Source organism: Anastrepha obliqua, chromosome 5, assembly GCF_027943255.1.
Source record: "Anastrepha obliqua isolate idAnaObli1 chromosome 5, idAnaObli1_1.0, whole genome shotgun sequence".
Classification (NCBI taxonomy): domain Eukaryota; kingdom Metazoa; phylum Arthropoda; class Insecta; order Diptera; family Tephritidae; genus Anastrepha; species Anastrepha obliqua.
The window spans coordinates 26,782,255-27,070,612 of record NC_072896.1 but is presented as its reverse complement, the minus strand read 5'-3'; the positions used below and the strand labels follow the sequence as shown (position 1 = coordinate 27,070,612).

General features: G+C 37.9%; 3 protein-coding genes across 4 annotated transcripts in view; 2 read left to right on the top strand and 1 right to left on the bottom strand.

Moving 5' to 3' along the window:
• LOC129248675 (uncharacterized) overlaps positions 1–5,653 on the bottom strand; it is an 8,977-nt gene extending 3,324 nt beyond the window's left edge. The window contains exon 1 of the mRNA XM_054888305.1: positions 5,187–5,653. Within this exon, the coding sequence (XP_054744280.1) occupies positions 5,187–5,643 (457 nt within the window). The 5' untranslated portion in view covers positions 5,644–5,653. The remainder of the gene's footprint in view (positions 1–5,186) is intronic.
• Positions 5,654–106,876: 101,223 nt separating this feature from the next.
• On the top strand, positions 106,877–165,654 carry LOC129249212 (zinc finger protein 624). Its single transcript, XM_054888898.1, has 5 exons — positions 106,877–108,841; positions 108,916–109,329; positions 109,407–109,763; positions 145,933–146,136; positions 165,311–165,654. The coding sequence occupies exons 1-5, from the start codon at positions 106,890–106,892 to the stop codon at positions 165,645–165,647; spliced, it is 3,264 nt and encodes a 1,087-aa protein (XP_054744873.1). The 5' UTR covers positions 106,877–106,889; the 3' UTR covers positions 165,648–165,654.
• A 799-nt stretch (positions 165,655–166,453) lies between these two features.
• Positions 166,454–286,695, top strand: LOC129249127 (cytohesin-1). Of its 2 annotated transcripts, XM_054888781.1 has the most exons (9): positions 166,454–166,672; positions 167,955–168,028; positions 261,910–262,042; positions 273,215–273,313; positions 273,381–273,655; positions 278,271–278,476; positions 284,525–284,636; positions 284,701–284,802; positions 284,867–286,695. In XM_054888781.1, exons 1-9 carry the CDS (start codon positions 166,591–166,593, stop codon positions 285,017–285,019), a joined length of 1,236 nt encoding a protein of 411 aa, XP_054744756.1. In that variant the 5' UTR covers positions 166,454–166,590; the 3' UTR covers positions 285,020–286,695. The 2 variants fall into 2 exon arrangements, with proteins under 2 accessions (XP_054744756.1, XP_054744755.1); XM_054888780.1 differs by lacking the exons at positions 166,454–166,672; positions 167,955–168,028 and adding an exon at positions 247,093–249,116.
• Positions 286,696–288,358: the final 1,663 nt, after the last annotated feature.

Sequence of the window (288,358 nt, the reverse complement as noted above, 5' to 3'; positions counted from 1 at the left end):
GCAGAAATCCCCTTAGAAAGCAGAAAATCATATCCAGGGAAATGAATGTATCGACCAGATCCATGTCAAGACTAATTGGAGACGATTTCCACATGAAAGCCTTCCGTCTCTCAACTGGTCACCTTTTGGAAAACGCGCTTGAAGAAAATTAGACTCGATAAATGCAAGCAGCTTCTTCGGTGGCACGCAGACAACGGCTATTAAATATTCTTATGAAAATATTATTTTCACAGATGAGAAAATTTTCACTATTGAAGAAGTATTTTATAAACAAAACGACAAAATCTATGCTAAACCTTCTAAACGCTTGGCCAATATCCAACCTCCGTAAGGGTTTGGTGGGGAGTGTCTTGTAAAGGCCTCACATCTTTTCATTTCTGCGAAAAAGAGTTTAAGACCAAGGAAAAATTGTACCAGAAGGATGTCTTAAAAGGCGTGGGGAAGCAGTTGAGCAATACTCTCTTCAATGGAGAGCTTTGGATCTTCCAGCAAGGCTCCGCTCCAGCCCATAAAGCAAAAACCGCTCAGCAGTGACAAATAAAACAATATTCCTGGGTTTCTAGCTACAGAAAATTGGTCGCCGGAGGTCCAGATCTGAATTCATTGATCCAGTTTGTGATCAGAATTAGAGAGCATGACCTGTTGAAGACCTCACAGAAATTTGGAGAGTGTGAAACCATCTTTGGTTCGAGCAGCGACGACAAATCCATGGAAACCGTGCGTGCTGCAAGAGCTGAATGGTCTAATCGTTTGAAGGCTTGTGTAAAACCAAATAGTGAGCATTTCGAATAAAAATAATTTTTTTTTAATATTTCCATGATTAAATTAAACTAACTTCATTAAAAAAGTATAATAATGTCATATCTATAAAGGACTTAACTTGTTAACTTGTAACAGTACTTATGGCAGGGCTAAGTATGTAAGTGGTCTGAAGGGCAAATCTGTTATCTTTAGCAATACAGAAATTACGAGAGTTAGGCTTCACCAATTCACTATTGACTTTGTCACAAGTACTACTGATCAATTATACCCCAGGCAATGCTTTCTTCTGCAGACATTTAACATCTGCTCCTCAATGAGACTTTGCTAGTGTTCTTAGAAATGTTGATTGGGTGGTTCTCTGGAATTGTTGGAGGCATTGGAACTCCCAGCCACCAGTGGCAGTCTCTCAGGTCTCCTGTGCTGACAATTGTTCGATAATGATGACGGGCAATGACTTCGATGGGCTGAGTTCCAAAATAAACGATTACTTCACCAGCCTTTCTCACTCTTTTACTACGAGGAATCTTCAACTTTCCCCTACTACAAGTTAAATTGCTGCGACACCCTTTACCACTTGGGCAAAGGAGGTCAAACTAGAGTTTAAAATTAAAGTCGACGACACACCAATACCGACAGTAAACAACTCCAAAGCTTTCGATGTCACCTTTGATAGTTTGCTCTCCTTTCCTGCGCACACAACCGCAATTGCTTCTAAAGTCCAAAACCGCAACAAAGCCAACAAATCGCTTACCGCCAGTACTTGGGGCAAAGACAAAGAAATGTTGCTAACGACTTTTAAAGCAATTGGCCGGCCGGTTCTAAACTGTGCTGCGCCTGTCTGGCTGCCTGGCACCGGAGATTCGCAGTGGATTAAGCTTCAGAAATGTCAAAATACCACAATCAGAACAGCCACAGGATGACTCCTAATGTCCCACCTACACAATGAGGCATCAATGCTTTCCCGCAAAGAGCACAATAAGTTGCTCAGCAAACAGTTTCTGGTTGGATGATACCAAAGGTACTGACTTCCGAGTCCATCTTGGAACTGTCAGTGAAGCCAGAGGAGAGAGAGAGAGAGATTTTCCCCTCGTTCCAATCCTTATGCAGTATTGTTTTTTGTTTTTTTTGGTTTTTTTTTGGTTTTTTTTCTGACAGGGTAGGGGATTAGCCGCTAAAGTAGTTTAGTGAGACCAAATTTTTCCGTAGACCTACAAAGGTTAGGTTAGGTTAGCCTGGTTGGCAATAAGCCGCGCATAGACCTTTTGGTCCCTAGCGATACCAGATGGAGACCGACCTCTATGAATACCTGAAGTAGACATCATGTAGGATGTCAGCGCTTTTAGCGAATCTAAGTAGGGCTGGGAGCTCCGCTTTAGAGACGTCTTCCAGACCCTCAAACAGTGGTGCTCCCAGGCATTTTAGTCGCGTTTTTAGTAATGCCGGACAAGCGCACAGAAGGTGTTCTAAAGTCTCCTCAACCTCCTCTCTGCATTTCCTGGATTTATCCGTGTTAGCAATCCCTATCTTGTACGCATATGCAGCCAGTAGATTGTGGCCTGTTAGCATACCTATGATAGTTCTGCATTCCTTTCGCGAGAGCGTAAGTACGAATGGAGTCAGTTTTTTGTCGTTAGTCCTACACATGACTTTTGCTGTTTTGCATGTGGTCAAGTTAGTCCACCTAGCTTCCACTTGCCTTTTCATGTGGTCGTCCATTTCGTTGTATATTGTGTTTAGCGGTTTTGGTATGTCGTTCTCTTGATCAAATGGTAGCCTCACAGCACTTTTTGCTATCTCATCTACTATTTCGTTCCCCATAATGCCTTTGTGACCAGGTACCCAGTAGATATGCAGCCTATTGTTTCCGGCTAGCCTTTCTATGGCCTCCCTGCTCCGTCGAACATTTTTGGACTTAATACAATATGAGCTTATTGCTCTTATTGCTGCTTGACTATCCACGTATATATTAATTGTTGAGTTCTTTCTTGTTCTAGAGTAGGCTAGCTCCGCGGCCTTCCCCACAGCAAAAACTTCCGCTTGGAAAATACTGCTGTGGTCTGGTAGCTTGATAGGCTGCCTTATTCCTAGTTTTGAGCAGTAAATACCTGCTCCCACTCCGTCTGGAGTTTTCGAGCCGTCTGTATAGATGTGAAAAGTTCTATGGCCAGGCTTCATGCCTTTGTGCCATCCCTCCTCTTCAATTGTAGTGCGAAACCTTCTCTCCCAATTAAAGTACGGAGTCATGTAGTCCGTGCCACCTGAGCTCCACTTTCCTATTGAGCTGTGACCGAAGGTTCTGCAGGTGAATACCCCCGCAGCCATTAGCCTCCTCGCGGATTTCGCTGCCAGGTTTTCCGCCATGAGGTCAATAGGTGGCATGCTGAGTATCTTCTCCAGTGCCGCCGTTGGAGTGGTTTTCATCGCTCCTGTTATGCACAGAGCAGCGAGGCGTTGAATCCTTTCTAGCGGCATTAAGTATGTCAGTTTTTTTGTCGCAGTCCACCATACTAAGGTTCCATACAGCAATATCGGTCTGACTACTGCTGTGTAGCACCAATGCATCAGAGAGGGTGATAGACCCCAAGTAACACCCAGCATTCTTTTACATGCGTACAAAGCATTGCTGGCCTTCTTCACCCTCTCCTCGACGTTGTGCTTCCACAGCAATTTGCTGTCCAGTATTACTCCGAGGTACCTCGCATAGTCTTTGAGAAGTAGTTCGTTATTGCCCAGCTTCGGTAGGTTCCACGCCGGAACTTTGTACTTCCTGGTAAAAAGTACCATGTCCGTTTTTCCGGCGTTTATCCCTAGCCCTGCGCGGGTTGTCCATTGGTGTATCGTTTTGAGAGTGTTGTTCATCACATTACTGATGGTGTCCAGGTACTTTCCCGTAACTATTATAGCTATGTCATCGGCATAAGCCACTAGTTTAGGTGCCCCTCCGTCAAGTTTCTTAAGAATTTCATTTGCTACAAGTAACCATAATAGCGGTGATAGTACCCCACCTTGCGGAGTACCTCTACATGCATATTTGGTGACGCTCGCATCGTTCCACTCCGCTTTTATCTTTCTGCTAGCTAATAGCTGCCTTATCCATAGATAAACCGCGGGTTGCACGTTAAGTGACTCAATGCTGTTTAGAATAGCATCTTTTGTCACGTTGTTAAAGGCTCCTGATATATCTAGAAATACTCCTAGAGCATACTCCTTATATTCTAACGCCTTTTCTATGTTTAGTATAAGTGAGTGAAGTGCAGTTTCAGTGGATCTGCCTTTAGTGTAGGCATGCTGCGCCTTGGATAATTCGTCCGGCGCAATTGTGTCTCTAATGTATGTGTCTAAAATCTTCTCTAACGTTTTCAGGAGAAATGAGGTCAGACTAATGGGCCTGTACTCCTTTGAGTAAAGAGGGTTGCTTTTTCCCGCTTTTGGAATAAACACAACCCTCGCCTCTCTCCACAATACAGGAACGTAGCTGAACCTCAGGCATCCCCTGAATATCGTTTTTAACCATGGTACCACAAGATGGCTTACCTTTTGGAGCATGGCCGGGAAGATTCCATCCAGTCCTGGCGATTTGTATGGGTCGAAACTTTGTATAGCCCATTCTATTTTGTTGTTTGTAATTATGTTCGTCGGGATTTCGTGCACAATATCTCCTCTAGGTTCGAGATCTGCAGTGTCCGCACACCCTGGAAAGTGTGTACTGATTAGGTCTTCTAGAGAGTCCTCACAGCTGTCAGCCCACTCCCCGTTAGTTTTTCGTATTGTTCTTGGCATAGACGGATTCTTGGATAACAGTTTCCTAAGTCTAGCCACATCGTTAGTGCCTTCCATACTGCTACAGAAGTCTTTCCAAGATTCTCTCTTGGCTTTACGTATCTCTTTCTTGTATACTTTTAGCAGATCCTTATACTCTTTCCAACAGAACTCATCGTCAGCCACTTTTGCCAACCTATAGAATTCATGTACCCTACGCCTTTGTGCTCCTAATTCCCTGTTCCACCAAGGAGGCTTCACCTTGCGTCTATTACGTGTTGGAGGGCAGGATCTTTTAAAGGCTTTAACAAGCGTAGTTGTAAACAATTCAACCCCTTTCTCAAGCGCGATGTTTGTCTTGTATTTCCGGGGTATTATTGGTGTTTTTGATAGTATATCCCTATACAAGTCCCAGTTCGTATTCTTAGGATTTCTAAAGGATGTAAGCTTGTTTTTTGAGCGAAATATCACCTGAAAGCTTATGTATCTGTGATCAGAGAATGAGGGCCTACTCAATACTTCCCATTCCTGAACCATAACATGCCTGCTTGTGTAGAGTGTTAAATCGAGTACATTCTTCGAGGTTGGTCCCACATATGTTGGTTCCTCACCTCTATTAGCTATTTCTAGACTACTTTGAAGAATATAGGTAAATAGTGACTCACCTCGGTCGTTTATGTCTGCACTTCCCCAGACTGTGTGATGTGCGTTTGCGTCCGTCCCTACCACCAGAGCATGCTTCTTTCTGGCAGCTGTTTCTACCAGCTTCCGAAGTTCCGCTTGTGGTGCTTCCTCATCATGTGGCATATAGCAGGACCCAAAGAGTAGCGTCTCATCCTTGCAGCCCTCCAGCGCCACCACTGTCAGATCGTCTGAAGAGAGATTGTGATCAATATAAGAACATATACTTTTTTTGACTAATATCGCTGTTCTTACCTTATTTTTTACAATCGGGATGTATGTGTTGTAGTTTTGTGACTTTAGACCGGAGACTATGTTGCCCGACGCTATCCATGGTTCCTGGACTAGAGCCACATCGTAGCCGACTCCCTCTATGTTGAGCAGGAGCTCGGCTGAGGCGTTTTTACTTTTGTGGAGGTTTATCTGAAGGACTTTCAGCATCTAGCCTCAGTACCTCCTCGGGGTTGGATACTACCTCCAAGTCGCCCTTCTCCACTTCCTGTATATTGAGGGAGGCTTCCAGGATCTCTTCTATGCCGAGATCCTTTTCCACCTCCCCCGCAGCGAGCGTGTTGTGATTGTCGTCTGCCGGGTTGCGCTTTTTGAGGCGAAGGTGCACGCTACCAACTCCCCAAGCCATCCTCCCGAATCGCGCGTAAAGCAGGTCCTCTGCCGGCTTGTTGATTTGGATAATGTAATCCTGGCCACCATCAGCAGTTGTTGGTTTTGCCACGCTCAACACTTTCCAATCGTCTGTCGGCACGTCCGTGTTTTGACGTTGTAGTAGTCGCAGCGCATATTCCGGTTTTACCACTCGCGGAATGAAAACCTTTGCCTTCGGTATTGAGGGAATGCAGCTGCGATCAACGATTTCCAGTGATGCCCCCTCCCACAGGCCGCGAAGCGTTCTCACCGCTTCCTTTAGCCATGTGAGCGTGGGGTCATCCTTGCACTTTATTATTTTGACGCCGCTGAACCACCCTGCTCCGTCGAATGCTGGCATGGGTGCGTTCGGCTCCGCGTCCATTTTAGTAAACAAGGTTTCCAGTAGCTTCATCTCCACTACCTTCCACCGTTCCTGCGACATTCGCCCCAGCTGGTCGCTGCGGTCAGTGAGTGCCACTATGAGATGCCTCTTGGCAATTTCACTGGCCGCTACCGCTGCTTTCGACGTCGTAGGTCCTTCGTCTCCGTTTTTAGGTTTAGCCGTCTCGTGCCTGTGCTTCTGCTTTTTTGATGGCCCTGAGGCCTCACTATCCGCAGAACGCTGCCTCTTGATGGCTAGCTCTTCTTCGATTTTGTTCGCATATTTCGGGTTCGAGGCTGCGAACATTGGCTTTGCTGCGTAGAAGGCCCGGCCATTTTTGATCTCCTCTCTGGCCCAAGCCAACCGTTCCTCCTCTTGCTTCGTCAGGTTGGACTTGCTGCCAAATCGGTCACAAACTTTGACCGCAGCCTTGTATCGGGCTTTGGCCTTCAGCTTCTCTTTATCAGGCTTGATCCTTGGTCTGTTCTTGCTATCCGAAGCAGCACCATTGGACTTAGCCGGAGAACGCAGAAGAGCCTCTTCCTCAGCTGTATTGATGCTCCCGGCGCTTTCGTGGTCCGAGTCTTCGTTGACAACGGCACCTCCGCGCTGAAGAGCGTTCTGTGTGTGTTTGGCAGTGGGATTGCGACCACTGTAGCCTGCTCCCGCTACAATGGAAGTTTTGTTGCTTGATTTTTCATCTGTATTCATCTTTTTCGTACGACCACCTGCTCGACGAGGCGAGCGCAGTGGTCTATCTGTATAATGGGGAATTCAAAACGGTCCACCACGGCAGCGCCCCATACCGTGGCAAGGCCACAGTTACTTCCTAAGGCGGCCCGGTGTTAGGAAGGCGCCGTTGAAATACAGCCGGTCTGGTGAACCCCCTGGCTGCAAACCATCCAATGGGCACGGTGTCGCATAACACCCTGGATTAGGGGGTGGGCTAGGAGAGGAAATAGCGGGATGTGAGGGGTTTGGGGATGGCAAAGGGATCTTCGTCGGTACGGTGATCTTCGCATGGTGATTGGTTGGCCACCAGGTTCGCCGTAAGGCGAATGGATGGCAAGCCAGTCTCCATATGAAGCTTCCCTCTTAGTTCGTGTTGGGTTGGCCCCCATGCTATGGGGGTCAGACCACCACTTAAGCCTCATCCCCGCGTCAAGGAGACCAACATGATGAGGAAACCTAGACCTACAAAAGAAACTAAAAAAAATTAAAAAAGTTTTAAAACGCTTTCGAAAGACATGAAAATAACATTTATTTTTTTTAAACTCTCGTGCGATTATTTTTAATTAATTCTTAATTGCTTGAAAAATTGCTAAAAATTGAGAAATTTTATTTGAGTTCTTCATTTTTTCCGTTAGTAAAAGTCAATCTAAATGCCAGAATAAGCGCCCAACTTCAATGAACCTTAAAACACAACGAGTGTACTTAAGCCAAAATGTTTAGCATAAAATATAATAAAAAAAATGATTTAAAAAAAATTCTATGTTTTTGAACATATCTTAGAAAAGGGGTTTTTGGAAAAAATTGCGCAGAAAAACTTTAAAATTCTGAGATTTATTCAATATTTCAAATTTTGGAAGATAAATTTTTTGAAATCTCAAATTTTCGGTTCTTTTCAATATTTTTACAAAAGAAATGTTTAGCATAAAATATAATAAAAAAATTGATTAAAAAAAAATTCTATGGTTTTGAACAAAACTTTGAAAAAAGACTTTTTGGAAAAAATCACACAGAAAAAACTTTAAAATTGTGAGATTTATTCAATATTTCAAATTTTGGAAGATATTTTTTTTGAAATCAAAGTTTTTCGGTGCTTTTCCATATTTATGAAAAAAAATTTAACCGAAAAAAAATGTTTACCAAAAAAAAACATTTAAGCAAAAAAAAATTTTTAGCAAAAAAATTTAAAATTTTTTAAAACGCTTTCGAAAAGTCTCAAAACCAAAAGCTTCACATTTATTTTTTTAAAGCGCCCATGCGATAATTTTTAACTTAATACATCTATTTGAAAAGCCGCTAAAAATCGTGAAATTTTATTTGAGTGCATCATTTTTTCCGCTAGTAAAAGTCAACCTGAATGCCCGAATAAGCGCGCAACTTTAATGAACCTTAGAAACAACAGTCCCAAATTGGTCATCTTACTACTGAAGCCGCATACTTTCGCTTGAGTCGGATTCCGTTTTGCCTTGAAAAATGCTTTCACTTTTGTATACAGAGAAAGCAAAGCCCAACTGAATATCATTTAGAATTTCAAGCATAAAAAATGGCAATGGAGTTACGTTTTCTGTACCAAAAGTGCAAAGAAAAAATGTTTCATAAGTGGAGGAAACTCACAAGTCATCTATCCCATGCACTAACAAAACGATGAGGAATATTGGACTATTAATTTTTTTTTTTAATTTCGACAAAAATAATTCTTTGATTAGCTGCTTAACTTATTTCTAATTTCCATTCCACTTTCCACTCAAAATGATCCTTACTTTTAGAAATTTGAACTTGATGTCACATTACAAGAGATTCATTACAGAGAGCTCATTTACATTTATGTATATTTTTCATACGGATCTACCGAATTTGCCTTCGGCCTACCCTAACAAAATTATGTAAATCCATACGGCCTTTATCTTTCTCTTCGCGCCACCATTATTAGAGATGACGCAGCGATTTCTAACAATCACCATCCCATACGAATGAGTGAATTCGCCCTCGGTCAATTATGGTTGACTATCGTTGAACTCTTTCAATGCAGCGATTTGTTGGCAACTTCATTCACATAGTTGCTATCTCGTTTTGCGTTGTGACTTTGATGCCATGGCGTCGTATGTTTTGCTCTCCCAACCAAAACACATTCGTCAATCAATCAACTGTCAAAAGTTTGGGCCGCACGCTGCGACGCTGTGCGAAGACGAACCTGCTTGTCCAGTTCGAAGCAATGGTTGCTGTCTCCATTGTTTTACTTACCTTCATTTTTGTTGCTATTCGCATTCGTTTGCATTTGCTCGTAGTGCTGCTCTTGCTCACACTTCTGCGCAGTGAATGAAGTGGTGGCCAAAATGAAATGCGTTAAAACTTTTTGTTTTCGATTCTTATTTTGTTTGGACTTGTAAATTTTTTGCTTTGAAATGTATTATAAGTGATGTATGGTAAATAAAATATCAGTTTATGTGTTGAGATGCTTCATAACGAATTGGGGAAAATTTAAAAATATTTTTAGTAAATCGGTCGAATCATATTTTGATCAGTTTAGAACTTTTGGAGAACTGTTTTGAATTCAATTTCACTATACTGACATCAAGTGCAGGGGCTGAATATCAGTAATGCTACACCTATGGTCAGCAGAAGTCCTAATATATTTTTCTAAACATAGGCTTACATCGACTTCCACTGAAAGAGCAATAACCTGTTGGGCTGGTGAATTCACTTCTTAGGTGACCAGGCAAATTTGCTAAAAAAAATAATGAAGAAAGTTCTCTACTATATTGCGTTTAAGTTTTGAGGCAAGTCTACTATTCTATATCAAGTCATAATTTTTGAGTCACAAAATGTTCCATCTTTGAGGGAGCGTATGAATTTCGTGTCAATATAACTTAGAAACGCTCATATTTTGAGGCCAAGAACGCATCGATTTAATTTTTGATGTATGGAAAATCAATGACTAGCCAATGGTGGCCAATGATCACCCAGTTTTATCAGCTCATACTTCACTACTTCACTCAGAGTTCTCCTCAAATACCAAGCACGCATCATCACTTCAACTATGAATACTCAGCTTTTGAATCGAAGTGCCGGTTTGGTAGGGATTCACATAAATTTTTCTGCGTTTAGGGATGCCATAATGCAGCTATATTTCATTCCAAGTAACGATACTGTGCTTGCGATGGATTTCAGCTGCACTCTCGTTCAGATTAAAACAAAAAGGAAAAGTTTCTCGTGAATGGTGAATGGCGTTTCGTTGGACAAAAGTTGAAAAAAGTGCAGTTTTGCACTTCGAAAGTTTGAGAGATATTTATTTCAATAGCCGAATGATGATGCTTTTACATGAAGTTAGTTGCCTAATTAAACGATGCATTTTATTGCTGATACTGATTTCTGTTAAAAATCCTTTAATTTTTTATGCATATCCAATATATGTTTTGATATTTGATAAATTTTAAAAAATCAAGAAAGCCTTCCAAAATAGCAGAAATATCCAGAATTTATGCTAAATCAATTTTTTTATTCAGGCAAAAATGAAAATTTATAAATAAAATTATAAATCCTTGAATGTGTTCTCATTAGGGTGCGTCATATAAATGTTGCATTTTTCTCATCGGCCTTATACAATTTTTTATATGTTAAGACTTGTGGCAAAATATTTCGTAAAAAAAGTTTGGATTAACGTGAGGGGAACCTATCTGAAAATACCTTCAAAAAGTTAGTTTTTTATTAAAAGATTAACTTTTAAAAATATTTCTTCAAAAATCAACTCACTTGAAGGCAGAGTTCAAGCTTAGAAGGTCTGCATAAAAATGTTTTAAGACTTCGGTGTAAGACAGAATCAACAAATGGAATCAACTGAGGTGGGTTCATATGTGCGAAAAGAAAATTTGGGAAGCTAAAGCATTAATTTTCTAAGCACTAAAAAAGTGGAAAAAATATCTATCCTATGAGTACTAAAAAGTCTAAATCTATCAAGATTTGGCTAACCCATTTTTCAAAGAAAAAGGTAAAAATAGCATAAAATATTTATTTTTTTTTTTACTTTTTTGGTTTTTGGTAAAGTTTTTTTAGTTTTGGTGAAGTTTTTTTTAGTTTTGATAAATTTTTCAAAAAATTAACCAAAAATTCTCCTATCAACTGTGGTGACTTTTTGGAAAAAATATTTTTAAAGACTTAGTGATTCCATGCCAACTGATCCAAGTATTTTGGACATTGTCGTCAATTATTCTAAAAATTGGTTTAAATGTAGGCTTGAGAGTAAAAAAAAAATAAAACAAAAATAATACAATAATAAAAAATAATAAAATTTTTAGATTTATTCAATGTTGAAAATTATGGTATGATATTTTTTGAAGTTATTTTATTATTTATTTTATTTTTCACATTTCTATATTTTTTTTTTTTAATTTTTTTAGAATAAATATACTTTTTAAAGAAATTATTATTCGCGAAAATGAAATTCTGCTTTCGTACCAAGTTTTTTCCAAAAATTTGTTTGAAAACATATGTTTCCAATGCACCCTTCCAATGTCCTAAGCGACAAAAAGAGCATAAACAATTTTATATTTTTAATTCCGACGATAAAGTTTTAAAAAATTAAGCTTCAACTGGTCTAAGTATTTCAGCCATTGTTGTCAATTATTCTACAAATTTAAACCAGGCAATAAAGCTGAGTAAAATAACAAGTAAACTAAAAAAATGTTCAAAAAAGTTTAATAATCTTCAGATTTATTCAGTGGTGAAAATTAAGGTATAGAGTTCTTTGAAGTGTAATATGGAAGATTTTATCTTTTACTAAAAAATGTTTTTAGTTCTTTTAGTACAAAATATACGTTTTAAAAAATAATTATTTGAGAACCAAATCCTGCTTTTGTAACAAATTGGATACCATTTTTTGGCATTTTTATAAGGGAAGTTTGGTTTATTCAAGACTTGACTGTAATAAGAGTAAAGAAGAGAGAAGTATAAAATTTAATAATTTTGAGGCTCACTAAATGTATAACATTGTGGAATAGAGTTTTTCGAAGTGAAATATCTACCGATCTTATTCACACTTTTAGAAAATTTAAAAAATTTTTTTTAGAATATAAAATATCTATGTATAATTTTCAAAAAAGAATAATTTGAAAATAAAATTCGATTTTTGTACCAAATCTTTAAAAAAAATTTTTTTTGACCATTTGAATGTGTGAAAGTTGGTTTATTTGTAGGTTTGAGAATGATACGAATAAAACTGAGAAAATTAATAAAAAAAAAGAATTTTTAGAGGATAGTTCTTTGAACTGAAAAATTTTTCATTCTTTTTAACATTTTTGCAAACACAAATATATATAGGGTTTTCCAATAAGAACTGTTATTTTGATATTGAAAGAAAAATGCTATTTTTTAATATAAATGATAGGATGTTTATTTCATTATAAAGAGGAAGGTATGCCGTTAATAGTGGAAAATAACATCAGGCAAATAACCACCACGACCACACCTACAGGACAATATCCTTTTCATGAAATTTTCTATAACCGAATTGCAAAGGGGCTGCCCTATGTCCTCGATAACCCCACGAATTCCTTCTTTGAGGTCCCTGGGCTATTGGCGTAGACCTTCTCTTTCACCTGGCCCCAAAGAAAAAAGCCACAATACTATTTAATTCCGGCCATAAATCCGTTAATCATCTCTCGATAGCGCAATCCATTCACCTGTAACACCTGTTATTGGAAAACCCTTAATAATAGAAAAAAATATTAAAAAGAAATTAAAAAAATAAACATTTATATATAATGAAAATAATATGATAAAAAAAATATTAGTATGAAAATTCTATGTTTTTGAACAAATCTTTGAAAAAAGGTTTTTGGAAAAAATTACAAAAGTGGGATTTATTCAATATTAAAATTTTGGAAGATAATTTTTTGAAAATAGACGGTTTTTTTCAATATTTTTACAAAAACAAAATTTACCATAAAATGTAATAAAAAAATTTTATTGAAAAAAAATTCTATGTTTTTGAACAAAACTTAGAAAAAGGTTTTTTGGTACAAATTACAAAGAAAAAACTTAAAAATTGTGAGATTTATTTAACACTAAAAATTTTGGAAAATAATTTTTTTAAATAAAAAATCGTCGGATCTGTTAAATAGTTTAAACAAAAAATTTCTTAACATAAAATATAATAAAAAAATTTATTAATAAGAATATTGTATATTTTTGAAAAAAAAACTTAGAAAAAAGGTTTTTGGAAAAAAAATCAATTAATTTTTATACTTTTACAAAGAAAAAACTTTGAAATTGTGAGATTTATTCGGCATTAAAAATATTGGAAGATAATTTTTAGAAGTGAAATGTCTTCAGTTAATTTTAATATTAAAAGGAAAAATTGTTTCATCTGAAAATGTACTTCTTAAAAAAATTATTTGAGAAAAAAGTACAAATGAAATGCAATATCTTCTGTTAACTTTACCATTTTTACAAAAATTAAGAAAAAAATATATTTTTTTGAATAAAAAATACAATTTTTTCTTGAAAGTTAAAAAAAAAAAGTTTTTTTGGAAAAAATTACACAAAAAAAAGCTCGAAAATTGTGGAATTTTTTCAATATTAAAAATTTTAGAGGATAATTTTTTAAATGAAATGTCCTCGGTTCGTTTCAATGCTTTTACAAAAAACATTTTTAGAAAAAATTATTTAAAAAAATTCTATGCTTTTGAACAAAACTTAGAAAAAGGTTTTTGAGAAAAATTGCAAATAAAAAACTCTAAACTTAGGAGTTCTATTCAATGCTAAAAATTTTGGAAGTGAAATACGTTCAGCTAATTTTAATATTTTAACATTTTTTTCATCACAAAATATACTTCTTAAAAACATTTTTTGAGAAAAGGTTCAAATGAAATGACTTCTGTTAACTTTAACATTTTTACAAAAATTAAAGAAACAAATATTATTTGAGAAAAAAGTACAATTTTGTCTTTAAAATTAAAAGGAAAATAGTTTTTTGAAAAAAATTACAAAAAAAAAACTTGAAAATTGTGAATTTTTTTGAATATTAAACATTTTAGAAGATAATTTTTTTAAATGAAATGTTTTCTGCTAACTTTTATATTTTTACAAACTTTTTTTAATAAATAAATAATTATATTTGCGAGAAAATTCAACTTTTTTCTTCTTGAAATTTTTGAAAAAAAAAATTTGGTAATTTGGTATTTTTTTTTCTTTTTTAATAATCTCTTTCTAGTATACTTTAATTATACTATAATTCGAGTGGCTGCTATTCCATTCATTCATCCATCATTTATTTTTTACATGGCGCACTCTAATGTAGCTATATGCATAGATTCTCAGGCAACTTAGCTTAAGCAATGAAGCGCAAAGTACTTCAACTTATTAAAAAACTTTATTGGCCTTAATTTCATTAAAAAATTTCAAAACATAATTACGACACCATTTCGTAGAAGCGTATTTTTTAATCTTGGCAATCTGCTATTTTTCCATACAGCCAGCAACGCCGTAAGCCAAAGTATAAAACTATGTACCAAGATAAGTAGTCATATTTTAAGTAGCGCCATTAGACGCTTAACTCACGTCTCAGTCACCAATCCACACTGCCAATCCACCCAACCGCCGAGTCAACCCCCAGTGACTGACATAAATCTGTCACTTTTAATGGTCCTAGCTGGCATATAATTTTATTTATTTTATACATGCACACAAATACAAAGATAGAATGAGGTATAGTATATGTGTGTGAGTGTGTTTGTGTGAGGGTACAACCTGCAAGTTTTACGCTTTATCTCCTGCCCACTGGCAATGCAACCACCACCAAAGTTATGGTTTCTACCATCATCCACAAACACACCAACTCAGGCCACCTCCGTGGATACACACACACACACACACATACTTACTTACTCACGTATACGTATACGCTGCGCCACAGCGCATCTCTGAAGACTCACAAATTTCATAAAGTGGCAATTCAATCAATCAATTTTGACATTTGCAACGCTTCGCTTCGTTTTTCTTGGGCTCAGCTAACTCACCCCACCGGGTACTACCCAACTACTGGGTATTCGAGCTGTGGCCGCCATTATTTTTGCTATTTTCCTATTGTTGTTATACTTTGTAGCTTTGTGTTGTTGTGTGTAGGTGATGTAGCGGTTGGTCGGTTGATGGCATGGCATAAGATTTGACAGGACGACGAACTCAAGGAATGTTGGTGGGTAGCTCTAAAGCATTTACCGTTATGCGCACGTACACAATTACTTTCCCCATTGCTGTTGTTTTCTTTTTACTCATTTAACGATTTTTGTATTATATTTTAGAAAATGGACCATAACAATCACCACCGCCACTTCATCTCCAGCCCGTTTTGCATCCCATTCGCGCAAGTTTACATTTTTGCTATTCTTAACGCTTAGTTATTTCGCCGCTTCACTGCTCGGTCAGCGTTTTCGGTTCGTCCATCTGCTCAAACTACACGAGCAGCAGGTACCCTCCTGCCATTTATGTAAATAGAAGGCCGCTCTGGGCAATCCAAGTCAAGCAATCAACCGTTTCACCCTGCCGATTTAGCTCTTTAAATATTTTTTAATTGCGCACACGCCAACCCAGTCAACCTCACCATCCCAACAGTCGACCCAGCCCAGACACAGCCTCCCTTGGCAATCCATCGGTCGACTATTATTTTTATTTATTGCTCTTTTTGCGCTTCTTATTGTCTTTTGTTGGCATTGTTTGGCACTTTCTCGTTTCATCAAATGCCAATTCTTTTGCTTTCCACTTCCACACCACACTGCCACTCACTCCTTCCTCCTCACAGCTCCTGCGTTAAAATTGCCTTTGTAATAAAATCAAAGATGTATGAAATCGACAACATTCGTGGCTAAATATTCTAACACAAATATTTTCAGCAGTGCCTCGCTTCCTTCACAGCGTTTCCTTGGGGAGTTGAGTGCGCACACACTCACACACACACATACACAGATAACAGCTCAAGAAAGCCCAACTACCTGGGTCATTCCCATTGTGCGAGAGTATCTCAAAAGCCGTGTTGCTATTGTCCTTCAGGGGGATATTTGTTGTTCTTGTTGGTTGCGTTTGTCAGACGCGCTTCAAATGTCGAATTGTCACTGCCAGCTTGTCAAGAAAATTGCAATTACAAACTTTTGCGAATGTGTAAGTAAACGCAATTTCGCCTAAACTCAAGCGCTTACTTTTGTTCTTAGGCTGCTATTCAAAGTTTTGTGAAAATTTGATTAGCATCGCCTGTGGTGGAACAAAGAAGAAAATCGCTTCATTTCGCTTCAATATGCCAAATTGTACACCAGCGCAAAATTGTTCGAATACAGTTTCAACTTTCTACCATTACGCACTTCTACTACTTTCGATGGTGGGTGGTTGATAAGAGTAGTCTCTGCCTTCAGCAAAATCAAACAAAAGCTTATTTTCGTCAATTGATTACTTAAGCGATTTCGATCGTTTGTATAATAAAATATCATAAAAAAATGAATGGGAATTATTATAATAAACCTGTGGGAAGAATAGTTCAAAAGGTGTGGTCAAGAGCAGACCGTTAACCGGATATCGGCAAATTAGAAAGAAGCAGTTGATTGGCTGACGTCACCGGGATCAGCGGTTTGTTTATAAAAAGACTGAGATTGCCTTGGTGATATATGAAAAAAAAGAAATAAGCACACGCCTATGTTGCTTCGTTGCCGGCTAAAGAACGACTGATTGTGTGTGAATACGGGTGAAATGAACGGAGACGCAGAATGCCCGGTGACGTGGCAGCCGAAGTTGGTCGCACAATTTTTTTCAAATCAGATTGGCCATACCTGGTAATCCATAATTCTTGTAATAAACCAAACGGTTGCCTTTCTGTACTCTAAACGAAATGAGAGACGCACTCCGTTTGCCGTACGGATCTTTTTAGCTTTGCGTTGGGTCAAGAAAGCAACGAGTTTGGCAAGTATCGGGATCTAAAACTGCGGAGAATCTCTTCAGAGAAAATTCATCAGCTGTATACAAAGTTTGAGATATACTAGCGTAGTTGAGAATACAACGGTTGTTTTCTACAGCTGCTGTGAAAGCTGGAAACACTCACCTAAGTTAATTTAATTCACCTTTATTGGGTGTTTGGTCGAGCTTCTCCTCCTATTTGTGGTGTACGTCTTGATGTTGTTCCACAAATGGAGAGATCTACAGTTTTAAGCCAACTTCGAACACCAGATATTTTTTATCAAGAGTTTTTTCAAGGCAAAAATACATTCGGAGGTTTGTCATTACCTGCCGAGGGGCGACCGCTATTAGAAAACAATTTTTCTTCATTTTGGCATTCATTTGCCGTTTCACGGAGATACAAACCTACATTCACCGGATTCCGAATGGTAGTCACGCACCAATCCATTCGGCTACGGCGATTGATTGATTCTATCATATAATAAAATATTATCAACGGTTGCCCTCCTCCCGCCTAAACCATCCGCATGACGTACGTATCACTTTGCTTTTGCGCCAGCCAAGAAAGGTTCACGTTTTTTAAGCGTCGAGATCTTAAATTAACCAGCTACAGAAAATCATCTGCTGAATAAAGAGTTGCAGGTACTGAGAATACATCAGTTGCTTTCTCATGGCAGCAGTGAAAGCTCGAGCGTCTCACCTATGTTAATTGTTTGGCTTTGTAAAACTAGTGCAAAAGAAATATTTTTTTTATGGAATCCTCGTCTGGTAGAATTCGCTGCAGATTACCATGTTTATTAAGCAACTAAAGATCGAGTATAAAAGGCTCCCTTCATTAAAATCACTGGACTACTTCGTCGCACTCTCCTTCCAGTGATTGACCCGATACTGAATGTGTCATCTGCAAGCATTACCGATAAGCTGTCGCTACCCGCGTAGCGATTATGTTAGGAGGCGCGCTCCAAAGGGCCCTACAGAATTCTCAGAAGCTCCAAGTTCATCATCCTCGCAACAATTGAGTATATACACCTATACTGGAACGAAGCGGATCTTTCTCCTCCTCCTTTCTCCCATAGGAGGAACGGAAACAAGGCTCAATGAACCGATTAGCCGTACGTTTTCCGTTCACTGCGGTGTTTTCCAAGTAGAACCAGCTCTATTAAAGAAGCAGTAGATTTCGTACTCACTAATTCTCCCTGGTTGGCGCGATAACCGCTTAAGCGATTATGGGTGAATTTAACAAAGCACGCCAGTCGTTTCTTTCTCGTTCTTACTTCATCAGAATAAGCAGTTCTCGTGCGAGGCTTTGTTTGGTTTTTCATTGGAGAAGGATTTTTACGTGGCGGGCCCAAACCCAGCGCACATTAGCTCGCCCTCGAACGGGTGTTCGGAAGCTTTCCAGATGATACTTGGGATAAGCCCGGAAGTTGTGAGCTGCTTAGACTTTATGCAGAAGAATCGTTCTGGCCACCCCCAAGCGAATGCCAATCAGTTAATTTCCCCACTTACGTGCACTTCTTCACACGGAACCGTCCTCCACTAATATAATACCATTTAAGGTGATAACTAGTAATTTATTCTAATAGTCAAGTGGCAGTATGACAAATAGGGACCTAGGCTCAGTGGAGGTTCACTCGAAATTATGCAAGGAATGCTTGGCTTTCTTTTCGATTTCACCTCTTTACTTCGCTAACAAAGTTAAATGACTACAATGCCATTTTACAAGAAATTGTATAGCTGTGGAACTGGTTAGGCGGTGAAACCATAAGGTGGTTATTCCATAAAAGAAAAAGGAAGTGGCTCTCTGGCTACCTGTAGTTTACTCTTGCATAGGTTAGTCTCGAATCAGCTCCACATGCATAGGACGAGAACACTAACAATTAAGATCTTGAAATGTTTCTCTCTACGCGTAAATTGGAGGCGGCTGAAGGACATGCAAATTTTTTCGCATCATCATTTAAATGCCTTTGTGTTTCTAGCTTTCGGACGGAATGAGGTAGAAAGGTGTGTAATACAGGTCTAGAAGCGGTTCAGTTTGTGTAACTCAAGCAATGCTCTGCATATTGATTCACTTGAAGACTTGTACAAAGATGAACCCATGATCCGAAATAAAAACAACTGCAACAATTGGTTACGTAGCTGAGGAGTGCATAGAGTGTGGTACACTAGCAGATAAAGTCGACAAACAAAATAATATTAAAACGCCACCCTGTTTTGTGTTATGTGACACTAATTTTGATTTAAAAGAGAATTCTGTTCCGTGAAGTACAACTCCACAGTCATTATATACACATAGAGTCTAAAGAAACCTGACATAAACTAAAGGTATTCCATAACAGCCAAGCTGCTCTTCAAATCTTAGAAATTACTCCAATTTTTCTTTAAAACTAGTTCAGAAAAGAAATTTGAGGCTGAACTCCGTTGCAAAGTGGAGTCAGCTTGAACTTTTATGCGTGTCAAATCACTGTGGTGTTAAAGGAAAATTGCAATCCTTTGGAGCGCCCACTTGGATCCAAGCTTAGGACCAAGCACATCGAGAGCAGGCGGTTACATAAAGCTACTCAGTAAAAAGTCTCATGAGAACCATACAGATATCTCCAAAACAACTAAGTATTTCCTGGACAGGGTGGTAGCAAAATCTCTTCTCGGCTGGAGAAGGAATGGGTTACATGCCTTGACTAGACTGCTAGTAGGGAACAATCCATTAGAACGACATATAGTTAGCATTGGCATCATCGACGATTCACTGTTTGCATTTCGTTAGGAGTTTGAGGATGGTACAGAAGATTCTATTTGCCATATTCAGGCTTTCGCTAAACATCTCCTCTTGATTGGCCCGATAACCGCTTAAGCAATTTTCGTCAAGTTTAACGAAGCACGCCAGCAATTTCTTCTTTGTTAAACTTAGAGGGTGCATTAATTCAAATGGAGGCGTTACATTTTCTTTCACTCGACAACCTCAAATGGACTTTTGAATTCGATGAAGAACATCTAAATCACTTTTGAAGGAGAACGGCCGCCAAACAAGTCATGAAATGACAGAAAAAATGAACTGCGTTGATAAAACGATTCTCAACCACCTTCATTCAATTTGATTTACCGAAAACTTTGGGAGCCTGGGTGCCTCACGAGCTCAACGAAAAAAACAAAGAAAGTCGTCTTCAAATTACTACTCAGCATCTCGCCCGCCGTGGAGCAACACGCGGTCATAAACAGCGTTTTTTGCACCGAATTGTCAAGGGGTTAAGAAATATCGCCTATACATGAATATGAAGCGAATAAAAAGTGGGTGGCTCCAGGAGATACGCCAAAGGCGAGAGTCAAGTCGGATCTTCATCCAAAGAAGATCATGATATGTGTTTGATGGGACTGGGAGAGCATAGCGAACTGGGAAATGCTCGAAAATAATGACACGGTCAACAAGGGAACCTATATTGCCCAGCTTTACCGCTTGAATGTGGCTATTAGACTGAAAATACCTGATCGATATGGTCAAACCATACTCATTCCGTCAACGCCAGGCCTCATGCTTCACACGTCGTCAAAGCCACACTCCAAGAGCTCGAAAGGGAGGTTCTTCAGCATCTGCCGTATTTTCCCGACCTTCCAGCGAACGACTACCATCTTTTCTGCTCCCTTGTCAAACCATATGAAAGGCGTTACCTTCGATAACAAAGAGGTCCTTAAAAACTGGCTCAACAACTTCTTTAACACTAGACCAGGCGACTTGGCGGAACGAATTCAACAAATTGGTCGAGAGGTGGGAAGAGGTTGTACAACGGCAACGGCGAATATGTAATTGATTTAACTTTCGATATAATTATTGTTTTTTGTTTAAATAAAAATCTTCGGTAAAAACGCTACGAATTTAATATTATACACCCAATAGAGAAATCGTAGTAAAATAATAATGAAAATGGCTTTATTTTCCAAAGTATTCTTCTTAGAAGTCCTGCATTCACTTGAACCATTTTTCAAGGGATCTTTGCCACTCACAAGAGGATACCTCCAAAAGTCTCCTCCTGTTTAAAGACTTTAACAGCTTCTTCAGGCGTTGAAAGACATTGACCTCGCACTTTATTTTTGATATTTGGGAACAAAAAGGAATCATTAGAGCTGGAAGCTTGATGACCTGTTAATTCGATCGTTTGAGTGTTCACAAACTCTGTTGTTTGTGTCGATACGTGAGAGAGTGTATTGGTGACGGATGATTCGTTTTCGACAAATGGTATTCCTTAAGTTTTCGAAAACTTCTGGCAAAAAAGAGGTTATGAACCACTCAGGATTGTCTGCTTTAAGTGGTACAGTTGCGTCATAACGTGATTTTACGAAAAAAACCGGCGACCATTTGCTTGGAGATGATTCTTCCACGAGCAACTTTTGTATAATAAGCTGGTCTTGGAACAATCATACTGTCAATAGCTGTTTGGTTCATTTCGATTCATATACATAGAACTAAGATTTGTCATCTCTTACGACGTCATAGATACGCTTTGAACCAGCATGGCGGCATTTCTTCAACATTTCTTTACCTCAATCCAGACATTCCCACTACAGTCGGTTCTACGTTACCGCTATATATCCAGTCAAGTAGTGCCACTCCAACACCATTCTGCGTACAAGAATGGGGATTTTTTATTCAACTACAATAACAACAATAAGTCCTTTTTTTGGCCAATTGCCAAATTATGCGGTATCAAAAGAGAAAAAATCTTGTTGACGAGAAAAAATCTTCCTCATGCAGTGTTGATGGCCAAGGCTGCCTCTATCTCGTGTCATGTCACATGACGATTCTGCGTTATCGATTGAAGCACATCATCGATTGTTTCTGGCATAGCAACCGCCTTTGGACGGCCATCCTGAGACTCTTCTTGCAAGGATAGGTGGTCACGGTGGAACTTTAACTCATTGAACTAGCATTTCACATTTGTTGTTGTTGTTGTAGCAGTATAAACATTCCTCATACATTTACGGGGAATGCTGCTGAGGTGACAGTCCTTGGCCGGATATAAATCCGGGTGGTTCCGCTTACGTGTAACCGAATATCTTGGGAACATGCGTTTCACAGTGGCTAAGTGTGCTGCTTCAATGCCAAAAGTTACTGTAAGTTGATCAGTGCAATTCGGTTTCGATAATCCACGTCGGAAATCGTAATAAATAATCGCATGAAAATTTTCACGATTTCATCTTTTCCATGTTTTTGGTCGAGATACATTTTTCAACTTACTGCAAACGCAGCAAATAAAGCTTGTAAGTGAAAACATTCTATGTAAATGTATGCTGCAAAAAACCAAACTTTTCAATAAAAATATCGAATTACGGCTCATCACACGTAGTGTAGCAAGGCCGACCCTGTTAAAAGGTAGCTCTTGTAGTGGGCGTGAAGCTTACATGGGCATATGCAGACATGTAACCCTTAGCTATGATCCAATGGCTTCGTGCTGAGGAACAAACACAAATCCTTAAAAAAATGTATCCAAACTCAAAACTTTTCTTAAATTTGCCAAGAGGCAAAGTGAACAATCGAAAAACCGTAGGAAACTCACTGACAAAGGTCAGAGAATTGCAGCGTCCACCTTAGCGCATTTGCGTCTTCCAAAAATATAATTTTTAACGCAGAATAAGGGCCAGGAAATGAAGTAATTAACGGCCGGCCAAGCGTCGGAGCTTGGGCTCGTTGGCGCGCCGTTTGACGCCAAGCGCAGGCAATTACAAATGATTGAATGGTAATTTTAGTTGAAGCAACAAAAAAAAAAACATAACGAACAAGTGCAGAAACCGAATAAGAAGAAGAAGAAGAACATGATAAAGTTGCTGTTGCCTCAGCGAACCAGGACCAAGACCAACATCAACACCAACACCAGCACCAGCACCACCCACATCCACAGTTGAACTGCTCAATTCAGTGCACCGCATAAATTCTCATTATTTATAGCATTTGCTCTGTTTGTGATATTTTATTTCGCGCTAAGAAGCACACACACACACACACACACACACATACATGCATGCATACATATACCTATTTTCAGTGCCTGTCCAGCGCATAACCCCATCCGTTTACCGATGGCCACCTACTCACCCCCTGCTCCAGTATGACCGTGTGCGTGTGTGTGTGTGTGTGAGTGCAAACAACGAGCAGAAATTGAAATGAGCATGAAAAACGTCGAGAACTTAACAAAGAAAAAGCGTAGATCCTTTGTGAAATTAATTGCCGAAATATTCGTAAATTCGAAAAACAAAATGCAAAAAAAAGTGGGGAGAAAGCAACAAAAATGCTAAGTATACGGGCACAAGAAGAGCAGCAGCAACAGCAGCAGCAGCAACAGCAACAGCAGCAACGGCGAGAAGTTTGTATTAAACGAGTCAACCTAACGATTTTAATTAATAAATTGGCTACGAAATTGAAAGGATTTTGCCAAGAACGACGAATGCCACGACAGCGAACGATGAGAATAATAACAACAATAACAGCAGTAAACAGTTGATTGGTAAGGGTTTTGTGGAAATGTTGACTGCTCATCGGCCGTTTTGGTGTGTGTGTGTGTGTATGTGTGTGCGCGTAAGTCTTGTTGAGTTGTGAGTCCTTTGGGTGTCCTTTTTTGTTTGCTCATTTCATATGCAAATGATTTATGCGCTCAATTAATGGACAGAGTTGCGGCAAGAATGTAGAAAAAGTGGATTAGTTGTTGCGCGCCAATTCGTTGGCGCATTATTGAGGTCATAATTTCCAATATGCTCTGGCTAATGCCTTGACAATGCCTGCAGGATGCAGCCGTTGCTGTAGCGTTGAGCCGGTGTGAGTGGGCAAATGTTTATGTATGCACGTAAATAAATAAGCAAATAAATAAATAAATATACGGCAAATTGATGAACAAAGAGTTGTAACTAACTTTCAAAGCTGTGTGGGTCTCAAGACCTTTTTGGCTCATTTGGCAAGTTGTATCACCTTTTTTTTGTACTTAGCATTAGATGCAGTTTCATAGATGGCGGATGACGAAATTTAAAATAGCAGACAAAAGTATCTCAAAAAATTGCAGATCCACCCGAAACCTCTCTCGAGCACACAAGTGGCATATCACGTCTAATACAAAAAGATCACGCAGTGTTAGTTGGTGATGCGCAGGAGTATGCAAAGACGAGCACACACAACGAACTAACAAGCGCTTAAATTAGACTAAGATTCAAAAACTTATTGTGAGACTTAAGCTTACTCATAAGCGTTACAGGATATAAAAAAAATTAATGAAAAATTAATACAAAAAAATTAAATAAAATAATTAGAAAAAAATTAAATAAAAAACTAAATCACTTAAAAAATTAAAAAAAAGTCGAATGAAAAATAAATAAAATTTTAGATAAATTATAAAGATATATAAATACATAAAATTAAACATAAAAATAAATCAAATAGACAAAACTTATAAGAAAATTGTATAAAAAAATATAAAAAGAAATCAAATAAAATTTAATAAAAAAATAAAAGAAATAAAACAAACAAGAACAAGATAGAAAGAATCGAATAAAAAATAAATAAATAAACAAAAGTAATATATATTAGAAATAAATCAAATAAACCAAATTAATAAAAAAAAATACAAAAAAATAACGAATAAAAACATTTAAATAAAAAGAAAGTAAAAAATAAGATTAAATTAAAAAAAAATCGTATAAAAAAATTGAATAAAAAATATATCAAATAAAAAACATTAAAAAATCCAAATAAAATCAAAAATAACTCGAATAAAAAATTAAATAAAAAAATATAATAAAACAATTAAATAACCAAATTAAATTAAAGAAATCAAATAAAAAAATTAAAAAAAGCAAAAGTTTCATTAATATCAATACACACAAAAAAAGTTTGTAAAGTATTGAAATTTTTAAAAATCAATGAACCCCAAAAAAATAAAGTCAAGTGTTTAGTAATTAGTGTCCATTTAGATTTAAAATTATGCGCAGCACTTAACATATCGAATTTTGTATTCGTATATATTTTCTTTTTCTAAATGTACCGAGCTCATCTAAATCGCAGAGATTTGAGCGCTTACCCATTGAACCCCGTCAAAGTGGCTCTCTCTTCACAAGCTAACAATCCAAGTGCTCCATGATTTAGCATCGCTGACCAACCGCTCCACCTAAGGCTTCCAACATCTCTGCAGATCAACCAGGTAGAGCATCGCTTTTCTAAAGCGAATAAGGTATGTACTTTAGGTTGACCTACGTAAAATCGGTATCAATCAAGACCGTCTTGCCAAAGCACGTGCAACTTATCAGCAAAGGCTGATATTAAATCAGTATCGTCACCTTCTAAGCACATTTCACATGGCGCTTAGTCTCTTGTCCCGATCCCGTTGAGGTTGAGGTCGGTCAAGTTAATGCATCTCGTTATTCGACCGGTAATAATCCACAAATCACGTTTGCCCAACGTCATTTTTATACGTGGCTGTCAGTAAGAACAAAAAAAAAATTCCATTGAAGCAGCATTTTGATGTCAAACGAGCTCCACAGGAGCGACATATATGACGCCAAGCGACGACGGAAATTTCACACGTTAATTCTCAGACTAGATTACAGCTTCCAAACTTGAGTCCATTACATAACTGTTCATATATACATTCAACCTTTGAAGTTTGCTAACAGGGAATTTTTCATAAGTTCAAGCTTACGTCAGCCTTGAGGGCCTGAAAATGACCAGCTCTTTGTTTCCATGTTACAAAAGTAGAAATTAAACTACACGATGGAACTCTTTATACGCTTTAAAAAGGGAATCTCACACTGTCCTAAACCAACCAACTTCAGGGCAATGGTGACTGCTGATTCTTCACGTAACAGAAACCAGCCTATTTATTTTCTATTAACAGCAAAACTACGTCATCACCATCATCGCCATCATAATTTTGTTATCATGCTCATTCGCTCTTCAAGATCTGCAGAACTTGCAGCATGATAGCTTTTTCCCAAGAGTGTAGCTCAATCTTAGAGAATACTTCGACAAGATTGTAGGGTCTTTCTGAGAAGCTTATGGGTCAATTCATGTCTACGTTCACTTTTAGGGAGATTATTCTTCTAATGCAAGCTTATATTGTGCGTACTGAAAATTTATTGCAGCTAAAGGAAGGAGAGTGATCGAGAGCTAAAATTTGTTTGCGCAGTTCTCAATTACTGCTGACAATTTTTCAGGAAACACTATGGTTGGCGCCCAAATAAAATCTCTCTTGTGTAAGATTTGAATCAATTGAACCATCGTCAGCCTCGTACGTTCAGTGAATGGGCTAAAAATCGACATAAATTTAACCAGATTTTTAACATGAAATCATCGATGGCGCCCTTTGCAAATATAAATAAGGTCTTAGGAAACTCTAGAGGCCTCATTATGTCACGAAAATTCTCTGTTCGATTTGATATTATTGAGAAATGTTGTGTGAATTTTTCAATTCGAAATTAAGCCGTATCTATTATTAGCTGATTCGTGCCTGCTTGTTAAAGTGAGAGTATTTGTGTCTTCTTTCCCTTTTCTTACTTTAGCTGAAATTTACAAATAGCCAACCAAATTGTTGTATTTTTGGAAATAAAATTTTAATATAAAATAAAATATATTAAATAAAATAAAAATTTTGAAAATTAGCACTGGGGCCGCATTTCCAATGACGCCTCAAAATAAATTTTCCTTGGCATTGGCAGTATAACTCTGGAAAGATTCATCTGAAATTGAAAAAAAAAAACTATGAACGACTACTGACATCTGATCATTACTTTTGAAATACCCTTTATTCATTCTTTGATGAAGAAACACAGTTTTTTTTTATTTTTGGCCGTGAAATTGAAAGTATTACGTTCGATTAGTTGAGATGAAGCCCGGAGTTTAAATAAGATAGAGAACTTTTATTTTTTATTTATGTAGGCGGTCGATATTTTTCTCCAGTCTGATGCCACTCTCACGATCTTGAGGGTCGACATTCAAATTTGAATTATGAATATGAATGAATATTTTTGGTATAATTTGGTTTAATTTTTTGGTATATAAATTTTAGGAATTGCTTTCTAAAATTATCAAATCATATCTAATGACTTCAAGAACTTTCCTGCGCTTTTACCAGTGGAATTTCAATATTTTGTAGAAGTACACTTTCCAGCGGCCTCCGTAGTCGAATGGGTTGGTGCATGACTACCATTCGGGAGTGCGTCGGTTCGAATCTCCGTGCATGAAACAGCAAAATCATTTCTTTCCCGGTCGCCTCGGCAGACAATTACGCACCGCCGAGTGTATTCTGCCATGAAAGAGCTCTTCATAAAAACCGTTTGCCATCCGGAGTGGGCTTAAAACTGTAGGTTCCTCCATTTGTGGAACATCATCAAAATGCGCGCAGCAAATTGGAGGAAGAGCTCGGCCAAACACCTAACTGAAGTGAACGTGCCAAGGTTTTTTTTTATACTCTCCGGCCGCTGCGGTTCCCGAGTGGCTTGTGCGGAATTGATCCTGCATTCTCTGCTCACTGACATGAAACATTAAATAACAGGAAAACAATAAGAGAAAAGTTGTTTCTAATATACATAGTAGTTATCTCCCTCGTCAGGCAAAGGACAAACTTGCGAGTTTATTTCGATCTCGAAAGAGTTTTTCATAAAAATCATCTACATAAAGCTGTAGGTCACTACATTTGCAGGATTATATTAAGACACAGACCACAATTGGGAGTAGAGCTTCAGATTAAGCACGTCTTGTTACTTAAGAGTATGGCCTTATATTGTTATAATTAATATTTTTTATTAAGGACACTTTGTAGAAAATTTGCATCTTATTTTTCACCCTCCCCTTCGCCATTGGCATCAATATTGTTAAAAAAAATATACATAAAAATACAAAATAAATAAAAAATAGTAAAATTTGCTAAAACCAAAAGAAATTAAGCGATTCCGGGCTTTACTAACATTTTTCCTTACCCCAAATTACATTTACTTGTCGCTTCCATATTGTATCTAAATTCATCTTCGTCTTCTTGTGCACCATCTTTCTACTACTCGCAGGAGCCACTCTAATTTTCCGAAACGGCCAAGTATTTAAACAAAGTGTCACCCTCGCTATAGCCATTAAGAAAGATAAACTTTGTGCTCTGTCGCTGTCACCTATTCTGATGTGCTGTTTAAGAAGCTAAAGTAAATACAAAACAATATCAAAATAAAATATAAAAAAAAAATAAAAAATAAAACAAAACAAGGACACGTCTTGTCTGTCACTCCAAAATGTCACAGCGGACCGAATACCAATGTGGAAAAATCCCTAAACATAAAAAGCAAAAATAAGGAGCAAACAAAAACAAATCATGAAAAACAAAACGAAAAAAAAACAACACAAGGCAATGTACTTTGCCCTCGTAGAGCGGCTGGGCGCACAATGGCTGTTTGGCAGGATAATAGCCTGCCTGCCCGTTTGCTAGCAAAGCTGAGGAATAGCAAATGGTAATAATAGGAGGCATGCGGTGTGCTGACGGACTTTACCGAGTCGACGCACCGATGCGACGACGACAACGACGACGAGCAGGAAGTGGTGGAAATGCCAGGCGGCTGAGTGATTTATGGCGTTGCGAGTGACGAGAACGAACCAGAATTCTTCAGCATAATGCTACGACATAACGAGATTGTTTTATGTGCAAAACTCAACCAACACACACACAAACACACTCTTAACATGTTTAGGGGTATTGCTACTGCGCATAAGGACAACGCAAGTCTATGCGATACAGAAGTTAAAGAAACAACGCCGGCAACGCTGAAAAAGTGTCGGAAAAAGAAACAGCAGAAATTACTTGAAGAACATATTTCACACAAAGGACTTGCGCAAGCACACACACACATACAACACATAGCATAGCATAGCATACGCACGCACGCATACCTAGAAGGTATATTAGTTAGGCAGACAGGCTCGCAGAGCTACCTTCAATCAAAAACATAATCCTTATTTAGTAGCGTAGCGTAGCGTTGTTGGCGATAATAAGGTGAGGCGGGATTTCAGCTTTGCTGAGTGCGAGTGCCTTAACTAGTTGAGGTTGCGAAATCGAAATGAAGCGCAATTCTTGCACCCACGTTTGCAGGCACATGGCAAAGTGTTGGCGTGGATATCTACATACAGGGTGGTGTATATGGATTGAAGAGAAAAGAATAGAACCGGACGAAATAAGAAGAATAATAATAGAAAAATTTGACCAATTGTTTCGGTTTTTTTTGTTTTAGAATTTTTTTTTAATTTTTGATAAAAATATAACTAATTTTATGAAAAAAATCATATAAATTCAAATTTCCAATTTTGAAATTTTTGCAAGATTTACAAAAGTTTGACAAATTTTCATCGAAATTCAAAATTTTTTAATGAAAATTCAAAATAAAAATTAGATACGCAGTTTTATGGCCCATTAATTTTTCATAAAATATAAGTTTTAAGAGGCTAAACAATTTCCTTGATTTTTAATAATTTTTGCGCATTTTCTCAATATAAAAATAGCAAATAATAGAATCGGACAAAATAAAAAGAAGAACAATAGAAAATTTGGACCAATTTTTGATGTGAAACTCCTTAGGCTTCGATGGACGAGCGAGAATGGAGAGTTAAGGCCATGCAACGTTTTGGGCATTTTCGTTCCGCGAGAGAGAAAAAAGATATAACGTAGAGGAAAAGGAGAGAGAGAGAGAGCTATACCTTATATATATCTTAGATACACTTTAGGCTATTTTCCCGAGCTTTTCCTTGTGGTTGCTAATTTCTAGTGAGAAATAACACTGCCTACTTTTTGGTGCTTGTTTGTTGGTGCAAACTTGTAGGAAATATATTTTTGGTGACTGCCTTTTGGCGTTATATTTCCTTGGTACCTACTGTTTGGGGCGTTTTTTGGTCACAATTTTTTTTTGGCGTTTCCTTTTTTGGTGCATACTTTTTGGCATTTATTTCCGTTACCTGGCTAGTGCTTGTGCGTACAATAAAGTGCTATCCATTCCGGCGTTGGATTTATTGGTATTGCCTTGCGGTAATTTTGTTCGGGTGATAAACGCTCGGAGTATTGCGCGTTGTTGCCACGGTTTGCGTCCGACGTTTACCTACACCGGTCGACACTTCTCCGTTTTTTTTAAATTTTGTCTGTTTGTATTCTCTGCAAATGTTCTCTCGGGTCTCTCCCTCTTTCTATGTCTGCCTTAAAAGTTTCACTTCTGTTATGTGTACTACGCTACACAAACTTTTTTTTTGTAGTTTTATATATTTTATTTTATAAACATGTAACTAATTTTGCAACAAATATCATATAACTTTCTTGGCACTTATTTCTTGAATATGATATCCGGCATATGTCCGCCGCGGCTTCGAGTTACATGGTCCATTCGATCAGGCCAATTTCTGACTACTTTTTCCAATAAATCTGAATAATAAATCTGAATGAGTCCAGCAAACATCCAGCCAAAATGCGTCGCAGGCGATGGTCATTTGGCTTCAATTCTTGCGCGAGCTGTATTTTATAGGCACATTAACCAAGATTATTTCATCGAATTCCACGTAGTCGAAGGACAGAGGCCAAAAAGTTGAGAGCGATGACGAATCGACATTGTGTCCCAATTCTCAACTATGCAAGCATAGTTATCGACATCGATAGGCTTCATGCAGCTAATAAAACACCCGTGACGCGTACACACCTTTTGGGTGTTTGGCCGAGCTCCTCCTCCTATTTGTGGTGTGCGTCTTGATGTTGTTCCACAAATGGAGAGGCCTACAGTTTCAAGCCGACTTCGAACGGCAGATATTTTGTATGAGGAGCTTTTTCATTGCAAAAATGCACTCAGACATTTGCGGTTTCGAATCTGCGAATAGTAGTCTAACATATGGAGGCCGCGTGGTTAAAATACGAGTGCAAAAACTTCGTCATTGAAAGCCAGTGAGTTCTGCTTGAAGCGCTATAAAAGTAGAAGTTTTGACACCGAGCAGAGAAAATGATCTGCGCAAGCGGAAAAAAGCGAAAGTGCCAATTTTGTGGGCATTACTTAGTGAAGTCTCAAGTCGAGTGCAAGAAGAGTTTGTGGAATCAACGGAAGTGACAAAAGCAGCAACTCTCAAGCGCCCGAAAGCACTGAGATGCACGCAAAAGCAAGGAAACTGTGTCTCATTTGAGTTGAGGCTTCGTGAGGTCAAGCTGAGATGTAAGACTTTTTAACGTCGAGTTGAAACCTCGTTTTTAGATAAACTTTGCGACCTCAACCTTCAAGGATAGCAACAAAAAAATAAATACTAAATAATTGAATTGAAATTGTAGCTCCGTGGCGGCCCATTTGCATTACCTACCCGGTTGACGGTTGTTCAAACCAACAGGTGTCAAAGTCCCTACCAGAGCACATCTGATTGACCAGCTCTCGCCAGACGAAGACTCGCATACTTAGGTGGTGGTGGGACATTTAATTCATTGGCGATATGGAATGAAAAACCTGAGAAGGTACTCAAATTTATTAGAAGACCCCAATGCAGTGCTCGGAATCAAACACAATAGAGGTCGCAGAGCACTATGCCATAGCTCTGTAATGGAAATATTATTTTCTGCAGCATATTCAAAATAAGCCAAGCAAAAACAACAGAACACAAAAACAACAACAAACAAAAACATTTCAAAGGCAACAACAAAGTGTCAACCTATGTAGAGTTATTGGCTTCTTGACGATCAACGAGTACTTTTGTTAACATAGAGACCGTATTTTGACACGTTTATCAGCCTTAACTTAGTCATTCAAAAAGGTACCTACATTTGGACCACCCTGTATATGCGTGACTGCTCAAGGCTGTGCGTGCAATGTAAGAAAAGCAGTATAACGAGATTGTTTCGTCAGGGTGAATATTTATTTTTATAATCGTGAGAAAAATTATGGGTAGAAATGGCAGGTGCGTGTGGGTGGACTCTCTTCATTTTATGAAGCCGTCAAAACGATGATTTAGCAGAAATCATATTCAGCACGTTGTGACTTTACCCTGAAAGCAAAAAAGTATATATATACAGCCAGTGCAATAAATAGTTACCTAATCAGGGTAGGAATATAAATAAATATGTAAATTATTGCAAAAAAAAAACATTTTTTATATAACTGAAGTGATTTTTAAGATATGAAAGCTGTAGAGATGGACTAAATGTATCAAAATATTAGGAAAGTAAATTTAATTTAAATAAAGACTTCAACAGATTCTGCAGACGTTGAAAAATGTTGACCTCGCACTTTATTTTTGGCATTTTTTTTTTCAAAAAGAAATCATTAAGTGCCACATTAGGGCTGTAGCAGAAGACCTATTAATTCGTTCTTTTGAGTGCTTAATAATTTTGTTGTGTGAGCCGATATGTAAGACAAGACACGCGGTGGCCCTCTAAGGCCCATTGTGATACCTTAGACCTTTTTAAGAAGGTAACTAGACTCTCCAGTGAGGCATTTTGCAAATTTCCCAGGTCTTCAAAGATATAATCGCCACGGCTTCTTTGAAGTGTATGACATTCACTGGTGTTGCGCCGACGCAATTTCTTCTTCCTCTACACAACTTCTGCAGAAGTCGTTGTGCGGTACATCCATTCTACTGGCTAGAGCGCCAATAGCTTAAGACCCGCTATAACACCTGTCAGGACACTGACAGTTGATCTGTTGAATCCAATCAGACATTTTGTGCTTTTAAGATTCAATTTTAGCCAGAGCCCTTTGGAGACCCTACAGTTAGTAGTCAGAGACCAACTTCTATTGGCTTCCTCGATTACGCTTAGGTGAATCGCAGTGTACAGTTCGTTTAGAGGAATGCTTATGTCCTCTACCACTCGCTGAAAGTCCAGTTAAGAGCCTTTCCACACTCATCCGCTTTTAATATTTCCTCTCCACTCCAGAGTGGCCGGAAACCCAACAAACTGGAATGATTTGGAATGGAATGGAATTTGATAAGCAAGAGCGGCCTTCTGCATTCTTTAACACTTATTGAATTTATGCGCGCTGAGGTCAGTGCCTTGATCGCTGCTTGACTATCAACAAAAATAGTAAGGTTTCTCAGAGGTAAGTCCATCAGTCTTATCATTTTTGCTGTTTTGTCTATAGCGCAGATGTCAACTTGGAAGGCGCTAAACCAGTCTGTGAGTCTAAAGAAACAATTTAAGGATAACTGTTCCGAGTACACTCCCAATCCATTGTCATTGTGCATCTTTGAGCCGTCAGTATAAATATGGTGACCACTTTCTCCTGATACGACTCTGGTTTGCCAATCCTTTCTGTTGGGTACTCGTTTTTTATAGTCTTTGTTCAGATCTATCTTGAGAACCAGTTAGTCCGTTTCCGATGCGTCTCGCAAGTGTTAGAACTGATAATAGAACTGATGCATGAGCGTAGGTGTTTTCTTTTAGCATACGTGCTGCTTTAAGCAGATTTTGCCGCTATCCCTTTACTAATATTTGAAAGGGTGGAATATGTAGGATCTCTTCCACCGTCACCTGAGACGTCCATCGGAGCACACCTGCATAAGCTAATCGTTGGACTTTTAAGGAATTCTTTAGGTAGGATTGTGTCTGTACCGCCATCCAATACACGAAAACTCCATAAGTGAAAATCGGTATGATGATCGTAATATACGACTAGTGGTTTATATACGGTTTAAGACCACTTTTTTGCCAAATGTCATCTTACATATAAAGAGGGCATTAAAAACTTTCTTTATCCTTTCCTCGGTGTTCCTTTTCCTAGAAAGCTTAAAAGACCAGAATTATGCTAAAATACTTGGCTTCGTTTGAATTAGTTAGTGTTCAATTACCACTCGGAATATTATATCTTCTAGCGAAGAACTCGTTCAGTGCTGGCTGGGTTAACCATTGCACCGTTTGATTTCGCCAACTTAAAGAGTTTCCTTAACGCTGATTGCATGAGTCCGCTCATGGTCAGGAGAAACTTCCTTGTCATCAGGATGACCACATCATTCGCAGAAGAAATTATCTTAATCCTTTTCTCTCTTATGGTAATTTATGACATTTAGATGAAACCAATTTTGTTTTTGCTTTAAATTTGTAAATATATTGAAAATGTTTAATTTTATTGAAAAAAAACTTTAAGGACAGGAATACTAAAGAAAACGATTTTTTTGCCTTTAGTTTATACATTTAACTTTTTTGACCAGTCAACAGGATCTCCAGATAAGATTGACATTTTTTTCGTACACTAAAATCGTTATTTGGCGATAACTCGAAAACTAAAGGGTTTTCCAATAACAGGCGTTATTTTGGAATAGATTGCGCTATCGAGAGATGATTAACGATTTTTTACGTCCGGAATTGGATGGTATTGATATGGACAACGTTTATTTTCAACAAGACGGCGCTACGTGCCAATCAAGCAACGAAACATTTGATCTTTCACGGGAAATTTTTCCGGACCGTGTTATCTCTCGAAGAGGTGATCACAATTGGTCACCGAGATCTTGTGATTTAACGCCTTGGGACTTTTTTCTTTGAGGCCACGTGAAAGAGAAGGTCTATAGCCAACAGCCCAGGGTCGATTCAAACCTCAAAGATGGAATTCGAGAGGCTATCGAGGACATAGGGCAGCCACTTTGCAATTCGGTTATGGAAAATTTCATGAAAAGGATATTGTCCTACATATAAGCGTGGTCGTGGTGGTCATTTGCCTGATGTTATTCTCCACTATTAACGGCATACCTTCCCCTTTATAATGAAATAAACATCCGATCATTTATATTAAAAAATAGCATTTTTCTTTGAATATCGAAATAAGCTCCTCTGTTTGGAAAACCCAATATAAAGGATAGTTAAATTACAAGGGCTGATGTTGAATGTAAACCACACCTAAACGTCAAGTTTTTTTCTGCATTTCATTTGACATTTTTAAATTTCGGACTAACTCAATTTGAACCATGGAAAGATACACAATCGAACAATGCGTTAAAGTTATTCAGGCTTATTATGAAAACGGGCGTTCAAATCAAAATGCATATCGCACACTTCATCATCAGTGATGAGGCACATTTTCACCTCAGTGGATTCGTCAATAAGCAGAATTGCCGCATTCGGGCGAATGATAATCCCGGAGTGATTGCCGAAAAACCAATGCACCCATAAAGAGAGACTATTTGGTGCGGTTTATGGGCCGGCGGCATCATTGGGCCGTATTTTTTCCAAAATGAGGCCGGTCAGGCAGTCACTGTGAATAGTGTTCACTATCGTGAGATGATAGCGAACTTTTTATGGCCCGAATTGGAAGATATGGATGTGGACGATATGTGGTTTCAACAGGACGGTGCCACTTGTCACAGAGCTAACGAAACAATGGCTCTTTTGCGCGAAAAATTTGATCGCCGAATAATCTCACGTCGCGGCGATGTCAATTGGCCGCCAAGATCATGTGATTTGTCACCGTTGGACTTCTTTCTTTGGGGTTATTTGAAAGAAAAGGTGTACGTCGATAAGCCAGCAACAATTCAAGAGCTAAAGGATGAGATAATTCGGCACATTAACGGCATAGAACCTCAATTATGCCTCAGCGTCATCGAAAATTTGGACCATCGGATGGAGATGTGCCGCCAAGGTCGCGGCGGCCATTTGGCCGATATTTTATTTCATACGTTATTGAGCCATACCAATATTATCATAATAAAGACGAGTGACAATAATTTCCTAAAAAAATTGTATTTTATTCAAAATCAACACCGGCCCTTAAAACTTAACTACCCTTTATGAGAGAAAAAATACGTGAATTTTCGTACTAAGCGACCGATTTTTCATAGGATTTGGTTGGTCTGGTTCTTGGGTCCTTTGTTGCTGCAAACTAGTGTAATTAGTAAAGCGGTCTTTAGGCAACTAAATCTTCTATACTTTTTTAATATCTTCGATCATCACTGATGAACTCGTTTCAAATGCTCTTCAATTTCTCCCCCAGTCCGCTGTAGAAATCAAGCAGACCACACAGAGAAGTCTGATGTGAAATAAAAAATAAAAAATGCAAAAAATATAAATTAAAAAAAGATAGAGTGAGCATAATAAAAAAGTAAAATAATAAATGTTTCTGTTACTTCAAGCGGCGCCGCCATACTTCACTCACTTCTACGTATGTATGTATGTATATACGTTCAACCGTCTTTCTGCCCCTTTGCATGAAATTGCACTTTGTCGCTCACAAAAGTGAATGAAATGCCAAGGAATATTCATGAGGAGATTAGAATTATTTCTTCTGCTGTCATTTTCATTTCTACTTTACGGGATGTTGTTTAATTTTCTTAAGTATTGTTGTTGCTGGCTGTTGTTGTGCATGCGTTTTTTTTTTCTTTTATTTGCTGCCTGAAGTTTTCGCAACATTTCACCAGCGCTCTGCACTTGACGCCAAGCAATGCCAGGCCGCCGAGTAAGCGTCATTTGCCACGCCCATTATTTTCACACCAACTGCGCGCATATCAAAGTCGACTCTGCCACCTAAAAAATTATGATTTTTCCTGCCAAAAGGGATTAAATGCGCGCTCGATGCTCGACGTCTGCTGAGAAGCCGGTGTTGCTGGATTGCGGTGTAGGTACGCTTCATGTCTATGACGACTGTGTCGAGCAGTTCCCATCCTTTGCTGTCATAAATATGAATCATTGTTGCTTTTTCAGTTGTTCGTAGCGAATGCTGTCATTGTTTTTGCCGCCGTCGTTGTTGCTGCTGTTGCTGTTGTTTGCGTTTGCATTTAAATATTTTTGAAAATTATTATGAAAATGCGTAAAGGGATTTAATAAATTACTATAACTGCTTCGTAACTTGTATTTCTTTGCAACGTTGCTTTCGTCCTCTCTCGCCTGTGACAAACGGCTCAACTCCGCACCGCTATTGCGCGCCGCTTTGCAGTCATAATTTTAGTTGTTTGTTGTACATTTTGTGTTTTTCACTTTTTCGCTTCGTTTCGTTACCGTTATTGCGCTTCAAGTGGCGACGGATGGTGATCCTTTCGTTGGAGAGGGTGACTAACGACGGCTCGGTCGGAAGGTCGGTCGGTCGGTCGATTGGTTGGTTGGTTGGTTGGTAGCTTGGTTTTCCTTTCATTTTAGTATTACTTTTGTTGCAAAGACTACTGCTGCTGTGTTGTTGTTGTTGTTGCTCTGCGGAATTATGTTTTATCCTGAATTATGGATTTTGTTTCGTTGTTTTCTGTCAAATTCATAATTCGTCCTTACCCCCAGCTCAGCTAGCAAATGTCTTCGACACCCTCACTCATTTACATGTTTTGCACTCAGCATATTACCATATTGTTGTTGTTTGTGTTTTTCTGCTTCGGAGACCAATGATGCCGACTCCAATTCAAATTAAGGCCCTGTTTTGCCGCACTCGAACACGAAGGCGCTCGCCCTGCTCGATTTGGTTGCATCTCATGGACCATTAATGAGAATTTGTATTGGCAATGAATGTGCATATATGTATGCATACACACACATATACATATACCCTTATATGCACACACATACCTACATATTCATATGGATATATGTATGTGTGTACAAGCAGCGGCACAGAGGTCGGGCGGCAAATAGTGTACGCGCTGCGTGTTGCGGGGTGCGTTGCTGTCCTTTTAGTTGTAAATTTTGAAAAACTTTTTCAAATAATTTTTACTTAATGTTTAGAATTATTTCTGCACAAATTAGAAGTTATGAACAATGAATCAGTACAAGAATGTTTTTCGGCTCGTACCAAAGCTTTGGCGCTGGCATAAGGCGCATTACGCCAACTGAACTGCCGGTTCGGGATTTACGATTCAAACTATTTACCCGCACACACACACACACATGCATGCATATGCATATGTATGAGCCCAAATATGTATGTGTATGTGTGAAAAATTGTCTTCAATATATGCTGCATCACAATCCTAGCGGACCAATTAACTGAATAAAAATTAAACGCAAACAGATAAATAAAGTCAAGTGAACGGGCGGGATTATTTGCTTCTGAGTGAGAATTCCCTACGACTTTTTTGCAATATTGGGTTTAGTTATTTATTTATCTATGTATTCAATCTATTGAACTTACAAAGTTGCCTACAGACTATTAACAAACTCAAGTTAGGTTAGGTTAGCCTGGTTGGGAACAAGCCACGCATAGACCTTTTGGTCCCTGGCGATACCAGATGAAGACCGACCGCTATGAATACCTAAAGTAGACATCATGCAGGATGTCAGCGCTTTTGGCGAATCTGAGCAGCGCTGGAAGATCCGCTTTTGAGACGTCCTCCAGACCCTCAAACAATGGGGCTCCCAGGTATTTTAAGCGCGTTTCTAATAATGCCCGACAAACGCACAGAAAGTGTTCTAAAGTTTCCTCAACAGCCTCTCTGCATTTCCTGCATTTGTCCGTGTTAGCAGTCCCCATCTTGTACGCATGTGCAGCCAATAGATTATGACCTGTTAGCACACCTATGATAGTTCTGCAGTCCTTTCGCGAGAGCGTAAGTACGAATTGAGTAAGTTTTTTTGTTGTTAGTTCTAATGACCCGAGCCCGAGGACGTTCAAGGTTAAGCTGGCTTGACCAAGCCATACCCGACCTGAAAAAGCTACGAGTTAGGAGCTGGAGATCTGTTGCTATGTTCCCTGCAGATTGGAAGAAGATTGTGGATGAAGCTAAAGCTCACCCTGACCTGTAATCGCTACCTGATGATCATGATGATGAGCTCTCCACATAACTTTTGCTGTGGTCAAATTAGAACACCTAGCTTCCACTCGCCTTTTCATGAAGTCGTCCATTTCGTTGTTTACTGTATTTAGTGGTTTTGGGATGTCGTTCTCTTGTTCAAATGAAAATCTATCTCATCTACTATTTCGTTCCCCATAATGCCTTTGTGCCCAGACCCAATAGATTTGCAGCCTTCTGTTTGCGGCTAGCCTTTCTATGGTCTCCCTGCTCCGTTCAACATTTTTGCACTTAATACAATATGAGCTTATTGCTTTTATTGTTGCCTAACTGTCCGCGTATATACAGGTATTAATTGTTGAGTTCTTTCTTGTTCTTGTGTAGGCTAGCTCCGCGGCTCCCCCCATAGCAAAAACTTCTGTTTGGAAAATATAGTACTGCTGTGGTCTGGCAGCTTGATAGGCTGCCTCATCCCTAGTTTTGAGCAGTAAATACCCGCTCCCACTCCATCTGGAATTTTAGAGCCGTCTGTATAGATGTGAAAAGTTCTATGGCCAGGCTTCATGCCTTTGTGCCATCCCTCCTCTTCAATTGTAGTGCGAAACCTTCTCTCCCAACTAAAGTACGGAGTCATGTCGTCTGCGCAACCTGAGCTCCACTTTCCTATTGAGCTGTGACCGAAGGTTCTGTAGGTGAATACTCCAGGAGGCACCAACCTCCTTGTGGGTTTCGCTGCTAGGTTTTCCGCCATAAGATCAATAGGTGGCATGCTGAGTATCATTTCCAGCGCCGCCGCTGGAGTGGTTTTCATCGCTCCTAATCAAGCTAAATTACTATAAAAAAAATATAAAAAAATTATATGTTAAAAAAATTGTTTCCAGCAGATTTCTAAAAGCATTTTTTAACAAGAAAAATCTACTAATATACATATTTATCAGATTTATCAGATTGCATGCGATAGTAGCACAAGAAATAATGAATAAAGAAATGGGGTCTGAAACCTAATGTGGCCCTATGGATATACACAGCACTTATCAGACCAATCACCACTTACGCCTCTGTGGTTTGGAGGCGACGGAGCATGGATAAGTCCACAATCCGGGAACTATACAGGCTACAAAGAAGTGTATGTTTATGCATCACGGGTGCCATGAGTACAACCTCTGGTGATGCCCTAAATACTATACTTGATTTGCTCCCCCTGGATCTTGAGATACAACAGGAAGCGATAAAAGCAATGTGTAGACTCCATAAATATGGTTTCTGGCACGAAGATGGAGCCTCGGGACACAGGGAAATCTTTAAGTTGCTATCTGAGCAGTATCCACTGTTTTTAGTGGCTAAAGACGGCCTGATACCCACTATTTCATTTGGAAGGAAATTTGATGTCAGATTTCCATTGCGTGAGCAGAATGCATTCAGGGAGGTTTGACGCATATTTACTTTACCGATGGGTCCAAGAATGGAATAGAGTCTGGAGCCAGATGCTACTTAAACGATAGTAATAAGTATCACTATGCTATAGGAGAAACGGCAACTGTTTTCGAAACGGAAGTTTCTGCCATCCTGAAAGTAGCCGAATGGATAATCGAGAGGAGATGGAGCGGGATACTGATTGAAGTTTTTAGTGACAGTCAGACTGCACTGAAGGCCCTAGAGAACGCGAAGCAAACCTCAAAGATTGTTCAAGAATGTAAGAAGAAGCTTAAACTGTTGCAAGACAAAACAGGCTTGTACTTATATGGGTTCCAAGACACTCCGGTGTTCAAGGAAACGAAATTGCTGATGAATTGGCCAACCGTGGATCAGCGGTACTCCCACAAGGGCCAGAGCCAGTAATCGAAATCAGTTCCGTAGGAATCATGAATTTAATCAGGGCTTGTGTAGATAATCTACATAAACGACAATGGTCCGGTCTAGAACGCTGCAGAACTGCAAAGTGTTTTGTGAAAAGTCCGAACAGAAAACTGTCAAACTTTCTACTAAAACTTAGAAGGAAAGATATTCGGTTGATGGTCGGCATCATTACAGGACACAACCCATGGGGTCAGCATATGACTACCATTGGAATCATTGAGGACCAAATGTGCCTGTCGTACTTGGAGGAGGCGGATAGTACTGAGCACTTTCTCTGTGAGTGTCCTGCCTTTGCTAGAGCAAGGCTACGTGTTTTGGGTTCCGATGTCAAGAGAATGAGTAATATTCGTTCTCTAAAACTGGATGATATTTAGAGATTTGCCAAAGAATCTGGAAAATTCTCACAGTAGTAACTATCTCTATATCTGTCTCTATTCTTTCCTATCTCTTTCTCTGATACTTTTCTCCTTCGCTCCTTGACTATCTACCCTCTTTCCAGAGCTACAAAATACAATGGGCTTTTTAGCCTGAGAGTTTTAGGAGCCACCAAATCTCCTGGTGCTCCTTGGCTCGACCTTTTCAAATTTCAATTTTCAAATAAAATGTTGGAAAAATTGTTTCTTAAAAATAAAAAGCAAAGAGAATACCGATATTTAAGCTTCCAATGTTTTTAAATTTATTATTCCGAAAATCCTAAGCTGGTTGAAGGTTGAAAAGACTGCCTAGAGAGAGGGCGCACTTGGACGAAAATCAAATTCGTCATTTGTGGTAAAATTTTAAGGATAACAGAAGGAACTTAAGGCAGATTTTGTGATCACCTTGAATGGTGTATTCACTATTTTTGGGAAGGCCCAAAGGTAACAATAAATATAACAAATTGGACAGAATCAAAGACATACTAGGCGGCGCAAAATCAATTGTTTTTGGATAACTTTTTTACTAAATAAAAACAACCTAATACAGTTTGTCAAGAATATCTTTGCAGAGTGAAAAAAAAATTTTAAATTTTAGCTTTGCTCGAGAATTCCAACAACAAATAAAAAAGCAAACAAAAAATTTATTCCCACATTCCATTACTGTACTTGTCTACGACTATTAGGCGCCAACAATTATTAAATAATCACACACATTACAAAAACAACTACAAAAAAAGATGTTTACTCTATTTAAAAAGTGTCAAAAAATCTTTTCAGAACTGATGAAAACAACATAAAATGCAGTTATTTTCCGCGAATTTCATTCATTTGGGTTATTTTTTTATCAAATGGTATGGAATGTGAAAGGGGTGAGAAATTATTTAGTTATAAAGTGATTGTCTTCAGTGCTTCAAGTGATCCCAGATTTGAATAAAAAAAATGCCAGGAAAACGAGTTTCAAAAATTATTATTCAATTAGTGTATTTCAATCACTGTAAAGAACTGTATGTATGTAATAGGGAGCGTGTCATTATTCTGTTTTACAAAATTCTGGATGACAAAATTCTGTAAATTGCAAAAAAATTCTGCTTTTTAAAATTCTGCTATGTAATATCATAAGCCGTGCCGAAAATGAAGGAAGACTCGAGTTGAAAGGATCTACAGGCAGACCAATAAAAGTGACGCAGCGAATTGAACGTAAAATTATTAAAATTATTTATAATAGCCCGAAAAGCAGTACAAGAGGATTAGCTCGTCAAGTGGAAAAAACCTACGGGTTAAGAGTTTGTCATGAAACTGTTCGAAAAGTGTTGAAAAAACACAAATATTCTTCAAGAGTAGTTAGGAAAAAAACCCTTTTTATCAGCACAAAACGTTGATAAAAGATTGCGATTTGCCACCGAGCACATATCACTTCCCACAGAGTACTGGGATGACATTATTTTCTCAGATGAGACGAAAATGATGCTCTACTACCATGATGGACCCCAGAGAGTTTGGCATAAGCCTCTCACAGCACTACAAAACAAAAATATTATCCCTACCGTAAAGTTTGGAAAACTGTCAGTAATGGTTTGGGGTTGTATATCAACAAAGAGAGTGGGTGAAATAAAAATTTTGGACGAAATAATGACCAAGGAAGTATATCTTGATATTTTAAAAAACGAATTGACTTCCAGTATTAGAAAACTCGGCTTTGTTGACCCGTAAAATTCGATCAAATTTAAATACAAATACTATCAAGATAATGATCCCAAACATAGATCTTATTTATGCAGGTCCTGGTTACTCTACAACTGCACCAAAGTTATTGATACTCTGGGTTCATTTCATTTCTGGGTTCATTTAAAAAGAAAAGTAGGAAAAAGATCGCCAACTAATAAAACTGAATTAAAAGATTCATCAGAGAAGAGTGGGGCAAAATACCATTGGAATTTGATATTCCGAAACTAATTAAATCAATGCGAAGTCGTCTTCAAGCGGTAATTGATGCCCAAGGAGGACATACAATTTATTAACCAAAAAACCAAAAATTCCACCAAACTTGATCTTCAACCAACTGTGCAAACACTTTTTTGACAGCAGAGAAATTGAACTGTTTTTATGTTTTAGTATATAAAGGGTGATTTTTTAAGAGCTATAGGAAAGTTTTTCCAAAAAACACACGTAAAATTCAGAAAAATGCATGAAATTTTTATTTAAATCGATAGTACAGTCCATATAATTTAATGTTTGAAGATTATTTCATGCAAATATTGACCGCGACTGCGCTTCAAATGGTCCATCCGCTTAGTCCAATTTTGGCATACGAGCTTCGTCGTTGAACACAATTTTTCGATAAAAAAGTGGATCTTCGGCCAACTTTCCAAGAGTCCATTCACCAAAAATTCTGCGTTGCGGTAGGTCGTTCGGCTTCAATTCTTGCACCAGCTGTATTTTGAAAGGTTTCACACCTAAATCCTTTCGCAAAATTTTCCACGTTGTTGTTGCTGCGAACGGCGACGAATCGATAATTGATGGTCATCATTAACACTGGCCGCTACAGCTGCGATATTTTCTTCAGTTCGCACTCTACGTAAGCGTGTTGGTGGTTTGATGTCCCTTAATGTAAATTTGGTTTTAAATTTTGACTAAATTAGCTCGAATAGCCGCTTCAGTGGGTTGATTAAACTGACCATAAAATGGAAGAAGCGCGCGATAAACTTTCTTAACAGAACATAACTTTTATAATAAAATTCAATGATTTGCAAGCGTTGTTCGTTTGACGATTCATGGTTAAATTATAGACCAAACTGAAGATGATTGACAGTGAAAAAAAACACGAAACGTGGACAGCTGTTTAAACCAACTATTTAAAAAGATAATAGCTAAAAAATCACCCTTTATAATTATAGACTCAGTAAACGAAATGAAATACCAAATATACTCCTATACTCGTGCCAATTTGTTCTTAAGACATCAAAGCAAATAGATCTAGCGGAGGAAGCAGCAAAACATCACTTACTACCGACAAATATGTATATTGTGACATTAGCCAAAAACATTTTTTTCATTTCTGCTAGGAGAGTTGCAGGAAAAATCCAAAACGTTATTTCAAGTAGAACTGATCATACCAGATTAGCTCTGGTAGAGCAGCAAGCAAAGTTTCACTGATGAGAAATGCAAATTTAAAGCAGAGGAAAAGCTTTACACTCTCTTTTCAGCATGGCGAGGACCGCAAGGTGAACGGAAGTCGCGAAATATTCTTTGGAGCGATAAAACCAAAATAGATTTGTATGAAAATGATGCCAATAGAACTGTGCGCAAGCTCCAAGCTAAATAGTTCCACAAAAAATTCATAGAGAGGACGGTTAAAGACGGTGGCGGAAATATTATGTTATGAAGATGCTTTTCTTGAAACGGAGGCGGTCCAATTTTCTAAATCGAAAATACCATAGACATGTTCATACATATAGAAATATCGAAGTTATGTTACCTTATGTCTCTTGTGTGGAAACTTAAATAGGATAACGACCTCAAACATGGCTAAAAGACTGGTTTTGTGAGAAAACTGTCTGGGTTATAGAGTAGCCTAATCAATTCCTTGATCTCAACGCTATTAAGAACCTGTGGAATGAACTCAAAAGACAAATTTCAAAGCAAGAGTGCAGCAACCAGATACAATTGTGGAAAAATATAGAAAGAACTTATCGAAACTAATCTCATCCATGCCCAGAAGAATAGACGCAGTACTCAAAAAGAATGACGTAGATATACTCCATTATTTCAATAGTCCTCAAGCAAAGATTGAAGAAAGAAACTCTATACCTGAGAGTTTGTGAAAGCGGTGACATTTGCAGTGGTAGTGAATAATTCACCCGTCCAATAAACTTCAGGAGCTCGGGCAGTATTTTTCCACGGCCGGAGCTTATATTTTATTACTTTGCTAGACTACTCAGGCGAATTTTCGTACTAATTCAAAAGGAATTCAGTGTCAATGGCTTTGAGTATAAGAATTTGGTCTGCACCGGACATTTTTTCTTTGTTGAATGAATTTTTCAAATATTACGTACATAAAATACTTATTTATTAAATTTGACACACGCAGTTCATTACGAAAGGGCCTGCTGATATCTGCCATCAACTTTTCACTTGTTTTTCACCCTCAATTTAATACAATCACATATGTATGTCTGTTTGTATGTATGTATATTTTATGCTTGCTTTCTCCCTTTTATTACATTTCATGCAACAACCCTGTTTGACCAAAATTGTCTGTCAATCAACAATAATTCACTATCCGTCCATTGGCACATTCCTGTATGTACGACTGTGTATGTATGTATGTAAGCGTGTGTGCCGAGTGTCAGTTGTCGATAGGAGAAAATGTCATAAATCATTTTTGTTGGCAATGACACTGACACGATGACTCCCAACGAAGCGATCCTTTTCTGTTTTGTACAAAATATTATCTGCACAGGCATAAATGGCGTTGAAGCATAAAATTTCGAGGACTTGAAAATGTCAAATGCAGTGACAAAGGAAATACATATACATATGAGATACATATATATAATAATAAGTATTATATATAATGTGGATGTAAAAGTACTTATATAGAGATGAGTATTAAAATTTGCATGCTAGGGTTGTAGGTATGCAATTTCCAGCGAATTATAAAAGTGTTTAAGAATGGAAATATATAAGTCTATAAGTATGTGAGTATGTAAGTATGTAAGGATGAAAGTATGAAATTATGTTAGTATGTAAGTATGTAAGCATGTAATATAAGTATGTAAGTATGTAAGTATGTGGGTATGTAAGTGTGTACGTATGTAAATATGTAAGTATGTAAGTATGTTAGTATGTGAGTAAGTAAGTATGTAAGTATGTAAGTATGTAAGTATAAGTATAAGTATAAGTATAAGTATAAGTATAAGTATAAGTATAAGTATAAGTATAAGTATAAGTATAAGTATAAGTATAAGTATAAGTATAAGTATAAGTATAAGTATAAGTATAAGTATAAGTATAAGTATAAGTATAAGTATAAGTATAAGTATAAGTATAAGTATAAGTATAAGTATAAGTATAAGTATAAGTATAAGTATAAGTATAAGTATAAGTATAAGTATAAGTATAAGTATAAGTATAAGTATAAGTATAAGTATAAGTATAAGTATAAGTATAAGTATAAGTATAAGTATAAGTATAAGTATAAGTATAAGTATAAGTATAAGTATAAGTATAAGTATAAGTATAAGTATAAGTATAAGTATAAGTATAAGTATAAGTATAAGTATAAGTATAAGTATAAGTATAAGTATAAGTATAAGTATAAGTATAAGTATAAGTATAAGTATAAGTATAAGTATAAGTATAAGTATAAGTATAAGTATAAGTATAAGTATAAGTATAAGTATAAGTATAAGTATAAGTATAAGTATAAGTATAAGTATAAGTATAAGTATAAGTATAAGTATAAGTATAAGTATAAGTATAAGTATAAGTATAAGTATAAGTATAAGTATAAGTATACGTTGACAAGTCCCATGGGGTCTTGGTGTTAGCTAGAACCCCGAACCTAACTCTCTTCTTCTTCTTGATTTACGCGATAACCGCTTACGCGAGTGTAACAAAGCGCGCCAGTTGTTTCTTTCTCATTGTAACTAGCGCCTGTTGGCGCCCTGAGAAGCCAAGTGATTCCCCACCTCATCTTTCCAACGCAGTGGAAGAGGAATATTTCCTCTGCTATTACCAGCTGGTACCGCATCGAACACTCAGAGTCGCAGCGTTTGTATCCATTCGAACGACATGACCCAGCCTACGCAGCCGCTGGATCTTTATTTGCTGCGCTATGTTTATGTCGCCATAAAGCTCATTGTTCCATCGCCTACGATATTCGTCGTCGCCAACGGGCAAAAGTCCAAAATCTTGCGCAGAATCTTTCTCTCAAAAACTCCAAGTGACGCAATAATCGGATATTGTCATCGTCAAAGCTTCTGCGCCTTACGTTAGGACGGGCATGATAAAAACCTAACTCTACTTATCCATAAACCCTCCCGATTTTTGGTCGAATCCAGTTGAATTATCTGCAAGAGTCATAGAGCTTTGCCCAATCTTCGACATGTTGCGTTGGCTATTTCGTCCGCTTCGATATTTCTATTTCCGAGCACCTAGCAGAGAGTGGAATCAAAATATATTTATGATTGTCATTAACGAAATTCCTTCACAATTGATGCTTACATTTTAAGTTATTAGCTTCTATTCCATTCAATACGGTCTAACTATGTTACAGTCAAGATTCGCTCATGTAATAGGCGAGGTAGTTTCACGAGGTATTTGAAAATTTACAAGAATCTTTGTATGGAAGCTCCAGATAGAACCAACTTCATCTGCGCTATCATCAAAGTTGGTTTTAATTCGATTAACCTGACTCGTTTTACTGATCTTAGTTTGTTCCATTTCCATAGTTGGCTGAGCCCCACAAGTTGAAGTCTTTCTGGCATCAAGTCTCTATAGACGAGTGTTCATGTTCAATTCGTCTCAAGTTCGCTGACAAACAGTACGTGCTATACCGAACATTCTTAGTACCTCTCTGATTAATATTTTGCCTATCAGACCAGTGATCCTTAGCTTGTTTTGTAGGACTTACTTACAACCACTTTGCGACAATCTTGGTAGTCCACCAAGAAGACGATCTTTCGTACCGATAGCTAGGTAGGTATCACAATGGGCCTCAAGGACAAGACAGGGACAAGACAAGATACTCGGTCTTTGACAAGCAACCTGGCTAACCTAAGCTAACATATTGGTAGATAGATAGGTGGTTGTCGTAATGACTCACTTAGGCCTATCGTAGATCTATTGTTATACCACTGAGACTTCTCCTTACTCTATGGGTTTCTTTTTAAATCATTCTGTAGCTTTCATAAACGAGAAAAGCTTCGATAGTTTTAGATGCGCCATATCCGCTGCATCTGTTAAGAGTGCGAAGTCTCCTTCTGGCTAAGGCTTCACACTTACATAGAAGAAGTCTGATTATTTCCTCTTCTTCTGTGTTAAATCAGCTTCTACAAAAATCGCAGTATGTTGTCCTAAGTGCCAACCTTTCATAAGGATTGTTTATCTTACTCCCCAGTTTGGATGTCATACCGATCTCGGCTTATCATCTTAATCTCGACATGGACATCGATACAGAGTTAGGGAGCTCTGTCAGCCTTCCACAGTTGAACTTACCTGGTAGGAACACTTCATACTTTAGATGACTTGAAACGTTTGACGTTAAAAAAAATGTGTTTTGAGGAAAATGTCGGTTATGAATAAGTTTCACATAATTAAGGGCACCCTTATCGTGTTTGTGCGCGCATTTGTAAATGTTTGAAAAATTATGAATGCACGAAAACATTACACATTAGGCAAAAAGCTGTTTGCCACATCATCCTTTTTACTTTTCAAAGCATTTCATAGCAAAACAGATGAATGCGAATAATGGAAGGGGGAGGTTTGCTGCGGGTGCCTGTGACTGTGTCGCTCTTGATGTTGGTGTCGGTGTCAGTGTCAGTGGGGGTGTATGTGTATTATAATTATGATGGCATTTGTGCTAATGTGAATTCGTGTCCTAAGGCAGCCTACTCATTATCCAGCCGTACACGCGGCGGGTAAGCTGGTGGGCTAACTGGGTGGCAGGCAGGCAAACCGACAAAGCGATACTTAAGCTGATACGAGTACTGATGTTGATGCTGAGACAGAGACTGAAACCGAAACTGAGACTGAGGCTGAGGCGCTGCTGCTGCACCAACGAGCACTGAGCGCGCATAAATCACTCATTATGAGGCGTAATTAATGCGACGACTGTATGGCGACCTAAATTTTATATAAATCATTAGATTAAGCAAACAAGCGAGCACATACAAACCGACAGCACAATACATACTTACGTACATAACTAAATACATTCACACACCCGTACAAAGGTGTGTGTGTGTGTGTAGGTATATACAAAAACCCCTAAGCGGATATGGCACGTTCACATGACAGTCAAAGAGAAATTACAAATACTAATAAGTGCGTTCACAAATACTAGCGCCAACAAAGTGCATGTGTATGTGTGTATGTGTATATAAATATTTACTTGACTGAAAGTTGCTACAGCCCTCCAGGATGGATCCGTTTACATAACTCGCTCGTTTGCTCGCTCAAGCTAGTCAACCACCCTCATCATCAGCGTCAAGCAGCCAACATCAGCATCAGCATTGCCATCAGCATTACGAGTATCAACATGGTTGGTGGATGGAAATGTCGCAGCGGAATCTCATCAACAGCCAAAGCTACAGCAATGGCAACCGCCGGTTGCACGGAGACGTAGTCAGAGTGTCAGAGTAGCAACAAATTCCACTTGGCTTTTGGACTGTTACCTATGTAGTTTGTTGTCGTTCGTCATTAGTGGCGTGGCGTGGCGAGTAAACGGAGCATTTGCTGGGACACGCGTTGAGCGTACAGGTGGAGGGGACAGGGGTTTGATTTCATTTCAGTCAGGTCGCCGGGATCCGTCATTAGAGCGCCACATTACACTAACTAACTAACATGAACCATATCGGTTTACTCGTTGCCCTTTTCTGACCTCTGCGGTCTGAGGAGGGTTGGCAGTCAGGTGCGTCAACGCAAATATGAATATCCATCCACGTTGGGTTTTTCGCTGCGCAAGCGGAAAATTAAAATTCTTACAAAAAAAAAAAACACAAGTTAGATTGTTGCAAAGTCATCATGAGATGGCAATCGTTGCTGTACGTGTGTGTGTGTGTATGTAAGTATGTATTTAAGAGCCACAATATATCCCTAGCTGAATTATGCGCACCAATGACACCTCTACTTATCTATACAAAAGGGCCACTATACTCGGTGGGGATGAGAAAGTGAGTGCTCCTATCTAAAAATACATATTTATGGGAGCCAACGGTAGTTTGCTACTAAAATTTAGAGAAACCGATTTAAATTATCGTATGCGGAAATAAGAAATAACTAGAAACTTCATAATACTTTGGAGTAACAATCACGAAAAAGGGATGCTATGAATTTTTGAAATAGTAATGGAAATCTTTTACCGTATAAACAAGAAGAAATGCGAAAAGAACTCAAAAACTACGACCAGCCAACTTCAGGGTTATAGTACCAAATTTTCTAGTATTTAGTGTGAACAACTTCGGCTTATCCTATTAGACTTTAACTTGTTCTTAGACTGTACGAGAGGGGTTGAATAAGTACCCGTGTTAGAAATGAAGATACCATTTTTTCAAATTTTTTTTTTTTACTTTTCAATAACTTTTAGTCAAAGCTCCGGCAATGTATTTAACTCCTCCAAAAAATAGGATTTATCAATTTCTCCAAAATACGCGTCTGTCTCGGCGATAACTTTCGCGATTGAAGTAAAATTTTTTCCCGCGAGCCATTTCTTCATGTTAGGGAACAAAAAAAAGTCGCAGGGAGCCAGATCGGGTGCCGCACCCCCGGCAGCAATTCATGCAGTTTGGCGGCGACAACTCTAGATGAATGTGCTGCTACGTTATCGTGGTGAAACAGCACCTTCTTTTTCGCCAAATGCGGCTGTGTTTCCCCCATTTTTTTGTGAAAGCGGTCAAATAACTCACTGTAGTATTGTCCACAGATCGTTCTTCCTTTTTCTAAAAAATCCACGAGGATGACGCCGTTCGCAATCCAAACCACCGTCGCCATGACCTTGCCGAGCTCCTCCTCCTATTTGTGGTTGCGTCTTGATGTTGTTCAATTTCAAGCCGACTCCGAACGGCAGATATTTTTATGAGGAGCTTTTTCATGGCAGAAATACACTCGGAGGTTTGCCATTGCCTGCCGAGGGGCGACCGTTATTAGAAAAATGTTTTTCTTAATTTTGGTGTTTCACCGAATTTCGAACCTCCGTTCTCTCTGTGAATTCCGAATGGTAATCACTCACCAACCCATTCGGCTACGGCGGCAACTTTAACCCGTCCAAAAAATAGGATTAGTCGAACTCTCCAAAATATGCTTATTGTCCATGAGGATGAGTCCGTTCGTACGTCAAACAATCATCGCCATGATCTTTCCGGTCGCTGAGACTGCCTTTGCCTTCTTTGGCGCAAATTCACCAGGAGAAAACCATTGTTTTGATTGTTGCTTAGTTTCTGGTGTGTAATGATGAATCCAGGTTTCATCAACGGTGACAATTCGACGCAAAAATTCCTTTGGATCTTGCTTAAAATCCTTCAAACACTGCTTCGAAGGTAACAGCCGCATCCACTTGTTGTTCACCGTGCGCAATCACGGCACCCATTGGGTTTACAGTTTTTTCATCGTCAACTTATCATGCAAAATATTAATTGCCATTCTGGTCGACACACCTACTTCGCGCACTTTCGTTCGTCGATCAGCGAGAATCATGTCACGGACTTTTTGAATGATTTCCTCGATAACCACGCCTTCCGGGCGTCCTCGTCGCTTCTCATCAAAAACGAATGTTCGTTCACGTTTAAATTTGTTGAACCAATATCTAATTTTGGTCACAGATGGCGAAGTGTCCCCACAGACAGCATTCAATTTTACTTTTATCTCCTCATCCTCTTTCCTCATCCAAAAAAAAAGGCGAATTACTGAACTTTTTCCATCTTAGCGAAAATCACAAAACTCGTCTGACTCGAATAGCTGCCAAATCTAAACTAACCTATCAATCAGTTTGAAATTTGTTTTGGCGTCCTTTGATAGATGACAGCATAAGATGCTAATACCAACTTCCCACTGGATACCCTCTGTCATCAATCACGGGTACTTATTGCACTGCCCTCGCAGTATTTTCTTAGTCATATCATAAACGAAGTGCAAGTCATCTATCATTAGTTTGGTTGCTCGTTACATTGGCAATTGCATTTAAAAAGATTTCTCAGTCTGCTCCATTAAAACCTTAGTTAATGTGCTTTACTTCCTACTTGGGGGTATTCAACTCTTTTTAATCCCTTTAGATTTTAACCTCCCAACAGCTTAATTACCTAAAATTGGCTATCGAAATATTGCACCAGCACATTTAGGCTGCTATGATACCACCAGTGTCAAGTCTCTTCCCTCACTTAAAAAGTCAGTCTATTTCAGCAATAGCCATCTCTTTAAGTTACGTGAATTTAGCTGTATCACTCAAATCTTCTATGTCAATGTAGGCTATCCTCAGTTTTTTCTAATACTTTCTGTTAGTGATAAAGTGTAAGAGCCTCGTGGCTCATGCGAGGGTCATTTGAAAAGTCCGTGCAAAATCAGAGAGATTGCACTACTGACGCATATCGAGGTTATGTTTAGTTAGTAACATTTCTTGGAAGAAAACTCATCAAGTTTGAGCCTTTTTCAGTTACAGATCTATTTTTTTGTCTTTGAAATTTGGTTGAATCGAGGAAGTCGAGTGATTTTCCTTTCCCATCATGACAACGCACCAGCTCACGCTTCAGTTATGGCAGGAAAATTAATGGAAATAGGGTTCCAACTCGCTTCACGTTTTGTCTATTCTTAAGACTTGGCTACCTGGGAGCCCTCGCACTACTATTGGTTCAACAATTAGAAGAAGTTGCTGGCGGGAAAAAGTTTTTATTGAAATCAGGAGATGATTGCAAAAACAAATAGTAATTTTTCAGACTGGACAAATCCTTTTATTCGGAAGGGATCAACAAACTAGAGCAGAGTTGGACAAAGTGTATGAGTCTTGAAAAATAAAAAAAAGCTTAGCTCAAACAGTTATGTACTTTTTATTTTTCCATGGACTTTTCAAACGACCCTCGTATATACTAACATGTTGGGTGAACGTAGGCGAAATGGACCTGAGAATGTAATGCACTCTAAATGCGAGATGTCAGCTGACGGAAGGAGGTTTAAATCAAAATGTCAGAAGCATCTCAGAGGTGCCGTCACACCAATGGTATGTGGGGCACGCTCCCACTAATACTACAACAATCTTCCACCTCGGCTAATTCTACTCTATTCTAGTCCCAATCACTCTCACTGGGATTATAGGAGGTTCCAAAGTAAAGGAGACATCGGTAAAGTGGCAGTAGAGTTATATTAACTCACTACCGCCTTGTCTTCCGTACGATACTGTATTGAGTGTTTCACTCAATTATCTGTGCTTGTTGTCGGTTCGTTGGAAACTTGTAAGAAGGTGCTGGGCGATGGTTGTTCCAGCATAGCTCGTTCCTTTCTGAAGCGGTCGCATGACGCGTTCTGCGTTTTCGTCAGTATTCAGGCAGTTTGGACAGAAGGGGCTGTCTGTCAGCTTAAAACGGTGCAGTTTTTCCTGAAAACAGCCATGACCGCTGAGCAACTACGAGAGGTGATAGTCGGTGTCTCCATGTTTTCACATTAACCACTCATCAACACGTGGTATGAGTTTGTAGATCCAGCGTCCACTTTGTGACTCATTCCACTGTTGCTGCCACCGGCCTATTGTCAACAGTCGTTCAACTGCTTTTTGTAATGGTGTGGGCCGCGCTCCTTGTCCTTTGTAGAGTCGAAACATTTCATCTGCCAAGCGGTTCAGACTTATCTTTCTAGCTATTACGGAGATTGCACCATCAGACACCGTTCGTTCTATACGCGCAAGCTACACGCAGCGCGCCTTGTCTGTATGTCTGGGTGACTTCCCGTAGATTAGAGAATTATAGAGTCAGTAACCAATGACAGTAGTCGCCTGCAATTTCCCTGGGGTTCTCCTATATTAGGTAAGAGTCGCGTCAGGGCACCATTGATAGAAGCCGCCTTAGAACTTACATTTATTAAATGCTGCCTAAAACAAAGTCTTGTGTCGATCCAGACCCCAAAATATTTGATCGCCTTTTTCGAGATTATACGATGAGTACCTATGTTCAGCTCAAAGGACTTTCACCGACCAGCACTTATTAGAACTGCTTTGGTTTTGTGACCGGCTAAATTTAACTTAACCTCGCATTTTTCCTTCAAGTGGTCAAGCTTCCTATCAACTACCACCAGGGCAATATCTTCGGCGTGTCCCACAATTTCGGCGTTTAGCGGAAGCTTCACCTTCAGAACTGCTTAATGTCCCATAAAGTTGGTCCCAGTACTGATCCTTGTGGTACACCAGCGGATACCTTGTACGTTTTTTGGCCATTTGAGGGCCGCGATGGCCAACCTTTGAGGGCCGCGTTGATGTTGGGCCAGTTTGTCAAGTTAAAAGCAGTTTTAATGTCTAAGGTGATTACAACGCAGAACTTTCTTGCCGATGTTCCCGCACGTATAGCCCTGTGTGGTATTTCCACCACCCATCTTATTGCATCGACCGTAGGTCTAGCTTTCCGGAAGCCGATTTGGTTGTCTAAGAGACCTTGTCGAGCCTTCTAGACGCTCCTGAAGTCGTTCGCAGATAATGCGTTTCAGTACCTTCTCCACAGTGTCCAGCAGACATAGGGGTCTGTATGGCAGAGGTAGGTCGGGTTGTTTACCCTGTTTAAGCAGAAGAACGAAAGCACGAGTTCAAACTTTAAAGACCCAATAGGTTATTCTCTTTTGGGTTAAGACTGAGATGAAAGGAAATGCGTGTATTTGTAGCGAGATACCTTAAAAAAATACTCATGGAACCAAATATACTGACTTATTGTCGTTAAGTTATAGCATCGCGCACATATCGATTTACTCGTTCGAGAAGTGACACTGCAGGGGGGAATATAAAAAGATTTTACACCGAAACTGTCGCCAAATTATTCGAATCGAGCTACTGTGCAGTAAATAAGCAAGTTTTATAGAATTGCTATTACATTGAGGACTTTCTTTTTATCCCTAATTTTATCATTCATTCATTCCACTGAGATCCGCTTGATTGGCTCCTGGTAGTTTACCACTAAATTAAAAATTTTAGATTTTGTATATAAAAAATTATTCTTGAAATGAATATTTGCTAATCTGTTAACCGGATGAGAAGTTCTTTCGAATGCATTTATTTGATAAAATTATATTGTAGAAACTCTGCCAAGCTCCTCGTACAAAAATCTGCCATTCCATTTGTGGAACAACATCAAGACGCAAGACGCACGACACAAAGAGAGGATATACTGTTCACTAGACAGGGCTAGTTTACTGCTCCAAAGTGAATAAGCTACCTCACCGACCTTTCTCGCTTTTTCACTGCGAGGAATCTCCAACTTTCCCTCGCTAAATCCACGGCGGCCGTCTTTACCACCTGGACAAAGGAGGTCAAACTGCCACTCAGGGTAAAAGTCGTTCACATACCAATTCCGACGGTAAAAAATCCCAAAATTTTGGGTGTGACCTCTGACAGTTTGCTCTCCTTCTCAGCGCATACAACCTCAATTGCCACTAAGGTCCAAAATCGCAACAAGGTCCTCAAGTCGCTTGCCGGCAGCGCTTGGGGCAAAGACAAAGAACTGTTGCTATAGACATTTAAGGCAATTGGTCGGCCGGTTCTAAACTATGCTGCGCCTGTCTGGTCGCCTGCAACTAGTGACACGCAGTGGAAAAAGCTACAGACTTGCCAAAATACTGCCATTCGGACAGCGTCCGGTTGCCTCCTGATGTCCCCTATTCAACACCTTCACTACGAGGCACAAATGCTCCCTGTAATGGAGCACAATAAACTGCCCAGCAAACAGTTCCTACTGGGGTGCTACCGTAGGTTTCACCCTTGCAGACACCTGCTCGAGCCAGAGCCGCCTCTTAGGCGCATCAGGAGACACCTTTTAAACTATACCAACGAGATCCAGGACTAAACTGACAGAAATCTACTGGACCAGACAGTATTTAGACAGTCAATAAACGACATTCACCGGGAGACCGTCACCACCTTCTTAAGCTCCCACCCTGTGAATTAGGCCAGGTCGATTTGTGGGGAGGCAAAAAAATCGCCCATTGCTCTGTGAAAATCGTATTCTAGGGATCAAAATAAGAAACTTTGCCGAAGGAACCATACCTCTAAAACGAATTCTGATGTCCCCCAATTTGGGTCGAACTTTTTAGTTTCTTTTCTCATGTAAAGGCCAGAAATAGTGATATTTTGAAATGATTGTATGGGGACTTCCAGGGGGTATGCCACTGGCATGGGTGGATCGGCCGTCCAAAGTTAGTGTGGGTCGGTCATACATTTGGACTCGATTAGAGCACTCTAAATGGGTCAAAGTGGGATTTTTCGTTCGACCCAAATTGGGGGACATCAGAACTCGTTTTAGAGGTATGGTTCCTTCGGCAAAGTTTCTTATTTTGATCCCTAGAATACGATTTTCACAGAGCAATGAGCGATTTTTAAATCGACCCGCCCTAGTATATATGTTATGAAAACTTCATATTTAATAATATTTAAAGGTAGGTGCGCTAAAAATAAAAAATTCTTTAGCTCCACAGTGTTCTAGCAACTGCAGCACTTCAGCTATAAAGGCAGCTATCTACCGACCTATCAATGCCATATTGTTTTTCATATTCCATTATTTGCAATAATCTTTCACATTGCCCACTCGGCTGCTTCCTTCTCAGTCTACAAGCGCGTTAAGTGAAATACCAGCGGGAGATGTGAGCTGGCTAAATCGCTTTTCTTCATTAATCCGCCGCTCAAAGTGACACTTTAAAACCCAGTTTGACAAACAAAAATATCATAAAATTAAATTAACCGTTGATGTTTATGTGAATTTCCTCAAAACACATACACACTAACACATAATAACAACAATAGCAATAAAATCACCAAATGCAGTGGAATAACAATGACTCGTGCAATAAAAACAACAACAACAACAACAACAAATGTTATATGCAACATGAAACACAATTTAACAATTAAACAGCCATAAAAATGATTTTCACGACTACGGGCGGCGGGTGAGTTGTGTGTTAATTTTATGACCAAGGCATGCAGCATAACGACTGTGACAAAAATAATAGTACTCGTAGCAACAACAACAACAACTGTAGCGACAAGAAATATATATAACAATGGCAATACGATCATAATATGTACTATAGTGTTGTTGTAATAACAATGACGGTGGCAATATGAACCTACAGAGGGCCAGTTATGTATGGCAATTGCAATTGAAGGGGAGGGGGCACAGAGAAATAGTTGAAAATAAGAACTGCACTCTTAACTTCACTTTAATGGGGCTGCTGAATTGTTTGACACTTTAGAATGGGCGTACGTATGTACATACTAATACATATACAACACTTACATATAAATGCATACATACATATGTATGTGTATGTGTACAAATAAAAATAAATTTCCAGCTTGCGATTATCGGGCTTGCATTCGGCTGATTTAAAGAGGGAATAAAAAAAATTTAATTTATGTCCTTCCTTTCGCCTATCAAAAAGTGAGTTTTAGATATTAAAAGCCGTTACATCAACTTTCTGTTAAAAAATGTTTATTTTTAAAAACTACTTTCATTGTCTTGTTTACCTGTGAAGCACTTCGAGCAATTTTAACAGGCAGCTCTGCCGAATGAAATTGCCGATGAATTGGCCAACTGCGGATCAGGGACCAGAGAAAATAATCAGAATCATGAATTGGTTCACCGATTACACCGCGTTACACACATTCTGTCCTATGAACCAAATATACTTTATCGGGAAGGGGATAACAATTAAAAATACACGTGTATCGGCGATTTTCATGTACACGTCACAATTTTTTTTTTTTTTTTTTTGTATTTTATAACTTTAAACGAGCAATTCTTGTATGCATATCTGTATAGCCACACGATCTCAGGATTAGCTTAACGGATTTGAATGAAATCGGGCACACAGTGTATCACATTTCTAGACTTTTCACCTGGGTGTTGCCACTGACAATGTTTCACAGGGTTGCCACCTGTTCGAAATTAAAAAAAAAATTGCATGAGATATGCCGATGCGGGTATCAAAAGAAAGGTATTTCACTCCGCATTACAATAGAGATATAAAACCCCGATTTTTTTTTATTAATTTTATTACATTAAAATTAAAAATTGTTACATTAAAAATTTTAATGCTTTTAAAGAAACTTAGGCCTTTTATTTTTGCGTTTGTAAGCATTTGTGTCAGTATCGCGACAAATAGACTAACAGTATTCGCCAAGCATATGCGTAATATCTTGTCCTTTAAAGCGCTTTTCAATAGCCGCAATGTCCTGATGGAACCCTTCGCCATGTTCATCGCTACAAGCTCCTAAATCACCAGGGAAACAATCTAAATGATTGTGAAGGAAATGGATCTTTTGCGACATTAATATGCCCATTTCGCCATATGCCGAAATCATTTCTGCAACAATATTTTTATAATTGTCAGCTCGTTTGTTGCCAAAAAACTGCTCAATAACGGCAACTGTGCCTTTCCATGCACGTTGTTCGATAGCATTCAATTTTGATGAAAATTCATAACTTGCAACTATTTTTTTTATCTGCGGACCACTGAAAACACCTTAAATTATACACATCATTAAAAAAATAAAGTTACTAAAAGCTTTCGTAAAAAAAATACCTGCATGAATCTTTGCGCTGCTCAGTTTCGGAAAAATATTGCGCAAACTTGCACGATCCAGTTTTTTAATAAAATTTGATACGACACCGAGCTTAATGTGTAGTGATGGCAAAATGATTTGAGATGGCTGCACTAATGGTAGATTTTCCATACTTTCTACGCCTACTTTGTAGCATGTTCGCGGCTTCCACTTAAATTCAGTGTAATGCTGATCTCTTTTGCGACCTTAAAAATTGATCCAAAGTTTTTCACACAGGCGGACTACAAGCTCTATATTTTATACATAAAAAACAAAATTCTGATGTGTACATGAAAATCGCCGATACACGTGTATTTTTATTTTTTCTCTTCTTTCCGAAAAAGTATATTTGGTTCATAGGACAGAAAAAAAGTTCGTTTTTGTAACGCGGTGTTATGTATGCAATTTACATAAAGCGCGATGGTCCAGTCTAGAACGCTGCAGAACTGCAAAGTGTTTTGTGACAAGGCCTAACAAAAAAACTTTCGAGTTCTCTTCTAAAATTTGAAAGAAAATACGTTCGCTTGATGGTCAGTTTTATTACATGACACAACCCACGGAGTCAGCACATCCACATCCACCAATGGAATCATTGAACACCTGATGCCCCTGTCTTGCTTAGAAGAAGCAGATAGCTCTGAGTATTTTCTCTGTAAATGTCCTGCCTTTGGTAAAGCAAGGCTACGAATTTTGTATTCCGATGCAATGAAAACACATAAAATTCGTTCAATCAAACTAAAGGATATTTTCAGATTTTCCGAAGAATCTGAAAAATTCCCCAAGAACTAGCTATCTCTGTCTCTGTCCCAATTATATTAAGTGCGCAACTAAGTTCCCGCGTTTGTCAATAGATGCTGCCAGTTCTAACGTAACTTAAACGTCATAAGCCAAGCTTAGGCATATGGTAAACAAACTACTTCGACACATTAGTGATTTTGTTTTGGTATCAAATACTTTTGGTTTTGTGAAAATCTCTGATTTTGTGCCGAATAATCGTCATTTGCGGGAAGTGTTGATTTTCCTCTTTCATTCGAAAACAATGGCGGCTGAAGCGCAACGAGAGCTACAAAAAGTTTATGGAGATACTGCCTTAAGTGAAACAATGTGCCGAGATTGGCTCCGTCACTTCAAAGATGGTGATTTTAATGATGACGACCGTCCGCGTGAAGGAAGGCCAAAGCCTTCGAATACGCTGAATTGGAGGCATTGCTCAATGAGGATCCGTGTCAAACGCAAGAAGAGCTTTGGCTCAGTATTAGGAGTTACTCGCCAATCCATTTCGAAGCGATTGCATGCTTTGGGAATGATTCAGAAACAGGAGACTTGGGTTCCTTATGAGTTAAAACCAAGGAATGTTGAATGTTTTCCCGCCTGTGGACAACTGCTCCAGTGGCAAAAAAGGAAGGGCTTTCTTCACCGCTTCGCGACGGGTGACGAAAAATGGATTCATTACAGCAATGCAAAGAAAAGAAAGTCATGGGGACTACCCGGACATTCTTCTACGTTGTCGCCTCGGCCGAATATTCACGTTGCGAAGCTATGTTTTGTATTTGGTGGAACCAAATTGGTGTAATTTATTATGAACTGTTAAAACCAAGTGAAACCATCAATGGGGATCGGTATCAACTTCAACCGATGCGATTGAGCCGAGCACTGCGCGAGAAGCGGCCGCAATCCGCGGAGAGGTATGAAAAAGTGATTCTACAGCATGACAACGCACGGCCTCACGTTGCCAAACCTGTTAAGACCTACCTGGAAACACTGAAATGGGGAATTCTACCCCACGCGCCAAATTCTGCAGATATTGCGCCGTCCGATTATCACCTGCTCCGATCGATGGCACATGGTCTAGCTGACCAGCAGTTCCATTCATATGAAGACATCAAAAATTGGCTTGATCCGTGGATAGCTTCATTAACAGTTTTACCGCGACGGTATACGAATCAAGAAAGATGGGGAAAAGTAGTAGCCAGCGATGGGCAATACTTTCAATGACTCACTTGCAACCATTTTTTCAGAATAAAGTTATATTTTCATCAAAAAAACAGCGAGAACTTAGTTGCGCACCCAATACCTTATCTCTTTCTCTGCGGCACTTCTCTCCTTTCTTGCTTAACTATCAACCCTTTAACTTTCCAGCATTTCGAACACAATGGGCTTTTTAGCTTGAGTGTTTTAGGAGTTACCATTTTTTCGATGCTTCTTGGCTTGGCTGTTTCAAATTTCGTTTCTAACGATCCAACAACTTAGTTTTGTGAACATTTTCTGCTCGTCTCCTAAAATATACGTCACGAAGTGTACTTAAATTTGATTGTGAACTATAAAAATACAGCTGTCTACTAACTTTCAGCCAGATATCACTAAAGCTAAGAGACTAGTTTGCACAGAAGGGCAAATGAACAAATGGACATGGTCTGAGTCGAACATGGTCTCCCTTTCTGATCATTTTGGTAAAAATTTGTATGGGGTTATGTGTTTTTCTTCTCATTCTTCCTCTTCTTCTACTTACAAGCATCGAACGATCTGACTGAATATTTATACCATTTCATCTTCACGAAAGCTATTAAAAGTTAGTTTATCTTAACTTAAGGATCCTCGGTGATCTAGAAAAATTCTCTGCTCTTTGACATTTTGGATTTTTTTTTTCAATTTATCTACACTTAATATGGCCGCCGTAGCCGAATGGGTTGGTGCGTGATTACCATTCGGAATTCACAGAGAGGTCGTTGGTTCGAATCTCGGTGAAAGCAAAATTAATAAAAACATTTTTCTAATAGCGGTCGCCCCTCGGCAGGCAATGGCAAACCTCCGAGTGTATTCCTGCCATGAAAAAGCTCCTCATAAAAATATCTGCCGTTCGGAGCCGGCTTGAAACTGTAGGTCCCTCCATTTGTGTGAAAATATCAAGACGCACACCACAAATAGGAGGAGGAGCTCGGCCAAACACCTAACAGAAGTGTATGCGCCAATTATTTATTTAATATGGTACTTTATTGAGTGTTGTGTTTGAAAAATATTCACTGGGCTTTCAAAAATACATGGGAGCCAGTCGAAAGATTTTGGCACAAAAATTCTGCTTTTTATTGCTTCAAAGACACTTGAAACTCACTTGGAGGTCAAAAATATGTATGAAAGAAATATTTCTCACTTTATTCTTAATAAAAATACCTATAACACTAATGGCAAATAATTGATAGTTTTAGAGTTACAGAACGATAATTAACTGGGTCGTTTTCAGCCCGACAATTTGGAGAGAGTTTCGGCTAGCTTCGACTTCCTCCTGGTGGCCATTCGATGACTCAAATTCTCGTATGAAGGATCGGTCAAATAAACCCTATCGTTTTGGGACTTTACGAGTTGCTCCATTTCAAAAATTTTCTGGTCAGAAATCGCAATATTCGGAAATTGACCGCTTTCGGTCAAGCGAAGCAACTCCTTCGCTCTCTCAAGTCTGACTTGCTGCTGCTTTGGTGTGAGATCATGCACCTTTTGGACCTTGTAAGGCTTGACTTTGAGATCATTTTTCAGTATGCGCGGATGCTACGGTCAGATATTTTCAGTTCTTTCGCCATTTGATTGGCACTTCGTCGGGGATTTCGCTCAAGTCGTTTCTTCACCTTATGAACCATTTCACGTGACGTTGCAGTCTTTTGATGACCACCTCCATGAGGTTTCGTGAAACTATGTTTCGAATAATGATACGATAAACAAAGTCTTTATTTACTTTAAGGTGCTCGCGCGCACGAACAATCGCTGGTTGTGATTTTGCAAACAAATATAATGCAATCACACTTTTACGTTTGAAATCCATTACTGATTTTCTTTTCTCGCTTCCGCGCGCTTGTGAACAATACTTTGAACTGTCATTTAACCAACTAACAGACAACTGATGCCCGTGCATCTGAAGTTGAAGCGATCGGAAATTGGTTACACTTCGAGTGCCTTTCTTTTTAAGATTTTCCAAGCGCATTGAAATTTCTTAAACAAATTCGTCTATGAAACCGCCAGGAAATCTTGGGCCACCCAGTGCCGCCAGTGCATATTAAAAGAACATTTAAGAAAATGTTATGATTATCTGACGGCATGTCCGAAAGGTGAAAAATGTGCCAACAGTCAATGTCAAAGTCGGTGCCTTCAAATGTTATGGCATTCCACGCAATGGAACAATACAAAGTGACAGCCGGACAGCTGATTGTTAAGCAGCACAGATGACCTCGACATTTATGGGATTTTTATAGGCAATGCATGTTTGAAAAGCAAAAACAAAAAATCAAAAAAAACAACAAAAACAATCTGAACACATTTAGTTCTGTGCTGCATAGTGACAACGAAGCCGCTTAGCGCTCGGATGTTGCGGCTGTGACGGCAGCGGCTGCTGCTGCTGATGCCTACTTCTCTAGCCTAATCCGACTTTACTCACCTTATTGTCCAGTTACGACTGTTTCTTTGTTAATATTCTTTTTGTGTTATTATTGATGTAGTTTTTGTTGTGCAATATTTCACATACCCAATATTATGGCTATCCTTGCTGCTGTTTGTTGTTTGTTGTTGTCGTGCCTGTTATTGCAATCGACGTCAAGTAATCGAAAGCGCTCGTAAATCATGAACTTTACGAGGTCCTAAACAACATCAAAGCATCATAAAATCAAGTGACAGACACAGTGGCCAACTCACAAACAAATCAAAGGAGGGGAAAAAGTAAATAAATAAAACACACACACACACATACAACAAATGCTAAGACGTTGCAAAATCACAATGCAACAGAAAAGGTGTAAAAAAATTCACCTTAAAAAGTCACTACCTGCTCTCACGCCATGGTTGATGACCACAACATTCAGATGGGTGCAATCTGTTGCGAAAAAGAAATTTCGAAAGTACAAGCATTTCCGTTTGATGCAATAAGAACAACAACAACGAAAACAACAATGACTCAAGCAATAAACTCTGAGCCTTTCTCCGTCACATTTAGCCGCAACAGGGAAAGGCACAAATGCAGCGGCGCTGATGACTTCATTAGTGCTGGCTAGTTACAGTCATACACTTAGCCATATGATCAAAAGTATACAATACACATCTACACACACAAGTATGTATGTGTGTACGTACAAATACAAGCACAAACGCAATGCTTACCGCCGCACATTTCAACGCTAATCATCTGGCTGTTGATCAAGATATCGCCACAAGATTTGCTGCATTTGCTCATTGACGGTGACGCTGTGGCTGTCACTGGTTTGTTGTTGTTGTTGTTGTGGCAGGAGCTGTTGCAGCATTGTTGCTGATTACTTGTGTTTTTTGTGCAATCGCTCAGAGTTCGCTCGAAATGTGGGAGTAGGTGATAAATCCGTGTTAAGTGCCGCGTTAATGGGCCCTAAACTTTTTATGTGCACTTGACTTCGGCCACCTTAGCGTACGGTGCACATTGGTGTATGTACGTGCATATGTATGTAAGTGCCTGTATATGTGATTGCATGCATATTGTATGTATGCATAGATTACTCCAGGGCAAACGGCTGATTTTGGACATATCGTCACTTTAATAATATGTAGACATATTTCAAATTTTATTTTTAAATTTTTTGAAAAATGCTATCAAAATTTTTTCTTTAGAAAAATTTTATTCAACCGAAAGTGGCGCGTCTTTATGGAAGATAGGAAAAGAAAACATAATTATTATCTAACCTAGTAAACTGCCATAAAATATAAAGGATGGTTAAGTTTCAAGGGCCGGTGTTGATTTTGAATAAAATACAATTTTTTTAAGCTGTGTGAGAAGTGGCACTGTCCTGTTGAAACTACATATCGTCCACATCCATATCTTCCAATTTGGGCCATAAAAAGTTCGTTATCATCTCACGATAGCGAACACTATTCACGGTAACTGCCTGACCGACCTCATTTTGGAACAAATACGGCTCAACGATGCCGCCGTCCCATAAACCGCACCAAACAGTCACTCTTTGTGGGTGCATTGGTTTTTCGGCAATCACTCTTGGATTATCATTCGCCCAAATGCTGCAATTCTGTTTATTGACGAATCCACTGAGGTGAAAATGTGCCTCATCACTGAAGATGAAAAAATCACGAAGTGATATGCATTTTGATTTGAACGTCCGTTTTCATAATAAGCCTGAATAACTTTAACGCGTTACTCGATTGCATATCTTTCCATAATTTAAATTGAGTTAGTCTGAAATTGAAAAATATCAAATGAAATGCAGAAAAAAGCTTTACGTTTAGGTGTGGTTTACATTCAATATCGGCCCTTAAAATTTAACCACCCTTCATATATCGCACCCTAAATACAAATACTCGAGCTTGACTTGTTTACAGTAGCACAGAAAACAAACTATGTGACATATCACGCTGAAATTTGCCATGTAAGCTTATAACAGTCCTATCAAAAAATAAAAAATTTATTTTTGCCATATTTCATCCGCGGACCGTTTTATTGATACCGTCTCGTTCATATTTGAGCAAAAGGTACATTTTGAGTTATGACCCTTTTGTATTTAGGGTGCGATATATTATATTAATTAGGAAAATATGCTTTGGTTTATCTTAAACTTATTTATTCAACCCTACTTCCATTTATTATTAAAAATTCACTTTTATTGGGCATAGGAATAAGTTTCCGTACTTTACTAATTATTTAAACAATAAAATAATACATGATATTATGTGCAGTATGTGCCATTGGAAGTTACAACTTTACTCCATCTTCCAGGCAGCATACGGATTCCTCGGACGAAAAAGCCGAGTTCTTTTAACTTGATCCATTCATTGAGCCAGTTTGCGATGATCCCGTAAAAAGTGAACCGCTCTTCAACAAGGGCTGACTGCATCGATCGGAACAGATGGTAATCCGAAGGTGCAATGTCTGGGGAATACAGCGGGTGGGGCAAGATTTCCCAATTCAGTCCCTCTAAATATTTCTGGGCCTGGCGTTGTCATGCAGCAAAATCGATAGTACAGTCCATATAATTTAATGTTTGAAGATTATTTCATACAAATGTTGGCCGCGACTGCGCTTCAAATGGCCCATCCGCTTAGTTCAATTTTGGCATACTCTTTCTAATGTTTCGGCCGGTATCTCACATATAAATGCTTTAATGTTGTCTGCCAATGCGTTAATTGAAGAAAGCTTGTCTGAATAGACATGAGCTTTAAAATAGCCCCACAAAAACCAATCTAAAGGCGTTATATTGCACGATCTGGGTGGCCAATTGACAGGTCCCGAACGTGAAATAAAATGTTCACCGAACTCGCCTCTCAACAAGTCCATTGTTACGCGTGCTGTGTGGCATGTGGCACCGTCTTGCTGAAACCACATGTCATGCAAGTCAAGCTCTTGCATTTTGGGCAAAACAAAGTTGGATATCATTTCACGGTAGCGCTCACCATTCACAGTTACAATACGATTCGCAGCATCTTTGAAGAAGTACGGTCCAATGATACCTCCAGCCCATAAACCGCACCAAACTGTGACCTTTTCTGGATACATTGGTAGCTCTTTGTAGTTCTTCTGGCTGATCTTCACTCCAAAATCGATAATTCTGCTTATTTACGTACCCATTGATTTTCGATAAAAATGTTCATCTTCGGCCAACTTTCCAAGAGCCGATTCACCAAAAATTCTGCGTTGCGGTAGGTCGTTCGGCTTTAATTCTTGCACCAGCTGTATTTTGAAAGGCTTCACACCTAAATCCTTTTGCAAAATTTTCCACGTTGTTGAGTAACAGAGGCCCAATTGCTGCGAATGGCGACGAATCGATAATTGATGGTCATAATTAACACTGGCCGATACAGCTGCGATATTTTCTTCAGTTCGCACTCTACGTAAGGGTGTTGGTGTTTTGATGTCCAATAATGTGAATTTGGTATTAAATTTAGTCACACTAGCTCGAATAGCCGCTTCAGTGGGTCGATTAAACTGACCATAAAATGGAAGAAGCGCGCGATAAACTTTCTTAACAGAACACGCATTTTTATAATAAAATTCAATGATTTGCTCGCGTTGTTCGTTTGTAAGACGATTCATGGTTAAATTATAGACCAAACTGAAGATGTTTGACAGTGAAACAAAACACGAAACGTGCGTCAGCTGTTTAAACCAACTGTTTAAAAAGATAATAGCAAAAAATGACACCCTTTTGATCCCACTAGATGCACAACATAACCTTTGAAGCATAAATTTTTTCTCGCTGTCGATGGACCTGGTTTACCTGGCTCCAACTTTTTCGACGCTTAGGGTTATCATAACACATCCATTTTTCATTGCCAGTGACGATGCGATGCAGAAAACCTTTTATTTTCTGCCGTTCAAAAAGCATCTCACACGTCACCAAACATCTCTCGATATCCCTTCAATTGATGTGGTACCCAGTTACCTGTTTTCTGAACCATTCCCATCGCGTGCAAACGTTTACCGACAATTGATCTGTCAACACCCAACTCGTTGGACATATCATAAAGCGTTCGACATGCTTCTTCATCCAATAATTATTCGCGATCTTTATCACTCACCTCGAAATTGCCACTTTGAAAGCGTCGAAACCACTCTTTACAAGTTGTATTTGATGGCGCGTGATTGCCATAAATATTGATCAATATACGACACGTTTCAGCTGCACTTTTCTTTGAAAGGTAATAATAAAGCAAGACTTCTCGCAAATGCTGTTTTTCCAGGACGAACGTAGACATTTTTGAAGTCAGTTAAAAAAGAATCTTAACGCTTCAAACGAATGTCAACTACTGCGATCGTGACCTCACATACCTATACACCTTCAAATCACTAGTATTTTACCAGAGCGATCACAAAAATAGTATCAGCAGCGACACCTCTTTTACGAGGGCGGAAACTTATTCGCATACCCAATAATTAAATATGGACTAGAGCAATAAAGAAAAATACAAATTTGCCATAACCGAAAAAATATTGTCAACATCAAAACCCCATACACCAACCATTTTCGAGTCCAATAAAAAAAATTGTCGGAATCGAAATGGCGAGCAGAGCTGTATATTTGTCTCTCAATGAAAAATGGATTTATTTCGTATTGATGTACTTTAATCATAAACACCGGTTTAATTATTGAAATTCAAAGTGAGATTTTTGAACATCTCGTTCCCAAGCTACCAAATATTCACCATGTAAGGCCATTCCCACGCCAAGATGTGCGAGGAAAAAATCTTTGATCTTCCAATTGGGTAGCTCAGCCTCCACGACAAACCCTCCACCAACGGACTAAAGCTGATGGTAGTCTGTAGGAGCAGATTCCAACATTAAAATAGTCAGCAGGTTTCATGGATGTCTCTTGATAGAAAATTCGAAACCAAACTATTGATTTTTTTTAATTTTTTTAACTATTTTGGGTATAATTGGCGTGCACATCCTTTGTTGGGTGATTAACCGAGCTCCTCCGCGATGCCTCTCATTTATTTTGTTCCACAAAAGCAGGGATCTATGCCTTCTCCGATTGCCAGATGGTTTTTTTATGAGGAATTTTTTGGGTAATTTCCTTTTACCGAATACTCAGCTGTTGGCGAATATAGGTACCACTTAACTTGCCGATTTTGGAGTTATATGTTCCACAAAAATGGTTTTCTAAAAGTTAGATTTTAATATAGATTCCAGTTCAACTTAAATATTTCTTGTAGTACCGACTTTAAGCCCACCAACTCGTCAAAATTTCAGAGCTGTGATATTTGCTAACCAACCATTTTATCCAAGAATGCCCCTTTCACATACCATTAACCATTTGTTTGTGGGTTTACGTGTGCGTATGTGATACTGGCAGGTTGTTTACCCATTTTCCGCTAACCGTTTGAACGCTGTGATTGCATGAAGTGTAACACGCGCCCACTAAAACTCTGAAAGTGCACTGTAAAAAATATTGAAGTTGTTGTGGCTGCAGAACTTCAAAGTAATTACATTCTTTAACAGTAAGCACTAGGGATGCCAAATCTGGAATCTTGGGATCCCGGCCTATTTAAGTTCCAAAATTATCGGAATTTGAGAAATTTATATGGGATTTGTCTTTTTTTCCAGAAATGGAGATAGAAAAATTCTCTTTTATAGCAAAACAGCAACATTGAAAAATACTTTGCGCCTACAATACAACTGGGTTTCTTGTGCAACTCTTCAAATAAATGAAATACTAATATTTGAGACGTAGCCAATAAAATTAAAATACTGTAAACTAACAGCCAAGGGTCTAGCTCCATCTGGTAACACTAAGGATCAATAGGTCAATGTGATGGCTTTCTGCCAGTTAGGTCAACCTAACCTAACCTAACTAACAGCCATTCACTTCAAGTACATTTATAAATAATAAAATTAAAACATAGTCCAAAGCCTCCTCCTTCGACATAAATTAAAATGTCTGCACACACACTTGAAAATGCGTGATGATTTTGTCACACATAAGCAGAATAAAGCGGAAATTCTTCATCCCCACATTCGCGCCATCTGGGACAATGAAAAGCTGCCTCCGTCCTGGACAAAAGGCGTCATCGAGAAGCTGCCCAAGAAAGGCGATTTGCGTGACTGAGGCAACTGGCGAGAAATAACCCTACTCAACGCCATCTACAAAATTCTAGCCACGATCATACAAGGCAGACCCCAATGTATTGAACGCTCATTAAGGAACGACCAAGCTGGATTTTGCCCGCACCAAAGTTATGTTGACCAAGCCAACACTCTTCGCATCATAGTAGAACAATCAATAAGTGGCACTCCCCGTTTTAAATGCTGTTCGTTGACTTTAAGAAGGCAATTAAGGAATTATTGAGTCTCAATATAACTGGAGTTGAGTAGAAAGGGAGTTCCCGCTAAGATACATTTTTCTCATTACAACCCTCTATGGGAACTCCGAACTGGCAGCACTAAAAAAACGGCAACATCAGCGACCCATTCATCACCAACGTGATGGCAAGGCGTAAGGCAAGGTTATCCCCTGTCGCCCCTTCTCCTCGCCATCGTCCTAGACGACGTTATGAGCCAACTGACCCTGCACAAAAGAGGCATCGAATGGAGTTTCACCAGGCATCACAAGGACTTTCGCCGATTATATCTGGCTCCTGTCTCACAAGCTCACTGGCATACAAACGAAGGCGGTCAGACTAGTGAGGCTGGTACGCGCTATCGGACTGGAGGTCAATATCGCCAAGACGAAGGCTATGAGAGCCAACCACAATAAACCAAGACATTTAATGGTTGACGAGTGTCCGGTGGAATTTGTCGAAAGCTTCTGGTAGCTCGGCTGCACGATCACGACGGATGGCGGAGCAGATAAAGATGCCAACTGCAGACTAAACACGGCCAGGGCGGCGTTCGGGCGAATGCTTACAGTAGGGGCGAGTTCGCAAATCTCCACGCGCACTAAGCTGTGAATATTCAGCTCATGGGTGAAGTCAGTCCGCAGTTGTTCGGAAGTGAAACATGGCTAGCCTTAAACACCATCACACAGAGGCTACAATCTTTCGTCAACAAATGCCTCCACTCAATTGTAGAATATTCTGGCCGAACAACATCAGCAACGACGCGCTGTGGAGATCAAGCCCATCCTATGGCAAATCAAACGTAGAGTGTGGCAATAGATAGGTCATACGTTGAGAAAACCACCTCATAGCATCACAAGAAGGGCACCGTACTGCAACCCGCAAGCGAGGTCGCGGTCGGCCAGAGATTACTTGAAGAAGGTCGATGTTTCGCGAGCTGCATTTACATCATATGGGACGGCGCAAAAACAACAGTCCAGAACCGAGTACGATGGAAGAGTCTTGTCGATGCCCTATGTTACCGAGCGGAGTGAACAAGGATGTAAAACAAAGCAGAATCAAAAAGAAACTGATCAGCAATCAAAGCTAATACTTTATTTTGAAAGTGGAAAGGACAGTAACCTTCAAGCAGTTTAGGCAAAAATGACGGCAGTGGACGGCTTTAAGTTTTCATCGTATTTAAAATCTGAAAATCTCCGAGTGGTAATGAGAGCTAGCGGCTTTGAGTAGGGAAAATCTCTATGAACTATTAAAAGTATCGTACGCAAATGCCATATTTGCCTCTTTTATTACTAATGATGTAATTTACAGTTTAAATAAAAAAGTATAGGCAAAACACATTTATTTATTATTTTTTACACGGCAGAAAAATAACTCAAAACGTATTAATACAATTGTGTTCTAATTAAATTATTGCAAGCTAACCAATAACTAAATTCCGGAATATCGCGATTACTGGACTAGTCCCGGACTAGTCCCATTATCACTGGATTGTAACAACGACACTCCGGTTCCGAGTCCAGTTAAATTATTGCAAACTAACCAATATCTAAATCTCGGCACTGGACTAGTCCCGGACTAGCCCCTTTATCACAGAATTATAAGAATGACATTCCGGGTTTGTGAAAATAGACGTTGATATCCCTAATACACACTGATATAAATATTTTGTCATAGATCGCCTCCGTTTATTTCTTCGCATGTAGCGTAGCTTTGAGCGCATGCGTGACGCGTGGGCTGCGCTACCGACTGCTGCGCGCTTGTTTTTCTGCTATAAATGTTTTTAATGCTGCTGCAACACATAAGTACACATTCGCATGCCCTTTGCTGCCACATAAATTTAACAATTTGTTTGATTGCTGCTTTATTATTGCGCTCGCTGATTGCCCGCCTGCTGTTGTCAGTACGCTGATGCGATTTATGTCGGCAATGATCTTCCGCTGTTGCTGCTGTTGGTATTGGTGATGTTGATTGCTGGCATGGCAACATTTACAGCTTCCTTGCCGCTTTGTTTTTCTTGTTATTGTTGTGCTGATGATGAGCACAAGCGAAGCAGTTTGTGTACTTAATGTCGAAATGCTCGTGTTGTATGTGGCAGCTCTTAAATAAAAATTGTTAAAAGTCATAAATTATTATTAAAAACAATTTCAAATCATTAAAAAGTTTAACTGCAGCGGCGTGTAACGAAAAGAAATTTTTACAAATGTGGGCGAACGACCAGTATTATCTCATTTCCTGTGCACCTCTGACGGATCGCACACGCTGGGAATTTGTGGTTTTTTAATTTTTTTAAATTTTTATTTCTCATGTTTGCACACCAGCATTAATGAATGCACCTAAAGTAAATAAATACATACATACATACATACATACATACGTATGTGTGTATGTGTACTACACCATTTACATGCAAAATACCCCTTACATGCAAAATACCCTTTCATTCCGCCATAGTATCCTGTGATTGCCACGACGTCTCACGGTGCTGCGCTTCGTATTTGGATTGCGCGCCGTTAGGCCATTAAAGTCAATTAAGTATTTATGTCAGTTTTTACTACAACTCATAATCTGTGTAAAATATTTATTTAACAATCAATTCGCAAAATATGCGAAAACAAATACTGACTAGACGCCACGAAATGATGGCCAACATATCGTTATTGAAGCGCCACCAACGAAGCTGTGCCTTAAGAGCCTGTGGAGCTTAATTTTACTGCTGCATTAAAAGTTATAATTACAATTTTCTAGGGATATGGAATGTCTAATAGAAATTTAGAAAATCTTCGCGTACATTTCAATAAGTATTCCAAGAAATTCAATACGGCTTTCCACGGTGTGGTTCATTTTGTTATGTGAGCGAGTAGAAATTCGAGAGCAAGCAGCGCGATAACATCTAAAATTATTTAAAAATGCTGACCACACACAAGGATGTACATAAATGTAGCGATATGGGAATAGAAAGGCAAAAACGTCTTAGGGAAATATTTTTTTAGCAGCATAAGAAATATTTGGTATTTTCCAGAAAAGTGCAGAAAAAAAGTGAAGCAAAGGCACATATTTTTTATGCTTTTTCATGAAGCCGAGTTTGGTTATGCGGGTCTTTAGAACCTGCCACGTAAACCCAATTTCCAACAAAACATGGAACAGGACAAAGTCTTGGATTAGACAATTTCCCTTGCCTTACTGTGAAGATGACAGCCATGCTAAATATTTTAAGGACTGTAATACGCGGCTATACATACAGGGTTTGATTGAAAAGTAATGAGCCTTCCCGCGCGGAGCGTCTGTCAAGCGATCAACCGAATCGGCTGGTAGGGGAAAATGATCGTTGGACCTTCCCCTTCCACTAGAAACCGGTCCCAATTCGCTGGCAACAGCGGTGCAGTCAACATCGCTCTGCGCGTGAAAGCTGTTTTAAAAGAGTGTTAGGATTTTACATGCTGATCATCTTATTCGACTCTCGAGGCATTGTCCAAAAGGAGTTTATACCTCCAGGAAGCACTGTAAATGCGGCATTTTACAAAGAAGTGCTCCTTCGGCTGAAAAACCGCGTCTCCCGGGTTCGGCCTGACCTCGTCAACGATTGGATCCTTCATCACGACAATGCGCCGACGCATACCGCCTTCCTCTGCACCTCTGCATTGGCCAAGATGGGAGTTCCGGTGCTTCCCCACCCTCCCTACAGCCCAGACCTGTCCCCTCCGGACTTCTTCTTGCTCCCGCGCCTGAAAAGAAAACTGAAGAGGCGGCGTTTCGATTCCATCGAGGCGATCCAAAAAACTGTGACACCCGAATTGAACGCGATTCCGGCGAATGAGTTTAAAAAATGTTTCCTGCAGTGGAAGGACCGCTACCAGCGGTGTATTGACGCTCAAGGGTCCTATTTTGAAGAATATTAGTTGTATAAGCCAAAAGGTTTAATAAAACTGCTTAGAAAAATAAGGCTCATTACTTTTCAATCAAACCCTGTATATACCTATGGGGATCCTCATTAAGAGCACTTTAACTTTGAAATTAAATAAAGCAGCTAAGGAAAGCTTAATTCGGTCCGGACACATCTTCATATACCCGCGCACATTTTAGTAAAATTTAATTTTTGTTAGCTGTTAATTTTTGGATTGAAACAAACTCATGCACAATGAGAGCTACAGCCGGTAACATCAAAGGGACGGACGGAAAATCAGTATTAACTTAAGAAAAGTGGGCAGGGTTTATATCCAATCCAAATAATATTTACGTCAGATCTGAATAAAAGGTTAGGTTAGATGAGTTTCACCATGGAAACGGCAGTCGAAGAGGGGGTTTTCTCTAAATCAGCCAATTTATCTATCTCCTTAAAACTGCCGAATACTGCTAATGTTTTTCAAGCAGAAGTCTTTGCGATTCTGCAGTCATGCAAAATGCTTAGGGAACGTGGAAGCGAGGGAGATATTAACATTTACTCCTATAGTCAAGCCGCGATCCTGGCTCTGACGACGCCATGGTGCAGAACGAAACTAGTAAACTCCTGTAAGGAGGCGATCAAATCTCTTGGGTGTGCAGGTAACATTTCTCTGATCTGGGTTCCTGGACATAGGAACGTAGAGGGAAATGAAATTGCTGATGAGCTTGCGAGGAAGAGGACTGAATTGGGGTCAGAGACTTCCTACCCGGTCATCGGCATCCCCCTCACAGTTGTTAAAGGGGAACTGCACAAATATTTCTCAGGAAAGCGCAGAAAAGATGGAGCCCAATTTCATCATGTGCTGTTTCGAAAACGCTTTGACCACAGTACAATATACGAAGGACTCAGGAAGTCCTTTGGGCTCCTCGCCATTCAGTTTCCAAACTCGTAGCTGTGTTTACCGGTCACTAGACGATCGACACCCACGCGGAAAAGCTACGGTTACCATTTAACCCCCAATGCAGAAGCTGTGGGGACCTTTCAGAGAAGGAGACTCTTGAGCACTTTTTCTGTAAACATCCAGGCTTGGCAGCTAGACTATTAAGATCACTAGGAGCTCCTTTCTTCGACAGCCGGGGGCAGTGCGCCAACCGAAATCTCATCAATCCTTTCCATTATATCAAAAGCTTTGGCTAGCTGTAGATATCTGCCTGTTGGAGGTCTCACAATGGTATCAAATCGGCGCTTTAATGCTACTTGAGGAGTGCCAGACTGGCACTTCAACCATTTCACATGCCTACCTACCTACCTAGGTGAGTTGACCTGGCTGGCTGAAAGCCTTCACATAGACCTATTAGTCCTTAGTGGCACCATATAGAGCTAGAACTTTACGTTTCTGTATAGTAGACATCTTGTAATAAGTTTGCGTCTTTTGTGAATCTAAGTAAACTCTGAAGCTCTAACCCTGACATACATTCCAACTTCTCATATTGTAGAGCTCCTAAACATTTCATTCGTGTTCTATCTTAAGGAGGGCACGAACATAGAAGATGTTCTAAAGTTTCCCAGTACGAACCTGGCGTATTTATTCGCATTCTCTTTACACATGATTTTCGCGGTTTTGCAAGAGGCTAGGTCATTACCTCCTATCTAACCGTCCTTTAATGTCCGCAACGATGTCATTGTAGATCGTCTTAAAGATATTTCTTATGTCGTTTTCTTGCTCATCTACAAACATCTGGCAAACTCATCTACAGGTTCATGTCGTGCCATGCGCTCATGTCCGGTTACCCTATATATGTACAGCCCTGCTTTTAAGACCATTTTTAAATGAAATTTCATATGAATTTATTGCCTTTAGCGCTGCTTGACTGTCAACGTATAGATTTATTTTGTAGTTGCTCGATATTTTTGCGTTTGCTAATTCTGCAGGCTTTCCTATAGCGAAGACTGCTGCTTGAAAGATACTGCAGTGATGAAGTAGCTTGAACGGATCTGCGCAATAAATCTCTGCACCTACTCCGTCTAACATTTTCGAGCCGTCAGTAAATAGGTATATTAAGCGTATTGGGGCTAGGTTTCTTTCCTCTTTTCCACCCCTCTTTTTTATTGCTGTTCGGAATTTCCTTACCTAATAGCATTTCGCAGTTACATAATCTGTATTGGCCCTATAACTCGTGACTATTTTGCTACGCCCGAATATTTTATAGGTCTTACGTTAGATTTAGCTGCTAGATATTTTGCCATAATGTCAATCGGTGACAGGTTGAGTATTCTTTAAAAAGCTGCGCTATTCTTTCAAGTTCTCATCGCCCCTGTTGATCTAAATGAAAGCCTCGTTAAAAAAAACGAACTCTCCTCGACGTTTGATTCGTCATGCGAGATGCGATCGAAAGCGCGTGTCTGTACTTGGAGCAAACGACTCGCTATAAAAATGTGATATGACACGCAGAGCTGGATGTCTTAAAATGTATTCACCAGTGTTTCCCATTTGGGTTTAAGCAACTTAGTTAGGGGAGGGGATCACAATGGTCAGTGTTTTGAGCACACCTATTCAAAAACTCTATACGTCCAATGTTGTTTCCCTTAAAAGGGGTAATGTCTCTACCCAGCTGGTTGACATATTTGTAACAGTAGCAGACTAACATTATCACCGCCCAAGATATGCGTTTAATGGAGTAAAGTAGAAAGGTCCATCGGTTGTGGTGTCATTTACTACAACTTTCATGTAAAGGAGCATAAATTCAGTGTCGGGCTTAGGATGGGAGAAAGATTTCGAAATAAAAAGTTCTGATCACTACCCGCTAGATGTATTTAGAGAGCCATATCTCACGATGCATATTATACTTTTTATCAACCCGTTAGATGAGTGAGGCTCACCACAATCTGTTTAAAAGCAAGATTTTTGGATATCTCACACAATTACACCGATAGAAAAGAAATACGATGCCACAAAAGCTCGCTGCTATGAGCACTGCCTGTTTAAAGATATACAAAATTTTCCTAATATATTCCGAAATACGGACTTATGGCAGATCACCGAGCTTCAATCCAAAAGGTGATAAGTGGTCGTAAATGGCGATGGATCGGGCACACTCTCAGAAAGGACAGAGAAAGCATTTGCAGAACAGCATTGGAATGGAACCCACAACGACACAGATGACCCGGTCGTCCACGAAATACTTGGAGGCGTTCTAACCTTCGTCAGCTAGAAACAGTTAACCAAACGTGGGTTGTCGTAAAGAGACCAGGGGTAAAGAGAATAAAATTTAAATGTTTTGTTGAAGCCTTATGTTAAATAGAAAAAAAGAAAGCTGCGTCTAACTGCATGGGGCGTGATCGGCGTTAAAAAACTGCAATCGCAACAAGCACCCGGCAGGTGCGTTACCCTCGCTCCCACTCCCAAAGTTTTGGCCAAAGTGTCGTACCCTGATTTGCGCTGCAGAAGCTATCTGCAAACAGGTCTTGTGGAATCATTACCTGAAGTTGGGGGAAGAAAGCAGACGTACCCTTTGAAGAACGGAGACCAAGCTATGTGAGTGCGACTAGTCTGTGACTATGGCAGACCAAAAATTTCGAAACTCCCAGAAAGATTTAAGACCGAGGTGATTTTCTGTAAGAATAGAGACGACTCTCCGCTGAGGAATATGCGTCTAATAGTTGAATTATAGGCAGAGCACTTCTCACTAGAGACACATGCCACAATCAGGGGGAGGAGCTCGGTCGGCCGGTCGTAGCCGAGTGGGTTATTGCGTGCCTACCATTCTGATGGTCCTGTGCTCGATCCCCATTATGGACTTTATATTTTCAAATGATATATCAATAATAAACTCACCTCTGCAAGAAACAGGGCAAACCACTGAGCAAACTGCTGCCAAGAAAGAGGTTGTCATAGAAACTGTGGGCGCCTTAATGCTTCTTCTTTTTATAAGAATTGCGAATGACTCCCATTTACAGGCATGTAGACGTTTGTTCGTTACACGTTCGGAACAAATACCATCTTTTTCTCAGACATGCATGACTTACCTCACTAACTAATCGCTATTTCTATGTATGAGTCCAAAGTCTCTGAATCTCAAACAGGCAGAACGTCGCCTTTGTAAAGCAAAGAAGGACCTTGTCTCTTTGTATCAGCTCTTCATTGCCTTTCTGGCAGAAAGACCGCAGTACTACGACAAAAGGGGAATACGAGCTAAATATGCTTCGGATAGAAAAAAGACTTTGATAGTCTTCTACACATGCAACGCCAGTGGTCATTGTGGATAAGTTTTGGATTCAGTCAAATTTCTAAACAGCTCGGTGTTCGCAACGAAGAAGTCAGCAACGGCAAAGACATCAACAACTTCCTTTCGCTGTGACCAACATTTTTGTCCCCGTCTTGAAAGGATTGATGGAAAAAAAGTTCATCAGCTTGCCGATGCAGCTGAAAACCTTCTTCGAGGGCTTTTCATTAAGAGAACAGCAATAAGAAATTTCCAAAGGGTGGTCGACGCTCCGGCTCTGAAAGTATTCGATGCGGCACCAGATGTTGGTAGCAGGAAGTATTAAGTATTACTGGTAGGAAGAGGAAGGCTTCCTCTGTGTTGGAAGATCTGGTCAAGGAAGCCAAACTGACGCCGATTACCACAAGAAAGAAGCGACGGGTGCGCTTTGTTAAACTCGACCAAAATCGCGCGGTTATCGGGCTAATCAAGAAGAAGAAGTTAGACTGGATACCTTACGGGACAAAACCTCTCATTTCACCACGAGAAAATCAAAGAGAAAATTCCAAAGGATTTTAGACGGGATACCTCTCTGGCATATACTAGAAAGGAGTATACCTATATGCGTGACGTGTCCCTTACTGAGGTTAACTGCATACGCTTAATTCTCTACTTGTATACTAACTTATTTTATTTCTCATACGGTTTGAGTTTAGTTTTTCTTTTCTGTTCCATTAGTATTTCGTATTTCCTTACTTTAAACAACAACACGCACCACTGCTTATTGCCCATCATTCGATTTGCATTGACAAACGCGTCAGACGCGTCAAATGCAATCGGACTAATTGATTTCGCCTTTTACGCTGTTGGGTGCAAAGGTATTACTTAGAGAGGGAGAGAGGGCAGGTGGCACACAAGCGCGCATTTAAGCTTTTGGCAAATATTGGCATTTGTTTTTTATTGTTAACGTTTTACGTTTTATAGCTGGCGGCGACGCGACAGACCCATCAGTTTTGTATCGTTCAAAACCAAAAACAACAAAGAAAAAAAAAACGCTGAGCGACGTTGATTGTTGTCGCCGATGCATTTGTTTGCTGTTGATGTGGTTGTTATAGTTGTTGTTGTTGTTGTTGTATTTATAATTATTGCACTCGCTCTTACTGATGGTTGTCACAGCGTTTTGTGATATCGATTGCATTTTTATTTTTATGTCCGCCACAGGTACATTTTGCGATCAATTTTAACTTAACGTCACCCGCCGCCAACACCGCCGTCGCTGTAGCCGCCACTCATTGATCCCACAGCTCGCGCGAATGCGTAAAATTTTACGACCTTTTAATACCTTCTGAATGCAACGCATCAATACGTTAACAACCCCCTTCCCCCGGCCGGGTACCGGCTCTTCTTCACTGCGTGTACAGTGCGCGCTACCCTCAACGCGGATGATGGAATTTCGCTGCGCATTTATTTTATGATTTTTGCAAATTAAGAAAATTTATATTGAAAGTAGCACGAATTTGGCACACCAGCAAAGGCGTTACGACCAACCAACGTCCACTCATCCATTCCATTTGTCCATTTGCCCATTTGCTCATCCGTCCGTTGTCGTTGCCGTTGTGACGTTGTGCCGTTGCATGCGATGCGGTGACAGTTGATGCGCCGCGTCCATAACACGCCAATCCAATCCAAACGAGACGAACCATGAGCGTCGTATATTTAATGAGCGCTTTTATTGGAGGATTCCTTGCAATTGTTGTTGTTGTTGTGGCTGCTGTCACTGCTGCTGACGTTGGTGATGTTTCTGGTGCTGTTTCACTTACTGTCGAGCCGTAGTTGGCTGGTCGCGAATGGCCCGTGATCCCAAATTATTGGCGTTGTTATTAAATTAATGCAATCGATTTGCATTTTTATTCATGCCGGTAATTTACGCTGAATAATTTATTGCGCATGCGCTCCCTTTACATCATACCGCACCGCATCGCTAACTGCTGGCTTTAATTTAACATACCTCCGCTTGCGCTCTCCTCCTTGCGCTCTCATACGACTGCGCTTGATGAAACTGAGTTGTTACGCTGTATTGTTGTTGTTGTTATTGTCTGAACGCTCGCGCTCGCCTGACTAGTTGGCAGGCTGTTGATTGTCCATTGTCATTTATCGTTTGCCATTCTTTTCCGTCTTCCGGCGCACGATTGTCAAGCGCTTGCGAATGATTGTTGTCCGTTTGTTCATTTTTGTTGTTTGTGTTATTTGTTTTTCGTTTTTTATTTGTGTCTTGCAGGCAGTTAATGTCATTCACTCGTTGTCATTGTCATAAAAGTTGTGCTACAGTCCATCGTTCTTGCCATGGCTGATTCTGCTTGCCTTGCTGTTGCTGTTGTTGTTGTTGCGCCAGTCATCAGCTTTATGAATATTATATTTTTATATAAAAATGTCGTAAAACTCTACACGTCCATCAGGATGCCGATATTCGCATGCAATTGCTTGCATTCATAGCAGCAGCAACAACAACAACAGTAATACGCGCAGCATCATCAGTATCGCATTTTTGCCAACTCTGCCTCCCTTGGCAGCGGCGTTCAATTTTATGGCTACACTCAAATCCAACTGGCGGAATGTGTCATTTTATTTGTCGATTGCGCCTGCGCGTAAACTACCGTTCTTTACGACGCTTGATTAATATTTTACTTCGTTGACACTTTTCGTTAATATCCCTCGAAGTTATATAAAAATGTTTTGAACTTCATTTGCCGACTTAATTATGGTTGGGTTTCATATAATTTAATTTTAAATTTGACGCAGAGGAGTGGACCTTAGTCGCTCTGAATTGAAAGTGTGGAAAGAATTTAAGCTTAATTTATATTAGTATATCTCGTTAATTTATTTAGGGTTTTTTTGGGCTGATTTTCGTTTACATGAAGGAAATACGAAAATATTTAAAGATTCCTTTGGTTACAAATGCTTTGAACAGTCACAAGAAAAAAATAAAAATAAAAAATAAAAAAGTATATAGCATCGCGTTTAATGAGTAATGTTGCATGACTTTATACAATTTCGGCGATCGTTCCAAGAAAGTAAACATTGCTTATAGAGGAATGCTCCCATACACGTAATGCGTTTAGGCGCAGGCGGCCCTTCCTAAAAAAGATGTTTAAAGTATTTATGAATCAATAATATATTTTCCTTCATTATTTACAATGTCTTCCCAACGATTAGGCAAATTTTTAATTCCCTGCTCAAAAAATTGTTTCTCCTTGAAGCCAAAATACGCTTCGATATCCCTTTTTATAGCTTCTTTTGAGGAGTAGTTCTTGTTACTCATATGGGATTGAAGTCCACGGAAAAGGTATTCATCACAAGGTGAAATATCCGGAGAGTATGGTGGATGCGGCATTAGCTCCCATCCGAGCTCATTCAGCTTGCCTAATGTTTGCCTTGCGGTATGGGGTCTTACGTTGTCGTGGTGAAACAAAACTTTGCGTCTATTCACTAAAGACGGTCGGTCGATTTGTGTTAAGTGCCTCATTCAGGTTTGATCGCTGATGGGAATAGTAATCAGCAGTTATCGTCTGGTTTGGTTCCAGAAGTGCATAATAAACAATACCGGCCGTATACCACCAAATAGACAGGAGAATCTTCTTGGGGTGAAGGCCATCTCTAGAGTTCTGGGTCGGTTCTGGTGTTTCATCTTTATCTAACCATTGGCGACTGCGAACAGGATTATTATAAACGACCCATTTTTCATCACCAGTAACGATACGGTTCAAAAAACTTTCATTTTCAAGCCGTTGCAGCAGCTGAGAACACACATTCACTCTCTGCTGAAGTTTGGTGACGGAAAGTCTATGCGGAACCCATTTTACCAGGTTTGAAACCTTTCCCAACTGAACCAGGTGCCTGTGAATTGTTCCATGCCTCCATTTAACCTCTGAGCTATCGTATCGACTGTGAAATTTGGCTCAGCTTCCACGAGTTCGAGCAAGGCGTGGACGACGGACTAACCACTCGACCTTGAACAAGCTCGAATAGTCATACCGCGGCTAAAAAACAACAAATCCGCAGGAGTCGGCGGACTACCGGCGGAGCTGTTCAAAGCTGGAGGCGGAGAATTAGCACACCGCAAGCATCAGCTGCTCTGCAAGATATGGTCGGAGGAAAACATACCAAACGACTGGAACTTAAGCGTACTCTGTACAATCTTTAAGAAGGGTGATCCTACAAACAACGCGAATTGCTAAGACCTTATCGAGGGTATTATGTGATAGACTGAAGCCCATCGTCAAAGAATTGATTAGACCATATCTGTGCAGCTTCAGGCTTCAAATAAGTCTACTATTGGCCAGATCTTCACGATACGGCAAATCGTGGAGAAACCCCACGAACGACAAATCGACACAAACCACCTTTGATTTTAAAGCTGCTTTCAATAGCACAAACAGAAACAGCCTTTATGCCGTGGTGTTTGATTTTGGTATCCCCGCAAAACTTAGACAGATGTGTAAAATGTCGCTGACCGCTACGGTAAGATCCGTCCGGACCGTAAAGCACCTCTCCGAACCTTTCGATACTTAGCCCAGGTTTCAGGCAAAGCGATTCCCTTTCGTGTGATATCTTTAATCTCCTACTGGAAAAATTATTCGTGTTGCTGAGTTAAACCGCTTTCGCACTATCTACTACAAAAGATATTGTCGGCCTGAACAACCGCGCCGTATGTTCAGCGTACTCCAGTCTGAAGAAAGAAGCAGAAAAAGGTAATATCGCGAGAGTAAACTAAAGTACCTACTGACAACAATACAAAGAGTCCGCGCATCTAGGGGCAACACTTCACTGTTGGCAATCGCGAATGCGAAGTGGTGAAAGACTTTGTTTATCCAGGTGCCAGTGTTAACAAGCAGAATGAGCTTGGAGATTAAACGAAGGACAACTCTTGCCAAAAAGGTGTTACTTTGGGCTCAGTAGGCAAGTGAGAAGTAGAGCACTTTCTGGAAAAACGAAAACAACGCTGTACAAAAGCTTAATTAGCCCCGACCTTGTATACGGCGCAGAAGCTTGGACGATGACGACAGCTGATGAGAGAGCACTGGAAGTGTTCGAGAGGAAAATTCTCCGAATAATCTTTGGTCCTCTTCGCGTAATAAAATACAGCGGCTGCCCTGACTTGATCATGTCTCGCGGATGAATGAAAGCGCTCCGTCACGGTACTCCTCCGGAAGGGAACCCACTGGTGGGCGACGAGGAAAAAGAATACCTAATCTACGTTAGGGAAACCAAGCGAGGCATAACCTGACAGCACAGTAGATGGCGCAATGTTTTAGATTCGCACAAAACCGACATACGGCTGTAGTGCCATCTAAGGAAGTAAGTAAATGTTGGGATTGCAACTATCAGTTCAAAACCCACTATTAAATACTGACGATTGAAGACTGATAGTCGTTTAAACTTTAAAATCAGCCGTGGATATACTGCGAAGAAGTCATCGAGTGTGCAGTACCAAACAACAGTTGCCCTAGTCAAAGCAAAAGAAAAATATACAGCACAGTTATGAGCTCAAGTAGTTCCGGGTAACCAATAAGACCAGCAATGACATCATAAGCGATTGAATATAAAATTACCTATGGTTTCGCGAGAGAGCGAAGGACTACACAGCGATTGAATGGATCTTCTGGACTCAAGTGCTCCATCTCTGAAAGCATACAACGTCTAGTATAGAATGGCAAAGAATCAGAGTAGTTAAGTGGTTTGGACTATTTCAATTCAATAGTTAAGTGTTGAAGAATTCGGATTACAGATTAACGAGCCAGTTTTGATCGCACTGAAGAAATAAATGAGATTAAAAAATAATTAAAAATGTTTCAAGTATACAAGGTGAAGTCCAAAATAAACAAGACTGGAGTCACAAAAATGTTTTTGATGGATTGATTAATGAGTTAGTGCGATGGAAGTTACATCCCTAGTTGACTTCAGTGAAAGCTTGGTGACATTGGGTTCAGTGGAAGCCAAGTTATTGCGTCTAAAGTATCAGTAAGTTTGTGTCATCGGTACAAAAATGAGTTTGGAACAAAGAGCTAATATCAAACCTACTTTTAGAAATCGGTAAAACGGCCATCGAAACATTTGAATTTATAAAAAAACGTTTATGATAATGATTGTCTATTTCGTGCCAGAGCTCATGAGTGGTTTACACGTTTCAGAGATCGCGAGGATGTAAATAAATGACAATAAGCATACGGGCGCCAAAAATCAGTAATCATCGAAAACTCCATCTAAATTGTTTGTAAATTTATCAAAAATGAACTGAAATCATCATTGAAATTCATGAAATCGGAGTTGGATATCTCCAAAACATCGATTTATCGCATTTTAACTGATCATTTGTGCTTACGAAAGGTCTGTGCACGTTTTATTCCGCACAAGTTAACTGAGGACCTAAAATTGCTCAGAGTTCAACTTTCGAAAGACCTCATTAAAAAGACGATAACTTCCTTTACTCCTCTGCAACATTGTAACTGGTGAAAAAATGTGGTGTTTCCAACATGAAACTGAAACTAAGCGTCAAAGTTCCCAAAGGAAGACCCCAGACGAGCCACCACCCAAAAAGTCGCGTTTGGATAAATCAAAAATCAAGTGGATGCTCATTTGCTTTTACGATTCCAAGAGAATTGTCCACAAGGAGTTCATGCCAACGGGCCAAACCGTTAATACAATTTTCTATATTGACGTTTTGAAGCGTTTGCTGCATCGCATTCGTCTAATTCGCCCTGAATACCGCGAAAGAGGAAGCTGGCGCTTATTGCATGATAATGCACCATCTTATCGATCCACTCTTGTGACTGATTTTTTGACTAGAAATCGCATTTTAACCATCAGTCACTCACCGTATTTGTCTGATATGGCTCCCTGTGACTCCCACCTATTCAGAAAATGGCATTTGCCCAAGAAACGAAAACGTTTTGTGTCCGTAGAGGCCATCCAAAAGGCTCGTACCGACATTCCGAAGGACATTCCGGTCAATAACCTGAAACACTCTTTTGAAAAGCTTTAAGATCGCGCAGTACTGTGTATCGAGGCCAGAGGGGACTATTTTGAATAAACAAACTTGAAGTTATCAGAACAAAGCTCCTGTGTTTTCTAGTTTAGCGCAGTCTTGTTTATTTTGGGCTTCGCCTTGTATGTAAGTTCAATATGAAACACCCTTTTTGGTTGTTTGGCCGAGCTCCTCCTCATATTTGTGGCGCGCGTCTTAATTTTGTTCCACAAATGGAGGGACCTACAGTTTTAGACCGACCCCGAAGGGAAGATATTTTTTATGAGGAGCTTTTTCATGGCAGAAAAACACTCGGAGGTTTGCCATTATCTGCCGGGGGACGATTGCTATTAGAAAAAAATGTCAATCATTTTGGTGTTTCATACACGGACACTCCAACCTACGCACTCCAGAACTCAACACTCATGCACCAACCTGTTGGCTACAGCGGCCTGCCTAATATTATTATTATTTTTTTTTTCTTGTTCACCCCGCTCGGGAGCATAGGGCCTCGACAAGACTCAGTCTTGCGTTAGTTTCGTTAATCTGTTTGTGATTTCTGACAGGGTAGGTGATTAACCTACCGCTACCAGTCCTAAGTAGTGGGAATGCCCACCTGTCGTTGCTTAGGAACAACGCCTTCTTACTGTTTGGAGCGCCATCTGAGTCCCACATTTTTCTGGCAGAAGGATCGCACAGATGGTTGAGGACTTCGCTAAATTTCGTGTGTCTGCGCTATTACCGCGGTCGCACGCTTCCTCTTGCTTACGCCGCTGATGTAATGTGTAACTGTGGGTTTTTCTTCTTTTTTTTGCTTGTTTTAGCAGCCACAATGCAAATACTGCGGAGACTATTGCGGGAGTAATGGGTAATGGTAGTAAAGGGTTAAGGTATGACCCTTTAGCACTGCGACCATATTGATCTATTGTGCAGCCTATGCTGTCTATTGACTGTTAAGTATGCTTATGAATTGTACCAGCTCCTTCTGAGGTAGTGATTGTAGGTCTTCATCTAAAAGCATGAACTTGTTTAAAAACTTTTTCCTTCTATGCGTCAACCCCGCACATTCGATGATGAGATGTTCTATAGACTCCTCATCTTCGCAGCAGAATCTGCAGGTGCTGGTGTTAGTTATGCCTAATTTATGTAAGTGTTTGTTGCAGGTGAGGTGACCCGTGAGGGCGCCTGTGAGAGTGCGAATGCTCTTTTTGTTTAACGTGAGGGCCGCGTTAGCTCTTTTAGCATTGAAACTTAAGAACTTTTTGGAGTGTCTAAGACCCTCTACGTTGTTCCAATGCTAATTTATTAGAGTTTTGGCCCAGTATTTTACTTTTTGTTTTTGGCTGTTTTTGTTAAATCCAAACATAGGACTAGGTCCGATGAAATTTACATCTGCCCCTTTTTTGGCTGAAAGTCTGCCTTTTCGTTGCGGTCATATCCCTCATGTCCTGGTACCCCAATTTAATGAGACATGGTTTTTGGATGCCAGGTTATTAAGTGCCTTGTGGCATTCTAAGAGAGTTTTTGAGTTGCAGGTATAGCTATATAAAGCTTTTAGAACTGATTGGCTGTCCGAGAGTATTCTAATCTTTACTCTCTTGTGGTTTCTACGTTGCATGATGTTTGCTGCTTCCATTATTGCGTATAATTCCGCTTGGAAGATGGGGTGTCCCTGGTGAGAGTGAATGATTTGTGGATTCTGGGCCCCACTACTCCTGCTCCTACACCATAAGGTGTTTTTGATCCATCAGTGTACCATTTTTGTGAATCATCATTCATCCATTTTGGGTTTGTTTTCCACTCGTTCCTCTCAGGAAAGGTAACTGTGTATCCTTTTGTGAAACAGAGGGTTGGGTCAATGTGGTCTGAAACTTGGGTCATGCTTATGGTGTTTTTGACTTTATTTAGGATACTTAGGTGACCGGTGAGGTTGCCCAATTTGAAATTTTCTTTCATGTGTAGCATGAGTGCTTGCGTAGCTGCTTCCTCTTGTGCGGGAGTAAGGCTGGAAAGGATATAAGTTTTTGGTGTTGAGGAATGGAATTGGAGAATTTTTTTGATTTAGAAGCAGAAAAAGTAGGGAAATTGGGAAAAGTGCGAGGACCGTGCTTTACGCGGGATTCGAACTCACAACCTCTGGAATGGCAGGCTAGTGCACTTACGCTAGACTACCGAACCTGCATTATTAGAATATTCTAAATAAAAAATTACTTGTGCTTCTGTTCTTCAGTGGGTGTTTGAATTTGCAATTTTTATTAACTTAAAAACCTCGATAAATAATGGGTGGGCCATATAGCGTTTGCTTTTTGAACCACCTATTTTTTTAGAACAAAATTGGGAAATATTGAAAACCTATTTCCAAAGTGGTGAGTCTTCTTCTTCTTCCGCGGTTACAGTAAATGGCGAGCGTTACCGTGACATGCTCAACGAGCTTTTGTTTCCAAAAATTTAAGAGGACGACATGGACGATATTTGGTTTCAACAGGACGGTGCAACTTGTCATACTGCCAAAGTTACACTCGAACTTTTGGCTACCGTTTTTGAATTCCAATATCAATTGGCCGCCTCGGAGCTGTGATTTAAGCCCGTTGGACTATTTTTTGTGGGGAGCCGTTAATGACAAATGCTATACGAACCATCCAGAGACGATTGATGCTTTAAAACACGAAATCGAAGCTGCCATTCATGACATTGGAGCCCAAACAATCGAAAATGTGCTTAAAAATTGGGTTGATCGAATGGCCTACTGTAAAGCCAGTCGTGGCAGTCATTTGAACGATATTATTTTTTATTCATAAATGACAATGTTCAATCTTCAAAATGAAACAAATAGTTTGAAAAAATATTGATTTTTTTTTTTTTATAGCCAATTAGAAAGGCAAATTTTACATGGCCCACCCTATATTTTCAAACACTTTTTCGGTTATTAGATGACAAACCCAGTAGCTACTTGTAACCTCCTCCCTCCCACGTTTGTGGCCACTGCAACAGCTCACATTTCACTGTCATCCCACTACTTGTAGTAGTACTAAGCACATCTGAGAGTCATTCAAGCACAATCACAGTACGCCTTCAAGATGCTAACAAGCCGTTTCAATACTTCACACACATAAAGTAGCATAATTAGGAAAGCAATGCTGTAATCCTTAGGCGCTCTACAATCTAAATTCCACTGCTTTGAAGTGAGTGGATTCATGGCTGCCATAACTGCTGGGAATATGAGATTTGTATTTATGTTGGCTCGGCAGGCGGCGCATACTCGTAAATTTGCTGAAAATTTGCTATTTAAAAGCAATTACAAAAGTCGTGTACGCCACACATGCGCGCGTACATAATAAGCCATTATCATTTATCACATCACCATCAGCAACACCAATACGGGCGCAGACACAGACAGCAACATCAACAGTGAGAGCAAATCGTACACAAGCAACGATATTCATTCATTACCTCCCACCAGAGTCGCAATGCATTGTCGACTAATTACCAGCGCAAAAATGTTGTTTAAACACATATGCATATAAGTATGTGTGTATGTGTGTGTACATGCATACATATGTACATGAGCGGCTGTCGACTTTTGCCCCTTTCGCATAGCTGCTCTGCCATCGTCTGTCCGTCGCATTGCGTATAAATAACTGCAACGTGTTTCATACGCAACGTTAATTGTTAAACAAACGTAGCAACGTTTATCACTCATAAAGCAGTAGACAATGACAACAATAGCAACAACAGTAACAGCAACAAATGCAGCCAACAACAAATTAGAGAAGAGTGGAAAAAGTGTAAACGCGCAAGGACAATTGTCGCAAGCCCTTTGCCCTCGGCATGACCGCAGTTGTTGTTGTTGATACTGTTGTTGTTGTTGTAGTAGTAGTAGTGCCTGCCGCACACACCGTTGCGTATGAGTAACGCGTGACCTTCCATTAGCGGCAACGGAAACACGCCAACGTCGTCAGCGCTAAGTGAGGCACAAGCGAAGTGGGGATACTCCTTCAGCGCTCTACCCCTACCCCGCTCCCTACGCCATTCTCTCTGGCAGTTGGCTCACTAGAGTGCCACATATCTCGTTTGTATTTCTTGTTTGTTGAGCAATGTGGCAGCTGTGCATCATGGCGGCATTGTTTGCTGTTACTTTTACGACGCGCCATGCCACACCTCATGTGCCTCCGAGCACAAGCTAGTACCATCGCATATATGCCTGTGTATGTGTGTGTGTGTGTGTGCTAGCAATTGTTGTCAGCGTAGCATTTAACCTCAGAAAACAAACGACGACGCGGCTTCATATGAATTCTTGGCATTTTATGTTGTACTGTGGCAATTGCCACACACACACACACACGCGCGTATGCATTTCCTGCCGCATGTTTTATACACTTAGCGCTCTGAGTGTGTATTACTCACATTTGTAAAATTATTAACAAGCACAGAACAGAAACAGAAACAGAAACATCGTTCATACGTTGCGCTCAGGACACGCGTCACGCCGCCACACCACCCAAACATACATACACACAAGCACATCACCACTCCGCTCCATCTCCTCGCTTCGTGTACACCATTACTACCACTTCAAGCACAGCCACAATACCGTTGTGTCACATATGGCCGGAATGACACTTCTAATTCCGCTTACAAGTGTCTTCACCATCTCCACCGTTACCGTCGCCACCATCGTTTGCTTGTTGATGACTCCATGTACGGCATACAGTACTCGCACTCTACTTCCATCCATGCTGTGACATTCTGCGGTGTACAGACGTAATAAACTTCATTTTGGACAGTTCGTAAAACACTAAAGAATGCCGGCTGCTTTGGTGGTGGAGCGGGTGAGCACTCGTACGCGCGTACTAATAGGAAGCGTGATTGCTTGGTTGGTTGTTTGGTTGGTTGAATTGTTGGCTCGTTGATGGTGGCGCCTCACCTAGTTACGCAGCCAAACACTGTGCGCGGAAATTGCGGCGAGGGGTGTTGATGAGGCAGTCAATTTACAAGCAGTGCCGAATGTGGCACGTGAGTCAATGAAAAACTTACTAAAAGTCGTATAAAAGAGAGATACAAAAGGTGAAAAAAGTTTGTGTAGATTACAAAGAACACACACACGCATGTACATATGTACATTTGTATGCACGTATGTGTTTTGAAGTGGGAACATATGAGCCCCTAAGTTGGCATATGGAATGAAGTGACCACAGGTGAGCCTCTCGCAGCATCACATTGTATCTCCTGTCAAGTACGACTATGGATGGCATGGAATCAAGTGGCATGACGAGGATCGTTGGATCGTTGTCAGAAGGCTGTCGGTGCTTTGTATGTCTTTGTTTTAACGTGTGACTTTCAAAGGAGTTTACTATCGGGGATTACTGCAAGATATTTGAATTCTTTGGATAGCTTTAATGTGACTCCATTTAGTTTAGGCAGAACATTGTCCAGCAAGCTTCCTCCTTCTGGTGAAGAGGACAATACCAGTCTTGGTAGAGTTTGCCGATAGGCCATTCGCACAGTACCAAGTGTCAATCATATGCAGAATTTTCTGTTCGTATTCTACAGATGTTCATAAGCGAAGGGCCTCTTACCAAACAGGCAACATCGCCCGTATATGCTTGTGCGTAGACTCCCGAGTCGTTTAAGCTGGTGAGTAGAGGATCGGTTACCATGCACCAGAGCAATGAAGACAGCACACCGCCTTGGAGGCAGCCTCTATTAACCCAGACACCCTCGAATCTTGTTTGCATTGTGACTATTTTTTGAGCCAGCATCGAACGAATCCCCAATCAACTAGCACCCGATCTACGCCGTGCCTACTAGCAGAGCTACCCATACTGTCAAATGTGGCATTATCAAACGCCCCTTCTATGTCTAAAAAGATGTCCATAGCGTAGTCCCTCCTGTCGATAGCTAGCTCTACTCTAGCAACAAGGTTTTGTCGAGTGCCGACTCGCAGGATTTTCCACATACTAAAATGGAGACAGTAATGAAAGACAGCATGAAACAATTCATGCTAATGGTTTTAAAGCTTTTAGGGCTGGTGTAGTCATCTCTTCTAACCTTAGGGATGAAGGCGACCCTCACTAGATATCCTCCAAGGCCGTGGTATCTAGGCCAGCGGTATCTAGGCATGCAGAGAAGATTTTCTTCAAGCCCGCAGTCACGGACTTTGCGCCTTCCTTCAGCATGAGAGGATATGTGCCATCTGGTCCGGGCGACTTGTTGACGCCAAAAGTTGATGGCAAATTGAGTAGTAGCCTCATTTACCACATATCTAGTGACGTACCAGTCATGCCGAGAAAGTGTAGCAGCTCTGACAACAGGTTCTCTCATTAAGGGCTGTTGCCGGCCGACGTTTATCTGATTACCAGGAAAGTGAGATTCCACCAGCAAGCTGAGTGTCTCACTTTGCCGCTCCGTGAAGGAGCCATCAGATTGCTTAAGTGACCCCAGCTTTGCGTTTGGGTCCCTTTTCAGGATCCTAACCAATTTCGCCGTGTCACTCAGAGATTCAATACCGCTGCAGAATTCCCTATAGGAGGCTCTTTTTAATTCCCGAATAAGCCTCTTGAAGTTTCTCACTTGTTCGTTAAGTGTAACCGCGAATAGAAGTGGCGACAATGGGCAGCCCTGTTTTACACCGGACCTTGTTCTAAATGAAGTGCTTGTGGTGCCATTGTGGGAAACTGCGCATTATAATAGAGCGTTGCGATGATCTGCAAAATTTCTGGAGGAACTCCTTTTTTCCTAGAGAAGACCGTATTGCTGTGCGCTTGACGGTTTCAAAAGCCTTCTGAAAATAAAAGATCACCATATAATGAGGAGTGGTCCATTCTAAGGATTGTTCAGAAACTATCCTGAAAGTATTCGCTTAATCTAGGCAGCTCCGATTGAAACGAAAGCCTTCTTGTTCGTCACGTACTAACATTTCGACCGGTTGAAGTCTATCCAGAATAATATTATAGTTCCGAATATTTTGTAAATAGTGTTGAGCAACGTGATGCCTCTCCAGTTGCCACATTTCCGAAGGTCGCCTTTTCTTATGACAGCTTAACCACAATGCTTTTCGTTCACTACATCGGAAAGTTCTCGCTGCCCCAGCTGCAGCGCAGTGGGGCTGTAGAATCGACGTAGCAGATCCCGTTATCACCTGCCGCTTTGCTTCGTTTGAGTTTATGTTTCCAGTTATTTTAAACAACTGTAAATGCGAAAAAGGAAAATGTATTTTAATATCCCATAAGTTGTATTTTTGACAATTTTTCCCACAGAAAGTCTAAAACTAAAAGTCCAGCGAACAGTCTCTGTTGCCAACAAGCTCTACTTCGGACTAAGTGGGCAATCGATCTCTTGACGAACAAAACTAACACATAAGCTTGGACGATGATAATATCCGACGAGGCATCCCTTGATGTGTTTGAGAGAAAGATTCCGCGAAGATTTTTGGACGTTTATACGTTCGCGATGGCGAGAATCGTAGGCGGTGAGCTTTACGACAACATAGATATAGCGCAGCGAATAAAGATCCAGTGGCTTCTTTGGCTGGATAATGTTGTGCGAATGGTTACAAACGCTCCGGCTCTAAAAGTATTCAGTGCGGTACCAGTTTGTTGTATCAGAGGAATAGGAGAGTCTCATTTGCATTGGAAATATCAGTTAGAGAATGACTTAGCTTCACTTGGTGTGTCCAGCTGGCGCCGGTTAGCACAAGACAAAAAAGCGATTGGCGAACTTTGCTAAAAAACAAAATAATGCAAACACTTCTGTTAGGTGTTTGACCGAGCTCCTACTCCTCCTATTTGTGACGTGCGTGTTAATGTTGTTCCACAAATAGAGGAACCTACAGTTTCAAGTCGATTTCGAACGGCAGATTTTTTTTAATTTTTTTGTTTTTTATGAGGAGCTTTTTCATGGCAGAAATATACTCGGAGGTCTGTCATTGCCTATCGAGGGGCGATCGCTGTTAAATAAATGTTTTCTACCATTTGATGTTTCATGCCTGGAGATTCAAACTTACACACTCCTAAATGGTAATCACGCACCAACCCATCCGGCTACGGCGCGATTTGTTAAACTCGGCCAAAATCGCCCTATCGGGCTGGTTAACCCTTGTGTTGCCACCCGGGTCCCCATCGGCGTACATTTTGTTGAATAACTTTTTTCCTATGAGAGATAGGCCAACCTCCTCACCGATCCCCATGATTTTAGTTATTTTGTATCGAAATAGGCATTAAACATATTTTGAAAAATTTGTTGAAATAAAAATGTTTGCCTTTTAAATATCCCCATAAAAAGAAGTCGGGCGCAGTCAAATCTGGCGAACGAGGCGGCCAAGAGAAATCTGAATTTTTGGAAATCAGACGTTCACCAAAGATTTCACTCTGCAGGTCCATAGTTTGCCTAGAAGTATGCGCAGTTGCTCCATCTTGTTGAAACCACAAATTAGGATACTGCCCCGTCATTGGCCGCAAAAAGTTTTCAATCAATGTTCTGTAAGAAACTCCTGAAATCGATTCCGGCGTTTCATCCTCATTTTCGAAGAAATATGGACCGATAACTCTAGTGGACATAGCACCGCACCAAACAGTACACTTAGATGGTTGCAACTGATGTTGGTGTGTTGCCTTTGGATTTTCAGAGCCCCACAATCTACAGTTTTGTTTGTTGACATAACCATTTAAATGGAAACGCGCTTCATCAAAACATTATTTAAAAAATCAATTTGTGTGGCTAATTGTGTAAAACGAATAGCGTATTGTAGTCGTTGTTGATGGTCTTGCAGTAGGGTTCCATAATAAGTTTCCAACAATTCAATAATAGCCTACAAAAAGAGAAAAATAAATATGTCAAAAAATAAAAAAGTTATTTGCACTTAACATTAGAAGGTCTTATTTGGGCCGCCCTGTACAACTTTTCTACCAGTAACGTTTCGACGTTGGTTGTCAGCAGATACTACCACCGCTACAGGTTTTTCGAAGTAACTTTCGACTGCAAGCCTCTTTGCGTGGCTTCGCATACCTGCTGGTTGGAAGTTCGCTCTTGAATCACCGGCATAGCTAACTCTTTGGAAAGCTGGCGCAAAAGATTCTGCGCCGATTGTTTTTGTTGGAAAGCATATTATTATTTTCAGAATAAATGACGTAAGCAACAACACAAGAAATATCCAACATATTGTAGAAGAAAGCTAGCGGCCATCTGCAAGTTCGCCGTTGCGTAGAGTAGCCCATGAACATTTGATCCATAGTATCAACGCCGGCTTTGGTTTTGTTGTAAAACAAAATCATTTCTGGTTCTTGATGTGCTAAATCAGAGATCAAAGCATCGTACTGCATCGTACTAAGAAAGTTCACGGATTTGTTTTTCTTTGATACGTATGAACACATAGAACTTGTTCATGAAAGCCAAAAAGAGTTGATAAAAGTTCACGCTTTCATTTCTGGAGGAATGTATGTTTTTTTTTTCAAAGTACCACCGAAGGTTCCAAGAAAGAAGACTTTTAGCTCAGAGGTAACGTTGTAAAAAATCTGTCCATGCTCATGTTTCGGCCAGATCCTTTGTAAGCGACGACAAGTTCTTTCCCAAATTGCTCTCCTTGATTCACCTCTCGAGTATTACCTTGCTTGCCTGTATAGAGAATCCCATTCAGCGGATAAGCATTACTTGCATCGCACACCCAAACTACTTTGAGACCGTACTTAGCAGGCTTTATGGCATGTATTGGGTAAACTTCGTGCATTCTCGATAAGGAAAAAGCTGTTCATTAATAGTCAAGTGTTCCGTTGGTCTATATATCGTTGCTAGGTTTGTATTCAGCATGTTCCATACATCAGTGATCACCAATCAGTTTTATTTGTTATTTTAGATAAAAAAATTCAAAAAGTATACGCAAATTTCAGAAAATACGTCACATAATAACATAAAATTTTAACACACGTGTGCTCACGTACGCTGAAGTATCCAAACTATCTTAGTAATGACTGCGCGCCGCTACGGCTTGCATCCTCGACTATGGAAACTGAACTATACTGCATTTCAAAATGTTTACCCATATTGGTTTCAAAAGTGTTCGCGAACATACCCCAGGTATAAAAGATTAGGAAGACCTACCTTTTCGCTTACCTTTCTAGTTCAATCCACCTGACCTTCACAAAAACGAGAAATGTAGGGTGCAGCTGCCTGCGTTTTATACCTGATATAGGAGTACAAAAGTTGCTGTATATACTACAGGGTGGGCCATGCAGCGTTTGCTTTTTGAACCACCTATTTTTTTGAGAATGGTAACACAAATGACATGTCAAATGTGTTCATAATTTACTTAAAGGTTTGATATTTACGAAATGGGACGCTATACGCTTGAACAAAATTGGGAAATATTGAAAACCTATTTCCAAAGTGGTGAGTCTTCTACTCAAACTGTGAGGAATTTGAAAAAAAAAAAATCATATTTTCTGATGAAGCTCGTTTTCACATCGGTGGCTACGTCAATAAGCAAAATTGTAGGACTTGGGGCTCAGAAAATCCGCACGTTACTGTAGACAAGCAAATGCATCCACAACGAGTCACTGTTTGATGCGGTTTTTGGTCTGGCGGCATCAACAGGCCATTTTTTTTGGAAAATGAGCGAGGAGCCGCGGTTACAGTAAATGGTGATCGTTACCGTGACATGCTCAACGAGTTTTTGTTTCCAAAAATTGAAGAGGATGACATGGACGACATTTGGTTTCAACACGACGGTGCAACTTGTCACACTGCCAAGGTTACACTCGAACTTCTGGCTACCGTTTTTGAGAACCGAATAATCAGCCGCCTCAAAGCTGTGATTTAAGCCCGTTGGACTGTTTTTTTGTGGGGAGCCGTTAAGGACAAATGCTAAGCGAACCATCCAGAGACGATTGATGCTTTAAAACACGAAATCGAAGTTGCCATTCATGAAATAGGAGCCCAAACAATCGAAAATTTGCTTAAAAATTGGGTTGATCGAATGGCCTACTGTAAAGCCAGTCGTGGCAGTCATTTGAACGATATTATTTTTCATTCATAAATGACAATGTTCAATCTTCAAAATGAAAAAAAAAGTTTGAAAAAATATTGATTAGTTTTTTTTATAGCCGATTCAAAAAGCAAATTTTACATGGCCCACCCTATATTATTGATGCATTCAGTTAGAAATATGTTCTTAGAACACAAAAAAATAAATATTTATCTATAATAATTCGGGATATAGAGCACTAATACCCAAGAAATTGTCGTACCCGGGTGGCAGAATATTTAGTTTTTTTTTTGGGTAACAACACAAGAGTTAAGAAGAAGAAGAAGAATAAGGCCTAAAACTGCCTCTGCTCCGACTAAAATATTTTGTTTGAAATGTGCCAACTTCAAAACGTTTTTATTAGATATTTTAAACTTTATACAAAATTTAGGGTTGACCGACCTGAAGGCTCATGCTGTTAGTACCAAATCATTGTACTAGAATCCCTATAAATAGATCAGATTTCTGTGTTGATTGAAATTGATCTTGCTCGATTTTCTCTTCTTTTTTTTTGTCGGGACAACTAGCAAGTGCAGCACTCAGACATGAATTAAGTCAATTGTACTACACTTGGATTCCCTTTTAGTTTTCTTCAAATCTACCCGATCTCCTAAGAAATCCGAGTAGATCTTGCGGTGCCCAGGAGCCAAAATGGTCGCTTCTTAACACATCAGTACCAAAGACCTCAAACCTGATTCACACAGAAAGTGGACCGCCGTCTCATCCTCCTCTTCACAAGCTGGGCAGAGTGCATTGTCTGAGATGCCTACCTTTTCCATGTGCTTCGCCCATAGAAAGTGGCCTGCTATCAGTCCAACCAGGTACTTACACTCCCTTTTGCTTAATTACAGGAATGTTTGCGACAGTCGATCGGACATGACAGGTAACATCAGTTTCGTCCATCTGCAGCCTCTCTCACCCTGCCAAGCTCGCTTGTGGGTTGTAGTAACCCATTTGCTAACCGTGGCTTTGATGGTTGTAGAAGGGAGTGGCAAAGCGTACTCTGGGTTCGCTTTTCTCTTAGTTGATATTTTCCCTCTGCTTAGCTTTTGTATACGCGGATATCTCAAAGATCAATGAACGGATTTGGCGGATACTTAGTATTAATAATTGTATTGAGTTGCTAAGTGGTGATTTACTTTCAAGGGGTTATATACATCCAACCCCTCTATTCCTCAAACCCTTTTGCCTCCCCTTGTACCATAAAGCTTACATTTTTGGGCTTATCAGATAGGGACTTTTTAAAAATTGATGCACTAAATAAAATGAGATTTCCACCACTAACATTTTTCAGCACAAGCCATGCTTTTATGTATCTATGTGTGTGTATATATGCATTTGTATGTGTGTATGTGTGTCAAAGCACATATTTAGTCAAGCAAAAACCAAAAAAAAAAAACAACAGCGAAAAATATTTCATTTGAATTTAACGAATCATAATGGTTTTTAATCCTATTCTCTCGTTCGGCCGTCGATTGGTTGGCAATTGCGTGAAATTGAGTGGCCTTCTGTGTCAATTCGAATATTTTGTCGAATTCTGGTGTTGGCAATTAAAAAATCCTGAATTGTGACTGCGCCACATGTTCCGCAACGCCACCAACACATACGCACACACACTCGCATGGGCCCATACACCCATACACCCATGACCCCCTGTCAGCGCGCGCTTCGCAACTATTCGCGATGTACAACTCAATTGCGGCGATATTCGAGTTTGATATTTTTCTTGTTGCTGTTGTTGTTGCCTTTTGTTTGCATAACGTCGTTTTGTTGTACAGGATAAACTTCTAAATTTGCCGGAAACGTCAGCAACCGCTGCTGTACATTTCACCGCATAGAATTGTTGTTATTTTTCTATTTCTATGTGCGCGTATTTATTTTTAATTTTTTTCTTTGCTTTTTTCCTGTTGCGGAATGGCCACACCCCAGACAAAAACTCGCATTTGTGTGTGTGTGTATGTTCTGGAATTAGTAGTAGACGGGTGTGCGCTTGTGTGCTCTCCGGCTTGTGGTACTAAATTGGGTGATAACTCCTTTTTAATGGTCGCGGCGTTTTTGTTGTAGCTACTGAATGCAGTATATTCCAATTGGCGCGGTGTTGATGTTGCTTTGACGATGTTGGCATGGCTGTTGATGTTGATGTTGCTGTCGCTGCGATTCGTTCTTGTTGTTCGCGTTGCGATTATTGCCACAATGCGTTGCATGTACAACGCTCGTTTGTGTGAATATACGATGTATCTTATGTATATGCATATATCAAAGGTACATGTGTGTATGTGCATACACACATACATACATTTATCCTAGTCGCCACTCTGCCACACAGCAGTTTGTATGCTGTTCCGCGTTGCTGTTGCTTCCATTGCGCCATATCTCGCGGTCGTTAATGTTGTTTTTGGTAGTGTTGTTGTTGTTGTTGTTGCAGTTGTTGTTTGTTATTTTTGCGCCGTTGTCGCTTGTGATGTTGATGACGATGCCGTCAGCGGGTGTCACAAATGCAAATAATGGTCGCAATTGTGTTTTTGCACTTTTTGCTGCCCCCACCTCCACCATCAGCGCCCGCACCAGCAGTAGCAGCAGCAACTACACCATCAACCACTTTTAAATACTACGCGTACAGCTGACACTGCCAGCCAACTGCCACTCCCACTGATCAGCACCCACAGGCGCTCCCAAAGCCTTTATTCTAGTTGCAGCTCTTAGTCGGGCACAATTGCCACATGTCCGTATGGCTGAATGTATTGGTAAGTGTTGTTGTTCTTTGATTGTAGTTACTGTTTTTGTCATCATATCGTTTTTATTATTTAATTCCTGTTTGTGAAATAGAAATTGCCGTGACGATAGTCGCGAATTATGCGCATTGTCTGATAGCAGTGGCCTCTGTACGGGCCCCCTTCTACGCCTGCTACTTGCCACCCAACCGCGCATTCGGCCGTTCATTGTTGTGGCATATGCTCTTGTCGCGACAAGTGCGTCTGAATATCTTGTTCGACATCATACTTTAGGCCAAGTCGTTGAGCAGCGTTAGAGGGCGAGGCGCCGCAGAGCAGAGGGAGTCTACCCAATTTACGAGTATTTCGAGGAATAAATATAATAAAAATTTCAAATCAGATAATTGGCGGATGTGTATAGGAAAAATATTACAAATATATGTTTGAGCACCCATGCGGTGTGAGCCTGCTTAAATGAGCCAAATGAGGCTTTTATGCGGATATATTTTTAGTTCATTCCCACTAAAGCCTTTCACGTGGTGGCGCCAAGGATGCGTTCTCTCGCCACTTTTCTTTAACATCGTTTTGGACGTTGTCATGAAAAACGCCTCGCCATCTGGAGACGGTATTAGCTGGGGACTGTAAGGGCGTCTAGCGGATCTTGATTATGCAGATGACATCTGTCTTCTGTCTCACAACTATCTTGCCATGGCAGCAAAGATTCAAGCAGTGCGAGAAGCAGTTGAGAAAGCCGGCCTGAAAATCAGTATCCAGAAAATCAAAGTCTTAAGCTCAGGAAATACCCAAAATTTCTCAATTGATGGTATGGATCTCGAAGATGTACAAACTTTCTGCTATTTAAGCAGCGGAATATCCGTCTCTGGAGATACGAGCGGTGATATCAAAAGCCGAATAAAGAAAGCTGTGACGGTATTTGGTTCTCTGCAAGCAATTTGGAACGCATCACACATTTTACGGCGCACAGAGCTGCGAATTTTTAACTGCAATGTAAAGTCGGCTTTGCTTGGTGGTTGTGAAAGGTGGAATGCGACGTCACTTGACACCAGCTCATTACAAGTTTTGGTAAACAGATGCCTTCGAAAAATGCTCTCAGCATCTGGCCAAATATAATCTCGAGTGTTGACTTATGGGCCAGAACCCAGCAGAAGCCAATACTATTAGGGATCCAAAAGAGCAAATGGGGCTAGATTGGCCATGTTCTACACAGAGCAAATGGTGACTTAACAAGAACCGCCATTAACTGGCACCTCCAAGGAATCCACAGACGTGGAAGACCAGCGAATACCTGAAAACGACTGCTGGAGTTATAAACGTGCGCCACGCAGTTTAGCTGAAATGAAGTTAAGAGATTGGCGTAAAACAGACCCGAACTGGAACTCTAGGAATTTATGATGATGATGAATGCTAGTCTTATTGACTGTCACTTCTGCCATTACATTTATTACATCAGGTTCTATTTAACCCACATGTACCCTCCCTTAGGCTGGGCATTAATTGAAAGCCAAATTCTTTCAGTAAAGTTTTCGCCTTGGACAAATTTTAAAGTATCTGCAAGAGGATCAATCTTGATTTCATTCGGATCCATTTGATCTCGTTGAAAGATATGCAGTCCTGTCTTTGCCAAGATAATGCAGCTCTACAAGATATGCTCTGTGATTTCATCATCCTCCAGGCAGAGTATACACTCTGGCTCATTCCGAATGTGACGTTTTGAGAGTTAGTAATTTAAATAATAGTGACCTGTCAGAAAACCTACTATTTTCCTGATGTGTATTTAACGCATGTGTGCAATTCCCTATTGTAGGTAAAAGATCTTATAAGCCTTTTGCCTTGACGAAATGCTTGTGTGACTTCTCAATGGGTTTTTTTTTCGTCGGGAAAACTAGCAAGTGCAGCACTCAGACATAAATTAAGTCCATTGTACTACACTTGGATTCCCTTTTAGTTTTCTTTAAATCTACCCGATCTCCGAAGAAATTTGAGTAGATATTGTGGTACCAAGGAGCCAAGTTGATCGCTTCTTAACACATCAGTGCCAAAGACCTCAAACCTGATTCGAGCGAAGGCACGCACAGGAAGTGGTCCGCCATCTCATGCTCCTCTTCACAAGCTGGGCAGAGTACACTGTTTGAGATGCCCAACCTTTCCATGTGCTTCGGCCACAGAAAATGGCCCGTCATCAGTCCAACCAGCCATCTGCACTCCCCTCTGCTTAATGACAGAAGGGTGTGCGACAGTCGATCGGACATGACAGGTAACGTCAGTTTAGTCCATCGCCGGCGCCTCCCTCCCTACAGCCCAGACCTGTCCCCTCCGGACTTCTTCTTGTTCCCGTGCCTAAAAAGAAAGCTGAAGGGGAGGCGTTTCGACTCCATCGAGGCGATCCAAAAAACTGTAACAACCGAATTGAACGCGATTCCGGCGGAGGAGTTTAAAAAATGTTTCCTGCAGTGGAAGGACCGCTACCAGCTGTGTATTGACGCTCAAGGGTCCTATTTTGACGAATATTAGTTGTATAAGCCAAAAGGTTTAATAAAACTGTTTAAAAAAAATAAGACTCATTACTTTTCAATCAAACCCTGTAGTTTATAAGCTTGGATCTTCCCTTTATCATAAGAGAGAGTCCTCAGCACTTTCTAAGCCTATTACTCTCACTTCTAGGCCAGGAATTCGACGGAGTCCTAGCCTTTCAAATCTTCTCCACCAGAATTTTCATCAAGAATTTGTCACTCATTAGACAAAATAACTTACTTGACTTACATAGGTACGTACTTGCGATACCAACCCGCCGGCAATCACCCACCTCAAAAGTCTTCAGGTAACTGTTGGTAAACTTTGCGGTTATCTTACAATCGCCACTATTTACCTGTATTATAAACTCTGGGGTAGGAATGCTGTCAAGTGTTTAGAAGAAAATCCTTGTCGATGTGTACAAATAAAACGAAAGGCGGCTCATAGAAAGTCAGTAGATAGGTTAGGTTAGGTTTGGCAGCCGCATCGGACATAGAGACAACGATACCACTTAGACCACGAAATGGGGCCGTTTTGAGCTTTTGACAAAGCGTAAAAGGTTATTGATACCTAAAGTGTGTAGATTATCTTTATTTGTTAAGAAGTAGGATTTTAAAAATCGGTTCCTGCTTCTGGCTAGAGCTGGGCATGTGCAAAAAAGGTGTTGAATTGTTTCCAACTCCTATCATTTCTGCAGCTACGACGGAAATCATGCGTGTAAACGCCTAATCTTCTTGCATGATTTCCTATGAGACAATGTCCTGTGAGGACCCCTACTCAGGTCCTGCTTTGAAGTCTACTCAGTTTTATAATACTCTTGAAAAAACGTTTTTTTAGCCTTGGCCATGTTTGCCTAGCAATTTCACAGGTGTTAACGCTTATCCATCTTTGATTTGCAGAACTGATTAGTGCGTCCTTAACGAGAAGCTTACAAGTTGCGAGAAATATCTCCATAAAATTACTTCTCTTGCAAATTGCAATTCCCTGGTATACATAATAGTATATATCTCTGTGGCCTGGAACCCAGCATAAGATTGTTCGATATTGCTTGGCCATCTCATTTAGAGATTGGCGACAACGTAAGACACTCCTTGATGTTGTTTGGAATGCATCCAGGGCTCGTAGGGCAGCTTGGCTGTCTGATAGAATGCAGATATCCGTTGATGATATTCTGTTTACCTTTAGCCATTTTAAGGGTTCATGAATAGCGTTTATTTCTGCTTGAAAAACACTACAGTGATCCGGTAGTTTAAAGGATTCGCTAATAGAAAGCTCTTCGCAAAATAACCCTGATCTTACACCGGTGTCGATTTTAGGTCCGTCCGTGTAGATATTAACGGCTGTGTTGGGTGTTGGAGCTTCTTCAAGCCAGTGGATACATCTTATAAAATAAACCAAATTAAACCATCGAAAGGCTGCCTTATCATGACATAGAAAATTCGCAAATATGATATCCATAACAAGGCAGTCCTCGCTATTTATTAAAGTTCCTATTTCCGCGACAGTTGCTTCTACGTTTCCGGTCATTGGTCGCCATCCTCGTCTAATCCAAATCATCCTCTTCCTTTTTCCCTTCTGCTCGGTTCTTCTGCTACTATTTTTCCTCTATCACAATGTACGAATTTGATCCTTTGTCCAAGTGGACTCTTACATGGGTAGCCATTTACTCTGATTTATGGTAGTAGTCCGGTGTAACGACCGAAATTTCGACGTTTTTAAGTTTTTACATGTTTTTATTGGTGTTTTGAAGTATACAGTTAATTTTATATTAATTTGTTTAAAATTTTTGACGTCAAAGTGGAGTCCTTAAAAAAAAGATAAGTTGGTTCGGGGAAAAACACAGCCTTCCAAAGTCATCTGAAATAAAAAAAATCAAAGAGATTATTATTCTGTAGTCTTTATTTTAGGTCCCGAACCTAAAATATACATAAAAATAAAAAAACAAAAACAAAATGGCGGACTTGTGAAAAAAGTGCTCAAAATCAAATTTTTTTTCTTCATAAATTGTTTAAATTAAATAGTTTATTATTAAAAACTTAAATGTTTTGAAGATCCGGGATCTAGATATGTGTGTCTAGAATAACGGGTTAAATTTTTAGCCAAATCCGTTGAATAGTTCTGAGTCAGTGAATCCCCGAAATTTCGAAAACATGGTTTTGAGAAAAAACGCGTTTAAAGTTTCGACAACAGAAGAGGGGCCGGTCAAAGCAGCAGCTGCTGGCGTGTCACACGCTTTCATACACACTACGGCGCACTCTCTTATTTTAGCTATAACTTTAAAAATAATTAAAGTTTCTGTCTGAAATTTTTATAGTATATTTTCGAGATGTTTTCCCTCCGAAAAATGTAAAAAAAAAATCGATTTTTTGAACCCGTCACACCAGCAGCATTCGCCAAACATAAGTGGGGAATTTTTATGCTGCTTTAACAACATCAACTAATCAGAGTTCATTTTAAAATGAGTAGGCGAAAAAACCCCCATTTATGACTTTGTCTGCAAGATCCTTGAGGAGCGGAGCGAAACCCAAGCCTTGAACGATATTCATCGATGGGCGACAGTGGCGCCCTTGGTAAAAAACCTCTGATCCCATATCTTTCCGTATCAAGCCCAATTTATGGAGAGAATCTTCTCATGAGCAGTCCATACCCTTTCTGGCTGGACCTCACTCCAATTCATAAACTCGAAATATGTCCGCATAAATGAGTGTGAAAAATGTCATACAGATAACAATTCTACTGATAGGTTACTCGTGACCTCTATTTTAATTTCAATTTCAATTTCAAAAAAAATGTAGTGCTCTCGGGCCCAGTCCATCACATGGGACTCAGTGGAATGCCGCTCAGCAACCTCTATATATATTTGAAAAATATGCATTGAAATAAATCCATTCAATGGCAGTTACTTAATGGAAAAAATATATCATCACTTCTCTTTTATGTTAACCTAAATCACCTTCATACAGATTCTTAATCCCAACATCTAGCACTCTGATTACAATGCCTCCTTGAATGCTTTATCAATGCGTAATTCGTAATTCACATTTATGCACCTCAACGCTGTGTGCGCTGTCGCGCCTATTTTTTGTGACAATCGACGATCGCGCAAGTGCCACAATGTGCTGCTAATTGCGCATAGATTGTCAGATGTGTGAGCGATAATCAGCGACGCCAACAGCAGCGCCATATCTGCGCTGGAAATCGCTGCTAAATAGCAAAACGCGCATCCCTTTCCCGACACGCACAACTCTGAAACCGCGCCTAAAAAATGGGCTGCTGTCATGAGGCTTCGCACGCCTGCGCGTGTGTGCATCAATGTTGCGCACCATAGCAACGTTAGGACAACTCTATTCACGCCGACCAACAGCGACGACGGTGTCAGAACTGCCGTCGACGTAGCGCTCCCCCACTGCAATGTCGTTCGGGGCCGCGCGGTGATCGCGATCGCGATGATTCTGATCGCGCTTATTTATTTCAAATTGACTCATTTGGCAATATTAATAACTTAAGGTGCATGCGCAAACGCACTCTACACACACACGCACACACACACGCACATGCCGCTTCGTTGCTGCTAAAAGCCACATCAATTGTGTATATTTTTGTTTTACTCCTTAACTCGTAACTCTTTCGGCCAAATTGTTGCTGCGGCACGAATAAAAGATGCTGCGCGTGCGACAATGGCTGTTTTCAAACAGGCAACAGTTTGCTGTGTTGCTTCATTCATTCGATTGCCGACTGATCGCCGCGACTGTGTGGCTAGCAATGCGGCTGACTGGTCTATTTGTTGCTAGCGCAGTGGTCATAAGTTGTAGTGAAAATGTTGCACACTGTACCTGCTGAGATTTGTGCGCGCACTCGCATCATTTCTCCGCGCAACATCGCCGAATGCGATCGACGGTCAAGCAATGATCGGCGGCCGCCGCTTGTAACTCAGAAATCATTAAATAAGGAATGCGCGATACTTTATGGATTTGCGCGCCGATGTATACGACTTCGAGTGGGTAGCTTGGCTGGTTGGCTGCAGTGTCGAGAAGTTGCAGTTGCATTTGCACGACGCAAATCGCGAAGGCAATCTCGCTGGCATTCAGTCCAGCCATTGCCATGGCCAATAGGGATATGCGCGTTGAAGTGGCATGCCTAAATTATGGTTAACGATTTGCGCTGTTAATATGCCTCGTAATTTGTTGTTTTTGAATAATTTTTAACGATTTCATTTCGCAAAAGCGTTGACGAAGTGCTGCTGTCGGGCAACGATTATAAATCAACTGCACGAATATGCAAAGTATGCGGATCGAGGAAGTTTGAATTGGCCCGTTGAGGTATATGAAGTTAAAAGAGTTGTTTTTAGGAAATATGCAGGGATGTGAACAGCATCAAGGAGATGAAAGCAAGAAATATTTTTGTAATACAATATACAGGGTGTTATTTTGCGAGGTTTAAAAATTGAATCTTAAACTTAAAAATTTAGGAGAAAAAGTAAAGCCAAGCAACAAATTTACAAAAATTTTTAGTAGAATGAAATAAAAAAAAATTGTATATCAATTTTTTTTTTCTCTTTACAAGAATTGAAATGTAACAATGTTCGAACATTTTTGAAAACTCTGCGCAAATTACATTTTTCTTTTGAAATACGTATTGGGCTAAAAAAAAATTTATTTTATGTAATAAATTTCAGAAAATTAACAACTTGAAATTTTCCCACTTCCACATTTTTATACATTTTAACTTATTCCAGTATCCTAAACCGAACTTTTTTAAATTATTTAGTTTATCAAAAGCCTACACGTTGATATCCCTAGAAAGTGGAGTGCAGGTAAACTAGCGACAAAAGCGACCAACTTATAAGCAAACAATCAACGACATTCATCGTTCCCGATGACCCTTAGCACCTTCTTAAGCTCCCGACCCCTGAATGCCGTTATCGGAGTCCAACCACTACCCATCGCAGACGAAGAGCTCCAACTTCCGCGTGGGTCCCGCGTAACCTTGGCACAACTACGTTCTGGATACTGTAGCAGGTTAAACTCCAATTATCCAGAATTGACCTCGACATACTAAACATATCGCACCCTAAATACAAAAGGGGCACAACTCAAAATTTTCCACACTCGAGCTTGACTTGTTTACAGTAGCACAGAAAACAAACTATGTGACATATCACGCTGAAATTTGCCATGTAAGCTTATAACAGTCCTACCAAAAAACAAAAAAAAAATTATTTTTGCCATATGTCATCCGCGGACCGTTTTATTGATAACGTCTCGTTCATATTTGAGCTTCTGCTCATTTTGAGTTGTGACCCTTTTGTATTTAGAGTGCGATATGTCCGGCATGTAAAGGCACCCCGCACGACACTAACCACCTTTTCACATGCTCCTACAAACCCACTCATCTAACACCCCTCTCCCTCTGGACCCAACCCCTCTAAACAGCTAGTTTGATGGGCCTACCGTTAAATGAGTTAGACGAAGACGACCGGTATTGCACTACACTGACAGGGCAAAGTTACTGCTACAACAACAACAACAACAACAACAACCAACTTATAAGCGATAAACTCCACTCAAAGGGTAGGCATCTCACTACCTTCTTGCACTTACTGGCCTAGCATGATGGAATAGGCTAATAGCAGACAGGCTACTGAATTCACATAGCTGTTAAAGGCCATATCTGGACTATTTTTGATTCAGCTTTTTTTATACCAAACTTATTGTTCTAACCCTTTTAAGTATGTTGCTCATACAAGCCAAAAATCCAAGTAATCACTTTTCGAATGACACCTCTAGTACCTAAACTATGAGTGCTGTAAAGAACGCGAAATCCATTCATACAGTGGACAGTTTGGGAAGCTTACCTTGCCAAAATTAGACTCTTAAGCGGAAGAGGGCAATCGAAAATAAATGTTGAAGTTAATTTTGTCTCCGTGCAAAATGATTCGAAAATCCTCTAAAAGTGAGCACTAGAAAGGAGTTTCCTGCCATTTCTGTCTCTTGGACTAACTTCTGTAATACCAAAACTTGCGTATGTCACTACAGTCATGCCTCAATAGGCAATACTATCAAGCCGACTCATTGAACCACTTCAACAAGCAACTGAATGGGATTGGGTTACCAGCATCGCCCAGTTCCATAAAGCAAACGCTCAGCTGATCTTTGAAGATTCTCTTTGTCGACATGCTTGATAGAGAAGCGCGTAAAGAAGAGGTCTAGATTTTTAATTTCCCGAGTAAAAGTATTTACTTATATAGTAAGGCCTTCGGTGGGATTGAATTAAGCTGATTCTTAATCCCCACACTAAATACCAATTAAATAACTTCAGAATCCCCCCAAATAACAAAATTGAGTCCATAAATGAAACACAAACTACAACAAAATTAATAGCTTTTTTTAACTAAATCTATTTCAGACGCCTAGAGCTTAATTACTTAACTGAAAATGATCGATCCCGATTTGGACGACACACATCTCTGCATCAAATGCAGTTCCACGATCGTCGGTCTGGAAGCATATATCGAGCATCGCAAAACGCGGTGCACCAACCTCAGCAGCGCCACCGTGCGCAATAAAAACGATCAGGTTTCAAGGCATGCTGTGCCCACAGATATGATTTCCACGCCACGCGCACATCTCGATCACACCTACGATGCTTTTGCCTTTGCCGAACCTGAATCCTATGCCAAAGAGGCAACGCATGGCGGCAAAACCTCCAAGTCACTTGCCGACGCTTATGAGCTTCCCTACGAGCTGGGTGCAGATGTCTTTTTTTCCTCATTGCAGTTACAGAGTGTACAAGCGGCTGGACCTTCAACGAGCGGAAAACAAGGAATTAGCGCGCACACTCAGCCATTGGGTAGCTTGCAACAACGTCACCACAAATCGGAACATGCCGAACATATGGGACAGGCCGACGAGCCCTGGATGTCAGATACGCATGCGAGTGGAAGCGGCACACAACAGCAGAAATCCTATGAGGTTTTCAAACCCATGACGTTTGTGCACGAGTCGCCTGAGGCTAGTGAAGAGGAAGACGAAGATGTTGATGTGGAAATGGACGAAGAGGACGATGATTATGATCCAATGGCAGATGCGCATGCGACTGGTGGAAAATGGAAACCACCAACAATGCCGCACTCGCCACCTGTTGTGCCTGAAACGCACACCGGTGGCAAATGGCGACCGGAAAATCGTCCAACATTGAACGTCACACATACACAGCTCACACGGCTCTCACCGAATTGGGATGAGCCAGCCTACGAATTGGAAGGCGCAGAACTAAATGAAGGCCAGCATCCACCTGCCGAACACACGAAAGGTAAGTGGATACCAGGCACAAAGATGCAACGTCTCGAATACAAAGAGGAGGTGGTCGAGTTGGCAAAGTCCGCAAATGAGGAATATTGGTGTAATATTTGCTGTCGTCGTTTGAAGAACAAAGCGAATTACGAGAACCATCTCAAAACCGGTTATCATCGTAAACGCGCAGAACCTGAACGACAATTAGAAAAGGCTGCGCTGGATACTATACAACGTGGCGAATTGAGTAAAAGTTTCCTAGTGCCAGTAGAGGACCCCAAGCCAAGCACCGGTGATGGCGTTAAAAAACGCAAACGACGCACCAACTTTATTCGCTGTCAACTCTGCAAGCACAGCATGTTGCGCCATCTGGTGGGGAAGCACTTGATCTCACACTATCACTACCGACGCATGCAAATGAATCCGGCGAAGTCGTTGCATATGATACTGGATAATATACACTCGGTAGTGTTGCAGTCACCCTATCAATGTCGGCCATGTCGCTTCTATACCAACACTGAAGAAATGTTCTTGGAACACTGGAGCTCGCCAGCGCATTTGGATGCCACCGAGGGACTCGGCAAGTTATGGTGCAGCTACTGTCACTTCGAATGCGAGGATAACAATCAAATGCGTCGCCATCTGCTCAGCTCCGATCACAAAGAAGTTATATTGGCCATCAATCGTTCTGTGCCGATTTGTATTAGCAAGAAGTTGAACATCGACTGCAATCGTTGTCGCCAGAGTTTTCGCTATAACGCCGAGTTACGTCGACATGCGCTGCTCTGTCATCCGGGCAAAGAATTGAGTGGTACAGTGTCGGACGTCTATCAAAGTCGTTACAATTGCGAATTGTGCACGGAGTGTTTTCGCTCTAAAATCGCACTGCAACGACATGAGAAGAATAGACACAGCATTAGCAAATATTTCTGCTCCATATGCAAACTGGAATTCAATACGCCTTGTAAGGCACGCAGGCATCGGAAGACGGCTGAGCATCGGACGTGTGCAATCGCAGCGGAACGGAGTGCGGGAGTGAAGCGAAAGTGCGCGACGACAAAAGACGTCAAGAGTTGCGATAAATGCAGTTTCGTGTAAGTAACTCTAATCGGAAAAAGGTACCCTGCCACAGTTTTTAAATTTAAAATCTTCTTTTCCCGTTTTGCAGCGCCTCATCGGAGGTTGAAGCAATGCTGCATGAGCTCTCGCACCCGAAAACTGAGTACACGCGCAATACAGTTATAATCAAAGCCAGCAGCAGCAGCGGCAATGGCAGCGCCAGCAACAAAACTTCGGAGAAGAAAGTGAAACCCAAATCTAGCGAGAAGTGGCGCATCAAATGCAAAGACTGTGAAGAACACTTCGACAATAAAGAGGCGCTCAATGCGCATCGAGATCTGTTGCACCCACTACTGCGTCACGTCTGCTTGAGTTGTGGTCAGAGTTTTGCGCTGGCACAAGCGCTTGGACGTCATGCGCGTCTTTGTCAGCCGAAGGCAAGCACTTCGAAAGAGGCACTTCGTGACGCTAGTGACGTCGCGCAAAACAAGAATAAATGGAACTGCGAGGAATGCGATTTCAGGTTTGCTGTTTTTTTTTTTGTTTCGGCTTTTTTCCAAATTCCTGATCTCAAAAATTACTCTCTCTCTCCTCACGCAGCGCGCCTTACGAGTCAGAGCTGATCTTTCACCGCCTTCATCACACCTACGGTCCAATGACTAAAAACCAGGTAATCGCATGTCCAATTTGTGCAAAAGAGTTTCGTAAACATTCGCTACGTTGCCACTTGCGCCAACACACAAATGAGAAAATTTTTGCTTGCGAATTATGCGAATTGAAATTTTCGCGTCGTCACAATCTCAAGGACCACATGAAGGGTGTACATGGAATGGCGTTAGCGATGCCGAAAGATCAACAAACCACATCCGCGAATGACGAGCCTCCGAAAGTGAAGAAGCGAAAAGTTGATAGCGGTAATTTCGCTTGCGGTACTTGCGCCAAAACTTTTTCCACAGAGTGAGTATAAACATAGAACTTGTAAGATTGTTTGAAATCTGTGTGCTATTTGAGGATCTCAATTTGAGTGTAGTCGGTCCGACATGTGTGGACTTATTCGTTTGACCAGAAACTGAAAATTAGACAGAAAACCATCTGGAACCATTTGTTTTATGCTGGTCCCACGAAGAAGCCTAAGTGAACCCTAACGATGCCTTGCTGAAAAGTAGCAAAGTGGATATTCTGAATATCCATAGTTTTAGTCAGAGCAATCGTCACGTATTCTGCTGTATTGTGCCTATGTTTTTTGGCACCTAATGGAAAACTGATGCCTGGAATCTCTTTTGAAAGAAAATAGAAAGCGTTAGCTTTTCTACAAGGGATCAATGGAGATACTCAGATACTCTCTTAGGAAGCTCAGTACCAACTTTTTAAGCCGACGACTCCCAGACTGTAAATGATACTGGAGCGGAATGTGATTTGGACTTCGGACTTCGGTTAGTTATGAAGACAACGATCTTCCTATCGAAAATCTTTGCCACACTTAAAGTAGCAGGCCGGATGATTGGCGGAAGGTAGCGAGGAATTCAAAACAGGGTTTGTAATGAGAGTCAAGCTGATCTGAAAGCCTCATAAGCCTCTTATACCTCTTTAAAACTAGTTCAGGTATTTGAGTTGAGACTGAACTCTGTTTCAAAATGGAATGGGCTTGAATTTAAGTCTTGAATTTAGCTAGGGGACTGTTGTATTTAAGACAAGGAACTGCCTGATGCATCGGCGAACTGTGATCATTTTTCACGTTCGTTTGAACCCGCGCGAACTTTAGAGTCAACAATAGCCATTAATAAATCTCATGAGAGCCGTTGATGCAGTGCTAACACCGGCAAAAGAACTACATGTTTCCGGAGAAAAACTGACAGGGTGATAGCGAACCTTCTTTTCAGGTAGAGCAGAAATAGGCTATGAGCCTTGACGGGACTAATTACGGCCAACAAACCATGTAGATATTTTTCACCACATCTTGTTGGCAGGATGAGGATACTACATAGCATTTTCTCTGCCCCTGTCCGGCTTTCCTAAAACTTAAGTGGTACATTTTTGGGTCGGATGTACTGAGAATGGGCAAGGAACATTCTCTTTTCCTAGGCAAACTGCAGAGTACAAAAAAAAAATAAGTAAAATAAGTACCGGTGTCTTCATGTTGTTCTACAAATGGAGGGACCTACAGTTTTAAGTCCACTCTGAATGGCAAATAGTTGTTTTTATTAGGAGCTTTTTCATGGCAGAAAAAGTGCTTAGAAAAGTTTCCGCCCATTCACAACTCCACTTCAACGAAGTCGACTAATTTTTGTGGGGCATGGTTCATATACTAAAATAGCTTTCCAAAAAAAATTATGAACGATCACAGAGGATTTGCTGAGTGTTTGTTTCGATTAGATGGAATTCATCTACTACTTTTAGCGGACCAAATAGCTTAATTCGAATATAAATCTGAACAACTCACAATACAGAAGCAGCTAATCGACCAGAGGCAGCCAGCATTAGAGAACAGGAAGGTAGTTGCGTTTTCATTATCAAAAAAACGCCTGGCTGCACACATCTTTAACGACCTGCTAGAAGTTTCGAGAATTTGAACGAGATTCGCCGTATCGTTCAGCTATTTTCAAGAATTTGTTATAAAGTTAGTTAAGTGTTAATTTTTTAACAATAGCGACGAGCACATTTTCAGTAGGAGATATGACTTCAAAATGGACAAAAGGCAAACAAAACTAACAAACTGGCTCATATTTGACCTAAATGGGATAATCTCAACTCTGTTTATTACATCATAAGTGAAGCGAAAACACTCCGAACTTTTTATTTGAACTCAAATAAATGTTCCAGAAATCTTTCAGAATACCTAATAAAGCTCAGAATGATTTCGTCCACTTAAAGTTGGTTGCCGATATTGGCACAATTATCTTACTTGGACGTAATCAGCCGATTGAAGAGGATCATCCTTCCACTTTTTTGAGAGTATTTTTAAATGGGCCTTCTCCCTTTCTTCGACGTTTGTGCTTGTCCAAACCCGATACGCCATTTGCTGATGGAAATTTGTGCCAAATTTATGCATGGGAGTTGCTACTTAAGTATTGTCATAAGTCATAAAAATATCGATCTTTACGAGGGCAATGTCCGATTTGATACATTTGCACAAATAGTTATTCAAGCTACAGATGGATCCACAAATCTTTAAATGGAGCCACTGAAATAGCTACGAATTTTCAAAGTCCTTTTAGCAAAAAGTTAAAAGAAGAAGTTTTGATTTTTTGCTTGCATTCGAAGAAAACTGAGGCTGAGGTTCATTGAGTGCTCTTAAAAGCGGTGGTTTTGATGTTGAAGACCAGTAAGTGGTGGAAAACGGAAGATATCGAAGATTAAGAATTGGAGGCACTACTTTATGAAGATCCATGTCAGACGGAAAAAGAATTCACTGAAGTATTGGGATTGGAATGAAAGGAATTTGTGAATGGCCGGGAATTTTCCAAACACTCAGTTAATATTGGTCTTTGTACTTAAGACTGACACAATCATCCATCTCGAAATGTCTCGAAAGCCCTGGTAAAAATTCAAAAACAAGGACAATGAACACCGTAAGAGCTTGAGCCGCGAAATGCTAAAAACCGATTATTTACTTACATTTGTTTCAAAGACAAAACCGGAAGGAGTTGCTGCATCGCATTGTAAGTGGCGATATGCTGAGTACGGATGCTTTGCAGGTGTTGTTGGGTGGGCCTCCTCTTAACCTGGAAGTCATACTGCGATCTGTTGCCTTCTGGTTGAGAAGGAGGCTTTGTATGCCGCTCCTGCAGGATGCATGGTTATCCGATGGTGATGTAGAAAGCGTGTTTTTGGAATGCAAGACGCTCCTGAATGAGTGTATGGTGAGTAAGTGGCAAGACCGTTGAGACAATAGTCTCATAACATATGAGTACATTCGGGATATTTCATTTGTCGGGGTAAATCCGGATTTTGGATTTTCCCTTAGCCTGGGTTTCTTCCTTACCGGACACGAGCGGCTTAATGCGTTTTTGCATGAGAGGCGGCTGATTGTAAATGAGGTATGTGTTTGTGGGTCGCCAAGAGAGGAATGGGTGCATGTCCTCTGCGAATGGCCGATGTACTCAGACATTAAAAATCGTGCGGGTGTGGGGATTAGTAGGACGGTATGATGTGAATGGTGTAGTCTCCACCCGTCCGATTTTAGAATTGTTAGATGAGTATGCGCGTGAAGTATTTAAACGGCGAAAGAATTTTTGCATAAGCCTCGAACCCCACCAAGGTGATTAGTGTGTCTATTCCACACTGCCAGCTGGTATCGTTAAATGCTTTTGCGTTTTTGAGGCGCTGATTTCATCCGTTTTGCTCTTGAGCACCGTGGTGTCCTATAGAGGACGGGAGGTACTCACGTAAAAAACACCGGATACTGTAAGTGACGATGAAAAATGTTTCCACTGATAGATACTACAAGTTAACGGCCAAACTGAAAGTTGATGGCGCCAAACTTATGCTCTGTACTTTACTCAGTGTTTGGTAAACCTCATCCTACTTTTTGTGGCGAGCCTTGATTTTATTTCACTTTTAAGCCAATTCCGAACGGCAAATGGTTTTTATGAGAAGCTTTTTTATGGCAGAAATACACTCGGAGGTTTGCCATTACCTGCCGAGGGGCGACCGCTATTAGAGAAAATTTTCCTATCATTCCGACAGTTTCAAATACGTGCACGACTGAATGCTAGTCACGCACCAGCCGATTCGGGTATGACGGCAGCATTAATACAAATCGGACGATTGAATATTAAGGTATTTGAACCGATCAGCGAACGGCCATAGTGTCAAGAGAGATGTGATAAAGTTACTCTCCATCAAAATGACGCTCGGCCTCGTACCGAAAAAGGGGCGAAGACATAGTTAGAGCCACAGCAATAGGAGCTCTTACCTTAACCGTTGAGCTCTACAGGTGTTCTTCCTTCCAACTGTCTTTTGCTTTGATCGGTGGTACATACACCGGCGGATCAACATTTTCACTCTTATGAAATAGTCTAAAAATTAATTGAATTTTGGATTATCGCAAAATAATATAAGTTCTTCCGGTAAAAAGTTCGAAAGATGAGAAGAAGTACCGGCAAATAATAATTAATAGTAATAATAAATAATAGTTTAACAAATAATAATTTAATTAATTTTTACTGGGGATTCATTCTTGCGAATTCCTTTAAACTTTCCCATAGCTTCAACAGAAATTTACTTCAATAAAAGGTCTCACGAATGAAAAGCCAGCGGTGCACTTCGAATCACTTTCCTTGGAGTCGATTTAAAAGTCAATTTTAGGTTAGGTTAAGCTAACTCGGCCAGGAATAAGCCACTCATCGACCTTTTGGTCCCTAGTGATACCAGATGGGCACTGGATAGACACCAAGTAAGATATCAATGCTTTTTGTAAATCTAAGATCCATTTTTAAAATATCCTCCAGACCTTCAAACTGCGGGGATCTCAGGCATTTCGAGCGCGTTTTTGATAATGCCGAACCAAAACACAGAATCTGCTCTAAAGTTTCCTCTAGCCAGTTTTAAATTTATAATTCTTCCTAAATCTCTTGCCTGTCTTTTTGGTCACTTATTCTATCTCAATAATTATTTTCATTCTTAATAAAAATTTAGAAAGAGATCTCAAGAAAAAAAGATATCAAGAACGAAAAGCCAGCGGTGCAGTTCCATTAACTCTCGTTGAACTCGATTTAAAAGTGAATTTTAGGTTAGGTTAGGTTAGGTTAACCCGGACCTTTTGGTCCCTAGCGATACCAGACGGATACTGACCTCTATTAAGATTTAAAATTTAATCCACGTAAGATGTCAACGCATTTAGATTAATTAAAGCAACGCTGGAAGACCCATTTTTGAGATATTCCCCAGGCCTTCAAACCGTGTGGCTCCCAGGCATTTCGAGCGCATTTTTTGATATTGCCGAACAAGGACACAGAAGGTGCTCTAAAGTTTCGTCTAGTAAATTTTAGGTTTACAATTCTTCCTAAACCTCTTGCCTGCCTTTTTGATCACTTATTCCATCTCAATAATTATTTTCATTTCATACAAAATGTCCGCTGTAATAAACCGTTCGGGCAGACCCTGAAGTCAAATGGCCAACATTAATGTGTGGGGTAATGAACAAAGACTTATATTAAAATGCGGTAGCATTAATTTCTCGCATGATGAGCAAAAATAGTTTCGCAGCCAAACATATTTTGTATAGTGCCCACATTAAAAACAACAACAACAATAATAATACGATACACTATCTACTGGCCATAGTAAGCAAAACCGCCAATATTCGTATACAAATAACGAAAAGTAAAGCAAAAAAAAAAAGTTTTCGTAAAATTAAATGTCGCCAAAATTAAGAAACAACAGACTAGCCACAAATTGAAAATTCTTTGCAAAAAAGGTTTGGAAAAATTTGCACAACATCAGAATCAAAAAGAATTACTGCTGGAAGGAAATGAAAATAAGTAAGATGCCTAAATAACTCATTAACAAAGAGTGGGAAAGAACTTGGGGAGCGTGGATAACATAAGAGCATTCTTTGGCGCTGAACACACATGAATACATACACACATACATGCATACCCACATACATGCACACATATACATACATACCCACATACATGTTCAAGATATGAGCATTAATGCCTTGCCATGGGGGACGATACTGCATACTTACGTGGTTGTATTTGTTGGCATCTATACTAATGCGAGCGTTAAACGCCTCAAAGTATGCAATGCATGCACAAATCACATTCGCGGTTTGGTATAGAATGCAAAATGCCGCTAAGCAAAGTAAACCTTGCTTTCTTTTTTACTTCTTTTGTCTTATGCGAAAATTCATTGCGTTCGAATTGCACTGCAGGCCACAGAATTTCCACTACTAGTCGTGCCATAAGAATGCAATTGTTTCCTATATAAATAAATATAAATAATCTAGAAATATAAGTACAGCAGCAAAAGTTGCAGGCAGACAACGAAAAATCTGTTAAAAAATTCTTAACAACTTGAATGCATGCAAGTGAATGTGAAGCGAAGGTGGCTCGATAAGACCACTTCTGCTTTGAGGAAAATTATTAGTTCGGGCAATGGACGTTTCAGTTCTGAGGAGAGTCCGTGTGAGGTTTCTTAAGCAGGCGCTCCAATAGAAACTCTAGCAACAAGAAGTTCACATGGAACTTGATGAAGAAGATCATTTTTATATAAAAGCACGAGTACCCAGAAACATTTGGATACTGCCTGTTCCAACTTTTGCTCTCTTATGCTTCTAAAGCATCTACGATAATGTACGCCTGCCTACCTTTTGCCATTACTCCAGTTACGGTTTTGCTTGCCCTATCCGATGATATGTGTGGGCAAAAAGTAAGGTGAATTTATTTGTCAAACTTCGCGGGAATAAAATTTCGCTCTAGTTATTTTTTTCATGAGTTGGCAGCACTGTTAATAACATCTGGGCCAACTTTCATGTGAATGTCATTATCAGTAATATATTTACGCTTGTGTTTACCAAACGTCCAAGAGTGCATTTTTCGATTTTTACAATGTCTGATTTGATTGAGCAGAGAAGTGCCATCAAATTTTGTTTGCGGAATGAAATTTCGGCTGCGGAATCGTTTAGCATGTTGCAGAAGGCATTTGGTGATTCGACCATGTCGCAGAAAAATGTTTATAAGTGGTACAAAGACTTCAAAGAGGGTCGAGAACATGTTGATGACTTGGAGCACTCCGGACGATCATCGACGTCAACAGATGACCAACACATTAATAAAGTGAAGGAGGTAGTGCTCAAAAATCGTCGGTTGACCTTACTGATATGATCGGAATATCAGACCATTTTGAAAGACCATTTGGGCCTACGAAAAGTCAAATCTCGTTTGGTACCGAAAACTCTCAATTTCTTGGAAAAAAGTCGTCGCGTTGATGTGTGTGAAACAATGCTTTCAGACTATCAGGACAAGCTCAAATGCATCATTACGGGAGATGAGACTTGGATTTATGTTTACGAACCGACCAATCAAGCGAATATCGTGCTAAAGGCGAGGCCAGACCGAAAAGAGCACGTAAAAGTCGTTCAAAAATAAGGTTTTTTCGATTTTCGTGGTGTGGTGCACTATGAATTCCTTCCACCTGGCCAAACTGTTAATAAGGAATATTATTTGAGCGTTATGCGTCGTTTACGTGAAGCAATTCGTCTAAAAACACCAGAATTATGGGCCAACAACTCTTGGTTTTTGCATCACGATAATGCACCGTCTCACACTGCACTCGTTCTATTTCGACTGTTTCGCCAAAAATTCCACGCATATCGTTCCGCAACCACCGTATTCGCCTGATTTGGCTCCGTGTGACTTCTGGCTATTCCCAAAACTCAAGAGACCACTCCGAGGAACGCGTTTCGAGTCGATTGAGGAGATAAAAGCTGAATCGAAGAAGGTGCTGATGGCTATACCGGAAATGGACTATTTGGCATGTTTCGGGTATTGGAAAAATCGTTGGCATAAGTGTATTTCATCGAGAGGGGATTATTTTGAAGGGGAGGAAATTGATTTACAAAAATAAATAAAGATTTTTCATTTTACAACCAAGTTCACCCTACTTTTTGCCCACAGTAGTATAATATATTAATTTTTATCCATTTTTCCACATTTCAATACCTAACTTTAACTAAATAGCACAGCTCTGCAACCCGCCCTTAATACTAATATTGCATTTATTCACTGAAAAATGATGGTGAATTTAGAGAGTCATGGACTTAAACATGCATCCTCGTAAATATGCGCTCATGCATGGATGCCCGTATAAGAAATCATATGCACCAACGGCGCTTGTACGGCGCTGGTGTATCCGTCGTCGCCTGAAGTGTTGCATAATTGCACAAGTCATATTCACTGGTATCTACTATGAATGGCTCCCTCACTGACCATTCTCAGGCGATATAAATGCATGCATGTATGTGTGCACTTTGCAATTGTGCAAAGAAATGCATGAACTAAAAAAATAAATCCCGAAATTGAGAATGCTCGCCTGCTATTTATATATATTTTTAGGTATTTTTCACCACCCCACCACTCATTCAGGATTTTCTGCTATGAGATATGAATCTGCTTCTCGCTTGAGATGAGACTATTTGTCGTCCTTTCGTACACTTTTCCGATCTCATTGTCGACACCATCACCAACAACAGCACCAACATCATTTCCATTGTCGCTGGCCGGTTGGCCGTCAAGCGAGACGATTTGCCTTGTTGGCGCTTTTGAAATGAAGTTTTGTTAAATTGAGTCTCAAGTGACGAACATCACAAAAAGATGAGAATGAAAAATTCCTACAACGAATTCCTAATACGTGGCACAGACAACTCGAGCAAAGCGATGTGGGTGAGTGTGAAGGGGGAATAGTAGTAGTAGCGCATATGAATTGATCAGGATTTTGCGGCACCACATCAATGTGCATTGCACTGTCTGAAGCATTTAAAGTGAATCGTAAGTTGGTTGTGGCACTGGAGGCCATTAAAATGAATTGCACTGCACTTTGTGCCATCAACAGATCTCGCTCGTAGTTAGTTGATGTGAGCGAATGTGTGACTGTGTGACTTTGTATGTGTGTGTGTGTGAGCAACGTAAAATAAACTCCCGGGCAGAGCTCTGAATGATGCAATATAGAAATAACTAAAGCAAAATACGGGAAAATAAAATAAGTGTCGAACAAATGCAAAGAAAAAGAAGAGCAAAAAACACAAAAACAAAAGGAAACAAAAAACAAACTGAAAACAAGTTGTGAAAAATGAAAATGAGGAATGAAAAGAATTAAAGAAAGTAAAAAGTTTGGTTATAGCTTAGAAAAGGAATGAAGAGCGACAACAGCAGCCAACTTCACAACACATTTGCGCCATTTCAATAAAAGTGAATTGCTGCGCATTGAAATTGCAAAACATAGTGCGGCCGTCAAGCGGTGTAGTGCGGCACAACGCGTGCATGTCAGCGCGACTGATGAGGAAGTGGAAGTGGGCAAGCTTTAAATTCTCAATGCTGCTTAAGTGCAGTGGACCAATGCCGCAACGACTGCAAGGCGGCACACTGCAAATGTGGCGGTGCGCACTAAGCTGGAGCAGGTCAGCGAGCGAGCGAGTGAGTGAGTGACGACCTCAAACTTAGAGACAGCCAAGCAGCCATCCGGCCAACCAACTAACCATCCAACCAAGCAGCCAGTCAGTCAGTCAACTGGCCAAGCAGCGACTTTTGTTATTGCCACACGATTGCATTTGCCCAGCACTAAGAATTGTGGTGTGGTGCTGCACACCCCACCCAAAATGGGTGTAGAAGAAATGCGCTTGTGGCCAGTGGCTGGTATTTAGTTGGCTACTAGCGTACTTGCTGTCGTTGGCTCGTTAGTCGTAAAAGAAAAGTATCTACATCAAAATACAGCGACAATAATTTTAAATGAGCACTAAAATAAATTTCACCAAATAATCACTAAACGCGGCGCAGTCACTCGGAGTTGAATTTTCAAGAAATTTGTAATTTCTCTAAAGAAGAAATGCATTCGTATCACTGCTGAAAGTTCTGTTTCAATGAAAATTTGTTATGCTCGTAAATTAGTGGTATTGGAAGACCAGGGAAATTTTTAAAATATCTCACTGGAGGGACTTGTTATGTGGGCAAAAAGTAAGGGGAATTTGGTTGTAAAATAAAAAATCTTTATTTATTCTTGTAAATCAATTTCATCCCCTTCAAAATAATCCCCTCTCGATGAACTACACTTATGACAACGATTTTTCCAATCTCCGAAACATGGCAAATAGTCCATTTCCGGTGTAGCCATCAGCACCTTCTTCGATTCAGCTTTTATCTCCTCAATCGACTCGAAACGCGTTCCCCGGAGTGGTCTTTTGAGTTTTGGGAATAGCCAGAAGTCACACGGAGCCAAATCAGGCGAATACGGTGGTTGCGGAACGATATGCGTGGAATTTTTGGCGAAACAGCCGAAAAAGAACGAGTGCAGTGTGAGACGGTGCATTATCGTGATGCAAAAATTAAGAATTGTTGGCCCATAATTCTGGTCTTTTTAGACGAATTGCTTCACGTAAACGGCGCATAACGCTCAAATAATATTCCTTATTAACAGTTTGGCCAGGTGGAAGGAATTCATAGTGCACCACACCACGAAAATCAAAAAAAAACTGTCATCATGACCTTTATGTTTGAACGACTTTGACGTGCTCTTTTCGGTCCGGCCTCGCCTTTAGCACGATATTCGCTTGATTGGTCGGTTCGTAAGCATAAATCCAAGTCTCATCTCCCGTAATGATGTATTTGAGCTTGTCCTGATAGTCTGAAAGCATTGTTTCACACACATCAACGCGACGACTTTTTTCCAAGAAATTGAGAGTTTTCGGTACCAAACGAGATTTGACTTTTCGTAGGCCCAAATGGTCTTTCAAAATGGTTTTCACAGATCCTTCTGATATTCCGATCATATCAGTAAGGTCTTCAACAGTCAACCGACGATTTTTGAGCACTAACTCCTTCACTTTATTGACGTGTTGGTCATATGTTGACGTCGATGGTCGTCCGGAGCGCTCCAAGTCATCAACACGTTCTCGACCCTCTTTGAAGTCTTTGTACCACTTATAAACATTTTTCTGCGACATGGTCGAATCACCAAATGCCTTCTGCAACATGCTAAACGTTTCCGCAGCCGAAATTTCATTCCGCAAACAAAATTTGATGGCACTTCTCTGCTCAATCAAATCAGACATTGTAAAAATCGAAAAATGCACTCTTGGTCGTTTGGTAAACACAAGCGTAAATATATTACGGTTAATGACATTCACATGAAAGTTGGCCCAGATGTTATTAACAGTGCTGCCAACTCATGAAAAAAATAACTAGAGCGAAATTTTAATCCCGCGAAGTTTGACAAATAAATTCACCTTACTTTTTGCCCACAGTAGTATATATTGAATTGGGGCGTACACCCTTTTTGAGTGTTTGGCCGAACTTCTCCTTCCATTTGTGGCGTGCATCTTGATGTTGTTCCACACAGCTTCAAGCCGACTCCGAACGGCAGATATTTTTTTGTTTATGCGGAGCTTTTTCACAGCAGAAATGCACTCGGAGGTTTGCCATTGCCAGCCAAGGGGCGACCGCTATTAGAAAAAACGTTTTCTTCGTTTTGGTCTTTCACCGAGATTCGAACCTGCGTTCTCTCTGAATTCCGAGTGGTAGCCACGCACCAAACCATTCGGCTTCGGTGGCTGGAGAGGGTGGTTACCTTCTTAAAAAAAGTCTAAGTGATTTAAGCAACTTCATTAGCGGATGGAAATCAAATGCAGTTATCGCAATGGTACTTAGAGCTACTCAGTGTCTTGTTTTAGACAAGCAACCTGGCTTACTTCACCTAATTTTAAAAAGTGTGGCATACCGAAGCAATGAACTAACCGTTTCCAAGAGGCGAATGCAGGATAGGAGGTCCTTTTTTCGCCATAAATCCCTGCAAAATGCACTAGAAATGTGCCGGCTCGTGATCGTAGTGCAAAATTCAGCCGATCTTGACGGGATTGGGCTGCATACGGAAGATGTGTACACGCCACCCTTCCACCATGCCAACATAGATAGGTTATAATGGTCGCCCAAAGAGTGGGCCCACTTGGACAAAGAATTTTGCTTCATTCTTTGTGTTACCATTGCAAGGGAAAAGAAGGTGGGAGAAAGGAGGAGGGGATTGAGTAATTGTGGATTACGAACTGTGCCAGATAAAGGAGAAGATGCTCAGATGATCCCACCTCATCCTCCATACAGCTGACGCAAAAAGGACTCGAAGTAATTCCAGGTATCGAAGTAATTCCAAATCTTTCGTGAAGACATCAACGAAGTTTGAGAGCTAAGTTTTTTTCATCCTCAAAATATCCCTCGATCGTCTTCGACCCAGGAGGATTTCGCGACCTTAGATTAGACTAGATTAGATTTGTGGGGGGTTGGACAAGTCCAAGCAATCAGTCAGTAGACCATTGTACTACACTAGAAAGAATAGAGATAGAAAAGATAAAAAGTGGATGGTAAAACGAATAAATTAGTTTGAGGTCACTCTTCAACAAATCTCTTGGATTCATTGATGAACTTTAAGAGATCCGGAAGAGGAAGAGTATGAACTTTGTCCGTACTCAGTACATCGCAACCCAATATCCTAAGTCTGATTCTGGAAAATTCATGACAGCTACAAGAAAATGCTCTGCAGTGTCGTCATTCTCAAGACAGGATAGGCATATCGGGCTGTCTACGACCCCTATGGTAACCATATGCTGATCACAGATGTTGTGCTCTGTGATTACACCCACCAGTACTCTCAGGTCCTTTCTGCTGAGTTTTAGAAGAAAGGTCGCTGTTTTCCTGTTTGATTCTTTCACAAAGCACTTGGCAACTCTCCACAAGTTCAACTCAGACCAACGACCTCTGTGGGTAGACCTCATGAAGTCCTCAATCCATAGTTGAATCGATGCGGAATTGACACCTAGGACGGTTTCAGGGCCCAGTGGTGTGCTTGCAGAGGCTTCATTAGCCAGCTTATCAGCCAACGGGTTCCCTACAATACCGCAATGTCCAGGCATCCAAATAAGACTAACTTTGTTATGCTTTGCCACACTGTTCAGTTTTGTCTTACATTCACCGACTAACTTCGAAGAGCAGCGTGGGTTAGCAAGGGCTTTCAGTGCAGCTTGACTGCCATACTGTTGCCCCGCCACTTTTTCTCAATTAGCCAGTACGCCACATTCAAGTTGGCATAGACTTCCGTAAGGAATACCGGGCCATCTGTCCTGTGGCAAAAGAGTACTTAGAGTCTTCGTCTAAGTAGCATCCAGATCCGCTTCCATCACTGGTTTTGGATCCGTCGGTGTAGAAAGTGTGGTGATATCCCGCTAATAGGTTCTCTGGACTTAACCATTGATCTCTATCTGGGATCTGGGATCGCGACCTTACAAGTTTGTGTGCTTGCCCAGTGCTCGCCGAGTTGATGCGAATGTCGAACGTTCCAGAAGTAGAGCGCAAGTTGTCAAAGGTATACCCATCCTCTCCTTTCGCGGGGAAACTACCTTACAGATCACTTGTCCGGCAGGTCGTCCGCTTCGCAGTTTCCCGCAACGTTGCTATGACCAGGTACCCAGATAAGCCTTAGCCAGGAATTCCCTGACCAATTTGAGTCAGAATTTCGATTCATTTCAGACATCCCCCCTTTCTTTCAGTCCATAGCGCTTGGTGTCATCATCAACTGTGTCAATCCAGGTTTTCCTTGGGCGACTCATTTTATAGGGTACACACAGCTTACTATTATAGATCTTTTTTGCAATTTCCTTGGTGTACATCCTCAGAACATGTCCAGCCCACTTAAGACACTGAAGCTTGATGTGGTCGACGGTTTGGAAGTCGCTTAATTCAGCAAGGAATTCCTCGTTGTAACCTTAGCCATAGCTGAAGTGATCCATCCGCATCGGTCCAAGGATGCGGCGTTGGAGTTTTTGTTCAAATATGTTAAGCTTTTCTTAATTCGCTTTAAGTATCTCACATATGTATTTCCAAATGTCTTGTGTAACGCAAAGGCCTAATTTTTATTTTATAGTGTTTTAGCTTCGCGAAGAGCTCTCTAAGCGAACTAAAATCCCACTTCATAAGAGTCTCTTCATACTTGTCGTATTCTATGGCGCAAAGGACGATGACAAAATTTGGCGAAGCCATCTTCCGAGTACTCAAATTAAGTTTCTGCAGAAAATGTATGGAACTTTGGGCATTTGTGAGGGAGAGTCCCGTTAGTGATGGTGAGGTGAGCTTTATAAGCTTTCCGACGAGATCGAAAAAAGTACTCAGATAGTTTGCCATCCATCGGAACTGACTCAAACCTTATACAAATATACTCATAGTGGGTGTCTTGACATATTTACCCACAAATGGAGGAGCCTACAATTTTATGCCGCCTCCGAATGGCACATGTTTTTTATGAGAAGAAGAAGTTGATGGCAGAAATACACTCTGAGGTTTGTCACTGCCTGGCGAGGAGTGACCGCTATAAGAAAAAACCTTCGCTATAATTTTGGTGTTCTGTGCCCACGGCGGGTTTCAGCTACCGCAAAAACACATTCGGCTACGACGCCAGACAATTATTAGGAGGTTGAATTAGTTTTAAAGGTGACACACAGATGGCGCTATTTATCACTTTATCGCGTTGGCAATACAGAATATATATTCATGACAAAGCCTCATCCCTAGGCTTTGTTTATCAGTATCTGTCATTTCGCTGAAGTATAAACAACGCAGTGTTTTCGTGCTCCGAGTATGTCAACTTTCGTGCCGTCGAAACGCAATTTGCGGGAAGCTTTGCTTTTCTGCTTCAATTTGAAAAAAAAAATACAGCCCAAGCCCGTGAATTGCTGCGGGAGGCCTACCCAGACCATACTCCGTCGATTTCAACATGTGAGTACTGGTTTCGACGATTCAAAAGTGGTGATTTTCACACCGAAGACAAGGAGCGTATTGGCCAGCCCAAAAAGTTCGAGGACGCGGAATTGGGGGAATTGGTAAACGAGGACTCGTGTCAAACCCAAGAAGAGCTTGCTGAATCATTGGGCGTTGATAAATCAACCGTTTGCAAGCGTCTAAAAGCGATGGGAATGATCCAAAAGCAAGGACATTGGGTCCCGTACGAGTTGAAGCTGCGCGACGTCGAGCGGCGATTTTTTACGTGCGAATTGCTGATCGAGCGACAAAATCGGAAGGGTTTTTTGCATCGGGTGGTGACTGGCGACGAAAAATGGATCCACTACGATAACCCAAAACGCAAAAAATCATGGGGTTTGCCCGGCCACGCATCAACGTCGACGGCCAAGCAGAATATTCACGGCAAGAAAATCATGCTCTGCATTTGGTGGGATCAGGTCGGCGTCGTATATTTTGAGCTGCTCCAACCGGGCGAAACAATCACGGGGGATCGTTACCGACTGCAATTGATGCGTTTAAGCCGGGCATTGAAAGAAAAACGGCCGGAAACGGTAAAAAGGCACGACAAGGTTATTTTGCAACATGACAACGCTCGGCCGCATGTTGCTCAACCTGTCAAAAAATACCTTGGAACGCTTGGCTGGGAAGTGTTACCCCACCCGCCGTATAGTCCAGACATAGCTCCCTCCGATTATCTTTGGTTCCGGCATATGAGTCTCGATTTGGCGGACCAGCGGTTCTCCTCGTACGAGGCTACCAAAATATGGGTTGAGTCATGGATAGCCAAGCAGCGGCCAGAATTTTGGAGAAACGGCATCCGGAAATTGCCCGAAAGATGGGCGAAAGTTGTAGCTAGCGATGGCCAATACTTCGAATAAAATATTTTGCACCGTTTTTTCACAATAAAGCCCCAAATCTTCGAAAAAACCCTTTAAAACTAATTCAACATCCCAATACAAAAAAAAAATTCTATCTGCTGGTGGTAACAGAAGGAGAAGAAGAACTCCTCTGTCCTCTGCGTTGGAAAGATTAAGTGCAGAGGAGTAAACGAAATACTTACTAGATCCTAACTCAGTGCTATATTTCTAAAATATTTAAGACAAGAAAATTCTATATTTTGGAATTTCTGTCTCTAAAATAATATACATCGCTGATATTTACCATTTTTAAAATAAGAAAATCCAAGTAATCGGCGTAAATTTCACATGCAATACGCGAATGGTAGCATCCTTGCCTTGAATACGAGAAACTTCCCTAATTACAAATGCAATAATCCGTGCTTAGCATGGCGTGATGACAATGATGGAGGTGATGGAGGTGATGCCTAAACGGAATGAGCGCAGCCAAGTAAAGCTGCCAGTTGTGATGCAGGATTGGTGTTACGAGCAGACGTGTCAGGACTGATAGTTTAAACGCATATAAACACATGTATTTCCTCATGCATACAACAACAACAACAACAACAACCGACAAAGAAGCGCGTGACGTGTGTTAAGGGCGCAATGCATGCAATTACTCGCACCTCAGCCAACGGTGCAGAAATGCAGAGATGCGTTGCAACAACAATGGCGGGCACTACAACTTATTGGAATACGAAATTAAGAGACAACAACAACAATAATGTGCAATAACAAGCGCAAACTGCTGTGTGTCATAAATATTTATGCGAGTTTTGGGAACATCCAACAACAATCCATTGTGCCGAAAAACGACGAAAAAGGACGAAAAAGGACGAAAAAGGTGTGCGTGCAACTTAAGAAGAAATTCATAGAAAAATAAGGAGAAGACATTTGTTTGCACTTGCAGAGGCAAGACGCTGAAACAACGCTTTTGTATCTACTAAATGTGTTGGTAAACAGCATCCTTGTAACGGGCTGATCACAACCATACATACAACCCACTCACCGATAGGCACTGGCTTTATGCAACGCACACTCACGCGTCTTGTCTCACTTCCCGCTTTGGGTATTACAGGGTGACAAAAAATAACTGTATACAAACTTCCCTATGCAATTAGATGAATGTAAAATTTTTTTAGCGAATGCTCTTATTTTGTGATTGTTGTGTATGTTCTGAAGTACAAAAAGAAGTATTCGTTTCTGTTCCAGCTCTTTTTAAATACTTTGTGCAACGATGTCAAGTAGTCGCTCAGCTATTATAGCCCTGCATCAGCTAGGAGCACGCAATTGCGAGATAGCACGGAGACTTGGAATTGCACGTTCATTTGTTTCTCGTGCAATCAAACGATTTAAGGAGCTTCGTAATGCAGGTGACCATCCTGGAAGAGGAAGAAAACGAACTGTTAACACTTTCAACAACCAAAAATCATCAAAAAAAGAGTTCAACGAAATTCTATGTTCTCGTTGAGGAAAATTGCTCGTGAGATAGGCATCAATCGTGAATCAGTTCGCCTTATAGCAAAAAAAGAATGTGAAATACAAAAATGCCAGCTGCTCACGGATGAAAACAAGAAAGTAAGACTCGAAAGATGTCGCTCGCTCCAATTTTGCGCCGCAGGTACGGGCTGGAAAAAATCGTCTTTACGGATGAGAAGCTGTTTACCGTTGAACAAGCTCACAATCAGCAAAACGACAGAAATTGGTCTACAGAAGCCCATTGTTGAACATCGTCAAAATCCACGATCTGTCATGATATGGGGTGGAATTTCGGCCAGTGGCAAGACTCCTCTGATTTTCATAGTCCAAGGAGTCAAAATCAATAAAAAAAAGTTTACCGTCAAGACATATTAGAAGCAGCTGTTCTTCCCTGGTCCCAGCAGCACTTTGGTGACGATGAGTGGATGTCTCAACAGGACTCGGCACCAGCCCACAGAGCAAAAACAACCCAAGAGTGGTGCAAAGCCAATTTCCCCTCTTTCATTACATCCCAAGAATGGCCACCCGACTTACCGGATCTGAATCCGCTAGATTACAGCGTATGGTCGATTTTGGAAGCAAAGGCCTGTTGTATACACTTATTTTTTATCACCCTGTAGAAGTGGCAATAAGCATCCTGCTAGGAGGCACCTCGTCACTGTTTTTACTGCATACAGGGTGGTCCATATAGTGGTTTTTTTATCATATGTTATTTTGACCGTGGGAAAAAGCTTCACTGGGTAAAACTGTAGGTTCCTTCATTTGTGGAATAACATCACTATTTATATAAGTTCCTATGGCTCCGCGAGGGCACAAAGCGCTTCCGCCATTCACTTCTGTCGGACGCCAGCCACTTTAGTTCATTCCAACTTTTATTTGTCTTTGATATTTTCGTTTCTAAAGTTCTTCTCTAGGTTAGTGATGGTCTGCCTCTGCGTCGGCTACCTTGCAGGTTGCAATCAATCGCATTACGGATGATGTGGTTCGGATCTGTTCTTAAAATGTGTTCAAACCACCCCCACTTTCTTTTGAGTATTTCCACTCGCATTGTAGTTTGGTTCGCCATAGTCCATACGTTGTGGTTGAATATGGTGTTGGGCCAGAAGATGCGAAATGCCATACGGAGCTAAAGGTTCCCAAATACTTGTAAGCGCTGCAAGTCTGTGGCTGCAAGATTCCAAGTTTCGCAGCCGTACAATAGGATGGACTTGACATTAGAGTTAAATATTTTGATTTAGGTGTTACGAGTGATCACAGAGGATTTCCAGACATCTTTTAGAGGTCCAAAAGCCTCTTTCGCTTTACTTATGCGACTGTTAATATTTCTTTTTGAGCCTCGGCTTGAAAATATAATATTACCCAAGTAGCAAAAGGAGCTAACTTCTTCAAGCTCAGTACGGTCGGTTTTAAATGTGCGTCAGAACCATTACCTTGGTTTTACCGATATTTATTTCGAGACCTACTTTCGATGCTATTTCTTTAGCTAGCTATAGTTTTTTTTAACATCACTATGCGCACCACAAATAGGAGGAGGAGCTCAGCCAAAGATCCAAAAAGGGTGTAAACCTCTATTAAACAGATACTTCTCTTGGGCGGACCTTTTTCTCATGCCAAGTCTTGGAGATCTAAAAAAAATAACCCTCTCTTGAGCGGGCTTCTCTTTTGAAATTAAAAATAAAGAAATAGCGCATACACTTCTGTTAGGTATTTGGCCGAGCTCTTCCTCCTATTTGCGGTGTGCGTCTTGATATTGTTCCACCTACAGTTTTAAGCCAACTCCGAACGGCGGACAAGTAGCTTTTTCATGCAGAAATAGGTACACTCAGAGGTTTATCATTGTCTATCGAGGAGCGGCCATTAAGTCCAATGTACTGCACTCGGATTCCCTTTTTAATTTTATTTAAATCTACTCGACCTCCAAAGAAATCTGAGTAGATCTTATGGTGCCAAGGAGCCAAGGTGCTCGCTTCTTAACACATCAATGCCAAAGGCCTCAAGCCTGATTCGAGCGAAGGCGGGGCAGAGGTGACCGCTAATAGAAAAACTCTGTCTGGTGTTTCACGGAGATTCGGACCTACGCACTCCCGAATGGTAGTCACACACAAGTCCTTTCGGCTACGTAGGCCGCCATCTCTTTTAGGCGAAGAAGCTTTAACCGACGGTAAGTGTCTGCCCAAGGAAGGTTTCCCTGTGTATATATTTTGCCAGTGAGAGCCCTTTCCGCTGGAAATCTTAACAGAGTGTCAGTATCACATCTCCGTGGAACGAAATGAATCGCTCGAACAACATTAAGGAACTATTGCACACTTATTTCCCAAGTCAATGTTGTATAGCTCAAATAGTGCTTTTATTTACAATTTTAGCTGAAATGAGGCATCCACCGCGTCTGCTGTGGACAACTTTGTGCAAAGAGTTCATGAGACTGGTTTGCTAGTGGGCAACACTTACGGTGCGCGCCGTCCTACGGCACATACTGGCGAGAAAGTGGCTCTCGTAACCGAGAGTGTGTGACTCAGTCCTGGATCATGAACTCGCCATCGATCTACATAACTCAACATTTCATGCACCAGCCTAATGCGGATTTTGCACAAAAGAGCTCGCATTATTCGCTTACAAGATCCCAGAACTCAGCTATTGTTGGCGCATAACCATAGGCTTCATCTCTATCATCCCTCAGTTTGCGCTTTAAAGGAGCTCGAAGTGGACCAAAATGGAGCAACATGCTTGCTCGCAAGGATCATCTTTTCTGACGAAGTGCTTTTTCATTTCATGTTAACAAGCAAACTTACCCCATCTGGGCATCTTAAAACCCGTGCGTGATCATCGAGAAGCCAATATATCCTCAAAGAGTGTCAGTTTGGAGCAGTTTTTACCCATTTTTTCTTAAAAAAAAAGCTGCTTGCGACGCCATTTTGGCCACCGGTGAGTGCTACAGAGGTACGATAAACGATTTTTTGTAGCCGGAAATTGAGTACATGAATTTGGAAGATCTTTGCTCTCGGCATAATAGCGCACCAAGCCACACAGCTCATGCCATAATCGATCTTTCGTGTGCCGAACTCAGGAATAGTGTTATCAGCCATCTCGGCGATTGTACTATCAGCCCTTGAGCGGCGATTTGACGCCGTTGGACTTTTTTTGTGTGGTGCCGTGAAAGTCCGAGGTTATGCGAATAATCCATTAGCGACTCAGCCCACTAAAATGAAAACGGAGCAAGTCATTCGTAAGCTACAGCCAGAAACTGTCGTCAAGATCTTGGTAAACTGGGTTAATAGGATGCGCTACTGCAAAGACAAGACAGCCACATGAACGAAATTGTATCCCATATTCCAATGGAAACGTTTGCTCTTTCGAATAAACTAAAAAAAATGTATATTTTTGCTAATTTATTTTTTTTAATAACCCACTTATGGGCCCTTTATGTATAGCTCCCCATGTATAGCATCCCCATTCCACTCCCGCCAGCTCCTACTTGTCTCTGTCTTTATATGCCTTCTACTTGGCAGTCAGTCCTACTTGCCGCGGTGGTTGTATTTACTTGCGAAATGAATGACATGCTCAAGTTGACAGCTGCAGCAACAGCAAAACGCTACAACAGCAACAAAAGCGCAACACCTCTGCATGCACCTGGCAAAACACTCCTACATGCGTGCATACAGGCACACACACACACACATGCATACATTCATGCAATTGTGTTCGAGGTGCTAATGTTGCAGCTGTTCATACACGCCAAGATTGTCGGCACTGCACTCACACACAAACCGCAACGAAGGAGCTCACGCACACACACTCGCTCGCAAACATCCAGGAAGACAAAGCAGCTTGTGATAGCAAGCGCCGGTCACAGTGCAAAAACTTGACATGGCACACAACAGCAAAAGTTTACGCCTTCAAGTGTGAAACATTTCGTCAGCCATTACCGTTTTTGTTTGTCTGTCCCACTAGCAGCGCTTTTCGTCTTGATTTGGCGCACCTCGCCTACTTCAGCCATTTCCTTTGCGCTGGCTTGACTTGCGGACTTGCGGGAGTATATCTTCAATATTAAGATCTTCCTCAAACTTTTCTCTCGTTTATTCGCATTCGATTGTTGTGCTGCTTAATCTTTGTCGTTGGCGTTGTCGTTCTCGTCGTCATCGCCGCCAAGATGTATTGTTCTGTGTGATGGTTTCTTTGGAGTCCTTGTAAAGTTTTCCTTTGTATGCAGGTGTTATTTTAGTTGCTGTTGTTGTTTGTTACCCTATTCACATCACACGGAAACGGAAGTTTTCGCACGCGAAGGTAGCGAAAGCCTTTTGCGCAATGTTTCGGCATTTCACTCAGCAAAGTTGTTGGAATTGTTGCGATTGACTTGTTGAAAGTCGCAGCGAGGGAGATATTCACTAATATTTGGTGGAGAGAAATAGCAAGAGACGAGGCTCTGAGATCTAGCATCTGTGCTACTAGGCTGTCATGTAAATAATAAGCCGAAAACCTTCGTCTGCTCTAGAGCAACTATTTAATTGGATTAACCAGTTGGAGTCGAAATTGGAATTGAAGTGAAACGAGTTTGTCTGAACTTCAGGGTAGGCTTTTGTATTTTTTTTTTTTTTTGTTGAGCTCGATACTTTTGGATGCCTTGGTAGTCGAAGTGCTCACTTTGCACAGCCCTGGAGGCGAGCGAATTCTGTGAAAATTCCCTTTTTCATGACCTGGTTGGGGGTTTTTATATTTACTACGTGTCAGAAAGCCATAAAATGTCTGTGGCTACCAATTTGGAGATTAATTCAGTATGGTTTAAGGCCTTACCACCAAAAATCTATTGGTGGAGGTATTATTTGTTTTAAAAACGACTGAAAGCTCACATTCATTACGTTTATTTCCAGAAGAAGGGTATAAGAATAATGACCGTAATTGTAGACCAATTTATCTGCACGCTTGTACCCCCTTGCTTTCTTTCTCAGTTGAATAAATTTATGTTTTTTAGTAGACTTGATGTATTTATTATAGCCTTTCATGGTGGAACACTTGTTATCCTTTTGTTATCTTCAAAATTGTGCATGACGTCACGTTTTCATCAGTTATCAAAATCTTTCAGGAGAAGTACGAGAAAATATTTCGATGCTTTCAAAAGAGAAGATTTTACACTAGAAAACTGCTCGTTCAGTCTTCTTATTTAATAAACACACCTCGTATGTTTTGATTGTTAAACCAATCTAGACATGAGGAAACACCAAGTCAAGTTATTTTGTTGTTTAACCGGTTAATTCAGTCACGATGATTTCAAAAGAGAAAGCTTCACACTAGACTAAGTCAATGAGGACACACCTAGTCAAAGCCTACATTGCTAAGACTGTGAGAAACTTGAGTGGAACATGACTTTATATATATACTCGTATGTATATATAATTGGCGGGTACACCCTTTTTGGGTGTTTGACCGAGCTCCCCCTCCTATTTGTGGCGTGCATTTTGATGTTGTTCCACAAATGGAGGGACCTACAGTTTCGAGCCGACTTCGAACGGCAGATATTTTTAAGGAAAAGCTTTTTCATGGCAGAAATACACTCGGAGGTTTGCCATTGCCTGCCGAGGGGCGACCGGTATTAGAAAAATATTTTTATTAATTTTGGTTTCACCGAGATTCGAACCAACGTTCTCTCTGTGAATTCCGAATGTAATCACGCACCAACCCAAGGTGAACGGTTCTAAAATGAACTGTGGTGTAGGAGCTGGCTTCCATTCGGAGCTGCTCAAAATATTTCAGTCAATTAGACTTCCTGACTATGCCAGCGTGTTCCAGGCAGAACTGCTAACGATCAGAGAAGCATGCTAATCACTAAAACTCTACAAGGAAGTTGGTGCAAGAGTAGCCATCTTTTCACACAGTCAAGCAGCTATCAAGGCCTTAGACTCCAACTCCATTTCATCCAAGCTAGTCTTACAGTGGAATGAGATAGCGGATGAGCTAGCAAGAAAAGGTTTGACGACACAACAACAACAACAGGAGTGCCAACAGTTTTATGCCGCCCCTGAACGGCAGATAGTTTTGTATGACTACCGAATGGTAGTCACGCTCTTGATATCTTCAGTTTGGAGGGTTTGAAAAAAAAGATTATTATTAGTAAATAGTCGCTTTGACATGAACTACGATGAGTGAAATACGTAAACAAAAATAATTCAGAATAGTGGACTTTTTTAAACGTAAATTGCTCAAAAAGCAAGAAACTCAAAATGGCAGACTTGAAGATTTTGAAACCTTTTTTTAGGCGTAAGTTGCTTAAAGAAAGGACTAAATATTAATTTATAATTGTGATATGCAAAATCAGACCGATCAGACAAATTTGTTTTTTTGTTAATCATGTCAACCAGGTCGTAAAACGTTGTTGCGTATTCTGGGCGTTTGAGACGAGTTTTTCGACCGGTGTCCGATCTTTTTTCACCCATATGAGGTTTCCCGCAACAATTCCACAAATGTTTACTATCAAAATTTTCACTTTTTAGAAAATCGGTTTTTTTTTTAACCCTAGAGAGATAACCTTATTGGAAGTTACGGAGAAGATAACCACACGTCTGTGGGACGTATCATAGTTTTTCTTTATGGTGACAATATTTTTGGAAATATTTTTTAACTTTTTGTACTGTCGTTGGTTCTTTATATATTTCCTTATGTTTTAATGCATTTTTGGAGAAACTTTTTTTTATTATGTAAGAAAAAATCACATTTTCAGTATTCTTATAAAATAAACAAAAAAAACCAGTATTTTGTAAAAGGAACTGCCGTTTTCTTTAAAACTAAAATGAACACATTTCTTTCGCTTTTTAAGCTTATTTAGATATAACATTTATGATAAATAAAAAAAAATATTAAGTATGGTCAAATCAGGTACAAGTTTTGCACACTTCATTTTTATGTTCCCCGCACATAGGCTTAGTACATTTTACACACACCATTTTAGACATACGCCTTATTTTTGAGGGGCAATAGGAACAGTATCTTTTTTTCTTTGGTTCAAGTTCTTCTCTGCCTCCCTTATTGTCTCTTTCAACCTGTTGAGCCAATGCATTTTTTATATTTCGCTTCAAAGCGTTACTCAAACTAGGGGCCTCCAAGCGACTTTCCATCCATGGCGATGTCAACGAACTGGATAAAGTTTTCATAAAGTTTCTTCGACCAGACGGTTTTTGGTTTCGAGACTGCAGGTTGTGGCAATAAATAACGTATGAATTTACAAAAGCTATGTTGAGCAGTCCGTAAAATATTGCCATAGGCCAACGGTTAGTTTTCCTTGAGCACGACATTATTGAACACATTTGGTCGAACGTGTCGACTCCTCTTTTTGTTTGGTTATAATACAAAATCATGTCTGGCTTACCACTACTTTCATCGATACTGCCTTTTTCGTTGCAGGATGAGAGCATGAATACCATAGAAGGCTTTGGATTATAGGACAAAAGCGTTAAAGGTCCATCATAACAAAATCGGGCACTTCCAACCTCTCGCGATCGTGAATTTTTCATTAATTCCGGAATTTCACGTTTATTGGACCTTATAGTTCCCACCAAAGTCAATTTGTACGGCTCTTTTAACAAGTTCTTTGCCAGTGGAACTGGCGTAAACCAGTTGTCACAAGTAATATTGCGAAAAGTCTCATGTATTGGTTTGGATAATTCCTTCACGTAATATTCCCCCAAAGGGACGTTGTTAGTATTAGTCGATTTGCCTAGGTATGGAATGGCATTGAACATATATTTTGTGGCACTGTCGCAAATCATTACAATTTTGATCCCATATTTATTTGGTTTATTGGGAATGTACATCTTAAATGGACATCGGCTACGAAAACCCAGCAACTGTTCGTCAATTGTGGTATGCACCGGGGCGGTGTAACTGGTTTGGCATTGTTCAATGAACATATCGGATATTTCCACATTTGTCCATTTTACAATTTCCAGAATAATATCGTCGGTAAAAAATGCATTGAAGCAGGAAAGGGGCTCAAGCAATGATTTACATTGTCTGGTAGGACCTCTTTCCGTTCGAACAATGTTGGATAAAGAAACTCTGCCAAAGTTTTTACCTTTCGACGTCGTCCAGCAGTACTTACTTTTGGTTCTAATAGTAGGTTCAGAAAACGTAAGAATACGGCTATCTGAAGAAGAAACACAATTGGAAGATCCTGTAACTTGGTCCTCCAATAAAGCTGTGTTGATATCACGATCTTCACTGGCGATTTCCTCATCTTCGACATCGCTCTGAACATCATCTTCAAATAATTCATTTTCTGTTTCACTGTTATCAGATGATTCCGGATCGTTCGATAAACCTTGCAAATACGTACTTATTTCAGTGTCATTTAAGCATCCATTTCGGGCCATTGTTCTTGATTTAACTGATGAAAAAACGAAATCACGATCAAAACAAATTTATTCAAATTGAGTGTAAAAGTCTCCGAGACGTATGCGATCGCCAAAACTCAAAAAGTATCGAACTTACCACAACAAAATAACCACCACCGGCAAGCTACTGTAGACGACTTAGAAAAATAAAAACAGCAACGTGGTACTAAAACATTCGAGAGAGGGAGAGCGAAGAAATAAAAAGGCATACGTCTCTCAGACGTAAGTTATCTGTCTAGGGTTAATTTTCTTAAAAATCACATAAGCGCATACACGCAAAACTAGAGACCTAAATTGCAGATTTTTTCTATACATCCTGCAGAACTAAAAAGTTAATACCAAAACGTAAATAAAAATCTTAAAATTTTTTATATGCATGCGGGTCCTAAATGATCCCTTTCACACATCTGCTTTTTTTCCTACACAAATATGACTCGATCAGTTTATAACACCATTAAAAGCAAAACATTCTTATAACCCATTTAACAAAAAAAAAAAAAAAACAACAACAAATAAATGTTAATGCCACAACAAAAAGATGTATAGGAGAGATAATTTTGAGCCAGCAGTAACTGTCGCGCTGCCTTCAACGACACCTTAGCAAGTTAAGTAGATGGTTTGCTAAGGCGAGAGCGGACGCGGGTGCGGGTGCGCGTAGCTGACATGAGTCTGTTGTGCATCAACAACTTGTAATTCCCCATAGATTTGCTCGTTTTCTTGCAGTAATGTCGCCATTATCCTTGCTGCTACGCCAAAAACACAACTCAGTGTCGCCGCCTTTTGTTTGCTGATGTGACGTGCATTCGAGCGTACCCTCACAGCGTCGACAACTCGCAGAGAGGGACGAATTAAAGGTAGTACTTTTCAAAGCGCGAATACAATGTGACATTTCACATATCAGCAATGGCAGCAATGGCAGCAGCAAAAGCAGCAAACCATCAACGGCATCAACACTGTCAGCAGACATCTCCGGTCCGCAGAGGAAGTGACTGCATCTTGGCATAGCGCACCTGTGTTGCTGGTGCTGGTGCTGATGCTGGTGCTCGTCACCCCGCCAACGCCTACAAATACCTACTTATTAAAATACTGGCTTGTTACTGGTGTTGTTGGCTGCATCCGATTGTTGTGCTGTTGCTGTTGTGCTTTAAGGCAGTCGCGTTATCATTAGAAATGCATGACAATGTCGGTAAAACGTTATCCTGCATGTAGGGGTAGTGGTGGGTGGGCCAGTAGCCGGAAAGCTTGTCGCTTTCGGGGTGTTGGGGACATTTGTTTGCTGGTTGGTTGGTTGCTGGGTTGTCGTTTTGTCGTAAACACAAATTTAGATTAAAGATTGAAACTTTGTTAATGTTGCGCATTACTAGTGCAAGGTAGGATTTTTTGCGCATTTTTTGTTGTTTTTTTTTTTTTGTAATTTGTGTTTTTCTATTCCATTTTTGCTTTGTTGTAAATGTCAAATGAGCAGCAGACGGAAACGAGCATTTGGAATATTTATATGCAATACTCGTTTGATGTTCTTCAAGAGAAGTGAAACGTCGACGCGCGTAAGAGTTGCGTTTGTTGAAAGGAGGGTGGAGAAAAGGTTGAAGAAATGTTGGGAAGGAAATGCTGAAACTGTTGGTGAAGCATTCGCAACTCTTTAAGATTATTAAAATTTTCTGCAAACCAAATTTAGTTGTTGGAATTCAATTTCATTACTCAGCATGCAAACTTCGCAACGCAACTTCAATATCAAACTTCATTGAGCTCAGTTGCCCATTTAATTATTTTTTTTTTTTCAAATACCAATTGAAAAATCAATCAAATTATATATTCTGTGCATGATTCACTTCATTTTTCTCGAATTTCTAGAAATGTCACCAGTAATTAGAAAAACTTTTCTGCCGACGCCACGTCTGCTGCTGGTCACTACCATCGCCTTCAACTCCATTGCAAAGGTCTTTGTAAGGCAAACAGACAAACTTATCTGTAGATGATGTGCACACGGGCGGACTAACAAAAGTTTGCTTGGTGAGTTAAAAAAATGGGAGACCTTTTTTCTTTTTAATTGAGGCAATACAATAATTTAATATTATAAAAAAAACATATTCACTAGTGAGTGCCGCCATTCACAGTAATGGGAATCTTTCACTCCATATTATGGCCTTAAAAGATTAAATTGTGGACCTTAAGAGATCTTACTAACTCTGTGGTATATTTCGTCTGCGGTCCGTCAGGCGAAGAAGGGGCAACAAAGGGTTCCATTTTTCAACTGCTTAACAACACGAGCGGCGCACTCAGAAGTCATTAAAGTGCTTTCAAGTGACGCATTTCTCTTGTGCCTGCATAACTTCGTAGAACGTCGAGGAGTGCCCAACAGAACTCGAAGTGATATATACATATAATTGGCGCTTACACCCTTTTTGGGTGTTTGGCCGAGCTCCTCCTCCTATTTGTGGTGTGCGTCTTGATGTTGTTCCAAAAATGGAGGGGCATACAGTTTCAAGCCGACTCCTTTTATGAGGAACTTTTTCATGGCAGAAATACACTCGGAGGTTTGCCATTGCCTGCCGAAGGGCGACCGCTATTAGAAAAATTGTTTTCTTAATTTTGGTGTTTCCCCGAGATTCGAACCTACGTTCTCTCTGTGAATTCCAACCCATTTGGCTACGGCGGCCGCCGAAGTGATAATGAAACAATATTTGTGAGAGCCCAGAAGGAGCTCACGGAAGAACGTTTGTTTGATTTCAACAGTCTAGGAAGCGAAATGAAACTACGCAGTATTAAGTGGATATTCGATTGTCCTGCGAACCCAGCAGAGGGTTGCTGGGAGCGTCGCGTGCAGTAAGTATCGCAGCAGAAGCCGCGTCATTTGTGCTCATAAAGTTCGAAAATATTATAAATAGTCACCCCTTAAATAAATTTGATCCATCGCCACATGCTGATGACTCATTAACATCGAGCCACTGCTAACCTAACAAGCCGCAGCTCAGTTCAAGCGCCCAGTACAGATCACGAAAGAGTGAGTCTTTGAAATCCTGGTATACAGCAAAAACTTAAGATGTGTTGCTTCTTTTTGAGGCATAAAATTGTAAGTCCCTCGATTTATGGAAAAAACACACCAAGATGCACTCCATATATAAGAAGTAGAGCTCGACCAAAACGTCCAACAAAGGGGAGCCAATCCCAATTATTTACATATATACGGAATATTATTAGATCGCACTGGACCTGAACCCGCAAGGGAGGAGAGGTTGCTGTCGGCCAAAGATCACTTGACGAAGGGCGATGTTGCGCGAACTAGCAGATGGCGACAAGACATGGGACTACGCAAAATAAACAGTCCAGAGCCGTATGCGATTGGAGAGTGTTGTCGACGCCCTATACACCCAAGCGGAGTGAACAAGGATATAACAAAATGTTATTCTCATGCTGTTAATCTAGCTTTCCACGACCTCGGTTTTGATTATATCTCAAAATTCGCTCAGAGGATACCAGAGGATACTTGATCAAAAAGTTCCCGCAAATTAACTATCAGAGAGCTGGCACAGCACTTAAACATTGCTTATTTATCCGTTCAGGACATGACGGGAATTCGTGAGTACAACACACAGTCCAGACATTAGACGAGTGAGTGGAGAGCTCCGAATGAACCAAAACAAAATAATACAGATTCCAAATATAAATCCAACCCAACATTTATCAAACACATCATAACTGGAGACGAGACGTAGGCTTGTGAGTGCGACACGCAGACCAGACATCACGCGAGTGAATGAAGAGCTCCGAATGAACTAAGACCAAGAAAACCACGCCGCTTTCAGTCAAAAAGGGAAGCGAAGCTCGTGGTTTTCATGAATTAGATCTGTATTGTATCACACGACTTTTTACCAGAAGGTTAACAAGGATTATTATTTGGGCGTTATGAGACGTTTATGTGAAGCAATTTGTCAAAAAATAAAGTACTTGTGGGAAAACAACTCGAGGATTTTGCGCCATGGTAACGCAACGTCGCACAGTGCCACCATTATCTCTGAATTTTTCGCCAAGAACGAAACGAATATCATCAAACAGCTATCGAATTCACCTGATATGGCTCCTTGCGACTCTTTTTGTTTGATCGAGTCAAAAAACCCCTAGGGGGAACGCGATTTTACAGCCGAAAGGACGTAATGCAAAAATCGAATTCGAGAGCTGGATCAAACGCTGGCAAACACAAAATACTTTGAAGGCAATAATATCCCCTTTGAGGAATAAACTTGTATTTTGAATTTTCTGAATATGTAAGTAGGTAGATGAAATGGTTGAAGTGCCGGTGTGGCACTCCTCAAGTAGCACTGAAGCGCCGTTTTGATACCATTATGCGACCTCCAAAAGGCAGATATTTACAGCCAGCCAGAGGTGTTCATGTAGTGGAGAAGAATGATGCGCTTTAGCCTGGACACTGCCTCAGGCTGTCGGAAAAAGAAGCACCCAGTGACCTTAATCGTCTAGCTGCCAAACCCGGACATTTACAGAGAAAGTGCTCAACAGTCTCTTCCCTGAAATGACTCCACAGCTTCTGCAATAGGGGTTAAATAGTAAACCTTCGTCTAGTGACCGGTAAACACAGCTACGAGTTTGGAAATTGAATGGCGAAAAGTCCAAATGACTTTCTGAGTCCTTCGCATATTGTACTGGGGCCAAAAGGTTTTCGAAATAGCACACGAAGAAATGGAGCTCCATCTTTTCTGCGCTTTCCTGAGAAGTAAATAGTGCAGTTCCCCTTTTACAACTGCAGGGTGATGCCGCTGATCGGGTAGAACGTCTCTGAGGCCAATTTACTCCCCTTCCTTGCAAACTTATCAGCAATTTCATTTCCCTCTATGTTCCTATGTCCTGGAACCCAGATCAGAGAAATGTTACCTGCACACCCATGAGATTTGATTTCCTCCTTACAGGAGTTTACTTATTTCGTTCTACACCATGGCGTCGTTAGAGCCTTGATCGCGGCTTGACTATCGGAGAAAATGTTAATATCTCCCTCGCTCCCACGTTCCCTAAGCATTTTGCATGCCTGTAGAATCGCAAAGACTTCTGCTTGAAAAACACTAGCAGTATTCGGCAGTTTGAAGGAGATAGATAAATTGGCTGAATTAGAGAAAACCCCTGCTTCGACTCACGATTCCATCTTGGAACCGTCAGGGAAGACAGAGCTACAAACTTTGGTGCAGATTTTCCCCTCGATCCAATCCAGCCTAGTTGGAAAGATTGCCCTAGCACGATCTTCAAACTCTAGTTTGCGGATAGAGAGATTCGTTCGAAGTTCGGAGAAATACGGTTTTAACTGCTCTAAAATGCTACCATTTCCCTTGAGAGATTGCCTCCAGAGGCCAACTTCCATTAACCTGATTGAGCTGCGATGAAAATAATCAAAAAGTCGACGGGAAAGTAAGTGCAGAACGACATTCAGGGACTAGTTTTACATGCTCCGGTGATGCCAATGCATGCAGTCCTTTGCACCCTCCCCTTTCTGAAAATATTCCGAGATCTTTTTGATCAAGGTGGTATTCGCTTGAATAGACTTCCAGTACCGCAGTTTTATTCCCAAAACGTCGTATAAAGTACACGACAACAAAAGTCTAATAATCTCAAATTTCAGCTACGAGGCGACCAAGGATCTTTATCATAGTATTTCCACTGAAATTTGTAACGACTTTAAAGGAATAATTTGGAGTTTCATCTCCTCTCACCAATTTTTGCAACTTTTAAAATAAGTTACCGTAGGACTACTTAACTCTTCAAAATTGCCACCAACAACATTTGCGAACTTTTGTTAGTCGCCCAATATAAATGCAATATTTATTTCTTATGCAGGCTTTCTCTTTTTTTATGCGACCCCTGGACAACCAACCCCGCGCCTTACCTTCGAGCCGACCGTCTGTTGTTCCGATTAATTAGCATTCGTAATTGATGTTTGCAAAAGTTTTGCCTACGATTTCTACATTTCGGACGTTTCAACACAATGTGTCTGACTGACCGTACGTCTCTTGGTGTGTCTCCGCTTTCGGCGGATGTGTGATGCCGTGAGTACCGCTCGTCGTCGTCGTCGTCGTCCATCCATAGATGTTGGTTGCCCTTTTTGCGTGTGGACACTCGCTGTGGCTATGTTTGGTGTTTGGGCGTACGCCATAGTGGTGTTGCTGTTTTTGTTGTTGCAGTTGAAGTTTTGCATTTGTGACCGCTGCTAGCGCTGCCTGTTTTATATGTTGTCAGGCCATTGAACGTGCCGGCGTACATCAGTTTGGTGGTACGTGACTTTGGTGCGAATTACTTTTGCTTTGATTTAATGTAATTAAAAAATTTGTAGGCAAATTTTAAAAATATCTACCTACATATCTACTAACTCAAGTGAGTAGTGAAAACATGGACCAGGCTGGCGTACTATTGCATCCATAGTGCCGAAGAAGTGTCTTATTCTAATCAATGTTACTTCGGGAAGTCTTTAAATAGACTTATTTGTTTGATAGAAAAGATTTGATTTAAATTATAATATTTTTTTTACGAGGAGGAAGCATTGAATGACTTTATCTCCCGTTAGTGTTGGACTTTAACCCGAGCTAAACATTCTACTGTTGGCTGCCGTGGCCGAATGGTTTGGTGCGTGACTACCATTCTGGAGTGCGTAAGTTCGAATCTCCGTGCATGAAACAGCAAAATTATACAAACCGGCAGGCAATGACAAACCTCCGAGTGTATTTCTGCCATGAAAAAGCTCCTCACAAAACCATTTGCCTTTCGGAGTCAACTTAAAATTGTAGGTTCCTCCATTTGTGGAACAACGTCAAGATGCACGCAGCCAATAGGGGGAGGATCTCGGCCAAACATCTAAGAGAAGCGTTCGCACTAATTATTTATTTATTTTTTATTTTAAAACCGTTTGTTTCCCTCTTTAATGAAACTTCATTTCATTTCATTTATTGCCCAAAATCATTTTAACATAGAGTTTAAAACTTTTTTTTTCTTTTGATTATACAATAGGTTATGATTATTATTTGGAATGTCTTTGGCATAATTTTAAAACTTATTTATATTCTCCCAAAAAGGGCTTAAAAAGGAGATAACGTATATTAAACTTCTATAATTTATTTGGCTATAAATGTTACAAACTAAATTTTCATCGTTGAAGTTGTAAGTATTGTATCGCCTATGATAATAGATTGCTTTACTATTTTTATGTAACATATTATTATTTTTTAGTATTTTTAAATATATTGGTGATACATATTTTTCTGTTAGAGGTAATGATATTTCCCTTGCCTTTGACAGATATTTGTTTATCAGTTCATTTTCTATGAATGTCAGTTTATCAACAAATCTTACTGACGATTTCATTAAGAAAAAGTCTATGCGTGATATTTTACATTTTTCATATAAACTTTTATTAGAAACTCTTTTCCGAAAAGTACCACTTCTGTAAGGTTGGCGATTAAGACCGCTATAAATTCTTAAAACATATCGTTCAAATCGTCTGAGTCTCTCCATTTGGCTAGAAGAAATGTTGAACCATATCGGATGAGCATAAGATATGATTGGTCTAATTATAATTAATTATAATTAAAAAAAATGTTCTTTAGCTATTGTAATTTATTAAGAAGGCAGGGTGGACTATCGAACTGTATTAAAATAAATATTTACAAACAAATAATTATTTAATACAGTTCGATAGTCCACCCTGCCTTCTTAATAAATTACAATAGCTAAAGAACATTTTTTTTGCTTTTGTCAAAATGAAATCTACATGTCTTATTGTACAAAGGTGAATTTGCTACCCAAAATTATGCCCAAGTATTTAATTTGTTCTTTGTATTTTATGTTGAATTTATTTTAATTTGAGGCTCATATTTACGAGCATTTGGATATAAGTTTTTACGTATTCCTTTAACAATAGTTGTTACGCTTTTATTGAAGTTTAGTTTTAGCTTCTATTTGTGAAAGTATGTATTTAATTCATTTAGGTATGAGTTAACGCCTTCACTGGCTTTGGTTATGCGTTGGTGACATCACAATATATCATCTGCGTATATGAGCACTTTAAGGGGTTAGGGGTAGTCAGAATTTTCAAAAAATCGATTTTTTGTTTTTTGCATTTTCTTAAAGTATAATGTTTTAAAAATATTGTGTAAAAATTTGAAGTGAATCCGACAAATACTTTTCAAGTTATTCAACAATTAACAAAGGGCGCTCGGCCGCTCCGGAGCCGATGGCAAAACTTTAAATGCGTTTTTCTCAAAACTATGTTTTTCAAACTGGTGAACACTGTAACTTAAAAACCGCTACGTAGATTTCAATAAAATTTATACAGCTTTTGAAAAACATAAAAAACTTGTGCCTGATCGAAGGATTTTTTTTTTTCAAAAATTTCGATTTTTTTTTAACAATTAACTGTTGGTTTTTTTTCTAAAATCTGGAAAAAATTTTCTGAGGCCGCCATTTTGTTCATTTTGAAAAAAAAAAAAGCTTCGATCAGGCACAAGATTATCTATTAATAAAACTAATTTTTCTTGTCCGATTGGTTTTAGATGAATCTGCAAGGACTTGTGATGTTCACCGCAAGGGACTTCTGGGGAAACGGGCTTCACACAAACAGCGATAACTTTTGCAATTATTAATTTTTTTTTTTGAAATTTTGGTGAAGTCAAAAGTCGTGAAAATCATAATTTTTTCGGGCCTCTGACTACCCCTAACCCCTTAACATCGCAATTATTAATTTCGGAACTTAATGGTGGGTCAGGGAAATCAGCTAAGAAGAATTGGCCCCAACAAAGAACCTTGTGGCACACCTGAGCTAACGTCTCTTGTCAAAGAATTAAATATACCTTCATTAACATAAAATGATCGCTCTTTTAAATAACTATACAACATTATGCAAAGATTTTTTTTCAAAGTTGAACTTCCTGTACATTTTAAATAAGATTCCTTCCAGCCAAGCAGTATTGAATGCTTTTTCCAAATCTAGACTGACTAATATCGTCGCCTGTCGTCGATTTAAATTACTACAAATAAAATCAGAGAGTAAAGTTATTGCGTGACATGTTGAATGATATGGCCGGTACTCAAATTGATAGTCTTTTAAGACATGTCGCTCTTCAATATGTTGTTTTATTTTTTCAAGCAAAAAATCTTCCAATAATTTACTAATATTTTAAAGAAGAGATATCGGGATGTAATTAACAAGAGAACTAAGTTCAGTATTTGGTTTTAGAATGCATTTTATTTTTGCTGTTTTCCATGTTAGCCTATGTTAAGTGAGTGATTAAAGATAATTGCTAAGAATCTCCAGAAAGTGTTTGTTGTTTTCTTTAGCAAAAAGTTTGAGATACCGTCTTCCCCACACCTCTTTTTATTATTTTTTAATCGTAAGATTATGTAAATTTTCTCCGCGTTTATAAAAGTGTATCGAGATTCAACTGTAGTTTGTTCACCATCAGCTGTTATGCTGCTCGTAAAATGTACAATTGGCTCAGCTGTGTTAGCTAATTCGAATACACTACTTTCGACATGAGCTGTAAAATTTGTATCTCCGAGTTGCTGGTTCTGGCGATGTATTTGTTCAAACTTATAGGCTAATGCATTTATTTTATGTAAGTTTTCAGTAAGAACAATGTTGTCACTAGTATTGTTACCAGCCAGATTTGCATAAAGGAAGTCAATATCAATATCGTCTTTATTAAATACAAGGTGTGGTATCTTTAACACTTTTTTTAATCCACATAACCCCTTAATTTTAATGTATGTTTTGTTATTCATGCGTATATTGGAAAAGTAATTTGTCCAGTATTTTTCTTCGTGTTTAATGATCCTCTCTTGGAAGAAAGTTGGCAGTATTAAAAATAGTGATTTATACGAGATTGATGAGGTACAGCCATACTCACTAGCGGCGAATCTGTCTCGATAACCTTGTTGTTGCTTTCACATGCTCTTTTTTCATCAAGCGAGCAGAGAAATAGTAAATCCAAGGCGCCTTATATGGTTTTGTTAAACCAAAATAATGAAAATTTAAAAATAAAAATTAAAAAAAAATTAAATTAGTGAAAACTGGTGAAAAATGTGATGTCCTTTTATTTTATTGCGAGCTGCACTTCCAGATGTACTATGATTGAATTATTAGGAGTCTTAAACTGACTTAGATTTAATTCATTTGACTCATTTCGAACTCAAGCTTATATTTTTGGTATTTTCTCCGGTGCGTTGTTCCACTGATTTAATAGTAAATATGTTGGTTTGCCTTGCACACACGGCCTCTCTTGTGGGTCGTTTATTGCAACCGCCTTAAACGACTTACAGTTGCGACCACCGATTTCAGAGTTTCAATGGTCATTTTTAACAATTTCCAGAGGCTGCTCATTCGTGAAAATCTCCATGGCATAAATGGCGTTTTAACATTTTCAGATCATAAGAAAATTTAAGGGCGCATTTGTATTTGAATATAAAACTATTGTTCAAGGAAATAGAACCCCTTTCGCGAGTTATTTTCGAAATAATTTCCAACATCTAGCAATTTTGGTGAATCAACGAGGACTTAAGCGAAAAGTTTGATATTTAAATCAATACAAATTAATATGAAAATAAATGAAATAATTAACTTCTAAAACTTTACCTGGGCGAACGAAAGTGAAATCAAGTAGCTGGTTCCAACTGCATGTATGTTTTGGGTTGGGGAATAAGTTCGTAGCGTTTTTATATTTTCTTTTATTTTACAATGATTTATTTGCTGTTTGGCAAAGAGTAAATAATCATTCGATAGAACTCCTTCTGCTCTACAAAACTATATTAATTGTATTTTTTGAGTTATTCAATTTATTATTAGCTTTTTATTGCACATCAAAACCAAAAACTCTCTTATTTTTGCTTGCAGTTATATGCTAAAAAAGCACAGTGTCAGCCACATCGCTACGCCGTCGGAAAGTCAGAAAAATGCATGCAATAATGAGGGCTGCAAATATGTCGCACCCAACGCAACTTCACTGCGAATTCACATAGCATCGCATGCTCAGGAGAAGCTCAAATGTAACGAGCCATCATGCAACTATGAAGGGAAAAGTTTGTTGCATTTAAAAAGGTGAGTGCTTAGATATCGTAAAATATTTCTTAAAAATTTAGTAAAGTCAAACTGCATAGCATCTGCAAAAAAATTATTTCTACAGTATTAGTAAAATAGTAGTATTCGGTTAGTGGCCGAAAATTAAAGATTTTGGTTTTTTTTTCGAAAAAATATTTTTCAACTTAATATTAAAAAATGTATGTATCTCTTGACCAAATCATCCGTCCCGCTGTAGTCTGCCTATTATTGCAATGATTTCGCCCAGTTGGTATGAAACTGTTTTGAATCGATCTACATATATACAATAAGTATATGCAGATTAATTTCCAATGGCTTTTTAGTGGAGTCACAGCTTCCTTGAAGTGTTGAAGGCCGTGCGAAGTATTGGCTGATTTCTTCCAAATGTAGACCAAATGTGTTTGTGAAATAGTTTCGAATTTTTTATTTATTTGTAACAGCAATAATTTTAAATAATCATTCCTCTTAAAGATATCAAGCGTTGGCTGCCAGGGCCATCGGCCTGGGTCCCAAAATAGTAGAGCCTACATATTTATTATTAAAATTTCTAAACTGTTCGGATACCGGAGACGTAGACCAAAGCGGAGACCACGATGACCTAAAAAATATACTCCCTGAGAATGTAATAAAAATTACTACAATATTGATACCAAAGAAGTTTGAGAAAGTCGTAATTCAAACATATTTTTGCATAGGGTTGCCATTTACATATACATACACATACTTTATTAAAATTAATAAAATTTGCGCAATGTGCCAATCAAAATTTTACGATGCGATTATCAAATCAGAGGTATTTGAGACAATTTAATCCAGAAACATTTTAAGCAGGGTTGCTATCTATCTTGAAAATGTTAATTAATTTAATATAATATGTAGTTTAAAAATTACAGAAATAATATATATTCCAATATTGGTATCACATGATAGGAATTTGAGAAATCATTAATTCAGAAATATTTTTTTACAGAGTTGCCCTTATATTTTATTAAAATTAATAAAGTTTGTGCAATGACCCAATTAAAATTTTACGATGGGAATATCAAGTCGAAGTTACTTAAATACAATTTAAACTAGAAATATTTCTGTACAAGGTTACCATACGTCATAAAAATTAAAATAAATTAAATTTGATAATTAAAAATGAACGGCATCATGAGTATCAAAGGAAAGGAGTTTGAGGAAGTCTTAATTCAGAAACACATTTTTTTATAGGGTTGCCACTTACATACTTATTTCATTAAGATTACTTCATAAAATATACGCAATGAACTAATTAAAATTTTATAATGTGAATATCTAATCAAAAATATTTGAAGACAGCTAAATACAGAAATATTTCTGAAAGATGTTGCCATCTATCTTGAAAATATAGATTAATTAACTATAGTTGTTGAAAAATATATTACAATACTGGTATAACATGAAGCGTTTGAGAAAGTCTTAATTTAGAAATATTTTTGTATAGGGTTGCCACTTACATATACATATTTTATTAAAATTAGTAAAATATGTGCATTGTGCTAGTTAAAATTTTACGATGTACATAGGTGTCAAATACTTGGTTGCAGGAATATTCCTAAACAAAGCGAATAGTCGCCGCTGCTTTGCCTAATCCTTTCTAGCGTCCTCAATTTCTTTATTATTTCGGCTGTTATATCCCATGCCAATCTCCAATTTTCACTACTTTCGATACATTCCATCGACAACTAACGCTGCATCGCACATTGTCGATACGTTGACTTAATACAGCGGATATACGACGCGAGGTGCCTGGCATGGCCACACCTGCTAGCGATTGACACCTTCCTTGTTTTAGCTCTCGCGCGTTTAACATTTCCGCAATAATGCTACATCTGTCACTAAACCTTTTTTTGTTTGCATACTCCTAGTGGGATTTAAATGAAAGCCTTTTGTCTCTCATAATACTAAAGTACTTATTTTTCGGGACAACTATCAAATACAGCACTAAAATACAATTAAGTCTATTGTACAGCACTCGGGCTCCCTTTTTAATTTTCTTTTAATCTACCCGATCGCCGAAGAAATCTGAGTAGATCTTGTGGTGCCAAGGAGCCAAGGTGGTCGATTCTCAACATATCAGTGCCAAAGATCTCAAACCTGATTCGAGCGAAGGCGGGGCAGACGCACAGCAAGTGGTCCGCCTTCCCATCCTCCTCTTCACAAGCTGGGCAGAGTACACTGTCTGAGATGCCCACCTTTTCCATGTGCTTCGCCCACAGAAAGTGGCCCGTCATCAGTCCAACCAGGCGTCTGTACTATCCTCTGCTTAGTGAGAGGAGGGTTTGCGACAGTCGATCGGACATGACAGGTAACATCAATTTGGTCCATCTGCAGCCTCTCTCAGCCTGACAAGCTCGCTTGTAGGTTGAAGTAACCCGTTTGCTAACCGTGGATTTCGAAAAGAAGAAATTGGCCTCAGAGCCCATCCAACGTACTTAATAGCTGGTATAGTACTGACTCTGTGTTCGCTAACTCTTTTAGTAACTTCCTCCAACTGTGTTCCAGCTAGAGATGAGAGCTAGTACCAGAGGAAGAGCAAGGCCTAAACTGCGTTGGAAAGCGCCGGTGAAGAAGCAGCTTGCTTCAATTGATGTACCCAACTGGCACCGATTCGCATGGCAAAGAAATATATACCATACATATGTATATGTGTTAAATTCGGCCAAAATGGCGCAAATCGGTTATCGCGCCAATCAAGAAAATAAATAAACTTTCAAACTTGATTTCCCAACATTTTCATTTTTACACATTTATGTTTTTTGCACATCTCGAGAGGATAGTTTGGAAAATTTACGAATCTTTTGATTTTAGGGTTAAAAATGTCGTTGCCTAATTTTGTGCTATGGATAACCAAAATCACTACGCTCATGCGACCTGAACGCTTGCCTCTTCCTCCTTTTCCCAGCAAGAAACTGTAGTTCAGATGAAAAAAATTGTGCTTAACTGAATAGGCAATCGCCAAGGCAGGAGCGTATTTTGAAGAAATTGAAATATCGCATTTATTGGTGAATTAAAAGAAAGGGCAGAAGAGCTGCGAAAAATGTATGCGAATTCCAGAAAATGCAATTGGAAAAATACGCGCGCTTGCTCCTACACACCAAACACATTTACATCTGTATGTGTATACTCTCACACACACATCCATACTTAGTTATGCATGCACTTTTTGAACTAATCACTACATTGACTGCTTATGTCGGCCTATTCCTCACAATGACTTGCGATAATTATCTGCTTAATTCGCTACTTATTTTGGTCACCTTGGCGCTATCCACTTGGCCCTTTTGCAGCAACTCATCATCGCATAAACACACTCACTTCGCGCCGTGGAGGTGCACATTGTTGGTAGCAGCGCCAAGAGCAGCAACGGCGGTTCTAAGCCCGACCGATAAGGCTCTGTAAAAATGCAAAGGCATAATTGCAATGTTCGCAACCGTTTCCAGCAGCCGTTGCATGCATAAATTGATGGGCGAACATTTACAAGTGGCCAAAAAAAAGTGCAGGAAAAGCAAGAAAAAGTCCCATCTGCCGCTACTGATATTGCTGCATGGCATAATCCTCTGCCTGCACGCCGCTGATGTCTTAGAAGTAAACACACACACACGCACACAGGTACGCCAACTAAACCAATGCAGGTTGCTGCAAACTGCAAAAAAAAGGAGAAAATAATGAGAAAAATGAATAAAGAAAACAAATAGAAATTTTAACGACGCGCAACTCAACCAAATAAAATCAATGGCCAACCAAACAGCCAGCGAACGAACCACTAAGCCGCCAACAAACCAACCAACCAACCGACAACGAATTCCAAGCCATACCCTCAGGAATCGTGACTTATCGATCGCTTTGATATGCGCATTGAATTCCTGTAATATTTTGCAACAGTCGATACACCAACGTCACCGTCACCGCCACCGCCACTGCCACTGCCACCGCCACCAATGGCCCCTTGAAGAGATTGCCAGAAGCTAACATTGGCTGCTTGAGCCAATTGGCTGCGCTGTGCATTTGCCACTGATACGAGTATCGCTGGTAGTTGGTTAGTATTGTTGTTGTAATGCGCTGTCCGCCCCTGATCGCATTCATGTTGTGCGCAGAAAATGATGATGATGATGTTGATGATGAAGACGACGAGGACGAGAACGAGAACGACGGCGACACAACGTCACATGCACAAACTCACTCTGGCCCCGAAGAATGAACGAAGATGAGGTGGACGATGATGACGACGACAAAGACAAGTACGAGTATAGCGCAATGATTGCCGGTCTGCATTGTTGTGATACTGGTGCTGCTGATGCTGTGGCGGTTGACGATGATCGCCAAAGCGCGGGCGCGACAGTTTTTTGGTTTTACAATGGTCGCTCGCTTGTCGGCCTGTCGTTGTCGACCTGTCCCATGTACGTGTGTGCCCGGTAATGGTGGGTAAATGCGGTGGCGGTTATTGAAGTCAATTTAACCTTGAAATATGCGCTCGTTGGTAGCTGTTTGCGCGTTGCGATTCCCTCTGATTTGGATCATTGGCTGCATTGTTTGGTTTATTACAATTTTACATGCGTGTCCAAGCGAGCCGAGACACGTTCATATTCATGTTCGCATACACACATTCACTTACATACATGCGGTGGCAGATGTTTTTGAGGTACGGCGGCGAGGCGGTGGAGTATTGGCTGAATAAATTGCATTTTTTTTCAAGTGGTAGCTGCACCAACTATTTGAGTGGCTTCTTTCTTTGGAAACGCATCCTTTTAATCTACTTTGTATACATGGAAATTTGATAGTTTTAGAAGAATTTAAGAATTCTGTTGTAAGAAATATGCGGAGCCGCTAAAATTTGTGATAATCAAAGCACCTTGGCACACTGATTTAGATAAACACCCTGTACGTTCCCTAGCAATTTCTTGTTCAAAAAATTAGCTGTTTTGCGAACTTTCATTGTTAACATCCGAAAAATTGATAATCATCATCATCAATTCCTTTTGTCCCGAAGTTATATGAGTGTGGCACCATAAAGGGAAGGGATGTGTTACTGGATGGCTGAACCTACGACATGATGCCAGCCAATCTCCTCATTTCGCCTGCGCGCGGAAAAGAAGGGACCGAAAGAAAAGAGGTGAGAAAAACCTGGTTTGAGGCTGACGACGCTTTATCAGTCATAAATCATACTGCCACGAATCCAACAAACAACAAAGAAACAAAAGCTCCAGATGTACAAAACTATAATAAGACCGGTTCTCAACTACGGTTGTGAAACAATGGTCCTTAAAGTTAATGACGTCAATTTATTTGTGATTTGTGAAGATTTGTGATTTGAAAGAGAAATCTTCAGAAAACTATTCGGTCCTACACGATTAGAAGACGGTACATACGCATACGGTATAACCACGAGCTCAGTGTTTTACTCGCGGGGCGAAATGTAACGCGGTTTATAAAGTCACAAAGATTACCGTGGTATGGACGCGTTCCACGAATGAGTAGCAAAAGAGCGACCAAAGCAGTTTTTGAAGCAAATCCTGAAGGAGCAAGAAGGTGAGGTCGGCCACGGCGACGATGGTTGCAAGGCGTAGAAGGCGACATACATACGTAAGAAGAGAATCTCACAACATCGAGCGAAAGCGAGCTTTCGAGAAGAACGGAGACGTATTGTAGAGGAGGCAATGATTCACCCCGGACTGCAATGCTAATATGGTGATGATGATGTTACATTGGTCTTCACACAACGTTCCCATCGCTTATAGTCCTTCGTAATGATTTTAATTTCCTTAAATGACTTTCTGGTCACACTCAACGCCTTTTAAAGCCTTCTTTTGCATGTGCACTTAGGCCGACCTTAACGTCTGCTACCTTACGGGTTCCATTCTACCGTTTTTCTGCAGTATTCAGTTGTGTTCTTTCGTAAGGTATGCCCGATAAGACCCATTTTCACGTCCTTAGTTTTATCTTATACTGGATTGATAGTTGCTTGCTTTGACCCCAAAGATCTAAGTTGGAGATTGTTCAGGGCCAACAGATGCGCGGAATCCGCCGTAGGCACTTGTTGAGGAAAACTTGTAGTTTGTTGACAAGCAAATCCGTCATCAATTTAAAAAAATTACTGAATGATAAAAAAAGTTATTTTGAGTGATGGAAATTAAATTTGAAAAAAAAAACAGGCGAACCAAGAAGCTTCGAGAGATTGGTAACTCCTAAGCCACTCAGGCTAAAAAACCCATTGTATTCAAAGCTGTGGAGAGTAAAAATTAACCACACCTGAGAATATTCACCAGTGAGAGAGAGCGAATTTTACTCGTTCTCATGACATCGGAACCCAAAATTCATTGCCTTGGTCTAGCAAAAGCAGGGCACTCAGAGAGAAAATGCTCAGTGCTATCCGCCTCCTCTAAGCAATACAGGCAAATCAGGTCCTCAATGATTCCAATGGTGATCATATGCTGGATTTTGTCCTGTAATAATATCAACCATCAACGGAACGTCTTTTCTACCAAGTTTTAGAAAAAAATTCGACAGTTTTCTGTGCGGCCTTTCCACAAAACACTTTGCAGTTCTGCAGAGTTGTAAACTGGACCATTTCTCGCATACATAATCGCTGATCCAATTCATGATTCCTGCAGAACTGATTACAAATAATACTAACGTTTTCGCATTACGTATTTACGAGGGGTGTTCAATGTATTCTCTGTATGATTATAAAAGGTAACTCGAATTAAATGCAATATAATTTTTATTTTTCAATATAATAGCACATAACCTTAATACACATTTTATATCTTGAAATAACTTGTTAAATGCTATCTATCAAATAGTTTTCCTCCTTCTTTAAAAAATGTGCATTTATGGGCGCCTTGAGCTTTTCAACACCAAAAAATTCTTTCCAAAAAGATTTATTTTTCAAATTAGGGAACAAAAAATAATCAAGAGAGGCCAACATCATCTGCGCTATAACCGCAATATCCGCAGGTGTAGCAAAAACGTGAGAGCCCAGATGTTTAAATCTTTCCGACGAGTGTAAGGCAGTTGAGAAGAAGATGCTGAGATGATTCCATTTCGTCCTTCAGACAGCTTCTTCAGAAGACTTGAAGCAATCCCAAGTCTCACCGCATGAATACCTAGCGGACAATGTTTACTAAGGATACCTACCAAGTTCGAGAGCTGCGATTTTAGTAGCCTTAGAAGTTCCCTAGAGTGCTCCAGTCTACCCGTGGACAGAAGGGTCTCGCGACGTGCACTAGCCCAGAGCTCGCTGAGTTGACGCGACGCCAATCTTTCCAAAAGTAGACCACAGATTCTCAAGGGAACCCCAATTCTCTCATTTTGCGATAAAATTGTCTCCAGAATCTCCTGCCTAGCGAGCCCATCAGCCCAGTAGATTCCCTCTACACCGCTGTGACCGGGAGTCGAAATGAAGGGCTCATATCGAAGTATTCAGATGCAATAGAGAAAGAAGTCAGGCATTGCCCGACTAATTTCGAATGCACAAACAACGAGCCCAAGAGCCGTTTGACTGTAGGAGTATCATAGATATGGGCATTAATACTAACTGTATAGCCTTTTCATTTCTCTTTCGCCAACATCTACAGTGATAATGGAAGCTTTCTAGTCTTTGGCGTGGATTCCAATATGCCAGTGCCCCTTAGGAATGGCGACGACTTCGACAAAGTTCTCTTTAATTCAAATAATCTATGAGCCGATTGCTGAAAATGCTGCACCATGCCTCTTTATGCTTGCTATTGATTGAGAGAGAAAGATAGAGAGATCTGCTTTATTCTTCTCTTAAGGAACTAGCCCTAGCTTTCTCGTTTTCAAGTACGGTTCGGTGATTATGAACTCTAATTTAATCTATCTTATGCAACCCTAGTTCAGACGCATTTCCCAACCAATATCAATGCAGATGTTGCTAGAACCAAAGAAGAAAATATTGACGAGCGTGCCCTCGGAAATGGTGAACATTTCTTTCTGAAATCAAGCGTTTAATCAAAAAAGACCATTTTACTCGCAAGGAGTTCTTTCGAAGCTGTGCTCCGTATGCCTCGTCGGACGTCGTTCTAAAACGTTGGCTTCAGTCAGCTTTTGAAGGTTGTTTAGGGTTGGTTATCATTGTTTTTGGCTGAGCTCCTCCTCCTGTTTGTGGCGTGCGTCTTGATGTTGCTTCACAAATGGAGGGACCTACAGTTTTAAGCCGACTCCGAACGGTAAATATTTTTTATGAGGACCTTTTCCATGGCAAAAATCCAGTCGAGAGCTGGCCATTGCCTGTCGAAGGACGACCGCAATTGGAAAAAAACTTTGTCTATCATTTGGTGTTTCATGCACGGAAACTCGAACCTGTGCGTCTCCGAATGGTAGATATGTCGAGTGCTGTAATTTCAAAGGAATGCCCAACAGATCGTCGATCCGTTAATGAAGTAAGCACGAGCCAGAGACCAAGAATCTATATTCAGATTAATACACCATCTCCTCTCAAAAAATCGTTTGCAGAAACCCAGCGAAATGTCCGCCTTTCGATTTTGCTTCACTTCGACCTCCAAATTTTTCTTCCAATTCAGCTAAGGCTTCAATCTTCCAACAGCTAATTTACATTTTCACGAAGCACTCATCATCATTCTCCATTTTTCATGAATTTTTTTCCACCCACCAAATTCTTTTCGTTTTACTCATTTCCTTCATTTGTCACAAAAATTGTTTTCCATTACTTGAAAGTAAACTAATTGTGAGCAATAGGAATATCTGCAATTAGTGATCACTGAACAGCCTTTATTATTGTGATGCTGTAGTTGTTGTTTTAGTTGTTTGCGTTGAGCGTGCACATGGACTTGTGAATTTCCCTTTCTTGTTTGTACAAACACACACACATATACACACATACATACATCCATATATCGACTTTGATCTGTGTTCGATTGGTTGCTGTGCTGCTGTCAGGGCTGGCCGGTTGCCGCGGCCCCGAAATGAGGTGGCGAGGCACGCAGACCATTATTTGCCGCTAATTAAGCTCACCGCGTGCGCGCATAGGCATATACAAATATACACACACATACATACATATATATGTACTTACGTAAAATTTACAACCAACTGAACGCAGGAAAAATACCAGTTGCCAATTTCAGCACAACACGCGCTTCTCCGCTCCGCCGAAGGTCCTCTGGAGCCTGGCGTGCACGCCAACGGACGCACAGACGGATGGACGGGCGAATGAACAGATACAGCACTACCGCTTTTGTGGCACTCTGTTTTTTTTTTATTTCGTTGTTGCTCTGTTGCTGCTGTTTTTTGTTCTTTTTGGCTCAACTATCGATTGAGCAGGCGGCTTCTGGAACGGCTTTGGTGGCAATTAATTCCACCACAGCAGTCCAAAAACTGATAAATGCTGTGAATGTGCGCGCCGGTTGGTGAATCGATGAATCGATGGCGGGTCGAATTGAATGCAGTCAAGTTGTGTCGGGCGGGTATCGGGTGTCGGGTACAGCGGTTAGCTGGTCGGCTAGTCGGCGCGTTAGAGTCGTGTTTTGGTGATTTTAACTCACATTTCATTTCGTTCGATTTGGACATTTTCATCTGATTTCAGTTTACCGAATGGCGAATTAGGTTCGATGTGAGTTGTTATTCTTTTTGTACTTGCTGTTTTTTTTTTTCTTTATATGTAGCTTTTGTTGTAGCTGTAGCTGTTGTCCTGTACGAGCGGGCACCTCTCGGTGGCAGAAATTCCTCAGCGGCTCATTGCGGTCGCATATGGCCATTGATTAGCTAGTTGCTTATGTTGGTATTTCGCTCCGATTGGGACTTGTGCACCATGCCCGTGTATTTATTTCGTGCGTATTCCTCATTATTTATTTCCTTATATCTGTGCAGTTGAGTTGGGTCGTTTTGCGCGCGCCAATGATGTGTCTGTCGACCATCGATAGATCGATCTGCCTGTGCAAGTCTCCTAAATTAACAATTAACTGAGGTTTTGCGCAAACTTTTCTCGGTTGTTACCAACTTTTCGATTTGTTAACTCGGATATTTTATTCGGGCAGTCCATTAGAGAAACGAAAAAAAAAACAAATAAAAGCCAATAAGTCTCTAAGGCAAGAAATGAACGACGCTCTCAGATTTGACTAGAGCTAATTTATTGTACTAATATATTGACTCCTCTAAAGAATTCTAGAACGATTATATATCCTTACTAGTCTGGGCTCAATATTTTCTTAATTCTATACATAAATATTGCTCTAAATATACTTAAATAAAATAAAAAAAAAAAAAACAATTTTTGAAGTGAAATATCAGGCAAACAATTCAGCAGGGGATATAGGAATGTAATCCAATGCACTGGGAAGCCTTATCGTTGTTGGAATTGCGCAATGTTGTTTTGTATAGAAATAAGGATACGATACCGAATACGAATACAAACACGAGCACGAATATGGATGCGAACACGAATGCGAGCGCTGTTTCTTATTTGTTATTGCCTATTCGCCGCTCTTATAGAAATCAATATTGGAAACTTAGACATCCGGCTTGACAAAAATGCTTCAAGCAAGCTTCAACGTCATTCAATAAAAAATATAAGAAATTTATACCAAAATAAATAAATAATTAATAAATAAAATAATAAATAAATAATTAAAATTTGTTTTAAATAAAATAAAGTAAAATTTCACATCAAATTGTGCTAGGGACGAAGAACATCGAAACCATCTGCAATTCATTCAAAAGCAACTCACCAATGAACTCACACCTGATTGGTATTGCAAGGAATCATGGCTTATAACGGGTGATTTTTTGACTATTATCTTTTTAAACAGTTGGTTTAAACAGCTGACGCACGTTTCGTGTTTTGTTTCACTGTCAAACATCTTCAGTTTGGTCTCTAATTTAACCATGAATCGTCTTACAAACGAACAACGCTTGCAAATCATTGAATTTTATTATAAAAATGCGTGTTCTGTTAAGAAAGTTTATCGCGCGCTTCTTCCATTTTGTGGTTAGTTTCATCGACCCACTGAAGCGGCTATTCGAGCTATTGTGACTAAATTTAGACCCAAATTTACATTATTGGACATCAAACCACCAACACGCTTACGTAGAGTGCGAACTGAAGAACATATCGCATCTGTATCGGCCATCAATTATCGATTCGTCGCCGTTCGCAGCCATTGGGCCTCTGTTACTCACAACGTGGAAAATTTTGCGAAAGGATTTAGGTGTGAAGCCTTTCAAAATACAGCTGGTGCAAGAATTGAAGCCGAACGACCTACCGCAACGCAGAATTTTTGGTGAATGGGCTCTTGGAAAGTTGGCCGAAGATCCACTTTTTTATCGAAAAATTGTGTTCAGCGACGAAGCTCATTTTTGGATCAATGGGTACGTAAATAAGCAGAGTTGTCGATTTTGGAGTGAAGATCAGCCAGAAGAATTGCAAGAGCTACCAATGTATCCAGGAAAGGTCACAGTTTGGTGCGTTTTATGGGCTGGAGGTATCATTGGACCGTACTTCTTCAAAGATGCTGCGAATCGTAACGTAACTGTGAATGGTGAGCGCTACCGTGAAATGATATCCAACTTTTTTCCCCCCAAAATGCAAGAGCTTGACTTGCATGACATGTGGTTTCAACAAGACGGTGCCGCATGCCACACAGTACGCGTAACAATTGACTTGTTGAGAGGCGAGTTCGGTGAACATTTTATTTCACGTTCGGGACCTGTCAATTGGCCTCCCAGATCGTGGGATATAATGCCTTTAGATTGTTTTTTGTGGGGCTATGTTAAAGCTCATGTCTATTCAGACAAACCTGCTTCAATTAACGCATGGGAAGACACCATTAAAGCATTTATATGTGAGATACCGGCCGAAACATTGGAAAGAGTATGCTAAAATTGGACTAAGCGGATGGACCATTTGAAGCGCAGTCACGGTCAACATTTGCATGAAATAATCTTCAAACATTAAATTATATGGACTGTACTATCGGTTTAAATAAAAATTTCATGCATTTTTCTGAATTTTACGTGTGTTTTTTTTAAAAACGTTCCTATAGCTCTTAAAAAATCACCCTTTATATGTCTCCTTTGGATTTTCGTAAAGTATGGCCAATCCATTTCCACTTCCGACTCCGAATTTCAGGGTGGATGGAAGTTTGTTTTGTCATAGCCCAGAGATTGTTGTTGGCGATAGTGCTAGGCCAAAAAATGCGCAAGATCTTACGAAGGCTGCGGTTGGTATAAACTTATAGGTCATGTATGCCACGCACAGACGCTTTCCCAGTCTCGCATCCCTGTAGCATAACTGACTTGACATTGGACTCGAATATTCTGAGCTTCGTGCGCCTAGGTACATATGATGACTTCCATACCTTGCCCAACATACCAAACACTGCACGGCCTTTTGATATTCGGCTGCCGTAGCCGAATGGGTTGGTGTGTGACTACCATTCGGATTTCAGAGGCCTACGTTCCTTCGAATCTCGGTGAAACACCAAAATGAAGAAAAATTTGTTCTAATAGCGGTCGCCCCTCGGCAGGCAAAGGCAAACCTCCGAGTGTATTTCTGCCATGAAAAATCTCCTCATGAAAAATATCTGCCTTTCGGAGTCGGCTTGAAACTGCAGGTCTCTCCATTTGTGGAACAACATCAAGACGCACCCCGCAAGTAAGAGAAGATATAAAGGGTTTTCCAATAACAAGAGTTATTTTGAATAGCCCGCTATTTCGGTTGATGTCACTTTTGAAACTGTCATTTTTTAATATTTGACAAGTAGAAACTATGCCATTAATAAAAATGGAGCGATACACGCTTAAACAACGCACTGAAAAAAATTATTAAAATTCACTATAAAAATGGTGAAAATTTGACAGAGATGGTAGGTAAAACTCCAACATTTTTGGGTCATCGTGAAGCACCGCAATACATCGTACATACATCGGACCGCAATACAGAAATTGGTGAAAAAATTCGAGCTGTTGGGTCGAGTTAGTGGTGTGAAGAATAAAACCGGTGCACGTGGCTCAAGAACCTCCGAAAATATTGCTGTTGTAGCCGAAAGTCTTGAAGAAACCCCAGGTTTGTCCATTCCTCGTCGTTCTTCGGAATTAGGCATTACACAAACGTCATTACAACGTATTTTGCATAAAGATTTGGGTCTTAAGGCTTATAAAGACCACTTAACACAGGAACTCAAGCCGGCCGATCATCAACAACGGCGTGTCTTTGCTGATTGGGTCGTTGAAATGCATGAAAATTATCCGGAATTCCATCGAGAAATCATCTTGAATGATGAGGCCCATTTCCACCTCGGTGCAAACAAAATTGTCAGATCTGGGGCTCAGAAAATCCAAGAGTTATTGTTGAAAAGCCTCTCTATCGTCAACGTGTGACTGTTTGGTGCGGTTTGTGGTCCGGCGGAGTTATTGGACCTTACTTTTTCGAAAATGAAGCTGGAGCAACAATGACGGTGAATGGATTGCGCTATCGAGAAATGATTAACGAGTTTTTATGGCCGGAATTGGTTGGTATTGACCTGGACAACGTTTATTTTCAACAAGACGGCGCTACGTGCCACACAAGCAACGAAACCATTGATATTTTATCAAAATAGCACCTCTTATTGGAAACCCTTTTAAATGCCGTCTTTATTGATGATACTCCCGAGGTGGCGAAATTCGCCTACTTCTTCGATGTTAGTACCGCATATACGCAAAGGTGGGGCTCCTGTGATGTTGATGCCCATCAGCTTCGTTTTGGAAATGTTAATTTTTAGTCCTGCCTGTGCTGCAAATGAGCTTACCGCTTTCAACTTGGATTGTATATGCGCGTGTTTGTACGAGAGTAGTGAAACAATGTCCGCATAGTCGAGGTGTTCAAGACAGCCGCCCACTCCCCAGGAGATACCTCGTCTATCAGCAGAAGCTTGCCGCATAATTAAGTCCAGGACCAGATTAAACAAGAGCGAAGATAGCACACATCCTTACCTTACTCCGGTGTGCACTTGGATGCCGCTGCTCAAGATGTTTTCGTGCCTAACTCTACAGCTGGCGTCTGTGTACAATTCTTTTATCAGATTGATGATTTTATTAGATGCACCTTTGCAAACGTGGGCTTTCCTGATAGCTTCGCGGTTAATAGAAACAAACGCTCTTTCGAATTCGATGAAACAGAGGTAAAGCAGCGTGCGCCATTCCACCGACTGTTTTACGATCCCCACATGAACATCGTGGTCGAAAGCCAGCTTGTTCGCTCCACAGGCCACCCACCAGCGCATCAGATAATCTTTTATTGATTATGTGAGCCATGATCTTGTTCACCCTGCTGAGCAGTGTGATGCCCCTCCAGTTTTTGCATTCGGCTAGGCACCCCTTTTTCGGTAAGAGTGTAAGGACGCTCTCCTTTAACTCGGTGGGAATATTTTCAGAGTTCCAAATATTTTGCAGCAGAGGAAGCAAACATCGTGCGCTTACCTGAGGATCACATTCTAGGATATCTCTGTGTCCTAGGGCATGTACTGATACAGAACAAAGAACCAATGTTTTTATCTATGATTCCGTGCTGATGCGGACTACTGCAGGCTACGAACCCGAGTACGCCTGCAAATACGAATCCAAATCACGATTTATAATATAGAATATTCTTACAAGGGTAGCGAATTTGACAATTGAGCGGCGTCAGTACAGAAAACAAAAAGAAGAGGAAGAATGAGGAAGTGAGTCGAAAGCGAAAAATATATACATACATTATGTCGTAAAACACCTAGCCTTGGGCATTCGCACAGATAGTAGAAGACGGTCTCCCTAGAATCGGCCCCCAGCTTCCTAGCACGATGTCCCATAGGCCAATGGCCGGTTATTGTTGACGTAATGCTAACGTATGCCGATGATATTGACATTATCGGCATTAGAGGCAAAGCGAATGGGTCTGGTGATGAACGGAGGACAAAACGAAGTACCTCCTGTCTTCAAACAAACAGTCGGCGCACACGCGTATCGGCACCCACGTCACTGTTGACAGTTATAATTTTGAGGTTGTAAAAGACTTCGTGTATTTAGGAACCAGCATTAACAGCGATAACAATGTCAGCCTTCAAATCCAACGCAGAATCTCTCTTGCCAACAAGTGCTTTTTTGGACTAAGTAGGCAACTGAGCAGTAAAGTCCTCTCTCGATGAACAAAACTAACACTCTACAAGGCTTTTATCCTGCCCGTCCTAACGTATAGCGCAGAAGCTTGAACGATAACAACATACGATGAAGCGACGCTTGGAGTGTTTGAGAGAAAGATTTTCAGAAGATTTTTGGACCTTTACACGTTGGCAGCGGCGAATATCGCAGGCGATGAAACGATGAGCTATATGAGTTTTACGACGACATAGACATAGTGCAGCGAATAAAGATCCAGCGGCTACGTTGGCTGGGTCATGTTGTCCGAATGGATACAAACGCTCCGGCACTGAAAGTATTCGATGCGGTACCAGCTGGTGGTAGCAGAGGAAAAGGAAGGCCTCCTCTGCGTTGGAAAGATCAGGTGGAGAAGGACTTGGCTTCACTTGGTGTCCACCTGGCGCCGATTAGCACGAGAAAGAAACGACTGGCGTGCTTTGTTAAACTCGGCCAAAATAGCGTAAGCGGGTATAGCGCCAATTAAGAAGAAGAACTCTAAAGATGTCTGTAATTCGCTTTCTTAACAGCTCGTAAGCTCTGTACTTGTTGCAATCTGGCCACGTTTCCTTCGCTATTATGCAGGTATCGGTGTTGGTCCATCTGTCAACAACCAGCGTCTAGTATTGCAAAAATATCTGCCTTTTGTAGACGTTTCGAAGGCAGCCAACTGCTACCACTTCGGATACTCCAGAGGAAGCCCCCTATCTTGCCAGCTGGTCAGATTTAACATTTCCTTCTAAGTTCCCAGATGAGAGTAATGTCTGTTGTGCGTGCTAGGGCATTTAATTCTCCTTTGCCTTGCCTGACGATAGTTGAGTTGGTTGTTGGTGACTTTATAGCTAAGATGCCTGTTTGACTATCCGAAAAAAACACATACTTCCGCTACCTGTTATGGATGATTTTTGATTATCTTGCAAGTTTCCCTTATCCCGAAAACCTCTGCTTGAAAGATAATATTCCAATTCGCCAGGCGAAAGGGCTTGGAAGTTTCCTGGTCTTCCGAATATACACCCGCGTCGACGCCACAATCCATCTCGGATTCATCGGTGTAAGGTGCGATGGTATATTCCTTGACTGCGAAACTTTCATTCTCAGGGCAGAAATAAGCTGGGGAGTTAACGATGAAATCTATTGCACCACGCAGACTTATCGCTGAAGTGTAATTTCGTATAGAAAGAAGGATACGATAGCGAATAAAAATATGGAAACGTACAAAACATACTTTTGAGGATGCTTACAATTATTATTTTTTTTAAATCACGCTAAAATCTCAAATTGTTTTTATTGACTGATTGTGTTTTAAATATTTTATATATTTGTTTTGAATTCTAGGAGTTTCTTTAGAAATCAGGTGATCTCAACTGTGGCCAAATTTTACAAGTCACCTTATATTTTCCATACGAAAAAAAATTGTATAGAAAATAGCAGTCGCCCCTCGGCAGGCAATAAAGCAAACCTTCGATTTTATTTCTGCTTTCTAAAAAAGCTTATCATATGCAATTTGCCATTCGGAGTCGGCTTAAAACTGTAGGTTCCTCCATTTGTGGAGGAGCTCGGTCAAACACCCAATAAAGGGTGTAAGCGCCAGTTATATACATATACAAGTATATTTAACAGAGTTCCATACACGGTCCATTACGATGGAATATTATGTCGCAGCTCTGCGAGTTAAATTATCCGCAGGCACTATCATTTTAGAGTTCACAGTTAATATTGCAATAGAAGTGGCAGTGAAGCGGTTGGACGGTATTTGCGAAAATTCGGCAAAATCTGTCATTTTAGTTAAAGATTGTCTAAGTAGCAGTGGGACTCGATTAGGCGGAACGAAAACTGAAGTACTGCTCATCTCGAGTAGGAATGATTAAAAACTTTAGTATAATCTTAGATCAAAGGCTGGTTTAAACTCCTCGATCTTATCGGGTCTTCGGCCAAATGGACCGAAACAGCGTCTTCGGCAGCTTTTAGCGAGCGTAGCCAAGAGCAAATTACTATATGCGGAACCGACCGATCAAACGCTAGAAAGCAAGCCTTGACTGAGTGGCAAAACGGCTGAAAGACCTTATACATACTACTCTATCCTAAAACTACAATGCTGGATAAGCAGAATGTATGACGAAGTGCCGTTTCCATGACAGTCGGTTCTACGTAACCGGAAAGACCCGGATTTACTATATATCCGGGCATGGACTGTCACTACAGCAGCATTCCCCGTATGTAAGTATGGGGAATGTTTATGCTGCTACAATAACAACAACAACAACGAAGTATCCTTTTACTCCCTTTTCTCTACTTTCGCATGCCACTTAAATTAAATCACGAGTTTGACCCCTCTTGTGATCACTGCGGAAGCTATGTGGAAGAAGATGTCTGCCGTGATTCAATCTTCTAAGGGATTTATTGAAGGCAGTGGCCGGAGATAAGTTTTCAGCGGAAGAAGATTTGGGCTATATTTTGAGTGGTGCCAGCAAATGGACGTCAATTAGAGTCACTATCTGATGCATTTTGAATAGTCTTAGAAGCATGGAAATACAATGGCAATTTATCGCAATTTAAAAAGTTGAGTGTCTAGCGGCAGTCTCATGGAGAGTACATATAGCTCTTGGGTTCACCGCATTATCCTAGCATCAATGTCCAGAAAAATTAAATCACATACCTTCTGTGACTCGCTTGGCTGACAATTTAGGTTTTTCAATTTCCCGTCCTTACGATTTCTTATTCAATCGCACCAATGACTCAGACGATATTAGTCTTGCTCCGATGACAGTCGGTTCTACGTCACCGGAACGACTCGTATTTATATCCGGCCAAAGACTGTCACTTCAGCAAAATTCGCCGTATAGGTATGTATAGGGAATGTTTATGCTGCTGCAACACCAACAACGATATTCGCTTAATTGCCTGCATTTTTGGACTATCCGCATCACTGACGCGTGCCGACAAAAATAACTTGCATATATGAACGCAGTCTTAGAATCATGCTAGTCGGTGTAAAAGTCCTTAAGTAAGATTTCTATCAGCTGATTGTCAAAATTTGCTACAGCTGAGATAGCCCGATCTGAAATGCAGGGTACCAGAATCAGTGTTAAATAAAAAACTGAATTCTACGAGTATTACTGGCACTTGATGACAGTAATAAAGAATAGTAAGGGAACCGGATTTTTTGTATTTTTTGGTCCTTTTAAATTTAAAAATTGTTGTATAGCAATAAATTTAATTTTTGTTCCAAAGCATAAACTTTGTAATTTGATTTATTCTTTATTTTATTTATTCTTTGTTATTTTTATAAAGCATAAAAAAACTTCACAAAAATGAAGCTTTTTTGTATTAAAACGAGGTTCATTATATAGGAGTTTTACTGTATTAAACCAACCTAAGTACGAATTCTTGCGTTTAAATTAAGAGCATCGCAATATTAGGCCTCTTCTATTCACCATTACCCCGCTCACTAGCTTTATGCTCGATTAACTTAACGAAAAATTTGCATGCGAAAGCAACAACAACGTTAACGAGCAAAATTCGCCGCTAGCGAGTATGGCTATAGCTCATTAGACTGATATAACTCACTTTCGTACAAACACACGTTGTTGTTGTTGTTGCTATTGTTGTTGTTGTTGTAGCAGTAATAGAAGTCCCGTCAGTGTAAGGCATATCCCCGGCCGTCTTCGTCTGGCTAATCTAAAGGTAGGCCCAGAAAACATGCTGTTTCTACAAGTTGGGTCCAGAGGAAGAGAGGTGTTAGATGAGTAGGTTTTAAAGGGCATGTGAAAAGGTGGTTAGTGTCGTGCGGGGTGCCTTCACATGCCGGACATATGTTTGGTATGTCGTACAAACACATGTAATTTAAGGCTACTCTATTTCCGCGTTGCCAATATACTTGTATGTTCATTTATACCAGTTGCTTTATCTATTCGCCACTTGCTAACGCTTGGCGAAAAGAAGAGGCCTATTGTAGAATTAAAAAAAATTGTATTTTTTCTTCATTAAAAAATTCCGACATTTTCACGTTCTCTCTTTGCAGACACGCTCTCACGCATCTCGCTCCGCCCAAATGGTTCGCATGTGACAAATGTGATTTCAAGGCCCGCATCAAAGGACACATCAAACGTCATATGCGTACACATACCGGTGAAAAACCCTTTCTCTGTCCGCATTGCCAATTCCGTTGCACGACTTTCGATAATCTGCGCAAGCATGTGCTCAAAACTGGCAAACATCCAGGCAAATTTATATACGAATGTCAGCAATGTGCCGTGGGTGCAGAACAAGGAAATACCTACAAAACTAATTCATATCAGGAGTTCCGGGCGCATAATGCCGAAATGCATGCGACGACAGGAGATGGAAATAAACATTGAACGAAAAAGTGGGAGAAAGTGTAAATTTAGGTATTTAAATTTAATAAAAATATGATAAGAATACTTTTTGTTTGATTTTCATTAATAAAGGTCGGAGTGCGTTGGGCTTCCGTTAAAAATGGTTTCAGGTGGAGCTAAAATATTTGTTGAGGTGCGACATCTACATGTGAAAATATATTATCTAGTTTTGCTAGTTACCACCAGATGACGCCAATGCAGTGCCGACCACCGGATTGTGCCTATACTGCCTCAATTTTCACTGGCGATGTTGCCTCAACTTTGTTTAGCGCCAACCTATTTTATCTATAACGCCGCGCAATTTACAAAACTGTTATATACAGACTGATTTATTATGATGTTTATGATTCCCAATTGGTTTTATTTTTTTGCTTTCATGATTTTATTTATTTAAACATATGCTGTATTGCATATTATTCTCGTTTTGTGCTATTTATGAGAAGAGAATACAATAATTTTTTGATGAGAAAGCGTATCAAATGTGGCGTTGCCAACTGGTGATTTATCCCTTGTGCCCATTTATTTTATTATTTGTTATTATTTATTTACTTTTACGCCTAAAGAAGATAAGAAAATCATTAAAAGTATTTATATGAAATTAGAAAACTATTTTAAGCATTCAATTAAGCGTTGAGCAATTTCTTTTTTCTATTTTAATTTCTATGAAAAAATAATTCACTTAATAAAATCTAATTATCTACATAGTAAGTTGGCAACGCGTCCACATTTTGACTTTTCTCTCATTGCACGAAGAAACGGCAAACGATAATCAGAAACGCGTCGAAACTCACAACGAAAAAAACTCCAATTTGTGTTCACTTCATATATTTGTGTTTAGTGTGTGTGAAAATTGTGAATATTCATAATGAAAATAATTAATTAAATTAGAAAATTGTGCGGGAAACAAAGCTGTGCCGTTGTTAAAATGATCAGCGCGATGGATAATAGATCGTACGGTGCGATTTCGAAGGCATCCACCGCTGGTCGTAGCGACTTCACAACGCCAGGTAATAAAGCGAGAAAGAAAAAACTAAAACGAAGACCAAACAAATGGAAATACTGATAGAATGGACTACTTGCCACAATGAACGATCAATTACAATTCCCATATTAAACAATATACCTTTGCTTAACCAATTGAATAGATTAATATGTGCCCAAGAATGCATACAAATTCCGCCAGCCGTGTAATGTTAGCCCGTTTGTTGACGTTCCGTTGTTCGTTTGGACGCCAGGTGAAAGTCCAGGAACAAGCAAGACTTCCAGCATTTGTGAACTAATTTTAACGCATCTCAAACTGGAAGCGTTTGCTGTTTGCGTATGTAAACGTGAAAATGCCATTTATTTATTAAGATATAGAAAAGTTGTAAAGTAATGAAAGCACCAAACTCCATTGATTGAGCTCATTTATGCATTCAGCGTATTATCCCTGTTGTTATATTCTTATTGGATTTAATAAACCGCTAGTTATTGAATACAGCAAATTAATTCTTACTCGCAGTCCATATGCGTAAAGGCATTTGGCAATTGGCTTAATTGGCAAACCGGGGAGGTGGCTTACCTAATTTGTGCACAACAACGAAGGTATTAAGAAAGTAAATTACACCAAAGAATTAGATGCACGTAAAGCGTACATGATGAATAGGCAGGCGGTCAATCTATCCAGCAAAGTTGAGCCGAATGTGGAAGTTATAAAAATATGAAATGAAAACTTTATGAGTGACAGTTTATTGAAGACGCCGCAAGATGGGTAAACAAACAATAGGTTTTCAAGCAGTTTTAGTTGGTAGTATGCACTGTGGCTGGGTTTATAAATAAGTTAAATTATTTATTAAAAAAAAAAAAAAATAGTGAACTGAAAAAAAGCTATAGGAAAAAGATAAAGGAAAATGTGGGAATACTAAAAATGTAATGTAAACGAATTTAACGCCAAGAATGAAATAATACCAAATCAGCGCCCCGTCTACGTGCTTTATAATTAAAAGTTTTTGAAATTAAAATTGTAATGCGCCACCGGCAGTTTCTCACAGCATAAATGGCATGCACATGAATGGCATCATAAGAATAATCATCGTACAACCAACAGCAAGCCGAACAAAAAGTGTTTCGAACAATGCGCTACGTTGTAATTTTTCCCAACGCCATTCTTTGTGACATACTTTGCGCACTCAACCTGTAACATTTAATTATGCCATCTTACTGTTGCGCTATTTTCTTAATTTTTGTCACTCTTAAGCGTCTTATTTATATTGTTTTACGATCTTTGTTTTTTTTTTTTTGTCTTTGCAGAATTAACGCCTGAACAGCAAAAGTTGTTAATTGAGCTGCGTCGAAAAAAGCAGGAGCTTTTACTGGAAATTCAGGTAAGCGTTTCACTCGCTACTAAAAACATTGTTTTTTTTTTTGTTTCATTTATTTGTTGCTCTCTAACACAATTCAATAGTTCATTAACTTAACTGGTTGACTACAATTAGCCTGCCACACATACTTATGTTCCTGCTTTTAATTCGTCATTCAGAGTTGCGTTCACTTCACTTTAAAGTTGAATGAGTCATAAATGTTTTTGCAAAGAAGCGATTTGTTGGTGACTGGTGGAGCAATTCAAGGCTCGTGCAGATAATCTGTACAACCACCACGCCTTGTAAAGCCAGGCTTTGTTGCTCGCTTATTCGCCATGTGACAATAAAAATTCTTGTTGTTGGTGGGTTTATTTATAGTGTCAAGCGCTCATTATAAAAAATGCTTTATATATAATTAAGTTACAAGCTTGATTGCGTCGTTTGGAAAAATGTGTTTTCCACACAACTTTGTCTGTTTCGCCGTTTAATTTGCTCTGAGTTTATTTGTATGGCTTTTTGTTTTGATTGCGCACTCTTCTAGCTTCGCTATTAATCCGCGCTTGTCTGCGGTGATTGCCTTTAAATTTTCTTTCTTTCTTTTTCTCTTTACCATTTTTGCAATACCCTACTTTTCTTTGTTTATATGGTTTGTTTATTTACCAATTGTGGGAAAATTTGTCAAGCTCTCACTATTTACATATCCACATACAATGGTGGCGATTTAATTAAGCGGGAGTTGAATTTATTACTGATTTGACTGATAGTCTATAATGAAAAAAAAAAAATCTGGATCTTTTAATGCAGCAGTTACAAGGAAGCAAATCATAGAATATTTTTCGTTTCCCAGACAATCGGTTCTATGTTACCGAAACCAACGGATTTATATTCGGTCAAGGACTGTCACTCCAGTAGCATTCCCCATATGTAAGAATGGGGAATGTTTATTCTGCTATAACAGCAACATAAAATATTTTTAAATTAAATGACTTCTTCATTTATAGAATTGACCTTCACATACTTCATTAGTTGCTTGGCGGCCAAGTTTCTCCTCCAATTTGGGTGTGCATTTTGATATTGTCATGCAAATGAAGGATTTTATGGCTTTATGCCGATTTAGACCGACAGATTTCATTTTTCATTTTCATTTATTTATTTAAGGGGTTATAAATATACAGTTAGAAGGCCGAAACAGCACATTTTCCAAAAAAAAATTCTATGAAAACATTTAAATTTATTGATCTAAAAATTTGTACACATACATATAACGTTATCTTGTACTCTGTATTTTAAGACTTAGTATTAGACGTTTCCACGACAGTCGGTTCTACGTTACCGAAACGACCCGAATTTATATCCGGCCAAGGACCGTCACTTCAGCAGCATTCCCCGTATGAAAGGATGAGGAATATTTATGCTGCTACAACAACAAAAATAATAATAGTAAAAATATTTATTTGGAAAGGAGCTACAGCTGATCTCCGCGAGCTCCTCTCAAAAAAGATGTTTTGCGGTGAAACCATATATCTCTGAACTGGATCCTCTGAAATTAAAAAACCAAACAGATTTCGTTAAAGTAATGTTAAATCTAGTAATTAATCGAAGGAATAAGCAAAATACATTTTTTTTTTACAAAATGGCGGTTTCTCAAAAAAACAAAAAAAAAAATCGGTTTTCGACCAAAATTTCGGCCTTAAATTGTTTATAAGAAAAAAAATATTTATCATTGAGAAAAAATCTTCGATTAATTACTAACAAAAATATTTAAGAAGCTCGTGTTAAAATTTGAGACTAATCGGTTTAGCCGTTTTCGAGTAATGTTGGTCATCGACTTTGAAAACACTATTTTGAGAAAAAAACGCGTTTAAAGTTTGAAAAGCACTATGAAACAGTTTTTTAAATTTGCGTGTAACTTCGAAAATATTCACCGAATCGATATTAAATTTTCTGTGTGTATTCTTAAATATATTCACATTAAGAAAAAATAAATAAAAAAAATTGATGTTTTGAAAATTCAAACATACAACCATAGATTATAGTTACAATGGTTGATCTTAAGAATAGCTTACATAATTAAATCCTTGATAGAAAAATTAACGATAAAATTAAAATTAAAAAGTAAAAAAAATATAAAATAAAAGTATTAAAAGAAAAATTATTAAAAAAAATATTATAGTAATAGTAGGGATTAATTAGAATTATTTGAAATAATGATAAATTATTGGAGTATATTCGGCAATTTATGTGTGAAGCGCGAACTATATTTTGTGCATTTAATTTTTAGGAATGAATTATTCTAAAACGTAAAATCTATTTTTTTATGCACCAATTTTCATTCCAAAGATGGTCAGAGAACTAAAGGTATTGACGTTCAGTCACCAAACAACTCTATTTCATCGGGACTAAGTTTAGCAAGCGGCAAGATTTTGAAAACATAAATCGATCTTTGAGATATCTGGGTTTTTGAGTAGTAATGATCTTTTGAAGTAACACTAAGCATTTAAACTTAAGCAAATCGTCAAAAGATATCAATGGAATTTGTTTTGCAAAAACAGAAATGGATGTTTTTATGAGAAGTCTGCTTAGGAGCGGACACTTTTAGGATACACTTTTCTTATCATTTAATATTTTATACCCGGTGGGACTGGCACAAACTCGCTCGTCCACAATTTGAGGCATGCTGTGAATTATTCTGTGCCGATACCGATATCAATAAATATTCATATACAAATTTTCGGTTTAATGAAAGTCCATTTTTATCCCCTGGATGTATCGTATTTTCTGGTACCTCATAGATTGATTTATCGGTACCATTCCATACTCGGTTTACATTATTTTACTTACATTCTCAATTTATCTTAATTGAACAACTCTACATTTAACACAACCAATGCATTTTTGTTTATATTTCTTTCGCATTTTGCATCTTAGAGAATCAGAGTATATAGCTGGAGTTCTATATAAAATATAAGATCCTATGTGCCTTCTATACTAGGTTCTATTGCCGGCGACCCCGCGTAGTAACTTTGTTCACCTCCAGCGGTGACTGACGAACGGGATGCGGTTTTCTGCGTCGAGAGTTTCACTCTTCATTTCACAGAGCGTTCACTTCAAGATGTTTCACAATCTGTGGGGTCTGTAAAGCAGGAGACTGCTTCATTCTATTACTATTCTGGAAAGCGCTGCTCACATCATCTAAGTTTTGGTTTTTTATGCCTATTTAGATTTTTCAAGGTTTTTGTTTTGTAAGTTACTTTGCTCCATCTTTTTTTCTTTTGGGTCTCCGCTTCAAGCCGCTATCTTCGCGCTATGCACAGTCGTCGTCTTAACTGATTAGCTGGTTTATCTATCCAGATACAGGGATGTCGCGCAAGGGTTCTAGCAGGTTCATATGGGAGCCAGTGTTCAGAGTCAGGATCAGTTGCAAGTCATGTTGGCAATTTTTTTAATATGTTTTATATTATTTTATTGATTATGGCTATGTTTTCCTAATAATGTTTCATGTTTTTTTTTAATTACTGCTTTGTGAACGTCGCCTTCTACAAATTGTTTAGCAAAACTTTGCGGCACAACAGTAATATTCTCAACAGAACGCCCAGTTTTTGGTCTGCCAATCCTTATTCTATCCTCGACGGATGTAGTTTCTTGAAAATTTTTCAGCAATGAATCATTCACTACTGACATTTAGGCGTCGTTTTTGAAAATATTTCAAGTTTATTAGCTCAACACTTTTAAATATATTGTAACATTTCTTCTTAGTATCACAGTCATTGGTGAATCATTGCTTTATTCACAACCTTGCGCCATCTGTCTCTATCTAAGACTACCTTCTTCCACCGTCACACGTTTGTCTTTTCAAGTTCAACTTTCACGTCTTCGAGCCATCTCTTTTTGGGGCGTGGTCTTCTTCCATTAGAGCGTAATTCAACTGCATTTCGAGTTGTTCTCTACTTGGGCCGTCTAACCGTGTGTCCGAGCCATCTTATCCTCTGAAATTTTATAATCTTATCAGTTTCGTTTTTTGCTGATAGTTTTAGCTCATGATTATATCTAATTCGATAGGTACCGTTTTGAAGTCTTACAGGTCCATATATTTTTCGCAATATTTTTCTTTCCGGCACCATTAGCTGATTAGTGTTAGTAGTTTTTGGTTTTTTTATTATTTATTACCTTTTTTTAAAAATTTATTAAAAAAAAACTAAAACAAATAAATTATTATCACCACTAATTTCATAAAAAAAAAAACGTATTAAAGAATCAACAAGCGCCGTACTTAATTAAGTAGGTCGCCACCACTGTATAAAACTATTTCTGCACTTACTCATTCGTATATTTGACAGTTTACTCAGTGAACTTAATTTTTATCCGTCTTCACTTGTCCACCTTCCTATTAGAAGTGTGTGAGTTCGTACTTTTCTTGTTACTTTCTTAAAGTTTTTATGATTATACGAATACCCTAGTCCAAAAAAAGGTTCTTATTCTCTCGGTTTTAATTTAATGACAACACTTCTCCCACTTGTGTTAATCTATGTAACACTAACTATTCATTTATAAGTTTATGATCACCAAAACGAGAGCATGAAACCGTTAAGTCGCCGCAGATTCACATACGCGGCTGGCAATTAAAGTAGTGGGCGTGAGAATCGTTTTTCGTCTGAGACTTTCTGGCGCTTGAACATAAAAATAATAAATTAATTAAATAAACACAAGCAGTTTGGGCGGTCAGCGCGTGTCTAACTGGTTATGCAAATGTGTAGTGACGTGCACCATAACAAGTTAGCAATTGCAACCAGTTATAATACATAGTAGTACAAATATCTAAATAGTTGCACGTGGAGAAAATTAAAGAGAATTGCAGAGAAGAATTTACATTTTGGTAGCTGCCCTGAACTCTAATGTAGGCACAATTCACCTTAAAACTGTTTTTTCTAGTAGTTGCGCTTGCTCACGACTCGCACTGCCGGCTAGCGCAAGGTTTATGCTTTGCTCAAATATGAGCTGGATAGTTGTGAGCGTGCACTGGCGCACGGCAAATGTCGAAACGGGATTTCGGTGTAAAAAACAAGAAATAAAATAATAAAAAATAAAATAAATATTAGTTTATAGTGTTCGTCTTTTATGCAATTGTTGTTGTATTTAATGTAAACTTTCAAAGTGCAAACAAAATCGACATGAGAGTAATGCAAAAATTCCTTTTTTACAAAAAAGTGAAGTACACAGTGAAGGTTAGTAATTTAAAACGTGTTTTTGTAACTGAACTCTTAAAAAAAAAATTCTAAAATAAACTTTTCTAGAGTTTATATGCACACGAAGATGAGACATACGACACTCAGTTATCGGGGGGAAAAGTATGTCAATGTCAGAAGGATGAAAATAGCAATTTTAAGGTAATTATCATAAGTATAAAAACAATAACAAACAACAACAACATCTGTTCAGCGTTCGATGATAAGCGCGTTTTACATACCTACGAGTACATGCACATAAATGAAAATTCAAGCGAGTAAGGAAGGCGAATTCATATGAGTTGATAGCTGCAGCATAAAAAACGTACATGGATTTTGTCTGTCCATGAAGCAAAAAATTTCTAACTATTGTCAAAATTATCAAGTTTTGGTGTTCACGTATCCAAAAAAGTTGCAAAGTAGGAGAAAGAGTGAGAACAAAATGACAATTCAGTTTGAGGGGAAGTGGCAAGTTTTTACTGGATACAATTTTACTAGTAAGAATTTGCAAGTGAGAAAAACAGCTGATCGCAAAGTAAAAATAAACACGAATTAAAATTTGCGAATTGAGTCAAAGGTCTAAATTTATATAAAAATGGTGATTAAAATGGAGAATGCAAGTAAATATGTATATTTTAGATAAAAATTATTGGAAGTCATATATTACAATAAATACGAATCAGTCAATGATTTAGAGGCATGCCCTTCTGAACCACAGCCTCCAGTCACCGTTGCTGCAGTTTCCGAAATGCATTGAAGGCATCTTTTGTGTTCTATATACGAGGGCGGTTCAATAAGTACTCGTGTTTGGTGACAGAGGGTATATCTGAAGAAAGTTGGTGTTAGCATCGTGTGCTGCAATCTATTAAACGACGGCAAAACAAATTTCAGACTGATTGATAGGTTATTTTGGATTTGGCAGCTATTCGAGTAAGACGTGTTTCGTGATTCGTGATTTTCGTTAAGATGGAAAAAATTCGGTGATTCGCTTTATATTTTTGAATGGGGAAAAATGCGAGGAGATAAAAGCAAAGTTGGATGCTGTCTATGGGGACGCTGCGGCATCTATGACCACAATGAGATATTGGTTCAAAGAATTTAAACGTGGGCGAACATCCGTTTTTGATGTGGAGCGATCAGAACGCCCGGAAGACGTGGTTATCGAGGAAATCATTCAAAAAGTCCATGACATGATTCTCGCTGATCGACTAAAAAAGTGCCCGAACTAACGAGAGGCCATAGGTGTGTCGATCGGAACAACAATTAATATTTTACATGATAAGTTGGCGATGAACAAATTGTCGAATTGAACGATGCCGCGATTGATCACGGTGGACAACAAGCGGATGCGGCTGTTACCTTCGAAGCAGTGTTTGGAGCAATTTAAGCGAGATCCGAAGGAATTTTCGCTTCGAGTTTTCGCCGTTGATAAAACCTGGATTCATCATTACACACCAGAAACTAAGCAACAATCAACGGGTTCTCCCGATGAATCTGCTCCAAAGAAGGCTAAGACAGCCTCATCGGCCAGAAAGGTCATAGTGACGATTTTTTGGGATGCGAACGGCGTCATCCTCATGGTCTTTTTAGAAAAAAGAAGAACGATTTGTGGACAATATTACAGTGAGTTATTGGACCGCTTTCATAAAAAATTGGTGCTGTTTTACCACCATAAGGTAGCAGCACATTCATCTGGAGTTGTCGCAGCCAAACTACATGAATTGCGTTATGATTTGCTGCCGCACCCCCCGTATTCAACCGATCTAGCTCCCTGCGACTTTTTCTTGTTCCCTAATATGAAGAAATGGCTCGTGAGGAAAAAATTTAGTTCAAGCGAGAAAGTCATCGCCGAGACAGAGGCGTATTTTGGAGAGTTCGACAAATCCTATCTTCTAGAGGGGTTAAACAAATGGTTGGGAGAAGTGTCTCTTTCTAAAAGGACGCTATGTTGAAAAGAATAAAATAAAATTTTTGAAAAAATGTTGTCTTCATTTCTAACACGGGTACTTATTGAGCCCCCCTCGTACATACATGCAAGGAAAGTATGAAGAAAGCTGTGATTGCCACAACAATACGATTGCTAATGGAATGCTCTTCATCTGACAGCGGCGATAAAATGCAACCAATTATTGTGGACACAATAAAATCAAGTGATGCTAAGCTCGTTATTTTGCAATTTATTTGCTTTATTTATTTATTTATTTTTTTTTTAATTTAGTACGAGGTAGCTCAACTGAAATTTTGTTTACGTTTTGTGATTTTTCCTGCTAGCAATTTAATCAGCTGTTCGTAAAACTTGCAAATTTTTACTGCTTTTGTATTCATGTACGTTTTTTTGATATTTTTCTCTTTGAGAGCGAATTCTCGGAAATTAATTTACTAACAAGTTACTGGATAATTTTTACATGAATGAACCTAATTTAAAGAAATGAGCAAAGCTGCAACAAAAAAAGATATCACTTTGATATTCAAACTATCAAATCGCAAAAAAAGAATAAGATAAAAAAAACAAAAGAAATTTTTTTTTTAAATAAAGAAAACAAAAATTAAAAAACAAAAAAAAATTAAAAAAAAAAAAAATATTAAAAAACAAAAAAAAAAAATTATAAAAAAAAAAATTAAAAAACAAAAAAAAAAACCAAATAATCAACTGTCCTACTGATATCACCTAAGATGCATTCACTTCGCGAACAAGTATGAAAAGTTAATGGCTAAAACCGCGTTCATACAGAGAAACTTTATTTGCTTAACTTTTCAACTTTTGCTTAACTATTACAAAATAACAAAAACAAGATTTTTCCAGATTTTTTGATATTTCTAATGTAAATACCCAAAAAGGGTGTGAGCGCCAATTATGCTTAGTATTGCCATAAATTCTGTGACAAATTTGACAATGCATACGATGAGAAGAAATTTGCAGAAAATATCAAAAATATGATAGTTCCCTTCCTTTTGCTTTTGTTCGTATGCATTGTTTACTCATAAATTATATCTACTCAGTTTCGTAAAATCGCAGTGCACTGATTGCATTTAAAAATATGGGTAAAAGTTCAAGTGAGATTTACAAATTGATGAGAAATAGTCGTCGTTGCGTGGTTCGAACCAGTGCAGCCATAAAAACCGTTCGCAGAAATGATCGATGTCAAGACTAATTAGCGATTAGAGTCTTCCTCGCTCAACTGGTCATCTTTTGACAACGCGCTTGAAGAAGATTAGACTCGATAGATGCAAGCAGCTTCTCCGGTGGCACGCGGTCAATAGCCATGAAAATATTCGTTTCACAGATGAGAAAATTTTCACTGTTGCAGAAGTTTTTAATAAGTAAAAGGGCAAAATCTATGCTGAAACTTCTAAACACGCAATAAATGTTGTTCCAAGGGTCCAGTCTACGTAATGGTTTGGTGGGCAGTGCCTTCTAAAGGCCTTACATCTCTTCATTTCTGCGAAAAAGGTATTAAGACTGGAGCAAAAGTGTTGCACGAGCAAGTCTTAGAAGGCGTGGTGAAGCAGTTGAGCAGTACTTTCTTCAATGGAGAGCGTGAGATCTTCCAGCAAGATTTCGCTCCAGCCCATAAATCAAAAATCACCCAGCAGTAGTTAATATAAAAATCAATATTCCTGGATTCATAGCCGCAAAGGATTGCCCGTCTAGAAATACAGATCTGAATCAATTGGGCTACAGTTTGTGGCCAGAATTGGAGAATATGTCCTATCGAAGAAATTTGGAGAGTCTCAAATAATCTTCGACGTCAATATTCATAGAAACCGTGCGTGCTGCAATAGCTGAATGGCCTAAACGTTTGAAGGCTTGTGTAAAAGCAAATGGTGACCACTTCGAATGAAAATCTAATTTTTTTTAAATATTTACATAATTAAATAAAACTATCCTCATTAAAAAAGTATTATACTTTCATGTCTATAACGGACTTAACTTATAACAGAACTTATGGCAGCACTAAGTAGTACATTTATCATTCAATCCAGATAGACCTGGTATTAAAGGGTTTTCCAATAAGAGGTGTTATTTTGATATTCAAAGAAAAATGCTACTTTTTAATATAAAGGATCGGATGTTTATTTCATTATAAAGAGGAGGAAGGTATGCCGTTAATTGTGGAAAATAACATCAGGTAAATGGCCATCACGACCACGCTTACAGGACAATATCTTTTTCATGAAATTTTCCGTAACCGAATTGCAAAGTGGCTGCCCTATGTCCTCGATAGCCTCGCGAATTCCATCTTTGAGGTCTTGAATCGACCCTGGGCTGTTCGTAGACCTTCTCTTTCACGTGGCTCCAAAGAAAAATGTCACAAGGTGTTAAATCACAAGATCTCGGTGGCCAATTGTGATCACCTCTTAGAGACATAACACGGTCCGGAAACTTTTGCCGTAACAGATCAATAGTTTCGTTGCTTGTGTGGCACGTAGCGCCGTCTTGTTGAAAAGAAAAACGTTGTCCAGATCAATACCATCCAATTCCGGCCATAAAAATCGTTAATCATCTCTCGATAGCGCAACCCTATTCAAAATAACACCTGTTATTGGAAAATCCTTTACATGGCTTCATCATATTTCAGGACTAACCTAACACTTATTGGTGTGTGTTCTAATAACGTGATCAGTTCCTAATTGCTTATAAGCACCCTTTATTATAGCTTAAGCCCCTCTGAATTTTATGATTGGATGAAACAAGTATTAAAAATGAATGTATGTTTTATTTAATAGAACTAATTAAATCAGTAAAGATTGCAGCAAGATTGACTTTACATGCGCCTGAAAGTATGCAGCAATACCTATATACTCAATCGTTTATTCTTAATAGCCATGCATGTATGCGAGTATTCAGCGCGTGTAGCAAAGAGAATTCTTACGCTCGCTAAGCTGAATATTGCAATAATAATAATAACAAATTTGTATGTGTGTGTATTTAGTTTCTAGAGAGAATTATTCCGGATGTGTTAAAGTTAGAATTCGCAATAAAAGAAATGATGATAACGAGATCACGGATCGTTTATAATTAACGAAGCGCTTACTGAGTATTGCAGTGTGACTTATTTGCATAAATACTAAGTGAGTCATAACACGATAATAAAACACGGTAATAACGCGTTAATCCAAGCTAATACACAAATTTGGATTATTGAATTGCTTTAATAAATAATATACATTAATTGTTTTTTTTTTCTTTGTTTTTTTAAAGAAAAACTGCAAAAATTATTATTCAAGTGATGTCAAAAAAAAAAAAAAATTAAAGCCTTTGTTGTTATAGTTTAAGAGCTAACAACGCTTTTGTTACTCCATATTTAATGCGGCTGGAACTCTTATGATGAGCCCGTTGTGACGTCCTAATAAACCAACTGAAAGTCTGGTAGCCCTCCAATTTTTAAGGGTGGCCCCTGAATTTTTGAGGGTGAAAAAGAAAATCAATTTATTTTTTTTAACTACTCTAGCACTTTGGGGTATCAGATTTGATAACCTCTGTAAAATATAGCCAGACTGGGAAGAGCGGTGGAAAGTGGGGGACGGACGGGGCTAACGTGGCGATGCGATAGAAAGTGGCTGCCCCCCAATGAGTTTTAAACAAAGAGCTGCGATTTACTTTTATGTTAAATTTGATAAATATTTCTCTTTGGTGTGTCCAAAGGCTCCAAAAAGCTTATGGTGGTCAATCGCATATGGAAAATGAAAAACCATATCGTTCACAAAGTGGATTACCTCCATAAAAAATCGAAAAAACGCTCGATTTCGTTAAAAATAATTTGAAAAAATCCTCAAAATGGAATTGAGGTTTTCCCAGATAACTGTGCATTTTATTTTGATCGAGTACTTATTCAGGTCTTCATAAGCTCAATGCAAGATTTGGCAAAGTAAGCTGATAACAAAAAATTGCAAAAAGTAAAACTAAAAATATTTATTGAAAACCAGAATGAGACCAGTTTATTTTAGTTGACCGGCATGTGAACTTATCCCGCGTTATTTGCTCACTTAAACCCAGTCAACTGACAACCCTCTGTCTGTGATCTCCTTCTGTTTTTCAATAAATATTTTTAGTTTTACTTTTTTCATTTTATTTCTTGTTTTTATTTAATTTTTCATTTTATTTTATTGCATGTGTCGGATGTAGTTTATTTAATTTTATGTTTCCCCCTTTTTATTATTTTAGATTATTATTATTTTTTTTTCAATAATTATTTTTTATTATATTTGATTCATATTTTTATTAAATTTTGTATTTTATTTTATGTGGAATTTTGTTCTTGCATTTTTATATTTCTTATTATTTCTTGTATTTTCTTTTATTGTTTTTCATTTTATTTAATTTTTATTTATTATTTTATTTTTTTTAACTTTTCCTTCTTCATTAAATTTTTTATTGTATTTTATTGCATATGCCATTTTTTAGTATTTTACTAATTTTTTTTAATTTTATTACATTTTTTTACCTTATTTCAATTTATTTTATTTTATTTTTTATTATTTTATTTAATTTTCTATTGTATTCAATTTATTTTTTTATTCAATTACATGTTTTACCTTATTTCAATTTATTTTATTTTAATTTTTACTATTTTTATTAATTTTTTATTGTATTCAATTTCTTCTTTTATTTAATTAAATTTTTTACCTTATTTCAAATTATTTTATTTTTTTTACTGCTTTTATTAATTTTTATTGTTTTATTCAATTTCTTTTTAATAAATATTTCTAGTTTTTTTTTTTGTTATTTTTTTTAAATTTTGTTTTCATTTTTTACGTATTTTTCTGAATACATTCTTTTGTTTTATTTTATTGTATATGTCGTATATGTCGTATTTTAGTATTTTATTAAATTTTTTTAATTACATTAATTTGTTTTACTTATTTCAATTTATTTAATTATTTTATATTAGTTGATTTCTTTTTTTAATAAATATTTTTAGCTTTATTCTTTTTGTTTTTCTGTTTTTATTAAATTGTTTATTTTATTTCATTTTATTAAATTTGTATCATTTAATTTAATTTTTTATTACCTTACTTTAATTTACCTTAGTTGTTTTAAGGTTTTGTTTGTTATTTGATTTCATTTTATATTGTTTTATTTTTTTTTTTTTTTTAATAAATATTTTTAGTTTTATTTTTTTTAATGTTATTTTTTAATTTTATTTAATTATTTTTATTTTTATTTTATTAAAGTTTTATTAACTTATTTCAATTTATTTTATCATTTTGTTATTTTATTGTATTTTTTTATTATTTTATCTCATTTTATTTTTTCTTTTTTGATTTCGCTTCACATAGATTTACTTAATTTTTTACTAAATATTTTTAGCTTTTTTTTATTTTGTGTTTTCTTACCTTATATCCATATATTTTAATTTAATTTAATTTTTTATTTCATTTAATTTTATTTTGTTTTATTGGACCTTTCTCTTCTATTTTTAATGCTCTTTGATGCACTTGATATTATTTTTTACCCTGTTTTCTGCTATTCTCGACCTACATGCATATAATCTAATAATTAATGTATCAAATAATCAGAAAAACGCGCATTTGTTCTTCTGTTCTAAATTTTTTTACTCACAATTGCTTCTCACCCAAAATCCTTCTTTGCTACTCACCTCTTATCTTATTCAGCGTTTACTCTTATAAAAAATATCGCCAAAATTTTATCAAAACAAGTCTTGCTGACATTAATAAATATGCCAAATATTTGCGTGTATTTTTATTATTTTTTACTGCTGCTGTCTAAATTAAATAAGTCCCGTTGATTAGAGATATTTTGACGTCTTTGAAAAAATCTTATGACATCCACAATAATAATTTTCCATTGATAAGATAAACGAAGTGCTAAAAAGCAGTAGTTTATAAAGAAGTGAGTGCGTGTGAGTGAGCAAGTGTGTGTGTGTGTGCGAAAACTGGTGATCCATCTCATAGCAATGAGCGCCAATAGCAACAGTTGCCAAGAGTAATTGCTCCCACAAAAAAAAAACAAATATTTAACTAACTCACACACCACAACAAGAAGTCAGCTATTCAGCCATTGATTTTACTAACCTGCCGGTGGCCAAATAGAGAGCCACACGAGTGAGAATCAAAACAAAACGAAATTACCGGCCGTCTCTTTGATGCGATAGCTGTGTGTGTTTGACTGCGAGAGAGTACTGACACCACTGATGATGACTAGCTGGGAAGGCTGATTGTTTGCCTGTTTGCTTGCTTGCTTATTAGATGGTTGCGCTTGTACGTCCGTTTGTTGTTACGCAGTGGCGACGAAACCTGCTAAACGTTGCGGCTGTTATTTTTGAGTTTTCAATTTTAGTCTGAGTTTGAGAATCTAAACAAAATGTTGGCGTGACGGGTGATGGTCGCGCGAAGTGTGCCTCAAAACGTTAATAAATTGCAAGCTAGTGGAATTCGTAAAATTCAAGCAAAAAAACGAAGCTAATAGTTGAAAAAGTGTAAAAATTTAAGTAATTAATATTTTTTGATATTCAAAAAAATTTGCTAAAGCATTTTGAGAAGGAGCTGCTGTTGTGTGAAGAAGGTGAATTGAAGCGAAACTGCACAAGTCCTTTGGGGGAGATGTAGAATTGGAGGAAAAAAGTGCATGAAAAAAGGAAATAAAATAATATAAAGCATTAAATGCTTGAAGTGCGCTTCGGTTTCTTTGTTGTCGCGAATTTTTTAGATTTACATATAAATGCACATATTTACTTTCGCTTGTTGGTGACTATTTGTGACGGCCGAAGGAGGAATGCACGCGCAAGTCTGATGCTACGTTTGTTTTGACGGGTCGCAAACTATGAGAGTGTAAAAAAATAAAACAATCAAACATGCCAGTACATACATTTTCTATACTAAATACATACATATGTACGAACATTTAAACTCATATACGTCTATTTCATTATTAAGTGGTTCAAAGTGTGATGTAAAAGTGCCTCGTACTTTCTTATCGCTCGCTGCTTACATACACACAGATGTGTGTATGTACATGTATGAGCTTTGTAAATTTAAAAATAAATTGCAAATTCGAAATTTTTGCCCTTCTAGAGCGCTTAAAGGGATGTGCGATTAGTTGAAATCGTTTCGAGTGTTAAATTATTATTTTTTTTAAATTTCTTACCGCCTATCAAAACTTTTGTCCAACTAAACCGGTAAACTGCGTAGAAACTTCCATATATGTGCCATATATATTAATCGAATTTTGTGCCTTGTGAAGAGTGCGCACCATTTATATGCCAAAAAAATAATAAAAAAAAGAAACCAAAAGTTAAAAAAATAAAAGGAAATAAAAAACCAAAAAAGAGAGAAAAAAATAAAATTAAAATAAAAAAAATATATGAAATAAAATAAAAAAATATACAAAATAAAATAAAAAAATATATAAAATAAAAATATAATAAAAAAATATATAAAACGAAAATAAAAAATATATAAAACAAAAATTTCTTCTCTTACCTCGCATACCAAATCAATTGTGTTTGCTGCTGCTACTATTTTTACGCAATTTTGCATATTTTCGTCGTTGCAGCCCAGAAGCGCCAGTCAATGGACGGAGGACGACGCTATTAGTCGTTGGCTGCTGAGTATTTTGCTATGCATTGTACATATCAAGAAGAAGAAGAAGAATTGTACATAAAAGGGACTTTTATTTGTTTTCTTTTTTTCGTAACATTGTTGTTGCTTTTAGCATGTACACAACATGCTTGTTGTGGCTGGCTGACTGGCTGGTTGAGAGTGAAATTTTGGCTGTCGCCAGTCGCAATTTGGACGCATTACACAAAGTATTAGGAAAATCGAAAATTTAAGCCACATGTGTTACAATTTTTTTAAATTTGCCTGGGAATTTCATGCTCAAGTGTATACGTATGTATGTATGTATATGTACAGCAAAGGACAGCTTTTTAGAAATTGTGCTCTTCCCCTGAAATCGTCCGAAAAGCATTACATTTTGTACAGCATCTAAGCCGACTTTTATGAGTACGGAAAAAGTTGTTTACCGACGAATGTACCCAATTCCCAAGTAGCAGCTAAGTGTCTTTTGGGTATCGAAAACATAAGGACTCAGTGTGGTTGTTAGCCCTTGCGGTTGGGCACCCGGGTCTGGCCAGACTTTTCTGGCCAAACTGGCTTTTTCAACTTTGGACATGAATTTGCACACATTTCTATTATATTAACGACTTGAGCTTCCAAGTAGCTTCCTACAATTTTATTTTCTATGGATATAACCTTTTAAACAGGATTCTCGAATAGGTTGAAAAAGAGCCAGACTCGGGTGCCCAACCGCAGGTTTTAAAAATGGTGTGCAACGGAGGATTAATACATATTAAATATGCCCTGGACGCTCTGGTTGGACAATGCCTGTATAAATAAATTCAAGCACCAAGCGTGAATTTTGCTTACCTCGAAAGTTGCGCTTGGTTGGTTAGCGTCGCTTGTGTATCGAGTCCAGAATCCAATTAGCGCCGGAGGCGTTATTTTGATATGCTTGCTTCGGGAACCTATCGCATTGTCTGTTAGCAAGATTTACTGTTAATTTCATACCAATTAGACTTTTTGTTGTTGTTCGTATTATTATTATTATTTTGGTTGTTGTTGTTTTTAAAGTTCTTTTTTGCTAATGTTGTACTTGTTGTTGTTGTTAGGGTATTAGTAGTTGTTGTACTTGAATAAACATTTTTCATAAGTCTTTGGGGCATGCTGTTAGAGTTCCAGTCGTTGACTGTATACAAATCCTTGCCGTTCCGGTAACGTAGAAACGATCAAATCTCTTGGGAACGCTCCATTGTACTTGTAATTGAATCTACTTACTTTACGAAACGTTAGAGTCGTCTCAACAGTTATCTAGCGAGATTACATTCCGACAAACCAAAGAGCTTCCCCACCATATGAACAGCACTCACAGGACATCCAACATTTCTTCGCTTGGCATTCGAACTCGACAACACTGTCCGATCGGAAAACCTCTGGAATGCATCAGAGGTTGATCACAATAGCAACGGTAGCGTGAGGAAGCGTCATGTTTCGGCAGACCCAAGGATGAGCGTGTTGTTGTAACAGCAGAAAACATTCCACAAAAATGTGTGATAAATGCTTCTGAAGTTACAGTTCGGGTTGTTGTTATTGTTGTTGTAACAGCATAAACATTCCCCTTACATGTACGGGGCATGCTGCTGGAGTGACACTCCTTGTACGAATATAAATATAAATCCGAATCGTTCCGATAACGTAAAAACGACTATTGTGAGAACGTGACATTTCTATGTTTTCTAAGATATCTGGGAGCTTCTTCGGCTTCCAGCAGATATCCATCCATGTAGATCTCAGAAGGGAGTATACAAAATTGCATGGTGCGCCTTCGAACTTAAGCTTTAAGAACTTTTAGAAAATTCAGTGGAGCACTAACGTAATGTATTGTAATAAATTGGAGATTTGCACTACAAATTGAGGATCTTTTGTGCTCTTTACTCTATTCTACAATACCTCATCCAGCTCCAGTTACATTTATAAACCAAGGATGAAATGCTTGGTTGGATTTACGATACTGTAAAGATCAGGGGTAGGAAATCAAATGCAGGTATCACAATGGGCCCTAGGGCCACTCAGTGTCTTGTCTTAAACAAACAATCTGGCTAACGTATCCTAAGTGTGCTCCGCTGGAAGTTGCATCTTCTCGATACTACCCGTTGCACGTCGTAGTGCGGGAAGTTGACCTGCGCTTCTCAGTTAACTCATTTATTGCTTTATTTGCTTGAGTTTAATGGGTCGGTGTGGGACAAGCGAGGTGTTTTGCTGCTGTTGAGAAGTGTCTGGTTATAGTTTGCAAACTCAATGCATGCCTGTAGGCGATTGAGAACTTGCATTCGCAAATGCATTGTAATTTGCAATAGCGAGGTTCGCTTAAACAGTAAATAGCCAGAGATGTCACGTGACCCAATATCGTCTAAACAGTCGTGAACGTGCACCAGTCGACTACTCTCTGTGTGCCCTATGAATCCATATTTCAGGAAGATGTTGTAGATGTATCTGTGACTGGCGTCGCACCATTCCAGTCTGTAAATGAGTGCATCCCTTTTTGTAATCGCTCGTAGGCCTATGTTGGGACGATTCAAACCTCTTTGAAAGTAGGTACTCGTATTTTGATTTGATAATAACTTAACATTTAACTCAGTTGCCAAGCAGATGCGTATACATACATACATACATATATACATACTTCCGCACAAATATTGACTTTTATGTGATAAATATCATAATAAATTTTTTGTTCAAAACCGAAAAAATTTCAATGAGGTGACTCATTCGAGACGAGTCACATGCGTTGATGAAATCAACTACTTTCTTTAGAGAACGCAAGTTATAATTTGCCATACTTATTTCCACTCCTATTTCTTCGATTAAGCTGCCAACAAAAAATTATTCTATTATACAAAAAGGTTTCTTTGTATTTTTTATTTTTTGTTTTATTTTTATTTTTTAATTTAAAACAATTTTTTTTTTATATTATTTTTTATTTTTATTTTTTTTTTATATTTTTTTTTATTATTTGTTTAGTTTTCTTACATTTTTTTCTGTTTTGTTTTTTATCTTTTCTTATTTTTCCTTTTCTTGTATTTTGTTTATATTTTTGCTCCCTTTTTTGGTCATACATTTTTCCCTCAAAAATCTGCATAAAACTTGTAAGTCTCGAGCTGTCATTGAAATTAGCATTCACGCCTTCTTATCAACGCCCTTCGAGTAATAGTTCTTGATTGTCTACGCCTTCAGTAGCTTTCCAGTTTATTGCAATCCTTAGTCATCGTCTGAAGTAAGTCCAACTAGCAGGTTTGATAAGATACATTCGTGCTTTGTAATTTGCCTTTCAGATAATTCAATTTTTTATATCCAGAGGAAAAAAATAAAATTGCCACTTTCAGCAAAAAACGAAAACCGTTGTCAGTTTGGACGTTCGATAAGTTTAGTTACTCTTATCTAAAGCTACTTGAGTGCTGGCGTTTATTTTATATTAAATAACCTGTCTAAAAGAAGCGCCACTCGTGATTGCCTTTAACTTTATCGGCGTCTGTTTGCTTAGAGGTGTGACAGTAATTAACTGCTCGGGAATCGTAGTAAAAAACCTCGGCGAAGATTGGGTTTCACTGCAAGGAACGACTGACGCTGGACGTACGAGTATCCACTCTTAGCTGACGTTTCAAGCTAAGATAATGAAATAATACTTTTGATTGTATGTAGCTGAATATACTAAGTAATTTCGTGCAAATATATCGGAGTACCGCAATTCACAAAGTATCTGATAATTTGAATGGTTTTATCTGCTTTGAAAACTCAAATCTGGTTATTGTTGTTGTAGTAGCAAAAACATTTCCCTTATGTGTACCTGGAATGCTGCTAGGGTGACAGTTCTTGGCTGGATATATAGTAAATCCGGGTCGTTTCCGTAACGTAGAACCGACTGTCGGAGGAACGAATCTGGTAATAGAACTCTACGAAAAAATCAAACTTTTTCCAAAATAAAAAGGTTTCGCCAATGGCTTTTGGTGGAGGGGACAAAATAAAACGTGCGCATCTCGGCGATGCTAAAGTTTATGTCTGCATATTATTTTAGGAGCAGAGTGGATCAGGATTTTCACCCCTTTTTACATTCTTGTCTTAGGTCGGCGTAGGAATTTTGTTATCGTTACATTTTAGATAAAAGACTCCATAAATATTTGGGCTGTACTGCTGATATGAACGCCTTTGATCGGCTATAAAACTGGGGAGCTTCGGTAACGTGGTTCCGACTATCTTGGGAACGTATATAAAGCTATTTGTTACTCATATCCTGCCAAGCTACACCGGTTTGACCGAAGCTAAATAAAATGCGAAAGATCTTTTTGGTGATGATGAATGATGATCTTCTTTTATTGACAAAAAGAAGGCATATCTGACACTCATCGGCGATATTTTCGATACCCCGGCTGTGCCATGTGCTGAAAGCCTTAGGGGGGTTAGTCTTTGAAGCCTGACCTTCGAGTAAATTTCACCCATAGAAGACCAAGCAACGAAATATAGATTTTTGTCTATGTGTGTCCAAGTCTGGTTAGAATGTTTTGGAAGTGTATAGTCCTAGTTTTTCTCGGTCATTATGTTACCTCGAAATCAGCTGCGGCTTAGGTGGCATGAGAACAATATTTTCTTAAGGTTTTCATTGTCTCGCGCGATGCCTGCGTATCTGCAAAGCATTGCATTGACTTTGAGGAACTGGCTGGGCTTACAAAAACGATTCTTTCGATTCCTCACACCAATACTAATAGCATCAAGGGACTCTTTGATTATAAAACAATAATAATAGAGTGTCACGTATGCCCTTACAAGGTGCGTAGATGAAGCTGCTTCTTTAATTTGTGGTGCGCATCTGGATGTTGGCCAACCAATGAAGTGAGCCACGCAGAACCTAATATTAAGTGGGAAGCTTTTTCATGACAAATAGAGGCTCGGAGGTTTCTCATTGTCTAAAGAGGATCGACTGCTATTATACAGTTTCTTGATGTTTCATGTCCGCAGTGGGCAACGAGGCTAGGTAGTCGCTTTAGTCGAATCTGTTGGTGCTATCAATCGGTAGTGCTTCGGCTCGAAACCTCGGGCTTTAAATACTAAAGAATAGAAAAAGTTGTTTTCTAAAGCAGTGGCTCCTCAGCAGACAATGGCTAACAACCTCCGTTGTATTTCTGTCTTGAAAGAGGTCTTCATACTAACTATTTAAAAAATGAGAAAAAAAAAATCAGATTTGTGTTAAAACATCAAGACGCATCCCACAATCATGACGAGAAATACCCAACAAAGGGTGTAAGCCCATCTAATTTATATAGTTGTCTTTGGTGGCAGTTCTTGGTCGGAAAAACCCGGGCCATTCCATTATGTACCACTAACATCCCCGTCCCATTATTGCCTCCCTCTTAAAATAATCTGTTTGCTGAGTCTACTGTTAGATGAGATAGACGACGATGGGTGGTGACCTCAATAGACTAAGAAGGAGTTTGACTCCTCATAAAAAACCTTATGAATGACGCGCTTCTGATTACGGCTCACTTCTTCGAGTATCGGAACAGTCTAATTTGGAAGAAGGCTTGGAAGGGTTGATTCGCCTATAGATCGGGATAACTTTGAGAAGAGTTGTGGTAGGATTAGGGCGAATCTACTCTTCTGCAAATGATAATAGTACGGGGATTGCAGCTGGAGTGACGATCCTTAGCTGGATATAAACCCGGGTCGTTCCGCTAACGCAGCACCGACTGTCGTAGGAACGAGGGAATGGATCTGCATGGTCGCTATTCTGCTATTGTTCACAGAGACTTCTTCGTCCTTCAGAAAACTATTTATAAAGCTACTTAGAACCAAAGTTGTGTCATAAATGCTCCACTTGTCATGTTTTACGACCGCATATTGAAGATATGTAGATATTTATTATCTCTATGTAGTGCCGTTAATTTTTTTGTTTTGTTTCTTTTTGGTTTGTCTTTGTGCTATGCTTTAATTCGATTACTTTTACAATTTACTACCACTGCAACAACTTCTAACAACAACACTTCCTAGTAGACAGGCACCTTGCATAGTATGTGTGTATGTATGTACTATCGTGCATTGCTTTTGCTGGTAGGCAGCCAAAGTTAAGTGATGGGCTGCATTGTTTGCGGTGAATTTAGATGTTCCCGCATTGGAGGGCCTTTGGCTCTGCTGTTCATGCAAAGTGAGTGTTTTAGGAGTACAAACATACAAACACTTACTATTTACATACAAAGCTTAAATTTGCGTGTTTTTGGTTGTAGCGGCTAAGCTCTGCTCGCGGCGTTGTTGCCTGCCTATGTACACAAAAGAAAGAATTGCAATAAACAAGTAGCACCACAAGCACTGACATATGTGTATGTGTGGATGTATATATTATATGATGTGTAGATGCATGTATGTATGTATGGCATGGCGGCAATTGTCGCAAACTGCTGCGCCAATCACATTGTTGATTTACATGTAAATTTTGCTGTGCAACTATGACTTTATCTATCGCCTGTTTGCTCGCGGTTGCTCGTGTCTGGGGACTGTAGGGGGTAGGGTATGCATTCGCAAACAATGAAGGCAGCCGCCGTCATTTGGCTGTTGTAGTACAATTTACAAATGTTTTACGTAAATTATAGTACTTGTAGTGACAAATGCATTGTACCACTTGTCACATATTCACCATAAGCGAGGTGGTAGTGGTGTTATTCGAGTGCAGCGTTCTAACAAGCGCTACAAGACCTTCGAAGCATTAGCAAAGGGCGCGCAATATGGCAGTGAGTGGAAGAGTGCAGCAAGTGACCTCAGTAAAGGGTGTTTTTTTATAACTGTGGCTATACAGTGAGTCTAAAGAGTCGCACTACAAATGTATTAATGTAAATTTATGTTGTTTTTTATTGATTTACAAGATTTTTAATATTAATTGAGTTCGACAAATCGACAAAAAATAGTAGGTACTTAGCAATAATTTAGTTGGCTATTTTATTGTTAAACCGGTCTTGAGCTCGCAATAACTATTTTAATAATAATATTGAAAATATAAATATATAAAATATCTATTTTAAAGTTCGAAAAAAGCTATTATTATTATTATATTATATATTATTGATGATTTAAGGAGTTAATCCAATTTCGAAATTTCAAAATTTTTTTGGTTTTTTGCTTAAAATATGCCAAAATTTATATACCAACGCTTCTTCTATACTTTCATAGTTATTCATACGTCTAGTCAAGAATAAAATATCTGCGCTCATCGTAAGAAATTACAAGTTTAACAGCACCTCCTGCAAAACAAAGGCTTTGTCGAAGAAAAGCTGTTCAGCTACTATTTGTTATTACTATAAAACAAAACAAAAAAAGAAACATATAAAAATAAAGTATAAAAACAAACATCTACAAAAAAAGTTATTAAAAAATATAAACAAATTATAAAAAAATTTTCAAAAAAAAAATTATAAACAAAAAATTATAAAAAGAAATAAATATATAATATAAAAATTATAAAAAAAATAAATAAATAAAAATTATAAAAAAAAAAATAAATAAATAAAAAACTAAAAATTATTAAACAAAATTAACAAAAAATGTATTAAAAAAATTATTAAAACAAAAATGATTAAAAGGATAATTATAAAACAAAAAGAAAAACAAAATAAAAAATTTTAAAACAAAAATTGTATAAAAATAGAATAAAAAAATTATAACAACAAATAAAAGAAAATTTAAATTATTAAAACAAAAATTACTATCCAAATTCTTGTTTGCGTGTCCCAGTTATCCATTTTAATAAATTTTAAAGATCAATCTGCAAATTAAAACAAAAATGGAACAGATAACTTAAAAAGAAAAAAAGTTATTCAATTTTTTTTGGTAGCGGCTTTCATCAGCCACCCTGTAGTTTTATTGCAATGCCTTTAACGGCAAAGTGCTGTACGAAAAAATACTTGCCTAACTGTATTTATCTGCTTTGCACACAATGTAAAAGAAATTGAAAGTGGAAAAAAATGTATTTCAAAACATTTGCAAATTTTCGCGTTAGCGGATGTGAAGTTTAGCAGCCGCTGCGTTTGATTAATTGGTGCTGAAAGAGACCTGCGTGCATTCATTAAAAATTAAAACCATTTTTTTTTCACCAATTGCTAGTTTCCATCCAATAATAAAGACTTGGCGTATGCTGTTAGTACTGGGCGGCTGGGCAGCGGCTGTGAACTCCCGACCAGCTGTAAACCACTGGGCAGCAGCTTTTGTAAAATGTGTTGTAACAACAGTTCCGGTTGTTGGACACACCTGCCTGTTTGGGGTAATGTTGTTGATTTTGTTGTTACTGTAGGTTGTTGTTGTTGTTACTGTAGGTTATTGTTGTTGTTACTGTAGGTTGTTGTTGTTGTTTGTTGCACGTGTTTGCAAAAACACAAAACCAACAATAACTCTGTCATTAAAGCGAACGTTGCACGCCACCTCGAACGGCGATTATCGATTAATATTTCTTTTATGAAAAAGTTGTTTGCACTCAACCTTCCACTTGGCGAGTGTTGTCAGACCAAAAGCCTGTGACAGCTGAATTTATAGCTCCTAGTCAACACGAGTGCGCTGTGCAAGTATGTATTTTTATTGTCCTTCAACTATCTACACACACACACATGTACATATACAAAATGCGCATAGAGAGACCCTTCCGACGGCGAGCGACTACTACATAAGCACTAGTCCATGCCACTATTTGGCTAGTCGCCACGCAAGAGCTTTTTAGCGACAGCCAACCCGGCCACGTGCATCTGTCTACACACGCTAATTGTCAGAGCCAATACTCTTTCATACATATGCACATAAACGGGTATATGCATGTCTGCTTACAATTACGGGAGTAATGAAAAGCACTACAAATGGCGTCATTCATATTTTGCGCAAGAAATTATTACAAGAGCTCTGATGCACTACCTCCGAACCTCTTACTATTTATTGGTCACTTACTGTTGTGTACGAGTATAGTGTGTATATATGTATGTATGTATGTATGTATGTGTATATGTACATATATACTTGGTTTAATATTGTTTCTCTTCACCCATTCGCTCATTAAGGATCACAAAGCACTCTAATGCGAATTTGACTTTAAGCGTCTGCGAACAAGTTTCGCCCCTCTTAAGACGTCTTAAGAAGTAATTTCGTCTTATTATGTGCTATTTGTGTTGTTTGTTGTTGGTGAAGCGCAAATTATCCACTTCCGGTGGTTGGTGACAAATGCGGCAGCACTTGAATGCCAATCGCGTGATGAAAGTCGAAGTTATGGGTGAAGAGATGACCCCAAAACACATTAAGAGATCAATTATTGTATGTATGTATGCATATATTTGTACATTTGTACATGTATTATGAATGCTGTCCATCAGTTGGATGTGCAAATTCACATATACGAGGGGTGCCTTTTATATTTAAAATTTTAATCATCGAAAATCACTTTATTGTTTTTCAAAATATTCTCCATGAAGATCTATACAGTTTTATATGCGTTTGAACAAATTGTTGAAGCACTTTTGCTACTCTGAATGAGGTACCTCCAAAACATGCATTCTGAATGCCGCAACCGCTTCTTCAGGTGTCGAAAAACGTTGACCTCTCAGTTTGTTTTTTACGTACGGGAATAAAAAGAAAGTAAGGACTATACGGCGGATGACCCATTAATTCGATGTTTTGGGTGCTCAAAAATGCAGTTGTTTGAGCCGATGTGTGAGAGCTCGCATTGTCCTGGTGAAGAGTGATCCGTCTTTGGCGATTGGTTTTCCTAATTTCTTGGAAGACAACTGGCAAACAAATGGTTGTGTACCACTCAGAATTTACTGTTCTGCGTTGTTCTAGTGGTACGGTTGCGACATGCCCAGTTTTTCTGAAAAAAACAGGAGACCATTTGCTTGGAAGTGCTTCGTGCGCGAACAACTTTTGTTGGATTTGGCTCATCTTGAAACACCCATACAGTCGACTGCTGTTTACTTTCGGGCTCATACGCGTAAATCCATGATTCATCACCTGTAACGATATCATAGACGTGTTTCGAAGCCCCGCGATCGTATTTTTTTGAGCATTTCCTTCGACCAATCGACACGAGCCTTTTTTAAGCGATTGACAAATTGTGTGGGATCCAACGCGAACAAATTTTTTTGACAGTCAAATGTTTATGCAATATTGAATGTATGCTGGTCCCACTAATGCCTAAGATTGTCTCAATCTCACGATTGGTCACATGACGATCTTGCAATATCAGTTCTCGCACAGCATCAATGGTTTTCGGAACAACAACTGATCTTGGACGACCTTCACGAAATTCGTCTTGGAGTGAACTACGACCACGATTGAATTCACCATACCATCGATAAACACTGGTCCTTGATGGAGCTTCATCGCCAAAAAATGAATTAAGTTCATCCATGCAATGTTGCTGAGTTAATCCACGTCGAAAGTTGTAAAAAATAATCGAACGAAAATGTTCACGATTTAATCTCAGATGAATCTTTTAAGTTACTGTAAACAACACAAATAGCGCTGGTATTTCAAAACGTTCTGAGTACGTAAAAGCCAAAAAATGTCAAACTTTGCGATACAGCTGTCAGTTGCCAGATTGCAACACCAGGGTTGCCAAATCCCGAAATATAAAAGGTACTCCTCGTATTTACATTTATATAATATACAATGTCAGAAAGAAGCATTCGGATAACTAAAAGAAAAAAATTACAGTTTTACACATCCAACCGTTTGCCTAAATAGTGATTAAAAAGAGATATTCTTTAGTCCTTGGTCTCCATCTGGTATCGGTAGGGAGCAAACGGTCTATGCGTGGCTTGTTGCCAACCAGGCTAACCTAACCTAACATAACCGAGTTCTCTTACGAAAACAACCAATATTTATTTTATCACTCCCAAGGAAGGTATGTAAAATATTGGTTGGAGTACTGACGGAACATTATCTCACTCCATATCGCGCAGCTAAGATGGGATTAGTTCAGAACGACGCGTGTAACTAATGCGCAGAAGAAAGTGGCATGTTAGAATACCTCCTTTGCCACTATCCTGATCTAAGCAGAACTTGTTATAACTGCCTGGGATCGGTATAGTTTTCATCTCTGAAGGGTAGTGCTGACAAGAGTTCAAACTGTTTATTAAAACTCACCAAGACATGTGTGACGAACTATATTTAACACGACTCCAACAATACTGGTAACACCACGGGCCCTTACGGTCAATACGAGATCTATTCAGATCAGCCACATATACCTAACCTAGTCCTCTTATCAACGATTGGTTGTTGTGTGTGTTGTTGTAGGTGTAGTAACAGTCCTTGGTTGGATACAAAGGCGAATCGTTCCACTGACATAGAACTGACTTCCATAAGAATGCCTCAACGATTGATCTCTACTTTTTGTTCCTTATCACCAATAGATTTAGAGTTTTATCACCTAGGTGCGAATTTTTTTTTTTTGTGAGAGTTGCACATTGCAACGGATGTTCTCTGGCATTTCATCGTCCAGCTCGCAAAACCGGCAGATGCTGATTTCTACTACTACTATTTTCCTAGAATGTTAATGAAGACTACAATACAAGAATACAATAGAATAGAAGCATTTGATGCTCTTCTAGAAGGAAGCGCAAACGCAGAGCTGAAATGTAACTACAGCGACTCATTTTTGAAGCGTATGTTAAGTGGCTATGAAAAATGCGTCACACCAGCCACAGCTGAAAAAATGAGCACCAGCTAAAAAATATCCTGATAAATCGCCGTGCGCTCGCTTAAAACTCGATCGCTAATTACGGAAGGGAATCGTCCACTATGAGCTGCTTCTATCAGGCCAGAACATGATTTTACATGATTTACATTTTTGTGGCTTCTCGGCATTCAATAAATTAAAAAATCCGCAGCTTGGATATCAATTTGAGTTCATAAGAGTACAAAAGCCCGTTACAGCAATCGAGTTTGGAAATTGTTTCGAGAACTGGAGATATACATTTTTCAAAACTTTATTCACATAAACTCTATCTTTGAAATGTTACCACAGAAAACAGTTCAAAGTAGTTAAATCGAATGATCTTAGCGATCAAGTTTTGCAGAGGTTGGTTCCGTTTCGAATAACTTCATTTGTTTCATTGTTAAAACTCGATTATCGTCGATATCGGTATCACTAACACTAAGCCAAAAAGACAGAGCATTAGGATATCTTACCATCGCAATTCATTGAGGGGAGGAGTATTTGCGGTTAAATTTTGATCGTCAATGATTTTTCTAAATAGAGCAACGATATTTCTAATTGAACAGCTGGCATGAGATTTCACTGGTGTTTTCATGCCTTATAATGAGCTAGTTAACTTTTTTTTTCAATAACATTTATTATTCGAGACTCTGCTGGACGGTAATACTTCCGGACAGCATTGCGAAAATGCAAATTTTCACAGATATATATTTTTCTTAGTGGTTTTTAACCCTTTGTGGTTGATGATGCCATAGTTTGGGTATTCGCAAGTCGTCGTAAAAGTCAGTACCGTCAGTCAGGCTGTAAGATGTCATTAAGAGAAAAGAAAAGATTTCCGGGATCAGTAGAAATCTAAACACAATAAATCAGTTTCAACGAATTCAGTGTTTTCTACTATCCATATATTTACTTAAAATCTCTAAGGAACAAATAACTCCGAAAAGCTAAACTTGCTGCGACTAGCTGATACTCCCATCAGAGAAATTTGCATCGGAGAGGATAAATAATTGTTTATGCCGTTTCTCAATAAAATTTAGATCTTCTACTTAATTCGGCCAAAAGGGGCGTTATCGTACTTGCAAGACCCTGTATAATACTTTATGACTTGAGTTCTGGCCCTTTATAAAAAATGTGACACAGTTACTTATTATGCCAAGAGTAAAGTAAAATATTTCTACCGAGCTTTAGTACCGCCGCACATGAAAAGTATTAACTTCAACACGAAACACTAATAAAATTTAATTTATGTGAATTGAAATGTTGATTTATGCGAAGAGTAGACTTTTTAGCACCTTGCTAATTGTAAAATCTCACAAAGCTCAGAAGCAAGATCACAAAAGTGTAAATATCAAAACTACAGAGAAACACTCAAGCAGCAAAATAAATAAATAAAAGAGTTTTCTAAAAATGTTCACATTTCACATTTGCTGTAGATAAGCAGCTGGCAATATTTTATCTTTGAATGTAAAAGTATGTGTAAGTTTTTTCTATAGAAAATTTGAAATATAGCAATCGATCGAAGGGGACTAGAAATAACTAGCGAATTGTATAATTAATAAGGAAATTCTCCATTGAACGCACAGAAGACTTAATACTATGAAATTAGTTGATTTAGTGATGATCCGGCTAGACTTTTCTATATTTTCTGATTTATGGGCACGTCGTTTCATTTAAGCTAAATAATATTGAGGGCGAATATTTGTTATTGTTATTGTCGCTATTTAAACTTGAGCATGTAGGTGGTAGTAAATTCTGTTGAAAATCACTTCTATCAGTTTTCTAAGGTGAAATTTGTATTAAGAGCAACGTGATGTGAGTTCACTGCAGCTTTCAAAGAGAAAATGGCAGACGTCATGAACGAGCTCATAGACGTAAAAACAGATTTCCAGATTTTTATTTTCTCTTTGTAGGGGTAATGGAGTGGTGAGGCGGTGTACTACATATTATCTGCAACATATTTTATTTTATCTTTCGTTTACTCAATTTTATTTTTATATCAAATTAATTTATTTTTTATTTTTATTTGTAAAACTTTTTTTTATTTTATTTAAAATTTTTTTTTTTAATAATTGTTTGGTTGGTTGGTTTAAGGGTGACCCCGCATCGGAGTGCCACATAGACCGCAAGTTGGGTCCGTTGTGTTGCCCTAGAGCTCATTATTTTAAATGATTTCCTCACCTAACCGAGATTTTTATTGTAGATTTTGGTCAAAGATATTAATTCGTTTCGAGAATTTGGTGAGAGATTCGATTTTCAGGTCCGAGAGTACTGAAAGAGTGTCAATTGTTGGATAGCCTAGAAGAGCGAGTCGACTCCCGGCTAGGCCGGGACAACTGCACAGCAAATGTTTGCTCGATACTTCCTCATCTTCGTCCTCGCAGTACCTGCACAGGTCGTTTTGAGGAACCCCGAGCCGACGAGCGTGAGTGCCCAAAAGATATTGTATGCCTTAGTTCGTGTTTTGAAAGGCTTATAAGGATTTTTGTCTGTTTCAGATTGTAGGATGGCCAGATTTGTCTGGTCGTAACGCAAGTAGTTTCCACTCGCCACCTCCGATCAGCAATGCTGTGAAATTCTCGATCAATGAGCAATTTACATGTTGAGAGCGGAATGTGGATTGTGGGTAAGTTACTAACATTTGATTGCGCAGCTCCAGCTCTTGCGAGCTCATCAGCTTTGCAGTTACTTTCGAATCCACTGTGACCCGGTATCCAGATAACTTGGACAGAATTCTGAACACTTATCTCGTTAAGAGTTAAGAGACAGGATCGAACCACATCTGAGTGTGTATAAGAGGAGCTGAGTGCTCGAACGGCCGCTTGACTGTCGGTAAAAAAGCGGATATCCTCTAGTGATATTCTATTTTCTACGAGAGTTTTCGCAGCATACCAGATAGCGCATACATCCGCTTGGAATACGCTGCAGTCGGGTAATCTAAATGATAGATTGATGTGAGGGGAATTGGGAAAGATTCCAAACCCATTTTTGCTGTCTTGTTTTGAACCATCTGTATATATAATATTATCAGAGGGCCATCGATTTCGATAAGATTTGTCTTCCATTCTTCCCTAGTTGGGAGTGAACAGGAGAATAGAAAGGGTGGTGATGGAAGACTTACACGATAGTCTATGTCGGAAGAGATAACAGTGTTCCTGTTCAGTATGGCCGAATGGCCAAGATACTTTTTCCATTTCGATATGGCATTCATGCGTGTCGCTGCTTTCGCTGCAATCGCTTTGCCAGCCACATCGATAGGGAACAAGTGAAGCAACGTATTTAGAGGCTTAGTAGGTGTTGCACTTAAGCATCCTGTTATCAGGAGGCAGGCTGTTCTTTGGACTCGATCAGTTGTGGCTTTTAATTTAAATTTATATTTTTTTCATTTTAATATTTATTTTTATTTAATTTTTTATTTCCCTTTTTTTGAGATTACATATTTTGTTTTTTACTTATTTTTTCATCTTTTTCATATTTTTCACCTTTTCGTTTGTTTTTTGTATTTTTATTTTTTGATTTATTTCTTTTATTTAAATTAGTATATTTGTATTTAATATATTTTAATTTTATTTTAATTAAATTTTTTGATTTCATTTTATTTTTATTAAATTTTATTTCCTACTGTATTTTAGTTTGTTTAGTATTTAGCTTAATTTATTTTTTAATTTTATTTATTATTTTCATTTTATTTTATTTCAATCTATTTTATTTACGTTTATTATTTTTTACTTTTATTTTTTTATTTTCATTTTTATTTTCATTTTTATTTATACAATATTTATTTTTTTTATTAACTTTTTAATTTAAATTTATATCTTTTTCATTTTAATATCTATTTTTATTTAATTTCTTATTTCTTTTTTTTTTGAGTTTATTTTGTTTTTTACTTATTTTTTCATCTTTTCCATATTTTTCAAATTTTTTTTGTTTTTTGCATTTTTATTTTTTGATTTATTTCTTTTATTTAAATTAGTTTATTTGTATTTAATATATTTTAATTTTATTTATTATTTTCATTTTATTTTATTTCAATCTATTTTATTTACGTTTATTTTTTTACGTTTATTATTTTTAATTTTCATTTTTATTTTGATTTTGCTTTATATTTAATTTTTTTATTAATTTTTTAATTTAAATTTAAATATTTTTTCATTTTTTCAATTTTTATTTTTATTTAAGTTTTTATTTCAAGTTTTATTTATTTTATTGCAATATATTTAATTTTATCTTATTATTTATTATGACTTTGATTTATTTTATTTCTTGATATTTATTTATTTTTTTCATTCCATTGCTTAGTTTACGCGTGTTCAAATACTTTTGTCAGCACTAACCTGGGTCAACATTAAATTAATATAATTGACCTACACGCACGCACGAGTTGTTGAATTAATAAAAAGTGCGTGCCCCATTCAATGAAGTGAGCGGGGGAATAATTTACTCGTTCGGCATGCCATTAAATGTCAACTGACCCTAAAATGAAGCATTTAATTAATTTTCGTTTTTTTTTTATTGTATATGAAGCCCTTATTTTGTCATGAATGGGCACAATGTCAATAGAAATTTGTATTTAACAATTGAACTGAAGTGTGAATGCGTCACATGATTATGTGATTACATACACATCGACATATGAGTATCATTTTTCACTTCTCTTCCTCTTCTCCATACCGGGCGCCTCTCTGCACTTTGAACATTGTTTTGTTATTGAGACCTCGTTTGATAGCTTTCGCCTGCAGTTCGTTATTTGTGCATTCGTCCATTAATTGGTAGTGAAATTGCTTCAATTTATTATTTAGTTGGTGCTTTTTTTCTCACCTATACCTTTACGTATAGTGCGGAGTAATAATTTTAAGCTATTTATAGCATTTAAATTTTTGTTTAATGCCTGGTGCGGAAATTAGTAGTGCTCAGCTGTTTTTATGTAATAAATTTATGTTTTTACTCGGTTCTGTTAAGCTATTTGATCCAGCTGGCTTAGTGGTGCTCAACAGACGTGCTAAATTAGTGTGTATGCACATGTGTGTGTGTACTTATATGTACTTGAGTATGTATGTTTGCATGCTAATATCCCCTATTTTTACATTTGCTCAGCAGTCTCTTCCAACTCTTTGCTAATGGCAAGGCAAATAAAACACATTTTGTGTTTCGGTGTGTGTACGAGTATTTTGTGTGTTTGCCTTTCAAGGGCTGTTTTTATAAAGTAAGTAGTTGCTATATTTATTATTCCGCTCTTCTTGCTAAGTAAACTACACCAATAATGGTTTAATTACTTAATATTTTTTTGTAGGCGCCATTTGGTGGAAACTTGTGTATGTGAATGGCTCGTTAAGTTCTAGCCGCCAAATGGCTATTGGATCGCCTGTCTCGTGGCACATAACAATAATTCTCGTTTATGACATTCATGCATGACTGGCTGACTGACAAGCTGGCGCATTGCCTACTGGCTATTAAACTAATTGGTTTACTAAAAGAATACTTGCATTTGCCTGCTGCAAGGTGACGAAGCTACCAACTGTATTTAAGTGTAACTCAGGCTACTATTTTTTTTTTTGTTGTTTTTATTTTTTGCACTTTTTTATTTTGCATCGGCAGACCCAAGGTGGGTGGATATCTTTACAACTACTCGAACCACTTTGTGGCCTTTGTAAAGCCGAAAGCTTCGGTCTGCTCAGTTTCCTGCCGCGTAACCACAAGGCGCTATAGCATTGACATGGCCAGTAGCTGTTGCCCAAAGGCCTCCAAGAAGATTAGTTTGGGCATTTGGAAAATGTGACAATTTCTAGGAAAGCTTCATGAACCAAAGTGACATGTGACCTCATGAAGGTGATCTCCAGTAACTCTTAGCTCTTTAAATCACATAAATTCTTATGTGGCGTAGACTTAGTGCAGGCGCGCATGCTCCGATCCGCAATTAGTTGCCTGTTTACTCGTTGTATAATAAGAGTGGTTTGCAGAATTAGACTAACATCTCTATTCAATTCGGTCTAGACGGGTCTGTAGTGCCTTCACCGTCTTTCCGTTGCTCTTTGTGTACCTGTTTCACCTTTTGTGGGTGATTGAATATTTCATCTATCTGCCTTTAGATCAATTATCGGCACCTATAGTTTCTCAGTATCCATATCTAAGATCTAAAGGAAGAAACTTGGATAGAGACACGTTGAAAAGTTAGGTTATGTTGCGGATTCGTGCATAAGAGGACCGTTACTCTCTTCATGAATACCTTCTGTAAGTGCCAGAATTTGTATAGTAGAAAATTAGCTGCGTTACTCTCCTTAATTTATGCTAGATTTGTCAAAAACCGAAGAGCTCCGCGAATTGTCCATTTGTATTTCAAAAATGATCTACCTAAATTTAGTCGAAGTTGCATTCATATAGAAATAAAGCTCGTGCAGACAGTACAATAGGGCATCTGTAAGTTTCGTTCGCAAGCAACTTGATCCACTTCCAATTTACCGCTAAGTGCGTGTGCTGGTTTTGGATTCATTGAATGATCTGCAGACCCGCGAATCACTCACACTGCCTCAGTGACTAAAAAAAGTTCAAACTTGCATCATTTTGTTAAAGCTCGATCTCAATTCACTAAGTACCTGTATAACTTTTGCGGATATATCATTGCATCTCAGAGCCTTGATTTGCTTTTGGCTCTCACTACAGGCTGTAATTTAGTATTCGCGTCATCTTTTCTTATTTGTTCTCCAGTTGGAAGGCCGTCGGAATAACATCCAGAAGAGGTTATGTTCTGTTTCTGTGATTGCTACTCTCCATGAGAGTGTAGAGGGACCCACTTTGACAAGGAGGTCCATTGTGATATCGCTTGTTTGGGTTCAAGTTTCCCGCTTTAATTCTCGATGTCTTGAAACACCTTCTTTTCTCTGATAAACGAGGAGTTATTGTGGATGGTTGCTGATGCGAAGTCTGGCAGACATCCGAAGTAGTAAGAACTCAGAGAGCGATGTCGCCTTCCGGCAAATACGGGATATTGACAGGGAAAATGCTTAACACTTTCCAGTTCCTCCTTCTTCCAGCTGCGACAAAAATCATTAGTTCCGATTTACACGCACAGACATCTGGAAGAGATACACTAGAAATTCTCTTTTGATGTTTCATTCGCGGTCACACGCGGGCAAAATTGTTTTCGGCAACATTCTTTACTTTTGACGTTTACTTCTTTAAATTTGACAATACGAATAAGAAACACAAAGCGTGTCGCCAGTATGGGAAACAAAAATCCCTCTCTCTTCCCCATTTTCTTTCTTTCCGTTCTTCTCCCACTAACAAAATGTTTCCCTGTGTAAATCGGGACTTAGAGGGGTCATTAGAATGGGGTTTCATATGCTTCCCATGTGTTCCCATTAAGCGCTGCCCCGTGATGATACCAACTACTGTACTAATGAATGTCGGTCGAGAGGTGGTACACGAGGGACGTTTTTCTGTGTTCATACATTCTAGGTCAAACCTGTCTAGTTACGCCACACCAGGGTTTCGTGGTCCATCTTTTGTTTGCTGTAACATATAAGAAAGGAAAGAATTGAAATTTTCCTCAACACATCCGGCAGCACCAGTCTTGGCTTCTGACCGGGAGCTCTGAGTATAGAAAATGATAGCTAAACGCTTTGAAATAGTCTCTAGGTATATATAGCCTTATAAGCTTCCAAACTATACTCTTGTCATCAGTTTGTCATTTGAGGTTATGACGATTTTCGTGCTTAACTTTCCCATTTCCCGAACCGTACGCTATTAGCACTCATTGTAAATAATGAATGTAAGAAATTACTTTTTATATGGCTAGTACCACTACTTATTTAGCAAATATTTGAAATCACTAAGGGGGCAACAATCCCCTCGGTTATGTCTAATACTGCGTCGGGCGCAACAATACGCACTTTCCCCCACCCCTTCTTATCTAGCTTCACATCTTTTCTGTGTTTGTGTGTATTTTTGTCCCTCTCTCGACTCACGACGACGCTCATAGATTTATTACATTTTACGCCAACAGTTTAGAACTAAGTGCAATGCTGCCATAATTTCATATTTATGACTGCAGTTACAAGCGCGGTCACCTCAGCCCGCTCACCCTCATCCTCAACCAACCCCAAACCACCAAGGCGTTCAGCCTTTTTTCTATACAATCCAGTCAGTGGTGATATGCGCTATCGTTGCAATTCCATCTCGCTGCGCAATGCAGAGACATCGCGGGCACAAAATAGGCAGCTGACTGCGGTTGGACTAATGTTCACACATACATACATACATACATACATACGTCCATATGAATACAAATGTGGCGATGACTCGAACGTGCAAGTCTTGACTCGGCGGCATTAATGGAAATTTGCATCGGCCGAGACGTGCAGGCCGCAATAGCGACAATTTGCGGTCGCTGCCCAGCCCGTTGCAGTGACGTCCTATGCGCGCCTATGACTAATGCGCTGCTTATGTCTCTCCTTCCTGCTGATTGTCGATTGTATGTTATTTGCCATTCGTATTTGCAAGCGGATTTTTTCGCTTGTTTGGCATTTTATTTGTTTTTCAAGAAATTCACACATTTATACAAGTTTTTCTTTTCTTTTTGTTTGTTATTTGTTTCAAATGCGCTTCTATTGTGTCAGCCAGACTGGACTGAAGACTGCGGACTAGAGGCTGGCTGTCGGTATTCTTTCCAAGTGGCATAAGCGCGCAACTATTTTTGGAGCTGAGCAGCAGGAACAGTAGCTGTTGAATGAATACTCAGTAGCAACAAGTGTTTGCTGTATTTGCGGTCATATTTACGATATGAAATTTGCAAGGAGCCAATGGGCCAACAATCGACAGTTTTCCCCCTCGTTGCGTGTTGCTCTCTCATATGTGAGGCAGTGCACGCGTTTTTCTCGTATTTTATTTGTTTTTTAATATTCTTATTATTGCCGTTCGCTTCTCTATCTTTTCGATCTTGTTTTTATATGAAATTTTTATGATTCCATTGACCCCACCATTGCTTGACGCATATCAGTAGAAATAAAATTACTTACAATTTAGTATCGGCTGTTGCGTTTGTATGTATTAGGGGTGGGACTATTCGAATAAAAATTATTCGAATAATAAAATCTTTTATTCGAGAGGTATTCGTAATTCGAATAATATTTATTCGAATTTTTTATTCGTTTATTCGAATAATGCTATTCGAATAGTTCATTATTCGAATACCTTACTATTCGAATACCTCACTATTCGAATAGTTTACTATTCGAATAGTTTACTATTCGAATACCTCACTATTCGAATACCTTACTATTCGAATACCTCATTATTCGAATACCTTACTATTTGAATACTTCACTATTCGAATATTTTTGGTAAATATTTACTTAGATAAGCGGACTACTAATCGGTTTCTGTACAAGTGCATGTACCTATGTATGCAAATTCAAAAACCACGCAAAGGCTTATATTAACACGTTCCCTGTCCCAATACAAAAATGCAAAATTGACCGTCAAGTTCAACAGGGTTTTATGAAAAATTTGTTTTTTTGTAGTCATAGGATAGCTTTAGTAATAATAATAACTAAACAAAAAAAAAACGGATGCAGGGTATTTCTACCTGAAACACATATGGTACATGAGCGTAGAGGGACATTTTTGCTTCTGTACGTTCCTGAAACACATGGAACGTATCAGTGCTTATCAGGCGCACGTTTACTGAACCATATGTGGCTAAGCGTACAGGGAACGTGTTAAATGAAAATACTACCTACTTTTTATTGTGTCGGCGCTTTGTTTTTGTTTCATATTTTGGTAAATATTTACTTAGATTAGCGGACTCCTCTTGCTTGAGGCATGAAATTATTTTCTTTTAGGTTTTTTGCTTTTCGCAGTACTATTATATGCACATACATACATATACCCATATACTCTACCTGCTACTGACTGACCTAAGCCCGATAAACGAGTGCAGACAGTCCTACGACCATGCATACGCTTAGGTAACTGGCGATGAGAATTATATATGTATATGGACATTTCAGGCAATAAACTGCATGTGACACTGAAATACGTAATCTATTTCAGACTTCTTTTTAAGAGAAATAAAAAATATATATTTTATTATCGAATTAAAAAAAATTGTTTACTTTAAAAGGAAGAGCGTTACTTTAAAAGGAAGAGCGTTAGCAAAAGCATACGTACATAAATACTTCAAAAACCATTTACTATGATAATTATTTATCACAAATAGTGTCTTATAACTAAATATACAAAGAAATATCTACCTACTATTGACCACTCAGCAGGGTAGGTACATGTACATATACATACATATGTCATGTATGTATCTGTTGTTGTTGTCATGTATCTGTTGTACACACATTAGCAACAAAAAGTAAGTGATATTTTTATTTAATTTCTTCTATAGCGTAATTTTTTGAATTTACATACATACATAGATACATACACACATGCATTTGCGCATCAATCCAATTTCAAAGCAATCTGCATGTGTACATAAATAAGTACATATATAATTCTATCCTATTATTGGCCTTGAATAACTTCTAAATCTGTAGATTAAGCAAAAGAAGATTTTAAGGCTCCATATTTATCGTTTGAGAGAAAACCATTATTTCGATCCGTTACCGAGAATGTTAAAACCGATGCGGACATAGAAAATGTGAAATCATATTTCTCCATAGAATTTATATGGGAAATTGAAAAGTGCGGTGCGGGCCACCCTAATACTAATATTAAGGCGTCTAAGCACAAGAATTGTTACGAGGGAAAACCAAATATTTTTTTAGAAACGCTCTGATGTTTTTATGCACATACATATAAGTATGTATACCTGTCGATGTTTTATCAAGAACAATACCAAAGAAATATTATCATATTAGCTAATTGAAACATGAAGCGGTCAAATCAAAAAATCACAATGTTCAAAATTCGAGAAAAACTGATTAGCACCATGAGAAGGGCCAATGTAATTTTTATATTTTTAAAAGCATTTTCTCCCTGATATAAATGAATATACATATAGTGAGGTATTCGAATAGTAAGGTATTCGAATAGTAAAGTATTCGAATAGTGAGGTATTCGAATAGTAAGGTATTCGAATAGTAAACTATTCGAATAGTAAACTATTCGAATAGTGAGGTATTCGAATAGTAAGGTATTCGAATAATGAACTATTCGAATAGTGAGGTATTCGAATAGTAAGGTATTCGAATAATGAACTATTCGAATTATTTGAAACGAATAGTATTATTCGTTTTATTCGAATAATGTTTATTCGAATATTATTCGAAAATAATCCCACCCCTAGTATGTATGTATGAGAGCCTGTCTCATTAATTTGATATATTAAATTTTATAGACTTGTCGTTTTTTTTACTTGCGATTATTTCGCTGAAATTACCCAAATAAATGTGATTTCAATTCACTGCGTGCAAAGTAAAGCTGCTTATAAAACCATCTGCTTTTCGGAGGCGGTAAAATGTTGGTCGAAAAAAAATTAAAAAAAAAATGTTTTGAAGCTTTGTTTTATTCCGAATAATATTCGACCAGGTTGTGTAATTTACCTCCGTGTGAATTTCATTGATACTTTCCGGCTAATGCACTGAAAGTCTCCCGGAAGTGAATTACAGGGTTTTTAGGAATATTTTTTTAAATTTTATACACTTTTTCAAAGGCTGTACGCTCCACAGTTTCAGAAATTCATCACTCAATAATTCAATTTTGCACTTAAAAACTCCGTCCTAGTGGCTAGGTGCATGATCACGAATCGGTAAGGTCCGCGCTCGTAACCCAAATTGATAGAAATATTTTGTTCTAATAGCGGTCACCCCTCGGCAGATAATGACAAACCTCCGAGTGTATTTTTGCCATGAAAAAGCTCCTTAAAAAAACTATCTGCCGTTCGGAGGCAGAATTAAACTGTGGACCCCACTATTTGTGATAAAAAAAACATCAAGACGCACAGCACAAAAAAAAGGAGGAGCTCGGCCAAAAACCCAAAAATTGTCTAAACGCAAATTATACCTAATAAATATTTAAAATGTCGAAAGGGTCACACTTTCTGAGAGTTGGTCTTGACTCTATACAATTTCCCAGAAAGGGATTATCCAATAGCGCAGAAAGGCCTACAGACAAAAGACTCCACTACCTCTGTCCAACAGACTACTGACCAACAGAACGGAGTAGTATATGGAAGCTGTGACCATTAAATCACGAGAATCGACTTAAGATACAACTTTGATGTTCACTTCACCCAAAAGTGTGACTAAGAAACTGATGTCGCTATAAGTGACGATGAGTTTTCCATGTTTTTGTTGCTGTTGCATCAACATAAAACATTCTCGTTACATTTTTTGGGAACGGTGCGCAATACAGTAACTTAACTGGGTCGTTCTGGTAACGAAGATTTGACTGAGGTGGGAGATTTCAATAATCAAATATACTTCAAAAATGCAGAGAAGCTTGCAAAATTCAAGTCGACTTCACCGTTTTTGAGGCCTAGATTACTGCAACCGGTCTAGCGGCAAAGCTGATGAGCATTGCTCAAACGCATTCCTTCAAAACTTGATTGCTTTGCTGAGTGTCAAGCTGCTATTATTACCCGTAGGGCGATAAACACTAACTCGAGATGTATCCGAAATTCTTATGTGTTTGACAGCAGAGCGTCGATCCGTACTGGCTTGTAGTGCATCGTGGTGCTTTGGGAATTTAGGAAGTGTGCGGACAAGTACGCCAGCAAAGGATCTTGGAAAACGAGTTGTAACACTCAATGAATGAAAAATACGAAGCTTACTGAGGCTTTCAACTATTTCGTCATTTTAGGCTGTGGTTGCTGGAACTCTTGGATCTACTTTTTAATTTTTCAGTTTTTAGTAGGCAAATCAATACGATATTCAAGCTATTAAACTTATTAAATTCGACCGACAGTGGCACTCGATATTCACTAGTTGTCACGGCTAGCTAAACTAAGTCCAAAATGTACGCATTAAATAATTATCTTAAGGGAATCGATTTCTGCTGCTCATTTCTAACTGTATATACATAAGTCATTTTGACATGGTTTTTATCTTTCAGCACCAACGTTTATTCAGCACCCATTGAGACGTGCACGAATGTGTACGAGGGTGGTAGGAAAAGTATACGAACTTAGAATACCAGCACTTTTTCTTAATTAGACTATGTTTTATTTTCTTTTAATTCAATCTATCAGCTTTTTCACTGTCTTCCACAAATAGACGCTTGTCATGATCGCAAGAAATTACTTCTTTGTTTCACAAAAATGTCTTAAAGTTAACTCAACTCCTAGGCTTGGTTTCGCCAGCACAAATCGCTTTTGTATGCAGCAGCGTTGCTCTGTTGGGGGGAAAAAAATTTCATGTGAGCCATTTTTGACCAATTTTTGTTTTGAATAAACATCAAACTCTCGATTCAATAATATTTTCCGCTGATTACTCTTTGTCTTCGAAGGAAGTTGGTCGAAAAAGTAGATAAGCTCCTTTGCCTGATATACCCAATTGGATTCGTTCGCTTTTAATTCCCTTCTAGGAGTCCTCTACTTTGATTGGGCTTACGTGGCTGCTGTGTTGCAAAGGGGACTTTAATTGTGACCAAAAAGTCGTGAAGACCCTTTGTCTGATAGTCTCTACCTGGGATTTCTTCATTCATAATTGAAGTGTCTAGAACTCCCCTACTTCGATTGTGCTTTAACTCCTGCTGTGTCGCAAGTGGGTTTTACTTTCGAGCAAAGATCGATGCAAAATAAGTTTGGTAAATATCGCTGGAGATTTCTTTGAAAGGTTCACTTGACTGCATTTTCCATCAGTTATGATTAAACAGGATACCCATCTAAAAGCAAGATTAGTGAATTTTCAATGCCCTTGCAGGAGTAAATAGTGAAGTAGGCTAAAGAGTCGCAGCGACCTATCTTTGAGTTAACTTAGCTTAGACGATCTGCTTAGGTTAGATTAGCTTATAGTGGTAGACGGTATGTACAAGCAACTCATTTAGATCTTACAGGTTCGTTGTGCTACCACTGAGCGATACGGGAACCTTATTTATTTTTCTTCGTGGAACCATTTTGTGGCTCCTATGAAGCGTAGGATTGGTTCCATCCCCACGCCAAACAGTTCCGTCGAGAATTGAAAAAAAAATTACCTAGAAAACCTGCTCTGATTTTAGCTAAGGCTGGACAATTGCAAAGGAAGTGCTCAACTGTTTCTTCCTACTCCTTATCTCAACAATGTCTGCAATAGTCATGGGAGGGAATATTCTCAGGGAATACCTGCCAAATAGCCAATGATCAGAGGCATATTGCAGTGCCCAAAAACGACCCTATCCCTACGTGTCTTTAAACTGAACCGATCTTTTGACGAATTCAATGGGCGAGCCTGTGCCTAAGTTCTACAAATCCTCGCCCAAGTTCAAATCTTTGAAGTGCAAGGTATTCACACAGAAAGTGCTGAATGAACTCTATGTAGTTCTTCCTCATGCCTATAGCAGATATTTTCGAAATCGTTAAACGGTGTTCAGAAGTTCGCGACCATATGGCTAATGCTCCAGTCCACGGTGTTTGTAATCCCCTTAGTAGTCATGTATGTTTTTCTTTCTGAGCGTCTTGCCAAGATTTTCGTTCATTTAATGTTTGTCTTTCTTTTTATATCATTACTGACTCCGCGCGGGAGCATAGGGCCTCGACAAGACTCTTCCGACGTACCAGGTTTTGGGCTGTTATTTTTGTGGCGTCCCATGTGATGTCGGCATCTGCTAACTCGCGCAACATCGACCTTCACCAAGTAATCTTTGGCCGACCGCGACCTCTGCTTCTCCTGATGGTATCTGATGGTTTTCTAAGCGTGTGACCTATCCATCTCCACTTTCTGTGCTTGATTTGCCAACCTTCTCTTACACCTGCGTTGGTGGTGAATTGATCGCTGATGTTGCCGTTGTTCGGAGTTCTCATAAAGGGCTCTGATGAGGTGGACTATCCGGTCATAGTGCGCATGATACGAGTATGTTCAAATGAGTCTTTGAGCTGTTAGTGATTCAAGCCTCTTAACTAGTGAAAACAGCTAGAGTAGTGGAATTCATATTTGTGTTTGGACTCGTTTTCCCGAAGTCTGATATCAGATCCTTTCCTTGTGCGCGTACGCTTCCAAATTCCCTCGAATGCAACTGTTTCCGGGTTTGACGCTGTGCTCGCTGTCGTAGGGATAGTAGTTTAGGGATCTTCGACATTCTTCAACACATTTTGAGGTAGTTGTTGATCACTTAAAGGTTCAGCCTGTTTGGAAGTAGCGAGGTCCATTACGCTCACCAGCGTTGGTGCTATGGCAATCACAAATATCTATGTAGTAATCTATAGACTTCTTTCAATGAGAGTTTTTGAGAAAAGACGCCAGATCCTCTTTCAGTGTCAATTTTTCAGTCGACTATGAAATTTAAAATCTCGCCACGGCTTGGAACGATGTCATATGCCCTTTCACCTCTCCTGGGGTAAACATTGTGAGCATTGAAGTTGTGTTCAAAGACGATCTCCGTATTCTGTTGATCACGGCTTCTATGTGAACTGAACTGCTTAATTAACCCTGTACTGTTTCGTTGAATTGTGCAAGAAAATAATTTTCGGCGCACCCTCGTATGTGTGCATATTCATGCAACTGGATGTTGCACTTACTTTTCCCCACATTTATTGACATCAATTACAGCTTTATTTATATTGAAACATCCACTTTCTCAGTATTGTCTTATTAACCTTCGCCATGATTTTTATTTTTAGCCTCATGTGAAGTCAATGTTCTACGCTGCAAATGCAATGTTTACGGATACGTCTTAGGCGCTTTTAGTTTATAATGAAAGTGGAAAAAACAAACTGGTTGCTTATTAATTGTTTACATTGCATGCACTTTAGCATTTGCCTGTGGGGGCGGAGATAGAGATGAACTCAACGCAGTTGCACGTAAAGTGGATTATTGGAAAAAATTCTAATCAAAAGAGAATTGAACATTCGAAATGAACGTCTTTATTGCGATATTAAATTAAATATGTGGCTGCTTAGAAGAATTGAGATTTTACTTATTTTTGGCATTCAAAAATATTTTCAAAATTAGCTTCTTATTCACAGCTCCCAGTGCTTTGATAAGCGCCTTTCCATGAATTGTTGAGCTCTATTAAGCTGTTATAATATTTTTTCTTTTTTATTGCGTTCCCGCCGCCTGAATTCTCTATTTTTTTATTTTCTTTCGTACCAAACCCAATTTATTGACGTCTTATATGAGTTTCTAAAATTAGCACCAATGCGCTTGGCTGTCATAAAAAACGAAAATTAATCAAAATAAATGAGAAATAATTTTGCTTATGGCAAGTAAGGGGTTGTTGGCGCGCACGTGGATTTGCATGCACACATACACATGTAAAAATGTATGCCTTTTCATATAAAGCATTGCATTGTTTATTCACCCAACTATTGCACTTTGTAGCTGTTCGTGTGTCCAACAAACCAACTAAGCACAGCCCCTCAACGCCAAAGGGCCATCAATGTCATAAATTGCCGCAACACCGGCCTAAGTAGTTTGCGCTTACATGGCTTGCTGGAAATACATACATACATATTTATAAATGCATGAGAGGCATTTAGATGCATTGAATGATGATTAAATTGCACTCGTATTTCGTTTTTTGTTTTTGTTTTTTGTTCTTTCAATTCATAAACACACATGCATCCATATACTTCCAGGTTTTATTAGCCATCTCTATGACGGCTGCGGTGCTGAGGTGCTGGTGGAGCGGTCTGCATCAATCAGCTGCATACAGCTGCTAGTGTTGTTCTGTTCTAGATTTCGTTATGGCAATTTATGTTACTTGCACGTTGTTAATCAATTTGGATTACTAGGTAAAAAATGCTTATGATTACACGAGTGTTGCTGAATATAAAATATGAGAAAGATTGTTTCGTTTTTAACCTGATGAGACTCTTGTCCTAGTGAAAATCAGATTAGTGGAAATATTTTGTTCTACATTATGAGTGTTGAGGTATTTTTGATGCATTGCATCAGTGCAAACACATGGCCATTCATTTAAGGACTGCACCGAAAACAACTAGTTTCGGACTAGTTAATATCTCATGGGTTTGCGACCATGTCTAATTTGAGTTTTCTTTGCCGCTTAATACTTTTTTTACTTCGTAGTTTGTTTTTACTTCAAACTTTTTTTTGCTTGTGAAATTCAGATTAGTGGAAATAATTTGTTCCACTTTATGTGTGTTCAAATATTACTGATGCATACCATCAGTACAAACACATGACCATTCATTTAAATACTACTTCGAAAGCAACTAGTTGCGGCCTAGTGAATTTCTCATGGGTTTGCGACCATGCCTAGTTTAAGTTTTTTTGCCGCTTAATACTTTTTTTTACTTCATAGATTGTTTTTATTTCAACCTTGTTTTTTACTTGTGAAATTCAGATTAGTGGAAATAGTTTGTTCTACATTATGAGTGTTGAGGTATTTCTGATGCATTGCATCAGTGCAAACACATGGCCATTCATTTAAATACTACTCTGAAAACAACTAGTTGCGTACTAGTGCACTTCTCATGGGTTTGCGACCATGCCTAGTTTAAGTTTTTTTGCCGCTTAATACTTTTTTTTACTTCATAGATTGTTTTTACTTCAACCTTTTGTTTTACTTGTGAAATTCAGATTAGCGGAAATAATTTGTTCCACTTTATGCGTGTTAAAATATTACTGATGCATACCATCCATTTAAATACTACTTCGAAAACAACTAGTTGCGGACTAGTGAATTTCTCATGGGTTTGCGAACATGCCTAGTTTAAGTTTTTTTGCCGCTTAATACTTTTTTTACTTCATAGATTGTTTTTACTTCATACTGTTTTTTTACTTCTTGTGATATTCATACTTTTTCATACTCTTTTTTACTTTTTTTTTACTTTTCTTTACTTTTTTTTAACTTGTTTTTTTTTTTTTACTTTTGTTTTCCTTTGTTTTTAATTTTTTTACTTTTTTTAATTGTTCTACTTTTGTGTTTACTTTTTTTCTACTGTTTTTTTAAATTTCGTTCAGCAATTTCTGCATATAATTAAATATGTTCTATTAATTTTTGCTTTGTTGCTGTACTGCATTTTGTTTTTTTTTTTTTTGTTTTAGTTACGACAGTCTTCGGAGTGATTTGTACTTTCTATATTTTATGATCTGCGATATTTTCTTAGCTTTTTGACATTTGCATATCCTCATAATTTTCTCACACTTTCAATAAAAAGCCTTTGAAATATTCATATATTTGTCCCACCCTGCTTCTTTGTGGTTGTTGCTTTCTAAACGCCCATTTTACTGTTAGCAAACCTCTTCATTCAACACATTCGAATGCATTTTCCTTCTCTTTGAAAGGCAATTTTTTCAAAGACAAAGTTTTTCTTTTGCAACGCTGACATAGGGCGATGTTATCTGCTCAATTTATGTTTTTCCAATGTTTTCTCATGTTTTTCTTCGTACGTATGTATGTATGTGTCTATGTGCAAATGTGTTTGTGTGTATGCATGTTTGTGCAGCTTGTAAAAAGTTGTTTTGTTTATTTGCCATGCGACATTTGCCACTGATTCGGGTTAATTGTGCGTATTGTGGGCTGTAAGCGTGCAAACATGCCACACGCACACACACACACATACATACAACCACTGGCGTGCTGAGAGCATCGTAAAATTAAAGGCCATCACCCCGTATATACATATGTATGTATGCAATATAGGACGCCATGCATTGGTGAGACAGTTGCGATTTATTGATAGCAATTCACGCGTAACGACTTCTTTTATCGGATGCCATATGTCACAGCTTTTCATGTTACTCGTACTAGCGATGATCAAATTGGAAAACTAAAATAGAGAATCGTTTATATATTTGTATTTTATATATAGAAAGTTTTCAATTTGTAAATTATTTCATTCTACATAGTTTTTAGCTGTGATTTTCCATTGCTATTGTTTTTGGTTGGTTTTTTTTAGTAGGTGGCTGCTTTCATCTCCCAAAATCGTTTAAATATAAAATGTATAAACCAATTTATGTGTGTGTGTGTGTGTGTGCTACAATTGTACAATATTTTGTTTAGCATTAAATTTTAAATTTTGTTTGCCTTTTGGCAGCACGCGCCACTCGCCGCACCGCATTTCATGACGGACGGACGGGCGCACAATAAACAAGCGCTCAACCCAGCCAGTGGCATTGTTTAGGGACTGGCTGTGTATGAACAAATTATGAGTTGCTTTGTTTTTGTTCTTAATTTCAGAGGCAACATTCTTTATTTATTCTTTAAGTTAAAAGCCAAAAGCATTATAGACAAAACAATTTATGTATTTGTTTATACGTTACAGCGTGCGCAAAAGTACTAAGAACATGCAATTAGTTGTGAGTGATTGTTTTTCAGATTTATTAGACAGCCTAAAAAGTTATAAGGAGCGTTTTTCTTACACTATTTTTACCTCATAGGCAGCTGGAGGGCGAACCTTGACATTTGTAGTAGGCTGTGTACCCCCAAATAACGAAGAAATTTTACGAAAGTTAATATTCGACTCCCTATGGGAAATTCATATCCTCACAAAATTATTTCTAAATTATCTAAATTATTTCTGTCATTAATAAAGATGGACAGATCAAGTATATCAAACATTTCCCGTGAGATTGTCCAGCACTGCTAACAATGCATATTTCTATGAACTTCTACAACAACATGCAATTTTCTACGTAATGATTGGGGGCAGGACCAAGTAATAGCAGGAGCTTCAAGATTTATTTGTTCAAAATTCCCAAAAGGACTCAATATCTCACAGAAATAACGATATCGCTTCAAGAACTGCAATGTTTAGAGTTCTTTTTAATCATTATTTTTTTATTTTCTAGAGTTCTTCTTGATTTATAGCTTTTTAAATTTTTTTGTTTTTTTATATTTTTTTATATTTATTTATTTATTTTTTAATCAGTTTTTTTTTACATTTGTAAATATTTTCTTAATTAAAAAAATCTTTTCTTAAATTTTTTATTTTAAAATGAGACATTCTCAACAACTAAAATTTATAAATTTTTTTTCTAAGACAATAATTATAATTTTTTTTGTTTTGTATGAAAAGTATTTTTATTTTTTACAGCTTTAAAAATTAAATTTTTTCGAGTTATTTTAATTTTTTTATATGTGTATGTTTTTTAGAGTTCTTTTCGATTTATATTTTTTTCTTTTTTTGATATTTTTTTTATTTTACTTTATTTGGTTTATTTTTATATTTTGTTTTACTTTTTTAGTATTTGTAAATATTTTCTTAATGAAGTTTTTTTTTTAATTTTTTACCTTTTTACTCAAAAATGAGTCAAATTTAAATCTTTTTTATTTTTAATTTTTTATTTTTAATTTTTTATTTTTAATTTTTTATTTTAAATTTCTTATTTTAATATTTTTGATTTTTATTTTTTTTATGTTTAAATAATATTTTCTTTATTAATTTTTTTTTCATTTTAGTTTTTTAATATTTGCGATTTCTTTTTTTATTTTGTTATTTTATGTTTTTTTCTACTTTTTTAATTTAATTTTTTAGTATTAATGTTTTTAACATTTGTAAATACAATAATATTTTCTTTGTTTTGAATTTTTTTTTTTTAATTTTAATATTTTGGTTTAAAATAAGGCAGCTTCAAAAACTGAAATTTATATAAGTTTTCTAGGCACATTTTATAATATTTGTTTTTGTTTTGCATGTTCATTAATTTTCTCACAATTCCGAAATGAATTCGTTATTTCACAGTTATTTCACGAATTGCAATTTCTCGAGTTTTTTTTAATATTTCTAATTTTTAATGTTTAATTTTATTCATGTTTAAAAAATTTTTTTTAAATATTTTTAATGGTTTTTTTTAATGTTTTGTAATTTTATTTGTATTTGTTGTAATATTAAAATTTTTGTATTTAATATTTGTGATTTTTTTTTCTGTTCTTAATATTTTTAATATAAATTTTTTTTTTTAAGTATTAAAAATTTGGTTTTTGTAGTTTTTAAATCCATTTTAATGCTAACATTTTTTTCAATGTTTTTTATACATGTTTATTTTGGTTTTATTTATTATTAGATTATTTACTTTATATATTTTATGTTTTTTAAATTTTCTTCTCTCTATTTTTTCCTTTTTTTCTTGTTTTTATATTTGGTTTGTGACACGATTCCCTGCATTCATTTCCAATACTTGAAATCCATAAAAAAATAGTAAAACCTGTTAACTTTCGTTATGGGTGCCTCTATTTTTTGACACCCCGCTGTACCTATTGTACGTTTGTATGGCATATACATTTTGCTTATTGAGTTAACCTTGATTTTGCTCAAGCTAATTTCTGTGCGCTCTATACCAGCGTGAAAGATAGAATGTATGTCAGCGTCATGCTTCAAACATGAGTCGCCTAGCACAAGCCTACAAATATGAAATTATATTTGTATAGAAAACAAAAATATTCGAGTTGTACTAAATTCCATAAAAAAATAAATATTTGTCTCTTTAGCAGACGAGGAGAAATTATTGCCGTTTCTTGCTTGTTGCGTTCAAAGTAAATATTTTTGTTGGAAGCAGAATATTTAAAACATCACTGATTGCTTTCCTTCGTTTGTTTTTTTTACGCTATAAAATTATTCAAAAATTTACATCCGTTTCCTATTTCAATCTACATATAAATTTCAAGTGCCTGAAGCAAAACGGGCCAAACGGCTCTTATGTGTTTTTTTTTACTGAGAAGAGAAATTCCACTTCAAGTGAAGGTTGCTGGTTTCAGTGCAACATTTAATGTGCCAGACTTCTCAAATTTAACTAATAAATTTAAGAAAATTAAATATATCGGTTGCTCAACTAATCTGAAAAGCAGTTAAAAATCTTAGAAAATTCTCTTAAGTGTGTGTCTGTGTGCGTACTTGTGTTTATGAAGTGATAAGGACTAAGAAGGAGTGTGAAAAGGGCAGGATCATGAGTGAGTACGGTTGTATGGCGATGTAATTAGATACCATGAGGCCTTTAACTCATACTCTAATCTATGTGTGTATGTATTACAGTATGTATGTATGTACATATGTATTAACATGTGTTTTTGTTTATGTGTTCTACATATGTTTTTGTATCCATGTCCAAGGTGAAAATTAGGCTGTTTTACTTTGCCTAATGCTTTTGTAAATAAGAAATACGAAATACTCGAATTTTCGATGCTAAAAAAAATTCATGGAATGTATCTCTATGAGGGCGAATGTTCGGCTTCTTGTAGTTGGCACGCTTTTTAAGAAAAATATGTATTCTTTAGTCTCAAACCAAACTAATAAGACTAATCTAGGTCTTCCACGTTCTATGCTTGTCATTGATTGCCCTTATTGCTGCTCTTTTTCTCAAAAGTCTGTACATTTTGAAGTGCACGTAAAAATCTATGTCGCTGCGGTACCACAACACTAACTGTTCTTTGGCTGTTGTTGACTATACCTGTGTTCATAATAAAAGTAGCGTGTTGCTATTCCTTTATTTTGTATTTAATTTATCTTATTTTTTTATAAAAAGGTAGTTTATAATACTGTAAAAATCATATAACTGAAGGTTTCATGCTTTGTAAAACAAGTGAAAAAATTTGTAACAAAATTTCCTAAAATTGAAGAAAAAGTATGTATAATAAAGTAAGTATGAAGTGGCTCAAAAACGCGTTGATTTTTGATAATTTTTTTTTACATTCGTTAAGTAGAGGACTTATCATCACTTAAAACCACTGTTTCAGCCGATAATTACCATTAAAGTGAACTTTACCAGCAAAACCGATAAAATATTCCCAACTTTAAACTGCACTTTAATTCGTTAATTTCACTTCTTTTAAAACCTTAATACAAATTTTAAAGGGCACATCAAAAACCTTTCAATATATCGGCCAGCCAAAACCGCAAGCTTTTTTTGGGTGAACAAAAATTACAAAATATTTATCGGCATGATAATGATAACGGCCGCCGTATGGTTTTGTCTGGACTGTTTTTAAAGGAGAATTTCACAACTTATTTTTTAAGAAAGCACAGATCAGATGGAGCACCATTTCTTCGTGTGGTATTTCGAAAATCCTATGGCCCCAATACAATAGAAGCAGAAAGGTCTGGGGACTCAGTGCCATTCAATTTTCAAACTCGTAGCTGTATTTATCGGTCATTGGACGATTTGCCTTCCCCCGAAAAGTTAGGTTTACCATTTAAACCCCATTGCAGAAGCTGTGGGAACCTTTCAGAGAAGGAAACTGTTGAGCTCTTTATCTGTAAATGTTTGGGTTTAGCAGCCAGACGATTAAGGTCACTGGATGCTCCTTTCTGTGACAGTCTGAAGCAGTGCTCCAACCTAAATCCCATCACTCTTGTCCGTTACATCAACAGCTCTGGTTGGCAGTAAATATCTGCCTATTGGAGATCTCATAATGGTATTAAAACGTCGCTTTGGGGAGTGCAAGTCTGGTATTACTTCAACCATTTCACTTACCTATCATTCGGAAGAGCCATCCTTCGAAATTCCGATTTTTTTTCTAATAGTGGTCGCTTCTCGGCAGGCAATCGCAAACCTCTGAGTGTACTTCTACCACGACAAAGGTCCTCATGAAAAATATCTGTTTGTGAAAAAAAAAAAAAATCAAGACGGCCACCACAAATAGGAGAAGAAGCTCGGCCAACCACCTAACAGAGGTGTACGCTCCAATTATTTATTTATTATATTTTTTAAGAGGTTGGCTGAGAAGTTTCTAAGTCTAAGTCTCTCACTGATCTTATATTTCTTTCGTTATAAAAAACCACTGGAGTACCAAAAATAATAGAGTACTCTGGAGTCTCAGCTTGGAGACACATTCTCAGAATATTCTGTGCAGGTCCGAGGTGGCATTATCACCATAGTAACTTTCCTGATATCTTTTTTATTCTCTGCATTTTCATTTTCCCTTTCCTGCGTTATGAAAGGAACAAATCTCCTGAGCTTTCGGATTAGCTCGTTGATCTCTACTAATTTCCACTTAGAGTTTAATCTCCTTCATGAACTAAATCAGTGATCTTAGCCACTTTTTTGTTTTTTAATAAAGTACAAAGTGGACCTCGAAACTGAAACCACTTGTTTATAGATCCAAATATAAAATCTTTACTGGCATTTTCTCTTCTTCTTCCGAGTTTAACAACCGGCACCAGTTGGAAACAACAAGTGAAGTCAAGTCATTCTCCACCTGAGGCCGTCCTTTTCCTCTGCAACCACCAGTTGGTACCGTATCGAATACTTTCAGAGCCGGAGCGTTTGTATCCATTCGGACGACATAACACCCAGCCAATGAAGCCGCTCTTTATTCACTATTGCTATGCCTTGGTAAAGCTAATACAACTCAGTGTTCCATCGCCTACGATACTCGCCGTCGTTAACGTGCCACGGTCCAAAACTCTTCCGCAGAATCTTTCTCTCAAACACTAGTACCTAAGACTTCAAATCTTCGCAAATAAAATTGTGGAATGTTAATATAGGAAAGTCCACAATCCCTCAGCTGATAAACCAATAAAACGATAAGTATGGCTGACGAAAGCAACAGAGGAACCTCAGTCGGAAGGTTTTATCACCCCATAGATAAGAGAGATATATCTTAAATTTAAGTGTTGATCAAAAACAACAGAGGAGCCTGGGTTAATCATATCCACACATGTTTGAGGAATGTAGGTAGAGTGACAGTCCTTGGCCAGATTTAAATCTGGGTCGTTCCGGTAACGTAAAACCTACTGTCGAGGTTTAATCACTCTTCATATCTGATTGTGAGTCCGCGTGGGATCTTGAGTCGACTGCTTCTTGACTCTAACGTATGCCCATAAAGTTTGCCGTGATGAACCCAATGGGCTGACAGATTTGTAGGTTCCTCGAGCTTCTTGTTACTGTTCTTTCGTTTACAAAAATATTAATTCAAGGATTGGAAAATCTATTGACAAAGCGACATTTTTACAATTTCAAATAGCCGGAATCAAGGTCTTATACTTCATAAGATTAGGCAGTGGCTATAAGTGTGAAATTTGTGCGACGATTTGCGTTACAGAGACTCTGGTTTAAATCATCTAAAACCAAAGTACAGAGAAATGAAACTTCGGCCTTTTGTGAAAATTTTACTGCCAGTAGGGTATCACTCTTACATTTTCACTGCGTTTATTTAAAGTTTATCCATCCTCGTGCCAGTGCACACTTGTAAGTCGTGTTTAAAAGTTGATATCAAATTCAACAGCTTTGATTTTAGGCGGTACATTGCGCTGAATCTTTGCGATATGACTCTCGCTTCATCAAGGTTTTATCGCACAATACGAAATGGTAGTCGCTGCCCTGCTGTGTGATAAAGCGTTTCCTGCTCGAACTACTCGCAGTTGCTGCAAGACGCCTTGCCTTGGACTCTTCGGAGTCCAACGTTAAATGTTGAAGCGCTGATTATTTATCGCAAATGCAGTGAGGAAACGATTTTTGCTGGCTGTTCTATATTTCTCAAGCGGTCGACTACTTATCATAATTTTTATTTAGCCCAAAAGTCCATCATATACATATATATTTTTTTAATTTGTATATAAGTGTATATATAAAAATATATAAAAGTAAATACGTGAGTGAGTGAGTTCTATGGAATGTCAGCGCGTCTGGTTTATCCGTTGGCGCATGAATTTCATAAGAATTAATTTAATTCAAATAAAAATAAAACTCAAAGGCAGCGAGTTATTGTCAAATGATTAGTGACGCCTATGCATGAGTGTGTGTAGGTGTGCGTGTGTGTAAGCGCTTAATTTAATATTCATGTTAATTAGTGATATGATAAGCAATTCAACGAACGCATTCATCAACAATAAAAAAGTTGGTTTGAAAAACAATTTTTTTATTATGCCTTGCGCTTATTGATCGCCGTTGATCATGTTGTTGTTGTCAAAATACATATTTTCTATTGCATACTTTGATTGTTCGAAAAATGTGATAAAATTTTGGTGGAAAACCTTGCATTTTTCGGATTCTCATTTACATAAATGCCGAATATGTAGATCCAAATATGCTATGGTAAAGTTATTTCTGTTTTGTTGTCAGGCAGTTTACATTTTTTTATATATTATAATATTTGTTTATTTTGATTTTCATGTTTTTTATTTATTTATTGTAGTTATATTTTTTTTATATTTATTATATATATTCTTATTTTAATATTAATTTATTTTAGTTTATATATTTTATATATATTTTTTTTTAATTTCAGTTAGTTTTGAAATACTTATTTTCGTTAATCTTTGATACTTGAATGAGTGCAGCATGATTTTTGTTTTAAATATTTACAATGTTTTTCGAGTAAACATTTTAATCTGAATTTTTAGATAAATTTCGATTTTCTTCTTTTTAGAATTACTAAATAAATTTAAACTTTTTTTTATATTTTCATTTCGTTGCTTTAATTTATTTAATTTAATTTTTGATATATATTTTTTAATTTTATCTTATTTAATTTTGATTTTATTTTATTTTAGTTTGTATTATTTATTATTTTATCTTATTAGTTTGTATTATTTATTATTTTATCTTATTAGTTTTTATTAATTTTAGTATTGGCTTGGGTAGTATTTGCTGCATTGTTTTTTGTTTTTGTTGTTTGGCGTGTAAATACTTTTTTAATAATTTTTATTTTGAGTTCTCTTTTTCGACCTAATATATAAAATTGATCCGCTGAAAGAACGATGTAGCTCAAAAAAAGAAACGAAAAAAGAAAGAATTAATAAAAAAAAATTAAAAAAAAAAAAAAATAAATTCAATAAAACAAAAAAAAAAATTAAGCAAACGAAAGTAAAATACAAACGAATAAAATTGAACAAAAAATAAAAATAAAAACATAAAAGAACCGACAATTAAAAAAACATAAAAAAATGACTTAAAATAAAACAAAAAAATTAAAAAAAAAATAAAAAAAACACATAAAAGAACAGACAATTAAAAAAATATAAAAAAATGACATTAAATAAAACAAAAAAGGAAAACATAAAAAAATGAAATATAGCAAATAAAAAAATACAAATACAGAATAAAATTAAAATTGAAATAAAACGAAAATAAATATCAAAATAAAACAAATGTTAAACTAAATTAAATTAAATTTAAAAAAAGAATAAAAATAAAATAAAATTAAATTAAAAACAGAATAAAAATAAGAAATAAAAGGAAAAAAAATTTAAAAAGACAACTGAAATAAAAATAAGAAGGAAATGTAAAAAACAGAAAAAAAGAAGAAAAAAAATGAAAATAAAAAAAAAGAAATAAAAAATAAAAAGGAACAAAACAAAAATAAAAAAGAAGAAGAAATAAATAATATAAAAAAATTAAAAGTAAATAAAAATAATTTCTATTAAAAACAAAAATTATATTACAAAAAAAAAGGAAAATAAAAAAGAAACTAAAATATAAATAAAACAAAAAAAAAAACAAATAAAAACTGATAAATAAAACCAATAAACCAAAAGTAAATAAAAAATGATAAATAAAAAACCAAAACTAAATAAACAAAGATAAATAAAAATTGAAGGAAAAAATTGAAAATGAAGATAAAAAAATTAAAATAAAGAAATTCAATTTAGATAAATATGTAAAAAAATGCATGGCGTTTTTTATAAATAGTATATATATATAAATATGTCTTTACTTTTGCTTAAGGAAGCATGGTTGGTAGGTAGGTAAAATGGCAAGAGTGCCACAGGCACACTTCAAGTAGCACTTACGTGCCGTTTTAATACCATAATGTGGACCATTACCTGTCCTGAGAAAAATTATTCTGAAGAGAAAACCTTCTACAGCCATCCAGTGCTGTTGATGTAGTGGAGGAGAGAAAAGGGATCTAGGCTAAAGAATTTCTTGAAGTCATCCCCAAAGGGCACGCTAAGAATCTCAAGCCGCCTAGCCGCCAGAGCCGGACATTTGCAGAGAAAGTGTTCAGCAGCCTCTTTCTCTGTAGGATCCCCACAGCTTCTGCAATGGGTGTTGTACGGAATTCCAAGCTGCTCCGCATGAGTACCGATCACCCAGTGACCAGTGAATACCGCAGTGAGTTTGGAAATTGAATGGCGGGGGAATCCAATCACCTTAGGCGTTCTGTTTCTATCGTATTAGGGCCATAGTGTTTTCGAAATAGCACACGATGAGACAGACCTCCATCTGTCTTGCGCTTGAGGAGGACAGCTGAAACCGGTTCTGTTGACCCCTTCCTTCCTGGCAAGTTCGTCGGCAATTTCATTTTCCTCTATATTCCTGTGCCCAGAAACCCTGATAAGGAAGATGTTTCCTGCTCGATCGAGATGTTTGAGTTCCTCCTTACAGGAGTTTACCAGAAGAGAGCTGCAAAATGGCGACGACAGCCTTGATCGCAGCTTAGCTATCGGAAAAAATATTAATGTCTCCCTGCCAACAGCGGTCCCGAAGCAGGAGCGCGAAGACCTCTGCTTGAAAAACGCTGCTCGTTTCCGGCAATTTAAAGGAGACCGAAATGCTGGCTGATTTAGAGAAAACCCCCGCTCCCACTCCAGATTCCATTTTGGATCCGTCAGTGAAAACAGAGGTACCTATATCCGTGCCGACTCTCCCCTCCTTCCAGTCTTGCCTGCTCGGAAAGATAGCACTAGCACAACCGTCAAAACACAGTTTGCGGATAGAGAGATCAGTGCTACTATGTCCTACAGGAAATTGTCTCCAGAGGCCAATCTCCTTCAACCTAATAGCAGGATTGGATTTAACCTGCAGATCTTTAGGAAGTAAGTGCACAATAACGTTGAGCGCAGCAGTGGGACATGTTCTACAAGCACCAGTGAAGCCCACGCATGCAGTTCTCTGCACTCTCTCTAGTTTAGTGGTGTTGTAACCCTTCTGAAGATGTATCCACCAAACTAGGCAACCGTATGTCAAAATTAGCAGAACCACTAAGTTGTACATCCAAAGTACGACACGTGGCTTGAGACCCCATTTTTTTTGTTGCCGAACATAGATTTTCAGGCGTAGAGGGCTATATTGGCCTTCTTAACTCGATTTTCTATGTGCACCTTCTAGTGGAGCTTGGGGTCAAGTATTACACCAAGATACCTTCCGATGCGAGTGTAAGACACTGGTTGTTTAGTCTTGGAAGCTTAAAGGCGGAGGCTTGTATTTCCTGATGAATAGCATCAACTTCGTTTTGTCAGAGTTGACTCTGAGACCAACTACTGAGTGTAGCCAGTGCACCTTCCAACAAATGGGCGATATATTTTTAATTTTTAATTTTTAATTTTTTTTTTTTTTTTTTTTTTTTTTTTTTTTGGATTTTGGTATGCGAAAATTTCAAAGTTTTTCCACATTTAAGAATCAATATCCAAATATCCATCCTCGTGCCAGTGCACACTTGTAAGTCGTGTTTAAAAGTTGATATCAAATTCAACAGCTTTGATTTTAGGCGGTACATTGCGCTGAATCTTTGCGATATGACTCTCGCTTCATCAAGGTTTTATCGCACAATACGAAATGGTAGTCGCTGCCCTGCTGTGTGATAAAGCGTTTCCTGCTCGAACTACTCGCAGTTGCTGCAAGACGCCTTGCCTTGGACTCTTCGGAGTCCAACGTTAAATGTTGAAGCGCTGATTATTTATCGCAAATGCAGTGAGGAAACGATTTTTGCTGGCTGTTCTATATTTCTCAAGCGGTCGACTACTTATCATAATTTTTATTTAGCCCAAAAGTCCATCATATACATATATATTTTTTTAATTTGTATATAAGTGTATATATAAAAATATATAAAAGTAAATACGTGAGTGAGTGAGTTCTATGGAATGTCAGCGCGTCTGGTTTATCCGTTGGCGCATGAATTTCATAAGAATTAATTTAATTCAAATAAAAATAAAACTCAAAGGCAGCGAGTTATTGTCAAATGATTAGTGACGCCTATGCATGAGTGTGTGTAGGTGTGCGTGTGTGTAAGCGCTTAATTTAATATTCATGTTAATTAGTGATATGATAAGCAATTCAACGAACGCATTCATCAACAATAAAAAAGTTGGTTTGAAAAACAATTTTTTTATTATGCCTTGCGCTTATTGATCGCCGTTGATCATGTTGTTGTTGTCAAAATACATATTTTCTATTGCATACTTTGATTGTTCGAAAAATGTGATAAAATTTTGGTGGAAAACCTTGCATTTTTCGGATTCTCATTTACATAAATGCCGAATATGTAGATCCAAATATGCTATGGTAAAGTTATTTCTGTTTTGTTGTCAGGCAGTTTACATTTTTTTATATATTATAATATTTGTTTATTTTGATTTTCATGTTTTTTATTTATTTATTGTAGTTATATTTTTTTTATATTTATTATATATATTCTTATTTTAATATTAATTTATTTTAGTTTATATATTTTATATATATTTTTTTTTAATTTCAGTTAGTTTTGAAATACTTATTTTCGTTAATCTTTGATACTTGAATGAGTGCAGCATGATTTTTGTTTTAAATATTTACAATGTTTTTCGAGTAAACATTTTAATCTGAATTTTTAGATAAATTTCGATTTTCTTCTTTTTAGAATTACTAAATAAATTTAAACTTTTTTTTATATTTTCATTTCGTTGCTTTAATTTATTTAATTTAATTTTTGATATATATTTTTTAATTTTATCTTATTTAATTTTGATTTTATTTTATTTTAGTTTGTATTATTTATTATTTTATCTTATTAGTTTGTATTATTTATTATTTTATCTTATTAGTTTTTATTAATTTTAGTATTGGCTTGGGTAGTATTTGCTGCATTGTTTTTTGTTTTTGTTGTTTGGCGTGTAAATACTTTTTTAATAATTTTTATTTTGAGTTCTCTTTTTCGACCTAATATATAAAATTGATCCGCTGAAAGAACGATGTAGCTCAAAAAAAGAAACGAAAAAAGAAAGAATTAATAAAAAAAAATTAAAAAAAAAAAAAAATAAATTCAATAAAACAAAAAAAAAATTAAGCAAACGAAAGTAAAATACAAACGAATAAAATTGAACAAAAAATAAAAATAAAAACATAAAAGAACCGACAATTAAAAAAACATAAAAAAATGACTTAAAATAAAACAAAAAAATTAAAAAAAAAATAAAAAAAACACATAAAAGAACAGACAATTAAAAAAATATAAAAAAATGACATTAAATAAAACAAAAAAGGAAAACATAAAAAAATGAAATATAGCAAATAAAAAAATACAAATACAGAATAAAATTAAAATTGAAATAAAACGAAAATAAATATCAAAATAAAACAAATGTTAAACTAAATTAAATTAAATTTAAAAAAAGAATAAAAATAAAATAAAATTAAATTAAAAACAGAATAAAAATAAGAAATAAAAGGAAAAAAAATTTAAAAAGACAACTGAAATAAAAATAAGAAGGAAATGTAAAAAACAGAAAAAAAGAAGAAAAAAAATGAAAATAAAAAAAAAGAAATAAAAAATAAAAAGGAACAAAACAAAAATAAAAAAGAAGAAGAAATAAATAATATAAAAAAATTAAAAGTAAATAAAAATAATTTCTATTAAAAACAAAAATTATATTACAAAAAAAAAGGAAAATAAAAAAGAAACTAAAATATAAATAAAACAAAAAAAAAAACAAATAAAAACTGATAAATAAAACCAATAAACCAAAAGTAAATAAAAAATGATAAATAAAAAACCAAAACTAAATAAACAAAGATAAATAAAAATTGAAGGAAAAAATTGAAAATGAAGATAAAAAAATTAAAATAAAGAAATTCAATTTAGATAAATATGTAAAAAAATGCATGGCGTTTTTTATAAATAGTATATATATATAAATATGTCTTTACTTTTGCTTAAGGAAGCATGGTTGGTAGGTAGGTAAAATGGCAAGAGTGCCACAGGCACACTTCAAGTAGCACTTACGTGCCGTTTTAATACCATAATGTGGACCATTACCTGTCCTGAGAAAAATTATTCTGAAGAGAAAACCTTCTACAGCCATCCAGTGCTGTTGATGTAGTGGAGGAGAGAAAAGGGATCTAGGCTAAAGAATTTCTTGAAGTCATCCCCAAAGGGCACGCTAAGAATCTCAAGCCGCCTAGCCGCCAGAGCCGGACATTTGCAGAGAAAGTGTTCAGCAGCCTCTTTCTCTGTAGGATCCCCACAGCTTCTGCAATGGGTGTTGTACGGAATTCCAAGCTGCTCCGCATGAGTACCGATCACCCAGTGACCAGTGAATACCGCAGTGAGTTTGGAAATTGAATGGCGGGGGAATCCAATCACCTTAGGCGTTCTGTTTCTATCGTATTAGGGCCATAGTGTTTTCGAAATAGCACACGATGAGACAGACCTCCATCTGTCTTGCGCTTGAGGAGGACAGCTGAAACCGGTTCTGTTGACCCCTTCCTTCCTGGCAAGTTCGTCGGCAATTTCATTTTCCTCTATATTCCTGTGCCCAGAAACCCTGATAAGGAAGATGTTTCCTGCTCGATCGAGATGTTTGAGTTCCTCCTTACAGGAGTTTACCAGAAGAGAGCTGCAAAATGGCGACGACAGCCTTGATCGCAGCTTAGCTATCGGAAAAAATATTAATGTCTCCCTGCCAACAGCGGTCCCGAAGCAGGAGCGCGAAGACCTCTGCTTGAAAAACGCTGCTCGTTTCCGGCAATTTAAAGGAGACCGAAATGCTGGCTGATTTAGAGAAAACCCCCGCTCCCACTCCAGATTCCATTTTGGATCCGTCAGTGAAAACAGAGGTACCTATATCCGTGCCGACTCTCCCCTCCTTCCAGTCTTGCCTGCTCGGAAAGATAGCACTAGCACAACCGTCAAAACACAGTTTGCGGATAGAGAGATCAGTGCTACTATGTCCTACAGGAAATTGTCTCCAGAGGCCAATCTCCTTCAACCTAATAGCAGGATTGGATTTAACCTGCAGATCTTTAGGAAGTAAGTGCACAATAACGTTGAGCGCAGCAGTGGGACATGTTCTACAAGCACCAGTGAAGCCCACGCATGCAGTTCTCTGCACTCTCTCTAGTTTAGTGGTGTTGTAACCCTTCTGAAGATGTATCCACCAAACTAGGCAACCGTATGTCAAAATTAGCAGAACCACTAAGTTGTACATCCAAAGTACGACACGTGGCTTGAGACCCCATTTTTTTTGTTGCCGAACATAGATTTTCAGGCGTAGAGGGCTATATTGGCCTTCTTAACTCGATTTTCTATGTGCACCTTCTAGTGGAGCTTGGGGTCAAGTATTACACCAAGATACCTTCCGATGCGAGTGTAAGACACTGGTTGTTTAGTCTTGGAAGCTTAAAGGCGGAGGCTTGTATTTCCTGATGAATAGCATCAACTTCGTTTTGTCAGAGTTGACTCTGAGACCAACTACTGAGTGTAGCCAGTGCACCTTCCAACAAATGGGCGATATATTTTTAATTTTTAATTTTTAATTTTTTTTTTTTTTTTTTTTTTTTTTTTTTTTGGATTTTGGTATGCGAAAATTTCAAAGTTTTTCCACATTTAAGAATCAATATCCAAATATCCATCCTCGTGCCAGTGCACACTTGTAAGTCGTGTTTAAAAGTTGATATCAAATTCAACAGCTTTGATTTTAGGCGGTACATTGCGCTGAATCTTTGCGATATGACTCTCGCTTCATCAAGGTTTTATCGCACAATACGAAATGGTAGTCGCTGCCCTGCTGTGTGATAAAGCGTTTCCTGCTCGAACTACTCGCAGTTGCTGCAAGACGCCTTGCCTTGGACTCTTCGGAGTCCAACGTTAAATGTTGAAGCGCTGATTATTTATCGCAAATGCAGTGAGGAAACGATTTTTGCTGGCTGTTCTATATTTCTCAAGCGGTCGACTACTTATCATAATTTTTATTTAGCCCAAAAGTCCATCATATACATATATATTTTTTTAATTTGTATATAAGTGTATATATAAAAATATATAAAAGTAAATACGTGAGTGAGTGAGTTCTATGGAATGTCAGCGCGTCTGGTTTATCCGTTGGCGCATGAATTTCATAAGAATTAATTTAATTCAAATAAAAATAAAACTCAAAGGCAGCGAGTTATTGTCAAATGATTAGTGACGCCTATGCATGAGTGTGTGTAGGTGTGCGTGTGTGTAAGCGCTTAATTTAATATTCATGTTAATTAGTGATATGATAAGCAATTCAACGAACGCATTCATCAACAATAAAAAAGTTGGTTTGAAAAACAATTTTTTTATTATGCCTTGCGCTTATTGATCGCCGTTGATCATGTTGTTGTTGTCAAAATACATATTTTCTATTGCATACTTTGATTGTTCGAAAAATGTGATAAAATTTTGGTGGAAAACCTTGCATTTTTCGGATTCTCATTTACATAAATGCCGAATATGTAGATCCAAATATGCTATGGTAAAGTTATTTCTGTTTTGTTGTCAGGCAGTTTACATTTTTTTATATATTATAATATTTGTTTATTTTGATTTTCATGTTTTTTATTTATTTATTGTAGTTATATTTTTTTTATATTTATTATATATATTCTTATTTTAATATTAATTTATTTTAGTTTATATATTTTATATATATTTTTTTTTAATTTCAGTTAGTTTTGAAATACTTATTTTCGTTAATCTTTGATACTTGAATGAGTGCAGCATGATTTTTGTTTTAAATATTTACAATGTTTTTCGAGTAAACATTTTAATCTGAATTTTTAGATAAATTTCGATTTTCTTCTTTTTAGAATTACTAAATAAATTTAAACTTTTTTTTATATTTTCATTTCGTTGCTTTAATTTATTTAATTTAATTTTTGATATATATTTTTTAATTTTATCTTATTTAATTTTGATTTTATTTTATTTTAGTTTGTATTATTTATTATTTTATCTTATTAGTTTGTATTATTTATTATTTTATCTTATTAGTTTTTATTAATTTTAGTATTGGCTTGGGTAGTATTTGCTGCATTGTTTTTTGTTTTTGTTGTTTGGCGTGTAAATACTTTTTTAATAATTTTTATTTTGAGTTCTCTTTTTCGACCTAATATATAAAATTGATCCGCTGAAAGAACGATGTAGCTCAAAAAAAGAAACGAAAAAAGAAAGAATTAATAAAAAAAAATTAAAAAAAAAAAAAAATAAATTCAATAAAACAAAAAAAAAATTAAGCAAACGAAAGTAAAATACAAACGAATAAAATTGAACAAAAAATAAAAATAAAAACATAAAAGAACCGACAATTAAAAAAACATAAAAAAATGACTTAAAATAAAACAAAAAAATTAAAAAAAAAATAAAAAAAACACATAAAAGAACAGACAATTAAAAAAATATAAAAAAATGACATTAAATAAAACAAAAAAGGAAAACATAAAAAAATGAAATATAGCAAATAAAAAAATACAAATACAGAATAAAATTAAAATTGAAATAAAACGAAAATAAATATCAAAATAAAACAAATGTTAAACTAAATTAAATTAAATTTAAAAAAAGAATAAAAATAAAATAAAATTAAATTAAAAACAGAATAAAAATAAGAAATAAAAGGAAAAAAAATTTAAAAAGACAACTGAAATAAAAATAAGAAGGAAATGTAAAAAACAGAAAAAAAGAAGAAAAAAAATGAAAATAAAAAAAAAGAAATAAAAAATAAAAAGGAACAAAACAAAAATAAAAAAGAAGAAGAAATAAATAATATAAAAAAATTAAAAGTAAATAAAAATAATTTCTATTAAAAACAAAAATTATATTACAAAAAAAAAGGAAAATAAAAAAGAAACTAAAATATAAATAAAACAAAAAAAAAAACAAATAAAAACTGATAAATAAAACCAATAAACCAAAAGTAAATAAAAAATGATAAATAAAAAACCAAAACTAAATAAACAAAGATAAATAAAAATTGAAGGAAAAAATTGAAAATGAAGATAAAAAAATTAAAATAAAGAAATTCAATTTAGATAAATATGTAAAAAAATGCATGGCGTTTTTTATAAATAGTATATATATATAAATATGTCTTTACTTTTGCTTAAGGAAGCATGGTTGGTAGGTAGGTAAAATGGCAAGAGTGCCACAGGCACACTTCAAGTAGCACTTACGTGCCGTTTTAATACCATAATGTGGACCATTACCTGTCCTGAGAAAAATTATTCTGAAGAGAAAACCTTCTACAGCCATCCAGTGCTGTTGATGTAGTGGAGGAGAGAAAAGGGATCTAGGCTAAAGAATTTCTTGAAGTCATCCCCAAAGGGCACGCTAAGAATCTCAAGCCGCCTAGCCGCCAGAGCCGGACATTTGCAGAGAAAGTGTTCAGCAGCCTCTTTCTCTGTAGGATCCCCACAGCTTCTGCAATGGGTGTTGTACGGAATTCCAAGCTGCTCCGCATGAGTACCGATCACCCAGTGACCAGTGAATACCGCAGTGAGTTTGGAAATTGAATGGCGGGGGAATCCAATCACCTTAGGCGTTCTGTTTCTATCGTATTAGGGCCATAGTGTTTTCGAAATAGCACACGATGAGACAGACCTCCATCTGTCTTGCGCTTGAGGAGGACAGCTGAAACCGGTTCTGTTGACCCCTTCCTTCCTGGCAAGTTCGTCGGCAATTTCATTTTCCTCTATATTCCTGTGCCCAGAAACCCTGATAAGGAAGATGTTTCCTGCTCGATCGAGATGTTTGAGTTCCTCCTTACAGGAGTTTACCAGAAGAGAGCTGCAAAATGGCGACGACAGCCTTGATCGCAGCTTAGCTATCGGAAAAAATATTAATGTCTCCCTGCCAACAGCGGTCCCGAAGCAGGAGCGCGAAGACCTCTGCTTGAAAAACGCTGCTCGTTTCCGGCAATTTAAAGGAGACCGAAATGCTGGCTGATTTAGAGAAAACCCCCGCTCCCACTCCAGATTCCATTTTGGATCCGTCAGTGAAAACAGAGGTACCTATATCCGTGCCGACTCTCCCCTCCTTCCAGTCTTGCCTGCTCGGAAAGATAGCACTAGCACAACCGTCAAAACACAGTTTGCGGATAGAGAGATCAGTGCTACTATGTCCTACAGGAAATTGTCTCCAGAGGCCAATCTCCTTCAACCTAATAGCAGGATTGGATTTAACCTGCAGATCTTTAGGAAGTAAGTGCACAATAACGTTGAGCGCAGCAGTGGGACATGTTCTACAAGCACCAGTGAAGCCCACGCATGCAGTTCTCTGCACTCTCTCTAGTTTAGTGGTGTTGTAACCCTTCTGAAGATGTATCCACCAAACTAGGCAACCGTATGTCAAAATTAGCAGAACCACTAAGTTGTACATCCAAAGTACGACACGTGGCTTGAGACCCCATTTTTTTTGTTGCCGAACATAGATTTTCAGGCGTAGAGGGCTATATTGGCCTTCTTAACTCGATTTTCTATGTGCACCTTCTAGTGGAGCTTGGGGTCAAGTATTACACCAAGATACCTTCCGATGCGAGTGTAAGACACTGGTTGTTTAGTCTTGGAAGCTTAAAGGCGGAGGCTTGTATTTCCTGATGAATAGCATCAACTTCGTTTTGTCAGAGTTGACTCTGAGACCAACTACTGAGTGTAGCCAGTGCACCTTCCAACAAATGGGCGATATATTTTTAATTTTTAATTTTTAATTTTTTTTTTTTTTTTTTTTTTTTTTTTTTTGGATTTTGGTATGCGAAAATTTCAAAGTTTTTCCACATTTAAGAATCAATATCCAAATGAAGTGAAGAAAATGGTGTGGCCGGTTTTCTCGATCTTTCAAGTTTTTGTGTTATGACGTTATTTCTACAAACGGGTGATAGTTTTTTATTTGTGTTTTGTATTTTTTTTGTTTTTTGTGCTTTTTTTTTAGTTTTTTTTTTAGTTGGTTTTTAGTTTGTTTGTTTTCTTTTTTTTGATTTGTTTTTTAGTTTTTGTTTTTTTTTTGTTTTTGTTTTTTTCTATGCCAAATTTTCAAAGTTTTGCACATTTAAAAACCAGTATCCAAATTCATTATGGATTTCAAACAGCTATGCAAAAAATGTTGATTTCAAAGCAATTTTAAGCCATTTCTGTCTCCAATACTTTCTCAAATTTTTATAAATTTTAAGCGAATTATATTTTCTCTAAATTATTTCATTGCTCTTTATTGTCTTCATTCTTCTGAAACGCCAATTAACCGCTTGTTGCTGCGAACTTTTAGCTGCTTGCCTAGCAAAACATGTAAGAAAGCATTGTTATTGTTGGAGCCGGTACATTGTTTTTCTACTATATGAATTTGTGAATATATCTATGTACATTGAAACATAAAAATTGTTAATGGCTAAACCTCGGCAAACGAGCAAATATTCATTGCTGTATTTAGAAACATGACGCAAGTGTATTCCAATCAACCAACGAGTTTCCCACCGTTTCGTACAATAATAATCGAAAAATGCAAATTAGATATTGATTTGTATGTTGTTTTTGGAAAATGGCATTAATCTCAGCGGTGACACCGCATTTGTTTTATATAAACGAAAAAAAATGTATGAAAAAATATATTTTCTGCCAATTTCAACATTTTGAGCGCGTTTTTAGAAGCTCGTTTCTGCGCTGCTGCCAGTTCGTTGTCCTAAATTCTGCTTAAATTCGGCGCTAAAGTAATTCGAATGCGGTGAGGCCGTAATGTGTTCTTAATTAAATTTCAAATTCTGCAGCGCGAAGTTTCCAATTACCGTACTTTCTTTCACGTGGTACGTTCCATGCAGCATTCGTTGCTTGCCGGAATATTGACCTTTTATGCAGATATGTACACACATACATACACACATACACGCATATATAAGTTTTTATAGGAGTGTGAAAATTTCATTCCAGCCAACCAGGCTAGCGTTGTGCCCATTTGTGTGTGTGTGTTTTTGTTGTTTTTTTTTTAATTTTTATTGGGGAATTTCACACACACATGCATGCACACATATATGGGCACATATACAGCAGCTCATTGAAATTCCCCACAACGTGCCCATACATAGAAGAATAGAATATGGAATAGACTTTTGAAGTGCGAGTGATTTTCTTCAAATATTTTTAGACTACATACATATATACATACATACAAACATACGTAGCGTAGAACTCTATAGCATCGTTTGCACTTTTCGATGTTTTTGCTTTACTGCATACATACAGACGTACTTTTATAACTGCATCTGTGTACAGTAATGACGGTGCGTAACGAATTGTTGTTGATGTCGTTAGCTGTTGTAAAAATGCTCTATGTATGTATGTATGTATGCTTGTATCTGCATAAGTGCGTGGCTGATAGTTGACGTATTCTATTGAATCTTTTTTCGTTTCTTAGTATCTGGAAAAGATGTGCGGAAAATCGTCATTCGCTGAAAAATGTGTGTAAATCTATTTCGCACAATCTACTCACATATACATATGTATGCATGTATGTGTGCCTGTGTATACTCCAGCCCTACATACCATTGCTGTGTTTTCGAAATGACTTATGCTATGCTATGCATACGTAATTCCCTCTGCAAACCATGCTGACGTGCATATCTGATAAGATATACCTTTGTATGGCTTCAATAGATGATTATGTGTTTATTTGTGTACTTGGGTGCCTACATACATACATACCTACATATAAACAAATAGTAGTGATACGTATGCGCGTTTGACTACACAATAGATTCCGCACCTAAAACCTTCAAAATGCGACTCGATAAGCATATTGACGCATACTTGTGTACATGCATACATGCCTATATGTGTGTGTATAGTTTGTATGTGTGCATTAATGCATGCCACCATTACGAGGGTGGGGTGTTGTCAAGTAATTGGTGGCTTTAGCTGTTGATGGCTTCCCAAGGATGATATGTAGATTAACAGGTTTGCTATTTTAACTATGGGGTGAAAAAGAAAATTGTGAGGGGAACTTTGGCTGCCACGTCACTTGGGGACTCGGCAGCCGATTTCTGCACGATAATTTCACATGTATTCACACACGCGGCCAAACACGTTTTTACACACTCTCAAACCTGTCATTGTTCACACGGCATGGAAGTGTCATTGGTTAATTTGTTTCGCATATCACTAACGCAATCTCACTAAACTGGGGAGGGTGCAGAGAACTGCATGCATTGGCATCACCAGAGCAAGTAGATCTTGCCCCAGTGCTGCCCTGAAAGTCGTTTAGCACTTACTTCCCATCGATTTTTATGTTACCCCCATCGCTACGCAAAGTACAATCAGGTTACAGGAGGTTGGCATCTGGAGACAATCTTTCCAGGGTCATAATGGCATCTTTGGGCAGTTAACACCGCATTTCTCTGAATTTCGTACAGATCTCTCTATCCGCAAACTGGAGTTTGAGGGTCGTGCCAGGGCAGATTAGTGGCGATGGGTGTCCAACGTATCCTGTGGCTCTGCCGGAGCTTTACAAGGACGGAGGCAACTGAGGCATTAGCCGACCAGCCGTTTCAACGAAATGTCTTTCTCGCTAACTAAGGTAGCCGAATGCTACAGTTGACACCGCGGGATTATCATTTCCAAAACATTATCTTTGTCGTCATTATTATCCAACATCATAGAACAGCCGCCCCTTACACGGGATGCAGGCGCTGTGCAGGGAGCCGCCCAATAAGAGTCCATCGCAACTGGAGTTTTATATCGTTCACCACTCTCATGCGTATATAGCCACTCATTCTGAGTCAGACGCTGACCCAAAAGCCATTTACTATAGCACAGTCGCTGATTGGGTTTCGAAACTAAGTGCTTACACAATTTGCTTACTTGAAATACATCTCCAAGTTGGTGTTTGTCTGTTTTGGTCCGTGAGTGGTATTATATTTCCCGCCTAGCCTGCATATCTGACAAGCATTCCCCTATCCGCCAGCTGGGGACGCGTCTAATGGGAGACAGACAACTCCGCACGGAACCAAGTAGGCAGGATTAGAACGAGGGAGAAATCTGTACTGAAGCTGGTACCTCTGTCTTCACTGACGGTTCCAAGTAGGATTCCGGAGACGGAGCAGGGGTTTCATCTGAATCAGTCAATTTGCCCATTTCTTTAAAATTGCCGAATACTGCTGGTTTTTTCAGTCTTTGCGATGATGCAGGCGTGCAAAACACTTGGGGAACGTGGGAGCGAGGGGGATATAAACATTTTTTCCGATAGCCAAGCCGCGATCAAGGCTCTGACCACGCCATGGTGCAAATCCATTTTATCAACTAAGGAAGAGGTCATTCTTTTGGGTGTGCAGGTTACATTTCTCTGATCTGGGTTCGTGGACATAGCAATGTAGTGAGAAATTATATTGCTGATAAGCTTGCCAGAAAGGGGTGGACTAAAGTGGTCTCAGAGACCTCCTACCCGATCATCGGCATCCCCTTAACTGTTTATTTCATTATAAAGAGGAAGGTATGCCGTTAATAGTACAAAAAAACATCAGGTAAATGACCACCACCTTTTCATGAAATTTTCCATAACCAAATTGCAAAGTGGCAGCCCTATTTCCTCGATAGCCTCACGAATTCCATCTTTGAGATCCTGAATCGACCCTGGGCTGTAGGCGTAGTCCTTCTCTTTCACGTGACCTCAAAGAAAAAAGTCACAAGATGTTAAGTGACAAGATCTCGGTGGCCAATTGTGATCACCTGTTCGAGAGATAACACGGTCCGGAAACTTTTCCCCGCAAAAGAGCAATGGCTTCGCTGCTTGTGTGGCACGTAGCACCGTCTTGTGTAAAATAAACGTTGGCCAGATCAATACCATCCAATTCCGGCCATAAAAAATCGTTAATCATCTCTCGATAGCGATAGATAACAGCTGTTATTGGAAAACCCTTTAGATAGTACTGAGTATTCCACTCCATTAAATTTCCAAACTCGTAGCTGTATTTATCGGGCATTGGACGATTTGCCATTTCCCGGAAAAGCTAGGTTTACCATTTAACCCCCATTGCAGAAGCTGTGGGGACCCTTCAGAGAAGGATACTGTTGAACACTTTCTCTGTGAAGACCCCGTTGTGGCAGCTAAACGATTAAGGTCACTGGGTGTTTCTTTCTACGACAGCCTGGGACAGTGCGCCAACCTAAATCCCATCAATCTTCTCCGTAGCTCGTAAGCTACATTTTTCACGTTGAAGATTACCTTCAAAATATGTAAAATAACATTACCTTTTAATATAGCCGATAGCTGCTGTCTGCAGGCCCCTAATTGCCCCAGTCTCAAAACGTTTCACCCCATCCTCGTAAGTTGTAATTCTTCAACTACGGCATTTTATTAGTATTTTTTTTTGTTTGCTTGTTTGTTTATCCATATCTGCGGGCACAAAGTCAACGGCTGCTTATTCATCGATTCGTTCAATTATTCAACAGCATATTCCAGTTATTTCAGTTGACTATTTTTTCTACGGCCATTCAGCGCGATTACACTCATTGAAGTGCGCATAAATTGTGATCATTTTGTGATCACTTGTTGAAGGCGCGTTTCGCATGCCAATGTGTAATTAATCTATGATTTTTTTCCTAGGAATGTAGAGTTGCGGGGAAAAAAGGCTAAAAATACCAAATCAATTATACTTTGAAACACTGCATTAGAATCTGCTTCGTGTGTGTCCGCTTTGCCAATTTGTCAGTTAGCCAACAGTGTCATTTAAAACAATTAGCGTCTGAATGACGCTGAGTGTACACATTGCAAATACTTCGCAATAGTTTTCCCCTGTTGTCAAATGCGAAAAGTGAAAGCTCAGCTCAATTTACAAACCGCTTAGTCGGATTACTGCACATTTTCATAAGTTCCCACTTAAGTACCATTTGCTATTTGCTGCACCGAAGTGCATTCTTACATACCTACTACATATAAAATAACATAATAATAATAAAAACACGCCATCAATTGAGTTTCCATTCACCATTGCGCCAGTATGCGTTCGCCGACGACCTGGTCGACCGCAACGTTCGTGTTTCACCGTTTATAACACCGTTTGAGCATTTAATTGGATTACAGTTCAGTTACTTTTTTTGTTTTTTAATGTTTATTTTTCTTCTACAACATCAATGCTTTGCTACATTCTTTTGCATTCTAAATGCTAGCGAAATGCCTCTTCATGAACTCTGCATAGGTGCTGATGGACTCGTGCTAGTTTGTGGCGGCGTCTAATCGGATTCTCAGTTCATTGCTTGGCTGTTGTACGAGTATTGCGTGATGATGGTGATGGTGGTGTGGGTATCTCCTCAATGCGGTAGCCTATATGGAACATCCACTGCTTTCTTTTTCGTGCTTTCTCGGCAAAGAGTTAATTGTTAATATAGTTTATTTTGCTTGTCATTCAAGTGATTCCAGCTACGCTGATACCTATCGATGAGATTTGGTGTGGCTTCCTTGAGGTGCGTATGGCAATCCACTAATCGGATTGGTTTATATGTGCAGTGCGTGTACTTTTTGTACTCGTGATGGCTTGTGCTCACTATATATGATTCTACTTACTATATACACCTGGGTGCACAATAATTGTAGTGCGATATAAGAAAAGTTTTGACTTAAATAATTTTTTCATTTTGTATCTTATTAACGATATTAACCAAAGTTTCAAAGAATTCGCAAATTAAAAAAAAAAAATCAACAAATTTTCAAACTTTTGTTTTTTCATATGCATTTTTATGGCGTATTGAATTTTGGTACACAAAAGTGCAAGTTTGAAGTGGCTCAAAAGTAGCTTTGCTTTTTTACAAAAGTTTTGAATATTTATTTATTTTTCATTAACTGTTTATTCCTATTTTTGTTTTTAATTTGAAAATTTTTTTTTTAATTTGTAAAATTTTTTTTGTGATTTGTAAAAATTTTTTTTTTTTAATTTTTAAGAAAAAATTTTTTTAATTAAAATTTAAAAAAATTTTTTTTTTTAACTTTTTTTTAAATTGAAAAAAATTTTTTTTATAAAAATATACTTTTTTTTGCAACAGAAATAATATAATTACGAAATTGTATACCAGGAAAATTCCTATTAAAAAGTTTGAAATCTTGATGCAAATTTCTTGAATTTTTTTTATATAAAGTTTGAAACTTTCAATTAGAAGGGTTTTATTGTAATATGAACTATATATTTTTATAAAAAACTAAAAAAAAAAAAAAAGTAGTCTGAACTTTGCAATATGTCGCGCAGCTATTATTTTGCACAGTGTTGTATGTGGTTACGTGCAACACCATTTCGATGTATCTTAAGAAGTCTTTCTTTGGCTTCATTTATTTTTAAAATTAAGTGATGGAAAATAGGCTAAAATAGACAAAATGTTACTAGAAATGAAAAGAATTATGTTAATTTGATGGAAATGCGAAAGCTGATATGATCAAGAAAGAGCTGAACAGATTAATCAATAACTTTTTTGTTTGAGATTATCTGTGTCATTGTGCAGAAAGGATGAGCCTACGAATTAAAAGCCCAGCAGAAATAAACAGTAGAGAGAAGAGGCGAATGTGACAGCTTGGAAGATTTGTCTAAAAGGAGTTGTAGTAGATGGAATTGATTGATAAATAAATAAAGGCGGTTTAAATAGGTGCGGTCGCACTTTGACGATGTATAGCTGCAGCTGTGAAATTCGTCACAATACTTATTCATTGATTTTACATTAAACCATGGAACGCTACACGATTCAAAAAACACTTCGAAACTCAAACATTAATTTTCAAAATCGGTGTTCTGTTCGAAAAATGTTTCCCTCTAGTTATGGTTCTCGTGACCGACTTGCATGAATTTAAGGTTGGGAGGTTTCGTAAACAAGTAAAATTGCCACATGTGCACCTAAAAAAAGGCACTGTTTGCTGTGTATTTTTGTTCGCCAAGGTATCATTGCCACTCTACAGGCTGATTTAACACATTTCCTCATAATTTCATCGAATTCATTTGTAAATGAATACAAATATTACTTAAATTTTGTTAAAGTTCGAGCAATCCTATTGAAATATCCGACATTATTTCAGGCAACCGCTTCGTGCAATGCACACAAGGTTCTCTTCTCTTCATACTTCGCCCAAACCTAATACTCTTATGTCGTCAAAGAGGTTATTAGATTGAAGCAAATATTTCCAGTCTTCCTTTGGCCCTACTAAGTTAAGAGTAATTCCTCTGCTTCTTCAAATCGCATTCTATTCGAGGAGCTGATCAACTGAAGTCTCTGACGCCGAGTCGACCATATATTCTGAATGGGCACATGTCTTCGCAGTGTGTAGGGAGCTGCGGGGATGCTTTTAAGTATACTCTGTTTGTTCTTCGTGAAGTTAATAAATAGAATCCCGTGAGATTATAACCTCTCAGCAAGCACTTTGTCGGATATTAACGTTGTCCCATTAAGCTGGTTATCTGTATTGTGCTTTTAGTATTTTCACTCTTTTGAACTCTTCTGAACTCTCCTTTAAAGGTATGATTTCTTAACTAAGAGTTTTACACTCTTGTTCTATTTGTGGAGTGGCCGTAACCTCTCTAACTAATCTATCGCTTACTCGTTGCCGATGATGTCTTTGCATCTGAATTTGATGATACATCGGTAAGGTGCGCAATTTTACTATGCATTTTAGGAATAATAAGTGATGGTAGAAGCTTGTTTGCAGCTTAGCTGGCACTTAAGGTACGATCATAAACGCAGTAGAGGCTTTTCACTGTATTTTCATCTCTGCACAAAGACTGAAGGCGTAGAGCTTCGCTTTAAATATGTTCAGAAAATTGCTCATCGGTAGAGATAGTTTGGTCTTACAACCAAAGATTTCTACAATTAAGAGTTTTGGAGTATGTTAGCTTGGATCTGTCTCTACTGGATCTTTTTAACTCGATACTGCACCTTTTCTCGAAATTAATAGCTTTTCTAATATCTGTGTAGAGTGGAGCTCCATTTTCCTCGAAGATATCCTTTTTCTTTCCTTTACCTTCTTTAATTATATTTTCTAGGGCTCGCTTGGCGTTAGTTTGACAACTAACTCCACCCCAGCCGTCGGATATGTCGGCATACGCAATCCGGGGTCGAGGATAATGGTTTTATTTTGCAGGTCTATTGTTAATTTCCATCACCTCTCGCCGCGGCACAACCGTCATCTTACATCGCTGAGAGGGAACGTGATTAAGGTCATCTCTTTCATAGTCTGGGCCACTACATCGCATGCCACATTCCACTTTTCCTTCGAGCGCAACATATGTTGCACAAATGTTTTCGGCGTAGGAGGTTCTTCAAAGACTCTATGGAGTTTTTCGTTTGCAGAACAGAAGTGCGAACATGTGTGGAATGTATGGTGAATATTTTTGTTGCAGTAATCGTAATAGGGAGTGTCATCGTGGTTGCACCTGTATAAGTATGCTTAGAAGCAGCCTTGACCACTCAAGAAGTGACACACAGTTGAGTCACTTGTTGTCCTTTGAAGTTCTAAAGATAAAGTACTAATTCTGTAGTTTGAAGGGTCGGACTCAAAGGAAAAATTTAACAAAACCTGAGCTCTGTGTGGCTTTCGACCTTTGGGCGGTCCTGTATAAGAGCTTTGCTTTCAAAAATTTGTTTTTGAGTCAATCTCAGAGGAACAATTAAGTGGAAATTTAGCTCTGTATAGCCTTTCGACAATTGGGTTGTCCTGTTGAAGAGGTTTGTTGTCCTTGGACCGGACTCAGAGGAGTAATCAAACAAAAACTAAGCTCTATGTGGTCTTTTGACCTTTTGGCCTTCTTGTAGAAGAGCGTTGCTAACAAAGAGTTGTCTTGGCGTTAGACTCAGAAGAAAAATTAAGCAAAAACTGAGTTCTATGTGGCCTGTCGACCATTAGGCGGCTCTGTAAAAGAGCTTCTCTATCAAAAAGTTATTCTTGGACCGGGCATAGAGGAACAATTAAACAAAAACTGAGCTTCTGTGTGGCCTTTCAACAGTTGGGCGGTACTGTAGAAGAACTTTACTAACAAAAGTTGTCTTTAGGCCGGACTCAGAGGAGATTTAAACACAAACTAAGCTCTATGTATCTTTTCGATGATTGCGCCCTCCTGTAGAAGGGTTTTGCTGACAAAGAGTTGTCTGTGTGGCTTTTCGACCATTAGGCGACCTCGTAGAAGAGTTTTGCTAACAAAGAATTGTCTTTGGACCCGAGTCAGAGGAACTGTTAAACAAAGCTCTGTGTGACCTTTCGACAATTGGGCGGTCTTGTAGAAGAGCTTTGATAATAATTATTTGTTTTGGAATTGCACTCAAATTAAATTAAAGCTAAGCTCTAAGTGGCTTTTTGACCATTGGACGGCCCTGTTGGAGAGCTTTCCTATCAAAAAGTTGTCTTCGGACCGACCTCAGAAGGACAATAAAATAAAAATTGAGCTCTCTGCCTAGCCTTTCGACCATTGGGTGGTCCTGTAGAAAAGCTTTGCTATCAAAGAGTTATCTTTGAACTGGATTCAGATTCAAAATTAAACAAAATCTAATCTCTATGCGACATTTCGATCATTGAGCTATAGTGCGTTGGGCGGTCCTGTAGAAGGGATTTGCCAACAAAAAAGTTGTCTTTAGTGCTCTTTAACAATTTCAGAAATAGTTTGTTTGGTTTCATAGTTTTATTAATAGACTTTAATGTAAAAATTTGTGTAACTAAGTTCAATCTTCATTTACTTTAAAAATCCGCAACTCGAATCAAACTTTTTTTCTGGTTTTCCATTACTCTTTGAGCACAGTACGACGACGCGGCTTATTTGTCTTAGATAGAGTTCATTCTCTTTCAATGACCTTTGCGTTTCGTTTGATAATTCTTTTTTTCGCTTTCCGGCTAACAAATAACTGCTACCTGTTTGTCTATTATCTTTCCAACATATCTACGCGTGCATCACCGCAGCAGGGTGTGTTTTGATTTCAATTGATTGAGCATTGTTTTGTCTACAGTTTTATCGGCGCTACCTGCCTGCGCAACTATCGGTCATGCGTGCTTATGTGTGAAGCAGCCTTGTGGCATATCTACTAACTATATACTCATACATATATATACAACGATTATAGGCACACAAGTGCTACTCTATTCATAAACGTAGCCTTTTAAGTAAACTCGTCTGACGCCATTACCTTTTCGAGTCTGATTGTCTCTTTACCAGTGCAGTTTTCGAATCGAAATATTCAAATGATAATGATTGTAATGAAGCCCCACAATAGTAAGTGGCAGCACAAATTTTATGGGAACTGGTTGTTTACCTACATACACCTGTGTTCATAATAATAGCAGCGCGACTTATTGCTAAGTTTGGACTATTTATTTATTTTTTCTTTATTTTTATTTTTTTTTAGTTTTTAATTTTATTTTTTTTTATTTGTTTTTAGAGTCATAAAAATATAGTTAGCATTCCAACCAAACTGGAAGTTTAACTAATTTTTATCAAAAACTCAACAAATTTTCATCAAAAATTCAACAGCTTTCCATAAAAAATTCAACAAATTTTCATCAAAATTTGAAATTTTTTCATCACAATTTTTTAGAAAATTTTCGAGTATGAGGTTTTATGGATTGAGTTTTGGTACAAAGTTTTAAGTGGCTCAAACCAAAACTATTTTTCACAATTTCTCTTTTTGCGGCGGTCTTGTGCATTTTCTCAATACAAAAAAATGCACAGCATTTCTTATAAGGAAGAAAATGCGTAACATCGTCAACAAAAAATATTATCAAAAATCAACGCGAATTTTGAGTCACTTTAAACCCGCGCATTATTATATCAAAATTGATTAGGCTACTAAACTGCATACCCAGAATTTTTCTAAAATTCTGACAAAAAAGTTTGATATTTTGATGAAATTTTTTTTAAATTTCCTGCAAAGCTAAAAACTTTAAGCTGTATTGCTTTTATCATAGCATGAACTATATTGTAATAAAAAATAGATGCACAATTAAAGGAAAAAAAAATTTATAAAAAATAAATAAATAGTAAAAACCTGACAATGCCGCCTCACTGCTATTTTTGTGGATTCAGGTGTATGGAAGCCTTTATCGGGTATACAAAGAAGCAAATACAATGCAATAGTCGTGTGAATTGCAAAGCGGAATGAGCGTACATAACTGTCAAGTATAAGCGGGGAGCACTGAGCGGAGGAAACCCAGTAGCATTAACAAACTCGAGAAAGGGTCATAAAATGTGATTGCTCCTTATTCTACACTCATACACACACACACAGCAAAGTCCTTGCTTATGCTTTAACCACAAAAGTGTTGATGCGATTGTATAAGTGGGCATGCGTGTATGTGTGTGTCTGTGTGTTTGGAACAATTTTTCTTGGTTGCATAAATGTTCCAAACTCTTCTGTTTGTTGTTTGCTATTTGCTTCTTTGCGGCAATGCCATTAACAGCAGTTCACTATTTCCGCTTCGAATATTTTAAATTGAGCATAGCATTTAGTGTTTTGTAATTTATGCTTCGCATATCCTATTCTTCTTCCTCTGTGCCTTGTACTGCGTCTAATTTGCACCTCTTCAGCTCTTTCGTCCTTTCTGCGCTCGCTTGAGTTACATAAATTAGTGTTATAACTTGTAGATTTTATTGCAATGTCTTTGCCACTGATGTGCTAGTGGAAGTCAAAGTTGTTGTTGTGGAGTTGTTGTTCTTAATATGCTATTCAACTGTAGCCTCATTGTTGTTGGTTTCTGAGGATGTTGTGCACTCACGATGTTTGCGCCGACGTCTCAACTAAATTGTTGTGCCAAGTAGTCAGCAACTCCTACTAGTTGCTGTACATTTTGGAGGAAGCCTAATGAAAGAGTTTATTTTGAGCCTGACTTTGAAATATTGCAAATGAGTTATTCGCTGTCGGTTTGTGTAGTTCTGAAAATAAATCGTTTAGTTCATTTGCGACGGTCAAAACTGTTGGAGCATTTATTGAATTGTGCTCTGCGAAAGCGGATTCAGCCATAGTGAGCTAACGGGAGTCAAAGTGTCATAGTGTCATAGCCAAAGTTAAATGCTTAAAGGAAATTAAAGCTTTAGCTTCTGAAGTACTTTAGGACTTAAACATATTTTAATTGATCGAAATCTTTATTTTGACCTTTACGCGCAATGTATGCTTCTCTGTTTGTATACTGAAGCTGTATAGTACAATAAAAAATACAAATTTTAAATACAAATTAAAAAAATATGATTGAAACAGGAAAAAAATACAAAAAATAGAGGGGGCAAAAGAAAATAAAATTAAATTAAAAAAAAATTAAAAATAACAAAAATTGTAAAAGAATAATTAAATAAAATGTAAAAATTAAAAAAAAAAATTTAAAAAAAGATAATAATAAAATGAAATGTAAAAAATGTTAAAAAAGGTAAACAAATTTAGTTGAAAGAAGAAAGAAAATGCAAAAAATACATAAAAACCAAATAAAAAAATGTGAAAATAAAAAAAAATGTAAAAATAAAAAAAAATGTAAAAAAATAATAAAATAAAATGTACAAATTAAAAAAATTAAAAACAAAATTAAAAAAGAAAAATAAAATAAAATGTAAAAAATAAAGTAAAATATTAACTAAATAAAATAAAAAAGAAAGTAATGAAATTAAAAATAATAGATAAAGCAAAATATTAACTACAATAAAAAAATTTTAAAAATAAAATTTAGAATAGCTTAAAAAAAAAGTAATAATTGCAAGAAGAAAAAAAAACATAAAAAACCAAACAAGAGAAAGTTTAATGTAAACAAATAAAATAAAATATAAAACAATAAAATTAAAAATAGTAAATAAAGCAAGATATTAAATATGATAGAAAAATTTCAAAAATAAAATGTAGAAAAGCTTAGAAAAATTTAATTGAAAGACTGAAAAAAATTCATAAAAAACCAAAAATAAGAAATAAAATACAATGTAAAAAAAATAAATAAAATAAAATGTAAAACAAAAATAAAATGTAAAATAAAAATTAAATGTAAAATAAAACAATAAAATTAAAAATAATAAATATAGCAAGATGTTATGCACAAAAAAAAAAAAACGATTTGAAAACAAAAAAAAATAAGTTGAAAGAAGAAAAATACATAAAAAGCCAAATAAAAAAAATATATTAAAAATTAAAAAAATATAAAAAAACGTTAAATTGAAAGAAGAAAGAAAAGACAAAAAATACATAAAAACCAAAATAAAAAATGTAAAAATAAAAAAAATATATAAAAATTAAGAAAAATGTAAAAAAATAAGGTAAGTAAAGTAAGTTATAAACAAAAAATAAAAAATAAAGCAATAAAATTTAAAATAATAAATAAAAGGTATTAAATACAATAGAAAAAATTGTACAATAATATTTTGGAAAGCTTAAAAAAATTTTATTGAAACACGAAGAAAAAATTCATAAAAAACCAAAAATAAAAAATAAAATACAATGTAAAAGAATAAACAATAAAATGTAAAAAATAAAATAAAATATAAAAAAATTAAAAGAAAATGTAAAAAAAAAAATCAAATGTAAAAAAAAAAAAGAAAATGTAAAAAAAAAAATAAATGTAAAAAAAAATAAAATGTAAAATAAATCAACAAAATTAAAATTAATAAATACAGCAAGATGTTATGCAATAAAAAAATTTGGAAAAAATTGAATTGAAAGAAAAAAAAAATACATAAAAAGCCAAAAAAAAAAAAAAAAATATAAGTAGAATAAATTTAAAAAACGTTAAAAAAAAAAAAATTTGAAAAACTTTAAAATAATTGTAATTGAAAAAAATTAACCAATTGGTGTTGCCCTACAAGACAGCTGACTATCATATAAGCACTCATATTATCATCATCAATATCCTCATCCAACTACACATTTTTGTTCTAGCCATGGGAAAGTTCTGATAGTTTCCCCTTGTCGGGGTGATATACTATCTCTCTTTTACCAATAGGAATTTCTTATAACTGAAAAATATATGTACTATGCCCTAAAGGAAAGGCAACTTCTCATTTTTGTTTTCAATAAGTAATCATCACTGATGGGCCAAACTACTAATTTTCGTCATCAAAAAGTTATCAGCACAAACTCCTCATTTTCGTTAAAAAGTAATCAGACTGAGGAGTTTCGTTAAAATAATTTATTTAGAAATTATAAAATTTATATTTTACGGAGATCCGAACTCATGAATTTTCAACTTTTGGCCAAGTATCTACTCATTCGCCTATAGCGACCTTACAACAACAACAGCCATATTTCACACTAGAACTTTTTTCAGAGCAGCCACATTATAAGTGAACAAATGAGTTGCTTTGCCGTTTAAAGTACAGTAGATATATTTTTCACTTATATGAAATTGCTATTGGTAAAAGAGAGATGGAATTCACACCGAATAGGAGAAAATAATATCAAATGAAATATTTGATTTCCGCATAAAAAAATGTTGTACATGCTTTTCTGATAATGCGCATGTATTAGAGACTAATAAAATACTTGTAAATGTGTTGGAATTTTTTTGCGAAAGTGCTCAACACTGTCTTGTAGGGGTTGGACCTCTGAGTGTATTTCCAGCTTGAAAAAGTTTCGTTTAACTGTAGATCGCTCCATTTGTATACAAAATCACGTCGCAAACTACAAATAAGAGGAAAAATAAAATATAATTTAATATGCGTCATAAAACCAAACAAAATGAATAAAAATAAAATAAATAACAAATTAAACCAAATAAAAATCAGTGCAAATAAAAAGTGAACTATTTTGAACTGAAGTGAAAGGAAACTAGAAAAAAGTTAATGCCCATTTAACAATTCTATATGGTCCAAGTAAATGGTGCTGCATTCGCTTTTTGCACAATTCCCTGAACATTAACTCATATCTGCACTAAAAACGCCTTTTACACTCTTTAACAGCAATTAAAGAACTATTCGGCAAAACGTCGTGAAGTTCCTTGGTATATTTTGTGCTTTTATTTTTCGAAAGCTGCATTCCACCGTCGGCCTTCAACAATTTCCGCGAACCTCTCCGATAACAAAATATGCACCAACACAGACGCATTTTATTGATGTTGAACGCTTGCATTTCTAAAATATCAAATGTAATAATTTTTTCTACCATAGTTGGGGCCGGCCAGAGAAGCCACAATAATTTCGACGTGTAATGAGCGACAGGAACTGGTTTTTTTATAGCTACATTTGTTTGTGTAGCAGACAACAAGTGGCAAAGTGATTACGTGGAAGTCGTAAAAATTTACAATAAAAAATAGCAACAAGAAAAAAAAAACACATCTAAAAGAAGTTAATTCATGTGTGTAGTGCAAGAACTCAATAAAAGCAGACAAAAAAAAACGACAACTACAAAATCACACAGAAAAAGTCAACAACTCAGGCAGGAAAAGAAGTGCAACAAATTAAAAAAGAAAATTATAACTCGAAACACTCAACTCGCTCCTAACATTTACAATCAACTCAAATAAGTAGTTGTCGTGTGCGTGCACCAGCATGGCTTCCCTGCAACAATACCAACACCAGAAGCGGCCAAGCATCACAAACTGGTTCTCCTCACTACGCCGACAGCCGAAGAACAAGAAAGCTGCAGCTTTACAAGCCAGTGACAAACACTTCCAGCGCAGCTGCATCGATCTCAGCGCCAACAGCACCTTCTATGTGCCGCAAGTAGAGTTGGGTGTTGGTGGCGGCGGCGGCAGTGGTGGCGGCGTGATTGGAACTAATAAGAAGGGGCAATGCTACTTGCCCAGCACTGGCGCATCCATCGACAATCTGCAGGACGACGAAGATGCCACAAGTGATGATAAGCGCGCACTGGTTAGCGGGCAACGCGTATCGCAGTTGTGCTCACGTTGTTGTTGCAGCAGCAAATATGCCGCGCCATCACGTCCTGAAACACCGCAAATGCGGAAGCGAGCCGATACCACGCCGGCGAAAATCAAAACGCCAACAACACCGAATCCAAAACAAAAATCGCCGTTGACACCTACAACACCCTACATCAGCGTGGCCACGTACAACATACCCGCTCTAACGGACAACCCCATCTATGAGGGCATCTCATCACACACGACAACGCCCATCACGTGGAGTAGCCAACGTACGGTGGAGAAGGAATTGAGCCGGAATGTGGAGGTGACGCAATCGCCTACGGATGAACCGAATACGCTGCTAATGAGTAAACGTACCGAGTTCAAGCGCTCGGTGACCACTACCACTCAGCAAACTATGGTCATTACGCGTCCAGTCGAACTGGTGTTGAATGGACGTGGCGAGGTGGTGGCGCGTCGACCGCAACGCGAGCGCACCAAGCAACGTTCCAATAGTTTGGACAATGTGCTGAATGAGGATGAAGAGCGTGTGGTGACAGGTGGCGGCGGGGATGGCGATAGTGTGAATAGCATGCCATTTTGTCCGCGTCTTGGTATGAGTCCGCTCGCTGATGTTGGTGGCGATTTTCGTTTTATTGACGACAGTTCAACGTCACAAAGTGAAACGGAACGCACTGCACACAACAACAAGGAAAATAAACCAAGTTGCAATGTAACAAAAGCCATTGTGAAAGGTCTACAATTAAATCTTGGTGGCGGCGGCGGTGGCTGTGACAATAACGGCTATGACAACAACAATTATCTCTGTGATGACTGCCGGAATGTCTTGGTGCGGAACCATAACAATGCGGCGCAAAATGCTGTGATACTACGCAATAATAACAAGGTAGGCAAGCATAAAGGCAAGAGAATGTAGAGAATCTTGGTGGTATATTGAAGAGGTATGGGGCGTTAGAGGAAAAGGCGTGAAAAGAATTAGCCAAGCTAGCCGCTTCTCAGGAGGAGATTTTAAAATAGTTCTTAATTGTTTTGCCGTAAAATACTATGTTTTTCAATTTTATTCCTCCTTTTGTTTCTTCTTTTTTTTTTTTTTGGTAGTGACAAACCGGTCGTGAAGTGTCTTTAATGCGGCTTAGTGTGGAATTTTGATCAATTGCCTGTATGTTGTTGTTATGGTTTCTAACAAACGCAGCCAACAACAGGTTTCAAGCTATACTTAGAAGCTATTGTAACGCGTTACGTATGCGTCGTCGTGGCGCTCGGCCGCTTACTTGTGCAGATCGCTGTGTAGATCATTAATTGCGTAGCACTGCTCGGTTGGCGGCTAGCATTGGCATCTGAACATCTTTAATAAGCTCAGCGCGAACGCGATGGCTTTTAATTAACTATCAGCGATCGGCTGTGCAATGATTAGCAGGAGGATGTTGAGTTGAAATGTTGATTGGAGGTTAGACGACGTAGTGTTTAGATGTGCGCTAGAGATTCAAGTAGCGGAGTAGCGACTGAAAAGTGGTGTGCAGTAAAAAACTAATAGACAAAAGAAGCATTGAAAAAAATAAACCATAAATAAATTATAATAATTAAATTTAAAGGTATCAGAGAAGGAAGCAAAAAGTAGATAAGAAGAATATCAAAATTAATGTAATTAAAACCCACAAATTAGGAAACAGAGCAATAGCTAAATAATAGGCATCGAAAATTTCATTTGAAAAAAAAATAAAAAATAAAAATAAAAAACAAAAAATAAAAAATATTATGGCGGGGTGAAAGCGCTAAAAAACATATATTAATAAATCATTTATTAATTTTTTTTCCATGGAAAGCTCATGGCTACATATTTTTTTAGATTATAAAATTATGCAAATTGTGTATCATTTTGGAAATTTCTTTGAAAAACGACTTTTATGTGAATATAAATATAAGTTTGCTTGAGAAATACAAAATGAATACAGTCAGGCCTGGATAAACGTGACTTAAAGTGTATGGCATATTTTTTCTTTCTCTTAAAAAAGGGCGAGTACGAGTTTCCATCACACAAAAAATTATGTCGAGCGGAAAGCGCTCAAACTTTTTTTTTTCATGGCCATATATTTTTTAAGTTTATAAATTTATACAAATTGTTAATAATTTTGGTAATTCCTTCGAAAAACTATTCTTATGCGAATAAAAGTATTAGATTGCTTTAGAAATACAAAATGAATACAGTCAAACCTAGATAAACGTGACTTGAAGTGGATTGTATATTTTTGTATTTTTCTTAAAGAGGTACGAGTACGAGGTTTCACACTCACAAAGGTGTATTATTAACTTTTCAGCAATTTCTCTGCGGAAAATTTCTTATCCTCTAAGCTGGTGAAAGCGCTAAAATATATATTATTAAATCATATATCAATTTTTTTTTTTTTTTCATGGAAAGCTCATCGCTATATATCTTTTAAGTTCATACATTTATGCAAATTATTTATAATTTTCGTAATTTCGTTGAAAAACGATTAAATAAATATTATTTAGCATTATAAATACAAAATGAGTACCGTCAAAACTGGATAAACGTGACTTGAAGTGGATGGTATATTTTTTTATTTTTCTCAAAGAGGTACGAATACGGGGTTTCCCACTCGCAAAGGTGTAGTATTAACTTTTCAGCAATTTCTCTTCAGAGATTTCTTATTTTCGTAGCTGGTAAAATTTTAATTTTTTTTAAGTTTTTTTTTTTACCGATCGAGACTATGCCACACCTTTGTTCGCAACTGACACTTATCAACCTGTAATAATATTCCCAAATAGGTCCACGAAGAATTTTGGTAATCTCCATAAATCTCCCATTTTGAGGGCTCAAACTCTATTTGGTGTGCATAACATCTGAAATTTGCTTCTAAAGTTTCGTCGCGTACCTGAGTTGAAGCTTTCATTAAAAGTAGAAAGTTGTCGTGAATTTGGTTATTTAGTCGTGAATAAGTTCAAACTACACTTATAGACAAAATATTAGAATCGCAATATTTTGAACAGCGTTGACTGCTCCTCTTTGTTTTGTTTAATTTTTACAATTTTTTTTTTATAAAAATATACCTCATTCCATAACAAATTTTCCCAAATTTTTTCTAATATATTTATTTAATATATTTTTTTTTAATTTCACAAATTTTTTATAAAAATATAGCTCCTCTTTGTTTTGTTTAATTTTTACAATTTTTTTTTTATAAAAATATACCTCATTCCATAACAAATTTTCCCAAATTTTTTCTAATATATTTATTTAATATATTTTTTTTTAATTTCACAAATTTTTTATAAAAATATAGCTCATTATATAACAAATCCCATACTCAAAATTAACAGAATTTCGCTATTTTGAACGGCTTGGACTTCATTTTTTTGTTTTGTTAATTTTCACAAAATTTTTCTAATTTATTTCATTAATACAATTTTTGTTTTAATCTTCACAAATTTTTTGAAAATTAATCGAATTGCGCTATTTTGAACGGCCTTGACTGATTTTTGTTTTTTAATTTTCACTAATTTTTTCTAATGTATTTATTTAATAAAAGTTTTTTTTTCACTCATTTTTTATAAAAATGTAGCCTATTCTACAACAAATTTCATACTCAAACTTAACAGAATTGCGCTATTTTGAAAAGCTTTGGCTGACTTGTTTTTACAATTTTCACAAATTTTTTCTTAATTATTTAATGAATACAATTTTTTTTATAAAAATATAGCTCATTATAGAACAAATACCATATAAACAAAGCTTCAGACTTTGTAAGAGATTTATAAAAATTCAACAAATTTTCATGAAAATTGAAAACTTTTGATTGAGGATAGAAAAATATGGCTACGCAGTTTTATAGCCAAATACATTTTAATACCTATAATAAAGTCCAAGTTTAAACTAACTCAAAATTCTACTTTAGCTAACATTTGATCAATTTTCCCCAAAGGGTTTTGTGCATTTCTCCATTTCATGCATTCGTTACATTACCGAAAGCCGACGAGAATTTTGAGTCACTCCAAAAATCGTATTTTATACATAATACTAAAATTTAATGGGCACATTTTATTTTGTGTGAAATTTTTGATGAAAATTTGTCGAATTTTCATAAGTCTTTTATAAAGTTTGAAATTTTGATTTGTATGTATCTGTTGTATTTTATAAAGAAATGGTGAAAATTAAAAGAAAAAAAAAACGAGAAGTATTTAAATTTGATCAAAATATCGCGATTGTATTATTTTTATTTTGTCCATAAGTGGATATGTTGCGCCATTTTCCAAATAACCAATCGAAACCAAATTTCAATTTTCGAAATGTAATAAAAAGCTAAAAAATAAAGCTGTGCGTGAGGGAGTAACCAATTTCTTTTAATAATTCTATTTTTTTTTTTTTTTGTTATTTATTTGAAAAGCCCTAAAAACATTCAAATGCACGCCACGGCACACCTCCGCAAGATACAATTTTCAATGACTGCTGCATAGGTCCGGCAGATTGTGAGCAATGGCCTGGCTTTTGCGGGCATCGGTCGATTGCATGCTATCGACATAGAACTGTGACTTCAGAAAGCCGCACAAGTTTAGTGAGCTGAAATCGTACGATCTTTGTGGTCACTCCACGTCACCTCCGTGAGGTATCATAACTACCCTTTGTAAAGTTTCATAAGAAAGTTTTATTATTTCCGCGTGCTGCTCAATCGCATAGTGACAGAAAATTTGACAGACGTCACCACAGACTGTCAACTCGACCGGTTCCTAATAGAAGCCCCTATATTGGGTATTATACTCGTAATGCGGGTATTTTTATCACATCATTTGCATTTGTATTTTTATTCGCGCGTAGTTTCCCCACCACAAACCTTTAGTGGTTGTTTTTTCAAACATATTTAGAATTCCTTTGTCATCAAAGAATAATTTCGCTCTCAGCTATATACTTACATATGTATGTGTGTATATAAATATATACTCGTCACCTTTTCGCGATAAATGATGAGATCATCCGCGTGTTAAATATACGTACGTACACACAAACAGTGCGTGTCATTAAAATGAGAATGTAAATTTCAGAAAAATTAATTAAAAGGAAAAAAAAATGTTAAATAAAAAGAAACAAAAAAAAAAAAAAAATTTAAATAAAAAGAAAGGAAAAAATTTAAATAAAAAAAATTTAGGTAAAACGGAAAAAAATTTAGATAAAACGAAACAAAATTTTTAAATTAAATGAAAGAAAAAAATAATTTTTAGAATAAAACGATTTGTTTTTAATATATTTTTTATAAATTTTTTTTTTTATGTAATTTTTATATCTAATATGTATTTCTATAAAAATGTAGCCGTTTTCCAACGTAAATTTGTGACCGGTAAACTGAAAAAGTAGCCAGCCGATTGAGTTCAAACTCGGAGGATAGGTACATAGCATGTCTTCAAGAGGAAAATGCAGGATTTTTAAGTTTATGCTCGTTGACAAGGTTACATTTCACCCTACAAAAATTGTTTTCTATTTTTTGGTTGTTCCATTAAATTTTGAGTTACAGGGTGTTATCGATGAAAGAGAAAATTCGGTAAATTTTACAGTGTTTCTTTGATAAACGTGAAAATGCAAGCCAGGCCGCTGAAATTGTGAATGGTGTTTTTGGTGTCGATAATCAATAGAAAAATTTATAAATTGATTGAAAACAATAAATAAATAGTAAAAATACTCAATCGATAATGAAAATATGAAGTTTATAATAAAAATAATCAATCGACTATAGAAACTAATCGGTAATAAAAATATTAAATCGATAATAAAAATTTGAAATCTATAATAGAAATATGAAGTTTATAGTAAAAATAACAGATCGATAATAAAAGTCGATAGCAAATATAATCGATTACGCAAAACTAAATCGGTAATCGAAATAAATAATCGACATCAAAAATAAAAAAATCAATTATGAAAAAGTCGATGGCAAAAACTTTAAGGGGGAATGCCACTCTGAAAATTCAAAAAAATCGATTTTTTTTGTTTTGCATAAATTGTTAGTATAACAACTCAAGAAAATGTGGTAAAAATTTTAAAGCGAAATTCGCTTTATTCCCGATTCTATGTGCACTTAAGTGAGCGCCCGTCGGTTCGGCCCCATAGCGCTTACGATACGATGCTTTATTTCAAATGCGTTTTTCTCGAAACGACTTTTTTTGATACGGGGGCAACGATTTCTCGAAGACTGATTTTGCATTTTCTTTTTTTTTTTAAATTTTCGTTATCGGCTATCGTTGAACGTAGCCGATTTTCCAAATTTTGAAAATAACTATTTTTTTGGGCCTGTTGAAGATCAAAAATATGGTGAAAAACACACATCGAAATTCAAATCACCACCATTTTGTCAAAAAAAAGAAAACGCTACGTATAACAATAGCCACTGTTGTGTAGATTAATAAAATTTTTGGTTTTTTGCTTTCAGATGATTATTCATTGCTGTATCGCTGCCACCAGATGACGTCCTTTTTTTTTAATGCGTTACGTTTATTTACATAAATTTGACAATTTTCAATATTTTTTAATACAAATTTACAACAACATAGTTTAATACATATATAATAAATTGTCTTTTGCCCGATCCCCGAAAAATCATTCCTACTTACAAAAAAAAAAAAATCCCAAAAAATAGGCTATTTTTTGACCCTCCACAGTGGCGTTCCCCCTTAAAACGTTACGTGACGATAAACAGTCGATAGGTAAATCGAAATGGAATAAAACAAACTGTGTATGAGGGATTAATGAAATTCTTTTAATAATTCTTTTTCTTTTTTATTTAAAAGGCTCAGACGCTCCAAAATTAAAAAAATTCCTACAAAATTGTGTTGTGGGCTATTGAAAATAGCTATAATATAAAATTTTGTAATTTTGTAATAGAAATAAAAAATCGATAATGAAATTGAGAAATATATAAAAACTTATCGATTGAGACCAATTTCGCATGGTGAAGCTAAACATGATTGAAATAATAAAAATATAATACTAAATCGATACTATCGATAGAAGTAAGAAATCTATAAAAAACATTAAAAACCGTTAAAAGCTGATAATCGATTATATTCTTTTCATATAGGAAAGCTTAATATATTTCGAATTTGTTTGTACTAAACAAATTATCTATGTAGAAAAGATAAGAGTAAGATGGCACACCATCTTTCACCATTAAATAGCCACTTGAAGGGCGATAACTCGATCTAATGATTTACAAATTTTCTCATCTGTTAAGAACTGAGTGGATGCTCAAAAGTTCAACTAGACTTGAACAATCTTCATCGCTAATGCGTGAAGTCGCGTCCAACTTTGAATATTAAAAAAATGCTTTCATTTAACAGTTTCGAGTTGTCAACACATCCTACACCATTTCTAATAGTTTCCTACAAAATGTAATAGAGTTTAAGGCTCTTGGAGTTTTATTCGATCCGATATTTTCACATTAATTTTATTCTTTCAAAATCGTTCTCAGTTCTAGACTTCATTCGTCGCAATGCATCAGAATTTTCTGATCCGTATACCTCTCGACTGTTGTTTACGGCGCTTGTTCGTTCTCACTTCGAGTACGCTCTCATGATTTGTAGACCTTACGACCAACTCTCGACTAGTAGAACTAAAGGCATTCAAAAAATATTTCTCAATCAGGCATTACGTTTGAGTCCCCTGATCTATCCTTTAATTATCGGATAAAGCTAATTAATCTAGAATCTCTGGAAAAGGGAAGAATAGTCCTTTCGCTTTCGTTTATTTTCAGTGTTGTTAATGGCATCGCCGATTGTCCAGTTCTACTCGAGCGGATAAGCTTTAATGTTCCGCAAAGAAGTGCTCGCTTTTTTTAGCCTTTTTAGAAGGAAAATTTTCAGACAAAATTTGCGAGTAATGCACCACACTTCGAGATTATTTTTTATTATCCAATTCCAGTCTGCTTGATTTCGCTTTATCTAGACATAATTTTGTAAAAATTTTCAAATTTTTAATTACTTAATATTGAATTTATATTGATTGCCAATCTTTTGGTTGCTGAATTTGGTTTGTTTTTCTTTACATTTTTGTCTAGTCTGCAAGACAATTTGTACTGTAGTTTATTAAAATAAAATAAATAAATAGTTCGAATGAGTGAATCTAACAGCACTCATTCAGTTAAAGCAGATCAAGCCATACAAAAATGCCGTACAATTCTAATACTCATAAACTGTTGGCTTTCACTAGAGAGTCAGGACAGTAAGGCGTTTAAAAGTTTACCGAATAGGTGTAGTAAACGCAGTTTATCTTGGGCTCCCCTGGCCTCATTTTGTGTGCACCATTTTTAATATCCAGTTCAGCTAACTTGGCGTATTGCAGCTTTTCTTATTACTTTCTTCTTTTATATCTGCTTTTTCTGTTCTGCGCAATTCTTAAATGAGGCAAAACATTTATTGGGTAGTCCAAAAAATCTTTTCGTATTTTGTGCTACCAATCACATTGTGTCATATCATATTATGTTAGAAAGGTGACATTTTAAGCTTCATTTAACCGAAAAAATTAAATTCGGAGAAGTTGAAAAAAAGTTATAGCTGTTCAAAAATAAGTGAAAATAATGAAGAAATTCGCTATATTTTAAAATTTTTGTATAAAAAAGGGAAGAATGCCACGCAAGCCACCAATGAAATTTGTGAAGTTTACGGAGACGATGCTGTATCAGTTCGTGTAGCACAACAATGGTTCGCTCGCTTCCATTCTGGAAATTTCGATGTGAAAGATGCAGCTCCCTCCGGTCGACCTATCGTTGAAAAAGTCGATGAAATTATGAAAAAGATTGACCAGGGCCGTCTCATAAGCTGCCATGACATCGCCAAGGCACTAAACATTCATCATCAAATGGTTTTGAACCATTTAAAAAAGGCTGGTTACAAAAAGAAGCTCGATGTTTGGGCACCACATGAATTGTCTGTGAAAAATTTAATGAACCGAATTAACATCTGCGATTCTTTGCTGAAACGAAATGAAATCGAACCATTTCTTTAGCGAATGGTAACACGAGACGAAAAGTGGATCAAATACGACAATAATGTGCGAAGAAGATCGTGGTGCAAGGGTGGTGAAGCTTAACAAGTGGTCGCAAAGCCAGGATTGACGCCTCGAAAGGTTATGCTGTGTGTTTGGTGGAATTGGAAAGGAATCATCCACTATGAGCTGCTCCGGCCTCCTCGAACGATTGATTCTACACTTTACTGTCAACAACTGATGAGATTGAAGCAAGCAATTGAAAAAAAAAACGGCCAGAACTGATCAGCAGAAAGGGCGTCGTCTTCCATCAGGACAACGCTAGGCCACACACATCTTTGATGACTCGGCAAAAACTGAGAGAGCTTGGCTGGGAAGTTTTGATGCATCCACCATATAGCGCTGACCTTGCACCATCGGACTACTATTTGATTCGGTCAATGCAGAACTCCCTTAATGGAGTAAAGTTGGCTTCAAGAGAAGCCTGTGAAAATTACTTGTCGCAGTTTTTCGCCGAGAAACTACAAAAGTTTTACACTGATGGAATAATGTCTCTAGAAGAAAAATGGCAAAAGGTGGTCGACCAAAATGGTACATATTTGGTTTAATAAAGTTCATTATAAATATAAAAAAAATGAGTTGAAGTTTGATTAGAAATACGAAAAGACTTTTTCGACTACCCACTATTATTGCACATGTTCTTATTTTCCTGTTCACTGCTGTACATTTGAATTACATGAGCTTTTACAGCATCTGGAAGTCAATGGACCCAACTTCGCACTACCTTGTAGACGTAATCAGTACTTGAATGTACTCAGATGTAAAAGTAATTAAATTAACTTCGCAAAATTGGCTATGAATAATTATGAACGCATTGAAGACGATTATCAAAGTGTGTTTCATCTCGTGCAATTGCAACTGAGTGGAAAAACTAATTAATTGTGTGCATTTGTATGTAAGCTCTTATGCAATAAGCGAAGCAGACGCAAGACAGCAGCGAGAAGAGCCGGGAACAGAAACGCATTGTGTCTTGATTTGGCTTGACTCACTTATTCCATTAATTTTCGCCTTCTGTTCATGACGACGTTCTGTCCACACATACACATGTAGCTATATTGTATATTGCTGGCGAGAATTTCCCATACAAATTATTAGCAAATATATATACAAACACAAAAACAAAAACATGTATCTCCATACATATGCACTTTCAATTGTTTATAGCATCATTGTTTTGTCATTGCTGCGATCATCGATACCTTCAAATGTCATTTTGAGGGTAACACATAAACGAGGTGAAATATGAATTTGTGTGAAAGAATTCTTCAAAGTATAGAAGTGAAAATATTTGAATAACAAATAAAAAAAACCAAACCAAATAGTGAAAAAATTGTGTATGAATGAGTTGTGTCAGTTAAATTTGTAAATTACTGAGTTAAAGTGACAGCGACTGGCTTGTTTAAGTGTCACTTGAATGTTATCAGTGGGCGCGTTACAATCAGCGCATCTTCACTTGGCGGCTGTTTCAATTGTTTTGATTATTTTCTCTTGTTTCTTATCATTTTACCTTTTATTAACTCGACTTTTAGTTGTGTATGTACAACAAATTATTATTATTATTTTCTTGTTTATTGTCGTTTACTGCCATTTTGGCGCGCTACATACACACGTACATAGGCCTCAAATGTGAAATTCAATTTCGCCATGGAAATGAACTAATTTAGAATGCCACTGTTGTCGCTCTTTCATTTGCACAATGCGAAAATTTACACAAGTGGGATATGTAGTGCGAAAAAGTAAAAAAATAAAGTATGTAACAATTACGAGGGCAACTCAGTGTTAGCGAAATTCTATTTTTTTTTCAAGCAAATAGTTTCATGGCGTAATCAATCTACTGGGCTGATAAGCAGGCTAGACAGTGCACCCTGAAAACGGGTTCATCGCAAAACGAGAGGATTTGTGTTCCCTTAGGAACCTATGATCTGCTCTTGAAAAGTTGGGTTTCGCGTGAACTCAGCGATCGCTGGGCTAGTGCGCAAACGTGCCAAGTCGCGATATCTTTCTGGCCGCGGGTAGATCGAAGGCGCTCGAGGGAACTTCTAAGGCTAACAAAGCCGCAGCTCTCGAATTTGGTTAGGTATCCTTACCGGATATTGTCCGTTAGGTGTCCATGCGGTGCAGCTTGGGATGGCTTCAAGTCTTTTCTGCAGAAGCTGTCTGGCGGACGAAATGAAATCATCTCAGCACCGTCTTCTCAGCTGCCCTGGTCTCGTCGGTCAAAGGTTTAGACATTTGGGCGATCACTTTCTCGCTACATCTGCGGATATATCATAGCAGGTTTAAATATCACACACCTGGTGAAATTCATCGGTACCTTGAATCGGTTAATACGTATGTAAATCGCCGCCGTTGGTCGCCATTCTGTAATCCAAAGCCCCTTCTTCATGACTGGTTCCTTCCCCTCTCCGTTCCCCTCCCCTTGTATGGTATCACAACGAAAAAATTTTGAATATTTATCCAATTGGGCCCCATTTATCTCAACCTAACCAGTCCCATTACTAATTCAATTGAAAATTCGAAATTCTTATCACTGCGTTATTTAAATAGCTACGAACATAAATTCGTAATACCCAGAGTGGCATCACTATTGAGAGAATACAGAAAACTTCGTATACTATGATCAAAAAGTACCGGGAATGTTTAATTTAAACGAACCGCGCACGTGGGAACCGGTCCATATTTTTTTCTTATGTTGGTAGTCAATAAAGAATATTTTTTATCCATTTTGAAGCGTTTGAGATTTTGCTTTTGAGTGACTTTTTTTCTGAATAAAAAATAATAATTTTGAGGAATAGACATTTAATGAAAAGAGTTATTCGTTTCTCCAATCACCTCCTCGTTTGAATAAAATCCTTTTCCCGCCAGTCATTTCTTCAAAAGGGGAAACAAATAGTAGGTAGTCCTAGGAAGGAGGGAGCCAAGCCTGGAGAATAAGGGGAAGCGAGTTAGTACCTTATTTCCATTCATTTTTCGACCACAACTGTTGAGTTGTGAAATTCCACACACAAAACTCGTTTTCGTCCATTAAAAAATTTGCAAATTACTCGACTTCCTCGATTCAAACGAATGCCGAACATAAAGAAATTTACCAATCTAACTGAAACTTGGTGGGTGTTCTTCGAAGAGATGTTACTACTAAAGGCTTTTCAAACGACCATCGTATATTAAAGATTTCCATGAAATACCAGATTATTTATCCACAAGCAAGACGTTTTGCCAAAAGGTCACAGATGTTATATATGTATCAAAAATAAAATGGGCGTAGTTAGAATAGTGTAATTTTGAAACTAGAATTTTGTTCATTTGGTATTAAAAGTTTGCACGGCTAGTCATAAGAAAAATTATATACAGGGTGAACGATATGAAGTGTTACCAACTTCACACTGCTTGTGTCTGTAAAACAGCTCATGACATCAACGTCAAAATTGTTCTAATGACAGTTCAATATATTGTTTATAAGCCATCCAAAGCATTTGCGTCTCAGTTTTGTTGAATTTTTTTTCTGTGATGGAATTCAAACGTAATAGTGTGATTGCGTTATATTTAGCTAGAAAAGCACAACCAGCCATTGTTCGTGAGCTCAGTCACCTCAGAGGAGAAGCTGCTTTAGAGCCGTGCCGTGGACACGCAAACATTTCGGTCGTAGACCATGGACGTTCCAACAGGACTCGGCACCGTCTCATAAAGCTCGTGTGAACCAAGAATGGATAAAAAATCATGTTCCACACTTCACTTCGTCCACACAATGACTTTCGAATTGGCCAGACGCAAATCCGATGGACTATTCCATCTGGTCAATTTTGGAGAGAAAGGTGAGGACTAAAAAATATGCCAGTATGGATGCGCTGAAAAAAGCGATTATACGAGAATGGGCCAAAATACCTCAAGATCACATTCGTGCAGCTTGCAACTGATTTTTTTACAGTTTGAAGGCTATAGTCAAGGCAAAAGGTGGCCATATCGGGCTAAAGTGAATATATGTTAAAATTGTAATAATTTTTGAACAATTTTGTCTTTGAGATCAATAAAAACTAATTTCACACAAAAAAGTTATGGTGTTTTGAATCGGTAACACTTCATATCGTTCACTCTGTATATACATAAATCACCTTTATGCACAGCTGTATTGAAAAAGATTTCCCTTTTCCTGGCACCGGTTTTCAGTTTGAAAAAACTTAGACTATCCCTCGTAAGCTACCTCATTTAATTTCCATTAAAGGCGCGTATCTCTCTCTGTTCGTTAACATCAAAATGGAGTGCATTCATTATTTGCTAACGACACTCGCATTTCTGTTTACTTAAAATTCAAGTTTGTATGCGTGCGTAAATTTGCTATTTTTAAAATTCTACAGCAGTCTTCGTTTGCCAGAAATTTCTCCTTCCTCTTCCGCTTGAGGCTTGCATACGAAATGCAAATTTAATTGACACGCATTTTCCAAAATACTTTTTACACAGAAATGTACATATTTGCACATATTTATATGTGTGTGTGTATGTGCGTGTTTACTTCAGGTAACTTTTGTTTGCTAACGGAAATGCAATTCGCCACTTCTGTAAATTCAATGTTTTATTTGCTACAACATTTTTGTAAGTTGCTGTTGTAATATTAAACATTTGAAATTTTTTTTCTTTGCAGCAAATTAAAGATGAACTCGGCGAGGTGGTATCGGAAATGGAGGCGCTGGACGTGCCCGAAGATAGTAAACATTCCAATAAAGAGAAACAAATGTCAATTGGGCGAAAGAAGTTCAATATGGATCCAAAGAAAGGTAAAAAAACTAAGTACCTTTTTGTTTTTGTTTTAAGGAAATTGTTTTGTAAAATCCATAAAATAGAAAGGATGCTACTTTTTGCATAATTTCCTATAAAAAATGTACATAAAATAGCTTTGGAATGACTCGTTGGCTCATTAACAACCAACTAGCACAAAGTAAGGGCTTTTAAGAATCTGTTGGGACTCAAAATTTGTGAATTTTTTCCGATTAAAAACACTCAAAAAAACTGTGTTAGGAAAATGTTCAATTTGATGAAATTTGTGAAAGGTCTGTGAGCTGGCATTTCAATCTGCTGAGCTTAAGGATAGTTTGGGGTCAATAGTATGAGTTTTCACGTTTTGCTAAAATTTTATTTATTTGAGTTGGATAGCTCGACTTTGCTCACCTCTGGGGTAAGTAGTCTTACACTGGCTAAGGATGATGGATTACAAGGTTTGACCGTCCGAAGAAAAAATTATAAGAGTAACTTCAGCTGCCACTCACGCGAATTGTACTGGACTAGAACCCGCAAGGGAATAGAGGTCGCTATCGGCCAAAAATTACTTGGAGAAGGTCGATGTTGCGAGAGCTAGCAGTTTCCGACATCAGATGGAATCAGAATCATGTTCGGTGGAAGAGTCTTGTCGAGGCCCTATGCTCCCGAGCGGAGTGAAGTAGCATATAAAAAAACTTCGGCTGAAACGTCATCCGGGATTCGGTCGCAGAGTTTTGCCCGCTCTTTTCACATCTACTCTATGTTCGTTCAATCAGTTCTTGTTTAGTCAGCAACGAAGCAACATAAGTAAGGGGTACGTGGATGTTTTCACCAACACAATCTCAGTTTTGTCGCAAGCAAATCGTCGTCACATCCCAAGTGGCGTCAGCAAATCAGGTGATTTCTTCAAATTCACTGAGAGCCGATTAACGATCTAATGTGGGCCACACCTTCTGAATTCTTTTACTCTGCTGACTGGCGAGCCGATAAATACTAATGATTTAAACAACTCTTCAGATTTCCACCATCGAAAGGTGTAAGTGATACGATATACCTTGCGACTCAAGGACCCTACAAAGAGTCTTGCTTTTAAAACCGGATGTTAAGTTTAGTTTAGATAGTGTAAGTGAAGTGCTTAAACTAATGAAATAATAGACAAAAAGCGAAATTTATAGGGAATTGCATTTTTAGCAGTGAGTGAATAATAGCATTACCCACTTAAACACCATCATTGTTAAGATTCTTACAGGCTCAAAAACTTGGCCTGCTGGGCTGAAAATGTTCAGTAGCATCAACATATCAGACATTTCAGTTGGATCATTTCATAAATTGTAAACATTTAAAATTCTGCAATCTCACTTCTGAAATAGGTAGATTTTAGACCGTCATTCACCCAGCTCCAGTAGCGTCATCAGTTAATGGTGGATAGGAGTTTTCAACAAACAAGAAGTGGCAACGATTGGACCCAATGCTTTCTGAGTTGCGATTTCAAAATACTCGTAAATAGAAGAGGTTAGATTAGGTTGCACAAAATGTTCTTAAACATTCTTCTTTCCGTAGCCACTGACAGCCATTGTCCAATGTCCAAAAAATGTTATGCTTTTTTTCTTAAAATTTTCTAAAACCATTCCGATCTTGTGGCTTCCAGCGAGACTATCGAATTAGTCCAAAGGCGCATTCTCCGAAGTGTGAGGTATTCGTTGAATGGACTGTACTTAATTATCAGCTCCTACAGAAGCGGATATTCGGATCTTCAGACTTTACAGACGTGCTTCGCCCACAGAAAGTGGCCCGTCATCAGTCCAACTAGCTATCTGCACTCCCTTCTGCTTAATAACAGGAGGGTTTGCGACAGTCGATCGGACATGACAGGTAACATCAGTTTAGTCCATCCGCAGCCTTTCTCAGCATGCCAAGCTCGCTTGTGGGTTGTAGTAACCCATTTGCTAACCGTGGCTTTGATGGCCACAGAAGGGAGTGGCAAAACGGGGTCCGGGTCAAAGAAGTTGGCCTCAGAGCCCATCTTAGCTAAGGAGTCAGAGGTCTCGTTTCCCACGATACCCACGTGTCCCGGGACCCATCTTAGCATCAGGCTGTTATGTCTACCGACATAGTTCAGCCTAGATTAACAGGACTCGACTACCCCTGATGTAGTTGGGGGGCTGTCTAAGGCCATGAGCGCAGCTTGGCTGTCGCTGCAGACACATATAGATCTGCATCTCCATCGGTTTTCCACAACAAAGTTCATCGCTTCTTGAACCGCATGTACATTATTTTGAGAGAGAGTGTTAGCCTGCAGGTGTCTAGATTAACTCTTAACTAGTAGCTATTCTAACCCTTACTCCAACTTGCGAAAACAGGACACCTCGCGAAGGGTTGCTTTTGAGTGAGCATGATACTCTGCTGGCGTCTAGATTAATCCTTAACTTGTAGCCCTAAAACTATGTATTTTTTTATCTGTAGGTGCCCAATGGCCGACACTTCGACCTAAAAGATCTTTAGTGTCCAGATTAAAGCTATACTAGGGAAGAAATTACAAGAATCTTCGACATTATTGAGCTCACTTCGAGTTGGTTGTAAGCGACATAAGTTCTTCCTTTGCTGCTTGAGAGTACACGGTTTAGGCGAGGTTTGAAGGAGTGATCCTCATAATGCTCATCAGCTTTGCATTTATGTGAGGCTGGATAGCGTAGACTAATATTTTATAGGAATCTGAAGAGGTACGCCTTAGTCATTCGTGTCAATCTGTGGTAGATGCAAGTGGGGGTTATCATGCCTCCTATTTGACCACTTGGCAATACTCCGTGTAAGTCTATAGGTCGAAAGTCTTTTAGAGGATTAGAGCTTTCGCTCATTGCTGTCATTGCATCTATAGAGACTGGTCGGGCAGAACCTAAGTAAGTATTACTCGGAGAGCTCCATGTCTATGTGCTGTTCCTACGCTTGAGCAGATACGACATGGACTCACTCTGGGATTTATTGAAGTAGGGTTTCTCGAAATTAAGGCTGGGATCTAATATTAACCCCTCATGTGTGCATAGTTATGTATGGTAGCTAGTGGTTAAGTATTTGCTTTGGATATAAATATGAAATTTGCGGTTTTTCACCAGTTTTGCGTATGTTAGTTGTCATGAGTTTTTTTTACACTACCATTCAATTCGTCACCGCTTTATTGCAAAACAATTTTTTGCTATCACTTTTACTAAGTAATTTTTTTTTAGTATTTTAATTTAATTTTTTAGTAATTTTAAGTTCAAATAGTGGCTTTTAAAGCAAGAAGTTACCGAAGCCTGCACTTTCATGTATTTATAAATTCTTGAGTGCAATTCATTGTAAAACTTGGGAACAAATGTTTGTACTAAGTCGTTAATAATTTGCGTCATTCGCAAAAAATACAACCAACTGTTGGGGATGCACCTTTAATTAAGGCGTGCCATGCGTACTTCTCACACACACATACACATACGTTAGGACCATCTGTTTGCGAGTCCGATCGTCTGTTTGATTTGAGGTGCCTCTTTTCGTGTTTATTTCTTTTTTTTTTTCTCCATTCTCCTCATTTCTCATTTACAATAATTTAATTTAATTAATTAGCCGCACATGCCTCTTTAGTCAAGCGTTTGTAGGCTCGAGTTGCAAGGCATGCGAGTAATGTGCCAATCCCTTCAAAATGTCAACGAACTGTCAAATTTGTCAGTCGATATAATTGTACGAGTATGCATTTAAAGTGAGTGCTTTTATGAGCATTCACTCATCTCATTGTTGAGCGCCCTCCACGTATGCATATATGAGTATTGGTATGTTTGGTTGTACCTTCATGATCTCTTCCTTGCCAGCGTTGTGCAGTTATGTATGTTTTCTTCCCCTATTTCATGTAGTTCATTTCATTGCTACTCGTCCGATCATCCTTCAAGGCGTGACATAAGTCATGCAATGTGATAAAATTGTCATTAATATTATGATGTTAAGATTTCGTTTGTGCCTTTTGCTGGCTGCACGCTCACTTTAAATAATTTTTGTACTAAATCAGAGGGAGAAAGAGCTCTGAACTTGGTCATAAAATGTTACAGGGAAAAGTCTCAGTGGATCAAAGTGCCGAATCATGTTTGCTATGGAGGTTTATTTTTAAATTTTTAAGACAATTTAATTTCTATTGTCACTTCAGACTCGAGTAGGTTCAGACAGCGTATATGTATGAGGCTGCTAATATTCCCATACGGAGACATAATTGCCCGTTATGAATGTTCCTCTGTGAAGGAGAGGAGAGTTCATTTTCACGGCTACTAGATGCCAATAATAAATTAAGGTATTATCTTGTTAAACCGCGGCAATCACTTCAATGGAATGATCTCGTTTATAGCTAATTGTTCAATAAGTTGCTCAGTACACAAGTACCTACTAGGTAGCTCCACTATTTTTCGATTTTGTAATGTTGTGAACTGGCAGTTTTGGTGTGACAATATTCGAAATATCTGTACAAAATAGCCTTTTTACAACTAGGACTACAAAAGAGTAATTTTAAACTAGTTTTTTATATAGGTATCAGTTTCGTTTTTGACGTCACTTCTTTTGTCGCCTAGTAGTTAGTTGTAAAAACTGGAATTTTAAAATATTTAATAGCTTGCATTTAGTTGTTTTGCAACCAGTTGGTGTCAAGTTATTTCGAAACTCATTTAAAGTCTAGCTATTTCGAGACAATTTGTAATTAGGGTTTTTGGAAAACTAATTCCTAAACTTATTTTCTATAATAAAATTGTGATACCGCTTTTGTTGTTGTTGCTTTACTAGCCTAGAATTTGTTATAAAAACGGAATTTTAAACCAGTTACTAGCTTGCAACTAGTTATTTTGAAACCAGTTGGGGTCTAGTTATTTTGACACTAGGGCGCGACTAGTTATTATGAAAACAGTTTGTAACTAGATTTTATTGGAAACTAATTACTAAACTTGTTTTTAAAGCTTATTTTCTAAATTGTGATTACGTTATTTGTGGTCGCTTTACTAGCATAGAATTTGCTATAAAAACGGAATTTTAAATCAGTTACTAGCTTGCAACTAGTTATTTTCAAAACAATTGGGTCTAGTTATTTTGAAACTATGCCGCGACTAGTTATTATGAAACCAGTTTGTAACTAGATTTTTTTGGTAACAAATTTCTTAACTTATTTTGTAAGTTGTGAATACGTTATTTTTTGGCGCTTCTCTGGCCTAAAATTGGTTGTAAAAACAAATTTAAACTAGTTACTAGCTTGCAACAAGTTATTTTGAAACCAGTTGGTATGTAGCTATTTCGAAACTAGTTCACGACTAGGTATTGCCAAACCAGTCTGTAACTAGATTTTTTTTGTTTGGAAACTAATTACTTAACTTATTTTCTATAAAAAAGTTGTGATTACGTTACTTTTTGTCGCTTAACTATCTTGGAACTTGTTATAAAAACAGAATTTTAAACCAGTTACTAGCTTACAACTAGTTATTTTGAAACCAGTTGGTGTCTAGCTATTTTGAAACTAGTTCACCACTAGGGATTTTCATATCAGTTTGCAACTAGGTTTTTTGGAAACTTATTCCTAAACTAAAGTTTTTCTTGTGATTGCTCTTGAATCGCTGATAAGTTAGGTACTCTATGTTAACATTGTGTGATATAATAGATTTTTCAAAATAACTATTACATTATTTGTACAAGATGGCGAAAACTTAATCACTCAATTCATTCAATCTAATCAATTTTGCAAATAGCGTCATACGTCAATCATATATGACAATTGTGAAATAGATAATTGCACTATACAAACAGATAAGCGTCAAGGAGCGCGTCAAAGTCAAAATATAAATTATAACAACTTGATCAGTTTATCAAAAGTTGTGTTGAAAGACCTCGCTCTTTTAGTTGTACTTCTGAGCTACTCCTGATCCGCTCATTCTTAACTACGAACCGGCTCACATTGCCCAACAATTTTTAATTTTATTATTTTGGATCCTATTGCCTTCAGAGTAGCCTGACTGTAACGCCAATCTCTCCACTGGCATTAATCCACATATTTGATTTCCCTTGAAACAGCACAGCTGTCACTTTGTTCTGCTCAAATAAAAGTAGGAAATATGATGACACACCTATTTTTCAACGCCACTTAATCGTCGAAACAAGCACTTATCAACATAGCAACAATTGGCAAATAACAAAGAAAAGCATAACAACATAAGCTGCAAAAATGATTGCTACGGTTGTTCTTTTACATGATTGCGAAATCGTCACCAACTATTATTATCGTAATAACCAACGTCAGCCATCCATCACTGGCATGCATGTGCGGTGAATGAGTGGTAGTGGCAATGGTGGGCAAGGGACTCGGGGACGCAACAGCACCAACGTAAACATTCAACGGCGCTTTCGTCACTGATTTAATTGCCTCAAATGCTTGACTGGTTGTCGGCATGTCTGCTCATTCATTTACGTATACAATTTCTGTAGCCGCACATACGTCGCCCCGCCAGCCAATAGACCCACTTCACCGACGAGTGTGCCTTGGTATGTTTGTTGCTTTGTGCAAGTATTTATGTAGATACTTTAATGACCGCTAATCTCTCTGTTTGTTTACTTTGTTGTCTGCTTCCAAAAGTTGGATTGGATTTGTGGTCTTGTGCTGCCTGTTTGTATGTAAATTTAATTCTGCATTTGATTGCCTTTTGCCAGCTTGCTTACAATTTCAACAATTCCACAATTGTTCCACCTTCGTATCGAGTCGAATTTTTCCTATTTTTGCCATTTTTTTTTTTTTTCATCATTCGCGCTGGGGGTAAATGTGTATCATGTATGATACCCTGTTGGAAAAATGATGAGCCACTAGTAATTGCTGAAGCTTTTAGATGGTAGTGTAGACATGATAGGGTCAGTGGACCATCGAAATAGTTGAACAATTTTGAATTATACTTTACTTAATAGACTTGGTTTCAATTGCATTTTTAGTACTCAAAGCACTTGAATTATTTAGTTTAAGGAGTTGGGGAAACAGCTCGTTTTTCCGTTTGAATTAACTTAGTATGAATATAGTACTGTTCCCTCGCCGGGATCAAAAGAGCTTAACTACAAAGTTTTTGTATGCCGATTAGGTCAACTGATTATAGAATTTATAGATAGTCCTCACTAAGCCGTCTTAAGTACGGAAGTTCAATCAGCATGAAAATGAAGCGACTTGGTAACTTCAATTTGTTCTAGAAGGAATTCAAATTTTCTGTAACCAGGTGGCCCTCCGTGAACCACGCCTAGTTCTAATATAACTACTCGCATATCGTTAACTCAGGGGAACTGCGATTTTTTAGGCAAATAGACGAAACGACGTGAGTGATATTTTTAACCCTCCGTTGGACTCCTTTTTTAAAACCTTCGGTTGGGCGCCCAGGTCTGGCTTTTTTTTTCGTCCTGATCGAGAATCCTTTTTAAAAGGTTTTATCTATAAATCGGTAGAAAATGAAATTTTAGGAAGCTACCTGGAAGCTCAAGTCAAATCGTTAGCTACATAGGTATAATGGAAATATGTTAAATTCACGTCCAAAGTCGTACGGAGGGGTAAAGAGTCGATTCAAATTTGAGTTGTACGGATGAAAATTTTGGACTGTGCTTGATTGGGGCAAATAATGAACAGGTATTCTAGTTTCAAATCAACAGTTGCGTTAAAGCTGTGTGTATGGCAATTTGTGTGTAAAATTTCTCGCTGAGTTAAAGTTTAGAAGTCTTTGGGATGGAAGAAAATGCAAAAAAAAAAAATTCTTAAAAATCAACGCGATTATTAGTATAGTAAAAATTGAATGATCTATAAAACTGCATACTCTGAAGTTATCTAAAAATTCGGATTATAAAGTTTGATATTTTGATTGTAGAATTGTAGAATTTTTTCGAATTTTGATTTATGATTACTTATTTTTATAAAAAATTCAGCTTCAAAAATGTTGCGAATATTGTAAAAAGATGAAGTGACTGAATTGTGCAACCACAAGTGTATGCATGTACAAGGTGGCTCAAAATTAGTCATCCTATCGCAAGATTTATAATTTTTGAAAATAATTAACACTTTTAAACTGGATAGCTGCAGTATACAAACTGACAAGTAATGGAACACGTAAAGGCCAAAATTAGTAGAAATATTGGCAGAAATGTAAAAAAAGTGAGTTTCCAAGTTTGTTACTTTAACAACACATAGCAGCAACGAAGCAATGAAACCCTGCATCAGCAATTCCTACTAATACAAAGTTCAATCGTTGGTGACGTAGCGTGTTGAATAGAAATTTGTATCAACTTTTCCTTGCAGACTTGAAGAATTCTGCGGTAGTTTATGACCTCCCCATGGTCTGATAAAGACCACAGCAAAGCAGAAATGTTTTTTTTTGCTTCATTGTGGACTGGCCTTTACTTCTTTCGTCAGAGAAGCACTTGGTCAAAAATTAGATAGTCTTCAGTTTCTACCATCAAAATGAAGAGGTTAAGGGCAGTGGCTGTGTTGATTTTTTCTTATATCAACAATCCAATCTCAGTTTTTACCGACCTTTGTTGTAAACAAAGCGCTGTTAGCTCACTATTTACGCCAACAAATCAGCTGGAGGTTTAAGATCGATCCGATAACAAGAAACAGACAGTCGGAGGAACGCTAACCTTATTGATCGTCTATCTCTGGATATATAGAGCGTGGAAATCAAGGCTTTCGTTGAAAGTGTTCCCAATTTCAGTGATCATTATGACTCAAAGTGATTTCTAAGCTAATCATTGGTGCCGGTTTTGTGTATTGATCAATTAGGATATATGTCTGGAAATATACTTCATATTTTTTGGTTCAGTTGTCTCTACAGGACTATATACGAGTATATATATGTATATATGTAAGCGCACATATTGCTTATACATACGTAACAATGTTATTTGTATTATTGAGCCTAATGGCATGGCATGGCAGACACACCCTAACATATTTATGCATGCATATCAAGATCGTAATTGATGCTGTGTTGTAGAATTCACTTGCAATACACAACACAACTTAATTTCAAGTTCTTACTGATGTGCGTAAATAGTTTACACGAAATACCTTTTTTGTTGTTGTTGGTAGCACTACTTTTTTGGATCTCTACCATTCACGTCTCTATTTTATGCAATTGTCTTTATAGTTCGCCAGATAATATCCGTTGTATTGAAAATTACTCTGATTGTTGTAGGTACACCCCAGTTCGTGGTGTTGTGTTGTTTGAACAGTGGTCGTCAAATCAATTCGGCAATTGGTGAAAAAAAAAATTGGGAGAGGATCTTTTTCTGCTACGTCACTTGGGGATTCGGCAGCTGATTTCTGCACAATAATTTCACATGTATTCACACACTCGTCCAATCAGTCGTTGTTCAAATGGGAACGGAGTGTCATTGGTTGATTTTTTTTCGTATATCATCAACACAATCTCAGTGTTTTTTGTAAACACATCCCAATTACCTCCGCCTATCAGCACACGAAATAGCACACGTCTAAAAATCTTTCACCATGCGTAGTACTGACTGTCGTTGTTGTTGTTGTAATAGAATAAACATTTCCCATACATGTATAGAGTCCTTGACCGGTTATACTTAAGTAAATCAGAGTCGCTCCGGTAATGTAGAACCGACTGTCGTGGGAAATTGGATTATATTTTTTTTGGTGGAAAATGAGCTACACTTTTATAAAAAACAAATGAACATCAAAAAGAAAAAAAGAAAAGTAGTCAAAATAGTCAAATCTGTCGAAATTTTGAGAAAACTTGTCAAATTTCTCAAATTTTAAATTTTTTTTTTTGTTTTTTGGCAGTTTTCAACACATATAAAAAAACGGTGAACTTTGAAAAGAGAAAAAAAAACAAGGAAAATATTTTTTTCGCGGTCGTATATACCTAAATCCCATGATGGAAAGAATAATGAGGTGGCGCCTATCGTGGTCCCGTTACTTTGCTCTCAGCGAATTTGACAACGAGTTACGTGATTTTAGCTCGATTATGGCCAGATTACCATTTTCGTTACTTGATTTAGCATTTTTTTTTTGTTATTTAGTCTCGGAGTTTTAGTTCTTTCTTCATGACATTCTACATGCCATTTTCTAGTCTGTTCTAATTAAAATGTAATGTATATAGTTTTATAAAATATACATTTTTTATTAATTAGTTAAATAATTCACTCAGTTTTATTTAGCTTTACTTTTTTTACCATCTGGTGGCATTGCCCGCGATTGCAGGTGTTGTTGGTGTTCTGCTTTCAGCAGTCAAATCTCTCTCTCGCTACTGCAGTGTTGCCTAGCTTTGGATATAAAAACGCATTAAAATGCCCATTTCCAGAAAATAAAACACCAAATTTTTATTGACTTACTTAAAGAACTTTGTATGCGTGACAAATTGTCTTTAGAATGTGCGTTTGTTTTTTTTAATTAAATGCGTTATGCTTATGTTCAATTTAATCTATGAGTTTTTTTTTGTTAAGCGAGACTTTTTTGTTAAGGGAACGACTTATTTGCTATATTTGAAGTTATGTAACTAGATAAGGTACTCTTTTTGTAAAAATTTCAGTATGGTTTCTTTAGTATTTTCTGGTATTTTGTGGCTTATTTTTGCAATGAATGCACCTCTTGATGCCCTATGTCCCACTAAGGATTGAGGACCGGAAGAAACGATTACACCTCTGTGGTTTTAATCCGCATTCAGTAAATTCAAACGCCTTTTAAAATGTGTAAAAATTTTTCAATCTTAAGAAGAGTTGAGAGAGGGACATTTAATATTCTTGCATAACCTTAAAAGGAGCATAAAATTAAATTCACACTTTCAAAATATCAAATTTTATAAAAACCAACTAATTTTCATTAGCACTAAAATCTTCTCAGAGTGGTTAAAAACCTTCTTTTGTATAATAATACAGTTTTTTTTTACATAAAGTTTCGGTAGCTTTTAATTAAAAAAAAAAGAAACAAACACGAAACTTCAAAATGTTCGCATTTTCGGTATAAAAAGCACTAAATTTATTGCGAAGAGCAAATGGTTGGCAATACTGCACAACTCGGAAAAACGTGACGTCACGCACTCTCTGATGGGCGCAATCTTCTTTCTATCATTCTTGCCTAAATCCTTATATGTATACAATTCCTTCCACATTTTATCCATTGATTTTATTAAAAAGTTCCCATTTTATTTCTTCTTCAGGTATTGAATATTTAGTGGAAAACCGCCTGCTTCGACACGACCCCCAAGATGTTGCGCATTTTCTATACAAAGGCGAGGGCCTCAACAAAACTGCAATCGGTGAGTAAAATGAAATACTTTGAAAAAATAAAATGAAAAAATTATCATTTCCAAATCCCAATTGCAGGTGATTACTTGGGCGAGAAGAACGACTTCAATGAGGATGTGCTCAAGGCATTTGTGGCGTTACACGACTTTACGAATCTAATATTGGTGCAAGCTTTAAGACAATTCCTGTGGTCGTTTCGGCTTCCGGGAGAGGCGCAGAAAATTGATCGCATGATGGAATGTTTCGCGCAGCGCTACTGCCAACTAAATCCGGATATATTCACTAACACCGATACGTGTTACGTGCTAAGTTTCGCCATCATTATGCTTAATACATCGCTGCACAACCCGTCGGTGAGTAGTGTAACGACGGAGGTAGATAGTGGGGAGGGTATTACTGCAACGAACGAGTTGCGTTTACATTCACAAATTGCTGCTGCACTATTGCCAGCGGAAATCAATTAAACTGAATTAACGGGAGGGAAAAAATAAACGACGAAAATATGCTGCACTATGCAAAATGCAGCAAAACCAAAAGTACTTAACAGTTCAATGAATATGCACTATTGTGCATGCTTCCGATCACATTCTGCGCGTGTCGAAATCTTTATTTATAGTTCAGGGTTTGACGGGCGAGCCGCCGCCGCCGCCACCAAAGCAATGCGGTAAATTTTTTGCAATTTTCGCATAGCAACTTTTGCTGCATTTTCATGGTATTTGGCAAGCATTCGTTTCGTTTAGCAGGTGGCCGCCGCTCTGAATTACAGGCTTAGTATATTTAAATTATTTATCTTTTTTGTTTTGTAAAACCAGTAACATCCGACAGAGTTGTGCTATGCTGGCAGTGATTACCACCCACGGCCACCTCTTTTAAATATTTCACTATTCGTTTTTACTATCCTCTGTGTGAATGCGTCGTCGTTATACGGTTGGTTGTTGGCTGCTGGTTGTTAGATGTCTGATGATCTCATTTGTTTTGAGTAATTACTTAATTCTAAAAATAGGTCAAGAACGATTTGAAAAGCTTTTACACATTTTATTTATTGTGGCTGTAAGTGAGGCGTTGATTGTTGCGCTTTCGCATCTGTTTCACTTGGATAAGAAATTTATGCATATGCAGCAAATGTGCCCAATTAAAATTATTTAGAACTGTTGTTTGTAGATATGTGGGTACAATTTTTCACTACACGAACAGGTTAATAACCTCGTTTTCGACATTTTATACCCTACCGGTGTATCAGGGTATTAAAACTTCTTGGGCTCAACTTATCGTAATGGTTTAACGGAAACGAAATCAGCATTGACATATTGAATATAAATCAAAATTTTAGAAATTAGGGAGAAATTCGAGAATTACTGGAAGTATCTGACAGCGCATGTGTCCGTCCGATCGTTAACACGATAGCTCAAGAGTGGCATTTCAATAAGACTTCCTAGACCTAGTCAATGGTTTGATGTAGTTCGCTAATAAAATTATTTTGTGTCTACAAATAAGAAATTTGTAGGGTTTGGGTGGGTTTGTTATAGAAAATATTCTTTATCGCTACATATGACGTTTCCCAATACGGATCCCGTTTCGTAAAAAAATATCTCGTCCTTAAAACTGATCCTCAAATCGACTAAAATTTGTATCCCTTCTTTAAATAAATTAATTAAATAATAAATAAATAAATAAATTAATTAATTAAAAGGCGATGTTAAGGTCTTTTGTGCCCTCTACTCATCACAGTACATCATCCAAACTCTGGTGTCTCAATAAACCTAAGATGGTGAGTTCTTCATAATAACGGTAATGCTATTCATGACACGGATACTTCTTCTTCTTCAATTATTTAGAGAAAATCCTGCTTACCGAAGTATCGGAGTCATACCCTGGCTAGTCCCGGACATTCACATAAATAGTGGAACAGACTTTCCTTCGCCCCTTCCGCTTGACAGCTTCTACAGATAGGATTGAAGGGTAGATTGAGTCTAGCTGCATGATCCCCTACTTTCCAATGACCTGTAAGGGTTGCAGTGATACGTGAAGTGTTTGGCCGAGAACATCCTAGCAGGTCATTCGTCCTTTGGATTTTGTATGACGGCTATGTGTTTTTTGTTGTAATACATGTAGGTATTTGCTTCCATCTTCTTTCGGCTAAAACATGATAGTGTGAAGCAATGGAGCTTTTAGTGTGTTCAGTGGGGTGGAGACTGCCACTGCCTCTGGTATATCTAGTGTCGAGCCCTTTCTTGCTAGCTCATCCGCTATCTCATTGCCCCGTATATTCCTATGACCAGGAACCCATATCAGGGTAATTTGAAGCCAATGGCTGAGCAGTTTCAGCTCCTCTCTACACTGTAGGACCAGTTTGGATGAAATGTAGTTGGAGTCTAATCTTTACCGCTGGTAATTTGTGAAACCAAGTATATGAACTCCATGGCTTATTGTTAACCTCCAGTTTGCATCTTTTTAGTTATTTAGATATTACCATTGCATTGGTTTTTTCAACTGATATTTGCAGTAATGTCTGCAGATCGCGATCGTTTTCTGCTATCAACACAGCATCGTCTACGAAGCATGTTATTTTAAATTCATCAGTGTCAAGCGGAAATCCGATGCGGCAGTTTTAACTTTTTTAACTTTAATAATTGCATCCATAATAATATCGAATAGTGCTGGGATTAAGCTATCCCCTTGTCGAATTCCTGATGTAACCAGAATCAACTCTTTAAGCTTCCTTTTAACTTTAATCGCTGTTTTATTTTTGCTTTTTAATTCGCATATTGCAGTCGAGATATCATTTGGAGTTCTTTTCTTATTCAGCAGTTGTATCCCATCATTTAATCATTTAATCGCACCCTGTGAAATGCTATTGTGATATCGACAAAACATAAGTAAGCGGGTTGGTTAAACTCTAAGGTCTTTTCTGCAATTTGTTTCAGCATGAATATGGCATCCACCGTCGAGCTGTTTGTTCTAAATCCTATGACATGGATATGTGTCACTAATCGGAACAGGTACATAGAGCACGGAAAGAGAAATGCTTACGGTTCTACATTACCAGAAAGACCCGGAGTCTGGCTTTTCAGCAATATTCTCCACATATTAAAGAGAAGTTTTTATATTCCTCCTTATCGTGAATTCTATGTGATCTAATATTCGCATAAATTTCAAAACAATACAGGAACACATTTTCCCATTTTGTTTCCGTTTTTGTAGTGAAATTTATGGGAACGATTTGTTCACATGAATTTCTCTACAAGGCGGATGGTTGTAACAATCACAAACAATATCTCGACTTTGTGGAGTGTGGAATATAAAGTAATAGTATTTCTAGATAGATTAATATGACCAGTGCCATGGCGGCCGCCGTAGCTGAATGGGTTGGTGCGTGACTACCATTCGGACTTTAAAGAGAAAGTAGGTTCGAATCTCGTTGGAAGATCTTTATTTTTGAAAATAAAGAAAAAGTTTTTTCTAATAGAAACCGCTACCCTCCGCAGGCAATGGCAAACCTCCGAGTGTATTTGTGGTATGAAAAAGCTCCTCATAAAAAATATCTGCCGTTCGGAGTCGGCTTTAAACTGAAGGTCCCTCCATTCGTGGAACAACTTCAAGACGCACACCACAAATAGGACCTCGGCCAAACACCCAAAAAGGAGCATACAATTATATATACATATACAAATACACAGCATGCGTTTCGAACCTTGGATGCTTGTCTAGCCGGACTACATTGATACATGTCCGTCAGCTTACACTATTTATTTCGCTTTGGACTATCGTAATGGATCTACTTTTCATCGACAGTCGAATGGAATGCAAAAATCTTGATATGCTGCCGTTCAAGAAACAGTTTTCCCTTGAAAAAATATGGTTTGACGTTTCGTGGCTTTAATTCGAACAGCACCCATATATTTGGATCATACCAAAAACTTGACAGGAAGTACCTCCAAACCATAACTAAGAAGGAAATTATTATGGCATACCGATGATCGAAGAAAACTTTTAACATGACATTTATATTTAATCACCTCTGACGTAATTTGTCGGTCTATGTTGACCTTCATGAAATTCGTTGAATTACTTGATTTTTTCGTGGTCATATACATGGATTCTCTTATTCTTATCTAGTTGTAATGCCTCTCACAGACACTCTATTTCAGTTGAATTTAGTGTTTTTTGTTTTGAACCCAATTAGATAAGTGCGTCTGATGCTCAAACCATTTTTCCAAATTGCTGGAATTAATCCATACGACAGGGTCTCTCATAGTGAGTTGATTTTTTTTTATGCCACCGGTGTGGATATGGGGCCTCACAGCCTCTACGAGAACGCATTGATAGTAATTCCTTGTAAAATTAAAGAAGACTACAATTGCCATACAAAGGTATTGAATGGAATGATTTTTTGTTGAAATATTTTATATTTGTTATGTGGTACCAAAAAATACTATCGAAATTAACATACGCAGGATTTTCAGTCTTCTTCGGCATGAGATCAACGTGGTCTGTATACCTCTTGTCCACATTAATGATTAAGAACGACAGTTTTGATTTCCTTGACGTTTAGTTCATTAGCTGATTCATTTGACCGATTCTAACCCAAACCCACCTCTGCTTACTTGGAATTATTTGTACCTCTTGTAAATATTTTTGTTTTGTGCGACAAAGCCTGGCCTCCTTTGAGTCTACTGCAGAAATTTCATTTCGCAAATAAAATTTAATGCAACTAAATATACTTAATGGAATGTGATATTTAAAAAATCGCCAAATTCACTTTTAGTGTTTAACAAAATATTCTGAAACAATTTCAAAAATGAAACAGTGGAATCAACTTAAAAAAATAAAAACTATTTTTTTTTTCGAATCAATACATCCGCACAGTTTTGGAAAGTCAATTTGATTGCAGTGGCATATTTCATTTATTTCTTAAAATATTTACCTATTAATTTTATAATAAATATAATACGCAATTCTTGATTCCAGGTAAAAGACAAGCCCACCGTTGAACAGTTCATTTCAATGAATCGTGGCATTAACAACGGCGGTGATCTACCCCGCGGCCTGCTGGAATCCCTTTACGAATCAATACGAACGGAACCGTTTAAAATACCACAAGACGATGGTAATGATTTAATGCATACATTCTTCAACCCGGACAAAGAGGGCTGGTTGTGGAAGCAGGGTGGACGGTAAGTTATTTATTCATTTATTTATTTTTTTAATAAAAAATGTAAAGTCTTACTTGTGCTGCCAAAGTTGTCAAATTGCTATAGACTCCATTAGAAATTGTATCCTTTGCAGTCTTAAATTATAAAAAAACAATATTAAAAAAATGTCATTGTTATAAAAGCTAGTATTTCGAGGTATAGTAATAAGTCATCCTCCTGAGGTACGGTACACTAGATAGGGCAAGTAATTTACTGGGGCGGCAGCCCTTGGTCGGGGGAAAAAACCGAGTCATCCAAGTCGTTCCAGCAGACTCGTAGATTCGAGTTTCTTGGGAGCTCAAAGAGTCAAATAAACCATTGCTTGATAAGAAATTATTAGAGAGTGAAATATATGCAAGTACGAGTACGTGCTGCGGTTTGGCCTGAAAAAAATGTATTCGAGTGTCGAACGGACTACTGTTTGATAAAGAAAAATAGTAAAGAGTCTAATAAACTATCCCTTCATTCAGGAAAATATTAATAGCGAGAGAAATAGGCTGATTCGGGAAAGTTTTAATCGGGAATCAAATATACTATCGTTTAAATTGAAAAAATATTACTATAGAGTGAAATATGTATGCCGTCGCTAAGTTCGAAAAAAATAATGGAATCGAACTATCATTTGATAAAAATAGTACTTGGGAATATACTTCTGCTCAAATATGAACGAGACGTTATCAATAAAACGGTCCGCGGATGACATATGGCAAAAATAAATTTTTTGTTTTTTGGTAGGACTGTTATAAGCTTACATGGCAAATTTCAGCGTGATATGTCACATAGTTTGTTTTCTGTGATACTGTAAACAAGTCAAGCTCGAGTGAGTTCGTCGAATTTAACGATGGAAATTCAAGTTGAACAAAGAATTTGTTTGAAATTTTGTTATTCCAACAAAATTTCGGCTTCAGACTTAAAAATGTTGCAGACAACCTATGGGGACTCTGCTCTATCGCGTGCACGTGTTTTCCAGTGATACAAATCGTTCAAAGAGGGCCGTACATCGGTTGAAAACTTGCCTCATGAGCGTCGTCCAGCAACATCAGTAAACGACGAAAACATCGGAAAAGTAAAGGAAATTGTGCTTGAAAATCGCACAAATCGCAAAATCGGTTAACGCTGAATATTATTTAGACGTTTTAAAGCGTTTGCGCGAGAACATTCGTCTTAAAAGGAAGGAATTGTGGGACAACAAGTCATGGTTCTTGCATCACGATAATGCACCAGCTCACACATCACGTCTTGTTCGCGATTATTTGAACAAAAATAATGTTAATATCGTTCCGCAAGCACCGTATTCGCCTGATATGGCTCCATGTGACGTTTTCCTGTTTCCCAAGCTCAAGTTGCCGCTCCGTGGAAAACATTTTGAGACAATTGAAGTCATAAAAGAGAATTCGAAGAACACACTCGAGCTTGACTTGTTTACAGTAGCACAGAAAACAAACTATGTGACATATCACGCTGAAATTTGCCATGTAAGCTTATAACAGTCCTACCAAAAAACAAAAAATTTATTTTTGCCATATGTCATCCGCGGACCGTTTTATTGATAACGTCTCGTTCATATTTGAGCAGAAGTTATAATACGTTATCGTTTTAGTCATTAAAGAAATTTCTATACCTTCAAATAGGCCGCCGTTAAGTTCGAAAAAAATAATCGCATCGACGAAACTATCGTTTGGTTTAGAAACGATTAACCCGCAAATCATATATACCATTGCTTGAAAAAATAAATACTAGGAAGTCTATGGTTGTTGTTGTAGTTGTAAGAGCATAAACATTCCCCATGCATGTACGAGGAATGCTGCTTAAGTGACAGTCCGTGGCCGGATATAAATCCGGGTAGTTCCGGTTACGTAGAACTGACTGTCGTGGGAACGAAGTCGGAAGGAAGTCTATTATCACTACGGCCTCTTTGACGGCTGTCGTTTCATTCGAAAAAAAAAAATAAAATAAAATCGAACAGGATATCTCTTTGTTTGAAAAAGATTTGCCCGAGAGTCGAATAGACTATTGTTTGATAAAAGAAATATTAAAGAATCCAAAGACCTCTCATTTACACGGCAAAATATGAGTAAAGAGTCAAATAGGCCGTCGTTTAGTTCAGGCAAAAATAATATAAGCGATCATCGCTTGGTTTGAACAAGATTTATCTTAGAGTCATCAAAGATCATTTTTTGGTTCGTAAAAGGTGCCAGTGAGTCTCATCAGACATCGTTTGGTTCGGAAAAAAATATGATTTAGTCGCGTAGGGTATCGTTTTATTACACATATAAAAAACAAAACAAACAAAAAATTACTAGTGTGAAATAACCAAAATTTTGGTGAAAATATATAATATTTTTATGTTTGAAAAATTTTTCTGAAGAAATCAATTACGAGTCAGAAGATGGTATGTTAATGTTACATGAATTTTGCACCTCAAAACTCGATGTGAGAGCTGTTGAAACAGGGACATTTCTTGATACATGGTTACCCCTTGGGCACTTTCCAATCTTGACACTTTGAGTCTTGTTGTAATGAACTCGTATCCAAGTTGATTGATTTCCCGCACAAAGTCTGTGGACGCTACTGCGTCTTAATTAATTATATCAGTATACGTGTGAATACGTACATCCCTTGGAAAATACTTAAGAACTATTGTTGGGACGTTGTAAATAATCGGAGAAAAAGGAAACAATCTTCCATTTTCTTTGTGAATGCCCTGTCTTATCGAAGGATAGAATGTCAACCCCAGTTCTAGAGTCTCGAACAGCTGTCTGGCTTAGGTGTCAACAACCTAATAAGGTTCCTGAACCACACAAATGGATATAGTCATGCTGCAAGTAACCGATAAACAAGTTGGTAACGAGGATGTGGCAACCAAATGGTGCGGAAGCGCTAGTTGGAATCTGAACGAATCTCCACTTAAACCAACCAACCAACCATGCGTTGGCTGGCAGATGAAACGAAAATAAATCGAATTGTTCCAGATGGTAGGAAGTACGTGCGGCGGCCAAAACGCGAAATTCGTCTCACCAATCATAAAGCACGGAAGAGGCTCAATAATTGCTGCTTTTTATAGAACAGTGGCGGACCAATTCATCGTATTAAAAGTAATATGGATGCGGTCAAGTACGTTAAGATACTAATGCTACCTTCTGCGGAAGAGAATTTACATGTGATTTGGAAATTTTAACACGACAATGATCCGAAGCACACTTCTCGTGGGGTAAACAAGTTTTTCGAAGACAATTCGATCACTGTTCTAGATTGGGCAACTTCGAATGTCGACTTAAATATAATAGAATACAATAGAACATCTTTGGAACGAAGTAAAAAATTTTGATCAGTTATTAGAAAAGTCCAAGGCCGCATGGGAATCCATTCCTGTTGAACTTTGTAGAGGTTTAATAATGCCAATGCAAAGGCGTTGTGTAGCAGTAATAAAGCAAATAGGATTTTCAACTAAATATTACAGGGTCCGGCGCTCGAAGTGTAACCACCTTCAGACCGCTCGCGCAGCTGATGCACAGGCATCAGCTGTCTGTTAGTGAGCTAAATGACAGTCCAGAGTATTATTTACAAGCGCGCGAAAGCATTTAGCCGAGAATAAAAGCGAAAAAAGAAAATCAGTAATGGATTTCAAACGTAAAAGTGTGATTGCACTATATTTGGCTGGAAAATCACAACCAGCGATTGTTCGTAAAGTAAATAAAGTTTTTGTTTTTCGCATCATTACTCCTTCCAATGATACTGCGAGCATCACAAAACGTCATGGATGTGACCATCAAAAGACTGCAACGTCACGTGAAATGGTTCAAAAGGTGAAGAAGCGACTTGAGCGAAATCCCCGACGAAGTGCCAATTAAATGGCGAAAGAACTGAAAATATTTGACCGTAGCATCCGCTGCATACTGAAAAATGATCTCAAAGTCAAGCCTTACAAGGTACAAAAGGCTCTTAATCTCACACAAAAGCAGCAACAAGTCAGACTTGAGCGAGCGAAGAAGTTGCTTCGCTTGACCGAAAGCGGTCTGTTCTCGAACATTTTGTTTTCTGACTAGACAATTTTTCAAATTGAGCAATTCGTAAACTCCCAAAACGGTAGGGTTTATTTGACCGACCGTTCATAAGAGAATTCGAGTCATCGATTGGCCACCACGAGACAGCACCCGGCAAGGGTAATGGTTTGGGCCGTTGTAACCGCAGATGGGCGTTCTCCAATCGTTTTCATCGAGTCTGCCGTCAAGGCAAATACGAAATATTATCGAGAAAGTATTTTGGCGGTAGCTTTGAAGCCGTGGACAGACAAACATTTCGGTCGCAGACCATGGACGTTCGAATAGGACTCCGTACCGATCCACAAAGCTCGATTGAACCAAGAATGGCTAAAAAACAACGTTCCGAACTTCATAATGTCCACACAGTGGCTCTCAAATTCTTCAGGCGCGAATCCGATGGATTATTCTCTTTGGGCCATTTTGGAGAGCAAAGTCCGAACTAAAAGACTGACCAGTTTCGAGGCACTGAAAAAAGGCATTGGCCGCGAGTGGGCCAAAATACCTGCAAGTCACATACGGGCCGCTTGCGATTCTTCTTTGGACCATCTCAAGGCAAAAAGTGGTCATGTCGGGCAAAAGTAAATTGATTCTTAGTTTTGTATTATTTTCACACATTTTTTACTGAGAATTGAATAAAAGTAATTTTCCAAACTAAATCTATGGCCTTTTTAATTGGTTACACTTCGAATGCCGGACCCTATAATGTATAATTTTCACTCTTCGTTCGAATTTTTTATGATTTGGCTATTATTTTGCTTCGTTCTTAAGTATTTTTCTCCAAAGCGCATTCATTAAAGCTCTGGTGTCAGTAGACCAACAACAAGGTTTTGTACGTTTAATTGTTAAAGCAAAGTATTGGGGAAGTAGAAAGCAAAGAATGAATTCGCCTTGTTTCATTCTGGGCTGACAGCCATATTGTCACGGCGAAAGAAAAAAACAAATCAGCTGATTTACCGATACAACCTTTAATAGATTCGCCTTGTTTTCCTCGAAGGAATTTCGCATTGTATTAATTGTCGTAAATGAAGTAAACGAGAAATAATCTTTGACGTAGATAAAAAGACTAAAGCCTATTGAAAACATTTTAAATTTATAAAATAAAACCTGACATTTATTTGAACAAACATTTTATTGAGAAAATTTTCATATGGAGAGAACTGGGTATCGTTATTAAGGGGTTAGGGTAGGAATAGTCAGAGGCACGAAAAAATGATGATTTTCAATAATTTTTTGTTGCTAGTGAATTGCTTTATTTTACAAAAATGAAAACATAACATTAATGCATCATGTTACGACTTGACTTTAGCAAAATTTCAGAAAAAAATTAATAATTGTAAAAGTTATTGCTGTTTGTGTGGAGCCCGTTTCCCCAAAAGTCCCTTGCGGTGATCATCACAAGTCCTTGGAGATGCATCTAAAATCAATCGGACAGGAAAAATTTTTTGTATTAATAGATAATCTTGCGCCCGATTGAAGTTTTTTTTCAAAATTAACAATATGGCGACCATTTTTTTTTTTTTTGAAATTCTGGAGAAAAAAACCGACAACTAATTGTTTAAAAAAATATCGAATTTTTTGAAGAAGAAAATCCTTCGATCAAGCACGAGTTTTTCGTGTTTTTGAAAAGCAGTATAAATTTTATTGAAATCTACTAATTTAAGTTACAGTGATCACCAGTTCAAAAAACATAGTTTTGAAAAAAAACGCATGTAAAATTTTGCTATCGAGCGTCCAAGCGCCCTTTGTTAATTGTTGAATAACTCGAAAAGTATTTGACGAATTCACTTCAAATTTTCACACAATATTTGTAAGACTTATACTTTAAGAAAATGCAAAAAAAAATCCAATCCCTCAAGTATTTTTCAACGACTATATGTAAGTTTCACATGGCCTATTGCACATAAGAATAACTCATAAGGGTATCTAAATAAGATGAGAATAGCAGTTGATAGAAATTTTACAGTTACAAATTGTCTCAAATTTACAGTTACAAATCCTGGAAGCGACGCTGGTTCATATTGAACGACAATTGTCTGTACTACTTTGAGTACACCACGGATAAAGAGCCACGAGGGATTATACCACTGGAAAATATATGTGTAAGTATTAGTAAAGCCACCACAGCTCCATAAAATCACATTAATTTAATCACCATCTTTACAGGTACGTGAGATACACGATCGCAGCAAACCACATTGTTTTGAACTGTTTGCTACCGGTGGCGCTGATATTATCAAAGCATGTAAGACTGACTCCGAGGGAAAGGTAAGTCTTAGAAGTTACATATTACGCAGTTATCACACAGCTACATGGGTGCGCTTACTTGCAGGTTGTGGAAGGTAAACATACGGTTTATCGAATGTCTGCGGCAACCGAAGAGGATCAACAAGAGTGGATTAAACGCCTGACGCAGTCCATTAGTCATAATCCATTTTACGATATATTAGTACAAAGAAAGAAGAAGGCACTTAGCAAAAGTTAGTATTGTGCGGTGGGCATAGCAATGTTGACAATCCAAATGATGGATCTCAGTGCGCCTCGCCACCGAAAGAGCGAGGAGAAGAAACAGTGTCTATCCTGCCGCCAACGCCGCCAACGCCGCCAACGCCGTCATCGCCAACGCCAACGTCGCCGTCGTCGCGTTTGCTGCAAGCGCCGTAGAGCCGCTGCTGCACTCGGAGAAAAATGCACATAAGCAGTTCAGTTGTAAGCAAATTTGCGCTCATGCATACTGAGAGAGAGAGAGAGGGGAGGGGAATGAGATGGGAGTATGGGATTATGAAGAAGACATTTTTGTGTTTTTGGTCAATGTAATGATGGTTTATGGCAAACAAAAGACTGGTTTTTGATATGAGGCCGCCGTATATGTTGTTGTAATGTGCTCAATTAGAAGCTGCGAATGTGTAGTAATTCTTCGATGAAAACCGTTAGCGCAGAAGCGCAGGTTTGCATGCAGGCTGCAGCAGTGGTTAGGCAAAAGGGGAGAGGGGGGCAAAAATGTAAAGAAAAGGCTGTTGTGACGCGAGTTTTAACTTTCTAAAAAATTAAAAATACTTATACACACACATGTATGTATGTCTCACTTGAAACCAGCTGTAGTGTAATATGAAAAAAACAAAAACAGAAGTGTAATTAATAAGGTAAAAAGAGTTTATTGAGCTTGTCGATCAGTTATATGTATGTTTTAATGTCCTATGAGAATTATGGTAAAAATCTGCTTGATCGCGCGCGCACAAAACGCAGTTGTCTTTATTGTTGTGATATAATTTATAATTTATGCTTAAATTTTGTATTGTATTAAACAATTGTTTTTTTTTTGTTACTCCAATTGATTAAAAAAAAAACAAAAAACAAAAAAAAATTATGTAAATTCTAAAACTAGGCAAATTAATATTAATATAAAATTATGTTTGTATGAAAAAATGCAAAATATACAAAAAACAGCTTGTAATGAAAATGTTCTACTGCAAACATATCGTGCGAAAGCTGGACTTATATGTAATTAATTTAATTTTATTGTATGTAAATGAAAGAATTGTAATTTGTAATTGTATAAATATGCCTGCTTAGTTTGTTTTTCTCTAATTCACATGTAAGCATGTTTTATAAAACAAACTGAAAAAAAAAACACAAAAAAAACGAAATGCTCAGCAATAAATCTAGTTAGACACCTGCACGCACGCATGGCAAATGTAGCACGCGCATGTGTGTGTGTGTGTGTGTCTGTATATATATATATATATATGGTATATTAAAAAGAAAACATTTCCTTAAAAGTGCTCGAATAGTCTATCTTTAGAAATATGTTTAATTAAGAGATGAAAAAAGGTAGGAAAAAAAAACACAAAAAAAAACAGAACACAAAAAAACAAAAACAGAACACAAAAAAACAAAAACTCAGAACACAAAAAAACAAAAACACAGAACACAAAAACACGTAATCCAGTCAAAGAAAGTTCTTCCAAGCAATGATATTAAAGCAAGTAAAATACTTAAAATATCTAAGCAGTTGTGTACACCGAGGTATTATTAATTAGATAGCGACAAGAAGAAAAGCTGACATGCGAGAAGAAAACTTGAAGCTTGAAGCTTGAAAATGCACCTGCTTTCGCATAGTGGCATTAGTCGTCGGGGCTTTTGACAAAACATAAACAAAAATTATTTATTCGACTTAACAATTTCGCAAACAAACCGTCAAATTTGTGTAGAAACATAGGGGCAGGACGGGAATGCCTGGATGGGAATCATCAGTTATTGCAACAACTATGTCAAACCTGCAACTCCCGCAGCCAATTCGATATTATTTTGCGATTTCCTAATATTTGCAACGCAATGAATACATCCGAAGGTGTAGCAAGTGCCGCACCGAAACGTCATACCAAAAACTATGGTCCGCGAAAGAATTCGGCAGTTTTTGCAGGAAAAAGCAGAGTAGATCATGAAAATATGCAAAATTTTCTTTCGTATTCAACATTTGAGATTAAATTATGATAGATTAGTAGCCGTAACCGAATGGGTTAGTGTGTGACTACTATTCGGAATTCAGAGAGAACGTAGGTTCGAATCTCCGTGCAACACCAAAATGAAGAAAAAGTCTTTTCCAATAGCAGTCGCCCCTCGGCAGGCAATGGCAAACCTCCGAGTGTATTTGTGGCATTGAAAAGCTCCTTATAAAAACCTGTAGATCACTCCATTTGTGCAACAACATTAAGACGCACTTCACAAATAGGAAGGGGAGTTCGGTCAAACACATAAAAAGGTGTGTAAGCGCTAATTATGTATATGGATTAGTTTAGCTTATTTCGCGGTTTGCTCTTCGACCTCATGGTTTTTGTGCGCTCTGCTCATCACAGCACCTCAGCCATACCCAAATCCCTTATTGAACTCAGGAACTTGGATTGAGCCTAATTTTCTCAATATTCGCAACCATTTTGGAGAGCCTGAAAGTGTTAAATAAAAACCAACAATTTATTGCTTGATTTCTGGAAAACGTTTCGGCAACGGTCTAAGTGAGTGCGTTTAGAGACCGACTGCCACTTCTACCTGCCTGTCTGCCTGCCTATGGAAAAGCTGAAGTCAATTTATGTTTTATTATCAGAAGTCCCGAGTTCCAAACGTCTTATTAATGCTTAGTTCTTCAATAATATTTCTTTGGAGTTAAACAAAAACAGGTCAAAGCATGAAAGCGTGTATTTAGTTAATAAAAAAATTGCATTTATGTTTAATATTTATTGTAAAATAATACTCAAATATCTGTGGACTTTTGACCAGCCAGCTGATTTGAATTTTGTCTATAAAAAAATATAATAAATAAATTTTGCCTATCAAAATTTGTCTATTCTGCTTTTATGCCAATAACAGCCGATTTTCATAGAAAGTTTTATATTTTTATGCACCTTTTTTAGAGGTGAACGCTAATTAAGCAATGGCTAAGAATGATTAATAATAGAAATAATTCATTAGAATCCGGAAATTTTGTGCTTAACAGTTAAAAAGGTTTAAAATTAAATATTTGGTCTAAATAAAAAATTGATTTCAAATTAAATTTAACTAAAAAACTGAATTAAAAATTTAAGATTCAAAATTAAAAATTTGATTCAAATAAAAAAATGATTTAAAATTAGAAATTTAAAATTAAATTTATATAAAAAATTAAATTTAAAATTCAAAATTATGTTTAAAATTAAAACTTTTGTCTCTGTCTAAAGTCTACAGATACGCCATTAACAAAAACTAAGTTGTGAATCTATCAGCAAAGCGTCTAAAAATGTCAATGACTACAAAACAGTGACAGGTTTTAATTCGGCCCAAAAAATAATGA

Coding starts and splice junctions, on each gene's coding strand:
- LOC129249212 (XM_054888898.1), top strand. CDS start 106,890: ATGATCGATCCCGATTTGGACGACACACATCTCTGCATCAAATGCAGT. Junction 109,764..145,932: donor GCCAAAACTTTTTCCACAGA/GTGAGTATAAAC, acceptor TTTTGCTTGCAG/TTATATGCTAAAAAAGCACA. Junction 146,137..165,310: donor AGTTTGTTGCATTTAAAAAG/GTGAGTGCTTAG, acceptor CTCTCTTTGCAG/ACACGCTCTCACGCATCTCG.
- LOC129249127 (XM_054888780.1), top strand. CDS start 247,893: ATGGCTTCCCTGCAACAATACCAACACCAGAAGCGGCCAAGCATCACA. Junction 249,117..261,909: donor TACTACGCAATAATAACAAG/GTAGGCAAGCAT, acceptor TTTTCTTTGCAG/CAAATTAAAGATGAACTCGG. Junction 284,637..284,700: donor TACCACTGGAAAATATATGT/GTAAGTATTAGT, acceptor CCATCTTTACAG/GTACGTGAGATACACGATCG.